Source organism: Chelmon rostratus, chromosome 16 (assembly GCF_017976325.1).
Source record: "Chelmon rostratus isolate fCheRos1 chromosome 16, fCheRos1.pri, whole genome shotgun sequence".
Taxonomy (NCBI): Eukaryota; Metazoa; Chordata; class Actinopteri; order Chaetodontiformes; family Chaetodontidae; genus Chelmon; species Chelmon rostratus.
In genome coordinates this window covers 20,675,924-20,939,890 of record NC_055673.1, presented here as the reverse complement: position 1 = coordinate 20,939,890, position 263,967 = coordinate 20,675,924, and the positions used below count along the sequence as shown (strand labels likewise).

The window sequence follows — 263,967 nt, the reverse complement described above, 5'->3', positions numbered from 1 at the left end:
CAAAAGTCCATATGCACCACATAGAATACATTGTTTGATGAAAGTTTTGATGATTTCAGATGATTTTGTGTCTGCGAGCCCAAGTCTGTTTCATTGTCCTATGCTATCATTCAAATGTATCTTTTATCTCCACCTATTTGGTCATTTGTAGCCAGCATGTATGTCATCTCCTACTTCAGCTGGCTCCTCTCTTTACTCTGAAAATTTGGCGCCCTCATCAGGTCTGAACTGGAAAATGCAGTGAGTCTCAGTGGGGTTCTGGCATTGTGAGCCCTGTGCCATGGGATGAGGTATGATGCTCAACAGGGCACCTAAAGGTGCTGCTTTAATGCTGCAATATACAGAGCACGATGGCAACAGAAATGTGAGCGAGTGAGCTTCAGTGCACGTAGAACAGGCAACAGTTGAACCAAACTGCCAACCTATTATATGGACTCGACTTCAAGTGTACTCCTGTGCTTGTTATTGCACTCCATGAAGCCGAACTCACAACTAAGAATGGTCTAAATCTCAGCAGCACTATGGGTCAAGCTTAAAAAACACCAGCTCCTGCGAATTCCATCATGCAACATGACAGCATATTTTGTTCGAACCTTTCCACCCACATCTTTCAAACCTCAGGCCACCAGTTTGAAACGCAGGTTGTGTTAGAAAAGCTATTCTCTGAGTCCAAGCGGACATCTGTGAGGGAGCTGGGAAGCATCCCCCTCACTAAGAGTGAAACATGCACATTGACAAATACAGACTGACACAGCAAGTTTATTTGTTTTATTTGTTGTTAAAGACACTAGTTAACTGCTCTCTCTCTCTCTCTCTCTCTGAGATCCACTTTAGGAGCGTGCTTCATGGAGCGCACACATGAAGATGCGGCCGCAGCATACCAGCAGTTGCCATTTACCTAATTAGGTTAAGCAGGGAGAGAGGAGAGAGGGGAGGAGTTGTAGGGGGATTTTTGTTGAGTTTGGTCGTTGTTTAGTGTTTCTTTAGAGTATTAGGTGGTTTTGTTAACTTTGTCAGGCTGTAGTTATTTGCATTGTGTAGAATAAGTGTCAGTGTGTTGAATTATGCATATATATGTGTGTGTGTGTTTTAGGTTAAGTGTGGGCAGGTCACAGTGTCACTGGGGTGGGAGGAGATTGGCTATAAAAGTCAGGTGAGCAATAGTGCAGTGTGTGAGAAGGTGGGGGGGTGGGTTGAAGCTCTTGCTCTGCTCTGCGCTGCTGCAATCTGCCAAGATTACCTGCACCTTGGTGACTCTTTTGCCCTGCTGTTTTTTGTGAGCTGTGTGTTTTATGTGTGTGACAATAAGTAAAAACCTGGAGCTCTGGAAAAAAAAACTTATTGCTGGTCAGCTGCTCTCATTAGTCCATCCTGCTGTGCCCTTTGATTCTGCCTGGTTCATCCCGTTTGTAGAGGTTGAGCACATCCAAACCCTACAACATCATTATGAAGTCATCCGAGTCAGTCTCGACGCAGCGGAAATACATGTCGTCCTTTGTTGTACCATCCATGACATTTTGTAACATAGGCCTGCGTGTGTCATTCATTGGCCTTTGGCGACAATGTCAATGTAGTTTTATGATTAAAGTTGGCTTCAGCTAGAGAGCTTGCAGAAAACACCAAAAGATTTTAATAATGACCAGTGTTTTAGGCAGTTACTCCACACACGAACCCTGGACCAATCACTGCTCTGGACATAAACACACCCACACTATTAGGTTTTGGGAAGAGTGGAAATATTAAGGTAAAGGAAATATTGTGTGGGCAAAATAAGCAGATGATAAATTATTAAATATGTGCCAGGACCAAAAAATGAAGTAAAATATACAGTTTTATTATTTGTTAATAATAATCTTTGAGAGCATTATCATAAGCAGTGAGTGTGTGTGTTCAATATAGAGTAGAATACGTCTAATAATAAAAAGACTTTTTTCTGAATTGTATTTAATTATACTACAAAGAAGAGCATGAAGTCAAACAAAGTTATGCAAAAACAGACAAACAGCTAATTGCAGAGCCCCCGAAGTCCTGAAAGATGATATTTTGGTAACACTTATAAAACACAAGTTTAAGTAATGCTCAACTTCCGATAATTGAATTAAAACAGGATCCATCATAAATTTCTATTGCTCACCGTTAATAAATGATAAATTCACTGTGAGTTTATGTAATTAAACTAGAGGCATTAAGCTGTCATTTGCTCATGAGTGTCACACATGTGAAGAATGGTCACCTCGTGAGTGAAGTAATGATTAATGATGAACACTTGGGATGGCTGTTTGCAAACCATCGCCCCCAGAGGAGCACCTGCTGGCTGGAGGCCGCAGGCAGGACTACTAAATTCATGTTTTTCCTGTGTCTAATTCCTAATTGAACTGTTTTGTAACCATGGAGACGACGGAGCAATTACGAACAAACGTCTGGACGTCAGCACGTGCAGGTGTAAACAAACCAGGGCCTTTTCCTCCCATGTTTTAAATGTATTCGGAGGACATTCAGTCCTTTTAAGCTTAAAGTTCATCACACTTGTGGACTCATTTTGAGATCGTCCTTTAAACGCATCATCAGATTCACGTTATGAGCGCGAGCGAAGCTGTCACAGCAACAACCGCTGGCTTTAATCATCAGTTAATTGTCATTTAAGGCTCTTTCACTTGACATGTTGTCTCTTTTCATAACACTGAAATGTGTTTATTGTGTTCAGAGTGGTCGCTCAGTGGTTTGTCTCGCACTTGTGCGCGTGACTGCATGTGAGCGTCCTGCGCCCCGGATGTCACCATCTCCTGCACGCGCTGGGTTTGTAACTCATAAACCTGGAGAATAATAAGTGACTGTGGTGTTCACAGAAGGTTATTCTGGAGGAGCCCGGTGGTTGGTGGCGCATGATACAGGCAAGGTACTTAAGGTTCATCGTGCGTAATTACGCATGGAGTTTTGCGCACATCAGACTGGTTGGCTATATCAGTACTTTACAGAGTTTATTGCAAACTACTGGGGTGTTGGAGACTGTGACTTGTTAATGATAGTATTCAATGTTTGTGATTCCTGTTCTAGTAAAGGTAACACATGTGGTATTTATATAAGTAAAACTGTTAACCATTCGTGGAGGAGTGGAAAACAGTTTTCAAGGCTTGGGAACTACCTTCGTAATACCACATGTCATTGGGGTTGGAATCAGTGGTTCCTTGTATGAGAGTCACTGTTCATATTTGAAACTGTGCACACTGATGGTTGTGTGAGTGTGTTGTCGTCTGGTTTTACCTTTAAAAAACCTGGTCCCAGCAGAGGGGCCAGACTAAGAGACCACAGACCTTATATATAGTGTCAAGGAATGTTATTGATACCATAATAAAGTATAATAGAATATCCTACATTATAATTGCCTAATATTATTTGTCCTATTGATTGACTGCCCAATGTCAAGAAGGCGGGTCTTATCTAATATGAGCCTGTTATGGAAGATGACCAAGGGGGAAAAGAGAGACAGAGGAGGAGGGAGAGAAAAACACATAAAAGCCAGTATGCTTAGTGCTGAGGACTTCCCCTAGACGTAAGATATCACCTCTCCCACACTACCTATGTAATGACATATGATAAAGGAGATGTTTATATTTAGGCTTAGTTTTGAAAGGATAGCCCTGAAACAAACTGAACACCAGAGCTGATGCCATTTGCATCATGTGGGGAAAAAAAGTAAAAGACTGACTTGGAAAGGTGACCTACAGTATTCTATAAAGACACAGGAAGTCATGTATGCAAGCTTCCATATGAGATGCCTGTTTATTCATTTCATATCACTTAATATGAATGTTGAACTCACTGATTTGCTATGTACTCTGTACTATGTTTTTACTCAAGTGCAGTATGCTCCAGTGCAACATGAACAAAACTTCAAATCTGTCTTATTCAATAATTCAGAGATGATTTCTCACTTATTCTGTTGTGCTTTGGTGTTTCCCTCCACAGAGGTGCAGGTGGCTGCAGCTGATAGAAATAGTTAACATTAACACACCTCTAAGTCTTATGATCACTTTTTAATTCACTGTTGCATTTGTGTCCTGCCAGCATACAGCCACTCTACCACCAAGACCCTCTGTCACCCCCCTGTGGTTACTTATGGTAACTGCAGGGTAATCTTGGAGGAGCAGTGGACCCTTTATTAAACTGCAAAAGTAGCAACAGTGACAAAGTTGTGATAAGCTCAAAACATCTTGTGTGGTATTTAAAATATTCCATGAGTTGTTTTGGATGTCAGGACAGGACTTGTCTGAGAGTGGATGTCAACCAACCGATCGTCCCAGGAAGCTCCAGCACTATAGGGCCATGGGAGAGGCTGGATCCCACACAACCACCATCCCCAGCAGTCAAGAGCAAATATTAGTGTGGGTGAATGCATACATAAGCCTTGGTAGTTTAACTCATCACAAGTTTCCCCTACAAAAAGACTTAACAAAGCATCAGTGCACTACCTGGAAAATGCAACCTTTGTGGCAGCTTGTTTAGTCTGACTCTTGGCCCTTCAGGAAGCTACTGAGGTATTTAGACAATGGCTCTGAGCACTGCATCATTCTGCAGGTATCCTAAAGAAATTTGGAAAACATGTTTTACAGCTTTATGCAAATCACTTGGATGGAAAAGCCATGAGAAAAGTTCCCAAGCCTGACCCTCAGTATTAGGAAGCTACATCAGGTTATGTTATGTTAACACAGGCAATAGACTTCTGCAGAACGATAAGCTGCTGAGTACAAGATTTCCAACAGGGCATTTAGGAAATGCAATACATCTTTTCCACACTAGATGGCACCAAGTGTACAGCAATACCCACACATGCTTTGGCACTCATCAGTACCACACAATTAGGATGTGACTCCAAGACAATAGGTTTAAATCAGATTTATTTCAAAACACTAAAGCTTCATCCAAGGACACCTGCTGCACCTATTGAAGGAATGACAAGTTAGAAACCAGGCTTAAGGACAGAAGAGAGAAATAAAAATCAGATATTCACCTGCTATCGTCCCAGACGGCCTCATCCTCTTCCATTTGGTCTGCTGATGAACACTCTGGACCTGTGGCATGTTAGACACACTCTGCTGTGAGGGGGCTGTGTAGGTTTGCTGTGGTTTCCTGACACTCACTTTGTCAGCGGGTTCCTTCAGTCGTCTGATGGCATAGCCGCCAAAGCGCTCAGGGATGTTGTGGGTCCTGGTTGGGGCAAAGCGCTGAGCCGAGGTTCCCGTTCTGCTTTTCCTGGAGTCAGGGAGGTTACGAGCTCCCTGGGCCAGATTTGTGGTACTGCTGGGGATCTGCTCATCGGAGGAGTAGCCAGGTTTGTAGCTCAACCTCCGACTTGTAGAGGTTGCTAAACTCTGCTGGAAGCTATGAGCATCTTGTTTGGAGACTGGAACAGACTGACTATAACTTGAACGCGGCTTGTAACTTCCTCGGCCATTTCCGCCAGTCACAGGAAACATTTTGCTTTGGAGTTTTCTGGCCTCGGTCTGGCTGGACCCAGTTCTAGTCCTCTCTTTTTGAGGATTTGAAAAAGGAGAGGGTTTGGAGCGATGCTGTGAAGGCACTCTTTTAGCAGGGGCGCTGGCTGACGTTTGCATCCTGACAGGGTTCCTCTGTGGCACAGCAGCACCTGCACCAAACAGGCTGGAAGACTTCAGAGCGTAGCCTCTTTGCTGATAGCCGGCTGGCCTGTCTGCAGCAGCTGGAGCCTTCTGGGCTGCCGACTGGTAGGAGGCTGGCTTGCTGCCTCTAGAAGCACTCTGAAGAGGTGCAGAACTGCTGGCTGGATACTTCCTAGCCTTTACTGTACCCTGCTGCCCAGGCCGAGTCCTCGTCTTGCTGATATCATTCTGGTTTTTACTGTACTTACTCACAGAACTACCACTCGCAATAGAAGTAGAAAGGCCAAAGAACTTTTTTGGCACTTTCTGCGCATTGACTTGTTTCGACTTTGTTACTCGCCAGTTAGGTTTTGACAGTGAGTTGCTCTGCACCAACCTGACCGAAGCGTAGCCACTTTTCGCTGGCTGTGAAAGAGCTTGTGTGTAGCCGCTATGGGAGAGTCCCCGGCTATAACCACTGCTAACTGCAGTCTCTGTGTTGAAGCTACTGCTCTGGACTGAGGCCTGTCTGAGTTGATTCTGGGGATAATTGTCACTAAGTCGCCCTACTCCGCTGTTCTGTTGCAAGACACTAACATATCTGTTGCCGTTTTGTCCCTTGGAGTTTTGAGCTGCAAGAGAAACAAGAGTATTAGTCCACAGCGAGTAAACCAGTGCTGAATGACAGCAAGACCCGTGTTCTGCTCACCTTCTGCTGCCCATGAACATACATGCTCTGCTTGAACTAAACAAATCAGCAAGACCCTGCAGAGAAAAACCAGACATCAAGGTGAGAAGAAATGGAACACCTAACAGCAACTTCACACACACACACTCAGAATAGCTGCAAACACTTACCCCAAATGAACTCCACAAACCATTTCTGTAGGCCAAAGCTTGCAGTCCCGTCAAAGCACCAGTAGCCCAACTGCCCTGAAGCTACTCGCTCTGCATGTGCGTGCAGCAGAGAGGTAGCATTTATTGCAGTCTGCATCCAATCACTGCTTAATGAAGTGAGTGCCCACAGGTGCCTGCTGTTGCGCTCTCAGGGTGACGCTGAGAGGAGTTTCTTCTTCTCTGCCACCTTTCGCAGTTCTCAAATCATGTGTGTAAATGCAAAGAGCTGTAGAGTAAAAGCTTTATTTTGCTTTTTGAACACATATAGTGACATTTAACATCGTTACGCTGAGATTTCACCTCTCTGCTTAAAACCTGCCCTTGAGGAGGATCATGTTAGTCTTGATGGCCTTGTTAATGTTATTAATGATGCCTCCTGTGCCCCCCGATGCTGAATAGGCCCAGGCGGCACACTGCAGTAATGATGCACTCAGCCCTAACTGTGACAAACAGCACATCGAGATGAGCGAGCTTCTGCCTTCTGTTTGCAGAATATAAATCACATACCGTAATACCAATACCATAATCTCTACATCATAAATCCCAGCTTGAATTGTTTTCCTCAGATGCAACTGTGAGAAACGAGAAGCAAAATGCATGATGATCATACTCGCATGCGTGTGTGTGTCATATCATCAGCCTCCTGCGTCTGTTTGGCTGATCTGGGACCATGTGGGACGCTCCACGTGAAAATTACCTCTTACACAGTCATTGTAGGTCACACACACACACACACACACACACACACACACACACACACACACACACACACACACTCCCTGGTAGTCTGGCAGGTGTGAATCTTCATCCCAGACTGTGCTTGGTCAACAGTGTTCGTTAATGACACCTCCCCGGTGCCAGAAGAAGCAGGATGCAAGCGCAGACGAATGAATGTGTCACTCTGTCCTACTTTCCCAGGCGCTGTGCATGCCTTCATCAGGTACACCTCTTACAGCCAGATTTATTAAAATTCACAATCTTATTTTTCATCTTTTAGACACTTGAGTGTTTGAGCCACAGAGGCAGTAGCAAATTTCCTCCTCTGCGCCGCAGGAAGGAGTGACACCTCGCATGCGATGACCAGATGAGTGTGGTGGCTTAGATCAAAGACACAATTTCCTGTCAAAGGAAATAGCGCAGAGGATTTTTCTTTTTTTTTTTTTTGGAACAGTTTCCTCCTTTCTGAATTCTTTCCATTCCGCTTATCAACAATTGTACGAGCAAGAAGTAAAAGCAAGTGAAAGTCCTCCATTGGAATCAGCAAAAGCGCCCCTGATGACAGAGGCTTTATAGGCGGCAGGCTTTCCAAAAGAAGCTTACACAAACACGGATGGTGACATATATCAAACAGTAAATGAGGTCTATTCAACAGTGGCAGGCGACTCCTCTCTTCTTGTGATGATCTCTCATTTTACCTCAAAGTCTGCCTGCATCATGTCTGCCTTAATGTTGTTGCCCACGGAGCGCAGTGCTGCTCTAACAAAGGCAGTGCACCGTTCGATCTGCTCACTCCTGACCTGTGGATAAGTGGAAGACACGCTCATTTGAGCACAGCCTTCAGTTGAACCCGCCACAGTGTAAAGGTTACACTGTGGCGGGTTCCCCCGCCGCTCACGAGCTTTCTGCACGCTCGGACAGATCTGTATCAGTACGGCGGGTATGATGGAGGAGAAGGCAAACACCATCGTCATCCAATTTATGTGCAGAGCTGTGCAGGACGTGGGCACATCTGTGAGGGGGGTCAGTGACACCGTCAGCTAAGCCACCTGAATCTGAAGACACGTCTTTTTCTCTGCTTCTTAGCTTTCTGTCCACACTAAGCCTCAATAAGCAAAAGGCACCAGCACAGGTGTGACTACGCTTCTCACTGTCGTCTTCAGGGTTTAAAGGATAAGGCTGGCTCGATATGTTCTGCATATATCTCACTGACAGCAAATCTCATCGTAAGACCAAAACCAATGATGTGTTAGTCCACCTCTCAATACTCAGCGACCGTGTTGCACCCCAAACCCATTCATTCCCGCTGGACATGAAATTGGTCACAACTATATTGAAACTTTCCTTAAAAGTTGAGTAATTTCTAAAAACATTAAAATGCTACTCAGGCTATTTTCAGCTGGGGATCAGTAGAACAGTGTATACAGGATCGACTCAATACGACAGCGTCCGTGTGAGTGTTCACAGTAATGAAAGAACAGGTCACCCAGTGGAGCAGAGTGTGACACAGGAGGGGGAATGAGATGTATCAGGCTTCGGTTTGCCAATAGGATCAGTTCTAGTTCGCTTTGTTTGTTTGTTTTTTTTTGTGGGGGGGTGTTGACAAGAGGAAATCTCACTTACCTTGCCCTAGACCCGCTTCTGGGCCGCTTTTGATGATAAGATAAGATATAACTTCACTGATCACTGATGAAGATGTTTCAGACAGCAATGATAGCAAGAATAAAAAGGAGACTTAGAAAAAGAATTAAATAGACAATAAAAAGGGACACAAAATAGAATCATCTATTATATATTATATAAAATTATATTATATAAAAAGTGTATACAAATAATACTGCCAATGGAAAATTTTTGAATTGCACATGGTAGGATATGGATAATAAAATACAGTGTTTTGTACTATTACACAGTAAAAAAAATAAAAATAGCACAGGATGTTTGCATGGATGCAGTGGATATTAGCACATAAATAACACAGCAGTACAAAACAACAGGTTTGTGATATGAAACAACATCAACACAGTGCTTTGTGAAATGACAGTGTGTGAAATGATGTTGAACAGTCTGACAGCTGTTGGAATGGAGGACCTGCGGTGGCGCTCCTTCTTACACAGTGGGTGCAGCAGTCGGCTTAAGGCCCCCACCGTCTCAGGGGGTGAGAGGGGCTGTCCACGATTGATGTCATCCTCCTCTCATCCACCTCCTCGAGGGCAGTCCAGGACAGAGCCAGCTCTCCTGCTCAGACTTTTTCCGTCCCCCTCGTACCTGGTGGAATTGCACAGAACATTGTCCAGAACAGCAGCGACGTGTTGCGGACAGAACGCGCCCAGTGGAATTTAAGGCTGACCGTCTGTCTGCCAGTGCTGAGCAGCTAGTGCACGGTGGGCTTATCAGAGCCTGCAGTGTGTGAAGCGACACTGGTGAGAGTGGTGGGAATGTATCAGTAAAGCTGTGGGCTGGAAAAACAAAACAGCGGGCAGAGAGACGCTGAAAAGCTCATTAGAGCTGAGGGGAACTGCAGTGTCAGGTGATAAAGGTATAAAGGTTCATCACTATGGCTCACACCCTTCTCCTCATGCAGCTTTAACTTACACTGAAGGATTAGAAGGTCGTCGGTGAGTGTAAACAATATATAATGCTTGTGAAATTTAGTTGCTGGAAAACTAAAACCTTCCCCAAAAATGATATTTTCCACGGTTAGCAGCCCTACTCGACCTCACCTGTTCAGAATTAGCAGGCTCATCTCCTCAAAGTCCTTAAAGTAGCAAGATGATGTAAAGTCAGAGAGCCCCAGTCAGCAGATGGTGTGTCATCTCCGGAAGAATCTAGCCTTTGGCCTCCAAACTGCTCCTCTCCCTCTGACCAATCAGGTTCCTCAGGTCCCTGTCGGGTGCGCTGGGCCCCCTCCCGCTCCGGCATCTGGTCCAGCATTTGAAATAATGAGGGTAATAATGATGAGCTTAAGTCTCCTCCCTCCAGGAAGGCGAGAGGTCAAACTACCTATGGAGAGTTCACACCCAACACATTCCACGAGCAGCCCGAGGATTCATCATGAGCGAGGCTGATGAATCCCCCCCCCACCAGTGTGCAACCAGCACTGTTCTGAAGCTAGAAGTAAAGGATCGTTCCAGTCAACTTTGCTCTTATTGTTGCAGTTTTGCTCATCGTCTCTATTGGTCACGATGGCATGATTCTCACCTGAGTGCTTTGTGAGACAAACAAACAAAACCAACATCTTATCTAAACCCCTTAATCTGCAGGTAAAACTTTGTGATGACGACGCTCGATGAGTTCATCACTACGAGCACGTAGTGCAATTACATGCACTGGATTCATTGTTCATATAAAAATATTGATGACTGCAGCTTTAAAATTCTCCTGAAATGTATCACAGTAACTGGACTGAAAAGGGGAAGAATAGCCGTAGCCAGGAATAAATGAAGACGTTGTACATGAACCGCTGTGGGTGTGCCGAAGGGGGGTTTGATCCCAAGTGTCTTCAAATGACTTCACTTTCCAGCCGGACTATTGTGTTTGCCGGCTCTCCGCTCGCTCCCAGCCCAGCTCATCGATGCACGGAGCAGATGATGAAGTGGTGCGGGAGTTTTGAGCATCTCGTCCTCTCTCTGAAACGGGTCAAGGCCATTTATAATCAACCCCCAACACAGACCTTATTCCTCTTCTGTGAGAGGACCAGAGGAGAGACTCTTTAATGAATCCTAGCGAATCACTCATCTTCACGCTGTGTTGTGCTACGTAAAGCAGAGCAGCGCTCTTCTTTACATCTCAGCAGGTGATGCCAGCCTCAGCTTTAGGGGCGTGTGTGGAGTTTAAAAGAATTAGGCAGGATGGGACTGTGGGGGATATGTCTCTCCAACTGAAAACTCTTTAACCTCATCCTCCCATAAACAACCACGGCAACAACAGAACAAAACTTCTGACACAAGCCACAAGGATCGAGAGCCGGATTCGTGGCCAGCTGGAGGACAGCACCGAGGCTTCAGGACAGCCTCTGCTCTGAGGCCCAGAGGAGGGGGAGTCACGGGGGGTTGGCGGCGCTGGCGGGCGCGGGCTATAAACTCCGGCAGAGCCGAGCTGTTTCCCCGCTTACAGTTGTAGTCAATTCTGAGATCAATGGCGGCGCGGCCGTGAAGGCTTCAGAGGGAAGCTGCATTGTTGCGGTGGACTGCCTTACACGAGCCTTTCTCTCATACCAGACAGAACTTTGTTGCGAGCATTTGTTTCTCATTTTCCGCGATTCTGTGGATCCGCTGCGGCCACGCACCAAGAGGTTTTTGTTTAAATTTCAAGAGCGTGAAGAATCCCATCTTGACATGTGAACACACACATGATGTACAAAAACTCAGCTGATAGATTGTAGATGCAAATCAAATCCATTTGTATGGTGAGTTTTAATCATGTGGAATTAAAATTTTAATTCGGCTCAATGTGAAGGGAAATGTGAAGTGTAATGATGGTCGCTGGCTGTTTGAATGCACTTCAGTGCGCAGTGTTGGAAGCGAATCATATGACAGACTGTCTCTAGTGTCCACCCACACATCGTACGGATCAAATTACTGACAAATTCACGATGTTGCAGCCACTATCACTACAAAAATAACAAAATAAATGAAACGCCAATAAAACTTCAGGTTCTTCTTTTTGGTAATCAGTTTTGACCAAATTTTTAGCACAGAGGGCATCGATTTCTTCCCAAAAATGAATTTTAATGTCAGATTTCTGATAGGTAGTGCTATCAGAATCTGAATACAGCTTTAACTAATGCTGTGATTCAGGTACGAGTGTGTGCACGTACTGTGCGCTATATGTGTGTTTAAGTGCTTGTCAGCTGCAGTCTTTATGAAAGTGATAAACGAGGGGCCAGGCGACTTTAATGGGTAGTAGGGCCAGCTGTACCAACTCCTCCTCGCTTGCATCCAAACGAGCGAGCGGGGGGCAAACACAATTAGTCACATTGATCAAGCGAGCAGCAGAACAATAGGTAACACCCCGCTGGAACCACTTCTGCGGTTTAGTTGCCGTCTTCGCCGACCAGACCTGGACATGATGGATAGGCGGCACACAGGAAGCCGGGCGAATGAATTCACAGATGCTACGTCTCCACTAAGTTCATTGTTAAGAGAAGGACGGGGGAGATAAGGGAGGGCTGACTCTGTTTCACCGTCCTGTGCATGGTTTCGGTTTAGAAGTTGGCAACCAAATGTAAAGCAGAATGTATCAGATGACTGTAGAGGCTAGTATTTAGTGATGGCAAATGTAAATGATGACATGTGTCTGTAGTTGAGAGACAGCTGTGTTTGTCATACTATGCCAGTGGAGGGGGGGTTAGATGCCACTTTGTCTCTGTCGTCATGCCGCTGACTGTTGTGGTCTCCTTTTTTTTTAACAAGTTCAATTCCTCACAGATGTGGCGTTCACTTTTAAGGCATATTCCCTATCATGCCCATTAAACCCTTGTAATGGCGCCAAGATGTTCCCGGAGACAGGAGGCGTATAAATAAAAAGCCCGCCGCGCTCCAGAGGAACGCTCGCCGAACTGAACAGAAACACTTTAAACATGCATTTCGCCTTTTGTAGCAGAGGAAACCGCATGGTGCTCGTGCTGCACGGCGACATAAAACTGTTCCTCGAAACGAAACCTCAAGCGGCTCGTGGGAATACAAGACGTGGCGAGCAAAGCTGAAATAAAGATGTGATCTTTTAATCAGATACGTGCAACACGGAGTCTGAAAGAACACGATAATTGGAGCCATTTTTCTGTTTTTTAACAAGCCCCTCTTTTGCGCTGGGAGTAATGGAGAATGTCTGGATGCATTTGTGGGGTTCCTCTCTTTTCATTGCAGTCCTGCTGAGACAATCGTGCACGGCCTATAGTAAACAGACCGTATATTTCTCAAGCAGGCAGACTCATAAAAAGCCCCAAAAGGCATGGCTCCTAATCCACACTTTAATGAGCGAAAACAGAAGTAACGACAATCGCTCTTCTCGGTGCTCGGCCAGCTGACACCACTAACGCGTGGCCGGCCCGGTGCCCCGCTTAGTGGCACGTTGTGTAACAGCAAATGAAACCTCCTCCTGGGATTTTCTCCCGCGGGCGATTATTAAGAACGATGACACTTTAGCAACAGCCGGATCAGACTTTGTCATCATGAGTGTATCCTATTACACGGCAGCATAATGGGCGTCTGTGAAGGCAGGAAGAGAATGAGTGTCACAAGGCGTCTTTCTGCGCCGGAAAACAAAGCTCGTCTCAGGCGCCTCGCTATCCGAGCCACCCTTTGTGCCGCCGTACGAGCCTCAATTGTTTCCCCCTCAGCGAGTAAATGCCCGGCTTAATGTGGTGCCGCCGCCGCTCGGGGGAACGACGGCGAGGGTCTCCGAACATCACGAAGACGTTCATTTCTGCTTTTTCATGACACACAGGATTACATTTGCGCTGAATGAGCATACGGACATGGTGACTTTCTGAAGCTTTATTTCGTCATCACACATGCAGTAAAGTGGCTCTGTGCCATTTCTGGATGGCTATCAGACGAGGCTCGCTGAGACTGAAGATGCTAGGAGGCAGCTTCACTGAACTCCAGGCCTCCTTCCCCCAACTCAGAATACCTTGATGGCTAACAATTTGGGCAATAAACACTCTGAGGAATGGCAGCTTCCACTCATCCATGTTCGTCTCACTTTGTAGCATCAAAAGGCCACAGAGAAATGCTTTTGTCATGCAGGGACGACCATGTGACATCTGAGAAGACGATCATGTTGTCTGGAACACATGCAGGCTATGATTTCAATTTAAACATGCATGTGAGATGTGAGTGGGAAATAGTATTGATGCACATCTCTCTGGATTTCCGTGCTATTTAAGGAACCGCTCTTAGGAAATAACCTCCACTAGAAAAAAAGAGACTTTTCTTAGCACGACCCCACTTGTAAAAGCATCAAAGGTGGAGAAAAAACAAAAGGAAACGAAGGCATTTTTCTTTCTTTTCATTGGGCTTCCCCCGCAACTGGTCAGAGCAAACTGAATGGGACAATGTAGCTGGTGTTTCAGAATCATCTGTATCTTATCATTGGAAAAAAATCCCCCGAACAGAAAAATGTGGAGAGCCAGACTTTTGCTTCAAAGAGCCTCCAGAGCGCCTGTTGTCTTTAAGGAGGGAGGGGGGATTGCTTTCAGCGGCCTCAGCCTGCGACTGGTTCTCATCATTCTGACAATAAAACTCAAGGAGTTGAAACAAAGCAACGTTTCATGAAAAAAGAGGGGGGCTCAGAGATTTCCGCTGGTCTGCGTTGAATTGCCCCCCCCTCCTCTTCGATCTAAGAGCCAAAGAGGAGCAGAGTGGTGATTTTAGGAGAGCTTTGGAAAAGCTTCGGAGGCTTAATTCCTCTCTGTCACCCTGGGGCTGAAGGACGGAGGGACCAAAGGGCTTGAAATGGTTCAAAGATGAATGAGCGACTGTGCTTTCAGTTCCCAGAGGTTTGCTTTTGTTGTGTCAGGATTTTATTGCAGCAGTTTGCTGCTTTTTCACAAAGCTTAAATATGAAGACGAGATCACAACACAGAGCGATGACTGTGCCACGTACAACCCCCGATTCCAAAAAAAGTTGTGACGCTGTGTAAAACTTAAATAAAAACACAATGTGATCATTTTCAGACAAACTGTTTCCTGGCAGCAGTTTTACAAAGTGTTCCTGAGCACATGCAGCAACATCCTTTATCCAATCATGTCTTCACAAAGTGGTGAACCCTGCTCCATCCTCGCTTGTGAGCGACTGAGCCAATCATGATACTATCAACCTGTTTACATGTGGAATGATCCAAACAGGTGTTTTTGGAGCGTTCCACATCTTTCCCAGTCTTTTGTTGCTCCTGTCCAAACTTGTTTGAAACATGATGCTGCATCAATTTCAGAATGAGCAGATATTTATAAAAATCAATGAAGCTGATGAGGTCAAACATTAAACATATTGTCTTTGTACTGTTTTCTATTGAGTATTTGTCTAAAAGGATTAACAAGTTACACAGCGTTCCAGCTTTTTTGGACTCAGGAGTTGTAGGATGTGAGTTCAGTTCAGATCACTCTGAACCGATTAGGAAACAACACCTAGTTGCGTTTAGGCACTTGCTGTTGCTGTTGTGTGGGCATAAGGAGCAGGCAGGAATATAAGAAATATCAATCAGTGAACTTGCTGCACAACATTCACGTCCATTTGATTCCGGAGAACAAACAAATCTGAGATATTCTGTATTAAAAGGGCGTATTCATTGTGTACTGAGGAAAGATGGGCAGTGCATGCTTTAATCAACAAGGCAGGAAGATCAGTAACTCTAGTGAATATATATATTTACAGACAAATCTGTACAATTTTTTACATTTGGCTACTGGTAGATGCACTAAAAAAGAGTCACTGTCGTTAGAAAATACACCAGGGCTGACTGTCCGCTCACATGTCACCGCCTGTGGAGACCTGCGATAACCTGGGGCCAGAGTCGATCTCGAAGCGATAGTGATAGCCCTCCCACACCTCCCTGCAGGCGTCGCGCATGTCGTAGATCCGCTTCTTGATGCCCTTGCGGTTGAGATATAGTACAAAAAGAAAGATGAGGCCTATGAAGCCCAGGACGATACCCAAGAAGACGTAGGAGGTCTGCAAAGCGAGGTCAGCCCCAGTGTTCCTCTGGTGGCACCCCAGAGTCAACGAGCCCACAGCGAGCATTGACGTGTTCCTCATGCTGGCCGGGAAGGCGCACATGAGGTCCTCAGCGTCTCTGACGCGCCCCTGTGATCTGTTGAGCCACAGAGCAAAAGGTTCGATTCCACATTTGCACGTGAACGGGTTTTCCCCCAGCAGAAGAGCGGCGCCGGGCAGGGAGTCCAGCTCTCGCAGGCCCTCCTCGGGCACCATTTTGATGGCATTGAGGGTCAGGTCGAGCTCCTCCAGATGCTCCAAACCCGAGAAGGTGGAGTTGTGGATGGCCACCAGGGAGTTGTTGGAAAGCTGGAGCCGCCGCAGGCTGGTCAGGTGGGAGAAGATGCGTGAGGGTAAATATATGAGGCTGTTGTCAGAGAGGTCCAGCCCCCTCAGGTTCCCCAGGGAGCTCCAGCGGAGAGACGTGGCCAAGTCCGTCACCGACGAGTGGTTGTAGAGGGCCCGGCTCAGGTTGAGCTCCCGCAGAGACTGGTTCTGCACGGTGAAGGCCTCTGGGTGAATGACCGCCAGCTGGTTGTTGCTCATATCCAGAGAGCGAAGGCTGCGGAGTCCGGCAAAGGTGTGCGATTCCACCTCCGAAATTCTGGATTTGAGAAGATCCATGAGAAATCATCCTCACGTTTAAATCACACAGAAGAGCAAGAAAGTGGTAAAAAGAACTGATGTTTCTACACATTAAGACAGGATTGATGTATTTTGGGTCAAAACTAAAATAAATTTGAATGTAGCTTCCATTTGAATTCACATTGATAGACCTTCAGTGGCCCTGTTATAACCTAAATCATGAAATCTGCTCAGCTGCCATATTTCAGGAACAATAAGGAGCAAGTGATGAAGAAAAATGAGACAAACTGTTCCTCAAACTATATTACAGGAATAAAATGTTTGGTTTGAATTAAAACACGAGGAGTCTTACCTGTTGTTGCTCAGAGACAGGTTGGTCACGTTATCCAGCCCTTTAAAAGACTCCGGACCGATTCGACTGATTTGGTTCCCCGTTATGAACAGATTCCTGGTGTATCCGGGGATCTCAGTCGGGATACTCCGCAGGTCTCTGGAGACGCACTTCACGGTGTGAGCCGCCTCCGAGCACTCGCAGCGCGGAGGGCACGACGCGTAAAGGGAGCCGAGCAGCGCGCAGAAAATGACGCGCCGCGCCAGATCCCGCATGTTGCCCAGAAAAGTGTGCGGCGAGCGGGGACGACGAAGAAACGCGCAGAAAACTGGATCGGCGAAACGATCAGCTCCTGCTGCACATCCTTCCCCTCTGTCGTCCCGGCTGGGAATGCGCTTCAACTTTGCATCTCCGCAGAAAGTGTGGCCCGGAGGCAGGGTCTCATTTCCATGAGAACAAAACCGGGGGTCGTGCTGATCAGAGGGGGTGTTTGATCCTCAGCCGTGGCGAAGCGGGGCGTCGCTTCTTCTGCAACAATGAAGTTAAAAGGACCATCGCCTTGTGTCATGATCTGCGGGGAGGGGCTTCTCTCCCGCCTGCACCCGGACCGGATCCTCCAGATCTTCCTCTCAGGCTCGAGGAGAAACCACTGGCAGGGGACGCGGATGAGGAGGGATGGTGGTTCAGCTCTCGGCTCTCTCTATATCTTCATGGTCGTCACGCGCGGGGCTGCTGGCCCATGTTAGTCCCTGCACCTCAGCGCACAACTGGATGTGGAAATCTGAACTTTGATCACTGTATCGCAGATCAAATAATAAGCAAAATCAGTTTTCTGTAATGAAAGTCCCATCGCGGCTGTTTAGTATTTGTGTCTGTGTGAAAATGTCTCATCAGTAATGACTGTCTTATGATTATTATTACTCCATTCTTGGATTATAGAGGAGCTTTTTATGACAAATGCTACTAACCGCATTGATTTTGTCTTAACTTCACTTCTACTAGTTGCTGAATGTGATGTCCCGGGTCATTCCCACCTACCCAGGTGGTATGGTAAACGCGGGGGAGGGGTGGTCGGGGGGCGAGACTGCAAAGCCTTTGATCCCCCTTTTTTTGAATGCCACGATGCTCTGCGGGATAATGGCCATTGAGTGGGACTTCTAGCCACTTGATGGCAGAGTATCACAGCTGTGACGGCTTCTCCCTGAATGTTTATTCTGACAGATTCTGATGATTATTACAGGAATCACTTGTGAGAGTATTTATAGAAACCTGAGGGGGGGGGGGGGGCTTGGCCTTTCATGGCTCAGAGAGCCTTGAAATCCTAACATCATCCCTCCTGCTGACAGCCTTGATGAAACTCAGTCACCATAATTCAATGACGGACTTCCAAGTTAGAAAAACTCCCACAAATTTCTACAATAATAGACATCTTTATTGGTATTATAGCTGTAAGTCATAAACACATTCAGAGTTCACACAGTCACTTGCAGGAGTCTTAAAATTTCCCGTGGGCTACATTATCTGCAGCATAAAGGATATTCTGGGGATTAGAGAAACAAAAGAGGGTTTTGAAACTGCAGACTGGTATACGTATATATTGATAGTGGCACTAATAATAGCATCCCAACTGTCTTTTATCAACGGACTGAATCGCGAGGACCACAGGTCTCCACATTCCTGGACCTGGCTCTTGGATACAGCAAGGCACCGCAGCAGGCAGCATCTAAAACCATTCAAATGATCTCCACTGAATATTGCATTCTTGCACATGCACTCCAATAAAGGCTTGGTGGAGCATTTGTCTTCACAATTTCTGCCTCTCTTCCTAAAACACACATATATATTTGTATGTCAGAAGCAGTAATAATGACAATGTTTTGAGTTTCAACCACTGTTCTCAAAGGGCCATTCATTCATTGCCTTCCACAGCTCACAATGTAATGAATGAGCTGTTTCACTGAAGCAAACAAGTTGGATATTCAGTGACAGTTTCTCTCCCATTTTCCAACATTTAGCGCAATTACAGAGACCCAAAGGGACTTCCACTTTCCTGCTTGTTTCTATAAGTATTTTCCATAGCCACATTAACGCAAGTTTGGAAAGAGGTGCAAAGTTTCACTGCAGTTCAGGCATAATGAGCATGTTTGAAGATTTTTTTTTTTAAAACACAAGCTACTTTTAGTGACATTACAGTGAATGCATGGCTACCAGTCTGCTCGCTTGAAGCCAAAGTTCAAAATCTTAATTTACAACAAAAGGTGGTCACCTTTTCACACTAGTTACTAGTGACATGGCTTTAAAAAAAGCAAAAGTGTCACAGTAAAAAGGTTTAAAATATTGCCCGAACAGCATCCACTGTTCAAACTGAGGGCAGATTTCTATCTGCTTCCTTGTTTTAAAGCCTTGAGAAAAGGACTCTGCAGCTCTAATCTACAAAGTCTGTAGCTACACACGGTACGGCACAGGCTACTGAGTCAAATCAACATTAACTTAAGCAGGCCTGTTACAATCTAATTTATTATTTATTCTTGCTAAGGGTTACTAGCAGTCACATAAAAAGATTAAGAGGAAGATATGCAGTAATAAGTATAGAAATCAATCACTAGGCAGTTGGCTGCAATGAAATGCAGCTGATTATTAATCACGAAGCCACAGTATGAGTCAAACATGAGCTTCCCAAACACTCGTATTCTTGCATGCATGCTATACACATATGCTGGCATGCAATCACATGCTCTCTCTCCAACTGCCGTGTGCATGACTCGCACACACACGATCGCACACTCGTTCAGGCACAAGTCTGCTTGGTTGCCGAGCAGAGATGATATGCAGAAGTGGAGTAAAGAGAACAAAAACTGAACTGTAAATTATTCAGAGGCTAAATCTGTAGAAGGAGCGATCAAGTTTGCAAAGTATATAAGAGCACCTGGTGTAGAGTATAATGTGTTCAAATATTTACAGGCAACATGGGTGAAATACACACAAGAGGCCACAGAATATCTGTTTTCAACAGAAGCCCAATCAGGAGAGCAAAGTCTAGAAAACTGGCACTGCGTTAGCCCTAATGTTAAACCCTCCAAACAGAAAATAAAACTGATTTTAATTCATAGGCTCACACTTAAATGACATCTACTTTGGATTATTGCAGGATGTTGGCCGGCATATATCAAAGCGGTGACATTTCACAATGACCTTCGAATCTGATCTGCAGAGGTGGAAAACAGCAGGAGTGACGCTGGCCAGGCGCTGTGGGGAGAGTGGGGGTGTTCAGCAGGGCTTGGCGAGTGTGAAAAACCTGAGGATCCTGGCTACCTGCTGCTTCTGGCAGCACCGCGGACAAAGAGAGGGCTCAACACTTTTTTTCTGTTTGACTGCAAACAATGAGGGGATTTGAATTTACTCGCGACAGCCATGGCAACGGATTTCGAGTGCCAACCATCATGTGGATTTAACGATTTTCAAAGCACATCAAAAATAACTACACAACTGAAAATATAATATATAAGGGATCTGTGAGAGAGGTCATTTTTAGGCACTGACTCGCATTTCTTCCCATAAAGTCAAGATTTGTAATGAAAAACTAAACATCTCTCAGACCAGGCTTTTGATTCAACGACTTTGGAGTCAACACGGGGCTGTTCCGCTAAAGAACAGCATATTTAAGGACACAGTTTAAGTTGGTCTCCCATTCTCCTACATTTGGCACAAGTATAGAAAACCAAAAGGAGCTTTACTGTTCTGTTGGTATTTTCCACAGCCACATTCATTGAGGTTGCTACAATCGTTGCACTGATGACGTGTAGTTAAAGGTATGAAAACATTTATCGTAAACCTATGAAAGTAGTACCATGAGGTGATACGTGTAATGCATGTAAAACATATCTTTGAGAAAATATCTCTTTTTAGAAGATGCAGACTTTTTGATATCCTACAGAGTTTGAATACAAGTAAGAAAATGCACAAAAATATGCTCTGGCGTATCTAGGTTTAAGTAGCAGTACTGTAGAAGAGCTACATTAGATCAAGCATGAAATGCAATAAATTCCCTAGAAAGGCATCTAATTGATTTAACATGTTTGTTCTCTCCAGTATAAAAATGACTTTCTGGAAGCACGGAAACATGGGATTACACTCCCAATCCATTACAATGTAAGGTCATCAAAATCTGAAAGCAAGGCATGGATGTGCTTTCCTCAGAGAATCCAACAATGTACATACCTCTACTATTAATACAGCTACTCAACTTCTACACTTCGCAGGTGCCAATGGCTTAAACCTGCTGCTAGGCTTTCAATAATCATAATCCATTAAGTGTGTCTGTGTGGTCCTGGTAGTTGTGGTGGTGGGGGAGTGTTCAGTCACTTCTCTCAAAGCAAATGACTGAATATAAATGAATTTACATCTCTGGGCATTCCAGCTTCACCACTGGACTATTGCCAGTAACAGGCCGCCTGCTTTCCACAAACCAGGCATGTGTTGGTGTACATGTGTTGGACCTTCCCGTTCCACAATCTCCGCTTGGAGGAGGAAAGTCTTTATCTCCTCGGTTACTTTTGCTCGACACCGTGCGATGCACCCCTTGTTGTCTAAATGGTCAACCTCTCATCCGACCTGCAGGGGTTCCACTGTGTCCTCAACCTGCCTCCCAGGTCACCGCAGGTTGAGGGTCAGGGCCACCGTGAGTATGATGCCCATCAGCATCAGGAAAGGCAGCCAGGTCTTCAGAAAGCCTGCACAGCTGCATCAGAGAGAGAGGAGAGACAGAAAAATGAAGGTGAGCAGAAGAGCATGGAGGTGGTGATGTGCATTTTTGTAGGACCCCCCCCCCCCGTCACAGTCCTGATAATTTCCTGCTGAAGACAGGCCACAAATCATCAACAGCCTTGCACTTCCTGCAACCATAACAACAATCATTTCATATAAACAGTGAGCACTTTATGCTTGCATTAAATGTGTCACATATCCAGATTATATGTAGATATGATTTAACCTGATTCCACTAACACATGTATGAACATGTGGAGAGATCCACTTGAGATCTTGAGCAGCTTCTTCTTCCTTCTTACACACTTCTCTCATTTGCATGGGTGCAAAAAAACAAACAAAAAAGATGTGAGTCAGGCACAAAGATGTCAATGGTATTGACTTCTGATTACTTTTTGAAGTGGGGGGAAGACCTACATGTGTACCAACAAACTTTTGATTTCATTTGTGTAAGACTATGACCGTTGTTATCCAGGCGAGAGACGCACATGACTATACAGCTGGGAAGAGTGTCATGGTGACAATTTGGTACCTAGCAACAGGTTCAGGACACAGCACCTTATCCCCCATAGTTATTTGAATGTTTGCGATTGCATTTACACTTACATTCAATAAGGTCACAATGCACCAAGACCACCACCAGACGCAGACTGAACCTGAACATCTACTGTCACATATTATATGTGCAACTTATTTAATCACAAAGCTTGTAATTAATTAGATGATTTTTTTTCAGTTGCTTGACAGCCGTATTATTGACTGTCCCTGACAGTCTGTAAAAACTTCCTCTTGACTTCTTGTTGAATCTGTGCAGCTGATTTCATGACAGCTCTTTAGCATTTAACAGAGTTTGGGTGTTTCTTTTCCCAAGTGAATGAAACTGACTGCTGCCTTGATGCTGATATAGTCACCATTGCACACAAAGTGGCTACGGAAGGGAATGACTACAGTGACTTGAACTGTGTTGTAGAATCAACTTCTTACTTTCCAACAATCAGCAGAAATCTACTGGGATGTGCAGTCCACTGCTGTAACACCAGCATGAAAAGGCCTTCTGGAGGAATGTCCTACATACACTCCTAATACATCCCTAGAATCAGGGCTCTCTCTCTCCTGTCCTGAGACACAACAGGTTCAAGGCATACCAGTGAAATCATGTCCGACCCTCTGGGATCCCAGTGAGAGACCTCATTCACAAGCTTCAGCCCTACTTCTCGCAGTGGCTTAGAGGACAGCAACTGTAGATTATAGGGTAGGCACTAGTTTGGCGCTCTAAGGGAAGTAAAATCCTGGTATTTTTGGACAGAAGAAATTGGCAATTTTCTGTGCTGATGCCAAATTATTTCAAACCATTACAAAAAATACATATTGTCCAGGATAACTGTACTGCTAGTATTAATTGTACTTGCCTAAAGGCAGTGAAAGTCTCACCTTCCTACTTATCTAAATACCACTGTAGCTGCAGCAGCTTATGCCTGCAGTAGCCAAATTTTGCTGCTTAACATTTTTGTTCGAATTGCTGTTGTAGTTTTGTTATTGAAATACATCAGATCTAACATACAACCTACAGCATACTGTATATAGCAATGAATCAATTTTGTCTTGAAAATACAGGGTGAATAATGTGGTTATCCTCGTTCCTGACAGTTAGCAGTGGAACCATGTTCATTGTGTTGGCTCTACTGCAGCACAGTGGATCTGAAATCAAATAATGACTACAAGTTTGAAGTGCTGACTCTTGGCATTAATTTGATGGTGTTGATTTGATGAGCAGGCACTTCCCTGGCGATGCTCTGCCAGGGCTGTGTAGCAGATATCTTCTCTTCTGGCTTGTTTCAGGGGCTTGAGTTTGTGAACCACCTGTTCAGTTGGACTAAGATCAGGTGACTGAGATGGCCAGTCGAGAACATTTCCTATTGCACTGTCCAAAAATTGGAAGATTGTTCCTATGCCGTTTATCTACTATGGGCGTGAACACCCTCCAACACCCTTTAGCACTTTAACCTCGTAGTTATCGTTCACCATTTAATTTAAAATCCACTGGGCTAGATTAGAGCCACGACAATAAAAGACATATCAGCAGTGTCCTAATATTTTCTGCCTCAGCTGTAGATTTCCTGTGACTGTGCAGCATTCAGACTGGCTAGTGATCGTGTTTATTTATGAAAAAGCATGATTCCCTTTTATGATTTAGTGGAGGATTTGTGCTGTGAGTCAGTCACGTATTTTCATGTCAAATGCAGCATTAGGACTCAGACACTTCTAAAGATCAACGTGCAGAATTAAAGCTATTATCTATTATGTTTTTAAATTAACGTTAGTGTAATCTTTAACATCTGTGTAGTGGATTTTCCAAAAACAAACCCACACAACAACCGTTGCATTTGTTTCTGTGGCTTTTTACATTCTGCTCCTAACAAATGGTGACTGGCTTGTGGGGTCACGCCTGTTTTGGCTGACAATGCCAACCGACTCTATTAAAAACAGACTTGATGTGATTTGCAGCATATTTATGTTTTCACACACTGAGATCAACAGTACAAGTCGAGTGGAATTCCAACAACTCAACCATCTTTGCTGTAGTTGGAGCATTCATTTTGTTTTGTGGACCATATACCAGTCTAACCCCAGCAAGCAGTACTCCCACAGAGTGGACATGTTACCCCGTCTTACCTGACATGTTTTCCATGGATCAGAGCAAGGAGGCAGAGGTTGACCATGTTCCATGAGGTGCTGTTTTCATACCGCATCAGATTCAGAGCCATGGCAACATGTGAGTGACAGTTGTCACAACAGAGGTTGTGCTTTGGAGAAAACAAAGAGTACAAATCACGACTGGTGTCTTCACATTTGTAAAGCCCATAAAAAGACATGTCCACGAGACCACTTATATACCATCCTGTGCTTGTACTCCTCTGAAGCATCGTGTACCGCTGTGTCCCAGGCGTTGGAGCCACTGGCGTACACTTTGCTAACGTCAAGCATCCAGTACCTTCAAAGAGAAAAACAAACGGGACTGTTGAGTAAGTTTGGCTCTCACTACTTCTCTGTAGCAATATGTTCACCGTAAAATCTGTGCAACTGCATAATCACAACACTCGGAAACAATATTTTTATTTACTCACTTTGTTGGTCTTCCAAAAGCCATGTTGTCTTCCTGTAAAACCAGAGGAATGTTCAGTGCCATTTACCATTTCCAAACAGATTCAGTTATCATTTGTGTCATCCTGTTTCTTTAATTCCCCTGGGCTCTTTGTATGTTTTTTTTTTTACCACACTAATACTAAATGCAATTGTAGCACCATCAGTCGGTCCAAACCTGTGCAGCTAATTATTTGGCAGTAAAAACAGAAAACCAAATCAGCCGTTTGAAAGATTTACTAACTCAAAAACAAACTGTGTCTCATGATGTGATCAACAGTCACATGTGCACTGACACATTTTCGGGCTCTTTGGAAACCAAAATATGTAATTTAGATGGTTTAGATGGTGGAATTTAGGAAATGTGCCTCATATCCTGTTTGTCTGTATTTACCATCAACTTTGTTTGTGTGCAAAGGCCAAATGAGTCCAAGTTAAATGTGTGAAGCTACATGTGGCAGCACCACTATCTGGATGATCTGGTTCTTTCTCCTCCAGAACGAGGCAGCTTTGAAAACAGTTTACTGAATTTGAGCGCCTTATGTCCTGCTACAAATTCTTCTTCAGCAGGGGGGTTAGGGTTATGTGCTGAGAACAAAATAATTATGACAATCCAATATGTTTGAAAGAGCTGACTTGGGAATCTTCACAACACTGTGTGTAAAATCATTTTCTTTGAGTGCAAAATATGAGAAATTGTTAAATATTTTGGCATTGGTGGTTTGCCTGAAAGTGGCTCTATAAAGCACCACTAAATCACATTTGGTTCCAACACGTGGGATCTTGTGTGACGCTGTAGTTGTATGTTACTGCTGTCAAATTAGACACACTTCAAAAGTATGTGCAACAGCTGTATTACACATTGCTGTTGATTGAAAACTTCACAACAGACAACCGCACTGCATGGAAAAAAGCAGGCCCTCATTCATGTGAACAGGATGACTGCTTTGATACAGCAGGGGTGCCAATGCAGGGGGCTCCAGCAAAACAACACAAGATCGCGTGGCAAAGCAGAACCTGGCTCAACTTCTGCCACAACACAGCATGACATCATCCGTCAAGCTGCTGTGCTGGCCAATCAAATCCATGCAGGGACACCTTTCTGGTAAATTACTCTGTAACATGAACACAGTATTTCTACTAAAAAAGATACAAAGATTGCTGCCATTGTAACTGTCAAGAGAGTAAAATCCTTCTTCATAGACCCCGGCGCAGTGTTTTAGTGTCTGTTAAGCTTTAGATCTCATGGATCTATTACTCAAACTGGACTGAATGCACAGTTTGTTCATTATTATGGTTAGATTACACTGGTTACAAGTGACAAACAAACATAACTAAAGATGTAACAAGAAAAACTACTCCTCTTTCCAGCCAGGCCTTGACGAAGACCCAGTGTGGGTTGAAACTGGTCAGCATTTTCCTTTTGTGATAGATTTTTTACTTTGACAAGCCCTAACTAATCAAGGCTTTTTACCTACATCCTTGGCTCGCTGCTTAGCGTGCATGAAGTACGCCTGTGACTCCCCTTTTTCTAAGACTGAGGCTGTGTACTTAGCCATATTCTGCCAAGGAACGTATGCATTCGAAACACAGTGAAAATAAGTCCATTATTCAGCAGGAGTGGTTTCATAAGTTTCATTTGACATTTGTAAACTCTTGTTTTGCTGTCCAACAGAGTTACTATAGGATCCATTGTGAAGGACTTGAACTGCCATCCTCTGTGAGGAGAGCAAGTTTTAACTTTTCAGTCTTTCAAACTGAAGGGGTAGTATATAATAGTAACTATAACTAAAGGTCAACACTTTCTTCTCATAGTCATCGCCTTACTTGACATGCATTGTGCTGGTGTAGAGCCACTGTGCTGTACTTACAGCACTTTCACATACAGGCTGTGATATCCCCTTAAAAAAAAAACCTTACAGGACCACAGCCATTACTCACCGAGACAAAGTAAGGTCCAGCAAAGTCCCGGATGACTCCAGTGGAAGTGCAGATTCCCATGTGGCCAATGAACGGAAGCAGCCATCTGAACAAAACAAAAACATGCAATGTGGACATCACAACATAAAAGTAATAGACAGACTGACACATGACCAAACAGCAGTGGATGTAACTTCTTTTGACCAGGTCCATACAGGACAGGCAGAGGAGGCCAGTGTGACAGATATATATAAATGTAGGGCTCTCATTAAAATAATTGTAAAGGTGTGGTGATATTACATGTGTAACATAAGTGTGATGTAGTTAAGAGGGAATAATAAATTATCATCTGGTTCTGAAACTCAACCTGCCAGTTTCAAGTGCAATGGAAAATAATAAACAGCAGGAGCAATAGTAGCATAGGTTGTGGTTGTATTTGCTCAGCCTTCACCACACACGTTACTTTTCACAACAGCATGATTTCGATACTTAATGAGTTTGACACAAAGTGAATTGAATAATTGACATAGTATTTTGCCGTTATTGTCACGACATAGTAACTTTCGACCTCAACAAAAAAAAGCTGACTTTAAGTATACTGAGCTGTAGACTTTAACTTTTCAATCTAACGTTTATTAACCGTTTTGCATTGTTTTGTTTACCGTTTAGTTGGTGTTAGGTGGCTTTCTAATTTTTGCCTCATTATATGTCCACCAAAGTTACTTTCTATTAAAAATTATACTCAAAAATTCATAATCGTGACTCTTACTAACAGCGAGCCATACTAATACAACAGAGTTATGAAAGGTAACTAATCAGCAACAGGATGGTACTGTACGTCTGCTAGCTAGCTAAGCTAATAACGTAGCGCTGTCACTTCGTCTCATATCCCCAGGTTTTGGCCAACAGCAGACTTGCACTGTGGACGGCGGTAACTCACGATAACACGGGGATAGGTGTCCACACAATGCAGTAAGGGTAACGACTGGTCTCTGGGTTTATTTTCTCAGACGCTATGTGGTAATTCTTCATGGTGTCTTTATCAACAACATCCGCCATCACCAGCTGTGGAAAATGAACTTCATTTGTCCCACTCTCGGCTGCGTCAAGTCAGCCAAATACACGGAAGAATACCGGAAATGTAGTGACTTTAGCTTCAAAATAACATTGAATATGTTCTCGTTTTGGTCATAGATATGGCTAAGTAAAGGGATACGCGTCGTCATAAAAATATGATTGCATTTTCTGTCTTAATTTAATATCTCTTGGAAGTTATGGCAGAAAAATAGTGACTGACGTATTAAATAAGCAGCAATACAATGGTATTTTACGGTAGATTTTATTTTGAAAGGTACAATCGAAAGCTCTTTCTCGTACGGAAGCGAGCTTGATACTGATGTCTGTGTTGGGGCAGCAGTAGCAGCTTCCGGGGTCTGTGCGAGCCAACGGGAATATTAGATCGGTCCGGTAAAACTTTAGTTAAACAAGAGAGTTTTTTTCTTAAAACCCTCGGACCTTAGCGCAAAAACATATTTCACTCTTGAGTCCGGTCAGTTGACATTTAATTTAAATATCTTTACCAAAGCACCAAAGCCATGTAGTAATGTGGTAACATTAGTCAAAAACCATTCAAATGTTAAACAAAGCTGTTTGGTTTAGCCGTTCAGTCCCATGTAAAAAAGAGTTGTTGGCACAATATTAATGTACCTACCAGCATCTGTTATACAAATATGAATTGGTTCCACATTTCCAGTGCAACCTGGGCTATTCAATAATAAAGGAACATTTTATGTTCACCCAATCAAGTTGCAGAGGTTCCCCAGCCTGGTAGACAGGGCCTCAGAGTGTGTAGTGAGATAAATGTGAGGGGTCATAAGATGATTAAAAAAAAATCTGTATCATAAAAGTATGTTTCTGACTCTTTCTCGTGAAATACAACCAAATAATCTGATCTGCTCACAACTCATGTCTACAAGGTTGTGGTGAGTATACACTGATTCATTTTAAAGAGTTATGAGCCAAACATTTGGAAACAATTTAAAATACAACAGTGAACCATTCACTGCCCCCTCCCTCTCTTCAGGAGAGCAGGACACATTCAGACTTGATCTACACATAACAGCACACAAAGACACATCACATATATATTACTGCTACTGATAGGGTTAAGTTATTGGACAGGTATCTGAACGCTTAAGATGGCAAAAACAGTCCTAGGGAATGATGATATGATTATTAGATATGATATGATATATTATTATCATGGCAAAAATCCTAAAATAACACCAATCTGACATACCAACTGGGCAAAATATACTAATTTGATAGTAATCAAAACAATCCCACTATATTTAAACAGGGCAGACGAAAATGTCTCTATTTTAACCACCCGCTCAAACCATTAGATTTAATGCAACATTCCCCGTCAGGAGGCCACATCATTTCATATCATTTTGTGACAGAAACAGAAAGTTATTTGTTTGTATAACTGCATTGCACAGTTCCATTGTTATTATCCAAATGCAATCAGCGCTTTAATGGGACTTCTCTCCAGTTTATTGCAAGATGACTCTATTTGTTTTCATGCCAGCGCGCTGAGAGCCCTCCAGTATGGTGGAGGTGGAGGGGCTGCAGCTATCGAAGGAGCTATCTATGGCAATGGTGGAAATGGAAACAAAGATGAACCCAAGGGATCTGCCGGGGCCCTGTGTACTCCATACTGGGTCCCATTAGATGTGACAGGTGATATATTGCGCGAAGGGCAAGAACAAACTACTCAGCAAAAGCAGGCAGACATTGATAAACGAAGGCACACTGGGCTCATCATCGGGGAGCTGAGGGAATTCTCCGGCAAAATGCCACCTCGATATGTGGCTGAGCCATCCAACCCAATTAGGCCAGAAGATGTGCTGCTTTAGGGACTATAACTTGGTGACATGCTTTCCTTCTCAGTCAAAGGTTTGAAAAGGAAAATGTCAAGTGTCCACTAGCTTCCAGTTCACCCCCTTGAAAAAATTAGGGTGTAATTCTACACTTTTAGGAACACGTTTGAGAATGTTAATTATCAGAAAGGTTGTGAAAGAGAGTAAAGATGAGGAAAAGTTGCAATTTTTCATCGCCCTTTATTTTTAAGTCGGTACCCTCATTTACAACGGTGTCCAGATGCAAACACAACAGCTGACATTAAAAACATCAGTGAACAATAGCCAGAAGTTGAAAAGGATACAGGATAATGAGCATGCTATGAAGTAAATGATAAAACAGAAATGAAGTACAGAGTGGATTAAATAAACAGAAGAGGAATAAAAAGATAAAGTTTAAGTATAGTTTAAAACATATACAACCAATTGAAACATTGAAATAAGGCCTTTGAACAGCCATTGTGATGATGGAAAGTTTCAGGCCTTTTCCAGATTTTAGGGTTCACTGTAAGAGAATGATTTTTTCCTAATTCAGTTCTAATTGATGAAAAGAATGTGCAGCAACCCGTTTTTACACACTGTAATCTACTGGAGAGATGTGTCAAATTCATCCCAGTAGAAATGTCTTTGAACTTATTTATACAGATGGTAGATTGAGATCACTCAAGATGACAATCTCAGAGGTCAGAAAAGGCGACAGCAGTTCAGCCAACATCCAAACATTAATTTTTATTAGTTAAAATGGCTCTGATTAAAAACTGGAAAGCGACTCTCAAAGCAGCATTTTAAAGCCTGCTGCGCTTTCCTACATATAACCATGTTTCTTAAAAAGCTCCCAGGAGGTGAAAAGCTTGTCATTAAAGGCAAATGAAACCTCGTGAAATGTCGTGCAACTCAAAAGCACACACAAATACGACTTCCATAATGAATCGATCTATTGATTCAGTGTAATTTGTGAGAATTGTGAAATTGATTTCCTGTCCAGCAGTACACTGAGCTTCAAATTCTGAGGACTCTGAGGACAAGAGGAAGGTCTTTGTAACTGAACCCAGTGTTGATGTTGTGCAAGGCTGGATTCCGAAGCAGACAAAGAGGCCCTCAATCTTCAGAGGACACAAAGGCCTCAGCAACACTGCGCAGCAATTAGTTTGTGCTCATTGGAATAATTGAAAATATGGTAGGGAATTTGCACCATGACAGCAGAACACACACTGAAATGATAGAGGCCCAAAAAAAGTTCACATAGCGCCTAAATGTTGCATATTGATATTTTTATGTTTAATCACATCACCAAAAACAAATTAATACCGAACCTGGTCGGGTTCTGGTGGTTTTACTGTACATAAAATGCACAGAAAGCAGGAGGACTGTGGGTCCACTGGCGGGCAAACATCCAATTGTTGCCTCAGGGCTCGCTAGTAGCTGAATCTAATAATCTAATGTAATAATTTCTCTCATCTTTTGTACACTTCAATGTAACTGATGTTAGGTATGATTGAGACAAAACTCCTCATAATCTGTAAACGGGAAAAAACTTCATCACAGTATATGAAATGTGATTTGTTCACAAAATAAAATTTCTCATCTCATCTCATTTCTCAGCTTTTCCAGTTCCTATCCACAAAACATAAGATAAGACAAGCTAAGGTGAGAGTGCGGGAGATTCTGGGGAGATTCACTCGTTATAGCAGCTCAAGAGTTGAAAAACAGCGGTGGAAAAGCAATAAAAATGACACAAGATAACAAGACAAAGAAACATAAAAATAAAGACTATATACATTCTGTACACCTTTCATTCATATGGATATGATCAGGATGGGCAATTGCATGGGATTGCAACCATACATGTAAAACCCACATGGTGTGTAGCATTACAATAAAAAGCATACAAACATGTCAATATAATTGCACAGAAATTGGATTGTAGAGATCACATTAGTCTGAATGAAGCACTGTCTGCTATGAACAAGATGGGTACAAAAGGAAACACTGCCCCCCTGTGGATATTCTAGAGAGGTACTGATCATGGTACACAGGAATCCTGCTGCAAAGGCGTCACCATTCTGGAAAACAGGTTAAGCAAATTCAAGAAATACTTCCCGTGAAGAGAAAACACCTGCGTTGACTCAGAGACGTGGCGGGGCTAATGTTCAGGGTCTCCAGGGCCGATCGACCCCTCCCCCTCCCTCCCCCTGTCTATTGTGTGTGCACACACCCCTGCCACCTCCCTTTCGTTCCCATGAAGTTCAGTGCACACAGCAGACTATACATTGCAGTTTCATTACACACCCAGACACAAAACCAGCATAATAACTCGATTGTGATAAACTACCCAACTTTAGGAATGTTTTCGTGTTTTGAGATTTAATTTCTAATTGCAACTTTCTCTACTCTCTACTTACTTATGGCTGTTTTGTCTCAACACACTTTATAATTACTCGTTATGTTGATGTATACATTATTTCTTTTTCATCCCTCATTGTGTGTACAGTAGATGTTCAGAATGTATATAGCATTTTATTTTATTTTTTTTTACTTGCATGTATCTCTTCTGGCAGTTGTCATGTCCTGTCATGTGACATGTGTGGACTATTATTCTGTGTACGACCAAAGTCTTCTCTCAAGTGTTAAAACTAGATTTCATCATAGGAGCCTTGTACATTTAATGGCCACAAGATTAGCTAATGAACGCATGACTGCCTTATCAGATATTGTATTTTAGCGTAGAACAAATTCCTCTTATGATTTAATTGAATTGTAGAAGAAAAACCAATTAAAACACAACAACACACGGGAAGTCCTCAGCTCTGACGCAGTTGCATGCTTTCTGAATTGCTAATCCGTGTCTTCAGTTTAGTGAATAGTAAAGTTGACGTCACTCTTAAAACATGAAATAAAGAACAGAAATAGATCAAAAGATAACAACATAATGAAATGCAACATGGCAGAAAACTACAGATCATACTGAGTATCAGGGCAATAATAAACCAAATAGTACCGGGGCAGGAAATGAAATTATTGAGCAAGTGAGTGTGGTTAGTAACAGGAAGTGTGTAAATATTTGTAAGACAGATAAACCGACAGAAGGAGGGAGTGACAGGGCGAAAACCTTAAGCTCTGTACATCTGTCACAAGCCACAAGTCCAAATTTAAAACTGTCATGTGAATGTAGCACTTTCAGAGATCCTTTCAATCTAGAAGTGCATCCTGTTCAATGGGGAGTTTAGATAAAATTACACAACCACTGAATATAAGATCAGAGTGACACTAAAAGCTCAATTTGCTTAACAACTGAGCCAGTTTCATAGATTACACAGATGAATAAAAATGACTAATTTGTTACGTATCCAACACCAAGGCTTTTCAAATGAGTCTCGTCTATTAGTTAAATGCAGCTCTAATTTGCACTGTGTGCAAATGACTTATGAATTTAACATTATGCTGTTGCTACCATAGGCACATTATGCATTTAAATTGGACCCGTTTTTCCATAAATGATGTAAATTTAACCCTGTGAAGTTCCTCTGATGAAATCCTGCCACTAAAGTAAAACTTGCGGAGCCAGATTTAGTCTTTCTGGACAAAGTGGACCACAGTTTTCTGGTGTCCTGCACACTGTGAACTAGTTTCTTGCAGGACAGGAACGACTGACTCTTGCAAACACTTTTTAAGCAGCTGGAAAGCAGAGCTACGAGTGTTGATAATCCACAATCTCAGCCCCCAGATGAAACTCGCTGTTCCTGATGTTTATTCAGTGAAATGTGCAGGCGGAGTGGGACGATCGTTCACATCTGCAGCTCTGCCTTTCGCCCTCCTCCTCTCGTCATCCTTCAGTATAAACACACTCACAAATATGCAAACAGCGTGGTGCATTCTGTGTCTCAACTATAACTCAGAGGACATTCTTTGAAACCCTCTAACCACAACCTTAGGCATCAGTCTGCATCCTTATGTTATCCTGTATAAGTCTATCTATCTAAGAGAAGTGACTGTGAGTTTGTTTGGAAGACAAATATTAAACTCTGCAGATGGATTACTCGTGTGAGAATAAAGTTCATTCAGAGTACAGAGATGAGACTGTATGTGGTGTTTTCAAAGGCCTCCTTCCTGTATATCAAGTTTAATACAAAGCAATCACAGACACCGTGGACGCCTCAGCCTGCTCTGTGGGAGACTGTGGGAAGGTAAAATAAGGTCTTAGGAAACTAGAAGGTTGACACTTGAAACCCGGGAGCCTGTTCTGACTGCTGCCACAGGCTAAATGGTGATGTAACAGGTAGCTCAGCTGTCTTGACCTGAACACAAACAACAAAGGACATCTTTGATGAAATCTGGATTTGATAACGTACTGGGATACGGAAAGCTTTGGCAGCGTGCTGGAGCCATTTTACCGTGATACGCAGTCTGGATTTGATTCTGAACAATTTCCTGAAATATCACAAAACACTGCAAAGCAGACACCGGGCGCCATTTTTGTTTTACAATATCTCAATCACCCTTTTGCTTATCAGAGATCAGGTGTCATGGCAGCATGCATTGATGGCGTCCTGACAGCTGCAGCCACTGGCTTTAGATGAAGATGTCAGATCAAGGCGTACTCATTATTGATCACTGCATCAGCAGTTACAGTAACTTGCTGAAGCATTTTGCTTTGCTTTGCTTCTTAAGCGGCTGCTTGTGATGAATCTGTCATCTCTTTAGCAAATGTGGGTGTGATCCATTTTCATCTGCGCACACATGACATCCAGTGAAATTAGCTACGCCGTAAGTTTGTTGATTAAAGTCTGGGGTCACGGTCAACAGGTGTCTGCAGGCTGTGAGCTTTAAAACAGGCTTCATCTGTGCAGCTGCTGACTGAAGCAGAGAAGTCATGTAATAAATTATCATGAGAAATCAGCCTTTGGTTTCTCAGTGAGCCAAATTAACTCGCTGTCAGAAGAAATCAGACTTAAAATAATGAAATAATTAACTTGTGATCTTGAGGTAAAAAAAAAAAATATTTGCATGTGCAGCCATTCTGGGCTTCTGTTGAAGATGAAGCTACAGTCAGGAGACAGTCAGCTTAGCTTAGTGGACAGACCTGAAACAGGTCTGCTCATTTCAAGATGGTAGCCCCTCAAAAATGGTTTAAATCACAAAAAAGGTGTTAAAAGTTGTGATTTTACAGAGGTTCATGCATCAGACTATGTCCTGGTACGCCCAGCCAAAGCCAGGCAAGCTGCTTCTCCCTGTTTCCAGTCTTTATTTCTCAAAATGTCAGGGGATTATTTGAATAGAAACGTCCTAAATTCCCAATTTCCTCTTTAATTGCAGTCCGGTGAAGGGAGCATTACCTACATGTTAAAGACCAGATTCACCTGTGTTTAGTTAGTTATTCCATTCACCGTATACCGTGCCATTATTTCATAATCATCATAAGTTTGACAAGACTTTTAAGGTGGGAACAAGGCGAAACGTGCATACAAGCACATACATATTTTCATAACTGCCTTGAACTTCTCCCCGCAGGCCTTTGTGTTTACAGTCAGTCAAATCATATTTAAGCAGTGTGGTCATAGCTGCTGCTGCCTCTATCATATACTGTACACAAGGTCTGAGGAGGGAGAGCTTCAGCAGACAGTCACTGACAAAGAATGTTCCAGGAGTTCACACCCACCCAGTCTGAGCCTCTCTCTGCCCCCCCCCCTCACACTGTGTTTAAGGCTGCTTCTACTCTGCATCCACTGAAATAACCTGAGTCTCTGATGACTCCTGGGATTGGAGGACATTTGTCGGTCTGTCAAGATGAAATATCATTTTCACATCAGAAAACTCTTCTTCACAGCCTGACCATCACTCTTGTCCTTCCATGTCGGACAGGGTAGGGGCGTCTCAAGGCCCCGGCTTCCTTCTTGGTGTTTTAACTTCACATTCTTTTCAGAAAACACTTTTCTTCCTCAAGCACCCGGTGGCCACAAATTACAAACACAGGTTTTCCGGTATCAGTTTTCAAAATAAAATGCGTTGAATAACCAGGCAAGCTTCACAGTAGTAGTTGTTGGCTATATATACACGATAAGCTACATGTGTACAACAGATGCGCTAATATATATGCCTGCCTCCACAAATTGGTAATTTATATGTAGAATTAGGATTTAGAGGTTTGATTTTTTCACTCATACTTTCATTTTCCAAGAGAGAATTTTCTTTACTATATTTAATCAAGTCCAATCTGCACGTTGCATCCACACTAAGTATATTATTAAATATGTGATTGCACATCATCATCATCAATTGCAATAATATAACATGTTCCTTGTAATCCTAGTTAACGTGTTAATTCATTTTTTCTTCTCATTTCTCATTTGTAGCTCTACCGTGCTTTTATTGTTGCGGTAAAACCACCGCACTTCCGGCCGTGTTTGAAGACGTTGGACAGCTTGATGCTGCCTCCTCACTTGAGAGCAACGACTGACTCTGTTTAACAATCCCGTCGGCGGCTGGAGGAGGAGGAAGAGGTCGTCTCAGCCGGACGAGTCCAGGAAAGTGGAGGAAAACAGCAATCGATAGGTGAGACATCGCTCAGGTGTCAGTTTGTGCGGACAGGAACAGCGAACAGGTATCCTGCTAAAGTGATGCGCAGCAGAAAGGCTGGAACAAGTTGTTTCAGGCTTTGGTAGAACTTTTCTGAGCTGCTCCGGGTTTGGTCCCAGACCTGCACACTAACATGCACGTGACTGATGGGTAGACCGACACGAGTGGGTTCAGTGAGCCCAGGTGAAGTCCGTTTGAGGAGCGTATCAAGCCAGGGGCGGAGAGAGAAAAACACACGCAGACTGATTTTTTAAGGCTTTTTCTGAAAGGCTTAAGGAGGCACGAAATTAAGGAGGGGAGCAATATTTTTTTATATAAATTTCACCCACTCCTGTTCATCTTTTACCAGACTTATTACAACTTACATTATTTACTTATACATAAAAAAAAGGTTTGCTATTGTATTTGGTGCACTTTTTATTCCCTCTCAGACCTCAGGGAGGGTGTTGCCACCTTATTTCACAGCCCGGCCTGCAGCCGTGCCCACTAGTCCCAACTGGTGCCAATGGCTGCAGTCAGAGCTCGGCCCTGCTGCCGAAATTGAAGGTTGTTTGTGGTACAATCTCCAAAGTTTAAGGAATCTTTGGACATCTTTTTATCATTTCTGAAACATTTTGAAATATTCCCAAATACATGCAGGAAACATCTGCTTAATGATGATTCATCCCACAGGGTTTTTTAATGATTGATATTTATATTATTTTAATATTTGAAAATGGTTGAAAATATCATATTTATTTTTTAATCTTCTCTGCAGGAGCCACCCAGCGTGCATCACTCATCTACTGACCGTCATGGCGACGATTGTGATGGAGAGAATTGGGCGAGTGTTTATCAGCCTGCAGCAGATCCGGGAGGTTCCCCGGATGCTGACTGAGGCGGCACCCTCCATGCCCGGGACCGTAAGAGACGCCGAGGTTCCCCACTACTTCAGGGAGCGCTACATCTGCACCGGCTACCGGCCGCTCCACCACAGCTGGCGTTACTACTTCCTGTCTTTATTCCAGCGCCACAATGAGACCATCAACGTCTGGACTCACCTGCTGGCGTTTTTAGTTTTTCTCGTTAAATTCCGGCAACTCGCTGAGACTGTGGACTTTGTCAGTGATCCTCATTCGTGGCCCCTGCTGGTCCTCATCCTGTCCTCCTTGGTCTACTCGGCATTCAGCGTAACAGCTCACCTGCTGGGTGGCAAGTCTGAGCTGTGTCACTATGCCTTCTTCTTCCTGGACTACATCGGGGTAGCTCAGTATCAGTACGGCAGTGCCGTAGTTCACTTCTACTATGCTGTGGATGAGAGCATGTACAGACAAGTGCGTGGGATCTTCATGCCCACCGCCACCGTTCTCAGCTGTCTGTCCTGCCTGGGATGCTGCTATGGCAAGTACTGCAACCACAGCCTACCGACCTGGGTCCGCAAGATAGGCCAAGTGTTGCCCTCTGCACTCGCCTATCTCTGGGACAGCAGTCCTGTGGCTAAAAGACTCATGTTATGGTCCACAGCCAGCAATGACCCAGCCATTGTCTATCACTTCGGCCAGGTGGTTTTCTTCCTCAGCTGTGCCTTCTTCTTCACCTACCCCCTGCTGGAGCGCTGCTTCCCCGGCCGGTGCAATTTCGTGGGACAGAGCCATCAGATATTTCACGTTTTCCTGTCTCTCTGCACCCTGAGTCAGATCCACGCCTCCCACCTGGACTTCGTGAGCCGCAGGGAGCTGTACTCGCGCCTGCATGGGAGCGGCGACGCTGCCCTCTTTGTGGGACTGTATGTGGTCACTTTGGTTGCGTGCACGCTCATTGTCGCTGTCGTGCTGAGGAAAGTTAAACAAGTGCTTGACTTCAAATCCAAATCCAAATAATAGATTAGATTTAGGATTCTATGCAAATGCATTCATGTGCCTTTCCTTCCAGACTTGCTGCTTTGATAGAAAGGGAACTAACAATATTTGCTGCAGGCTTGTGTTTAAATGGCAGTTGAAATTTGAACATTTGAACAGTAAGTTACAGTTTAGAGAAGGGATACCTAATGATATTAAGATTTAATATTTTGGTACTGATCTGAGTATAGTACAAGCATTTTACAGTGTATGTGCATTTACTGGATCACTGCCGGTACTGATAAAAAAGATGACATGCAATTGGATTTGTTGACTTATCAGATTGTTGGGAATTTTGAGAATTGTTGGGATTTACTTCTTTAATCCTACAATACTGGGATAATATATGCAATAGCATCTAAAATGTGCAAATATTTATTTTAGATATTTTGAAAGTGAGGTTTTGTTATTCATACTGTGGGGATATTTCACCCAAACTAATGGATTTTTACATTTGTATCTTCTAAGAAGTGGTTTAAAAACATGGTTTAAAGGTGATACACTGCTCAAAGCTTGCGGCGGCATTTTTCCTCGGCAAAAATCGACTCATCATTGAAGGTCAGACACCTTAATGATAAAAGAATCTACCATGTTGGCACGCATGCAGGGCCTTCTTCATTGAGAGCCTGTTGTTTCCACATTCCACATGTTGCCATCAGATAACGGCACAGTGTGCAGATGTGTCAGAAACTAAAGCCTCAGGATTTAAGGTGGCATCTTCGTAGGTTTATATGTGTAAGATTTAAATCTTTGAAGACGCATTATGAGATGTTTTTCATTGCAAGTCTGAGATTTAAACCTCTTTGTTGGTGTTGTTTTGCTAGCTTAACTTGGAGTTCATCACACGTTTAGATATAATTTAACACACTGCCTTTAAACTGTATTTAAGACAGCTGGATATTTTTACGAGGGCTCTTATACATAATCAAGTCTTAATGATATGGATATGTCTTATTTTAGACATGCAGTGTGTATGTGTTTCGTATTATGTAGTGTATATTAGGATGTCAGCAGTCACTGCATTGTGTCTTATTGGAAATGGGAAAAGTGAGTGTGGGTGTAAAGGGAAATAATGTGATAATGCATGGCTGTGGGAATTAATGATGCCTACTACTGACTAAGATGTAAAAGACAGCGGGACTGAGTTAAATAAACATCTCATGTGACTGAGCGGGACTGGAGGCAGAAATGATCTTACCGTTGTCGTTAAAGCACGGTTTCTCTCACAACCTTCTTCCTCATATGTGCAACAGTGACTAATTGTGTGACATCTCATCTCCTGACATGTTGCTGGCCCGTGGCTCAGACGATCCTGTCGCTGCTCTCGCCAGGAGCAACCACAAAATGTCACTGTAACACATCAGGAGAAGATATCAAACACGTCTGAAAATGGGAGTGCGGTGAATGAGGAGAATTGGGTATATGTGTCAGGAGCGAGTTGACCTTTGCATACAGTGCAAGGAACAGCAATCTTCCGATATGTTATCTTCAATGTTATCTTTAAAAGACATGTAGCCTGCCTCTAAGCCAACAGCAAAGCACTAAAAGTTGAACGTCACTTTTATTGTGTGATCGAGCGTTATTCTCTACCTCTGATGTAATGTTTGATAAACTGAAAGTCCAGCCTGGAATTGAGTTCTACCTTATTGTCCCTGTTCATCTACTGTTCCACTGATTTACTTTTCTTAATGCACTTTTATTTTCTTGCTAATGACAAATGAAATGAATGTCAACCAATGGTCCTGCCTGCGATGTCCACCTGATTTTTAGATATACACATTTTATGTTCTTCATTTTTTTTTACTGCCAGCAGCGCAACAGCAGCTCCTGCTTCCCAGACTGGGTGTTTGTGGGTGGGTTCAAGACCGAGAGGTACAGAACGAGAGGACGTGATATATCTTGGAATGGTTAACGGCATAAAAATGTACATATGGTATTTTTGCAGCCACTGTAATTTCACCATTAAAAAAAGAAAAACCTTTCATGTCATGGAATTTAGGCTGTTTTTTGAAGGATTTATGTGTTAAAGCAGGTTCTGTCATCATTTTTACTAAAAACAAAACACTATCCTGACAATTTTTCCGCTAGAGCCAATGGCTGTTTCATGATGGATGTCTCTCAAAGGCTAATTGGTCTCCACAGTAACCGGCTAAACAGTGTTCCTTCTAGCAGGACCTCAGCTGCTATTTGCATGCTGAAGAGATACACTGGACACTGTGGGTGCTGTGTGTGTGTGTGTGTGTGTGTGTGTGTGTGTGTGCGTGTGCGTGCGTCTGGTGTGTGTGTGTGATTTGTAAACTCAGACCAGCAACTATCATAGAGTGAATCAGTGCCTTATTGTACTGAGTCAACATGAAAAATGGGCCTTTAGGCTATGAAACTGTGTCCTCTGTAATGGAAGAAAAAAATAAATATATATGAGTATAAAATAGAATTTTTTCTTTCATTCTGCATGCTATCATGTTTTTTTTCTTCAGTTTGTGACTTAAAGCCCTCTATTGCATCTAGTTCTAGTTTGTGTTTGTACATGCAGAGCTGAACTGCAGGCTGTTTGAGTACCAACAGAGGCCCTGAACGGCCACAGCGGGACTTTATCCGTACGTTGCTTCACATTGAGTTTTGCCTTCCTGCCTCATTTGTAAAATGAACATTAAACTGGACATCTTGTAAATCTGAGAACCGTTTTTGACACATTCTGAGGAAATTATCAGGAGTAGTGTCCAGCTAGCCAAACACTATAGTCACAGCCCAGTGGTCCACACAGGTGCTATCTGTTTGGGAGTCAATACAAAATACTGTCTCTCGAACAGCTTCATTGCAACCTTTCTTTAATTCATATTGTTCTCTCTGTGTGTTTGCGTGTGTGTGTCCAGGCTTGGACTATTTTCCGCGTGTTTGTCTGAATCTAGTGTCAGTGTGTGTTTTCCGGTGTCTCGGGTTCGTCCACATTCTGTGGTCTCAGTCTGCCTCATTGACTGTTTGCCAAACTGCCTTCCAGCCAGCGACTCAGCTCTCCTTTGGCTTCCACCATCATTCTGATTCTTCTCTCCAGATCTCGACATCTTATCAGCAAATCTGCATTTAAACTATCTCAAGCTGTGTGTCCGAGTTCTGCCTTTGGGTCTAAAATTAGTTCAACATCACAGAGGGGATGTAAGTATATGCTGGAAAGATGTGGGTATGGCTACAGCAGCTTTACTGTGACTACTGCTCCTATTAGCAATTGCAAAGATATGACAGACCTGTATATCACAGGAGTTCAGGAATACAGCAGTGATGTATCACAGCCATGGTAGCAGCCAAAGCACAGCCACAATCACAGCTACAGTCTGTCTCAATCAGCCTCTGCAGCAGAGAGCAGAGAGTTACATTAACTAACTTCCTTAGTTACATGCCTTGCTGCAACGCCACAGCTCAGGGCCACCCACTTGCACTGTGAACCATACAGCTCAGCCTTTTTCTGTGGACCAGAAAAGACACAAAAGTAATGTGAGTTAAAGTGAAACTTATTGTGGGGTGAGGGACAGACAGAAAGCTGTTTGTTCACAATGTGTTTACGCCTACAGGTTTATCATGCACCAACAGGTTGAGCTACTGGTTCTTCATCTCTGGTTAAATATTCCAGCCATGCTGCTTGTAGTGTTTGACAAACTCTATCGTGCACTTAAGATGTCTTAGTACATACAGACCTGATCAAAATCTGAAGACCAGTTGAAAAACAGCTAGAATTTACCTTTTGCACATTTGCATCTTAATGAGGTTTTAAGTAGAGCTACAATATGCAAAAGCAAGAAGGGGGAGTGTGACAAAAAGCACATTGGAAAAGTAATTTATTGAAAACGACAAGTAAACTGAAATAGGCTGTTTATCAGCTGATTAAAAGTTTAAGACCACAGGCTATAAAAGCCAAAATCTGCTCATTTTCTGTCAGGCATTCACACGGTCATGCCCTCCTGATGGCTAAAGCTAAGAAGCTTTCTCTTCTTGAACGTGGTCGGATCGTCGAGCTGCATAAGCAAGGCCTCTCGCAGCGTGCCATTGCTGCTGAGGTTGGACGCAGTAAGACAGTCATTCTAAATGTTTTGAAAGAGCATTATGGAGCAAAAAAGTCAAGTGGTAGACCCAAAAAAACTACACCTGTGCTGAGCCGGAGGATCCGATTGGCTGTCCGTCAAGACACAGGGCGGTCCTCGACCCAAATTAAGGCCCTTACTGGTGCCGACTGCAGCGCAATAACCATCAGACAGCATCTGTGGGAAAAAGGTTTCAGAACAAAAAACAAATTCAAAGACCTCGTCTCCTTCAACGCCACAAAACTGCCCGTTTAGACTTTGCCAGGGAGCATCAAACATTGGGACTTTGAAAGGTGGAAAAAAGTTTTATTCTCTGATGAGAAAAAAATTAACCTTGGCAGTCCAGATGGCTTCCAACGCTACCGGCATGACAAGGAGATCCCACCTGAGATGTTTTCTACCCGGCACAGTGGAGGGGGGGTCCATTGTAATATAGGGTGCTTTTTCATTCAGTGGAACATTGGCGCTTCAGGTGGTGCAGGGTCGTCAAACAGCGGCGGGTTACGTGCAGATGTTGCATCATGACTGAGGGCCCTCGTCTGTGTGGTAACAGCTGGGTTTTCAACAGCACAACGCTGCAGCTCACAATGCTCGCTTGACGAAGGACTTCTTCAGGGAGAATAACATCACTCTTTTGGACCATCCTGCATGTTCCCCTGATTTAAATCCCATAGAGAACATTTGGGGATGGATGGCAAGGGAAGTTTATAAAAATGGCCGTCAGTTCCAGACAGTTTTTTGTAATTTTTTGAGCGATGGTCTTAAACTTTTAATCAGCTGATAAACAGCCTATTTCATTTTCCTTGTTGTTTTCAATAAATTATTTTTTCAAAGTGCTTTTTGTCACCTTCCCCCTTCTTGCTTTTGCACAGTGTAGCTCTACTTAAAACCTCATTAAAATCCAAATGTGCAAAAGGTAAATTCTAGCTGTTTTTCAACTGGTCTTCAGATTTTGATCAGGTCTGTATGACTGACCTCTGAAGTGAGTAAGACATTTTGCACAGTGTTTTTCTGTTCTATGGACCTCTGGTAAGAACCTTTGTGTTAGCACTTTGCAAAATAGTCATGTTTGTTTAAATTATTCTGCACTGTGTACATTATTGTTGGGACCTGCAGTTTCCCCTCCCTTGTCCTGTCATGTCTTTGTGTTTCCCTTCCCCTCTGTCTCCTGTCTGTCTGTCAGAATCAATTTTGAAGCTGTTTACAACTCAAATGTCTTCTGATACAGATCTTTGGATCTCCTCAGAAGCCCCCACGCCATGTCAGATTTCTTCAACAAGCAGAGGACATATTTGGTGAAACCCACCAAGCATGATAATATTCTTTATTACTGAACAATCCATAGAAGAGAAATGCTTATTAACGGGAGCCGCTGACACACTGACCGCTTTGTGTCTCTTTTTTCTACCTTTTTCCTCCACGCCATCTATTCATGTTCTGATGAATGCTGCACCCAAGTGAAAAATAATATATACTTAAGTGTACTTAAAGTATATTTTAATATTGCAAAGTATGTTTCCAGTACATTTCTATAAATGTGTGCTTACTTTAAATAGATTGAAGGCATACTTTAATAAATATACTACAGTACATATATATATTTTAGTAAAACTGAAGTTCAGTGTACTTTTCAGATAGTTGCTGTCAAATACTTTTCCTGTATGTTTTCACTAAGTGTGTAAAAGCACTATTAGCATGTAAAATAAATGTATACAGATTAATAGTATATTAATTTCATGCTGTTATCACATATTCAAAGTATATTTTTACTCACTAATCTGTAGATTATAGATTATATAGATTTGTCATTCAGTACAGCACACACAGATAACACACATATATAACACACATATATGGCAATATATAAATATACTCATGTAAATGTACTTGTAACCCTTAGTAGCAAATTTTATGTACATTATAAGTGCAAGTACAATATATTTAAGCAAAATGGTAGTACATTTTTAATCCTCACTTACAATACATAAGGCAAATAAGCTCCAAGCTGTGATGCTGTATTTCGCCTGTTTGTTCATGGGGTAGTTTTAGGAGTTTTGTGTCCTAATGGGGAACAAGCCAAAGGTCATCGGATATGAATAATAAAAAAAACCCAAAACAAAATAACAAAACAAAATATCAAAACAAAATATAGCGACATGTGGCGATTCCTGGTTCAAGCCCTTTTGGCTCACCAGAAAGAAGAAGCTCAATGGGCCAAAATTAAAGCTGCAAGTAGCATCAAGCAGGTTTTAGGCTTCACAAAGGTGAGTTTCATCAGGATTTCTCAAAGGCATCTTTTTAAGTGACAGACCACGACCACTTGCACCAATCAATATGAATCTTCAGATTTGGATTAACACTTGCGTCTAGAGCATGTGCACCACAACTTGGAACTTGAAATTCTGTCTGCTGGGTAATGAGGGCCACAGATTTGTGTGGGGGGACTTTCTTCCGGTGCATGAATAAGTTGCACCTGTGTCCACCATGAATAGATGCTCTATCTGATCGATGGCAGCTGGTATGGTGGGCTCATCTTGTTGTTATGTTGAGATGATGAATGACATCACTTCCCCCTCTGGCGCCTCTGGGCATCCGTATGGCTGCCATTCTGCAGCTGGCCCTGGAACTGGAACTTTTTTCACTGTCTCTCACCCAAAACTGTCCTCCTCTAACAGGGTTTTTGTCTCCTGGTGGTGGGTCTGGCTTTTCTTTCAGCTTTTCTTTGCTTCCTGATATCCTGCTCCGCTGCTCAACATGTCCCTCATTGTGTTGACTGATTGTCTGTACTGCTCTCATCATAGCACCTCCCTTTCCCTTTGTCTTTTGCCTGTCCTTTAGTCACGGATGTCTTTGGCTTTGTTTGATGTTTGTTTTTACCTTGTCACAACAGGCAATATCAAAGGTGCCCTTTACTGGCCACCATTGACCCCCCCGCAGTTCTTTTGTGCTATTTGTTCATGCACTTATAAATCTGCTTCTTGTAGTCTGGGTGATGTCCTGTGATGAGTTGTACTGGAGTGGTTATTCCTCTACCTGTTTCACCCTTTGCCATCTTTCCCATCTTTGCAGCCATGTATCCTTGCTTTGCACTGACTGCTGATGACCTGGGAATCTCTGGTTCCCCGTCAGTCTCTCTTGTCCTAATCAGCACTATTATTTTCTCTGCTGTGATTCCTGTCTTATATTTTCTGCTGGAACTGAAATCTATTCTCAAGTGATCTGCACTGATGCTCCCTCTTCATTTAATTATGTCTCCCACCTGGCTCTCCTTGGAGATCAAGGATTGAGCAGTTGTCTTTCTTTTTCCTGTCTAGTGTCCCCTCTGGCACTTCTAAGATAGATTAAGAGTCGCCAGAGTTTCAGGTTGTTCAGGTTGTGCAACCTGCCAACACCCAACGCATCCTGAGTCGTTGTATGTGTGTTCAAGCCAAAAATGTGTCCTGATTCCTTGTCCTGTATCATTACCCACCATCTAACACTCCCTGCCCATCTAATTGCTGCAACCCACAAAATGACAGATGCAACAGCAAATAATCTGGCTGCGTTAGCATTCAGTCAAATCGTAAAAGACATGTTTCAACCGACAGTGCATGCATGAGCCCTATGCAAGGTTTCCAGCATGTAACATACACAAAGGGGTCTGTAGGAAACTGACTGAATGGATCCTCAAGGAGCCCGGACACATCGAAATCGAAGTTGCCTGGCTGCTGTCCACTGGCTGCTGCTGTTAGCTCTCTTGGTCCGTGTGTCTTCCACACAACAAACTGTCCCACATAAACTCTCGCCACCTTCATTTGCTGCATTCAGTCTACATTTGTGCCATGCAAACAGAGCCTGATACAGAGGACCCTATTGCACACGTCTTTTCCCACAACAGTTCTAAAACATCTTTTTAACCCTTCTCTGCTACAGCCAACTGGATTATTTTGTTTAACACATATGATGCACTGGATATCTGTTTCTTCAGCCTTTCAGCTACTTCATCACCCTTCTGCAGGGGACTCCTACACCCTTTTCCTTGCTTTTTTCCCCTCTTACTTAGACATTCATTCCCTCTGAAGTTTATTGGTGTCTACACATTTCATAAGCTCATATCTTCATGGTGGTTCAGCAGACACCAGACAGCATTGTATTGGAAGGCACACTCACAGTTACAGACTTCTCTCATTCTGTTACCATTATATTCACCACTAAAGGTCACAAAAATAAAATGCATAAGAACAGAATTATACAGAAAATATGTAATTATGATGACAGTAAATATACAATAAGTGATTCATCAATATTCCTTGAATACCCATGAGAATGGAAATGGCGAGAAATTGTCCAAATGTTCATGTTGTTGGTCTTGAAAAGAAGATTGAAACGTTGCATCAAGTGGCAGCATCTATACATTTTCCGGATATTAACAGACTTCTATACACTGGATGACTTCAGCTGTGGAGCAACCCTTCACAGATTTGGCTGACACACTGCCCTGAACATGTATTTAGGTATCAACGGCTGAGGCTCCCAAACTAATGATGCTTCTTACTGGCACCGGCGCCAGACCGAGAGCATTCGACTCCAGACAGGTCTTGGTCTGATGTCATCCGCAAAGGCAAATCCAGCAAGAAATAAGAGGGCACCAACGCTCACTCCACCACTTGAACTCTCACTGCAAAACATGTCCCACTGACTCTGAACACATGGCTCACACCGGACCGCCTCAATCATGGGATAAGGTTAAATGACAATTTTAACATCTTTTGGAACTGGAGAGAACACTTTAGGCCTGATGGGGTACATCCAAACATCACTAGTTGCAGACTGCACTGTAATAACCTGCGTCATGCTCTTGGCAAAAACAAGAAAACACCAAGGTCAGCCTACATAGACTGGAAGCGTCACCAGACCCTCTGCTTCACATAACCCAAGGCATTCAGAGGATGTCTCTGTCCCAACCCCCCTTGTCCCCCTCTTCATCACATTCTCCAGGGACCCAACCCTACACAGCAATCACCAATCAAGGAGTTAGTTAATGCTGCAACACTGAAGCTCAGTCAAAATGGTGAACGTTTAACCAAAAGTATGGTCATTGTCACTCAGCTGTCTGTCAGAAATGAGACAGACGCCACGCCGCTTCCTTAAACAAACCTGTGATCTTAAACAGCCAGTGGCATGGTCAAACACATCGTAGCAATCACAGACCACCTGGTACCGGTCTCACTAATCTTAACTTTGTCACTGTTCAGCCACAGTCAGTCACGTCTCCTGTCACAGATGTCAGATCATTGGCTAACAAATCCTTTTTTGTTAATGATCTGATAAATGAAAAGAAACAGCATTTTATGTTTTTAGTTGAGACCTGGTCAAACAGCACGATTGGTGTAACTACTGGTAGAGGCTTGTCCTCCAAACTGTACTTTTTATCAGTCAGTAAGACAAAACAGGAAAGAAGGAATGACTTTAACTTTGACCTGGTGAATTTATGTCATCTGAATATCTTGCTCTTGAGCTCAGAGCAGAATTATCAGTGTTCATCATGACATTGTATCGACCACCATGATTATTATTTTTAAATTATATTTATGTCATGATGGTCGTGTCTAATTTGCATGAAAGATTGTGCTGAGTACTGTATTATATGGTGGTGAGAGACTCCAGTTAATCCGTTCATGTTGTTTTACACCAGGGCAGGCGTGTTGCCTGCTTTCAGGATGTGGTTTCGATGGATCTCGGGATGCAAGGTGGCAAATACAGCCAGCGTTTGTTCAGTATATTGTAAAGCTTTATATTGGAGGGCTACAATATACAACCATTCCCCCACATTCAAGTTTGAAGGTTCAGGTTGTGAAGCATTAACCAATGTGATTCCTGATGTCTCCGTGGCATTCTGTGGACAGCATCAGCAGACACCCTACAGTCAGTGTATATGTGCAATTTTGGCCACTAGCTCTAAAAGTGGCGCTGATGAGCTGAATACATACAGGGCACGAGGCAGCAGCAAAGAAGAAGGAGCTTTGCCTGTGAATCCACGCAAGGAACAGCAGAATATTTGTCGTAACATAACAACATTACACAGGCAGATCGTCCTTCCATCCACACATGTGATTTGCCACTTTGCAAGCTAAGCTTTCAGTTTGTAAATGTAAATATAGGAAGTACATTTGAAAAAGGTATTTACATGTGTGAACATACTTTCTGCATTAATTCAAATGATGATTTGCGTGCGACTATTGAAAATATTAGTGGATTATACTTTTCATGTTTGTTTCTTTTTGATAGAAATCCATCTCCATATATACACTTCCACATATATTGTACATATACTGCACTGCACTGTGTTAGAATACAATAAAAGAGTGGCTAATAGTTTTGTCCTCAAGGTTCATCAACTCAAATGCCCCCTCCTCACTGTTACCTTGATAGTCCAGCTAAAGCACCTTTATTCCCGCTGGTGTAATAAGAGTATATTAAGAATAATGCTGGCGGCAGTGCTCCATTGTTGCTGCCGGTGAACGTGGGAGTGGATTATTATTTTGTGGGGCTGTCAGCTTGGAGTCCTCCCATCACAGGGCAGCGATTAGAGGAGGGGTGAGAGCGTGGCTGGGGAAATGCAGGGGTGGCTCAGAGAGGTAATGACAGGGATGACATGAGCTGACAGGAGGTCTGGGAATCCAGTGAATCCAGAAGTCCGTCCGGTTTCTGTGAGCAAACTAAAGATCAGTTCTCTGCAGGATTTCTTTAGGCTCCACTTATTTTCACTGTCAAACAATTAACATGTTGTTTCATGATTGACAGTCTACAGCAAAATGTTGGGCTGCCATGATGACGGCATGATGGTGGATGCTTCACATACATCTTCAACCCGGCAGCACAGAGGATCTGTGCAATCAGCACAGTTTCAAGGTGGACGCCCAAGATCAGTGTCACCAATTCAGTATCTGACCAAATGTGAAAAATGGTCACGATCTGTCCTTCTGTTCCGGAGTTATGATGTTGAATAATGACCAGAAAAGTGTTTCTGCAGAACATCATGATGTCACAGTGAAGTTGGCTCTTGACCTCTTGTCTTTGACAGTGTCATCACTTCATCATCATCAGCCTATGAGACATTTGTGTGAAATTTTGTCATAATTAACATATTCTTTATTTCACTGACCATTAGTTATGGCCAAAAATGTTTGTGTATGGTCCACACTTCTAGCATTATCTACTACTTTGACCTTTGACCTTTAACCACAAAAATCCAATCAATTCATCTTTAAATCCAAGTGAACATTTTGAACCAGATTTGGAGAAATCCCTTTAAGGGGTTCCTGAGGTATCATGTAATAATAATAAGTGTATTCATTATAAGAATATATATTTTCAAGTCCTCTGTGATACATGCATCCATACTTAAAGCATGTTTTAATTTCACTTTATTTTAAGTACATTTAAGGATATTTTCAACACTTTGGATATCATACAATTGTACTGCAAGTATGTTTTGAATGCTCATGAATCTTCTTTAGCGCACTTAACATTCATTGTTCCAATTTAGCAACTATTTACACTTTAAGTATACTCAACTATTGCACAAGGACTACTTGAGTACACTTAAGTATAAGCGAATATGAGCAAAATATAGTACAAAGTGTACTTAGTATATTGTTCAAAAAATACAATTTTCATTTCCTCATTATGTTGATAGAAAATATGATTCACTTGTTGTTATGTTTCCCTCAAAGCGTGTTTGCTGTTGCTGATTAGAGACCGGGCTGGTTCTAAACAGTGGATAAGCTAGTCAAAAGAAAAAAAGAGAAAAGAATCTAAATTAGACCAAACAAACCAGATAACTGAACTACTGCTGATCTCTAGCCCAAACTAAAATAGCAAGACCCAACATGCAAAACCATCTTGGGGGAAGAACACTTGAGGGAGAAGAGTCGGGGAAGCAATCCTGCCTGCTGCTGCTCCCTCCTGCTGCTCCCATCCCTCTTCTCCCCCCCTCTGATGGTTCATTGAAATCAGGCGCTCCCTCGAGAAGAAAAAGGAGAATAAAAGGCAGGTTGATAAGAGAGAAAGCACCTGAAAGAGAGAGAAAAACAGAACACACCTACAAGCGGTGTGTTCACGGCACACGTGACCACATCCCTCAAAGAAACCATGACAAGTATCACATTGTAACTCTCACGTTGTTTGATCAATGTGACAAAGTGAAGGCTAAAAAAAGCAGCAGCAAGAAAGTTAAAGGATAAATTCTATGCATCAGACAATTTCAAGATATGAATAAACAAGAGCAGGCTTTTATTTTGAAAGACGATCCACTGCCTTCTTTTCTGCTCCAGTCATATTGCTTTGATTTAGTTGTGTCCGATGCTGCCCAAGTGAAAAATAATATGATTTTAAGTGTACTTAGAGTGTATTCAAATATTGCAAAGTATGTTTCCAGTAAAATGTGTGCTTATTTTATATACAGACTGAAGGCATACTTTTAATAAATGGGCTTTAGGGCATTCAATTGTTCATTTAATAAATGAACTACAACAAATACATTTTTAGTAAAACTACTACAAACACTATTAGCATAACTGTGCACTTAAAATGAACTTATACAGATTAAAATTAAACTAATTTCATGCTGTCATCACATACTCAAAGTATGTTTTGACTCCCTAATCTGTATATATCCATTTGTCATTCACTGTAACACGCACAGATACACAAAAGCATGTCCATACAAGGCCGACCTCATATCTAAGCTTATTTCACACCTCTGTTACAACAACAGACAATGCTAGTGAGGGTCACATTTTCAAAGCTCGTTTTATTATCATCTTAAGATCAGACATCCAGAATACTGCATCACGCTGCAAGAGGTGCCAAATATTTCAAGAACAGGCAGCCATTAACGTGCACTGAATGCGTAATATATCTGAGTCCAGTACATCCTGGTCATCTTTAGTTTTAAAGTACACTTAAAGTGTATTAAATGCTCAAGAAGTATGTAAAATAAACTCGCAGCCTAATTTTTGTATTATAAAATTACACTTGAAGTGTACTGGAAATGTTGAGGCAAAATCTAAATATACTAATGTAGATGTGCTTGTAATCAATTAGTAGCACATTTCATGTCCATTAAGTGCAATATAACTAAGCATGTAACTGTAAGCATTTGCTGTTGCAACCAGGGCATCATAGAAGTTCCATTGTTTCTTACTATGGTTGCACCATCCCATTGTCATCACCTTACATATCACCTCACCCTGACTCCAAAGACTTTTCTCTTCCGTAAACAAATTCCATCATCCATTAAAAAAACGATCTTTGAGTATCTCTTTTATCAGAGTTAGGATCTTGCTTGCTCTCCGGTGGCTGTAGACAAAAAGGAAAAATATCTTTCTGCTGCCCCCAAGTGTTGATGATGGTAGCCGCCATTTATTCCAAAGGCATTAGCAGAAAGACCTGGTTTATTTTCTCATGCCAGGAGCAGAATTGATTTTCTACTTGCTCTGGTGCAAATCTTAGAGATGATATTGTGCACCCCTCTCGCAGATGTCAGATATATTGACCCTGCAGTCTGGCTCCGGTCTTGCTGTGTATTGGTGTGTACTGGTCCATACTGCACGGCTCAGTTACTCACTTAAAACCCTGAATCAGCTGAATTATGGTACTGCTGGACTCTCTCCCACATTCCTCCTGTCTGACTCACAATGGAAGGGGCCAGCCTGCTTCCCTTGTGATACGTTCCAAATTAAATTTCATCTCCGCTCATTAGACTTAATGGGGCTCAAAATACTCACAGCATTATACCAACAGCACACAGCTGATTTGTCAGTGTTTGAGTGGGATGTCCTCTAAAACATAAATGTCCTAGATGTCGAGTGGTTAGACAGAGTGTGTTGGAACTGGACTATCCCAGACTGAATCCAAAACATCTATTGGATGGATGATCACACTCATGATTCCCAGATCATGTATCCTACAGTCTTTGGTGATCTCCTGACTTTTTCTGTAGCGCCACCAAGGGTCCAACTATTGGATGGATTAGCACAGAATTTGGCACAGACATTCATGCTCCCCTCAGGATTGATTCTAATAACTGTGGTGATCTCTTGGCTTTTCATCCAGCGCCACCATCAAGCCTAACCCTAACCCAAGACAACACTTTGGTTTATGACCTTAAGCTGTACTTTGTGTTTTGTGCTAATTAGCAAAGGTTTGCATGCTAACATGCTAAGCTAAGATGATGAACATGGAAAACATTATACCATCTAAGAATCCACATATTGGTTGTCATTGTGAGCATGTTAGCATACTGACATTAGCATTTACTTCAAAGCACTGCTGCGCCCTGTTGGTAGCGTTACCGTGGGAACCTTGTTTTCACACACCGTGAAATGAGAAGGAATCAACAGGAGGCTGTAAAGAAATAATTAGGAGAACATGTCAAGAGACAGAGTTGGAGCATCAAAACTATTCTTGGGAATATTCTGTTTCATGTCTTGACTTTCGGGTGTGCACTTTTGTAGACTGCTCCTCCATTGTTATACTTCAGGCCACACACACTCCTAGGCTCACGGTGTGTGGTGATGCTTAGTGATGTGGCTGCCGGCCTGGAACACTAAATCTTGTACAAGGAGTGAAGGTGCCCTGTGCCCCAGTGGATCCATTCTCCAGAGAGGTTTGTCTGCAGACAGCATGCTCAGGGCAGAATCCTGATGCTAGAAATATCCTGTTGGTTGTTGTCATCACCCTAACCCTCACCTGGAGGAGTCTTTACTACATCCATCCCTTTGTTGTATGTCATCCCCTCTCTCTCCACTGCCTGTCTCTCTCCAGCGACTAATATCTAAATAAAGCAGAAATGCCTGCCTGACTGCCTGATCTGCACATACTGGAAGAAAAAGTTCAGTATGCAAGAAAGACAACAGTCAGTCAAACAGTACATGGCAAAACTAAGCCAATAATGAAGGACTGTAGACAATGCAGGAGCAGGAGGTCACAGTTCGGCTGCTGTTACACATGTGTTACCTGTTTCCAAAATGAAATGCACCTGTACCACTTCAAACTGTTATACCAACTACCTTTTTACACCTGATTACATCCATACTGATGACATGACATCTTTAAAATAAGGCAGAGCACTAAAGTGCAAGTACAAACTCTGGAGCTCTGCGTATCCTGAGATACAGGTTTGTCCCATCAATGATCGACAGCAAGCTGCATTTGCAGTTATACCCACAGCAATCTATAACTGACTCATGATCAGGACTATAAACACATTGAGACAGCGGGCAGCTTCTGTAGATGTAAAAACATGGAGAAGTTAATTCCAGTCCGCATCTGTGAGCACAACTTCCGGTGGTGTGTTCACTGCGACAGTAGACAGGATTTGCAATTCCATGCAAAGAATTTAATTCTAGAAAATAGCTGTAAAGCAAGTCAATAATCGGTTTTTAACTTAAATGGAGATGTGTATCTTCATAAAATAACGGGAATAAACCATGACTCAACCATTTCAATCATTTAGATATGTTTCATCACCATACAAACAACAAACCTGATAACATGCATGTTTTCTTACAGATTCTGCAGTAATTTGTTTTAATTTGTATTTTTTACACTGGCTGTTGTTTTCATCAGAAAGCTTTATCATGTGTTGTAATGAGAAAGCTTTATGTTGAGATGTTTCATGCGCTGCCCACAATGCATGTGTACATCAAAGACCTGTAGGCCTATAACACACACACATATGCACACACATGCACGCACATGCACACACACACACTATATTGTGAGGACTTACCCTCCTTAACTTGGGTCCCCATAACATGAATCACAAAATTTTAGGGTAAAGACTTGGGCTAAGTTTAGGGGTCTGAAAGATGGATGAAGCAAAACAGAGAAAATAAAGTAGAGAGGGAAGAAAAAGGGGGCTATGGTCTAAGGAGGAGACAATGAAGAAAGAAGAGAAGCAAAAGTACAAGCAGAGTGATGAAGGATAAGAGACAAAAAGTGCAAGAGATAGGCCAAGAAAGTAGCAGCATTAATTACTGTAAATTAAAAACATTACCGTTTGAGATTTAGTGACAAACCAGAGAATGATTCAAGTTGTGAACTGTCTCTTTAAACCGGGAGAAGGGTCCTGAGCACTGAGAGAGAGAGTAGAGTCAAGCTTACCAACACAGAACAAATCATTTCCTGTTGTTTTCAACATTAAACATGTATTATTTGTTACATGCATTACATCCAAATATATTCTTTTCAGTAAAAAGCTTATATGTAGAATATAACTGATTCTATTGCTTTTCTTCTTTTGGCCATGCCTTTCTTTTGGCATGTTCAGCCAAGCTGTTGGGGCAAATTTAAGTGCAACACCAGCAAGGGTAGGATGACTGACAAGGAGCTGTCTGTACTGTTAAACGGACTACATTCATTGAGTAGTATGTGCTTTTCAATCATAATTGGTTCTCTTGTTTGAATTTGCTCTGCCTCTTGTGCACATTGCTGCTGCCATACCTGCGACTAGCTGACCACATCAAGGCAGGTGGCCATGACATTGGACAACAGCACCTTTCAGGGCTGGAAATTCAACAATACTTTCCTTATGAAAGCTGTGTAAAACTTGTTTACCAGTGGTGAAAATGCTGTCAACATCAAAATGCTCCATATCAAACAACCCTGATTCCAAAAAAGAAAGAAAATTTTAAAAATTCAACAAACATAACAAAACATGTTTGTGAGATACATGACCAACTCGAGCTTTAAATGTATTGTCTTTGCCCTGTTTTCAGGTGAGTGTATTTCAGAAGGGATTAGCAAATGATTCTGTTTAATTGATGTTTTACACAGCATCCCTGCTTTTTTGGAATCAGTTGTCAATTAGAGTAACTGTTGCCCAGTTTGAAATATTTGTTGGAAAAGTAATCAAATCTAATAAGTTTCTTTGCTTTGATGAGGCAACTAATACAGTTGCATTACTTATTCCATTTGTGACAGGATAGGTAGTAATCCCTTAGATTTCAAAAGTTCCCAACACCAGTGACAGGGGTCTTCAGGTGGGTCCTGCTTTACTATGTGGTTCTGAGGGCCTGTAATGACAGGAACCCTCCTCATGACAGGGTCTTGAGGCCCCTGCATGAAGAGGGTCCCTATGTCTAGCATGAAGTCTTTCATAAATTGAGCTAATTTTGTGCTCACACTTGATGTCCACAAAATTGTCTGGGAACATGTAATATTTCAGGATAAGAATACTGATGGACACAGAGGGGGAGGAATCAGGGGTATCAGGCTCCCATTTTTTTTCTGCTTCTTAGCTGAACCTTTGAGTTTGACTTGTCTAAAAAGTGAGCTCTGCGAAGCATGTGAGACCACATAAGCAACTCCTATTTTACTCACAACTGATTTCACACTATTTCTCATTTGTTGTGGAACCGTTAGCTTCTGTGTCTTTTATTTGGAAAGTAACGGCGCCCAACTTCCTCACGTTTCGAACGCTAACTATCGAACTTGACGGACGCGATAGGAAGCTAGTCGCCAGCGGACGCACAAAGGGAGTGGACGGAGCTGCAGCGATGGGGATCAAACTGTACTACACCACCGTTACTGCCTCGCGGACGGTGAGTCGAGTGGCCGTAATTTCGTGAAGTGAAGCCGACGGTGTCCTCGTGTTCGCGGCTCCGGCGGCGGCGGCTAGCAGGGCTCAGTGCAACAGACACACCCAGCACCCTATCAGTAATAGCTTCCTCCTGACTAACGGGGCACAGGGCCTATGCTGCTCAGCCGCCGTTTCTATCAGCACTGGAGCGTCAGCATTACCAGGTCGTGGGCGTAATGAACGTGAAAGTTATCACACGGAAATGGAATAAAGCATAAACGACTTGCAAAGACGAGGCATGATGCATAAAACCACCTCATTCCCTTTATGTTGGCGGGAGGGGGGGTTTCTTTCCCTTTATTATTTTTTAATCGAGCATGTTTGTATAGCTGTTTTTGCAGAAATTCTTCCTCAAAAGATGAACCGAATTGCTTTTGCTGAACAGTGACACTATCATAGTGGTGCATAAGGTCGGAATAGCCAAGTGTAGCGAGCATATATATCCGCTTCCTGCATTGACAGCTGTACGCCATACTTCATGTAAAAAAGTTGCAATTTAAGGCTGTCTCGCTTATGGCAAATACAGCTTATGATATTAAGACACTTTACAAACAATATGTATTTATCAGTTCTGCATAAGTCAAGTGCACTAAACAACACTTGTTTTAAATGAATTCCAGACTTTGAAAGCGGCGCACCTGCCTCTCAGTCTTCTTGTCCCAATTGTTGTAAGTTGGTGGCATGTGAGCGTGGGAAGCGGAAATAAAACCTGAACGTTTATTTAAGTAAGAGCTGCCTGGCTGTTTGTATGTTAACCGAATTGGCCAGTAGACCCTGTGATTCAGGACAAGTCAAACGTTTATATTATTTGATGTGTGTGCGTTACTTGAGAAGCAAGATCATTTTAAATAGTTGAACTTTGTAATGAAGTTTCGTTTCATTTTTGTATTGACTATATTCGGATCAATCGAATGGAAATGATTGACATCCGGACAGTCTGCAGACATCAGTAATCTAATGTTGTAAAGCAGCACATCCTTGATGGGATTTTTGCAGCACTTTTTTGAAAACAGTGGCTGGCAGACTGAGCAGTGGGCCAAACATCTGGTGCCCATTAGCTGTGAGGAATTCATGCAGTGAAAAAGTTCAGTGACGTGCATTCACTTTGAACCCTCTCATGTGCACACGAGAGGGTTAAACTGCTGCTCATGCTGCTCAGTTACAGTCTGCTGTGGAAGCCTTTGGAATAAGAATAAAATTACTTATACTTATTAATTATTATTCTGTTGTTTTGTGATTTTCAAAGCAGCTCCCCGCCATTTTTGATAGAATTAGAAAAACTGAAAACATGCTTTTTTTGCAGAATAACATTTTTGCAAAGAGTTTTCACTCAGAGTTAAGGAAAAACAATGTATTATTAATTATTTTCATGTATGTATTGGTGTATAGCTTACATATTTTACTTTATTTAGACATTGCAAGAACATCCTTTCTGTTCTTCCCATTAAAGTATAAATCTCTTTGTGTTATCTGACTTTTATAATTGTGAAATAACTTCTGTTTTCACGTGATTCAGAGAAGCTTTTTTGCTTAGTCTGCTTTTTTTTTTTTTCCATCCTTGTGAAACAGCTCACTTCCCCTTTTCATGTTCAAGGACTTGACGCTGGCCGGACAACAACTCTGTGCCAGCGTGTGTGTGTTTCCAGTTAGTGCTGCATTTAGGTGTGGTCACTTTCACAAATACCCCCTCCCAACTTCCTCAGTCGCCCACAGAGATAACAGAGCCTTCACCAGGTCTATTAATCATCATCCAGGAGCCAGATAAAACCTTGAAAAATACTGTTTTTTTTTCTGATGCAGCAATTTGCCTTGAAATATGTCTGCAGTCGATTCCTGCCGTGAGGAGAAATATCATTGTAGGTTTATTTGAACAGTCTGTCAGCTGTTTGACGGCCTTTGTGTACTTATTATACTGACTAAACCTCCAACAGCATGGTGGCCGGCGCTCCACTCGCTGCTCCACTAATGTAGTGAGTACAAGCAGGGCTTGATTTGTCGTGGCAGACAATAAGCTTGGGCTGTGATGGATTGACTGGTTCTTAGTGGTTACGCTGGGGCTGAGTACAATTCTGACGGCCGCTGTTGTTTTCCAGGTGAAGTCTCAGCAGGCGGAGATGATAAGAATCCTCGACAGTAAAAGCATCCAGTACGAGCTCGTGGACATCTCTGTGGGCGGCGAGCTCCGCGATGAAATGAGGAGCAAAGCGGGGAACCCCACGGCGGCCCCTCCCCAGCTTTTCAACGAAGATCAGTACTGCGGGGTGAGGAAGGCGCACACACGCACACACACACACTCCAGCGCAGCCATAAAATACTTTAAAATGTTCCGCCTTTAAAAGATCAACAATTCCAAGAGCTAGCCAGGCTAGCCAGTTAGCTTCACACTTAGCAAGGCTAAACCTCCCAACAGCCTAATTACTGAAACAAGTCTTTACCAACAACAGGCTTAACATGGACGAGACCATGAACTTTATAGCAATAGTATGAGAATTAACATCGTCAGTGGCATCATCAGCGGTTGGGGATTGGTCAGGCGTGGACAAAAGCTGATGTGTGCACATGTGCTGCTAATATTTTTGATTCTTTCCCTCAATAAACGCATTGAAAGTGTCAATAAGCATACATACGATTTTAGAGAGGAAAATATTGTTTTAGTTATGACAGAATGATACTGATCTGCAGCCATATTGACTAAAGTATTCAAGCAACATGATACTGCGTACAACATATAGTTGGTGCAACAGGCTGAAGGAGTCTGTATGGAAAGCCTGTCTGTTAAAAGGCAGTGAGAGACTAGCTGATGAACACAGATGAAGAGCCAGATATTTCCCTCAGGAGTTTTCAGAGACCAAAAACAGAAACACGGCCCCGAATGAAAGACGCCGCCGCTCTGTAACTGCTGGCTGTGTAAATATGCCGCAACCATTTGCGAATGAGTTTGTCGTATCAGCTTAAACAGCGACGTGTCTGCGTGTTGTTGCAGCTTGTTTCCACTGCCCACAAGTGGCTAAAAAAAATCCAGTTTAAATATCCCATCAGGCCTGATTCAGAATCAGTCTCGGCACTAATAGCTTTAAGATAGCGCTCATCATATGCTCAGAAATGTTTGAGCTCTGCGTTCACCATAAACTACAAGCAGCCTGAATGTACAGACAGAGCACATGAGCCTTTCTGAGACGACGTATTCGATGTTTTCTGCTTTGCTGATTGACAGTCTTTCTCTCTGCAGAACTATGAAATGTTTTCCGAGGCGGTGGAAGCAGATACTGTGGAACAATTTCTGAAAATGGCGTGAGGAGGGTGGAGTGGAATGCTCCATCTTAACCCCATTCCCCCCAACTACCCACCTACCCACCTACCCTGCACCCCAAGGGAGGCCCTTTATCCCGTCTCTCTCTGCACCACTGGCAGTGTCCACTCACTTTCAATGCCATAATGAAGAATGCCAAATATCTTGTATCCAACTAATCAGAAGACACACATTCCCCCTCCTGCACCGTTACACTCTAAATCAGTCTTAATCATCTTATTTTCATGTGTATTGTTCTGTTCTTTCCTTTGATTTCTTTCAGACCTTCTCCCTGTCTGACAGACTAGTGTTACTAAGTGCTCCTAGTCCACTAGGAATCAATGGAGCATCTAAATGTGCTGTAATTAGGTCGACTAATCTTGGCCGCGGCCACATGATCGCTGGAGATTAAACTAATCCACTGGATGACAACATTCAGCCCAGAATCTTCCTGATCCTCTGCAGACCAAACACACCGTCATCACCCAGTCTTAACTACTCCGTCGTCTTTTTCTGCAGCCTTCAAGTTCCCATGTCGCGCATGAGCGCACGCTCTTTGTACTTCACATGGATGCAAATGCACACAGAAGTAGCAAGGACGGTGACGTCCTTAAACCCAGTCAATGAAGAATTCTAGCAGCTAAAGGACGTCTTTCTGGCGTGGAATGCGTTTTGTAATTTTGGTCCATTGGTCACATTATTCGATAAATGACGAGAGGTTTGGTTCTGGAGCGGGAGCCCACTGCACTGATCTGACCAGCTTCAAGGGGCGATAATGCGTTTCTTAAAAAAATGCGCTATCCTTGAGGTCGACCAAACGCTTTGAGGGCCCTACCTTACTTAATATTTGAAATTGTGCGCTGTTTACGTCCAGCTTTGCAAGCTTGCAGTATTCTTCCTCTCTGGTTTTGAACACACTGCTTGTGTTTGTTGCCTGGTGCTGCCCCCAACTGATGGCAGGAGTACGTATTGCCTGTGGAAGCACTCGTAAAAACATTGCTCCATAGCGCCACGAGCGGTCAAAAACTCCACAGGATACCTTTAAGCCCAGTTACGGAAACGTCTAACAAAGATAAAGCCAGTTGATATATTAATGAAATCTATAGAAAATAAAAAAGGTCATATCACACACTTGGTAATAATACTTTGGCAATATTTCCTTGTGGATAGCATCTATCTGTGAACCTCCACATCAGAAACAGTGTCTTTTTAGAATCTACCACCAGGGGGCGCCTCAGATGTCAGTCAGAAATGTTCAGATCGTACACATTGTAGCTGTGAGTAATGATGTCCAGGGCTGCAGCTATCATGCTGAATTGAAACTTACACATGGTGGGCATATTATTGCCCAATTCCTGCATTCTGTGTATTTCAATTTTACTACATAGACCAACAAAGTTATTCAGTATTTCCCTCCCAAATTTATGTTCAACGTGGAAACATAATTGAACAGGTGAAATAATAGTTAAATAAATAAAATATGAAAAATCCAAATAATTGGACACTTTTACAGACTTTTGAAACGTGTTTCATTCGGGAGCCAAACACTCTTGTCAGTTATGTTATAATGTTCACCAATGGACCAAACAAATATCAGTGATCGAACATTTCAGTCGTTAGCTGCTTGATTTTAGCATCCAGTGGAGCAGTATGAACACATTTCTTAATGTCACATTTTGTGCCAACTTTTATCTGTATTGCGCTTGTGCAGGTGGATATTCTCTGTAGTGTTGGCACTTTCCTGCAATCTTCTACATTTTCCATAATCTGTATTACTTGAAAGCTTCATTCCTGTATTGTTGGCAGGGCAAAAAAGACACCAAACATTTCGAAGGGAGCATTTCTTATGGGCGGTAAATGATTCCACTGAAAAGATGTGACTCTTCTAGCTTTCGATCACGTAGCTGTTCCTTCCTCTGTTTATTTTATGTTACAGTTGTCACTGATAGTCCCGGGCATGAAGATGCAGTAATGTGACTATGCACTGAAACCCTGCCTCATTCTGAACACAGACATAAAGCTGGCGTGTTTAGATTGACCTGACTCAGTCTTACTAGCCTTTGGAACGCTCACCACATGGGAAAAATGAAGGCTTCACTTATTTGTGCTTTTACGTGTGTGCATTCATTCAGTTAAATGATCTCAGTTGAAATATCATGTTGATGTACCGGGTCGCATGTCTTTTTTTCAGATGAAAACAACATGCTTTCCCGCTCTCGCTGGTAACATCTGTCAACCCCCCCCCCCGGCTTTCTGAGCTGTGTTGTTACGGTTTGGGATCCCTAGTAATGACAGCCTTCACACACAATGTTTGTGCACTGTTTTGTAAGTCGATGGTTGTAGATGTTTGCCTGATATTAATGTATATTCACTATCAACCATATTTTAGACATTCCATGTCTCTCTCTGAGCTCCTGCTTTGCTTTTGGACCAATTCCCCTTGGCCAAAAAAAAAGAAGAAAATAGGGAATAAACTGCTGTTGTCTTCCAAGAAGATTGTGAAAAGTGATTTATGGGTGAAAAAAAATAAAATGGATTGAATCTTCCTGTCTGGGTCTTTTTTAAATTTCATCTGTGGGGAACATCTTGATACTCTGATCCAGTGTACAACGACCAAACTAAAAACTTAATTAAAATGTGTCATTTTCTATTCATAGCCTGCGTTTTAATGAGGAATTTTACAGGTGAGTGTTGAGCTGTTTGCTAACCAGCAAAAACCTCATTTCAAATTTGCAAGTCAGTGGAATATTGTGTTTGCCAGCACAGTCACATGGATGACATCTTCCACACTCTGCATCTGCAGGGTCAGTACATTCATAGCAATGTTTCCTGTGGATGGTATATTTTCACTGAACCTTTGTATACAGGGTTAATTATTAACATGTTGGATATAATTTCATATGATGAAATTCATATGTTGAAAGTGAATTAATGGTCATAAGTTATTTAAAAAATCATGATACCTTTTTTTAATGTGAATCATTACGCTATGAATATGAAGTGGGCTGAATGATGGTGGTTGTGCGCAGTTGCAGTACCTCATTTGTTTTTAGGCGGAGCTGATGTAGCATGTTAGTCATGCACCTATGCAGAAGACGAAGAAGAAGTGGAGGAGGAGGAAGTAGACGAACGAAGAAAATTAAGCTAACGAGAGGAAGCGGGTTCGGATTTCAAAATAAAAGCAAGCCATCATATGGCATGTTAAGTACTAACTGTTAAAAGTAACAAGTGCCATCATCATTACACGAGCTCGATAAGGTTGTCAAAATCTGTTATATTTGACCTAATACTCGATATTTAGAATTGGTTAGAAAAACATTGGTTTTCATACAACACGGCCTTTTGGATCCAAAACAAGGTTTGATGTGGTCAGTGGGTCAAGTATTTGTAATAAATGTATGACGGTGGCGCAGGCAGAGGCATTCATTGTTCACTTCACCGAATTGCAGGAGTTAAATTAGCCTATACCTCCGATATCTCCGAGTTGCGTTATCTCACAGCAGGGCAGACTCGTTACGAGTTTTATAGTCTCGTGAGAGTTTTAATTTGAAAACGACCACCGGAAGTTTTGCTGTTGTTTGAGTTTTGCAAAACACTGGTCAAAAGAAGGAAGCTGTAAAACTTGACAGGTTATTGCTAAGGTAACATTAATTAACATTTTACGCTACATTAACGGTGTTGGTGTGAAAGACGAGAAAACCTTACTGAGCTGATATGTGCAGTAATGACCTGGTTATTTCTGTCAGCGTTGTTACACTTGACTGTCACGAGAAGTCAATTCATCGGTTAGCTAGCTAGATGAAGCTAGCTAGCTAGCACCAGTGTTTTGAGCTGGCAGTGTTGATTAACGTAGGCTGTTTCTCTTAATATAAAATGAGCGAAATATGAGCTAATGATACGAGGGCTCCTCTTTTGTGCATTCCTCGTGTTCGTCACATTTGACCGCTGTAATAATCTTGTCAGCTGTCTCTGCTTGGTGTTTATGCTAGCAAAGACAGCATCAGGTGTTGCCTTTCGGTAAAGATAACGTTGCATTTAATGAGAAACAGCGTTTATTGACTTAGTGACTATTGAAATCGCCTGTGCGTATCAGAGACTCCAAGTGGCGCTTTTTCATTCAGACGTCAGGAGCTGTGTTTGAGCACACGTCACACTGATCACAGCTAATGTTTATTCGTGTTAATCAGCAGACAGTATTCATGGGGCAGCTACTAAATAACCTAGTCAAAAAACATCGGGCAATATGTAAAAACAAATTACAATGGTGGCAAAAGCTGTGCAAAGCAGTTTTCTCACTTACTTTGATTGTATTTCTGTGCAGATAGTTTTTTTTATTCTGTGTGCTTTTTTTGCGATATTTACCCATATAACGTGTTCCCTCACACCAATACAATGGAGGTGAATTAAATTTCAGGTGCTCACAGCATTGGTAAATTGCATTTAAGAAAATCAGCAGAAGCAGCTCTTTCCAGAAACTATGTCCTGCTCTCCCTGGATAATTTTGTGTTGTGAACAATTTTCATTGGAACTACTTTTTGTTTATAATGAAGTTGTAAGAAAGATGTACAAAAGTTTTTGCGTGTAGATTGATGAAACTAAAAGTGGGGATGTGATCAGCTCTTGTACATGTTCTTCTTTTTCTGTCTCATGAAGCCACATGTGAAGATGAGCGTCCCAGATTACATGCAATGCGCCGAGGACCACCAGACAGTACTAGTGGTGGTCCAGCCGGTCGGCATCGTACCCGAGGACCAGTTCTTCAAGATCTACAAACGCATCGCCAGCGTGAGCCAGGTGAGCATCAGGGACTCGCAGCGTCTCCTCTACATCCGCTACCGGCACCACTACCTGCCTGAAAACAACGAATGGGGAGACTTCCAGACGCACCGCAAGGTGGTGGGCCTCATTTCCATCACCACCTGCGGCCCAGCCAAGGAATGGCCCCAGACAGCTGATCGCTTCCACAGCCAGAAGGAGGTGTACAGTTCCACGCTGTATGATTCGCGGTTGCTGGTGTTTGGGCTTCAGGGAGAGATAGCGGAGCAGCAGCGGACCGATGTGGCCTTCTACCCCAGCTTTGAAGACTGCTCTGATGTGGAGAAGAGAGTGGAGGACTTTGTGGAGTCAATATTTATTGTTCTGGAATCCAAGCGTCTTGACCGGGCCACAGACAAGTCAGGTGACAAGATACCTCTGCTCTGTGTGCCCTTTGAGAAGAAGGACTTTGTGGGTTTGGACACAGACAGCAGGTGAGTTGCTTTGTTTGTTGCACCGTAATCCCTTTTTTCAAAAGCACTTAAGCATTTAGTGGCTTGAAAAATGTTCATCGCAGTCAGTAAATGTGTTACGCTGCATTATTTCCAAGTTGTTATTGTGTGTTTGTTTCTGTGTCAGGTTGCTTGTTACATGTCTGCCTTGCCTGCTCAAAAATTCTCCTCTCAAAAATCTTTCTTTTGATTTTTGCTGCGTTCATTTTCGTTTGTATACCTTGGTTTATTTGTCTTTCTTCTTTTCTTCTTTCATACTGTCCTGTGAGTTTATTGTTGGGTGTGAAAAGGTGAGATGTTAGACTTGTAAATTTAGTTAACCCATGCCAATCCCATCGGCTTTAGCGCTGTCCTGAAAGATAGACCCAGACCTCTGTGCTGTTGTGCATTCGCTCATGACTCCAAGCCAAACTCATCGCTCCTCCACAGGTTTCAGTTTATACAACTTTTTAGAGAGTAGAGTTGTTTGGAAACTTATTTGACAAAGCTTGATCAAAGTTACAAAAATGTTTTTATCCGGAAACATTCCCGTAGCTGTTCAAATAACAGTAATATGAATAGTCTAATCCACAGCAGTAACACCAGCTGCTGAAATTAAGAGAAGGCCTACATCGCATATGAATGAATCTCGGCTCATCACAAGTCACCACATCATTTGCGACATTATAGATCATTGCACAAGGTGAATTCAAATATATATATATCAGCAATCTTGTGTTTGACACGATTGCAGTAAACAAAACTGCTAAGGTACATGAAGTTGACCACACTGTGTTCACAGAGGCTCAGTGACCACTTTGTACACTTTTGTCTCCTAATTTATATTATTACTTGATTTGTGCTGTTGATTTAGCGGGTAGTTAAAGGACCATACCTGTGTTTTTCTGTGCCTTTGCTCGTTTACAACAAATCATCTATATTCTTAATTACTGACAGTCTTGCACCCAGCCACAGGTTTCAATGTCTGTCTGTCTGTCTGTCTGTCTGTCTGTCTGTCTGTCCTGGCTGTCTGTTTGTCCATCCATTCATCTTGTTGTAAGTCAGTCTACCACTGTAGTTCAGCTGCTGCACAGCACAGACGCAGCAGTTTTGTATTCATGGACTTTAAGTGCTGTTGGGAAGCCTCAACATTTGAAATTCAGCCGAACACCAAACAACAAACTTTTTAAAGCAAGAAATCTCCAGGTTTACCTTACTTACCTTACTTTTACTATCTTCACAGTGTTTCCATAGTTCTTCTTCCTTGTCCGATTAAAAAAAAAAATTTTAAATGTGATGTTTTTCAGCAACCAACTTGTTCAACTTGTTGTTGGGACTTCAGACCAGCACTTGAAAGCCCTCTACAGACGATCTTCAACTCAATCTGTGCTTCCATCTGCATTACTGTTCAAAACTAGTATAGTCTTGAAAATAAAATAGAATTTACTATTGGATGTTATGTCCAGTTCTGGAACTGAGTGACATAGTCCCTCCAGCGTGTCCTGGGTCTTCCCCGGGGCCTCTTCCTGGTGGGGCATGCCTGGAACACCCTCCCAGGAAGGCGTCTAGGAGGCATCAGATAATGATGCCGGAGCCACCTCAGCTGGCTCCTCTCTACGTGTAGGAGCAGCGGTTCTACTCTGAGCTCCTCCTGAGTGACAGAGCTCCTCACCCTATCTCTAAGGGAGCGCCCCGCCACCCTGCTGAGAAAACTCATTTCAGCTGCTTGTATCTGAGATCTTGTTCTTTCCGTCATGACCCAAAGTTCATGAACATAGGTGAGGGTAGGAACGTAGATTGACTGACTGGTAAATCCAGAGCTTTGCCTTTCAGCTCAGCTCCTTCTTCACCACGACGGACTGGTACAACGGCCGCATTACTGCTGCCGCCACACCGACATCTCACGCTCCATCCTTCCCTCACTCGTGAACAAGACCCAAAGATACTTGAACTCCTCCACTTGAGGCAGGAGCTCTCCTCCAACCCAGAGGGGGCAAGCCACCCTTTTCCGGTCGAGAACCATGGCCTTGGACTTGGAGGTGCTGATTCTCATCCCAGCCGCTTCGCACTCGGCTGCAAACCGCCCCAACACATGATGGAGGTCCTGGTTCGAAGAAGCCAACAGGACAACATCATCTGCAAAAAGCAGAGATGAGATCCTGTGGTCCCCAAACCAGACTCCCTCCGGCCCTTGGCTGCGCCTAGAAATTCTGTCCATAAAAATAATGAACAGAACCAGTGACAAAGGGCGGCCCTGCCGGAGTCCTTCACTGGGAACAAGTCTGACTTACTGCTGGCAATGCAAACCAAGCTCCTGCTCCGGTCATACAGAGACCGGACAGCAGTAAAGGGCCCCGGACTCCATACTCCTGAAGCACCTCCCACATCTACCACCCTGCGGAGGGTGTAGAGCTGGTCCAGTGTTCCACAACCAGGACGAAAACCGCATTGTTCCTCCTGAATCTGAGGTCCGACTATCGGCCAAATTCTCCTCTCCAGTATCCTGGTATAGACTTTGCCAGGGAGGCTGAGGAGTGTGATCCCCCTGTAGTTGGAGCACACCTCCGGTCCCCCTTCCAGAATAGAGGGACCACCACCCCGATCTACCAGTCCAGGGGCACTGTCCCCAACTGCCACACAATGTTGCAGAGGCAGCCAAGACAGCCCTACATCATCCAAAGACTTGAGGTACTCAGGGTGGATCTCATCCACCCCCGGTGCCTTGCCACCGAGGAGCTTCCGAACTACCTCGGTGACCTCAGCCTGAGTGATGGATGAGCCAACCTCTGGGTCCCCAGCCCCTGCTTTCTCTACGGAAAGCGTGGCAATGGGATTGAGGAGATCCTTAAAGTATTCTTTCCAGTCGAAGTCAACAGCTCCCCACCTCCACTGTAAATAGTATTGGCAGGGTACCGCTCCTCCCTTTTGAGGCGCCGGACGGTTTGCCAGAATATCCCTGTGGCGGACCGATAATCCTCCTCCATGGCCTCCCCGAACTTTTCCCATACCCGAGTTTTTGCTTCCACAACCACCCGGGCTGCAGCACGCTTGGCCTGCCGGTACCCGTCAGCTGCCTCAGGAGTCCACAAACCAACCATCCTCGATAGGACTCCTTCTTCAGCTTGACGGCATCCCTTACTTCCGGTGTCCACCACCGGGTTCGGCGATTGCCGCCACGACAGGCACCAGGCACCTTACGGCCATAGCTCCGAACAGCTGCCTCAACAATGGAGGTGGAGAACATGGTCCATTTGGACTCAATGTCTCCAACCTCTCTCAGGATCTGGTCAGTGCTCTCCCGGAGGTGCGAGTTGAAAACCCCTCTGACAGAGGGTTCCGCCAGACGTTCCCAACAGACCCTCACTACCCGTTTGGGCCTGCCAAGTCTGTCCAGCTTTCTCCTGTGCCAGCGGATCCAACACAAGTGTAACAATTGAATGCTGTTTCCTTTTTCTCTATAACAAAGATCAATTTACGTAGTTCTTTCTAGGAAACTTCTTAGAAATTCGTAGTAAATTACTGGGAAATTACGTTTATATATACAATCTTACCTTAACATCTGAATTACACGTGCAATTTCTTTCGGTAAAAACTTCACAGCTTGGACAATGATGTTCAAATGATCATTAAGTGATGAATTTCTTATCTCAAGCATGTTTCCTTTCTCTGCAATTCAATTTTTATATGTTGCAAAATTTCACTGAAAACAGTGGCTTCCTTTACCCTTCAAAGTGAAAACTCACTGGTATGGTCCTTTAAATGAGGGGCTGATAGTTTGGACCCACTGAACACAGTGTGGCACAGTACATGCTAATGAGGTTTGTTTGGAGAACATTTGGACTGGGAAGGTGCAGTTTGGCTGGACAAGCTGGAGCGACGCACGGGCCCCATAGATTTCATATCTTTGTTCATGAGAGCATACATTACCTTCCAGCTTTGCATAGCACGGCAGCTACTCATAAAAAAACACTGAATTTGATGATGACATCCATGTCCAAACATCCACGTTAAGTGCTGTGGGTAATCTTTCACGACTCCCTCGAGAGCTTCCTTTTCATTTTCGTTTTACTCAGCCAGAACATTTTCATTTTTGTTTTTAAGTAGTCGACTGAGCATTAGCATGAATTTTTAATCTTCCAAATGATGACATGCATTTTCCCAGAATATCTGTTTATGTTTATTTATAAACTTCCAATTCACCTTGAGTCCTTGATCACCTGCTGATCCTCGTTAGTGCCTTTACATGACCTTCACAGTCTTCAAGAGTCCTCAAACATCCTCCACAATGGGGTTCATAAGTTTCCTCTAAACAGTTACATTTCCCCTGTATCCTGGTGAAGCTGATCCTTCCTGAGTCCCTGTGTTATTGTAGCACAGAGTGGTACTGTAGGTCAGCTCATACTCTGTCCTTGATTTGTTGCTCTCCTTTGCTTGTGCTTTCCAACCCCCTACATTCCCCCTGTAGCTGACTGATAAGATGCCTCTGCTGGCACACTGGTGACATAAGAAATGACAATAGCAGAAAGTTAGAGTGTATTTCTATTTATTTTTTTCTTAAGAGAAAGTCTCCCATATGGATCCCAAACCAAAATCAGATTAAAAGCCAAAAACATGTATATTTTTTTCAGGAATTCAAACCACTTCATTCATCTTCCTGTTTTTGAAAAAAATGTGCTCCCCTTTCCTGCTGCTTTCTCTCAGGCATTATAAGAAGCGTTGCCAGGGACGAATGAGGAAGCATGTTGGGGACTTGTGTCTCCAGGCAGGCATGCTGCAGGACGCCCTGGTCCACTACCACATGGCTGTGGAGCTGCTCAGGGGGGTAAATGACTTCCTCTGGCTGGGTGGTAAGTCTGGAGAATGATGTCTTATTACTATAAGCTGGAATTTATATGGCCATAATTTGTTTATTTCCCAGTGTCAGTGTTAGCTTATTAAATGTATCAGCATTTGAGCCACACTGCAGTTTTGCGGCCATTATGAGTATTTATAATTGAGAGTTAAACACGTAATAAAAGGATTCTTATTAGTTGATTTTTAATAGTAATAATATAAAAATAAACCTTATTTGTGTAGCACTTTTCTTAACAATGTTACAAAGTACTTTACAAACAAAAATTAAACCAGATAAGACAGATGAATGATAACGAATGATCAAAAGGTCAAAGACATGAGCGTGAATATGATCAAATAAATAGGAATAAAACTGAACAAATAAAACATATTAAACATTTCCAAAAGCTTTCATAAAAGAAAACATTTTTAAGAAGAGATTTGGAAGAAGCCAGAGACGTAGTGTGTCTGAGTTCAGTAGGCAGAGAGTTCCATAGTCTGGCGGCTCTAAGAGCAAAATCCTAATCACCCTTAGTCAGTGTGACCTGAGAGGAAGCAGCAGGGCTCCATCCATGGATGTTAATGGTCCAGAGGACACATACCAGGTCAATAAATCAGAAATGTAATTAGGAGCAAGACCATTTAAGGCCCTAAGAGAGAATTAGGCCTTATTAGAGAATGGTGACGAAGATGTGTACTGAGTGGGAGATTGCAACCATGCTTTTAGCCAGATGATGTTTTTTTTTTTTAATTCAAAATGGTTGAAACATAATTGATGATATGTACAGTTGTAGACAGGAGTAACACGTTTTGCCTGTCTCGCATGAAATTTAAAGGTTATTTTCATACGATCATACTAATTTGAGAAGGTTTTACACAACTGCAGACAGGAAACTTGAACACCAACATACTGTATATCAAAGCAGCCACAGCAAAAATACAAAGTTCAAAGCTAAATAAAGAAACCACATGCACCAAGTGCTTCACATTAAAAAAGACATAGAATGAACATAAAAATGGATATAAAATTTATGTGCACTATGATGGAGAAAAAAACCCACTTGGTAAAAGTAGTAAATAAGATAAATATGTGGATGAAAATAAAAGCATAAGAGGTCTCCAGAACTCAGCGAGTATTTCACCTTGTGTTTACATTCTCCCAGTCGGCACCTCTGAAGCAAACAAGCATACAGTAACAGAGCCTCCCAATTCCCTTACGGACACAGATCCACCACCAGTCTTGAATAACTGAAGTAAGCCTGTTTCAGCCTACCTCAGAACGTCATCCCACTGGTTTAACCTCTCTGTGGGTACTCTCGCGCTTAAGCTGCCCTGGTGCTGTGGCGCAATGTGTATGTCAGCCATGGAAACAGAACAAAACAAAAAGTTAATGCAGTGTAAACATCAGGGTCGTAGGGTCCTCCTGCAAGAGGGAAATGTGGTATAGAAAAATGAAAACTAGGTAGAGATGGAACATTTGTCCATTTTTGTTCCGTAGCTGCGCTGGAGGGTTTGTGTTCAGCCTCTGTCATCTTCCACTACCCTGGAGGCACGGCAGGGAAGACCGGAGGACGCAAGCCAAGCATATCCCAGCCGGCAGATGCAGGGAAACGCCACAGACCAGGTGAGCAGACTGATAGAAACCGTGGTCTGGATGGGATAATAGCTGAAGGCTGTTGTCTGCGAGTGAGCTTTGAATGAGTGAGAACGTCGCGGCTGACTGACAGCTCGAACATCGCTACGCTTTGCTCAGCTAAGCTGCTTCCTTTGTGCGAAGAGTACAAGATGCTAGCTTCCTGAAATGCAGCTATTGCTGAATGAAGCTACAAATGAAGCTATTCTTATTTTCCCCGATGACTACTAATTTAATTAAAACTTCACATCATTTAGTCTGTCTGCTCTGTTATTAACATGCCATTAACACGGTGTGATGTTTACGCTGCTCTGTGTGTAACTGCACTTTTTGTGAAAATCTTGACTGGCCGATCAGCAGAGGGTCATCCTATTCCAGTTTGAATAGCAAGTGCTAAAGTGCTGCTTTTATGATGCCTGAGAGATATCTGAACACTGACTAATCTAGGCTTGCAACCAATGGTTATATAAGTGATTAATTCATAGGTTAGTAATGTTTGTTTATCTGATACATTTATAATGTGATTTTTATTGTTTTTAAATTAGATAAGCTCAAGACTAAACTTTAATGTCATTGCACACAGTAAATATCAGGGCAACGAAACACAGTTTACCATCTGACCAGCAAACAGCAGCAACCAATGGGGTGCTGACAGTAAGAGGAGTTGTAACAGTGATCTGCACAAAATAAACAGAAACTAGTATACACAATGTTCAGTACAAGTGAATGCAACTATGATATGGCAGTAGTGTAACTACGATATGTACAGTGGACAGACCCGATAAATTCTGTATACAGTAGAAATAGTGACAAGCCTGGAATTAAGTCATTTTTAGGACAAGGCCACTTTGGCAAAATTTATGAATAAAGATTTATTGAGGTATTGTGGACAAAAAAAGCCCTGTTTTTTTTGACAGACTGTAGTGTTAAACCTTATCATACTTTAGCAGTTGTGTTTCTGCAGTGGCGACAAAATGTTAACACATATACATACAGTGTTATCAATTCCTTACGTGTCCGCTAAAACATTTTACTCTGCTCTCGCGCTTAAAAAGTCTGCTACTGCTATGTCTTGTGGGACGACGGAGACACAGGGAAACGTGAGTTTGTTTATTTGCTGCGTCACATTTAGTTAATACAGATAACTGGAAGTGCAAATACAGGGAGCAAATACAGGGACCAAGTGGCAGCAGAGGTGGTATTGCAATAATATTATAATAATGGAAAGCAAGCATATTTGGTAGTTTTACTTGATAAATGACTAAAGTTATTTTTTTTCTGTCAAAATGATCAACAATACATTTTCTGTCATGCGAAAATTACTTATAAATGAAATTAATTCTACATACATATATACAACATTCAGGTTTTTTATTTATCAGAGTTTCTTATCATGATATAAATGTTAAAGGGTCCCTGTGGAGTTTCCTTGCAAACAAACAAACTTGATGTTTACAGTACATTTGGTATTATGTACCATAACACATTTTGTGTATCCTTGATCATGTTTACTTGTGAGCGCTTGTCTTCTTTGCCTTTGTTGGCCCATTGCTGCGGATCTTGGAGCGTTACTGCCACCCGCTCATCCGTGGAATAGTGTGAAGCCATCGGCTCCACTGTCTATCGCATCTCCTGTGCGTGCATGCATGTGTGTCCTTCTGCATGAGGTAAATAAAAGGAGGACCCACTCATAAAGAAACTGCTTCAAAGCGCTAGTAGAGGTCAGAAAGTTCTCAGGATACCTTTAACTTGGTTCTGGTGGAGTAAATTGCATGCCAAAATTCATCAGGGCTCTTGATGAGCATAGTTCGCAGGAGAGCAGCAACGGCAGCCGTTGAGCAGACTGTTGGGACTAACACTGCTAACATTGCGCCTTGCGTCATGGAGTGAATCTGCATTCTTTCTCTCTGTCTGTAGGGGCTCAGGAGGTTCTCATTGATCCAGGTATGGTATATCTAACCAACATAATTCTTATAGTCACCAGTCTGCCTGTTTGCTTGTGGTCACATTCGCCTTGTGTTTGATGCCATTTTTCGTCTTACATTATCAGCACCCTGATTCCTATTGTTTATTTCATCATTTGAGAAATTGATTGATGTTCTTTCCCCCCTATGGCAGGTAGTGTTCTCCTGTGTTGATTTGCGATCACCTTTTTTTTTCTTTTTTTTTTCCTAATATACCTGCTCTTTCTCGCAGCCAGATTATGGCGATCAGTGTCACATGACTACACGATTGAAGACCAACACTTAAAATGTTCTCTGTTAGTTGCTTCTACTCCTTATTGAGGCCCCATTATTCTAACAACTCACATGCTGCTCTTGTTAATCACACAAAAATCACTTGATGTTTTCCTAGTATGTTAATATGTTTCTGGAATAGTTAGTCATTTGAAAACAATGTTGCATATCTGTTTGGAAGCACCAGCAGGTGGCAGTCCATTGCCATTGGTGCATACTTTGATTTTCCGTATGTCGAATGCTCACGGTGGTTTAACCTCTCACTTTCGTAACCCAAGAAAAAAAAAGTCACATAGTGTATCTATATTCTGTAACTTAATCATTTCAAAAATTCGTCTTTATTTAGTTCGGTGTGATTATTGCCTCCAGTGTTTTCTCTTTGTCATGTTGCGTGTGCAAATTGACCTAAGATGTAGTGCAATGCAGCATGTCATTATTCACACGTTTGTCAGAGTGACAGCACCACAGTGTTGCTATGGACACAGCCCCGTTGCTAGGCGATGCGCTCGCAATTGGTATTTGTATTCTAATCAGATTTGGTCGAGAGATGCACCTTGCAATTGCTTTTGAAACATTCCAGGTGCAAGTTTAAGTCTGCCTGGGCCGTTAGCTGTCAACATCACTCTGATCACATCTTAGAGACTTCAAGGCCTCCAGATATTCATGATAGCACTTCGTGCTGGTGTAAGGGACGGCCGGACTTTTAGGATTTACATTTAGTGATGATGAGGAGGCATCAGAGCTAGGAATAAACACACATTTCACATAGTTTCATTCAGCATTACCTGTTCTTATCTGTTCAGATGTGTTACAACCCTGCTCCTTGAACAGCATTTTGAACACTGTATATCTGTGTTTTATTTGTTTCTGTGTATACTGTATGAATATGTATGTTGTAGTTGTAGCCAGGACGGTGTCTTTAAAGAATAAGTGGTAGATTTAAGTTTTCCTCCTTCCTGTTTTCACTCCTGTCATTTCCTTTCCTTTTGTGGTGGAGCAGATGGATGGACGTTCATGCTGGAGGCTTTCCTCAACTAATCATATACCTTCCTCTTTTGAGTGTAGGTGCCCTCACAGCCAACGGCATTAGCGCAGACACCAGCACTGAGATTGGACGAGCAAAGAACTGCCTGAGTCCCGAGGACATTATCGAGAAATACAAAGAGGCCATCTCCTACTATGGGAAGGTACTGACCACAGAGCTGCAGAACTCTTTAATCAAGAATTCAACCAATGTCATGGTGGGATTGCAGGTACTAATATCTCAATTCAGTGTCAGCAAACTGGGCAAAATAATTGATTTTCAAAACAGTTTACAGTGTGTGAGACAATAAAACTCAGCTGAAAATAGACACTATAAAAATAATGTACTATGCATAATAGCGGGCAAAATTGAGAGAGCAGGAGGCTGTTCAGTCATGTTTTGTGTCCTGCTGGGTTTCAGTCATCATCAGACCTGCGGCAACACCGTCACTGCTGCAGCTACAGCAGCACGTGAAGCTCATCAACCTTATAGTGTCGCTTTTAGCAAAAACTCTAATGAACTTAAATGAATGAATCATTTTTAATTGGTTAATCCATCCATTTTATTCCACGTTTTGTTCCAGATTCAGTTAATTAAATCAATAATATCAGGATTTATTATTTATTTATATATTTATTTATATGCTACTGGAGAGATGCTATGGAGAGAAAAATGTGATTTAATATAATTCTAGGCCATAGCCCACAGTGCCTTCTGATTTTCTGTCATACATTCATACTTTGCCTGGTATGACTGTGAAATAGGTATTAAATTGCATTCTGTGTGGTGTTAAAAAGGTCTGATAGTAGAAAATTACTCAGTCTTTTTAAAAGATTGAAGTTCATTTTCATGACCTGTTTTTAAAGATTTATATCGTCAGTAGGAAGAAGGGTTGAGCGCCACAGACGGGGTAGAAGTCAGTAGCTCTGTATTGTAGATGCCTCGTACCATTTTTCTCTTTTGGTGAGATAAATGGATGGGATAAAGACACCATAGTGTCTGACCATCTGGAGCTTTGAAAAAAAGCACAACAATGTTGACTCGAATTCTGAACTTGATGGGGAGCCAGTGGAAGGAAATCAAGATCGATGTCACATAAGACCACTTGTAGGAGATCCAGGTAGCAATGAATAGACCCCCCATCTTTAGATTAATGGTCATACTGTCCATGACAGTGTTTACTGTCAGGTTGCTTCGATACAGCACTTACAGGCAGAAATGTAGCTACCTGTCTGTGTAGTAATACCTATCCATCTCACCAGGGGGCAGTATTTGATTTGGCTTGATGAAGTTTGGAGGCAGTGACGACATTGTGTTTGAGTAGTATCAGACCAGTAAATGCTGACAGCAGCTGTTTCTTTCCAAATGCAACATGGGGACAAGACAATCTCTGGAAAAAGAACCATATTATGTTTAACGCAGTGTTAACCTTTGAAAAAGCAGCATTGGACAGACAAAAGAATATACATTATGCATTTGTTCAGGGCATAATGTATTTCTACTTGTCTTTATCCACTGTACTTGTACAAAGTCAAAAAGAATAGTATTAAAGTATCCCTAATGCTTAGGGAAAGTTGAATAGTCTCATTATGCCACCAAACTATTCAGAGGCAACCCTGTGCTTTATCTTCATTATTATAATTACCTTTTTGCGCTGACCTCCCTCAGCCCTTTTACCTGTAACTAGTTCATTCAGAATTAAATTACATCTCAACACATAGCCATTCAGATATTAATTGAATTTTAATAAGGAGACAATGAGGGTGGAAGTGGAGGGAAGTTGAGGGACGGCAAGATAAAAAATGCTCACACTCGCGCGCAGCGTGCAGCCTCAGCAGCAGAAACTCAGGTTTGAAGTGGAAGGAATGTGTGGGGATTCCTGAGAAACGAGCAACGGGGAGCCCAGTTATCACTCTTGTCTGTCAACCCATGAGTACAGTGACTGATGAGGGTGGTCGTATGTTAATGAAAAAACATTCTATGATTATGAGGTGGGTAGCAGAAGTCAAGGCGATCCTGGTCGGCTATTCATTTTTCATTAACGCGGAGCCTCCCCCGCTCCTCCTCTTATCTCTCCTAGTATAAGAACGCAGGAGTGATCGAGCTGGAGGCCTGTGTGAAAGCGGTCAGGGTGTTGGCCATTCAGAAGAGGGCCAGGGAGGCCTCCGAGTTCCTGCAGAATGCTGTTTACATCAACCTGGGACAGGTACGCTAACTGACAGGGAAACGAATGCTCTTCCAGCTACACAGAATGATTAATGTGACCACTTGCAGTATGGTGTAGTTGAATCAGGATGTCTCACTATCAGTGAAAAAGCACACTAAAACCATATTCTTCCCACAGAGTCAAATTGTTTAGCTCTATCATTTAAACAATAAATCCATTTTTTTCCTTACTTTGCATCATTATGTGACCTGTGCAGCCAATGAAATTGTCACCAGGCCTGCCCTTTGAGTTCAGCCATTTAAGCTCCTTTTCTCCTGGCTTGACATACTTGATATGATACCATAATTAGTGCATGAAGGCCTGATGCCAACAGTGATGTTGGTGCTAACACGTATACTTCTGTTTATTTGTGTCTGTATGTATATTTTGCATGGATTCCCATTTTCATTAATTTTTTTTCATAGTTGTATTTAATATTCCATGACTCTCAAGGCCATTAAAGTTTTACTCTACATACATACACCCGATATGCGAACAAATAGTTTGGTTGGTTAAAGATCCCCTCCAGGCATGTTGGAAGATATATGAAAAATCTCTGCTTTGAAGAATATCAAAAAGTTAAATTACCTTTTTAAAATTCATAAAATCACATCTACTCCTTCTCCCTCATTGAAAAACCCAGTCTAGTCTATGGATTTGCAAATATTGTTCACATTAGAAGCTCAACTTTTAGACATAAGATGTCTCTGGAACGTCCTTTCTTAATATATGTGCAGTGGAGATTTCAAGCTCCCACATTACACACCTGTCAAACAGATTTCAATTAAGGACAGAGAGTCGCTCAGCCTTCAAAATAAATGTGAAATGTGAAAACAAACTCTGCGCATACATTATTTTGCACAGTGAAGCTCAATCATCCAAGTGTAACAAGTAACAATAAGCAAAACACAGTTTTGCATGGAGGGCTGCTTTAATGTTTCCTCCATAACTGCAGCTCTCAGAGGAGGAGAAGATCCAACGCTACAGTATCCTGTCCGAGCTCTACGAACTGATCGGCTTCCATCGCAAGTCTGCATTCTTCAAGCGCGTTGCAGCCATGCAGTGTGTGGCTCCCACCATCCCAGAGCCTGGCTGGAGGGCCTGCTACAAGCTGCTGCTGGAGACGTTGCCTGGATACAGCCTGTCACTTGATCCCAAGGACTTCAGCAAAGGTAAACTAGGACATTCGGAGTAGACGTCTTGGATTATCTGGAAGTGTCAAGATAAGTTAAATCAACATGCTTCAGGGCTGCAACTAACAATTACTTTCATTATTGATTTTTTTTTCTAATTAATTGATGTATTGTTTAATTATAAAACATCCAAAAATTGTGGGAAAGAAAGCCAAAGGTAAGCGATTTATAGTTTAAAACCCAAAAATATCCCTTTAGCAATAATACAACAAATAGAAAAAAAGCTAATCATATTCACAATGCTGGCTGGAACCTGACATTATTTGAATCATCATCAAGAATCATCATCATCAGGAACCTAAGGTTTAACATCTAAAGGCTGTGTGTCCAGATGACGATCGATCTCGGAGGTTAAGTGTATTTTCTGCGAGCGTTTCTACGAACACTCTTAAATTTTACACGTTTCCCAAACCAGCACTTACAGCTTCTTAACGCCGGTGTGTGTCCTCAGTTACAACGCTTTTGGGAGCCACCTCTAAAGCTTAAGATCATTGGTGAGATAGATTTTACGACCGTCTTTACCTTAAGATGCTTTTGGGAAACGAGGCCCTGAACTGTTGAAAGAAGAGAAAGTGCAGCACGTCAACCACATTGCAGCCTTTACGGTACAGCAGCACGACACTTTTTCAGGGTCAGAGCTGGACATGAGCGTAAAACATGCAACAAAATGTGTGTTTTGCGCCAACAGATGCATCGTTCTCGTTGTGTTGTTCATACAGTGGAGGGGCACATTTTCAATGTGATGTGTTAAGTTTAGATTTGGGACACATGCAAACACAACAGCATAAAATCAAAAGGCGATGGTATAGAAAGTATGTGTACCGGATATTAATTGTTTAAGCAAATATGATCCTGTATATTGATTTTTTCATTAAGGCCAAAAAGCTTCTGTTGTGCTTTACTGTGAAGCCAATATGCTTTCACTACATCCGGCTTGTTGGCACATTTTTGATCAGTGGCCCAAACTTCTTATTAAAGAATTGGATCATTGTCTTATATATAATACAAATCAGCACCTTTATCAGCTATTTGCTCTGAACATGAAGAGAGGTTCTTTGTTCGGTCCTTTTGAACATGGTGGCAACAGCGGCAATGAAGAAGTCGAACAGAATCAGTCAAACGGTGGGACTGGTCTGCTGTCACAGTTAGATCTATTTATTTTTTTAAGGGTCACAAGTTAGGTAGTGTTGGCTTTACATCAGTGAAAAAGGAGTAAATCCCACTGAGTTAACCTTTTTCAAACACTGAAAGCAGCACGCTCTCGCATGAGCCAGACTATGTGAGTGTCGGCATTGTAAACACATATTTAATAGATAAAGGAAATGAATAGCACCGCTTCATTCCACCTCCAGCTCTGCTGTCTTTTCAAGAGTGCTCCTTCAGGGTGTTCTACATTCAAGCCACCACTTTGCTCAAAAAGAGCCACAATTGAGACCTGACCCGGGCTTTTGTACACTCTGTGGTAAGGTCCTCATGATAAACCTCTTAGTTCTACAGACTATTGACCCTTGCTCATTGCAGCCACTCAATGGCAAGCGTTGGCAACACAAAAGACAGAGTCCACAGTAAACAGAGGCTCAGGGAAGGCCATATTTGCTCTTATGATCATTATTCAAGGAACACTATGAGGGGATTTTTATCAGATGTGCTGTTTATCTCTGGCTTGCTTTCCTTTAAAAACAGTTCATATGAGCAGGCTGCAGATTGAGGTAAAATGTTTGTCTGTTGACTGTGATGGGTTCTTTTAGATGGTGTTTAACATACTTTAACTGTTACCGCTCTGCATTTCCATCTCAGATTCTACAACAGTACATTACTGCTAATGTACAAGTGCAATTTTGTAACATTTGTAAATGGAAAACTGCCAAATCTTAAGATGAATCTCCAAGTTCTGACTAATGGCCAATGCTAAAAAGAAGCCCTCTTTCAGTTATTGAGCGCTGGATTTCTCAGTTGCAGGATTATGGCAGACTAAAAGGTTTGATTGACCTCTGCATTTTGTTCATTCAAGGGACATTTTCAAGACACTTTTTAAAGTTATTTCTGGAGCAGCTTTTGAGTGTGTGTGTCATCCTTCAATCCAAATTTCTACAATACGCTTGTGCAGCTTTACACAAAATCCTCATCTGCATATTGGCATGAACAAGACAGCCGTAATTAAATGCCTTGCTTGTCAATTTGTGACAGCTGTCAGTAAAAATATAATGGCATACAGCATAGCTAATTAGTGACTCATAATTTAAAATTAAAACATTGGGGAAAAAATCGACTGTAGGTCCATTAATAGAATATAACACATGTAACCAAAAAGACTTTATATGTTGGCAAGTTCACCATGGGCCAAATGAATATCACACACAGTTAGAACTGGAAATGAAACATTTCCTTCGAGTTAAATAAAATCTATGAATATATTTAAACAAACCCAATTCCAAGTTGGGACACTGTGTAAAACATAAATCAAACACAATGGGATAATTGCTAATCTTTTTTGACTCAATTGAAAACAGTACAAAGACAATATGTTTAATGAGTGACCTCATCAGCTTCATTGATTTTTGTAAATATCTGCTTATTCTGAATTTGATGCAGCAACATGTATCAAACCAGTTGGGACAGGAGCAACAACAGACTGGGAAAGTTGTGGAATAATCCAAAAACACCTGTTTGGATCATTCCACAGGTGAACAGGTGGATTGGTAACAGGTGATTGGGTATGAAAGGAGCATCCTGGAAAGACTCAGTCCGCTCTGAATCCCCACCGCACTGATGGGAAAGCAGGGAATGACAGTTGTACGTGTTTTGGCAGAAGGGATCAGGTGGGAGTTTATGAAGCAATAAGCTGGAGAGGCAAGTTCAAGTGAGAAAGAAAATGGGGATCAATGGTGCATTCCAATAAGGCTGCTGTGCCCTGAGATACAGTGGAACAAATGGCTTTTTAAGTGGGTCACAGGCCCTTTTGCACGACTTCCCCCGTCACCAGAAATGGACACTCTGTTGTTTTCTGTCGTCTTTCTTCCTCTTACATCCAACCCTGATTCTAAAAAGTTTGTTTGCAAATGATTGCATTCTGTTTTTATTTTAGTTTTACACAGCGTCCAAACTGTTTTCTGAATCGCGATCATAGAGGCTGTTCTCCACGTTTGTCCAGCTGTTGCAGAAATTCATTTTTTTGTCATTTACATGTTTGATATTGAGGAGAATAATGGTGGTATGTGGCGTCTCATGGCCCTGCACAGTAGAAAATTTCTCTAGTTTCAGTCAGGCAGCCTGAAGGTACGTCACCTTTTGAGTCAGGTTTTGCATGACAGTGCGACTGCTTGGCCGTGGCACCACACTCATTATCTTGGTGGTGTGTGAAATGGATTGCCAGACACCTCCAGTTCAAGTCTGGAAATACCACAAATGAAGTAATTTTTCATGTTTGAGCGAGAGCGACATTCTCAGAAAATCCCAAGTGTCCTTTGGATTACTGTTCCCCAGATAAGCGCTGGTTTTGGCAGACAGGTGGAAGTCAGCTATTTTTAGACTGCTTAGTGGGTGCAGTTTCACGACAGAAAAAATTGCTTATGAAGGAATTGCATTTACAGTTTGTTCAGATGGCAGAAGAAGTCAGGATGAATAATAACCACAGCAGAAAAATGCTGATAACTGAAAAGCATCACAGGCATGATTTGATGTCATTGGAAGTGGTGTTTAAGCTGAGGAAAGGAAGGAGTGTTTACCAAATATCCACTCTCCCTCCGGCCTCCACGGCCTCCCCAGCATATCTTTCCTCTAGTTTTCTTTCCCACTTAATGAGTCAACAGTCGACAGCTGGGAGTGGAGCAGGGATCTCGTAGGGGGCTGAGGGTCTTATGTAACAGTTGGTGTCAGGCTGGAATGCTATTAAGATGTCTTGAGGAGCTCTGCAGAGAAAACAACTCTGGCTAAGTTAGCACCATGCTGGAGCACATGTGATGGTCTGCAATGGGGATACTTTTCTACTACTGAAAAGACTTGAGTTGGATGTATTTATGTGTGGCCTTTTGTGCGTGAGCATGCTAAACACAGACTTATGCAGATTTGTCACACACTTGTTGAACAGCTTAAACTGTTAATGTTTGTCACTGAATACATTAACAGTAATTATTAGTACTTATTGTGTATGTGTGCCTGGAGATATGGCTAAAATGATTATCACTTGACTGAATATGAACTGATCTGTGTTCTGTTGTTATTCTGACATCAGATAGCATTTCTCATGTGTAAAACATAACTTGGAGTCATTTATTGAATCAGAATTGAAATGATAAAGAAATATGATCTTATTGCCACAATGATTTTGCTAAAAGTTGATAAATGATAATAACCCAGCTCTAGTTAATGTTGACAGTTTATTCTGTAAAATTTAGATTGGTAAAGCAAAGCTTCTTTGATAAGAGAGCGGGTTCCAACTACAGATTCCTGCAGCTATTAATTATTTTTTTTGTATTTATTATTTATTTGCATGTGTTTCTTGCGTTATTTGTTTGAATCAAAACAATGTCAGAAAATAGTGAAAAATGGGCTTCAAAAATATGGAGTGTAAATTAACAGTCCACAACCTAAAAATAAGTTGTGTAATGTCACAGGACACCAAGAAAAAAAACAGATCCATCTGACAAACCGGAGCGAAGCAATGTTTTTTTTATTTTTGCTTGGAATCATAATAGTTTCAGATGTTTTTTTTGTCTGACGAATTAATGAATTGACAAATTGCTTCTGCTCTGCTCTGTGCTAACAATCCTTTATTAATAAAAACAGGCCATATCATCATTTGACATCATTAAATACAAATGATGTTCATCAATGAATTGATGCATCTGTACTAATCTGATATGACAGCCGTGTAACATTAGATGTCAGCAACGAGCCTCGTGAATGTGAATGTGAATGTGGATGTGAATTGTGTCGTCTCTCTCCCAGGTACCCACCGAGGCTGGGCTGCCGTTCAAATGCGCCTCCTCCATGAACTGGTCTACGCCTCCCGTCGCATGGGCAACCCCGGCCTGTCTGTTCGCCACCTGTCCTTCCTCCTCCAAACCATGCTGGACTTCCTGTCTGATCAAGGTCAGCTCACAATAAACTCTCAGAAAGAGGCTTGAAAAGCGGTGAGATTACACTTCCATCTTCATTGTAGCATTTAAACCTTGCGAGGTGCTTCCAGCTTCATGCCCAGCCTTCAAAAAATGAAGAATAAATAAAATGTAGAAGCGGCCACCCTGGCCTTTGCTGATTGCGGCATTATACCTTGTGCTTAATAGTATGCGATGCACAACAAAGCCAGCTTTTTCTTGGCGGGAGTGCAACATTGTGCTCTGACCAGAAATCCTGTGCAGCCAGGAGATAGGGTTTTTACTGAAGCAGTGTGAGTCAGACGCTCCACTGGCCACACAATAGAGGCCAGCGTAATCCTTGGTTGGCCACGGAGCATGAGAATGGAGGGCGGGAGAGAGGGAGAAGAAGGAGACGAGGTATGAACAAGATCAAGCAAGCTTACAGCGTAAAATATTAAACATCAGCAAAGGGAATTCTGCAGCGGCTTATACAAAGTGTTCTTAGAAACAGTCCTGCTGGAATAATATTACTCTCTACAGCCTTACATACATCAAGGGCTAGAAAAACACTACCAAATGATGTAATTACTACATTTCTTACTGAAAACACTGCCCTTGTAAGCTGAGTTCTTTTGTGTGTGTTTCTACAATAAAACTACGTTTCATATTTACTTAGTGTAACTTTTTGGGGCCAGAGTGCTGTCTCCTGCAGTTTGAGTACCCCCCTTAGATTGCCTCTGCTCCTGTCTGCAGTGTGATATTAAAAATGTCAGAAAGCTTATTGTAGGTTGCTCTAGGGGAATAAGTCCCCATTGACGTGTCTTGGGATTTGTGCGTGCATATGTCACACGTAGAATAGAGTTGGGCGAGGAACGGCTCTGTTAACAGTTGCCAACAGGCTCTGTTCTACGTGCAATTACTGTGCACACGCTGAAGGCGTAGAGATTACAAATAAGTGGACTAAACTGTTTAATTCAGGTACTCTGCATACAGCTGTTGAGTAATTAATATAATATATGCAGGCATTGTCAGCAGTCATCACGCTCACTATGTGTTTTCAAGAAATAAAACTTTAAAATGAAATTAAATGATGAGAAAAGTACCTCTAGTGCTGTTTATCCATCTGCATTGTTTGGTGTGAGTTTCCGAGCACTGGAGGTTAGAGATGCTAGAGATGTCTGCCTTCTCTCCAATATAATGGAAGCAGATGTCACTTGGCTTGTGTTGCTTCCGGCAAAAAAAAAAATTGGAAAAAGTCAACAGCAATGTCTTTTCCCAGAAATCTTGGACCTGTTAACTCAAGACAATCCGCAGATCTTGTTGTAAGCAGTTTGATGTAGGAACTATTTTCTGTTGACCTAACTACACCTGCCAGCCATATCTCTGCACAGAAGGAGCATCTACTCATGGATAAGTGGCTTGTGCTTGTGACTGTGCAGGATGTAAACTCAATGGCGTCCTCCCTGGCTTTGCTGTAATGTTAACTAGCAGTGTTGGTTAACCCCTCGAGGGTACAATGTTAGACTAGGGCCAGGGGAGTAGCTGCATGCTTCCTTCTGTGCAGTGATATTGTATTTTTCCCTGAATGTGTGGCATACAAGGAAAACACATTGGAAGTATCTAAAAATGTAAAAGCTAAGATAAAGAGACAACTAGCAACTACAAAGTATATTAAAGCTGATAAATGAGGGATTTAGAAATATTTGAGAACTTAGAAAACAACACTTAATTAAAAAGTCTCCACTTATGCCTCCTGGAAATAAGTTTGAGGTTAAAAAAATTCATAATACTTCTCTGCAATCTCTGAAACAAGGAGAATCAATGCTGTTGCCATATAAATACATTGGTTTTTGTTTTCCATGTCATGAAATGTTCATTTTGAGGTAATTGAAAGACTCTTTGTATGCTGGAAGTTTATATTCCACACTTGTACTTGCATGATTCTGTTATGAGCAGCAGGTTGAGGTTGGCCTGCCCTAACAACTCTGTGCCTCATATTGCTGGTGCTTTTGGGCTACGTGGTTGTTGACCTCCTTTACACTATAATCATGTAAGCGATCACTTGCTGTGAAGTGATGAGAAAAGAGCGGTGAAGGTGATTTGTAACTGTAGACACAGTGTTGGATTTCAGAGCTTTGAAAGTGAATCCTCTTGGTTCCATCCAGAAAGAAAAAAATGTGATCATTTTAAACAGCACAACAGTGACTGATGTCATTAAATGTTACTTTGTGGAGCCAGTAACATTTTCGCTGATAATGAATTTGTGTCTTTGATGACACTGCTAATACAAACGGTGGTATTCAAAGCATATGCATGTGATTGTGTGCGGGAGTTTTACAATTTGTTGGAGCTACTATTAAAAAAGAGTTTAATTGAAAGGGAAGTGAAAATAGAAAGAGATGATTGAAAGAGCTCGAGATATTGTCTTTCTGGTCACGTTTTTGAGTTGGTTGCTTAAGTCTTGTTCATTTTTGCAAATATTGATTACGCTGCCTACATTGCTTTTAGGATGGATGTCTGATATCTGTTTTTTTTTTCTGTTTTAATGTCATCACATAACCCACAGGAGCCACATCTCTCTCTCTCTCTCTCTCTCTCTCTCTCTTTTTTGTAATGGCTGCTGTGATGCTAGTTACACCTTTTCAAGTCTTGGCTGCTATCATTCGAAACACAGCTCAGATGTTTTATGAAAGCCTTTACCTTTTAGCAGTGCTACAATTGAAGGTAATGCTTCCTCTGGGTTGTGGCAAGGTGACCAGGCAGGGCTAATTACGGCTGATTCCAGGACAGCTTGCGAGGAATAGCATCAGTGAGGGACGCATGATAAGGCAGAGTGAGATTAAAAAAACAACAATAAGGTGAAAAAGGAAGGAGCAGCAGAGTGGATGAGGAGAGGTCATGAGTTATCGCTTGTTTAAACAGCTGCTCGCTGTAGAATACATGAAACGCGCTTAAAAAAATCTCAGTCTCAAAATCTGTTCTAAACTGGATGACGACAAGGGATGCTACACAATCACATTTACATCAATACAACCTTGAATCCTGCATAGAAAATGAGAAAAAGTGTTTGAAATATGAAGTGGATGATAGAGAAAGACCTTCATTGGTAATTCATCAGTACTTTTTAATTCTCAACCCATATGTTCGCAGTGATTGGCTTCTTTAATGTATAAGGCATAACTCAATGTTATCCTTGATGCCTTTTAAATTAGTGCTGGTGTCTCTCAAGAGGTGTATTTTATGATATAATTTTCCCCACCGCAGTACAGCCTCGGTGCAATTTACAATTAAGCCCCGCTGGCTCTGAATTGTGGCTTCACATGCCTCCATCATGTGAGTGCTGCATTTAAAGCCACACGATTCTGTAAGATGATTGAAAAGCTGAATGGAGCCTGCATACCATCCCCGTGTCAACACTCATACTGTATCCCTGTCTGTGGTCACAAGTTTATGTTTGGACCTGCTTTATCTGAGCTGTTGTTGCCTTTTGGCTAGTATGATAACTGCACTGAGACTGTTGAATGGCTGTGGTGATTGGTGTTGTTGCTGTATGTAGAGCTTTTTAACCCTGTAGCTCCCAACATCTGGGAAAACCAAAGGCGTTGATATCGTATGGTCCACAGGAAAAGTTGAGCGCAGGTGTTATCAGCCCAACGTCATTATTTTCATAGGCCATAGGCCAGAATTTCTCCAGCAGGCACAGGAGACACAAATCATTTACAATGATTTGATGGTGGTTAAACTATCCCTACCCACCAATTAGCGATCCTCCAGAGCTAGAATCTAACCGAAACCAAATATCACTTAGATTCTCAGCAAAACAAAACGTGACATGCCGTTGCAATGAAAGTGTTGCATCATTTGGCAAATATGGCTCGCTTCAATTAAATTGATATGGTTGTGAAGAGGTTGTGACATGCAGCACTAATGCAAAGCACAGATGATGTCCATTTTTAATAACCAGTAATAATAATTAATAACCAGTGAGTACAGTTTTTTTTGTCGCCAATACAGATTGCCAATTGAAGAGGGCATGTGGCTTCAGTTTCCTGTTGAATAGGGCTGTCTGACAGTGAGGTAAAGCAGTGGAAGTATTGTAGATATAGCAAACACTTCAAATGATTTTGATAATTTTAGGTGGCTATAATGTGTGTTGCTGCTGCCCCAGCCACTGCAGCCACTTGCTTCCCACACCTGTCTGCTTGTCCAAACTAGGCCCATGATGACCGCCATCTACTGTAGGTAATACACTGACAATGATAAGTACCTCATACAACCCCACTTCAAAAAACCCCAACTATGCCTTCTATGTCTTTATTGGCATTGTTGCCATCATAACGTCCACTGTATATTACATACTGGAGATTTGCAGCCCTTAGTTTATTGCTGCTCATTGGTGATTTTGCACTACCTGCCCTCCCATCCTTGCAAACACACTCGACGGGTGTGTTCTGGGTCAGGAAAAAGTCAACGTGTCGCAGCAGTGCATGCAACAGTTTTGGAAAGTCACAGAAATAGAGATGGATATGTTTGATATACTTTGCTCGCTTTAAATAGTGAATTTCATATCAGAAAGATTGATGCCTCTCCTTCAGTTGCTAAGTTTCCAGTCTACAATGATTATTTGTTTTAACCGTAGTGTTTATTGTTTTGATGATTTATGTTTCACCTACAGTATTTTTTTAGTTAATAATTAATTTTTTTTTTGCTGCTGGCTTTTTTGCTTGAAATACCAGCCAGAGAACTCTAAATTATTCATAAAACAGTTGACGTGTCTGTTTGTGCTATGTCAGTAATTTTCATTTCGCAGTATAATTTGATAAATCTCCCTTTGAAAATGTTCTCATAGTCTGCGTTGTCATTAAGGTGTTTGAGGCTCCAGTCTCACCTCTTCCCAGAAGTGTCTATTAAGTCTTAAAGCACAGCAAATATAGAAATGTGAGAGCGCTTTAACTGTACTGTTGAGCTTTTTTATTTCATCAAATAGTGAAAATCTTTGAAAAGAATCCAGAGAATGATAGCAGTGTCATTTCAAAGCTTCCCAAGTCGAAGGCCATAAACCTGTTGAGAATTTCAGTTATTTTTGCCTGATTTGCCATTTGGTTACCAGTCCATTATTCAGTCTGACATCAGCTTCTTGTTTGCCATTTCCATTCAAACAGAAAATGGCCCATTATTATGCCTGCTTTGGAGAGTTTAAGTACTCTCACAGCTAAGCTACCGTCCTGAGCACTCACTGCTCGTTACACAGAGACCTGGGATCTGGATTTTCTTATGCTGTTTTTCAATGTGGTGTATTTGTGCTGAGCTGGGTTGCGGGCAGCTGTGACCATGCTAGCGATGTGCGAGTGTTTTTCCACCGCTCACCATGACCAACCAGTTTACCTGGATGACGTGTGCTGTTTGCACAAATCACAGTAACGGCTGTTGTGTGCAGCTCTTCATCTAATGCCTCACTCAGGCAGTTTCTGCTTGCACTGTTCCTCCATGCAACATTTAAAACTGCTCATCTGACTAAATAGGGCAGGAGACGTCCATATCTTGTGTTGTCGACCTGTTTTAAGTGAAGAATGCAGAAGAATGAAGCTTTTAATGTTCTTTCTTCTGCCTTTGCAACTCCCCCTAGTGGGTTATTAAGCCTGTTGGGGGAATAGATTACATCAGTAGTGTCTATCTTTTGGGTTCTTCTGGTGAAACTCCTCCTCCTGATGGGTTAAAACTAGTTGTTAGTTGGTAGGTACCACAAGCTACTAAGACCCAGCCAATGGAGTTGGCAGCAACATGAACATCTGTATAGTAAATAAGGCATGACCGAATTGAAGAAGAGGCAGTCACACGTACACAGAGATGTATATCTTTGAGCCCAGCTGAAACAAGAGAGAGAAATGTTCTGTAGAACAGTAAAACTTCAGCTCTGATGTCTCATTTTTGGGAAAACAACAGAGAGGAGACATGTCAAGAAAGAAGTAAGGCAGAGGGAGAGAAAAACAACATTTTGTGCATCACAGCTTACTTGAAAGACTGTGGTTTTGGTTCCTCATCCGAAATGAATCAGTGCATTGTTTGCCCTTCACAGATTGTCCCTCACACCAACCCACCTCATATTATATTACTTTTCATGGAGCTTAAGCTTGCAAACGAACTCAATTGACACCTGCTGCTTTGCAAATTACGTTAGATCTATCCTGACAAATTGGGAGGAATTAATAATAGCTAAGTACAAAAGATGCTGTCAGAGTACCTGAGCCCTCTCATTACTGTCACACTAATTTGTATGGTACAGGCGTTATTTCACTGTTTATTCAGAAACAACTGTTTGGTCATGTCAAGCTGTTTGAAAATGCAGCATTGATAAATTGGGTGCCAGGAAAGAAGAACTGCAAACAAACTTGATGGATGAAGGCAGATTTAAAAGGTGCAAATTTCCAAAATGTGTTGCTCCTACTCTTCTGTCTTTCAGCAAGGTGATGTAAGCTCAGTTTACAGAGAAGAGGATTCAGTGCAAACTTTTACCCATGCTGCCTTTCATCCTGCCTTCGATTGTTATTCTTCCTCTTGACGGTTGACACTTGGAGATGAGATCCTTTTGTTTGGGGAACCGTATGAAGTGTTAAGAGTTCACCTTTTCTCCCTTCTGTTCATTAAGTGTAAAAATGTTTCTCTCCTTATCTGGACAGTATGTTCCAGCTGTCACGCTAACAATGTGCTTTGTTGTGTTTGTTTGGGAAGGGAGCTTGTTGAAACGCAGGGTAGAAACAAGTCAAATAAATGTTTCTGCTAGTTTAATCCCTCGGGTTGGATTATCTAAGGGCCCTGACACATCAAGCTGACCTCAAGGAACAAGTCCTGACAAAGGACAACAGAACAAATACATAACAAATATTTTGCTTTTGGTGAAAACTGCAACTGAACACACTACAAACACTGAAGCCATTGCATAGATGACCAGTGACATGCATATAAGCTCTGTGCTAACAAGCGGTTCCAGGAATTTTTAACTGGTGTGGAAAAAGGATGTCTAAAATGCACAAAATTTTAGATGTACATTCATCTTCTACTAATTGTAGGCAAAAACATGAATTAATAGGCTATGCATACATATATATATATATATATATATATATATATATATACATCCTATTTTGCAGAACCTTGATAGTCAAGCAGGCTAATATTAACAATTACAAATAAATAGGAGCTTTTTCTGAGTTCATTTACAAAATGTAAGGCTATTAGGTAATCAGATGCTAGCAAACCACCACACAGAAATGCACTATGCAAATCCTTGGCTCTGTCTTCCTCTAAATGAACTCAAAAACACTCATTGGATTATATAGTATACCATACAGTAAAGCATATACTGATAAAATACAGTTAGCACTTATGAATAAGAGCAGCGAAAATAATTCAGATTATTATGACAAGCCACTGTTTGTTATGATTTGGGGATGATACAGTATCAAGGCCAATGACTGATGCAGGAAGAAAACGATGCAGAAGCAAGAGTGCAGTGTCAACAACAGCAGCACAAGCAGTGGACTATGTGGAAGTTTCGTGCATTTGATTAACAAGTGCCATGTTCATATCACCAGCACCTGTAATAAATGAGAATGCAGAATTTATAGACCGAGACAGAGAGAGACACAAAATAGACTGGGCAATCACAGCAGCCCTACTCTTTCGTGGCTTTAGGGTAGAATTGAACTTTTAGTTTACAATAATGCTAGCTGATGCATTGTGTGGCTGGAGAGACTGAATCGCTATTAATGTGGCAGTCTCATTGATGTCACAACTTCAGGGAGGGAGCAACTCATGTTATCTGTGGAATACTTTGTTTGGAGGAGAGCATGACAGTTTAGAGGCTACAAATTGCACTCACCATTTGTAAACTGCACAGTAACATTTAACACCTGTGACACTTTCAGTCGTAACCATTCATTGGCGTGTACATTTTGTATACACTTTTTAAAGCCTTGATTATACATTGCCTTAAAATTAGTACTTTTTTATTTTTCTTAGCTATCAATCAACAATAAATCCAAACAAACATTACAGCTTCTTCTAAAGCTGATAAAATGCTATTTGCTATTTCATTTCTTTGATCTTAGTTTAAAAAAAGACAAACTTGTACTTTCACTTTCTAATCCATGCTGATTTTATTAATCATATTGAAAGAACTATGTATTTTTCATTTAGTTTTTTTTCAGTATGCTGTTCTCTTCTTGGCTTTGGCTAAAATGCTTTGGGTGCAGGATGAACATGAAAAAAAACAAAAGTTTTTTCTTTGAACACACAAACTCTGTTCAGTTTTCTGTGCTGGAGTACCCCAAACACACGGCCGCTGTAAACACTCACACATGGCAAACAAGAAGAAAAATGGACAAACATGTCATCAATCATTAAAGCTTTCAGCCAGGAGGACAGCTGAGCTACCATCCATTCATCTCTTGCTATTTTATTCCTTCTGATTCCTTCCTTCCTCCATCCGTCTTGATCTCACTTTATATCCCCTTTCCAGTTTTACAAAGTGTTCCCGAGCCCATGTAGAAACATTCTTTATCCAATCATGTGTTCACAAAGTGGTGAACCTCGCTCCATCCTCGCTTGTGAGCGACTGAGCCTTTCCAGGATGCTCCTTTCATACCCAATCATGATACTATCACCTGTTACCAATCAACCTGTTTACCTGTGGAATGATCCAAACAGGAGAAACGCACCACTTCAACACTTTACATTACTACAAAACACTTGCAATAATAACTAGACAATTCCGGCGCCGCCGAAATTTTGACAGTGGCACAAGGGGGCTGCTGGTCTTATTAACCTTATCAATAAACATGAATGAATTTAATGGAAATGAACCATCTCTATTATCATCCAAAGTTTCCTTTTACTAACAGAGCTAACGATGCTAATGCTAACAGCGCTAACAGTGCTAACGGAGCTAATGCTAACAGAGCTAACACTTACGGAGCTAACGGTGCTAATAGCTAACATTTCTAATAGAGCTAGCAGAGCTAACGGCGCTAATGCTAACGGCGTTGTGCCTGTCTATGTATATGAGGCTGTCTCGTGCCGAGTTGCCTCGTGCCACTAATAAGACTTCATAGGGTAGTCCTTTGAAGGGTTATAGAGTTGTAAGGAATCTTTCCCTGTAAAAGTCCTTCTCTCCTTGATGGACACTCATGAAACTTACAGAGCCAAAGAAAACTGTATGGCTGAGTGAGCAGTAATGTTCCCTCAAAAGGTATTGATGGTACAATAAAACTTACAATTTCAGCGGAAGGCTGGGGCTGTTACTGCTGAGAGAGACACACACCTCGCAGGTCATTACTGGCTGGTTCATTCGTATCAGGTGCAAAGATTAAATCTGTACAGTGGAGACAGTGCTAGTGATCATCTAGGTGTGGGGAGTGATGAAGGGAATAGTGCTGTTATAATTGTTGCTGCCTGATTTTTGGATAATTGTTTCTACTGATTTCTTTATGCCCTGTGCTCATCGCTCTTCCTACTGTTATGCATATACATATGTAGAGAAGAAAGAGGTGACCCAGAGTCTGGAGAACTACACCTCCAAGTGTCCAGGTGGAATGGAGGTCATCACCCTTCCTGATGGCCTGAAGCTCCCTCCAGTACCCTTCACAAAGCTCCCCATTGTCCGGTAAGACACGAGTGTGAGTGGTTGTTACTTTCATGCATCCTGTCACATGCTTGCTTCATTTTTTAGCCAACAAAATATCATCCAAATTAGATTATTACTACTGGAATAATTATACCATGGACACTTAAAAGTTTGGCAGTTAGTTAGCCATTACTGCAAAAAGACTGAAAAATGAAAAAGCTCTGAATATTTGATTGGTGCTTTTAGCGTCAATTGCTTTGAAATTAGGCTCTCCATTAATCTTTCATGCCAATGTTAATTAAAACCCCTTTCTTAAATTGGCTAAATTGCAATTTGTTCTCTTTTAAAATTGTTGACAATCAAAAAATTGGAATTATTTCAAATGGAATTTCATATTATCAACAAATCCCATTAAAAGACCAAAACCAACAGTGTAAGTCTCTATCTCGATGCCATCCCGTGGCATCCATACAGTAAACCTTACAAAATGGTTTGTAATTATATACTTTTATCAAAAAAAAAAAAATCCCAAACTTAATAAATTCCTAAAACAGCTTGGCACTATAGATGTAAGAAAACTTTGTTCAGACAGGAGTAAGCAGTATATTTGCTGGGGACTCTTTTTAGCCACAGTTTGGGTGCTTTATTGAGTATTTTCTGCAGCAGGATGGTGAATGTGCAATCGGCTCTAAATAAACTACACTGTTAATGAAGCAACATGTCACCCAGCGGGGCTCATTGATGTGTTTTTAATAAGGATGTCCCGATTAGGTTTTTTTTGCCCCGATCCTGATACCAGTCCTGTGTAATAGAATGTCAGAATCCGAGTCCAATGTGAGTCTGGTGATATCACTGCAAGGTCTGGTTACAGGTGCAACAGATGACATTTCTGACCACACCCAACCACACCCAGCAGTGGTGCTGGGTATATACACTGCTCACAAAAATTAAAGGAACACCTTTTTCATTGGCCCTGGCATGAATTGAATTAAACCTGTCTGATATTTTTCTGGTTGGTTAAGCAGCTGAGGGCCTCGTTAATCAATTTCAGCTGTATTGGTGTTCATGGAATAAACAACAGGTGCACTTCAGTGGCAACAATTAGAAAACCCTCAAAACAGGACTGGTTTTACATGTGGAGGTCATTTCAAGTTTCTCCCTCTTCATCTTTTTCGGCTGGTTTTCCACTCGTGCTGATTTTGGCTTGCGTAAATATCCCTACTGGCAGTATGAGGCGATTCCTTAACCCTACAGAAGTTGCACAGGTTGTCCAACTTCTCCAGGATGGCACATCCACCCGTGCTGCAGCAAGAAGGTTTAATGTGTCTCCCAGCACAATCTCCAGAACATGGAGGAGATTTCAGGAGACTGGTGGTTATTCTCGGAGAGCTGGACAGGGCCGTAGAAGGTCCTCAACCCCTCAGCAGGACCGATACCTGCTCCTTTGTGCAAGGCGGAACAGGCTGAGCACTGCTCGTGCCCTACAGAATGACCTCCAGAGGGCCACTGGTGTGAATGTCTCTACCCAAACAATCAGGAGCAGACTTCATGAAGGTGGCCTGAGGGCCCGACGTCCTGTAGTGGGCCCTGTGCTCACTGCCCAGCACCGTGGAGCTTGACTGGCATTTGCTCAAGAACACCAGAATTGGCAAGTCCGCCACTGGCGCCCTGTACTTTTCACAGACGAGAGCAGGTTCACCCTGAGCACCTGTGATAGACGTGAAAGAGTCTGGAGAAGACAAGGAGAACGCTATGCTGACTGCAACGTCGTTCAACATGACAGGTTTGGTGGTGGGTCAGTGATGGTCTGGGGAGGCATATCTATGGAGGGACGCACAGACCTCTACTGCCTAGGAAATGGTGCTCTGACTGCCATAAGGTATCGAGATGAAATCCTTGAACCCATTGTCAGACCCTACGCTGGTGCAGTAGGTCCTGGTTTCCTCCTAATGCACGACAATGCCCGGCCTCACGTGGCAAGAGTATGCAGGCAGTACCTGGAGGATGAAGGAATTGAAACAATTGAATGGCCTTCACGATCCCCTGACTTAAACCCAATAGAACATCTCTGGGACATTATGTTTCGGTCCATTAGGCGCCGCCAGGTTGCTCCTCAGACTGTACAACAGCTCAGGGATGCCCTCACACAGATCTGGGAGGAAATGCCACAAGACGCCATCCGTCGTCTCATTAGGAGCATGCCGCGACGTTGTCAAGCATGCATACAAGCTCGTGGGGGCCACACAAGATACTGAAAAGCATTTTGAGTGGCAAAAATTAAGTTTTGGAAAAAATGGACTAGCCCTTAACATCTTCATTTCACTCTGATTTTACGGTGTCTACACAATTGCGCCCTCTGTAAGCTGAAAACTTTTATTTCCATTAAAAGACTTGGCATCCTTTTGTTCCTAAAACAGTGCCCTGTCATTATTGGTATAGATATCCAACTTCATATTTTGATCTGATGTATCTTATGTGTTTCTTTAAGGTGCTCCTTTAATTTTTGTGAGCAGTGTATATCTATATTTATATATTGGGTTTCCACAAAAATTGAAGACACAACACATGATGACCCAAAGTATATTCAGTCAAATTTTGCAACTGCTGTATGACCCACCTGTAATGAAGGTTTGGGGTCATGAACACAATGTCATTATTTATGAGCCAGTGCTCTGATTGGTTGGTAGTATTGCTTTAATATAATCAATGATTGTTGACAAAGGAGAAAAACTTAGTGGATTCAGAGTTATAGTTGATACTGAGTATTATTATTTGACGTCACTCGTATGGGTAATTGTGAGTGGCTTGTTCGAATGGTGCCGTTTAATAAAACACAATATGAAGTTCTTTGAGTCCAACACAGTTGTGCCTTAGGACAAGGACCCAAGGGAAGCTAGCTATCTGTTTATTTTACACTGATTGACAGGCTTCTGCAGTGAAAACTGGTGTTCCAAATGCATTTTGGTCGCTTCTGAAAAAAACATTCAGACTGTACAACGAGCTTGTCAAGGCAGGAGGATTGCTCCATCAGATTTCTTTCGACGTCTCAGAGCTTTTGACTGTGAAAATAATTAGGTAAGTGTAGCTTCTTTTGCACACCCTGCTGTGGAAGCAGAGCTGAAAGCAAACCGAGAGAAAAGCAGGCATTTCAAATGACGCAGTAAAATAAAGCAAATAAACAAAAAGAACATCAAATGCAAACACACACACACATAATATAGTACAAGTTTTATGACATTGTGAAATATTTGACATTAATGAGTGACAGTAACTTCTTATAGAACAGCAGCAGTTTTTATCTACTAGATTACATAAATTATCTGTGCATGATTTAATAGACCCCTGGTCCCTGAAAGTGAGGAGTACACACTTTCTTCAAGTGTCTGTGCTCATGTTTTTATTCGTTTCCTGACCTTGGAACCTTTAACAAATAGTGTTGTCATAAATCTCTTCCAATGTAGTGTAACAATCAGGAATATTCATCAGGATACACTTGGATTATTCTGCATAAACTGTTGTAACTCTAAAACTCCATCAGCTAAAGTGAAGTGCGAACTGCAGAGCAAAACCTCACCAGCTTGTCTCATCTCTCTCTCATGCCATTGTTGTGCCTTTTCCTGTGATGCCCAAAACTAGATCAGTGAAGCTCCTCAATCTGCCTGTCAGTCTGCGTCCTCACAAAGTGAAAGGCCTGCTGGGACAGAATATGTCCACTGCCAGCCCCTTCATCTACTCACCAATCATCATGCACAACAGAGGAGAGGAGCGGTGTAAGAAGATAGGTAAGCCCAAAGGCATTTGTGTTGTGTTATGCTCATCATGACCTACTGTACATCTTCACACACATATACACACACCACCATTTGTTCACTAAGAGTGTGTCCTGACAACCATATTCCAGCGCATGAATGTGAAATGAATGAGGTGTCAGTGCTAACTTTCAGCTTGAACGTCTCCTTCAGGTGAAAAATGTAGTCATAGTTGCCCTTTTTGTCTGAATTCCTCTGACTGTAGTTGATCAAAGGCTAACTTTTTGTATATTATATTTGTACTTAACTTTATTCATATTACAAAGGAAATCAGAACAGACCAAATCTTAACTTTTCAATAGTTTCCTTAAACGCCCGTCCCCCACTTCCCTCCACCTGTTCATGTCCTTCATCATTATTGATCCTTGTTGAAGTGAATTCAATATAAAGAGTATCCAATAGACGATGTGTTAGTGGTAAATCTCGGGGTTTCCAGTGCTGAAATGTAATCTTCTTGGCAGAAGTCAAACATGCGAGCCAGCTTTAGAACCTGTAGAGTCATTACTGACTCCACTCAGGTGCGATATTATTAAACATGGATGTTGAACATGGCTGTTTTACATGTAAGAGTAATTGTTATCTCAGCCAGAATATAAAGAAAAAGGCAATTCTGGTCTTATAAACAATATTTGACATTTGTTTATTTGAGAGAAGGGCTCTCTGCCTTTCTGCTGGCTAACAGAAATACTGTTTTCATTCACTAATGATTTCCAGTTCTTTCCACGTCTATCCAAATGACCTGAAAATCTGCAAATCTTGGATGTTTCTATGTCAGTCCTGTATAAGTGCATTACATGGATACACAGTTTAGTATTGATCAATCACATTAAATACATTATCAATCAAAATGTACAAAATGGTCTATATCAGAGATGGAGGCAGTGCCTGTCATCAGTCTATAGGGATCTACTTGAGGACTTCATTATGCTCAGATATGTGCCACAGCTGTAAACTTTTACAGCTACAGAGTAAACCATCACTTCCCATTCATTCATTTTAGTGACAGGGAACCAAAATCTTTAGTATGCTGTGCTAGGCTCTAGCAGTTAAGGTGTGTGGACACTGAGAATATATGTGTGCGCGTTTTCTTGCACTTTGAGTCACATGCTATGAATCAGGTTCATGTTCAGCCATAAAATAAGAGGTCCTCTAATGGGAGATTGTTTTCCCTATAATTGCTCTGAGACTCAGTTTTACGAACTGTGTAGTATACGGCTATCCATTCACTTTGATGTGGGTGATGGGCTGTCTATTACATTGGTAAAAGGCAATACAAGGGACCTGGATTTTACTTCATGTAGTTCTCATAGGGGAAGCAGGGACATAGTGCAGTCTGAAAGTGTTTAGACATTGACACATTTTATGTTGTTTTGGTTTTGTACTCCGCACTTTGGATTTGGAGTAAAACAATAACTACGAGTGCTGATTCCAGCTTTGAGTACATCCATAGTAGTTGAAAGAGCGTTGCCCTTTTTATACATGGCCCACAAATTTTAGAATAATATGGCAGGACAGTGATGCTAAACATACAGTTTGTAGGGGCAAACAGTTGCATGATCTTGATTGGCCAAGTAACCTAATTTTCACTCATGATCTGTTTCAGCCCAGTCTTTGGCCTGACTGGGCACATGCATGTTTCCAGTCATACATTCATCATAGTTTCTCCTTCAGGAAGACACCGTGGGCCAGCAGATGCATGAAGTCAGCCTACAGGTGGCAACAAAAAATAACAATGATGATGATGATAATACATTTTATTTATTGAGTGCTTTTCAGGGTACCCAAGGACACTTGACACAAGTTTCAATGATCATATAAAACAACACATTAAAATATATATTACATGTAGCATTAATTACACAATGGTATGGGGTTAAGAGCAGTTCTGAAAAGCTGAGTGTGGATTAGTGTTTTTAATATGGACAGATCGGTGCAGTCTCATATGTGTTTGGGGAGACAGTTACATAGGTTGGGGGCAGCTATGGCGAAGGCTTTGTTGCCCCAGGTGTGGTGCTTGGTCCTGAGTGGTGGAGACAGGAGTTTAGCATCAGAGGAGTGGAGGCTGCAGGAAGGAGTGTGGTGGTGGAGCAGGTCGGTGAGGTAGGAGGAGGCCTGGTTATGAAGAGCTTTGTGAGTGAGGAGAAGGACTTTGAATTGGATCCGTTGTGGGACAGGGAGCCAGTGGAGGACGGGGGTGATGTAGTCGTGGGAGTGGGCGAGTAGGCAAGCAGCAGAGTTCTGGATGTACTGGAGTTTATTTAGGACTTGGGATGATGTGCCACAAAGAATACTGTTGCAGTAGTCAGTTCTGTGATGAAGGCATGGATCAAGTTCGGGCAGCAGAGAAGGAGGGTGAAGGGCGAAGACAAGTTATGTTTTTTAGGTGGGAAAAGGCCGTTCTGCTGATTTGATTGACACAGTGTTTGAAGGAGAGGTTGCTGATGAAAATAACTCCAAGGTTGCAGATGTATGGGGAGGGAGACAGAGTGGAGTTATTGATGGTGAGGCAGAAGTTGTGAGTGGTTCTGGTGAGGGATTTTGGGACTGATGATGATCATGTCTGATTCATCACAGTTTAGTTTGAGGAAGCTGGCTTGCATCCGTGATTTGATTTCAGTGAGGCAGTTGGTCAGAGTGGAGTGAGGTGCAGCGGTGATGGATTTAGTGCAATGATTCTCCCGTGACCCGAATGTGGCCTGCGATGGGGTGCCTGGTGGCCTGCTGATGATTTTCTAATTTAAAATGACAATAAAGAGGGTTTTTTTTCCTTTGTTTTTTTTTTTTTTTTCAGGGCTATACAGATTAAATTAGGCTGTTAGCAATGTGGTGGCCTTTTAGGCTGTGCAAACTGCAGTAGCTAGAAACAGTGAGCTATGCAGGGAAAGACAAGTGTTACACAAATGAGTATTATTCTAATCACAAAATGTGTTTTGCACTAAAAGAGTTCAAATATGCTATTCATACTGTCTGTGGTAAGAGCAGTTTATGTTTATGGTTTATGACTCATTCCAACATTTGAGTGATTACTTGATGGAAGAGGATGGAGATGTGCTTAATGTTGTATATCTAACTCTTACAAATGTAACTAAAGCACTTACAACTACAATGCAGCTGCAGCTATTAAAGGTGGTAAAATATATGATTTATCTGTCATATAGGCCGACCAATTTTATCCTAATTTAGCAGAAATATGTATTTATTCATGTTTGTGTTGCAGTTGGCCCCTGGCCTCCTGTCAGTTTGCAAAAGTGACCCCCGGGGAAAGCAAGTGTAGTATCCCTGATTTAGTTTAAATGTAGAGCTGCACGTCATTGACGTCCCCTGTGGTAGATTAGACTTGATACATGAGCGGTGTTTAACTCCTGATTGTTGAGGCTGATAAATGATGATCACTATGATAACTCTCCAGTGTTGTAAAATTCTCTCTCACAATATTACAAACTGTGCATCTAATATTATATTTAATTTTCAAAGCCAGTTCCCCAGTGAGATTTGGTCCATGTACAATGTAAAATACATGGTCAGCATCTTAAATCTCCAGGTCCCTGGTGGACCTGATGCCTGCTTCGTCATAGCAACTCATGCCTGTTAAATGGTAAAGCATTTTTAGTTTTAGCTCTATTTTTTGTATGGAGTGTTTAAATTCTTCCATTTACAGTATTAACTAAATGTCCTCCAAAGTGTGTCTCCATCTGAGGTGCTAATGACTCGTACTATCAAACGAGCTCAAAAGTTTCAGTTATGTTTGAATGCACTCCCTCCTGCTCTGGGGGTCGCATCATTACACGTGGATGACTTTTGCTCCATTGCCCAGGCGTAGTGTGCATGTTGTTATTCACTATGAAAGATTCATGTTGCTGACAGAACGTTTTCTGCAGGATGCAGTGACACAAGTAAAAGTTCTTCAGTTGTGTCGCAGGTCCATAAAAGATGATTTTCGCAGCACACGAGCAACAGTTTGACAAGATAACTTGCCCTTTAAGAAACCAACACAGCCAATGTTTAACTAAGCATGCAGCTATGCACTGACTCAAAACATTTCACATTGCTTTGTACGATGAGGTTTCAAAGAGCTGAAGCCTTTGGAGAACTGTGCAGAATCTCAATGGCCACTTGAGGAGTTAGGACTGAGGCAACACAAGTAAAATGGCAGCAATCCACTTTGTTTTTCTACTTTCTATTTTCTGAGGTGTATTTCACGCTTAATTGGCTGGCTATGAGAGCGTGCCTGTGAGCCAGACCTAAGGTTGTGTGGGACTTTACAGGCATTCATATCATCGATATATTTCTTTTGACTGACTTAATTTCCCAGGGTGCATGGCTGGAGTTTGCCTTCTATAAATCCCTTTTCCTGCTAAGGTCTGAGCAAGGATTTCCAGGCCCTCTTTTGCAAGTTTATTTAGAGCAATGGACTCTCCAAATGGACTAGAATATGTTATATTGCAAATGGAGATGGGTATGGCTACAGTGGGACTGGAGCTTCTCAATCTAACAAACCCTTTCACCATCTCATTCAGGATTGATGGATATTGCAGTGCAGAGCTGTAATCTCCTCTTTTCTCTTTTTTTTTCTAAAAGTAAGACTAAGCTCTTTCGGAAATCCAAGTAATTCTCTCAGGAAATCAGTGACTGCAGGTTTCCTCTGAATATTTCCTAAATATTTGGACCTTAGAAAATCTGAGCACAGCATCCATGATGCAGTGCTAACCTGTATTTTACAGTTCACAGTTCTCTGGAGTCCATTTAATTAGGTCCTAACATAATTTGATCCCATTATCCCTGCTGTTAGCTCGTGACGACTGCTCAATGAATTTCATTCTGTGAGCTAACAATGGCCCATGGAAAAGGTCCTATCACGCTTTTAACAACAGTATCAATTCCAATTAATGTGATTTTATTTTTCAGTATATTTCCACAATATTAAATCTATATGCACTGCATGGCCCAAAGTATACGTACACCCGCATATTATACCCACGTGTGGTTACCAAACGTCTTATTCCAAAACCATTTGCATTGATAAACTAATGTGATGGCCTCCATTCTTCTGAGAAGGCTTTCCACAAGATTTTGAAACCTGGCTGCAGGGATGGCTCTCACTCTGCTGCAGCAGCATTACCTCTGCATTAAAAATACACATCCTGATTCATTTGAATGAGGCTCATGAATCTACATTCCAACTGGATTTGTGGATCATATTTCATTGTCTTCCTTGTCCCAGAATCAACACGTCACCGCCAACGCAGCCCTAGCATTTTAGCCTTTTTTTTTTTATTACTTGTATATTTATTCAGCTTCTGCTCTCCTGTATGAGTTTATGTGTACCACAAAAGAAAACTAACAAGAGAAACCATTCTGTATTGAGCTAATTTCTTCAGTTGGTTTATTATTATTATTATTATATAATATCTATCATAATCAATAATCAATCTTTTTCTTATACTCACCAAATAGAGCATATACATGTAGACAATGTGGACATGCTGACAAGTACAAAGGCAAGAACAGATGATATTGATTTTTGAACCATTTATGAACAAAAGTAACAGAGGACAACATGCGAAGGAAAAAATAAATAAACAACAAACAAACATTTCAAGTGGGTTTTGCAGGATGGGTAAGTTTAGTGTTATTAATTCTTTCTCATAAATACACCCAAACACACTCCCACATTCACATACATATGGATTACATTTCTTTTTTCTTCTTTTTCCCCTTCCCCAGTTACATCCTTACATTTACATTTCTATGGGTTGCGAATGTAGGTGGACTTTTTTTCTTAAACTTTGGTCAGAGGCAGGTTAGCTGTTCCAGCCTGCTTCCAGTTATTATGCTAAGATAAGCTAACCGGCTCCTGGCTGCAGCTTTGCACCGAACGCAGATTCTCAGCAAGAAGGCAAATGAGTGTATTCCTCAAAATGTCAAACTAGTCGTTAAAGTAGCCGAATGCGGTTTTGCTGAAGCGTAACACAAACTGGATGTGATACAGGCATTCTGTGATTATCTGGTTTGGCTCTGAATGAATTAAAAATGAATCAGAAAAACCTTTTATTTTCTTAGACTTTGTTTATATTTACATCATCTATCACTGACTGTTGCTGTTGAGCTTTAATAGCAGTCTAGCCTGTAACGGTCTATTTCCCTCAGCTCATTAATTACAAATGGCTTTTAATACCACTGATATCTTTTTCTAATTCATGTCTGTTTTTCTTTTCCCAGACTTCCAGTGGGTTCAAGGGGATGTTTGTGAAGTGCAGCTCATGGTCTACAACCCCATGCCTTACGAACTTCGAGTGGAGAATATGGTCAGTTAAATATATTACAACTAATTGTCTAATGTGCTGTAATAACATGCCTTGATGGAGAATCAGTGGTCTGAATATTTAATAAAAACAAGTTTTATATCTAATCACAGCTTTGTTAAAACAGGAGGTTGCTGTCATGTTTTCCTTGTAGTACTAATACAAACAGTCCCTCTGCACCCACCTATGAATTGCAACAGGGCAAGTGAAAATGCTTTGTAATCATCCTTGATAGCCTAATTAAGGAAAGGTATTAGCCTTAAAAGCATTTTTGACAGGTTAATACTGTAATGATTGTATGAGATGGTGAGAACAAACTCTCTCCTGACAGTAAGAAAACATCAGGAGGGAGAGGCACACCCCCTGTCGTGCCATTAATTTTATGGTTTCACACACCACCCTGTCAGACCAGATAGGCTCTATATTGAGGTTAGTGTAAGAACATTCACGCTCCTTTTCTGTGCAAAATAAAGTCTGAAAAAAGCCATCAGACATCAGGGAGTCCAATTTAACTGTATTGTTTGATGGTTGCTTGGTAAATGCGTCTTTTTAAGTTCAGGACTTTTCCTTATTAAAGGACGTCCAATGGAAGTGCAGATCTAAACTTTTGCAACATCCATTTCTAATTTCTCTACTTTGTCACTCCCTTGCTGCTCCTTTTCAAACACACACACACCAGTTGAGCCACTTTATCAGGTTCACAGGCGCAAGCGATATATACCAAATACCTTGCCGATCTTACTGCTCACTGCTGTGTCTGTTTATGAATGCAGTGATGTGGGACAACCTTGAAATGCAAAGCAATCATCAGGCTCAATAAAAGGCCAGCAGGGAGAGGCCTACTTTCAGCAGCGAGATAGCGGTGGCATACACAGCATTGCACGCAATGTACTACCTGTCAAAAGTGATGTTGCCTTTAATTATTTGGAAAGTCAGGAACAAATTGCCGTGAAAGTTTCATGGCGGAGTGTGAATGGAGACAGTGGCCTCTTAATTGTAGCAGCTGTCTTGGAGCTGATGCCAAATAGACTTGGACAGGTCTTGCTGGTTGATTTAGCCGCCCTGCATCGTCTGATAACAGCACATGCTGTTACAGCCACAGGAAATTCAGGCGACCTCCAGCTTGGAACATCTGGAAAGTGTTTAAACTGAAGGAGTAATCACCAGCCAGTTGTCTCTGAGTGTGAACTTGCATGTTTCAAAGCTCCAGTCGGGCAAATTTGTGCTATAAATATCATCTCACAAAGTGATATAGAAGCGTTTCATCTCTTTAGATATACAGACTGTCGCCACTGAAAATACTGTAATGATTCAGAACTTAAACAGAAATATACAAACCTGTTCCAAAAAAAAGTAATAGATGCTCAGTTAATCATTTAAGTTTTTTATCAAGCAAAGATTTGTTGATTAATATACTTTTGAATATTTTTCATGCCTAACTGGAACATGAAGAACGTTCTCGGCGTATGACCTGATGAGCGATTGGACGTGTCACCTGAAGTTCAGAGAGTTACAGTACTTCTCACAACACTGTACGTCAGCTGCCTGTTTGCAAAGTTGCTGTGAGGTGAAACAGTGAAACAGGCAAGGTCAGATAGCGATGTGGATGTCATTAGCTTGTCCCCACCTACAGGTGAATTGATCAGGTCACAGATGGAAGCTGAAGCCCTTCACAGCTCCACAGCAGCTGCGAACCTCAGGTGGTGTTGTAGAGTCACGCAGGTGGAGACAGACAGGGTGACGCAAGCTGCTGAGAGCTGCTCCGCACTCCAGACAAAGTGACTGCCGTTAGACCCCAGCAACCGTCTATCCACTATACATAAACCAGCTCTCTGAAACACACTGGCAAACAAACACGGACACAAGGTCACTTCTCCATCCTCCGCCGCCAAGGTGACCTTGTAGTTTGGCAGACAGGCGCTCCTTCTCAGTCACCACACGACTTCAGCACTAATACCCAGCTTTGCTTTGTGCTTTATTGATTTTCTATTAAAGTAGTGCTTTTTACCACAACCCCCACCCCCACCCTTTCATTTTCAGAGGGGTCACCGTCAGATGGTTCTGTCATTCTCCCCACCAACAAGTTTGGGATAGTTATTTACTTTTTCTCAGAAGGACACAAAGCACTTTTAGTTTTGTCTCTTAGGTCAGGTTAGCTGGGTAATTTGCAGTGAAGATGGATTCACCATTTACTTCAATAATGAAACAAGAAAATCATATCTGTCATCATATCGTGTGATTGAGAAAAGGGCTAAAATCAGTAGTTTTACTGAAAGTTTTGAGCCAAATTAACACAGTTTTCAGTCTCTTCGTCTTATCTGGCTTTCTCTGTGTGCCTTTTTTTTGTTGCTATCAGATGTGCAGCTACGTGCCAGATCACAGAAATGATCGCAATCCTAAATGATAATCACGGCATTATCATAGCATTAGTCAAAGAAAAACAAAAGCTTCACAGCATACCGCCAGCGTTGTTCAGCGCGGTCGATGCACAGCAGCTCAAACACTGCAGTTCACTTAGCACATGCTCTAATCATGACTGTTATTCAAGACTGAATGCAGATGAACTGTTTTCAGCCGGTTAGCACCCATACTTCTGCAATCCAGTAAAGGTGTATAATGTCCTGAAGTGAAAGCAAGGAGAGTTTAAATCACAGGCGTGGTACCTCAGAGCTCAGCGCTTCAGCAGCCTTCCTCCAGTGAGGTAGTGTCTGCTGTTAGGGATTGATGCAGTCCTTACGTCACCTCAGTCTGCCTCGTGCACAGGCAGTGTGTACGGAGTATGTAAATACAGTCATTCTGAGCGGGCACGAGTACACATTGGAAGGAAACTTTAAAGCCACATACAGACATTTTCTGACTACAAATGAGGCTCAGGTGATTTGGCATGTTTTGCATCACTGCAGTTTGACAACTAGACACTGTGTGTTTCAATTGTATTCACTGATAAAACATTTTTATCATAGGAATTCTGCAGTTGGCATCACAGCCAGCTGCCAGACTGACAGACAGAAACCACACTATTCTCTGACTGTAGAGATAGTTTCACATGAGATAATCCTGTCAAAAGATCTGAGACACACTTGCAAAAATGCACAAACAGAAGAAGTACCAAGAGTAACATTTCACACTCCTTTCAACAAATATCTCAAAAATGTGTAGATCTCAGCAATTAAAATTGACATGTAAGGGGGAGAAAACTAAAGAGAGCCCATTGTTGTTGTGGTTAAGCTTGGAGCCCAAAGTTGGAGTGATTGTTATAAATGATGACTTTCAGCAAAGATGGCAGCTTGGCTCCAGCGATGGCAACGTTGGCTGGTCTGACGGTTGGTCGATTGATGGGTCGGCCCACCCGGACTGAAATGTGTCAACACCTGGATGGATTGCAGTGATTTTTGCAATAAATTCTAATGAACTTTCATCTCGCACCATTATCACATCAAAATTAGAATTAATCCTGTGCTTTAGCATTCCTATCAGCCTCAACTTTTTTTTTTTTTATGATTAGTGATAAGTACAGAAGCGTACCACTCAGGAACTTCACTCAGCTAAAGTTGTGATAGTAACTTCATGATGAACATAATATCTTTACTGAGACAGCAAAGGCGTCACATGCATGTCTTACACTGCTGTATCTCTCTGTGTAGCGCTTTAGAGTTCAGGTGAGACAAGTGGTTGAAGGGTGAAGCCAGACCCATTTAATTACTGTTTCTTGAGAAAACCATGAATTTGCAAATGCTGTTCATTGACCCAGAGTATTGCTTCTGCCCTTTAAGATGGCGCTCAGCAATAGATAAGAGATGGCAGCATCACTACAGGATGTTAAATATGACTGTCTCGATTGCTCTTTCAGGACTTCTTAGTTGTTTTGAAGTCAGATCTGAGGTCCTTCTTATCAGCAAATCCAGTTTATTACAACTTGGACTTTATTTTCAGTTGACTTTCCTTCCTGTTGGTAATAATAGTGCTGAATTTACCAATTTAATTGCTGATATCTGGGAATGCAGTAATATCGCTAAAAACAAATCTGTAATTACTTTGGTGAGTACAATGTTATCATAATGGATATTAATGATGGGCAAAACTTTGATAACAAGACCCAAGTTGTAAGAAAGCTGAATTGTCCTTTCAACAGTTATTTTATGTAACTGGTATTTCTGAGTTTCACTACAAAACCTTCATTAAAGGCCTCGAAAGCCTTTGGAAAGCCAGCCCAAATTTCCCAATGCATAAAACACCTCGGCATGGAATATTCTGGTCTCGGCACCACCTTGTGAGAATTTGGAGTGATGAATTTGAAACATGTCTGATCCCTCCTCCCTCTGTGTTGTGAGCTGTAGGACTTATTTTCAATCACTTCTCAGGCACACATGGCTCAAGTGGCCATTTCCCATGGAGAGCAATTTTCTCCAATGGAAATGGCCATCTCACGCTGACAGAGATTTAATCTTCAGGACATCATGAGTAGATTAAGATGATGAATCACATGAAACAGTTTGAGAGATACTTCACACTGAACTGTTGTGGGAGACTCAGACAGCACATCACTCTGGGGGCCTTGTTAGCATAAGGTGAACAAAGAGTCGAATGAGGGCTGAGACATTTGATTATTTGTGGAGGTTTTGTCGGTTTGGTTGGTTTTGAAACAAGCGTGCTACCACTTTTACACTTTCATTCTCGCTAAACCAGACTTACAGTTGGAAAAGTAACTTCTCATAATGTTTTTAAAGAACCATTTTACAGCTAACACCATACCTGTGCTCACAAGAAAGGACACGATTTGTGTTCTCATCTTTCCATCCGAGCTGATTCAAGCTATAATTTGCTAAGAACATTCAATTGATTTAATTTAGATTTTACTTGTGTATTCTTTCTGCTGCAATGAAAGTTCTACATATATATCATATAAGATCACACCAGCTCCCATCTTATTTTGTTTCCAGGGTTTGCTGACCTCTGGAGTGGAGTTTGAGTCGCTGCCCGCTGCGCTGTCCTTGCCTGCAGAGTCTGGCCTGTACCCCGTCACTCTGGTTGGTGTCCCACGTACAGCTGGCAACATCACTGTCAATGGTGAGTCCATCTGAAAACCTATTCCTTTACTCTCATGTTGCTCATATTATGAGCTGGTCAAATGAGATGTGATTTCTGTTGCACAAATTTTAACCTTGATGTTAACTTCAGGCACACATCGACCACTGCAGCCACACATTTCCTATATTCTGCATGTGTACGCAGGTTACCACACGTCAGTGTTTGGTGTGACCAGTGATTGCCTGTTGGAGGGCCTGCCTGGTGTGAAGACTAGTGGCTGCTTAGTCGAGGTCATTCCCTCCCTTCCTCGCCTCCAGCTCAGCACATCTCTACCACGGTCAGAAACTCTCACCAGTCATTTTCATGGTTTTAGTTATTCTCTAAAACTGTGGGTATGACTTTTATTAACACCAACAACAGATAACAAACAGGCAGGGCTACAGATGTGTGTTCATGCAGAGTTAAGTAATGCAAGTAATGTGAGTTATGAGTTATGTTTGCAGAACGTATTTGGCAAAGGTGTTTCCATCTCCTGGTTAGCACATTAACACTTCTTTGAAGAAGGCAAAAAACAGTGAGTGTAAAAACTTTTTAGCAAAATTGAAGAAGTGTTTTCAAATTTTGCTGTTTGCATCATCAGTGACGTGACACTGCTTTAGTTCGAGGTATTTACATCACATGTGATGAAGTAATTTAATGGGACAAAAAATTGAATTACATGAATGAAGGTAGACGTAAGATTTTTGTTGCAAAGCCTTTGCAGTCACTTGCTTGCGTTAGGGCCTTTTGGTTTCATTCTAATTTCGAGTAAGTGAACACATGCTCAGTTGAGGTCATGTCACTGCCTCCAGACAAGACAAGAACCTTGCACTGTTTGGCCATAAAAATATAAAAGGGCAACGAGTCCTACACTGTCCCCACTTTAACCCCATAGTCATGATTTCATTTCCCATCCGCTGTGACTGGACTACAGATCCAAAAGGATGAAAAATGTGTCACAGTGCTGCTCACAGACTGCAGACTGTATATGCAAATGTTCAGCAGAGTGTCACTGGCCTGTCGTGTGAATGATGCTTAAATATCGGGTTTCTTCTTAGTTTTTGGTCACCTTGTGAGATAGTCATTCATTGTATCTTCCTGATTAAAAAGAGAAGGCTTTGGATTTGGCTAAAAAGCACAACTGATACACGCTGTAGTTATTCTATAGTCACCCTGTTGTTATCTTGTAGTCGGTATATGTATGGAAACTCTAGTTCAGTACACCTTTTCATACCAACTGGCAGTGTCGGTCTTGCTAAAAACTCAGGTGAGGTCCAGGTTTTATTGACCCAACACTTTAATTCAGAAACTCTTTTGACAGTAATCCCAACACTAAGGTTAACTGTGGCCATAAAAACAGACTTCTAAAGATTATGAGTACTTTTTGAAAGTCGGATCAAGTTGAGATTAAATCCACAGGTGTTTTATAAATCGATGCATTGCCAGTGGCACAAAGTAGTAGTATTTTCAGCATGAATGTGATGGTCTTGTAGACAGAAGCACTTAAAATACACAACAAACCAAAAATACACAGTAAAAGGCTTGGCTGGCTTTTGACATTTGTAGCAGAGTGTTTTTTTCTCATGTCAGAATTAGCTGCAGTCTGTGAGAGTGGCAGGTGCATTTGTTTTGATGTATATCCTGTTAGGTGTAATGACATTTTGGATGCAGTAAAAGTAGAAAACATAAGAGGAGAAATCATGGGTTAAATTACTACTGGAGAATAACAGGTAAAGCACCCTGTTGCAGTGTTGTAAATCACTTTGACAGCGGAGCTGCTGCAAAATCCACTATTTAGGTCATGCCTGTAAGTACAGCACTTCAGCAGCTTTTGATGTGGAAAATCTTTTTATTCTCTAGTGTTGGAAGAGTACTGTAGCAGATACATGAAGCAAATAGAATACAAATCTAATATGTGGTCTCTTCGGTGCTTCCCTTGAGTCCACAGGTAGATGTTCAGCTTTGACTTCAGTCACCAAGGTGCCTCATTGACTTCTCAGATATCTTCTTGCCTCCAGCAAAAAGCTGCAGCTCTTATAGTTTTTTCCCTTTTCACATGACTAACATCACTGTTAAACATCAGCTTTGGTTGCAAGAAAAAAGGCTCAGAGCATAAATCTGCCCTTTGCCTTCAGCCATGTTTTATAAAACAGCTTCACTGTCAGAGCCAAAAGGACGGAAGTATCTACCCGAACAGTGCAAACAGTGCTTGTTGGTGGCATAGGTGAAAAAACATTTACGTTTTTCAGTTCTTGATTTCAAAAGGTATACATCATTGCTCCGTTATAACTTTGAAAATGCATCTGAAATGTCAGGAAGAGTTATTTTTGTGTTGACCTGCTGTCAAGCACAGAAAAAAGTATAGGCAGTTGGTGCTGACTGGCATTGTAATTCTGGCCTCAGGCAGAGTGTTTGCTGCGTATTGAAGTCATGACACTGAGCATGTGCATGTATAATGAGACATGATGAAGTTGTAGCAAACACCCACATTGATCTTTCACAGTCTTTTGCTCCTCTATTTACATCACTTGCAAACAGATGCCAGCCAGTCTTTATAACTTGAAGCAGCAGCTGCAGGTGTTTTGCTTTTGACAGCTGATGACAATGCTTTGCTGTGATGTCACTGACTGAGATGTGGCCAGAAATACAAGAAGGCACACGGTTTGAACTCACAAAGAAAAACGGACGAGCAGATTTACTCTTTTGTGCTGGGGGGGTCTGTATGCTCTATACTGTATAATTCTGTACTGTCTTGATAACCAAATGCCATTATGAGTACCCAGCGTAGAGTGAGTCTTTGGTCAATACTGTGCGATCCGCTCACCATTCTTAAGAACATATGACATTAAATTTTAAAAAAGGCTTGTGGCCACTGTCAAGCAGCGCTTAAGTCTCAGCAGGATTCCCCACTGTGGAAAAAAAGCCATCAACAAATGATGTTCCTGCTAATGAGATTCTAAAAGGCCTTTATCATCTTTATCAAAACGTGAAGGAGATCATTCTTATACTTGATCTGTTTTCACACATTTCTGGTTGAACACCTGAAGAATTGTTCTTCGAATTATGATCGAAGTAAAACCACATAAGACATGCCGTCAACATCATACGCCTGCCATCTTTTGACTTATTTTCTTATAAATCGCTTGACCCCTTAAGGGAATGAAAGCAAGAAAATACACACATATTACATGTTGTACATACAGCACATATTACTCTCTCTCATCACTGAAGCTCTCCTTCTCCACCAATCTAAACAGGTCAGCCCACACGCCTCAGCCCATGTCCAAAGAGGAACTGTCCAGCACAGTGTCCGTCCAGCTGTTCAATGGAGAGACTCAGGCGCTGACCATCACCTTGGAGAACATTGGGTCTGAGGAGATCGAGACTCTGGAGCTCACCTCTAAGATTGTCAGCACCAAAGGTTAGTACCCCTACCACATTTTACCTTAGATGTCAGCGACTAAATAAACAGGAAGATGCAGCAAGAAGAAGAGAATGACAAGAAGTGGATTAATAGCATAAAGGTGTGAAATAAATGAATAGTTCAACGTGCTAAAACAGCCGATGACGCATTGAGATTATTGATGTGTGTACATGTAGAGTTTGTTATCATGCTGTTTTAGCCAGGACATCGTTTGATGTACTTCGTCACCCACTGAGTTTCTGCTGCAGCCTCTTGCGGTCCCTGTGTCCGCAGTGCCACAGAGGTCACTACCCGTTGTCTTTGGTTCTACATCTTTCATGCCCCCGTGGCTTTTCACTCTGTGTTCCATCTCTTTGTTCGCCACCTGCTCAGGTCCTCAGATCTCTGCAGTCCCCCCCTCACTCTGACTGGCTGTCTCTGCGTCTCCCTTTCGCTTTTTTGTCTTTGTCTCGCCGCTGTGTGAAAAAAGCAGCTACATTATTAAAACAGGCAGCAACATTTCCAAACATGCCACTCTGTTATGCTTTAACTCTTGGCATGCCTCCCCAGTGCTACCAGAGGTCAGCAGTCCAGCCAGGTGATAAACACTAATTCAAGTACAAAATAAGATTTAAGATTCCACTCTATTCAGTACGTATGAAACCTCTCTGTTACAGAATTCCAGTAGATACCATGACATGTGGCGTTATTTAGTGTTTAGGTTGTATACTACCTCATGATTTATTTTATCAGTTGTGACTTTTGGTCCACAAACAATTCTAAATACTCACATGCAGTTATTTTCAAACGTATTAAATTTTTTATCAGTATTGACTGATTGTCAGTGCTCTCTGGTGGACAAACTATGTAATGGTGACACTAAATTACCCCTAACATAGCTTTGGTATTTTTGTTCTGCACTTCCTTTTCACTTGTTGCAGTGATTCCCAGCCAGGGGTAGCTGTATCTGCGCTCATATCAGGGGATACATAGAATGACTGCTCAGCTAGTTTGAAAAATAGAAATTATTGTTTGATGGAAAAAAATCTATCCACTTTTATATAACTAGTGTTAGATAACACTACAAACTTTTCAAATCAATTAAAACAAATACATTTGAAACATGATGGGTGGTGCCAGTCATGGGGCTCATCTGATAATGCTGTGGGTATACGACAGACAAACCTGTTCTGAACCACAGTCAGCTGATAATATTACTCATGCTGATGTATTGGTTGGGCCTCTGCTTTATCCCTTTGCTTCCTTGACTTGTGTAAACCTGTAGATGAATGAGAAGTTTTTTTCACTGTACCCACTTTATCACAAACCCTTGTCACAAAGCTTTTTTGACCTGCTATTCTCAAAACATACCTGATTGAACCATACTGAGAAAATGACACTATATCCTCTGGTTCAACCTTGGGGATGCAGTAGATTTAGGATAAAGCCAGAAAAATCCTTTTCCTGTGCTCTCAGCAGCTGTGATCACACAGTGATGAGCAACAGAGGAGGTGCTGGGCCAGTATATATGGAATTGATCTGACATTTCCAGAATGGCACAATGGTTCTGTGTTTAATTGAAGACGGGCTACGCTAACATAGCTTTCATCCAAGGGTCAATGCTGTTAGATCTTGTCTTACGAAGAAGCTGTTTTGCATGACTCAGTTCTACATATTTCTCACTGTTTATGCATTTCCTTCACAAGCATTGTGAAGGAATGAGAATTGGGGAAGGAGAAGCCCAATCGACAATCACTCTAAGGTGTATAAGAATTAGCCTGTTAATGTTAACAAGTCCAGGACTGTAATAAGTAGTCTTTGATGTGCAGACACTCGTCCAGTGACTGCCTACCTCTCAGAGCCTTCCCCCTTCTCACATACCCTACTCCCTGCTGGCTGGACACCAAAGCACGATGTAGTCTCTCAAGTTAACAGGAGTTCTCTTTGAAATGGAACTGTTGTTGTGGTTGTTGGAAATGATTTAGGCTGCAAATATAGTTTTGCCTCCAAGGGACTGTTATTTTCAGAGTTGGATGAACAAGCAAAAAGAACTGACTTCTCTAGTCCTGAATTAGAAAAACACCATCTGTAGTTTCACTAAAAGACTTTTGACAAGCACCTTAAATTTAACTAATGAGCTCTCTGTAATGATAAATTCTGCCTTTTTTTAAGTAGAAAAGCCTAACGAGGAACGCAGGTTGCAAATTAGCCTCGGCTAGAAATCCTGTATACAATACATCTGTATCATGTTGTTGTATCCTGTTACAATTACAATTTTTTCAAACAGATAAAGTATAATAATACTTATACTATGTACCTTATCCAATTAACACAAGCAAGCATGAAGCCAGTTCAAATGACTCATTGAAGGTAAAAATAAATGTGGATAAAATGTTAATGCAGTCCACAAGACTAATAATTCTGTTAAGATCCAACAATGAATCACTTAAAAATTCAGGTAGAATTGAGCTGACATGTAAAACACTTCAATAAAAGTGATTACACTGTTAAAACCCAGTAATAAATAAACAAAACCACATTTCTGTCCCTTTGCTCTTCGCTTTTTTCGCCCACGGTTATTTGCAAGGTCAAAAGGTCAAACTCTTAAAATGTGTGGAAAAATGTTTTTTTCATTTTCAACTGTAGCAGATAAAACTGCCCAAAAGAGAAACCGCCCACAAAGCCCTTCCTCTGTCACTTTCTTGTTCAAACGTCTTCTGAAATGAATCATCATCGTCTTCATCCTTGTTTTCAAGCTTCTTCTCTTTGTTTTCTGCTTTATCTTTTTTCAGTAATTCCAAGCTGCCTTCTTCTTCTCTTCAAATCCTGATCTTCTCTAGTTTTAGGGAATAAACTAGTCCCTTATAGTCCTCTGCTTCCCCATTTTTCTTTCTTTCTTGTTGCGTCATCTTTGTTGAGAGCAGGGTTTACTATCCATGGCACCTGAGTGACCAATAGCACTTGTTCTTTGAAGACTCAACAGTAAAATCCAGTTCTTTATATACTTTATTCTCGCCCCTTCAGCTCATAGTCTGACCATATGAAGTTCTTACAGTCAGGCACCCAGAAGGAGTTAGAAGAAAGTCAGCTGCTCAGTTAAATTTCACCTGTCCTGGTCTTTTCAATGCCTGCTCCTAATCTAAATGTTGGGTACAGTAGTGGTTTCTGTTCACTACTGTTATACTAATATTAGGATGTGGACAAATTGCAATGAACAGCTGGTAGCTCTAGTTCAGTCTTGTGCCATTAAACCACTGCAGAAGAAGATGGTGCAGCATAATTAAGCAGTTCCAGTCAAACTGCAGTCAGTGGAAAACATGATGGAAGTATGACATTTCTGTTTCTTTCATGCATTGATGTGAGGAAGGTTATACTCTCCTCATCGCTCCACACAGATCTGATGTTCTAGTTAAAAAAAGTGTTCAAATAATGTTTGATTATCACCATAGCAGTTATTGCTTAGATGTATATTTATGTATTAGTACTTTAACATCAAATTATCTTTTCCCCATGTCTCCCTGTTGTTCTTGCCCTTGAGGGAACTTAGCAGCAGTGTCTGGAAGTTATGATAATGTTGTTATCAGTATTCTAGCTATCTCTACCTTTACAGTCAGTATTGTTTTCACACAAACTCTCCAAAACTATCTCTGATACACATGCAAAGGGTCTTAAAGACAGTTAAATTTATGTTATATAATGTTGTAGGTTATGAATGTTCATTTAACTTCATGCTGGACTAAACATTATCAGTTTCCCAGGTTGTCTCTGCTTATCTCCACTCTCACGCTGAATTCTTTTGTAACGCTGGATGTACGAGCATTTATATATGCATATGTACTCTACCCCACACAGTCTGCCTTGTTCCATCTAATTGTGGCACAGTGACCACAGTCAAAAGTCCCTCCTTTTCAACACAGCCATCTCCACGGATGTGCTCTTGCAGCAGGCTTCATTACAGTACAAAGAAAGAACGCCTGTAAGTAATTAAGTACACCACATCTGAGCTGGGAGACCTTTGAAGGCCATTTTAATGTCAGATCAGCTTCCGTCTGGAGTGTCTCACAGGACTCATTCTTTAAATTTAATCTGGGTTTCAGTTTGTTCCTGCGATAGTGTTTGATGTTGAAACTGTTTTAGTGGTTGTGTTGAGGGCTAACATGTAGGATGTAATCTTAACACAAAGAATATCGAAGAAATTTCACCTCGGACCTAAGCAGCTATTTTAATTGAGCATTGTTTTTGACAATCTCAACATTTGCATAATTTTTAAAAGGAAAGAAAACCCTTCCACCTATGTGCCATGTCTCATTAAGATGTATGAGTTTACCCTCCAAGAGATTCCAACTAGTTGAGATGTCTCACGTCTGTTATCTTGACTTTTTCCAGACTTTTGCTCCAGTTTTTGTAGCAGTCGCTGCAGATGGAGGCACAGCACTGGAACCTTCACATTCTTCATTTGTCCCAGACTTGTTTCCACACAGCCAGTCAAATCACTTCACATTGAACAAATCTCACATATAGCAGTAACATATCATGGGCAGAGAGACGGCCACACTGACTAACAGGCAGACAGCAGCCAGCTACATGACACAAGAACCACAGACTCTGAACAACCCACATTAGCTTTCGTGTTAAAGCCTCCTTCTTAGTTGACATACAAACATGAACACACGTCTTGTCTGCACTTTAGTGTGTTCAACGAGCCACCAAACAAACATTCAGCGGGGAAAAGTGCACTGCTCACGTCAGTCTGCAGGCTAGATAGCTAATTAGCTGCTCAGCTACAGTACATTAAACAGCATGTAAACTGAACTACAAATGTCACTGCGGCCCGATTAGACGCTGCTGTCGTGATTTCTCTACAGCACCACGAACAACACACTGTCAGTCCATTACTTGTAGGCTACAGTGTAAGTTTGTTTATGGGAGCTCTGCCTGCCAGCTGCTGTCAATCAAACACAGACAGGGGCACGCCCCTCCAGCCACTGAGAGCGAAAGGAACATTTCTGATAATTCCCTCAAAGACACAATAACAAACTGATACTGATCAATTTAACAAACACATTGACAGAATTTCTGGCTGCAAATAGAGGATGACTGAATGTAATTTCAGTTGGATTTTAAGTATGCCATATTTTGGAAATGTCTATAATTTAGTATCTTACATTCAAGGCTGGTAAACATTCCACTGTGTACCTCCTCCAGGGCAAGACCACAGTGTTGAGGGCGTGTTTGTTTGGACAGATTTTGCACCGGAGAAGAGGGAGAGGAGTAGGAAAAGCTCTTTATCTTGCAACCGTTCACATTGTCCCATGTAAAGTGGTTTTTAAGCTTTTATGCATTTGCCATCTTGGCGTGTCAAGGCTGTCTGAGCCATTTTATCTGGTCTTGTTTTGGGGAATCAGGTGGAATACAAAGCTATTCTGTTAAGGCTTTTCATGTTTAGAAAGAGTTTTGTTATTTTACATTGTAATCATCATTGAAGCAGTTTTTATAGCAGAGTTAGTAGAGCACAGAGGAGTGTCTTCTGTTTATTCTAACCAGAGTGTCCCCTGGAAGGCTACAGCAGATGAGCTGCCTTTAAAATAACCCATATTTGCAGGGTATTGTTCCCAGTTTGTTCCAGAGGCTGATAATTAGTGCATATTGGAATGCACTTGTTTGTGTACTGCAGTCACACTGCAGCTTGTGTGTTTGTTGTCGCTGTTGCAGGATGCTGTTTTCTTAGTTTTGATCATATTGAATAACGAGGTCTTTAAGTGCCCTCCTTTAACTTGATGGCAGTTTTGTAAAAAGGTTTCTGGTGTCAGAAAATTGACAGTTCAGCCAAAGCTCACATATTGCCTCAGAGGAAGAACAGCCTGGTGAACTGCAAGATCCAACCCGACCTGCTAATTGCATTGCAGTGCAATTGATCATCCAGTTTTTTTTCTCTATGTAACTTCATCTTTTTAGTTGCCGTAACTTCTGAAACCACTGCAGTTTCAAGTAAAGTGCTTTAAATAAGCCAGTCCTAGAAGAAATTACCTCATTTTAATGATTATGTATTTTTAATCTGGTCAATCTAATTTTTACTGGTGTTTTACCACCTCATTCTATTAATGATGAGGAATAGCCCACTTAAAATGATATTATTTAAAGGTGCTTTCTAGATGGATACAGCTCTCTGAATGAAGGCAGCTACAACTGAAGTGAGAAACAAGTAAAAGTAAAGTAAAACCATCCTTTTTACTTTTCTTTGCATGGCATTCTTGACATTAAGAGTTGTCAAAATAACCACTGGAGAGCCAGTGACTGTGGGCCAGATACATTAAACTTGGAGTGGGTTCACCAATAATACTGACAGGATTGCGCACGATCCCATATATATATATATATAGCTATAAACAGACACAGACATACCCTTCATCACTCGTTTGCATATCAATACTTAAGCCTGCTCTACACCTGTCAGCAAAATGAATCCCAAAGAAGTACCTCAATTTCACCAGTTTCTGCCTGTGCAGCTGTCATTACATGCTAGCATAACATACAGCTGCAGCTTTTTTTAGTGCCCATATCATTAATTCATTACATGTACCATTAAACCATCTTCATCTGGGGTTTATCATTTTTAAACCTCAGAGATAAGATGAATGATTTATAGCGCTCATATCAAAACAGACTTTACAAATCACAGAGGTAATAAGCACAGGGAAGTAAAATGTTGCCTGAGATGTAGAAAAAAAAAAAAAAAAAAAAGGAAATCGATCACGCAAAAGTAATTCATGTGATGGGGATTTTACAAATGTATACAGCAAAGAGACCACATGATCTGTGAAATCGGCTAACAAGCTCAACAGTTATCATTAAATTTTGTCCCTTAGCTTTTTTTTCCTTGTCCACCGTATCGCCCTCAGATCATTCAAGAAAAGTATGTGTATGTCAGGTCTCAAGTATTAGTTAAATTTTTAGTTAAATTTGGGGGAGGACATCAAAAGACACAGCTGAAGTGTCAAGTATGACACGAAAATGTCCAAGACTTGCTTCCATCGTGGTCTTTGATCTAAAGATTGCAGAGATGCAGGATTCCAGGTGACTGGGTGGCATCATTTAATCAATAAAACGAGGCAGCAGTTCTATGAAGAGTGCATGTAGTAATCTCCTTTATAGCATCATGTGTTCACAAAGTGGTGAACCTCGCTCCATCCTTGCTTTTTAACTACTGAGCCTTTCCAGGATGCTCCTTTCATTGCCAGTCATGATACTCTCACCTGTTACCAATCAACCTGTTTACCTGTGGATTGATCCAAACAGGTGTTTTTGGAGCATTCCACAACTTTCCCAGTCTTTTGTTGCTTCCGTCCCAACTTCTTTGAAACATGCAAACCTAATTTTGTAAACACGGTAAACATTACACTTGCTTTTCCTTGTTAGCCTTTAGCTCAAAGCACCACTGTTAAGCACAGCCTCACAAAGCTGCTAGCGTGGCTGGAGACTCTGTAGAGTCTTTTTATAATTTGTGCAGAAAGCTGATGCTCTTTTTCTTTCAAAGATTATTTCCATCTAATAACATTCTTCCTCTGGGTACCTAAGTCATGTACGTAATGTGAGTCGTGATGCTCTGCTTTGTCTGAATTTCTGATCACTCAGCAGGAGATATTTGATGCAGTCGTGACAGAAGTGTAGTGTTGCACTGCAGCACCATGGTGATAGCACTTACCATCCCTGGTTAGCAGATTTTCTTGTTCCCGCCTGTCTTTGCCTCCTTAGTTATAACCTGGTAGTAGCTTTAGACAGACCACAGTTGAGAGGCCCCTGTTGGAAGCCCTCTGAGTTTTCTGGTGGAGCTGAATGAATTAAAGATAGTCACAACAGGAAGACATCTGTGACTAAAACAAACAAAATGTTATTCTTTCTGCCACAGCCATCTTTACATATGAGATGGCTCAGTTTCTTAATAATAAATGTTTATTCATGAAAACTTTATAGATAACAAAAACAAACTAGTACAATAATCTGTTGTATCGGATTTAAGTAAGAGTAAACTGAGTTGTCACTGAATAGCAAAAAATAAGCTGCCATCCGACCCTTTGTTCATCACTGCTACCTTATTGCTTTTCTGTATATATTAACATAAACTCTGCTCAGTTGTCCTCTAAAACACTTATGCACCTTCCTACCACATTTCTTGTAAGGACAAAACACTGTGCAGCCCAGAAATAGGAAAAGAAGGGATTACTATTGCTTCAGCGATTTTGTTACCGTGAGCAGAGCTGGCTGTCAGAGGCCCATGCAGTCCTTCTTTCTCATTTTACGCCATCAGTCTCCTTGTGATGGCTGTTCACTTGTGATTCCACAGTACTAGTTTTGCTTGACACGTAGAATAGGGGAGGGCGATATGACCTAACAATTCTATCATGGTATCGTCTTGTTTCAGTCTTTGAGTCTCAAACATCAAGAATTCCACTGTTTGCTGATGTACGTATGGAGAAGTCTATGAAGACTTGGCTGTTGAAACCTGAAAATGTTTCGCCTCTTATTCAAGTAACCATCCCTCAACAGAGAAGGAGCCTTGTTACTACATTAGCTGCTACTAGCTTAACAAACCCAAATCTCAGACTGAACTGCAGGCTGTCAAGTTGCATTCTGGGTACTGTAGGCACCAGGTTTTACAGGAAAGAAGAGTGTGGGAATAAAAAAAAAGATGTCTCTGGTTCTGCAAACATAGAATAACTTTAAACCGAATTCAACTTGATCGAGACTATTCAGCCCATTTTCCTTTGGAATTCCACCCATACTGGAGGATTCCACACTTCATTATTTGAACCCAGCGGCAGCGTTTGGTAACAACACAGAAAATACTCTACCCTTTATGTAGTGCTGAGGTGAATGAGGAGCCTGGAGTCCAGAGTTCATGTCTGATCGCAGACCTTCAATTAACATTCACCTGTAGGATGAAGGTCATGAATCTTTCATTTTCGAGGTGACTGACAAACTTCTCCCTCGACCTTGTCCTTTTCGGGATCCCCCTCTGAGCCATACAACAGGCCCGGCCACGCTTTTAGACACAAAAGCACTAAACATGTGACAAACTTATTAAGTCTTTCAGAAGAAAACAGAGAAGTTAAAGGTTTCAGACAGGAAATGTACAGAAGGGGAGCCCCCTTTTGGCAGAAGACTACAAAAAAAGAAGGAACCCACGGATCGCTCTCTTGTCTCGCGGCTCTTGACTCCCTTGTGTTTTGGCTCCTAACCCTCTGGCGCCTGACCCTTTGTTTCGGCCCGACTGAGAGCCCAGTTCAGTATGGCGCTGCATCCTGAACCATACAGAACGTGCTCAAGACGACTTTGGCGGTCAGAACTTCATAAAAGAAACCTCCTCAACTTCTGGGTTGTAATACAACAAATAAGAAGTGAAGAAACTGTGAATCCGGCACATCCAGCTAACTGGGGCATCTGTAGATGTTACCTGCTTGTTCTGAGACATAGCAAAAGGGAGAGAGTGACATGGAGGCTAGTCCATTCCATGTATTCATTCATTCGTTGTTAGTAGTGTAGTAATAAATATCTGCATGTAGAGTTAGTGCCATTCGGTCCCTTCACGTATGCCAATTCCTTTTTCTTTGTTACCTGAACAAACGTAGAACAAAGCACTTTGTTTTGGTTTGTCCCCAAAGTTAATTTGTGTATTCGACACTCTAGCCTGATCACCTGGATGACTATAAAATTATATCGATGGACAAATAATTAAAAGTGGCTACGCCTAATGAGTCTGATTAATGCCATATAAAGGATTAATAAAGGATTGTCTTATCTTTTTTTCAACAAACTGAGCTAAATTTCCCCTGGACCCCTTTTTGTTAACGATCAGGATCATTCCCTGACCTAAACCATTTCCATGGGCAGATAATGTAGATAGCAAGATTTTCTTTCTAAATTTTTCAGAGAAACATTTTTCATTGTTGCAGAATTGTCCAGTATCATCAGTGTCGTACTTCATAAGAGTAATAACAACTTTCTGCTGTAAATGTGTGGGAAACCCTGTCAACTATAGGAGGACACAGATAAGCAGCGAATACAGTCATTGACTTTTGCTGTGATAAAGAAGCAATGGATCAATCTTGACATTTAGCACATCAGTCCGTTGATATGGTTGTGGTTGATTTATTTTCCATGGCCTGCTTTGGCTTGTTTGTGTGAATGTTGTTTATGCATCTGAGGGTATGACAGTGTAGAGGTCACATGTTTCTCTTTGGTGTTGAGTCTTCCTTAATGCTAATCCCTGCCGACTGTTTACACTGTTTTCATTGCTTCGATTGGATCCACCCAGAGCCCTTTGTTCCCTTATTACCTTTTTACTTGATGAGAAATTGGATGTTTGGTGGCTCCTAAATTTTAGTAGGGTAGTATTTATTTATAGAATGTGGTGGTTGGTCCTGGTGTGTCCTGACCGGTGTCTCTTATACATGCCTTACAGTTCTGCTGCACTGACAGCTCGCCTACATTGATTTTCCAACAGCTGGATTATTGAGGAGGAAAGAGAAGCAGGGGATTCACAGCCAAATAGCATAACTATCTGAAAACCTACCCTAAGTGTTCCGGACAGTGTTTGAAATAGAGGTAGTTTCATATCTGCTTTGTAGTATCAATGATAATTATAAACCGTATTTGTGTAACACCTTTCATACAGGAAATGCAGCTCAAAGCGCTTTACAAAAAGAAATCACATGCACTAAGTGAGAGCTTTACATAGAATAACAGAATGGACATAAAAACAGGTATATAGGTAAAAATAGAGAAGAATGATGATGAAAATAAAAATAAGGATAAAGCATAAAATAAAAAATATAGTTAAAAAAAAGATTACATAGAATGCATAAAATCAAGTGAAATACAACATTTTAAAAGAAGTGCAGCAGTGCATAAGCGCGAGGCAAAACATAAAAGTTTCAGGCCTGTATCAGGAAGTCATAACTAGTGAGTTAAAGGATAAAGTGAAGAGATAAGTTTTTAGCTTTCTTTTGAAAATATTCAGCGAGCTGGGATAACACCAAGAGATACCACGACTCAAACCAAGACTATAGTAACACTGACGTGAGCTCCATATTGTATTTAGTATTAGGAATGTCTCTATTGAACACTTTAAATAAGGCAGGAAAGATTTCTCTACATCCATTGTGGCTACCATTTCTTGTGACTCATACTTTATTAATGTGATGATAGTGACGTCATCCACAATCCAGGCTGTCTACCTATTCAATTACAATGCCTGGTGTTACATATTCAGCTTGTTTTTTCCTCCCAATCCCATTTCTTTTAAATCATTTCTGCCTTTGCCTCGCTCCCTGCCCCCCTTCTCTTTTCTCTCTCTTTTAATTCACTGCAAGGAGCTCTGAGTTTCTGAATATTTAAAGTGAAGCGTTATTCACAAAATCTTTATTTAATACTGCCTACATTCACATCCTCTTTGAGGATTTCAAAGGCTTTGGTTATGAATCAAGCAGGGACGTGTAAACTGTTGTTTTTACAGTGATCTTGCATTTCACCTTCTGCTGTGCTTCTGTTCAGCCGTTTTGCTGTTCCTGCAATCCCTAAGAGCAGGAATGGCTCACCTGCATAGACAGAACACATGCTTTATTCAGGTGATGTATCATTCATTTGATGCTCGTGGCTGAAGTGGATGCAGCTGAGTCATTCGTCTCAGGTAGAAGGGGTTGGGGGCATAAATTAGAGAGTTGCGTTTAGTGACGAGCAGTCGAAGGACTCGCAGGTAGGAGGCCAATCAGCAGCTTTGTTGATGTGGAAAGCTTATTGCAAAAGAAACATCATCGTAGCACAAGTTTCTCCTGATGTGCAACCTGCAGCAGGTACAATGAGATCAGCCTCTTTCTCTTCCTGTCTCGTTCTGCACAAACTACACATGACCAGAAACTCAAAGTGAGTTTTCCTGATGAATGTTTATGCGTGCAAAGCCTTTAGGTGCAAGCATAGCGTATAATATCTTGTTATTTTTTTCCAGTTCTTTTTTTTTATTTCATTTGTTTCTTTTGAATTCACCTTTATCTCCCTTTTTGTGTGTGCAGAGAAAGTGTTTGGAGAGTTTCTGAGCTGGGAGCTGAAGGAGGCTTTGTCTCACCTGCCTCTAAAGCCTGGCCAGGCTGTGACACTGACGGTCAGCATCAAAGTCAAGCTGGACTTCTCTGGTCAGGAGAACCTGCTGCAGGACCTCAATGATGGTGAGTGGACACACAGGCATCAAAAAGCAAAGCACTGCTGTGCTGAAGTAAAGTTGCTAGCGTAGCCATAGACTCTGTGTCTACTTAACTGATCATAATAATACAAGTTTCATAATTAGTCAATATTAATATAAAATTATTCATTAAAAAGTTTCACCTTTTATCAAGTCATAAATGTTTTTAATGAGCTGCATTATGCTGAAATTAATTGCTCATTAACTTAACTACTCAGTTCATTACTTTACGTTGAATCAGATTTTAACCCATGTTAAGAAGTTAGCACATCTTGCTCAACTAACAAATTATGTAGTAATTGGATGCTACATGGACAAATAGAAATATTAAAAATTTGCAAGTTGCAGTCTGCTAAGACAACTTGAAAATATGGTGGCTTGGTTTCAAATGTTTATTTGTTCATATATTCATTAATATAGGGACATAAATTCCCAGATTACTTAGTTAACCCACCCTCATACCCTCATAGATATCAGTGTTGTGGACGAAACATTAGAAACACCTCTCAGTGTCATGCAATAGAACCGAAAAACACTACAAACTCTAGCCTTCAGAATAATCAAAAAGTTGAATCAACACCTTTAAAACAAAAACTGAACATTATAACCTTCATGAAGGTTTATGGCAGTGCTGTTGTATTAGACTATGTTGATTTAGTTAGGGGCTTGTTAGAATTAGAATTATCATACCATCTTTGAATTGTCCAGCTGAAGTTATGCATGTGGATGTTATGCTGGATGCAGAAATGTTAGTTCACCACTTAAATACATGAAGCGTTAATGTGCTGCTGTGCATGGTGCACTCTTACAGGCATTCAGGCTGCCTTATTTAAGATTCAGCATTAATAGGAGAGAGGTCTCAAGGTCTTCACACTTCCACTTCTCCCCTCGCTTCCGGCTTCCTCAATTCAACTGTCGGATTTCCTCTCTTCTAATTCTTATTCCTGGTTTTTAAAAAAGAAAAATAGCCCGACCTTCTCCCTTACCTCGAAGCTCATTCATTGTGTTCCTTCTCATAGTTCATGCTCAGCCTCCTTTCTTTCCTGTCTCACTCCCGACCTCTCTGCCTCCTTCTTCAGACTGTTGAGCCTCCTTCAGCACAGACTCTATGGGCTGATAAATATTAATGAACAATCAATATGGCCCTGCACCTGCACCACAGACGCTTGTGCATGCATGTGGATGGCTGCGAAAGTAAATACATACGACTCTGTACGTTTATCTCAGCCCCAGTGCTACTCTCTTCATGAGGTCATTTAAGCGATTCTGTTTCAGTGTTTTAATTAGCTGAGCAATAATTGGGGCCCTGAATTAAGGAGATAAGACATGTTTTGTCTGAATAGCAGCTCTAAATTGAGTTATTATGGTTACATCATGCAATGCAGTTTTTGCTAAACACATTTGATGCTATCTACCACTCAAATACATTAATGAAATCACATGAATAATGTTTGATATACAGATGTTTTGAGTCTGCTCCTCTGTGCTGAGTATTCTACCATCTTTGCTAATTAAACTGAAGTCTTGATTATTTTAGCCACAAGTGATGCTTTCTACAACTGTTTTTGAACTTTCAACAGTTGTGCTCCTTAGCCACCACATTTGGTTGTGCATTGTACCATTAGTGAATCATTACCTTCTTCGAGGCTGCAGCATAATAGGCTTTACCTAAGTATGTTCTTAAAGGAATAATTCAGCATTTGGGGAAATTTGCTTAAATGCCCTCTTGCCAAAGGTTAGATTGGAGGATCTGTAGCTCTCTCATGTGTATGTATCTCATCTATATGCTAAATATGAAGGTCGAGCTAACAGCGGATTATCTTAGTTTAACACATGAATTGTAATTTTTACAAGTTTAGGCCATCGTTTCAGATGTATTTAATTGAAATCTGTTTGCATGATACATATCCCTCGGTTGCACCGGGTAGGTCAACATTATCAGTACTGAATGAAAATACTCTCAATAAAAACTGTAACAATATCAGCTGCTTTCACCGCAACATAGAAAATCTGAACATGACTGTGAACATGTGGAGGAATATGAATGTGGATGCATATAAATGAAGTTCTCCACTATGCCCACCTGAAAAGATCCACATGCGCACTCTTTTTCTGTCTCTGTTTTTCTCTCTCACCTCTTCTCCCAGCCTGAGGATAAGTGATAGCTCACAGCTTTGGTAGTGTGTGCTGGAGTCTCTCTGATGTGGATGCTGCTGGTATTGTGTTAACATCAGCACTTCTCTCTCCTAAATATAACTGTAAGCTCAGATGTCTGGCAGCCGTCATGTGACCAAGGTGTAGCTTTCACTGTTTGTCATGCCGTACTGAAGGTGGGAATGAGCTTGTTTCTGATTAGCACCTGCCAGACGGTTGAGAGCCATTTATCATCAGTGGAATTTTTCACTAATTATGTGTGTTTTATTGATCGCCTGTATTTACAAGCACATTGTGGAGAAAGCCATTCCATCAGCTTTAACAGTGCTGCTGCCTGGCAGCGCTGCACTCGATGTCTTTTGTGTTTCAGCTCAGACAGAAGGGGCAAAGCAGACAAGGCCACCAAAGACAGCACAGGGGGAACATTCAAAACAGGCCGAGCCTCATTGATTTATCCTCATACGAGTTTATCCCTCACTTAGAGTCCTGCTCGAGACCATGACACCATAACTCAGGATCAGATGGGAGTGATGTCATCGCTCAGGACTAATGGGCCTTGACTTACAGCAAGCTTTATTGTGTTAAATGGTGTGAGTGTTGTACCTAATGGCAATGCTACTGCCTGCATTAATGCTGTGGTCTTTGAAAACTGCGCCTTGTACCACAGTAAATGTCTGCATCAACAACAAAGTAAGGAGACAGAAGAAATACATGATATCAAGTTACAACATGAATTTAAGGACACAAATGCAGAGCAAGATGTATTCACAAACTCTGTTGAAATTAGTAGGGGACTGAGAGGTGCTGTCTTAGGGTTTTCTCTTTGTCGTCAGTCGACATCAGTGAGAGAATGTACCGCTGTCCTACTTGCACAGTTACTTTTAAATTACTTAGCTTTCAACTTGCAACAACAGGCTTAGCCCCCAAGAACACTTTCTAAAGTAACAACCCTTGACATGTTCATGTTCGTTTTCTGTTTTACTTATTATGTTGTCAAGTGATACAGCACAGCTGTAATTCTTTAACCATTTCATGAAAGGTTTTATATTTGCTGTTCTTAATATCTGGGAGTTCTCGATGTATTTTCTCCAAGGAAGAAAATCCTTGTATCAAGTATGGCTGTATCAGACCTCAGAACATGTTCGGTACAGACCAAAATGAGTCTGTAGTTATGAGTGTTAAAGAAAGTCAAGTATTGAAAGCTGGCATTGATTGCATAGTCAGATTTGTAATCTTGTTTACAAATACTTTGATGAGAAACTTCTCCATCTAAATCCCCATTTGCACTCAGTCCCTTCAATGTGTCTTTACAGTAAATAGTTGGGGTAGTTTGGGTGCAAATGAACTCCTTGCTTAAAGAAAATAACATGCTGGAGGAATTTCAGTCAGGCTTTAGAACACAACACTTTGAAACTGCTCTGATTAAAAAAATCAGTGACCTCAGACTAAATTCTGATGAAAATAAGATCTCAGTTCTTGTCCTCGTAGATCTAAGTGCAGCATTTGATATATTTGATATATTTGGCCGCGTGTTAAACTGGGTTAAAACATACATTAAAGGGAGAAAGTTTTTCTTCGGTCTTGGAGCTCATGTGACATCTGTTTTGGGGTTGCAGGGAGCTGCTTTGGTCCATTACTGTTCTCACTATACTTGCTGCCACTTGGTGACATCATCAGAGAGCACAATGTCTGTCTCCATAGTTATGCAGATGACACGCAACTGTACATCTGTGCTGAACCAAATGATGCTGCAGCTATAGACTCCATTAGTAACTGTCTTTTGGCAATAAATAACTGGATGAGCAATCATTTCTTAAAGTTAAACAAGGACAAAATTGAAATCCTACAACTCGGCACTAAAACAAAAAGAGAGATGTTGTTTAATAATCTGGGGAAATCAAGTCCCTGGATTAAATCTGAGGTTAGAGGTCTTCGTGTTATCCTAGATTCAGATCTCAGCTTCGGTCCCACATCAACAAGGTGACGAAAGTTTATTTATCCACCTTAGAAACAAAGCTAAAGTATGACCATTTATAAACCAAAAATATGCTGAAAAACTGATTCATGCCTCTATTTCAAACCCACTGGATTACTGTAACGCATTATTAACTAGCTTCCAGAAAAAAACACTGAAAAACTTCATCTTATGCAAACTCTGCTCTCTCAAAGGTGGTCACCTTCCAAGTACTAATTACAACTGGGAAACCATTTCCGAAAGCTCCAATATGTCCGATTGGCACTTACTAGTAGGGAAGTGACTGAAAACAAAACAAATCTGGATGCATCACATCAGCTCTGGTGTCCAACAACACATCATTCGGACCAGTTCTTTTGTAGCATAACCCAACCCTTACTCCTCCCAAGTGTAACGATGCCAGTAAGCATTGCCTGTGTCCTGTGACAATGGCATCTGAAATTACACTGAAATGCCATTGTTCTCACTATCTTATTAAAGTGACAGGAAAGCGCAGCTCCAGCGATTTCAGCACAAATGCTCATTCAGAAGGCAGAGCGGTTGTAGCATATATCTGATCCCTGATCAGTTCAACTACTGAATAATCTGCATGGGTGAGGATGTGGCTTGAATGAAAGCCAGTGAAGACGATAAAACGTTTGTCTTGCATCCGTTGGAGTCATCCATAGGTTTGTGTTAAGTAGTAAGTTAAGTGAAATAACGGTATCACAAAATGTATAGTCTACACCATGGAATCCAGGATTTATATTTGCAAAAGTCATTTCAAATTAAACCCTGTTGTAGCAGCAAAGGAAGTGATGTTCTTCCATTTCCAGTTTTCCAGATTGTTGGAAATAAATGGGAGAATTGAGCAGTGATAACCACCATGGCTGAACAGACAAAGATAAGAGTGGAACCTATGCAAACCTCAGTAAATCTAATTAACAGGAAATCAAAGGGAATAGACCAGAGTACGGGACACGCTGTTTGACAGGTGATCTCCCAACAGGACAGTTCACAAACAGCATCACACGCTTATCTTGAGTGATTTTAGTGCTTGGAATGGTCTCAGACCATGTGTGGAAGCACTGAGGCCTGTATGTTATTGAAGTCAATACATTGGTAACCGTGGAATGAAGAGGCCTGTGGTAGAAAAGGAATAGCTTGTTGTATCGTTGACTGAAGTGAACAACACCTGAACCGCTGCATGCCAGACATTTGTCACCGCTGTTAAAATAAAGCAGTTGTTTACATGTAATTTGCCTCTGACTTTAATGGAGCATCCAGATAAAGTGGAAGGGCTTTCTGTAATGACAGTAATCATTTGTTCAGATCGTTGTATCGTACAGATTTGTGTTAGCTGCTCACCATGTAGCCCCATTCCTCTCCCTTACTCTGTAAGACTGATACAAGCCTAATTACGTCCTGCAGTTTCAGTGTTGCGTGTCAGCTCAGAGTAAGTGTGGTTTTGAATAAGTCACTGTAAGTTTGTACTGTAATTTCTTTTTTTAAATCATTGTTTGAATCGGAATTATGACGTATTTGATGTCCAGAAGTAACATAAATCCACAGTATCTGCCAAAGTGGTTTCACAGTACTTACAGTTGTGAAAAATTAGATTGCCCATCTTAAGTTGATATAATACATGGTAAATGAGGCACAGGTCATTTTCCTTTCACATCATTATCTCCTTTGAACAGGATATTGAAGATGGTTTTTAATGTTTGCATTGTGACAAGTCATTTTTTCCATATAAATTAGATACACCTATCGTCCAGGAAAAAGGCTTGTAAATGTGAGGGCGATCGGCACCGCAGAGATCCACAGTATTTCATGAACCGTCAGATCTGTGCTACTAATGTTACAATTATTTAAGAAGTGACACTTCCAATTTTTGCTGTTCTACCTAAACCCAGGCAGCAAGGTGGCCACTGACAAAATGCTGATTTCACCCTGAATCTCCCTGAGGCCATTAGACAGAAAACTCGACAGATACTGATTGGAAGGAGGGTGTAAAGGAGGGGATGATTGTGAGCTATGCCATCGTCAATCATGCCAGCCATTACTCACACGGTCTCTGTGCCACAGGACACGACGAGTCATGTGTACCACCCGAAACAGGCAGCGTAACATAATGAAGGATGCAGCTCATAAAGTCTGAAAGTGTTATCTGTATTTTTGGTTCTTTTCCTCTTCTGCCTCTCCGAGTCTATGTCCAGATGCATATCTAATCTGTTTAACAGCAGGGTATAAACAATGAGGCAGTAGCAAGAGGAGATTGCTCTCCAGAGCAGCGACAGCAATCGCTAAGGAGAAGTTGAGTTAAGTTAAGTTGCAGTGTGCAATTTTGGGCTGTCCCAGACAAAGATCATACTGTGATACATGTCTAGCTGTGCCCGTATAGAGCTGAGCTGACCAAAGCCTGCACCATAATTTTGACAGTGTCCGACATTTAGAACAAAAGTCTCGCTGTTAAACTTTTGCTTCCACCAAACCAACCAGCCAACACCATACGGCTTGAGATGACACACGATACACCAGCTGGCACGACGCTGTAAGAGCCAGTTTTGTAAAAGCTTGACCAAAACGGTGATGACAGTTGGCGACTTGTCTGTTTGCGATTCTCTCTTTTGTATTTGAATCCCAAGTCATTCATTCAATTGACTTGACGGACTGTACGTACAGTGTTCAGTATCACAAGTAGTAATGACATGAGGCATGAGAAGTAATTACTATTCTAGAGTTCTGTGGCACTTTCATGTCACTATCACAATCACAGTATAACTTGTTGCTTTGGTTATTGCTCAAACAGATTGAAGTTGCAGTGGGGCGACTGTCGGTGGTAGAGGTAGTTGGCCAATAATCGTGAGTCGATCGATCTCCAGCTTCTCCTGTCCACAGGAGACCGGGAGCAAAACTCTGAACCCCAAATTGCTCTCACTGAGTTTGTGTGTAGAGGGATGTAAAACAGTATAATATGATTTAGAATCTCCTCATACGTAGTCATTTCTTGTGAGATATATTAGAAAGGCAAGAACACAGGACGAGATTAGTTTCCAATCCTTCAAATTGGGCCCTGAGTTACTTCTATTCTATTTTTTAAACAGCACAACACATGCAGAGATAGGCAAAGCTGAAGCATACGTGTTAGCGAACTGTTATTTATTTAATATAAGAGAAATACACCCTTGTTCCTGGCTGGTAGCACCCTTAAGAAATTGATAGGATTTAATATAAAAGAAAGAGCAGAGCCTGTGCTTGTCTTTATTTTGTCACACCTTTATTTGTAATGTCCCGTTTTATGATGTAATATTTAAGTAAAGATCCTCCCTGTTTTAAGACCTGCCTCAGTTTGCTGAATTTAATTTGTTGTTCCTGCTGTTTGCTGTTAATACAAACTCGACACTTCAGCCTCTCTGTTTACCTGTTGTCATGGTAAATTTAGCATAATCCACATTTTCACAGCATTAAGTACCATCAGTACAACAGCATTTTTATTCCATACACAGCAGTCTGTTGCTCTGAGCGTTTCTTTTCAGTAGAAATACTCTTCCAGCTGGTCCAATTTTACCAATCTTGCATGTGGTTATTATAGAGTTTGAATATGTCCATCTGTCTATTGTGAACCCAATTGCCTGAACTGCTGCAAAGGTCAGGAATTTCCCCTCTCTTAAGGGAAATTGCAGGGCTTTGCAGTCCACTGACGTCAGAGAGCGATATGATTCCTTTGACGTCAGAGCGTGGGATCTGGGCGTCATTTCTGAGTTTTGTGTGAGTGGGTTGAAAGCAGCAGCCCCTGTGGTGGTGCCTAGTGCAGCTACTGATAGTGCAGCTGCTCCTGTGTCCAAACTGCTTCTCTGAAGGTCATGAACATAGAGTCATTCATTTATTCTTCACATGCTTATATTAGCACCATGAACGCAAATTTTCTATCATTATAAAATGTTGAAAACTAAATTGGTTTCAGGGCAATCACTGCACCATAAGTGGGAAACAAGTCTGATATTTGGTATCTAACAAGACAGTCAGCGCAGTAAATTGAGATACTGTACATTGGTATAATTAATGTATTGTGTTAATTATCAGGTATGCCTACATTGCTATAAATACACATATACTCACAGACTGTATATATGTATATTCGTATCAGTGAGAGTGAAATATTAGAAACACCTCTCACTACAACGCAATACTATTCAACAATAGCACAAATTAAAGCTTCCAAAATGACCATGAAGGTGAATCGACAAATCTGAACATTATTTATTGTGTGGCTGGAATATCTTACTTTTAACAAAGTGTATCTAATAAACTAACAATTGACTGTTTGATAAGCCCCACCCCCCTTAGTTACTGTTGCTATTAGTACAACATGTTAAGGTGAGTGAACAAGTGCGACTATTGTTTTGCTCAGTCTTGGATCAAGAGGCAGGCAGTTGTTTTCTTTTGTTTGTGTTTCTGTCTGGTAGCATAGTCTTGGGAAAGTGCATTTTCAGTCTCACTGCACCTTTTCTGCAGATAATGAATATATCAGGTTGGAATATTTCTCCCCCCTGTTCATGCCAAGCATGCTGTGTACAGTGTGTGCATGTCTGGGAAAACTATAACATTATTTGGCACCTGTATAGCTTTCCATCTTTCCATGGCACAGTTAACAACGATAATGCATAAATGGCAAATTTATCATGCAAAATTTACAGTAGTTGAAATGATTAAATGATTTTAAACAGAGTTAAACAATAGCAAGTTTGTCATTTCTAGCCAAAGACCCTTGATTTTGTTTGCTGAAATGATGCCCGTCTCATCTAGCTAGCACCAGAACCTCCTGAGTTGGTTGGAAACTGTCTCCAGCTGACTTTAAAATAAGAAACCAATAGAAGGATCATAGAAAGGGTTTTGCAATGACATTCAACAATTCAACAATTACAATGACAGTTCAGCAAGACAAGTTGGAAAAGATCTGAAGTAAGCAACCAGTCACATCAGATATCTTTGGAGATAAAGGATTACGCATTACAAAATTGGCTTTCTAGCTAAAACAATATATGATAAGATAAACATTGTTAATCCCCAGCTGAGGAAATTCAGTGTTACAGACAGCATCAGTAGAAAAAGTAAGGGCAATGGAAAATAAAAAATGCAAAATAACAAGCTGACTATATATATATATATATATATTTTGTACATTTTATACAAAAAACTATAGAAAAATATATTGCCACTGGAAAACATTGATAAATCTTGAACAATTGCACAAGGATTGAAAAAGAATTGCACATGTTTGTTATGGAAATAATATGAATATAACTTTAATCAAAAGAGAGAGAAGAGGCCGGTTCCGTTTCCTTGTCATCATGCAGTAATTGTGAGGAACATGTTCATGCATGTCATGCATGACCCTGCTGAGAAATGCAGGTGATCACCAACTGTACAAGAGGAAAAGTGAGTGCATTTGAAAAGTAAAAAGGTTACACAAAACAAAATAGCTTTGTAATAGACCCAATGCTGTTGACATCTAATAATGTTAGACTGTTTGCTCTGAGGTTCTGCTGGCAGCTGGTTAATGATAGTCTTGTCTCTATACACTGTTTTTGTTTTTGCTGACTGTGTGACGCCGTGGTGTCTTTTCAGATGGGATCAGTGTGACAGGCCTGCCAATCTCCAGCCCGCTGCGCCAAGTCCTCAAGCCCAGGCCCGAGACCAAGCCTGTCAACAGTGAGTCGGGCAAGGCAGAGTACAGCCATGTTAAGGTGAGTGAACAAGTGCGACTCCTGTTTTGCTCAGTCCTGGATCAAGAGGCAGGCAGTTGTTTTCTTTTGTTTGTGTTTCCTGTCTGGTAGCATAGTCTTGGGAATGTGCATTTTCAGTCTCACTGCACCTTTTCTGCAGATAAAGAATATATCAGGTCGGAATATTTAACCCTCTCACTGTTACTCATTCTATCTCTCTCTGTGTTCATGCCAAGCATACTGTGTACAGTGTGTGTCTGCAAAAACTGAGGGAAAACTCTAACATAATTTACCACCAAACTACAGCTCTTGGTATGCGCCTATCGAAAGAAGACTGGGTTTATTTGGCTGATGTCTCACTTTGGTTGCAGATGCACTCTGCTCTTTGAATCAGGACTCCGGGAGCTCCAGCATAGGCATACGACTGAGATGAAACTGTTAACAGGGTTTTTGAGTGAAACTGCAGAGTGCAAAGGGGAAAATAAATAGTGTGACAGGGAAGGAAAAGAGGCGAGGTGGAGACAGGCAGGATGAGAATGCACTCGACTCAGCTGATCAGCAGGGGAGAAGGTTGAGGACTTGTGGGTGTCGGAGGGGTAGAAATGGGCTGGCTGACCGAGTCCACCAGCTGAGGGTCATCTGTAGCACAACAGCCACGCCACCTGCGAGTGTGGTGGCTGCATTGTCTTCCCTCTAAAAACCAGAAGAACCCCTTTCTCTCCTCTATGAATCATCAGGAGAAAAACAACATTGATGTCTAATGTTCAGATGTTCTGCCAAACAGAGTAAACTTTTCTGACTTTTTTTTTTTTTTAAGTTTGGCAGGATGATGACTAATGGGAGAGAAAATACAGGAGGATGTTTCTTCATCGACAAAGGTTTAGTCAGTGACAACTTCTTACATGGAACAGTTTTACACAAAGTGCAAACCATTGTTAGAGTAATCATAACATACAGAAACAATGACACTCTGTTCCAGAAAATCATGTTTCCAGTCCACATTGGTTAGAGTGTGCATACAGAGTTCAAGATAGAAGCTATTGTTAGTCTGTGTGTGCACTGTACAGACAAAACGGCTGCATTACTGTTGATACTGATGGTAAACAGGTCTGAAGTTATGAGGAGGGCCTTTGTTGTATCATTTTAATTAAGATCTTTATGAGCGTTTATTCTTGATGGATATGAGAGATTCTAAAATTCCACTCATTATGTCAGCGCGTGTGATGTATGTATGTGATTAAGTGTGAGTCTGCATCCCTACTGAACTGACTACAGATCCCCCTAATACTGCACAGACGCACTGAAGGTGAAAAATACAAGTAATTCACCTTTGGACTCACTGCATCACTTGTAAGATATCCAATACTTTTGCAGCGAAGATAAAAAGGAAGCAGCCATTGTGGAAGGCAAGCTGGGCATTTTAATCAGTGGTTAGGCTTATTAGAGGCAGGCTTTGACTGACAGCTCAGAGTTTCATAGCAGAATATGGTGTTGGAACAACTGTTAGAGGAAAGCCAATTACATAAGGACTCTTGTCCTGCAAGACACTCCTTCTCCTTTCATTTTGTAGATGTGTTCTTGCACATACAGGAGACACCAGGGTGATTCATTTCACTGTGTGCTCAACAAAAGCCTGCGCACTGATCTGCCAGTATACTGTAGTAAATTTATTCTGGGTTTCCAGCAGCATGACTCATCGTAGTTATGGGCTGTATTGTTTTTAGCAGTTTGACTCAAACCCACAGCACCCAGCAGCTTGACGCATGCTGATGTAGAAGAGATAGACCAAACCACATCATTGGACATACAGTACCAGTCAAAAGTTGTGACACACCTTCTCATCCATTGGTTTTTCTTTGTTTTTATTATTTTCTATATTGTAGATTTACACTGAAGGCATCAATACTATGAAAGAACATATGTGATTATGTGTAAATATGTTTATATTTTAGATTCTTCAAAATAGCCACTGAATGGCAGCTCTGCTAACTACTGGCATTCTGTCAACCAGCTTCATGAGGTCACCTGGAGTGGTTTTCAATTAACAATTGTGCCTTATCAAAACTTAATTAGTGGAATTTGCCATCTTCATACATTTGAGACCATAAGTTGTGCTACGCCGCTTGTAGTGTTGACATACAGTAAATAGCTCTGTTCAACTACTGTAGTAGTCTATCATGGGAAGAACGACTCAGTTAAGTAAAGAGAAGCGACAGCTCATCACTACTATAAGACAGGAAGATCAGTCAGTCCACAAAATTTTAAGAACTTTGAAAGTATCTCCAAGTACAGCTGCAAACGCTGTGATGAAACTGGCTCTCATCAGGATCACCCCAGGAGACGAAGACCAAGAGTTACCTCCTCTGCAGAGGTTGAATTCATTGACGTTACCAGCCACAGAAATGGACACTTAACGGCGCCTCAGATTAGACATAAAAGTACAAGCAGACCGATCTCAATATCAACTGTAGGGAGGTGAATGCTTGAATCAGGCTTGCATGGTCGAATTGTTGCAATGAATCCAATACTGAGGGAGACCAACAACAAGAAGAGAATTGTTTAGGCCAAGAACAATTGATAATGGACATTAGACCAGTGGAAATCTGTACTTTGTGCTGATGAGTCCAAATTTGAGATTTTTGGTTCCGACCAGCATGCATGTCAGACCGAACTTTTTGTCCATTCAGAGACTTGCTCTAATATTGGCCTTAATGACCATAACCATTGGCTAACCGTGACCATACCGGTTGTCTTGCACAGATATTACGGAAAGCAAGAATTCTAAAAACTTTGGCTTTGGACGCAAAAAATGTTGTTACTGAGCGCGATATCAACGTTCTTCTTTTGTGATTTGAATGTTCCTAGAAGACCGCTTAGGTCATCTCACTTGTCTGTGTCTTGTCTTTCTGTGTTTGTAGACACATCAGCGATCCACATAGGCCAAAGGCAATGGAGAAAAAGTCTTTCACAATTTGCACGCTTCGTCTTCACACAGTTTTCTCACAAGCTGATCCTCCCGATTCAGCATGTAGCAGGACGAGCTGATGTGTTATGTGAAGACATCGCTGTGAACCGTTCTTGCCCTCTTATTGCTACCTGTCTGAGCTACGTCTCTGCATACGTTAGAGTGCTTTTTGAAAAAGCACTCTGCTAATGTTATGGAGAACTTGATTTGTCTGTGCGTGTGCATGATAGAGTGAGAGGGAATTTAAATGAGCTCTAATAACTGTTTTTGTCTGGGAGGATGGGTGGACAGATGCACAGGAAATTGAAAACTTTCTAGCCAAACTGGCTGCCAGTGAAGCAGGGTGTTCCCTGCATATTTACATTTTTTGAGGGCCAATTAAGTGTGAATTTGCCCATTTCTGACCGCCTAACCCGAATGTGGCCATTATTCTTGCTCAGAGTTTTTTCTATGTACTTACTCCACTGTTTTGTTTTGTTTTCTATGCTTTATAAATGCGTCTGTGAGTCCTTGGCATGTATACTTGTGCATGCAGACTATGAGTAAGTGCAATCAATCATGACTGAGCTGTAATCAGCACAGGAGGGTTCAACATGTTTATCTCACGGACTTTTCATCGCTCTTAGAACCCGTTTTTCAATCCTCCCACCAGACTGCAAATGCCCGTAGGCTTGAAAAATGCGTATGCTGTCAGGGTAGGATGGATCCACCACAGGTGAGGGGAGGTCTGGCTGTTCAGACGTGTTGGTTTTGCCGATTATTTACATATTTTCAGTGACTCATCCCCAAGGAGAGCGAGGGCACTTCCACAGCTTGGATTCTTTGACACTGTCAATTACTCCTCTCACCTCATTGCCACGGCATTATGTCTCATTCCACCTGCCTGTCCTCGATGCGAGCAAATCACCGCTTCAAGCTATGTTATGGTTTGCTTGTGTCCACAGTGTGCTGTGCCTTTGTTGCAGGTTCTGATATGATTGTCCACATTGGAGTATCTGTGCATGTGACTGAAACAGCAGCAGATACAGGGTTTTATGGGGATTTGGACCCCCAACTCTATCTGCTGGGGATTTATGTGAGGAGTGACTTGAATGACAGACTGGGAGTAAGAGAAAAGAAGGGGATACAGTAATCTCACCCTTGTGATTGCCCGCGAGTCACCGTAATGCTGGCCAGTGTGCGGTCCCGCTCATTCACTTAGCCTTCCTGTGAACCTATCTTCACTGGACAGATGTCATCAAGGGCATTTCAAGTGAAGCTATGATGCTGAAATAGGCAGGCCCCTCAGACACGCCCAGAGATTATCTTCAAAATGCCAAAAGTCTAGGGTGCTGCTCTGAAGCTGCATCCAGTGAAATTTGACTTTCCTGAGCATAATGCCATATTATCGCAATAAAGAGATTTCTGTATATATGTATGCTTTCCTCTGAGGCTGGAGAGCAAACAGCCTGGGAGAGAGGAGGCTGTCACTGGACTTCCTCCTGCCAGCACCATGGGTGTTAGTGTGCGCAATTTTCTATATGACGTTCACCTCTTGACCCAACCAAATATGAAATGAAATAGTCTCATTTCAGGTGGTCATTTGTATTGGACACTGCAGTAATAGCTCTGACAGTGGCTCTCAAAGTGGGTTTCAGAGACGCTCAGTGGTATTTCAGTTGGATGTAGTGGAGAAATAAAATTAGCTTTGGCTAGAAATTGGGGATGTGTCATAATTCTGTGTTTTAACAGTCTGATGATGTGTGACACGTGGGAAGAGTTTTGACAGTTTGATGAGTTATTGTTTATTTTTATGCACATCCATGAACATCAGTGTAAATGTGCCAGTGTTCCTGTTGTTTGTCATACATTTGGAGCTTAATAAACTTAAAGCTGAATAATCAATTTATTGATCGAAACTGAAAACGAATGTGCAACAAAACTCTTTGCTTGTCAGTCATCAAGCAAAGCTACCTGACTGATTCTCTGCCTATAACTGTTTGATATAATTGTGTACTGAATATCACAAAAACTGTAATTTGAAGACCTCACCCTGAGCTCTGGCAAATTGGGATGGGAATCATTCACTATTTTATGTCCTCCAATAGACAAAAGGAGTGAACACCTGCAGAAAGTAAGCCAGAATCTGATGCCCTGTGTTACAGAAGTACAGAAAAAACTGCTGCAAATTTTATTGACAAAGGTGCATTCATTTTTTTCGGACACTTGGGCCAGTGGAACTAACTGAACGTGGAATATACGACGCATCTGCACACACCTTGGACATAATAACGAGAACTCGCCTTTTAACACATGCAACAGACTTTCAGTTCTGATTTGGTCTCCATATCCTGGGGGACATATCCGGCTTTTTAGCTGATAAATGCTATACTTTCTTTCCGTGCTAATCTCTCACTTTATGTGTGAGCCTTTCGATGTTGGACAATTAGCGTACAGTGGATTTACAGTAAGAGCATTTTAGTGGAAACAGCTGCAGGAGACAGGATCGTTGAGAGTGGAGTTTGTGGGCCAGAAAACAATTAGCAAGCAACAATGAGCTAACGGAGTTCGTCATTAGAGTGACAGCCTAGTCATGTAGCTATGATTAGTCATGCGATTCATTGTTAATTTAAAGATATTGATTGCAGCTTTAAATAATCAATCATAAAGTATTAACATCCCTGTTATATGATGGCAAGTTGCTTGCAGCTTTATTTCAGCTGTCATAGGGATGATTTTAGCAGCTCCCCTTTGAAAATCTCTTTTGGAAGGATCCTGCTTTACTGTTTTATTTCAGTCCAAGCCAAACTTGATTCTGTTTTGTTACCTTTTGTGTTGAAAACAGAGTTGCTGCTGCATAATGTGAACCAGGTTTTATTTGTTTTTAGATTGCTGTTAAACATAAGTCCCTGTAGATATGATAAGATATTAACCTAAAACATGTTGATGAGAAGGAAAATAGCATCACGCATCAGAAAAGCCGATGTAAGCATTTTCTTAGCAATGACAAGTGTGCTTGTGTGAGAAACAACCCAGCCTCCAGACAAGACATGCTGCCACACACACACACACACACACACGCAGAGTCGAGGAGTGTGGTGGGGTTGGGGTGGGCAGAGCTTCTTCAGGGCTAATCAAATCCAGTGGAGACAGAGGCAGAGTCAGCTGCCTGCCAGCCTGCCTGCCTGCCTGTGTGCTATTTTTAGAAGCCCAGCCCTGCCGATGGCAGTTCAGCTCTCTTCATGGATACAGATCCCAGCTCGTGATACAGATATTTATAACTGCCACAACTGTCCGCCCAACTGTGAAACTCCAGCTGAACAACCAAATGATTTTTCTTGGCTCAGGATTCAGGCTGCTCCTTCTTTTCTACCTCTTTTGGCTCGTTCACCACCAACTTTATGCTCAGTTTCATGTCATTTTCAATAAATATTGGTATTTGAAAGCTGATCTTTGTCGATGAACTGCTGATTCACTGCCTTTTTACTTAGTCTTTAGTTAAGACACAGAGCACACAGTAAAGTCTTCATTTATTTTCCTACTTAAATCGAAAGTAATTACAGAGTATGTGTAAATGCAAATTAGTGCAGTCATCATAATAGAGATATGATGTTTTTGTAAGGAATGTAGAGTAACTTGATTATCCATATCTCTCTCTACACAATTATAACTTCTGATTGCAGGTTTCTGCATCGTTTCTGCAGGCGTGTCTCTTCAATCAATTCTCTATGGACTGAATTATATCAGTGCTTGATAGTGTAACCACTTTGTTGAATGTGGCTTCTTCATTTTATCTCTGTCAGTGTCTCCATCAGCGATGGACAGCGACAGGTGATAAAAGTGATATCAGGTGTCAGGCTTTCAGCAGGAAGATCATAGCTGCATTGGTTACACTACACAGTGTCGTTCCAGGATCGTGTGTCTTGTTCTTCAACCTGTGCTTGCCTCGGAGCTCCTGCTTATTGAGGTGATTAGGACTGAAATAAATGGAGGGAAACTGAAGAGGAGCTTTCTGTGTGTTTAAGAGTAATAGATGGATAGATGGAAGATTCATCCTCACTGAGATGAACAGATATCTTTAGGACTTTGGAATTCATGAATTTAAATATGTTATGGATCAGGGAATATAATCGCCAAATCTCATAAACTTGCACATTAATAATGTTAATTTTTCTTGTCAGTCGAGTGTAGCTGCACAGATATAACAGGGAGCACCTTTATCAAACGGAGAATCAATCTTGAATGGAGTGCTGATCTTCAATTGAATCACCTCAGCAATCAAATCTGAAATGAAGGTTGAATCTTCCCAAAGGCCTCCCCCAACATTCAGGTCTGATGTATCTTTTGACGTCTCCGCTCTGAAGACAAAGCTGCTTTCCGTATGTTTATAAATGAAGCAACCATTTCGTCCACCCAGAGGAATGAACTCCAGCTGCAGTGTTTGAGTTTAGAATTACACGCCAGCAAATATGTCTTATCTTTCCTGCAAAGATCTGACATTGGGTGAAAAATATGTTAAACCCTGCTGCATTGTGGGCGTTGCTTGTTAGGTTGTTCTTTGGCTGCAAGCAAACCAACAGTGTTGTTTTATTCAGCTTTGACTCCAGAGAGGCAGAGAGAGGCAGGATGGGATAAAAGCAATAATTCAGTCAACCTATGATTCGGCTCTGGGATGGTGAACCTGGTGTAGCGTGCCGCTATCTGTCTATCTGTATGTTTATTTTTAGACTTTCGCGTCAGCTCTTGGAAAGTTTTCTTGCTCTGAGTGTCTTCGCTTTGCCTGGAGGTGGCTGCGGAGAGGAGAGATAGGGAACGTGAGATAATTAAGACTAATCAAAAGGCACGATCATCATCCGGAACACACAAACAGAGCAGCAACACACGTCGCTCTGCCACAGTCGCCGGCTGTTTGCCAACATTTTTATTCCCACAAGCCGTTTAATCTCCGAGTGCTTAATTTACCTGTCCGCAACACGCAGCCCTCACTGATTGGAGTTTGCAGCTACAGCTACAGCTGCAAACTACAGCTGTACCCCCCCCCCGCCTTCCCTTTTCTCACTTTATCTGTCTGAGGCTGCCTGTTGTCTTCAGGCTACAACAACATGAAGCACATCCCTCGTGCCTCTGTGATGGATGACAGGAAGAAACATGAGTGAGGAGAAATAAGAAGATGGATGGGGTTTGGGTTGGGGGATGTGTCACTGAGGAGCTGATTCTGGTATGGAAACCCACAGGGATTTACGGATGGATTTTTTTTTTCTTTTTTGATTCTGCTGCTCGTGTGTGAGTCACATATAGATACATGTTGCCTCTGCGGACGCTGCGTCTCCCTCCACTCCTCGTCCTATCGCTGTGCGACAGAGAGGCAGTAAGGCCTGCTCGTGGCTCTTTCATGCCATAGGTAGCAGTTTAATGAGCCTGAATGTAATTATGTGCTTCATTCTTTCTCAAGCAGGGTTGTCATTACACTCATGATAATAAATTGTTTAATTCACTCTACTTCTTTCTGCAGTACAAATTATAAGTGATGCAATTTACATTTGAGGTTTTTATTTGGCCTTTGGTTATTTGCCTCACCTTTAGCATATCCTATAGGAGCTGGCAGCTGGATATCAGTAACTCGCTGAGTGAAACCTTTTTAGATTTGCTCATGTGAGGATTGTTAATATTAGAGCAAACTGTGAACGTGCGTGCTTGATGTCTTGTGAGTCAGCAGACCTGAAGGCCCGCCTCCCAAGTTAGCTTTAGCGTTGACCTTAGCGTTGGCAGCGAGTCAGCATGCCACTTTATCGCAAATTTTTAGACTGTTGTTCCAGCAGGCAGGGGGCACGTCATCCTGCCAGCCACACCACGAGTCTCCTTATTCAGTGTTTAGCTCCAGCGTTCTGGATGTACTCTTCTACAAGAGACAGAGAAGATGGAGCCAGCACCGTACATCTTGTCCCCGATGACCTGTCGCTGCTCCATCAGTGCTAACTCTGTGATGTGGCACCGCAGGCCTCCTGTCTCTGACTGATGCTCAAATGATCTGGCCCATTTAGACCATAACCCCAGGGATAGCCGGGTTTTGAATTCTTCTTCCTAATTACTGTTCATGTAAAATACACAACTCTGTCTGGTCTCCCAGGCGGCTTTTTATGGGCTGCAGCTAGACAGGCCAAGACTGGTTTGCCTTGTGGCTCTTTAGAATTCAGTCAGATCTCTTTAGAGGGCTGTCCTTGTTCAAAGAAAGCACTGAAATATAAACTTTGGCTGTTGAATTATTGTGTATGTGTTATGTAATGCATCTCTTGTCTGTTAAAAGTATTACATTTATAGTAGACAGGCAGGCTTAAGGCCAAAAGTTTACTCTACCTGAAAACAAAATTTTCCAAGGTAGCATGGTGTGTGTAATATGTGTGTATTTTAATGATATTAAAGGTAAGGCAGTTTGCTGAGTTTATGAAACACAGGAGCCATACAGTAACATAACCACCATAACAAATCTGATACACCTGTTAGCTGTTACCCACAGGAGAAACCAGAGGAAGCACAATTAGGGATTCGGTTCATGGCTGATCTTCCAGTGTATTTGAATAAATTGTGTTCATTCGTATCTGTTTAACTGTTCTGTAAAGGTTGGGTCACAAGTCAAAATTAGATTGTTTTGCAGTTAGTTTGCATTCTCTCTGCTCAAAGACTGAGTGTTTTCTATACAAGTCCAAAAATATGAAGGAACAACAGGAACAGCAGTGATCGAGTAGATGAGCCCGAGTGTAAAAATTCAGTCCCAACCCCAGAAGGTCATGATAACGTTCGATTTGTTGGCGTGTGAACGTGCGTATGTGTGCGTGTGCGTGTGTGTGTGTGTGTGTGGAATCGCTGGCGTATGCAAGCCCAGCGGGCAAAATTAGAAAAGAATCAAGCATTTCATCATGCTTACTGGACTTGAATCCATGTGTGAAATCCAGTGAGCCAGGCCAAGTGTGGCTCCATATGCTGCGGCGCTTGATGACTGAACCGACGCCGATCAGATCACCTTCAGCTGCACCACAGTCACCCTGAACAGGATGTTTATATATCAGCATGCTTCACCATCCAGCACACCAGCTTTTTCATTTGACAGGTCATTGTTGGTGATTTGTATGTGTGTGTGCGTGTTGGCATAAATGCCCGCTCATGCATCACCATGTAATCTAGCCCTTTTTCGGGCTTTGGAGCTTCTAGTTTTTTAGCTCTGCTTGTCCCATCTTTGAAGCCGACTTCACATCTCCATGGTCGACTGGCTGTTGGCATACTATAAGAATAGCAGCGGGGGTAAAGGGCGATGTGAGGCTTCTCCCTGTAGCCGCTCCAGCTGGTAAATGGTGTGACACCTGCACAGGACCACAGGGTTACATAAAAAAGCAGCCGTTTTGTGTCTGAGGCACCCATGGGTCCCCTGTTTACCTCTGATCACACAGGAACAGAGAAAACTGAGTGTGTGTGTGTGTGTGTGTCTGTGCCTGCGTGTGCGTGTGTACACAGTAGCCAGTCTTTATCTCAGACAGATGCCACTCACCCTTGACAGAATGTAGTGCTGCTGTTCATCCACCGTCCTTCCCCTTCATGATTCACAACCCATAATCAGATTGAACCATATGTAAGTGAATTAGTCAACACTCAGAAGAAATCAAATTACTCTGAAAGAAATGGTTCTTTTATTGTGAGAATTCACAGGAAGTACTTAAACGCGTGAAGCGGACACACCTGGGTTTCCATTCTATGTGTCACCACCTGTGTTTTCCTACACATTACAGCTACATTACAACTGGTAAAGCAGGGCGTATGTGTGGGACAGCTCAGTTGCTACTCATTAAATTAACAGGGAGAGCGTCCAGTGATCCCTGCAACGTACAAGACGGACGATAGGGAGCTGAAGCAGTCTGCAAAAAGAATAATAAAAATAAAAAATTAGATTTGTTGTGTTTTAACTATAATTATGTTGAATTGGTCCTTAGATGTGTTTTAATCAAATATTTGTTAAGTTTTATTCTCTTCTCTCTGAACAACCCTCTCTCCTAGAAATTACATTTCTATACAACTAATTTTCATTCATAAGTACGTTGTGGGCTCAATCTAATTGCTGCCTGGATTATGTTCAGAGACAACTGTTCTTTGGGTAAATGAAACTCTATACTCTATACAAGGGAGGTGGTTTATGTCCTGCTGTGGTTTAGGCAACAAAGACCTTTGGCTAAGGTTAGAGAAAGATGGTTATTCAAGTTATATTGTAATGAAACAAATCTTATGTTTCAAATCACTGCTGACTTTTTCTGTATTTAAACAGACCCTAAACTTTTCCCAAACTTAAGTGCTTCCAGTGCCTACATATAACCACAAACGAGTGGAATAATGCGGTAATCACTGGCTATTTTCACTGAAAACAAATGAAATGCAGTGTCAGAAAACTTACATTCAGTATCAACACATTTGTGACTTGCCAGGTATGTTAATTAACATTTCCTCATTATGTCTCATTTCCTTCAGATATTTGTTATTGCTTATTAGTTGTATTTAAGTGTTATTTCTAGGAGACAGGACTGCTCATAATCATTTCTTTAAAATTTGAATAACTTTTGTATTGATTATATTCAAATGATAACTTGAAAACTCAACAGAGCTAAAACACTAAACACAGTTTAATAAGCTTCTTTAAGGACAGTTGAGTTATGTAATTCTCAACTGATTGACGGCATTGGCTGTCTCCGTCTGTCACAAGCCCCCCACTACAAAGTGTGGACGTCCCTCTGTGGAGTTTTGTGTAACACCATTAGAAAGAGGAGTGTGGATCTTTTTTTTTTGTGGCAGGAAAGTTTGGACAGGGTTTTGACAGCGTACTGTCAGCATACTCTGAAATGTGTTTTTTAACGCTGCTCAGCTTCACTCGCAGTAATGCACACGTATAAAGGGGCACTTCACCCATTTTCAGCAGTTGCTTAATGGCTTCTGTGGCTGTGGAGAAGCTGTCTAAAGTCTCAAAAAATAGACATTTTAGCAGAAGCCTGTGTTCCAGAGCGGCAAAACAGTGTGGAGTTTGAAAGATGTGTGGACTTAACAGACTGGGTTGCATAATGGGAAATTTAGGATCCAGTGTTTTTTGGGCTGTCACTCAGTCAGGATATCTCAGCTTTGATTTTGACCGTTCCTTCTTGTAATTCCCCCAACTTAATGAAATACATTAGTACATTGCTGGAGAACCCCTTTGAGAACAGGTCACAGTGTTTTAGCAGAACACGAGTGTGATGGATTGTTTTTGGCAGCTGTTATACTCTGATCACAGTCAATTAAAATGAACAAAGTAATGGAATGGATCAGGCTTTATGTAACGTATCATCTACATTATCTCTGTCTAACAAATATTATCTCTTGAACAATGCCATGATGGACCTCATGCAGATTCCTAAGATCAGCTCATGAAGTTCCTTTATTCAAAAAGTGATTGAAATGCCATTGTGTAAATGGTGTAATGGAATGAAAATATTAACTTGACAGCGTCTTTGTGTTCTTGAGAATGAGGCTTTATAGCATTTGCACCAAAAACGTCTTGTGATCATTATTTGAAGCTCAATCTTTCATAGCTGAGCTGCTGAAAATACAAGATTCAGAGATTCATACAGCCGTTCTGATCTCCTGACAACAGACTCTGTCAAGTCTTACTGCTTTTATTTCAGAACAAAGAAGAGAATGAGTATGAGAATGAGAGGAGTGTATGTCTGCCTCATGAATTGCAACTTCTTCTCAGTTTTGCAAATGTTAAGTAATGTCAGAGTCAGAAAACTTTACGTGTTGTTGCTTTAGGTGTTCTTCACCATTCATGTTTCAGGTTGATCATCACCATCTGTAGTTTGGAGTGTGAGGCTGTACACTGTCAGTATTCAAAAGTGATGGGAGTAGATGGTGAGGCCATGCCAAGGCCATGATATTGGAAGGTTTGGATGACCCAAACCACGGAGCCGTGGTTTCAGATATTTGCACAAGCTGCACGCAGCTGTTTCCCTGGTAACCTGGCGTTGTTGGATGAGGATGCAGACAGGATTTATGGGAACGGGCAGTCCTCAAGGGTTTTCAGTGAGGTAAAGAGGAGAGAGGAGCTTTAATTGCTGTATTACTTGTCATGGAACTGTGCGAACTGCGTGTCCCGTACGTCCTGAGGATGCCACCGTCTCCAACACCCCTGTTGATTTGCTCTGAAGTGAAGAAGCTGTGTGGAGTAATGAATCGTGCACGTGGTTAGTTTCCACCAGCCCGGTGCTGGTTGGGCAGTGTATCCGTCGCATGAAACCACGGACTGACAGTGCGTAACATTCAAATTAGAGTTTTTAGATGGAACACAAACCTGCCACCCTTAGGTGCCTGTAAAGGGGAGCTGAAATAAAAAGCCTTCATGCAGTGTGCAAGTTGTTGTGAATGGTGAGAATTAATAAAAGGCATTAATATTTACACTGCCTCACAGACATTTCTTTTCCTATTTAGATATGTCTGCTGGTTAGGGAATGTATAATGAAATTGAAACAGACCACCACAACATGAATACAAGTGTGATTTATGTAGGCGTCCTCTACTAATTAAAGAACAGAAAACCTCAGACTAGAGGTGCACAGTGCGTGGTGCTCTATTGACCTGGTCCAAAAAGATTCCTTGCAGGCAGAATTATAGAATTACAGATTACAGTGCGACAGTGAGGGAAGTACGTTTTTTTTTTTTTTTTTTTTTGGCTTTTGAAATACAATGGGGCAACTGTGGCTCAGGAGGTAGAGCGGCCGTCCACAAGGTTGATGGTTCTGATCCCTGGCCTCGGCAGCCTACACACCACAAGCATCCTGGGGCAAGATACTCTACCCCAAATTGCTCCTGATGCTGTACATCGATGTGTGAGTGTGTTAATGTTTGTAATGAGAAGGTGGCCTAGCTACCATCGTGTGAATGGGTGAAATCACACCGAGTCACACTGTTGTAAAAGCGCTTTGAGTGGACATCAGACTAGAAGAGGGCTATATAAATACAGTCCATTTACCATTTGCATTGATAGTATAATGGCCAAGCCACTGAGGCTTCTGTCAGGATAGTTATTTTCCACTGAATATGCGACAGATCACCATCTTCGTCACATGTGAAACATAAACAACAGATGTTTCACGTCTGAAAATATGAATATCTTCTATCGCTGTTTCAATGACAGCAGCCAGCGTTAACTGTTAATTTGATATTAGAAAATGTCACAATTTGTACATTGTCATTGTTGGCATGCTTCTGGAATAAAACCCCTGTGTGGATATTAATAACAAATATTTTCCGCTTGCATGTGTGGAATTGAAACGACATGTTCTGCTTTAGAAGTTGCCTTGGACGAACAGCTGAACAGCAGACTCTTGTCTTGGGAAACGCGGTTGGCAGCATCACTGCAGCCTCGCACTGCTGTCGTCTCTGCTGGACATTCCACGGTGGCAGTCAGATTACCTGTCTGATGCAGCCAAGTGCAGCTGCTGGAGGGAATCGTTTTCGTACGGTGCTTTTCGCATTTTGTGGCAATATTTCTACTACCGTCCACCTGCTGTAATAATTTGAGCTCGACATCCCAAAACCCCCTCCGTCACAGATTCTTCATAGTTGGGCAGGATGCTCACCCACTCTTTAAAATGTCTCCCATTCTAATTGCCACATCAGAGGCAAACCCTAACTGTGAGGGGGTGCAGAGCGTGACATTATAAACGCTGTGGGCAGAAATGTCAGGACCATCATTAAGTGGACCGGCTCGGGGCTGTTGCGGTTAGGCTTTTGGTTTGGGGGTGGTTTTTGGAACAGGCGAAGTTATTATACCATGCTAAGCAAACTTCTGTGCTTCACTGGATCCTCTCTCTTAAAAAAAAATCCTTTTCCCTGTCAGCTATTTTGGTCTGCGTGCAGGCTGGTTGTTACTGAGCAGTTTTAGATGCTCTAACCCCCATCAGCTGTCAAATCAACACAGACTTGTTCACAGCGCTCTCCCTCCTCATCATCCAGCGATTATTGCTAAGTCATTACACCGTGGGACCGATAGAGAACATATTCGCTCTTATCAGCCCTCCTGCCCTCTTCTCTCATGAATCATCTGTTGCCAACAAACACAGCAGAAACGCGATAATGTCAAACTGTCTCAAGGCCGCGAATGCGGTGGAAGTGCCTCTTACAAGCTAAAACACAGACAGACAGACAGATCCAAGAGAAGCTTGATCTCATACATTGATATGCTTTGTGTAGAAGTTAGCGCAGTGATCTCATTCGCTTATATCGTGCCAGAATATTGCATCGAGTTTAAACTTTTTCAAGGCCATCACAACAAGACTCCCGTAATGAACAGGAGTACTGGAAAAATACTACAGCGCTGTTTCTCTCACTTATCTGTGCAGACAGCAGACAACTTAGTCCCGCTCAGGGCATATCATATTTCACTTCCTCGGCTAGATATAAAGCTATCTTCAGGATGCTGTTTAACTTCTCCACATCCCTCCTCAACTTGGAACCCTGGGACACCCAACTGATTGGCTCTGTGATTGACAGCCAGGTGTACATATGAGAGGCAGTCCCAGCAGCGCTCCAAATGGACATACTGCATCCAAATGCCCTCAAGTCATTTGTCAGTTTCCCGCAGAAGCTGGGGCCACCAGGCGACTAAATAGCTCCGCTGACTGACGGCTCACTTCACTGCCACCAGGCAGATGCAACCAAAGCAGGGGTCAAGCCTCATTTTAAGGACAATTAGCCACACAGCCTCCCATTTCATCACTTCATCAAAGTACACTGCGACCCGTCATCTACCTGCCATTCAACCACCTGTCCCAGTTATGAGGGAAAACATCCTGAAAATAAAGACACCTGGGATCCATGGATGGATAATAAAAAAGGACGAATGTGTGCAGCTAGTGGAACTTGTTATTCACCACGTTTTTTCCAAATTAAGGTAGGAAAATAAACGGTTTTGAAACAGAGAAATTGATGTTGTGAAGTGTGTCGCCCCATAAACTAGAGCTTTACGCCATTTCCAATTTGGCAGTCTGCAGAAAGATAATGATGTTTCACACCGGTGCCTTTTACTGTGTTTTTTTGCTGAGACTGTAGAAATATTGTGGTGAAATTCTATTTTTTGTGTTCATTGCCATTAGCTGTGTGTTAGTTTCCTAGCTCCATAATTGTCAGAAAGGAAAGAGAGTGGAAGAGAAAGACTGTGCAGGTGCCAAAAGGAATTTTATTTCGAAGTATCAGTTGTTTTTTTCTGACCACAAACCTGTGGGGCTTTATTTAAAGCTACATGAACCGCAACATATGTGAATGGAAATATACATGTGTCCTGTGGTTTCATCACAAAAAGGAGAAACAGGGACTTTGACCACATAGTAATAGACTTAGTATTGTTTGCTGTTAGCTTGCCCCATCACACTGCACGGAGATCGACACACATGTCATCCAATCAGGTGGTAGCATGCCTCCGATGCAAATAGGTGGCACAAGTTTGCAGCAGGTGAAATTCAGACCAATACTGACAGCGACGGGTCCTCGGCCAGTTCCAGGTGCACCAGGGGCCCTGATTTAGGTGAAAGACCTGCCAGCTTGCCCTGAGCCAGCAGCCCATGATGTGTAGGATTTCTGCCACGGTGCAGGTGATCTGTCTACTTCCAGAGCAGAGTGGCCTACGCTAATAAATATGTTGCCAGTCAAGGAATCCGGTGGGAAAAATTATCTCTGATGTTCTCTTTTCTGTCTTTGGCACTTATTGGATGGTAAAGCATATTTATATCATATTGACTTATCTGTTTTATTATGTTTTTTTTTTTTTATTGTCCTGTTTATTGTTTCTTCCATTGCATTTTTTGTTATTGTCTGATTGTATTCACCATAGTTCAAGTTTGAATCTTGGTTCAAACATTTAAAGCACTTTGTAGGTTTGTTTTGAGAAGTTAAACAGTCTAGGTTTCACAACACAAAAGACTTTGCTAATGTAACGTGGGATAGCGAATGCATTCAATAGGTTCATTTGAGGATAGGCATTGTCCATATACAAAGTACAAAAAGCAAGATGCAGAAAGTCTTGCTTGCTATTAAATGATGCAGACAACTGAAAACCAAGGCACTCCGTCTTCAGGTGAAATAGTATTATTCATTTATTCTTTCTTCGAACCTGCACCACCAAAGAACGTGTGCTGGATGAGCCATCAGTCATGCAGCCCTCCCTTCCTCCTTTGTGAACAGTATGTAAAATGTTTTTACGAAACTATAACAGAAGTTAGTTCGATAACATCAGATAATAGTCTCTAAAAATGTATGGAGCACATAAAGCTTGTAGTTCTTTCGCAATACTTTTATCACTCCAGTGGGCATTGCTTAGATACTTCCAGGCTTTATGCTAAGCTAAGGTAAGCTGTCAAGGAGCTGCCTCTGTATTGAATGTACACTGATTAAATTGATATTGATCTTCTCATTCTCAAGACAGCCTGTTAGTGAATCACCCAAAATGTTGGAGTGTGCCTCGAAGAAGCACTTCAGCAAGTCATCGCCACAGTGCAAACAAAGAGTGGTTACTAGCACACTCAAGATTGTGCACTTTTGACAGGCTCCTGTCCATGCCTACCTGTCATCAGGACGCTTTATCTTAGTATTCCTGTCAGGAGACATGTGGCCATGCCATAATCTCCTCAGCGAGATGTGTCAGGATCTTTATCTCAGTGCCAAAGCGTTAAAAAAAGCCCTCAGCTTTCCTCGTCTTTCCTTTTTTGTTCGCCTTTTAGTCGCAAGAGAGAGAATACTGTGTGTGACATTCATAATTCACCTCTATTGTCAAACAAATGCTGCGTTTGTATGGATGGATGTGATGGATAGTCTTCTGAGGCTTTGTTGTGACACGGCAAAAAAAAAAAAATGGAGCGATGGCATTCAAGGTAAAAGCCAGTCTAACACCGAGTCTGATGTCTGTGTCATGTCTGCTTAGCAGCTGAGCTTTAAAAGATAAAACAAAGGCCCGTGAAGACACCAACCAAAGACTATTTTGCGAGCTATACAATACAGTCTCATAAATCCAGGATCTGCATTGGGGTTATAAGATTGGTAAAAATAAAATAAACAACATAACAAGCGCAAACCCATTCAGAGACTTTACAAATGATTGAATGTTCACACAGGATTATTGCATCGTCGCTTGCAGAAGGTGTGCATGTTTAGGCCTGTCTCATAATGTCTTATGTCTGAGCAAGTGAATGTTTAGTTTGGCGTGAGTATGAACAGGGGATTCACCTTTTGGACCCCTTTTACATTAAGCCCTTGAGCCGTAATGGGTGGAGGTCGAGCGATGTTAAAGGATTGTCCTGTCTCAAGTGACCTGCGTAGATGATACACCACCAAGTGATGGTGCAGAATGAGCGAGTGTAACCGGCTTACAGCAAAGTGTACAGCAATGTGGTGCACTGCCAACCTGTATTATGACCCACTTATGTGTAAACTATGGCCTGTTACCATGGTTTAGTGCCAATGATCAGCAAAACATATCTTTATGTAAAGGTATTTTAGAATCTCACAATGTAGTTATGATGAGAATCTTTGCTTTTGATGTAAAGTTGTTAATCGTTTCATAACTCAAGTTGCTCTGGCCGTTGTTTTTTGTCACATTGTGGCACAGTTAGCTCAAGGCTGAAGGCCAGAAAGAGGCAGGAGATTGGCCATCATCTCTCTGATAGTAATATGAGAGTCCTTATTCTCTGAGTGTGTCAGGGTGAGCTCGTCTTTGACAACACTGTCCTCCCAGAGTCTTAGGATAGAGGTTGTTCTGTTGTGCAGATTATCAATTACCATTATCATGCATTGAGATCTTAAGACAGAATGTCAACCCCTTCCTGCTTTCACACCTCCGCGCACCAGGCCAATTACTGCGAGTCTCTGTTTTGGAAAGTGACAGACATTGTTGGGCGCAGCTCCCCTCTAAAAGTAAGGAGGCTTCAGATGTTGTTACAGCACTTTGTTTGAAGCTGAGGCCTTAAGTGTAACCAGAACAGCGCTGTGTTACTTATCAAATTTTCATATTTAGATAAGCATGTGATTTATACAGCTTAATCTGTTCACTCAGCTGTTGTCTTGTGAGTGATGTCTTTGTTTAGTTGGAGAATTGAAGTTCAAGCGTGACTGTGTAACATTTAAAGGAATGAAAGAACACACTCTCTTTCTCACAAATGGAAATTTGAATGCTTGAGCAGTAAAACAAACCGGTGCTCAGTTCAGTACATTTAGGGGGTTTGCTACTGCAGCCTTATCTGCAGCGTTATTTGCTGAGGAACGACCAGTTGCTTTTGATGCTTAATGGTAGCTAATTGCACCAAAATGAAACATATGTTGCAGCATAGCAGAGTCAGCTTTCCAACTTTGTGACTGTCACTCGGAGACAAATTTACATAGTCTATCTATTGTCTTTCTATTTCCTGTTCACTTGTTGGCAACGTGCTACAAGACATTAACCTGAAACACAAAACAGCTCATGCAGTCTGGTCACTGGTGAATTGCTACCTTAATCGGAGCATTCCCACTAATCACGTTGTTTGTATGCATGTGGCGGTCAGGCTGTTTGCTTGGGCTGTGTGTTGCTTCTGGCCCGCTCCTAACACGGTGTCAGCTCATTACAGCAGGGCCTATTTTTAGCCCAGTGTGATTGAAATGGGGTCCTGAGGGGGGCCAAGAGCAGCAGAGGCAGAGAGAGGATTGAATGGAGGAGGAGCTCGGGGTCGGCCCCGGTCTGAAAGGGGAAACAGGGTGCGGAGCCACTGTTTGCTAGCGTCGCTGAGACAATCGCCGTCTCTCAAGAGGATCGCGGCGAGGCCATTAGTACCACGCAGGCAGCCACAGGATCACGCAGCATGTGACACAGCACTCGTCTGCTCAAAAGAAAAAAGAGATGGCGTATTTATGGCGTCAGTATTAGAAATCCTCGTCATTAATAGAAATATGTCAGAATATATCAGTATATTAGACTGCTTGTGTTTAGTGTTATTAAGCAATATGTCACCCACTGACGTTCTGTGACAACATCAGGCATCGCCAACACAGACAATGTTGCCAGAGGGCTAAACTTGATATTGTTTTTTTTTGTTTTTTCATGGGATTTGTTGATGATAATTAAATGATAAAACAACATCAGCCTTATCCATAAACAAACACGTGGAAATGAAGAAAACAACAATCTTGAGAAAACACAGACATTAATGGGAACGGCCTCCAACCAGTGTCTTTGCTCAAGGAATCCAAGCAATACCAGCCAATCAATTCAAATGAGATTCATATGAACGCGCTGTTTCTTTTCTTCTGTTGCCAGCACAGCAGGAGTCTGTCTCTCGCTCTCATTGTTGGACTGCTGCTTTTCCGCCACATCCAAAGCAGACTGGCTCCTCTGTTTACCTTCCAGGGAAGACAAATAGTCGGGAAAATGGTTTTCAGGGAGGATATCAGGATTTGAATTTAAGCTCTTCACAATACTCCATCATGAAAATAAACATGCTAATGATATTAAGGTCAGGTCTTCACAATATCAGATGTCTTACTGTGAGCTTTGTCTGTTGTAGAATACATTTCATCAGTAACCCATAGTATCCCTACTACATAATAAGACAAAATACAATAAGCTAGGATTAATGTTAATGAAGGAAATGTATTGTGAACAATAACAAGTCCACGGCCATGCTGATGGCTCTGTGAGGTTGTAGTCAGGCACACTGCTGCTTTTAGCTAAATAGTTAAGCATGCTAACGAGCTGATGTTAAGCAGGTATGTGTTTACCATCCTGATTTAGCATGTTAGTCTGCTACTAAACCCAACACAGAGCTTTAGGCTGATGGAAATGTCACCTTTTTGCAGATATTTGCGCATAAACAAGTATTGAAAGTGATACAATGATACCATGATGGGTGCAAAGTGAGGGGGTCAACAAATGTAAAACAGTTCACTCTAGGGGTACATTAATGTCTGCACCAAATTTCATGTCAATCCATCTACTAGCTGTCAAGAGATTTCAATCAAAACGATAATTTTAAACACCATGTTGGCACTAAGGGACTAAGTGGGGCAGAACCAAAGTCATTAGGATTCATCCTCTGAGCACCATGAATCTTCCAATGAATCCTTCTGATATTGTTGAGATACTGTATTTCAGTCTGGACCAAAGTGGAGGACCAAACTACGTTGTCATCCATCGAACCACGCAGTTAGCGTAGCTAAAAATAATAGCATTAAAACATGCAAAGGCAAGAAAAACTAATAAGATTCTGTCTATGAAGTAAAACTATACCAAGAACGTGAAATGATTCCTGCGGATTTTGAGATAAGTGAGAGTTTGGAATTGAGGTGCTTGGTCTACAATAATAATAATCATCTCTGATGTTTTCATTTCTCTTTGCTCAGTATGCTGTGCTTCTGTCATTAGGTTATAATAGGCCAGACGTCTAGCCAGCAGGCTCCGAATCATTCTACTTGGTGCTCTGCACCCCCACAAGAGGGTATAAAGAGAGAAAATAATCAAGGAATCAGTGAAATTTGTTCTGGAAAGGCACAGCCATTGCCTCCATCAGCAATATGTGGAGAGATGATATAGGCTGCATAGGAAGAAAAGCGGGACCTTGGATGCTCTTTTTACCCGCTTTAGCCCATTGCCTGAGTCAGCTACTGCTCCCTCACCATAAACTGCCACTTTTAATTTCCCCATCCTTCGCCCACTTGGCTGCTTGTCCAGTGCCTCCCCCTCCACAGAATACCTCTGAGTAATTCTGTGGGTCCACTTTCCTCCCGTCACCGTGGAGCACGGCCAGCAAATCCCACCCACCGCCCTCACCTCTCGTACTGTTTTCAGGATGAGACACGTCGATTCTGAATCGTCTGTTTGGAGCCACCAATCACACCCTCCCCTCCCCCCAGGCTTTCTCACCATTATACCTCCATTTTATTAAAGAGTACAATAGCTGTGCAGCGGTGCATTTATTGTATCACCATAATGACTTTTGATGCATAGATCTCTAAAACAGCCCAGTTTTGCTGATGGGATGGCAGGACACAACATGCTGGCTGCGACCTCTGACCCCAATCACACTCAGTCTTCCTTACAGATGTTCCTTTAAAAACACTGGTAGTGGGTCACAGTTTTTTTTTTCTTTTTTTGGCTGAATCAGCCCTTCAGTGTAGTACACTGTCAAAGCAGCTTGATCTAAACATATATCCTTCCTTTGTCCTTTTGCAGACTTTGGAAGCAGTGCTGAACTTCAAGTACTCAGGAGGAGCAGGCAAAGTGGAAGGCTACTACAGGGAGCTGTCTCTGGGAGTCCACGTTGATGTGGAGCCGTCTGTTTTCTTCACCAGAGTCAGCACCCTCCCTGCGACCAGGTAACACAGGAATTAACCTGCGTTTTCAGTGGGTAATGTCAGCTTTGAGCTCCTTTATTATAATCTAGCTGCTCCACTCTAAGGTGTTTCTGCACTGCCAGTGTGGGCAGGTGGATTGATCGCAGCAACCAATAGCTCTTTCAACATAAATGTGAGGGTTGCATTAGAGTTGAAAAAAAACAAAACAACCTAACCTATTTGGTTATCAACCCTCCGCCATGAAAAGCCAATGTATGTAAAGACAGCTGTTGTTTTTAGCCTCTCAGTAACTATCAGCAATACATTTGTACCACCTGTAGGCTTTCTCAGAAATTTGTTGAATTCACTTCAGTTTAACCTGATTCCATTGATTATTTTGGCTGACTGGGCACAGTGCAACAAGCTGTAAACACAACACTGGCTTAGCATCACCCTATAAAGTTGCTATGGCGAACTTGTTAGCAAACAGTTGCCTATTTACACATCCAGCAGGCACAGATCAACATTAGCATTAAATGTGTGCTCCTGGCCATCTGTTGAATGCAAGTCCAATATTCAGCTCTGTTTTGTCTTGGCCAACTCCGAAAGGAATTATGTGACTCTTTAGCTGTTGGATGCTTCGCGACTGTCACTTTCTAGCTGCCAGGTTTGTTGTATTTCATTTCACATACAGTACAGTGGGTCTTTCAAAACGTTTCTGCCAGAACAGCTGCCTGCTGCTGCTGCACATGATGTTTATGAGAATGGAGCTGCCTTCTGGAAAATCAACACAATGATCAAGGAGGGGCTTAAAACGAGAGCTGAGCTGAATTATCATGACTTTAGGCTCTCGTACCTTAGTTACATTATTTGACTGCACTTGTCACAAAAACTACTCCCACCATCCTCCGCCGTACACAGACTGAACCTTGTGTAAGAACAGTCATTACTCTCATGTCACAAGGTTTGTTCTTCAAGAGCCAAATTCCGTCAGTCTAATTCACATTTAATGATCCTTGCTCACCAGTCACAGGTAAACTGTTGTCTTGGTTAAGTGACATTACCTCAGAATGGCTTGGCAAAGCAGTATTTGTCCAATGGTTGCAGCACAGTAATTATATCCATTCTGTTCAGTAGTTCTCCCTCAGTGTGTATAATCTGATGATCTTATAACCCTGCATACCATTTTTCTGCGCTTTTATTTGTTAATTAAAGCCAGCCATTGCTAGATAAGATAGCTATGCAACTCAGCCTTCAGTGTAGTACTAGAAAGGCCACAGGAAATCTACCTCATAGTCGCCCTTGTCCCAATGATTGGTTATAAATCTCAATTCTAAAGCTTCCTTTTTTCTCACGTGTGATACAAAGGCAGCTATTTTTTCTCTCTCTCTCGAGTAGGTGAATAGATATCGACCTCCTCTTTAACCACTGCAGCAACACTCTATTACATTATTGCTATCAAAACCAGGAGACTTAGGAACGTTATTTACACTGCCAGGTCAGATAGTGGCAGATGTGAATGGATATTAAATGGATATTCAGTCTTTTCTCATGCCCTCACACACTCTCTCTCTGTCTCTCTCTCATACACATACACATTACTGTGGACACTCTCGCACAACCTCACACACACACACAAACACACACACTCACCGTGTCTCACTTCACTCCACTTCTGAGCTCCCCAACCCCAAGCGAGGGAGACAGATCGTAGCCGGGTAATGGCCACCTGAGGTGAATCATTAGCTGTAATAATATCTGCAGTTTAAGCCATCCATCTTTGTTCAGCACTGATACATATGCATACAGAGAGATGCTGCAGCGGCTGCCTTACCATCACCCTGTCATTGCCTCTTCCGTACCTCTGCTGCACCCTCAGTACTTTCTGCCTCATCACACTGACATACAGTATTTCGTGGCTCTCAAGCAAATCTCAACATTTGAAATGTGCTGAAATTGAGACCTTGGAAATGTTTGCGGAGACTTTGCAGGTTATCTTAAGTCAAATAAAGTTTATTTATATAGGTCTATATCACATTTAGTGACCTTTTTTATAGGCCCATGTCTAGGATAACAGTCAGGGATTTCAGACAGTTTAAAAAACAATTTCATGATAATTTTTTGTATTGAAACTCAGATATTGCATCAACTGCGACCGAAGAATTTTCAACAATACCCGACTGTAATCCTGCCAACAGTGATATCTGTGAGAGCTTTGGCCTGCATTGAAATGGAGTTCAAGGGCAAAAAGTGCTTCAAGCCATGATTTTTGTGTATGCGTGTGCGCTTGCTTGTATGTATCAGACCTTAGTATTGACATTATCTCTACGAGGCGTAGATACGAGTTGTTGAGATGACCTTGGCACTCACACAGACATTAGGAACTTTGTAGAATTTAATCACAGTCATTCATGCATCCAGTTTTCAGAATGCTTTGTACACACAAATTCATACATTATTTACTCAAATTTCCTTTGAATTTCCGCCCTGGAGAGACGTTAAAGTCCTGTAACACACTTTGCTTGTCGAGATAAGTACTATTGAGTTTCTTCTTGGCTGCGAGTTAAAAGAGAATTTGGAAGTAGTTGTGTGAAATTGCTCAGTAATACAGGAATGTATCCTTTCCAATGTGTTTGTGTTTCTGTCTATTGCTCCCTCCCTCTCTACCCACTGTATCCATCCATTCATATATAGGTGGATCTGTCCATCTATGTCTCTGCCTCTCTCTGTACAAAAACAACATCTGTTTACCTTTTGAAAGTCCTTTTCCTTGCTGAGTTAGCTGTGCTGTCCTCAGATCCTAAAACGTGCAATATACATTATCTCCGTAATGCTGACATTTGCTCTCTCCGTCTGTCTCTCTCATTTTCCTCCTTATCCATTCTTTTTCTTTTCTCCTCTCATTATCTTTCTCCACCCAGCTTTCTCTGTGTCTTCCTCTCCCCTTTATTTGCTCTTTTTCAGTTTCATCCCGACTCGCTTTACAACCCTGATTCCAAAAAATGGGAATGTATAAAACAAAGATCAAACACAGTGTGATAATTTGTTTATCCTTTTTGACATATACTCAAAAACATTATGAAGACAATATATTTAATGTTGGAGCTCATCAGCTTCATTAATTTTAGTGAATATCTGCTTATTCTGAATTTGATGCAGCAACACATTTCAGACAAGTTGGGACAGGAGCAACAACTGACTGGGAAAGTTGAGGAACGCTCCAAAAACACCTGTTTGGATCATTAAACAGGTAAACAGGTTGATTGGTAACAGGTGATCATATCATGATTGGGTATGAAAGGAGCATCTTGGAAAGACTCAGTGGTTCAGGATGGAGTGAGGTTCAACACTTTGTGAACACATGATTGGATAAAGGAGATTAATACATGGGCTCATGAACACTTCTTAAAACTGCTGTCTGTTAACACAGTTCATTTGCAAATGACTGCATTCTGTTTTTATTTATGTACGTTTTGGATTTTGGGTTGTACTTCCAGTGCTCTTCTTTTTGTTCGTTCAACTCTCTTTCTCTCGACCCTCCTTTTTTTCTTAAGTGTCTCTCTGCAGCACCTTTCTCCCAGTCTGTCTTCCTTTCTCTCTTTTAAACTGTCCCTCCCTTGCACTCTTATTTTCTTGCTTTATCTTTCTATTCCTATTTTAAATTCATGTAGAGAATACTCTGATTAGGGTATTTCTATGTACGAAACATGATTCAGTTTCCTAACCCAAATATGTCAGAATTAATTATATTTGATTTAAATAGATCATTATTAAACTATATTAGAGTAAATGAGCACCTTGAAGCACAGTCTTTGCTAAAGTGGCTCAGATAACCCCAGAAGGGTTAATCACTGTAACAACATGTCAACAGAAGTGTTTGACAAACATTTTTGTAAAGTAATAAAACTGACTCTGTTCTTCAGTCTATGTTCTGTGCTCTGTGCATTTAATGGAAATATAAATGTAATTTATGTCATGACATTTTAATCAGTTTTATCCAAAAATCAGAATCTGGAGAAGAATCGTTTTAGTGGGCACGCCTGTTCTTTTTTCATTTTTTTCTCCACTGCATCATCACCCCGGCTCCTCTCACCCACTTTAAAAGCACCGCTCTCCCAACCGTGACATCCTGCGTCTCCCAGGAGGAATCTTATATTCTTATATGGAGGTGCAGAGGGCAAAGTGCAGACACATGGTGCAGATGGTCTCCTTTCAGTTCAGCCTTTACATGTTGCATGAACTGATAAGTGTCCTTCATGACCCTGTTTATGATCTGCAAATCGTGGATTTTATTACGGTCACATCGTTATGAAATGCAACCGATGCAGTTGTACAAACAGCAGTCACTTTGCCGTTCCACATTTTGTGGTTCGTATGAGAAATTCTCCTGCAACTATGAATGAGAATATTTATAAATGTGGGAGCAGGTGGTTCTAGAAGATATCTGGATCCAAAGAGCAGGAAGTTTTAAATGTTATCTTTATTCATAACTGAGTGTCTCATTTCTTTAGGAACGTATGTCGTTGTACCCCCAACACTGATGATGTTTTTTTTCTGCATAAAATGTGACATATAAGCAGAGTGCTTTGTGCAATCATTTAGCAGCATCCTGGTGCTGGATGTGTGAGATTTAATCCTGGTAACCAGTGGATTCGATGTGTATAATCAGACTTTGACAATGTGCAGCACTCCAGGTAGTAACTGCAGAAAGGCCGCATAGCTGCCACCTTCAGATGCTTGTGTAAGGGAGGCCAGCTGTTGAGGATAACAGATGCTGGTAGAATTTGACATTCATTTGCCATAATCAGAGGAAAATGTATCTTTTGTGAGCTCAATTAGATGCATCTACTGGTTGAAGAATGCATGGTGACAGTGAAACAGCCAAGCAAAGCATAGATAACAGTGGGGGGCCTTGGTGCACTGACCTGCTCTGAGCTGGCAGCTATTATAGAATGGAGTTAATCTTTGCACCAAAATTACAGTGTACTGCCAGATCGCCAGTGACACTTGCCTGACTGAGCTTTCCTGTGGCTCATGGCAAGTCACTAAAACATCCAACAGGTGCAGGCAAAGAAAAAAAAAAAGCCACTGCACCTCAAGAAAATACAGCTTCACAAAGATGGAGCCGTCTGTCTCATTCTGTGCCCCCGCGATCCCTCTATCTGTCTCTGTCCTGCTCTCGCTACATGTTAGTCTTTCCACCCATCTGTCACTGTGCAGTTAGTGCCCAGTGAGACCAGAAAATGGCACAGCGAGAGTCACTGGCGTGTCCTTGCAAAATAGTTGGAGCTGGAGGCTTGGCGAGCTTTTCTAACATGCTAGCACAAACCAGCCACGGCAACCCACCAACTTAGCTGGCTAACAGCCACCTTGCGATCTCGCCGCCTCCAGGTGTGCCCCAGCTCTGGCTATCTCATAGTGAATCAAGGGAAATAAAGAAAGACTCCATGCACTGAATGAGGGCTGTGTCTGTTGACGAAATATCGTGGTTATGGTATGTGAGGCCACCTGAGTCGAGAGAACAGTGTGCTGATTCTGCTTTGTTCAGTCTGTCTGGCCTGGGTATCCACCGAACAGCATGCATTAGTGAGCTGACTTTTCTGCTTGGTCTGCATGACTCAACTGTCTTACACATAAGGTCCTAAAAAAAAAATAAATAAAGGATTTTAACTCATGTTTTAGTCTTCCTACATTTTGCAGGGAGAAAAAATTGAAATCGTGAATCATCCAGAAGCTTTAAAAAAATCTGGATTTTATTGTTTTGGTTATATCACCCAGCCCTAGATGCGCCTTCCTGCATAATACAACAGTATAGTCCACTACAACATCACAAAGAAAAGCCCTAAAATGCTTATAGTAATCAGCACCTCTCTAAAAAGCATTGAAGAATAAACATTTCTTTCTGTCTTACAGGGCTGCTGTGGTTGCATTACGTTGTCAGCTCTGTATCTTATTTACCTCTCTCTCCCTTTGTTTTGCGCCCCCTCTCTCTGACTTTCTACACAGACTTACTTTCTACTGTTTCTTCAAATGCTCTCTCCCTCCTCCCTTGTCGATGTTTCTCAGCTCCTCTGTCTGTTCTTTTTCATCTTAAATCTGTTCCTTCAGTTCTTCTTCCTTTGAGCCTCCCTTCTATTGTGTCTCTCATGACTTCTTTCATTATTTCACCCCACATCTGTCTTTGCCTTTCCCCTACCCTCCTCCATTGTTCTCTTTGCCTCAGTCTACATTTTTTACCTCATATATAGCTCAGACCTTCTTGTCTTTCTTCCTGCTCCCTCACATTTGGCCATATGTAAGGTGACAGATCTCTTAAAGAAAGTGACTGAAAGCCAGGATGTGTGAAATACTCAATGATCCATACTTTACAGGGACCTGTTAAAATCCCATTTACTCAACACTGTGTTACTCAGGAAAATGCATCGCTCTACTGGGGGACATGAACTGATCCTGTGCATCATCTATAGCACTGAGCAATTCTAACACTTAGCAGCTCCTATATGAAGGAAACCCTCTGCTGTTCTGCTGCCTTCAGCTGACAGATGCCACTGTAAACAATTTACAGAACTTCATTCCACTGAAGAAATAGGCCCAGTGAAATCATTTCACATCACATCCTGTTACTATCTAGACCAAGACAACTAGTTTTGAATGTTTTATGCTTTTCTTATGTTTCACACAGTATGAATATAATTCCTCTCACCTCTCACCCATTCTTTCAGGACTGGAAGCACACATCTCAGAGACAAATATCTTTAAACTAGGCCAGATAAAACCAAAATCTGTGTGCATGGCTAAATACTGATAAAGAGAAATTATGCTTCTGGGTGAACAGCCCCTTTAGTGGGTGACTATTTATGATTTGACTTTAATTCATTATTTGACATGGTGGACATGCTGACAAGCCAGCAATTAAGTTTTTAGCAAATGTTCACTCGCTATTAAATCTTTAAATGTGGACATAAAAGTAGAGTCAACTGTCCCTTATTGGCTCTCGTGGCTAAAAATAGCCCACCATTGGCAGTACTCTAAATCCAGCCAGGCTAATTAAGGCCATTACATTTTGTGTGCGGGGAATATGTCACGTTTTCGTGCAAGAGTAGGGCTGCAAAATCAGCCCTTATTGATCGCAGATTTGCAGGATTGACTGAGGATGTGGGCCCAGCACCATTGATCTTTGCGCTTTTGCCTCCTCCCACAGTGTGTTCCATTCTTCCCACCCACTACCTCACAATTACAATGTGCCCAGTCCCAGCTAATGCCCGGTCAGTGTCAGTGGCTCGATTTGCTCTGCATTGCTGATGTAGGAATAAAGATGATCAGACTGTGGCCCCAGGAGGTGTCTGTTTTGTACTGATGCCTTTTGTGGTCTTGCCATAGCAATGTGTGGCACCAGGCTTCGAGAATGACTCCACTGCAACAGGATCCTCTTCAAATCAATAATAACAAAACGCTGACCTCATGCTTCGTTTGTTAGTGTGGTAGAGTTCTCAGAAATAGACAGATGCATTCATGAACTGGCTTTTTCCCCATCTTTGGTGCGCCACCAGCTGTTCCTGAAATGATCTGTCGTAAAGCCTCACCTTTAAAATTCATGTAGAACTTTCCCTCAGCTACGTGTGGTGGTGATTGCACAAAAACGATCTCTGCTCACACACTTCCGGGGATATGTATGTTCAAAAACATGCAGCACATTCAGCCAGTGTTATTTCGTGCTTCATTAAATGCATGATATTGATATTTTATTGATGGATGGTTTGCTTGGCGTGAGCGAAGACGCAGGTTGGATATGTGTTCACTTTGAAACACGGGGGATAACTTTGCTCCCTCTCTGCCTCGCCCTGCTCTTAAATAGGAATTTAAAAATTCACAGACTGAAATGGAGACAAGTAGGTTGAAACCCTATTGGCGTTTTTGAATTATTTATTTAGCTTAGATCTCGGTGCCCTGGGTAGTAGCTCAGCAGAATACTTATCAAAATGATTCAGTGTTGTGATTCAGTTCTCTCTAGTTCAAAAACATAATCTTCAGCTTTTGTCCACAGACATTCTGTAACAGTCTCAGGAGCAACAGTTCTTGAATGAAGTTGCCCACAACAGCGTCATTTTAGGCTCATGCTGTGCTAACGCTTATCATAAGGTGCATGTCTGTGCCTATGTCCCTGCCTCTTTTCTCTCACTTTATCTCAGGTACTTGGTGCATGAGCAATGAGCCTGTGTTTCCTAACTGGGAGGTCTGATTGATCACCTCAGCTAAACGGCCTGCCTTATAAATCAGTGCCTCACCCCACTCAGCGCGTTAATCACATCCAACAACAAAGACAACGAGACAATTAAAGAAACATGGGTAGGCCTTAAAAAATATGCTCCTTTAATTGCCACAGCAGTTTATTAGGGACTTGGGCAAGCTCAACTTAAACCTCCATTAACCCTGAGATTTAAGAGGCAAGAAGCTGGCTGGGAGGGGGGCTTGGTGTGACCTGGAGGGAAGATGGGGTGATGGGCACCATTTCACTTGTACGAAGGAAATGTTTTCTTTGCTTTTGTGGTTTGATTCCACTTTTCGTGGAGCATTCAGCATATCCCTCCTTTTGAAATCTGAGCTGTTTGAAAGCCTGCATAGTAGAGCACTGAAGATTGTCTATAAAATGTGGTATTATACATTATGGATGAATTAGTCAGAATAATGTTTGTAACCTTAATAACAGCTATTCTAAGTGTTGATATGGAATATGGCTCTGCCCACTGAGGCTCTATTACTCTGCTTATGTATTACTTTTACTATTCTTCACTCCCTTTCTCTTTCTGCTTTTCATTTCATATATGTCCATATTCATTTCAGTATATGTCTTTTTTCAGATATTTTCACCTCAACATTTCATTTTATGTGCTGATATATTCATCATATGGCATGTGCATAAGGACTGTTACTAATTGGATACATTATCTATCTTTTACTCTCATCTGATATTTTTTCCTTTAATATATATGTATTAGTCATGGAAAGCAGGGATTGTATTTTAATCAATTATCAATTAATAATCAAATATCAATTATGAATAAAAGAAAGTGAAGTGTGTCTCCTACAGAGAGTGTGGCATGTTTGTAGCCTTAGTGTTGCTAGAACGTTTTCAAGTCCATTTTTCGTGAGTCTGTTTGAGTCAGTCAGCATCAAAAGAGTTTAGGAAGCTCTGTTTAACCTGCAGAAGTTAAGGATGGCTTGTTTAACGTGTTTTACTGCCATCATCTTCGTCATCGTCAAAACAGGCTTGCCAAGAACTATCACAGATGATGTTGAGCTAGAAAAGACTGGTACACAAATGTTCAGTTGATCAAATGATTTGTAGTATGGCCAAACCTTACGAAGGCAACTCTTCAAAACAGAGTTTGGATGTTATGCGTAAAATGTAAACCAGGGGTGGGGAACCTTTTTCCTATCACGGCCCATTTAAATTTTTATAACGTCCTTCAAGTGCCTTACTCAGTGGTGCACAGGGGCGGCGGGGTGTTGGGCAGGATCTGAGAAGGTTATTATGCCTGGCCATGCTAAATTATTGAACACATATATCACACTAACCTCTGCGATGGCAGAAACTGCTTGTCTTTCATGTTTGATGTCAGATGGTAGTGATGATGATGATGATGATGATGATGATGATGATGATGCTGATGCTGATGCTGATGCTGATGCTGATGATGATGATGATGATAATACTCGCAGCTGGTTTTCCAGGTTTGGGTCAGTCAGTCTTGAACAGAACTGTATCTTTGCGAGAGTCAGTTTTGAAACATGCTGCTCTCAGCAGCAGATTGTTGCTTTGCAGCTCAGTGATTTCATGTTGTAGGTTCTCGGGAGCATCAGCTGGTTCCATATTAAACAGTAAATATGTTCAGTTCCTTTTGTTTACTGTTCATGTCCTGAAACCTCTCATCAAATGCCTAAAATAGTTTTTCCATGTCACAACAGCTTTTGTTCTTGCAGAGTAGAAAAATGCAGTGTTTCCTCTTTCCAGCTGCAGCAGCTTTAATTTCACTTCAGATGATTCATCATTTGAAAGCAAAGAGCTGAGAAGCTGCTGGAGCTGGAGGTTCAGCTCTGAGAGGTTCTTGATAATGTCCACCATGAAGGTCAAATACAAATGCTGTTGCTGCACAACAAGGCACTTTGTAAATTCTCCTTCTGAATGAAGTTCTAACTTCGTAGCCATTAGCTCACTCACGACTAAACCTGCCTGCATAATACTGTCTCTGTCAGAATGGGGTCTTGTGAAAGCTTCTTGATGGGCATCCAAACTCTGCCAAAGAACTTCATGCAAGTGCATTTGTCCTTGCAGCTCATCCAGTTTAGCATGTTTTAGAGCTGTAATGATTCTTGAGTTTGGTCTTTTTTCATTACTGCAAGCTCCACAACTTCTTACATTTTGTTGACAGTCGCCATGATGCACGGACATGATAACAATGCTCTGTGTGTGTGTTGCAATCAGGGACCTATTTTGTGTAATTTTCTTTATCACTGAAAAAAGTGATTTGTATTATGAATATAGTATATATGAAATGCCTCACAGGGCTCGTAGGCCATGCACATCCCAGAGGCCAGAGGTCTCAGTTTTGGTCAGTTTAAACATTCCTCCTTTACGCCCACAGAAACTATTAATGTAACAGGACACTGGCTGCAGTGGACAGTCTGTTCTCTGTTTCTGAGATATCCATTCCTTTCATCTGTCATTACTGGAGGAAAAAAAAAACACCTACTTGGGGGTTAAAATGAACTCTTTGAAAATCCCAGCATCATGTCTCCTGTCTTGATCTAAATCACAAATTGGTCCTCTTATGATCTGCATGAGAAAAGCAGGTGCGGGATGATGTGGAGATGGTCTGCTCCATGAAAGCACTGCCACCTTTGATGTTATGACAAGGACTGATGAGTACTTCACACCCTGTCTTCTCTTGATCTCATGCATTTGCTGTGTGCGTGTATGTGGCTGTGTATTTTTAGAAAGTAATTGTATCCTCATGCATTAAGTATAAACTCACATGCACATTAAGAAGTCATTATGCATATGTTACAGGGGCAGCTGAGTCTCGCTATAGAACACAAGTGATTGTAAGCTTTTTGTGTGTGTGTGTGTGTGTGTGTGTGTGTGTGTGTGTGTGTGTGTGTGTTTGTGTATAATGTAGAAGTAATCTTTGTCTAAAATGATGCACAGGGCCGTGCCTCAGACTTAGCTTATGCAAACACAAATGCCTCTCTCTGCTGTATACTCTGAGTACTCCTAAATGTTTGATTAAACAGAGATATTTTGGTTCTCCACTCATTCTTTGTGTCTGTCCACAGCACCCGCCAGTGTCATCTACTGCTCGACATCTTCAACCCAACGGAGCATGAGCTTACCGTCAACGCCAAGAACAACCAGGACCTGGTTCTCCATGCTAGCGAGTGCCAGAGGTGAGGAGACGGTTTCTTTATCTACATACAGGTAGATACGGTCTTACCATGTCCCATACGGTGATGACTCAATTTCTTCCCGGTCTCAAGTTTGTTTGTTCTGTTTGTTAAGCAAAAATGATAAAGCATTGCTTGTTCTTTCTTCACACATGAAGTTATTCCTCAAAGCTAACCTACCTTCCTACCACCCAACATGTGGATCTGATCTGCTTGTTTGTGGGCATCATGTATGGGTGTATTACGATAGGATCGAGATAGGGGTGGTTAAAGAAACTGGATGGATCAGGATTGACCCAATCCATTTGAGAGTCTTTGTTTTTTTAACTCATTACAATTTGGGTACAGCAGCTTACAGAAATGCCCTATTGTGTGCCATTAAAACCCTGCAACCTCTTCTATTTTAGGTGTAGTCAGCGAGTGAACCGGTCAATCCATTGACGATCAGCTGTTTCTATGAGCATGGCTGTGTTGTTGCATGTATTTCAGTGACACGTTTTAGGTGCACCATACTTCTCTTGATTAAAACTGCATTTAAGGTTCTGTATTTTCTTCATAAAGGGAAAGAAGGCAGGCTGTCCATATTGTGTCTTAACAATGCTGACACAACAAGTCCACTATAAGACCAAGCTCTTTGAAGATATTATACACAATATTAAATACTAACACTAAAATATTACAGAAAAGCATAAAAGCAAAGCCATGATTCTACTATGAACACAGCATGCCTTAATTTCTACATAATTTAAAGTTAAACCTTCTTTAGACCAAAACACTGTCATAAAGCTGTATCATGTATATCCAGATATCACATTGGTACTCAGGTACTAAATATTAAATGACTCAGAACAGGAATTAGGGCAAAACCATCCAAGCCTTTCTAGTAATATTTCCTGCAAGAATAAACTTCATCCCAGCATTGAAATTACAGATTTGCAAGCATCATATTCATTATAAGTTAAAGGCAAACTTTGTTTACACCCGACCATGCCAGCGCTCTAAAGGAGACTGATATGTTGGTTTTGCTATATCTTGCAAATGGAAAACTGGACAGTCATTGCCCCTCACATCTGTCAAGATAGAGTTTTCTTTCTTTTGTTTGCTTCAGGGCTTCTTCACTATCCTTTAGGACGCTGCTAGTTCAGCTCAAAGAAGTCTATTAGTCTGGGTTTCAATTTTAGTGTCCTAAAATTTTTTAAAGTTTTCTTCTTTGCCAAGAATAAAAAATCTGGGGGAAATCCTAAATTTGTATTGGACACAAAAAAGGTCTGGTTTTCATATTCTCAAATTCGTCATTCCCTAAAGTGTCTCTCCTGTTTTTCTCTTTCCACTGACATGCAGATATACCTGCACACACATCGTCACACTCCCTTGCCGTTTCTGTAGACTACCTCAGCCTCTCTCTCGCTCTTTCTCCGCTTGTCGTTTCACTGGAAAATGGCAAATTATGATCCCTGTCTGCGCTGTCTCTCCAGTGCATCCTTCGCCACAAGCAGAGGTACACTGTCGGTGACTCATAGGCCTTTCTCCACAGGGGTGGGATGTTATTATTTGAGGGGAATTAGGGGGTGGAAAGGGATCTTTTCAGACACAGCCAAACAGCTCATCACTCAACTCACACCAAATAATCTTTGCTGTGCAGAAATGAACTGCTAAGATAAGCTTACCAGCATTTTTTACACTCTATTTTCCTTAAAAAGGATAACTTCAGAGGTCTCTAAACAAGTAGCTTTGAGAGATACTGTTTTATTTCGCCCTGTATTATAATGAATTAGCCCTGTGCAAGAGTTTTATCATTGCTAAACTGAGAGAACAACAAAACAAACAGCAATTAAGCAATATGATTGTTTATATTTTAGTGCAGTGTAAACGTGAGTTTGTAGTGTCAGGGAGTAGTGATGCAGTGAAGAAGAAATACATTTTCCTCCTTACAAATACAGAAGAATTCATAAGCACTATAGACTGCAAAACACCACACAAGAATTTAGTGGAATCAGCTAATCTTTTCTCATCAACGTAAATATAAATGTTCTATTAATTCAATTAGTTCAACCTAAAATGTCTGATTTTTATCTTCAAACCACCTCAGAACTTCTAACAAGGAGTTTTTCTGTCTTTTAGTGTTTTGACTTGAATAAATGAATTGAGTTGAATAAATGTGCTTCACTCAGCTTCTGTAATTAAGCTTCAAAACAAGAACAGCATATCAGCAGCCTTCTGCCTGTGTTAGTTAAAACGCTCAGAGACCCCCTCTGCTCGGAGTTTAAAGAAAATGGACACGAAGTTAAGTTGCTGTGTATCGTTAAATATTGTCCATGTTAAGAGAAGTCACGGCTGATTTCATGATAATGAGAACAATGCTAACAACGCTGAAGGTTAGTATCGACTTCAGTCCCTGCTGGTCTGTTTTTTCTTTCCCTATATTTGCGCAACAAAAGCAGTGCAAAACCATACACTGCACAACTGACACACAGCAATCAATAAACAACAATATGCAATTAAAAAAAACATTACATTAACTAACATGAATAAAACACAAAGCACAAGAAAATATGAAAGCATGACAATGACAGTAATCTACATCAGGACTTGATAAGAGGAGTCCAGGACATGACTCGAGGAAGTTAGGTTAGATTGGTTTCCTTCCTTGATTGGTTTTCTTGCTTGTTAGCACTATGATGCAATGGCAGCTCTGCTTTATTAATGCTGCATTTAATTGATTCATTATATCCTCAGTATAATGAACTCATTAATTCTCATTAATTCATTGGTGTTACATTTTCAAAACTATAAAATGACTGAATTGTTCAAGCTAAGTTCAGTTAACTCACATTTGTAAGGCAGCAGGGTAACCTCACTATACTATACTGTACTGAATATACTCTGGCTTTTTGTTGCCTTATTTGGTCTGGTATGTCCGGTAGCTTATGTTGGCTCATCTTAGCACATTTTAGGTTAAAATTTTAGTGTGACATACATTACACAGTCAGTTAAATGTATTTATGGCACTCCTCTACTTGTGCTACTATTGCACAGTGTTTTAACATGTACCGTGATCCCAGTATTGTCACTGCAGCCAAGTTCCAGGTAGAAGATGAGTATTTAAACTCTTTAATTCAGTGCCATTTATTTATCTGTGTAATTTCTGAAACCACACGGGAGTCTCTGTTATTAAGATTAATAACTTGATGAATGAATTGGTTTATTTTGTTGTTTGGCAGTAGATGTGACTTGAGGTGAAATAGCTTCAGAGTATCATGCTCCTTTGTTTGAATAGCATATAGTGCAGGTTGACTTCCAATAAAGGCGCGCCGTTGGTGTAGATAAATGACTTCCAATGAAGAGTAGCTTGTAGCTGCACAGGCTCCAGTTTCAAATGAGCTCCCCCAACAACACTGGTGTCAGTGTAATATCTCCCATCTTGGTTATGCATTGTTGTCTTTTAAAATTAGAGTGGATGTTTTCCCAGCTGTAAACACCATACAGCCCGGTCAGGCTTTGAGTTAGTGTAAGTGGTACCAGACCCACAGTGGAATCACTGCTTAATGATTGCTGGTTAGGTGTAGCACACTTCTCTCTCCGCGCTGCTCTTTTTTCCTGTGCTTCTTCAGTATATCAGTGCAGAGGGGTGTTTTTTTTTTCTTTTTCCACAAGTATTTCATTAAAAAAACAAATAAAACCAGAGAATAAATGAATGTTTGCCAAAGAAAAGCACAAATGTGCTTTCGTTTTGTCATTTTCAGGAGTCTTTTGAAAGAGATTTTGATCTCAAGGTCCCATGCTGGTTATCCATTTACCACCCACTGCTCTGCCTGAGGAACAGTAGCACTATGTAGAGCTTTGACAGACTGTAAGTACTATCAAAGGTTGCATGAATATCAGCATGTAATATATGCAGTGATACATTAGGCTTTATTATTTTCAAAAAGAACCACAAAATTCACCTTTAGTCGCAAATATAATCCAGGGACAGTTGTTTACATTTACTCAAGCACTGTTCTTAAGTACGATTTTGATGTACTTCAGTTGAGTATTTTCATTTTATGTTACTTTATACTTCTACTACACAACATTTCATAGGCAAATATTATACTTTTTACTCCACTACATTAATCTGATGGATTGCAGTACTTCCCAGACTTTTATTTTACATGAAAAAAACAACAAAAGATAATGTTATGAAACTCACTGTTCAAGATTAAACCAGTGGTTTCCAACATTTTTTACCTTCTGACTTTCTCCCCCAAAAAGGGGCTCATTGTCATAATTCCGATGTCTTTGAGTGTTACAATTAAAGGGTGTAATTTCAATATCTGTTTGAGGTCCAATATCGCAATAAAGCAAAAATAGCTACAGCTACTTTCTTTCCCCTCCCGTTAATCATCTCACAAGCCCAGCTTTTACCTTTGGAGCCCTTTTGGAGGGGCCCTGCTGGACAAACTACTTAACTGTCCATAAAGAAGTTTAACAACCTCTACCAACTACAACAATAAAATGCTAATAAACATAAATTTGTACCGTATATTAATGTATCAGTCACAGGGGACAGCTTTCTGTGAAACAGGTACTTTTACTTTTAAGTGCATTTTGCTGCTAAAACTGTTTCACTTGCACAGATTTTTGATTGCAGGACTTTTACTTGCAGTATTTCTACATTGTACATTGGTACGTTCACTTAAGTAACAGATCTGAGTACTGCTTCCCCCACTGCCAGAGCCAATGCACAGCAGAGTTTACACCTGGGTGAAGGGTTCAGTAAAATCAAATAAAACAGAAATACAAGTGTTCTAAGACTAAAGGTTGTGTCTGCTAGTTTGTGTCAGTGTTCTTCAGCTCTTTCAAGTCAGGACATCTGTCAGTGTTATATAATTCCCCAATTTGCCAAGATTGACTTTGCCCATCCCTCACTGACAAAAGGCAATGTTATGTATAGAAACTTAAGTAGAGGTCAGAGAAGATAATGTGCCAGTTGTATAATTGATTTTAAAAACTCTGCTTCAGTAGAAACTGACACTGTATGACACAATGTGCCTCTGAGGCAAAAAATGTCAAGTCTGGTAACAACTGCAGATGTATATATAGACTTACATGTCTTTTCTCCCTTTGACTGACATTCCCTGTAGACACAGCTGTTGCCTTTGACTCCACCAGCCAGCGCTTCCACCCTATAGAGATTTCTCTGGAAGCCTGTCAGACATAAATTCATTATCAGAAGATTAGCTCAGATCCAGCGTATTGATTCTTTTACAATATTCTGTAGATGCTCCAGAGAGGCAGAGAACGGGATGCGGCATCACTCAGCAAACCCCAGCTCGGTTTTGGCGACATGCTGATCATTTCCTTTGACACACACCCAACGCGAGCGCAGATTATTCAGAGCGGGATAGGACTTTGCATACAGAGAGAGTCGGGGCCACAGACTTGTAGAACCCTGCCTGCTCAACCATATTGCGCTTGTCTCTTCAGCTCATCCTCTCTCGACATCAGATGGCCCTGTCATTTCATATTTCTTTCCTGTTCTATGATGAATGAGGTGTCAGGCGTAAGATGTTTTCTGGAGTCTTCACCCAGGACTGGTGAAGCTAAGGCTCCAATCCGACAGTCGCAAAAATGACTCTGTCAATCATCCACACTTTCCGCCTACAACAAATGATTTTTAATTGTTCCCATTGAGCTTTTTCATGGTTACACAAATAGAAAAGGGAGAGAAAGCCTTCATGCATGGAGAGACATATAACAGTTTGAGAGAGTAGATTTAATAGTTTCTAGCCTTGTGTCCATATGAGAACCACAGCAGGCAGCTGATTCCATCCCCTGTTGCAGCCATATTTAAGTAGTTTTAGATAGTGACAGCTGAAAACTTACATGTATTGAATTCTGCAGCTGAAAAGCCAAGACCTTTTTGGTTGTGTTTCAGCTGTAAGTTCAGTTGGAGTGCGTGTAGTCTCCCTTTAAAGCCGACACATGGAGAGTGGGGGACAGGTGAGTAGCACAGCGCTGCTTTCATCTTCTCATATCATTCACAGACATGTCCTTTACAAAGTCTTTATCTTCTTGATGGTGTTCTTTAATGGCCGATGAAAGGAAAAGCGAAGCGCCTCAGACTGCGAATGATCACTTTGATGTTTGGGAGCCCAACAAGGCTCCCGAAGACCGCCGTGACACCACACAGTGATGCCCAAATTTGAGCTTTTTCCATGTTTGCTTTGAACAGGACAGAACAGAGAGAAGAGGACATGTAGAGGATGTGAAACCCATCTTTTCTTTTGTGGTTAGATCTTCCAGATATTCCTGGCATGGCATTATTGTTAGACTAACAATATTCACAGTGTGGGATTTTATAAGCTCACATTAAGAGATATCTGTTTTTGTGAAATACAGGGCTGCAGTTTTGAAGCAATTTCCTTAATTATTGCATATGTTAACAATCAGTGTTCGAAAGTGCACATTTTCCATCAGAACTGTGTTTTAAACTATTGCAGTGGCCCCTAATGACCACAAAATCCCAGTAAGTTGGGTATTCGGGCGAGAAACAAAACATAGATCAGTTTTGATACCAAAGTGATATTTATACTTATAATTGCAGTGCTCTGACTCCATTTTTAAATATTAAACATAGCAAATAATGCTGAACAACTTCTAGGCTTCACTGAAGGACATAAATTAGATGAAGCATGCTGGCCAGATCTCGCAGTTAAATTTAACCAGTTTCTTCTTGTACAAGCAAAAAAAGGGCTGTAGCTTAAAATTCTAAAAGCTGTTACCTAGTAAACAACAAAAGCGTCCACTCTTCCTGTTTTTATGAACGGTAATAGACGTGCCTTTGCCACACGATCGGGGTGAGTTGAGTGCTGTGTGTTGAGTATTTGTAGCTGTGCTGCCAAAAACACCTACTCAGGTGGAACAAATGTCCCCGGGGATGCACAAATACTGACGTGCCAACTTCACAGACTCAGAGAATGTTCTGGGAATCACACGTGCTGTGTCCTCCTTTGAGTGAGAGGGAGAAATTTATATTTGACTTTTTTTTTGTTTGTTTTTCTCGATGGCACCCTCTATTTTTGTAGTTTATCGTTTATAGTTTCCATACAGCCCGTCAGATCTTGGCATAAAGCAATCACTCTGCAGATGGTCACACTGACTAACAGCCAGACGGCAGCCTGCTGCACAAGAGCCGCAGACTTTGAACAACCCACGTTAGCTTTCCTGCTAAAGTCTCCTTCCCTTTCTGACTTTCGTCCATAGGTGAGAAGTGCACGGCTAACATCAGTTTGCAAGCAAGATATCTGATTATCTGATCAGCTGCAGCACATTAACCTTAATATACACTCACCGGCCTTATTTCTGATAGATTCAGAAAAGTGCTGGAAAGCAGATTTGTTGTTGATGATGGGAATCTACTAATCCACCACATCCTGAAGGTGCTCTGTTGGATTGAGGTCTGATGACTATGGGGCCCTTTTTGAGTACAGTGAACTTAATGTCATGTTCAAGAAGGCATTTTGAGATGATTTGAGCTGTGTGACATGTTGCGTTAGAATGAAGAAGCCATTAGAAGAAGGGTCCACTGTGGTCATAAAGGGATGGAAATGCTCAGCAACAATATTCAGGCATGCTGTGGTGACTAAATGATGCTCAGTTGGTATTAAGGGGTCCACGGTGTGCTAAGAAATCCCCCACAGCATTACACCACCAGCAGCAGTCTAACCGCTGACACAAGGCAGGAAGGATCCATGTGTGCATGTTGTTCATGCCAAATTCTGCCCCTTACATCTGAATGTCACAGCAGCGATCAATACGCACCAGACCAGGCACGTTTCCAGTCTTCTATTGTCCAAATTTGGTCTGTCTGTGCCAGTTTTAGCTTCAGCTTCCTGTTCTTAGCTGACAGGAGTGCCACCTGGTCTAGTCTTCTGTTGCTTTAGCCCATCTGCTTCAAGGTTCAGCATGGTCTGAGGTGCTCCTCCGCATTCCTCAGTTGCAACAAACGGTCTACTCGAATTCCTGTTGTTCTTTCAGCTGGAAGTCTGGCTAGTCTACTCTGACCTCTGCCATAATTTTCACCGAGAGAACCGCCGCCGCCGGGATATTTTCTGTTTTTCAAACCCAATGGTTGTGCGTGAAAATTCCAGCAGCTCAGCAGTTCGGGACATATTCAAACCAGCCCATCCATCTTTTATTCTTCCTTTTGATAATAAAGAAAATATTAACAGCGCATTTAAAAGGCACATTAACAATATATTTGAATGCAAAAAGGGATGCCTACAATGCCTAAAGATGCCTAAAGGGATGTGATTTAATTTGGACTTTCACTTCAGCCAGTCAGTTGGATTTACAAGAAGCGGGAGTGTGTTGCTTAGAAAGCTTGTGACTTTTGCTTTGATGTTGCAAAGAACTGCTTGTCCCAGCGTCAGCGCCGTAAATGGAGCGGTGCTGCCTGATGCGCTGCTCGCCCGCCTGCACCGACTTAGCAGCTGTCAGCTGGTTCTGGTGAAGCTGCTAGTCTGGCGTTGGTGTGAACCTTTAATAGCTCACTAAACTGGGATTTTCACATTATTACCTCATGTTTATTACCTTGAGAGGCAGCTGGATTCGCAAGATCATGAGATCACGCAGCCAAGAATCCATCTTGTCTGGCTGCAAGTTATGCGCCTGTGGCTAAACGGCATTGATTGGCCCAATCAGCATCCTATGAGGAACTATTGGCAGTTATGGGCAAGTGCTCCTGAAAGGGTTAGCTTAGATGCTGCTGTACCATCAGTTATATCAGAACTGGAAAGTATTTCTTCATTGAGAGAAGAGCAAAATAAAGCACTGAATGTTTTTTTTGTTGGTTTTTTTTTTCATGGAAAAGAGTTTTGCTCTTTTTGGTTAACTGGCTTTGGCAATAGTCCCTCAGCTACTAAGTCATATGGTTTGTTGATCTTACTGGTTGAAGTTGGGCTGTGATGGACGGTGATAGACAGATGGTTCATCCAATTACCTCCGAAGTGTTTTTGAAATTGTCTACCCTTTTCCAAACAGTTTCCATGGACAACTTCCCACATGGTTCTGTGTAAGAAACCAACTGACAGGTCAAGTCATTATATTTAAGTCACCACCAGACTGCTAACAACTGGTTACTCAGTCAGCGGAGTTACTAGCTAGCTCTCTCAACTTTCACAATGAGCACAGCAAGGAGGGATTATCTTTATACATGGAGGGAATCAGAAAACAGGCACTGGATTATTCAGTGGGTGCTCAGTAAACAGACAGAGGCTCCACCTATTGACAAAACCAGGTACGACTCCAAAAACACACTTTACACCTCACATTCCTCCTCTTCTGTGTTGTTAGTAAGTATATTTTTGAATGATGATGATGAATTATTAACAGTGATTAATGGATAGTAGAATAATGGATCTTGTGAAAAACGCCACAGTGATGTGTGTCACAGGGAAAAAAAGGGAAAGTCCTTTGTTGGATACCTCAAACGTTTTGATAGTGATGAAAATGCAACATTCATTCATCAGTATGCTGTTCCATGCACATTAAGTCTGGTTTTGGCGAAATGACTAATTCACTCTACAGTTATTCCTCGGCGGCTGTTTTTAACCACCTTGAGTTGAGAAAAATGATCAGGCTGTACTGGTCACTGCTCTGCATAAACAGCATGTAAATTAGCACCGCTCTCCTCACATACTTTATGTTCTTTCATTTGAGGAAAAAGAAGTGATCCGGTGTACCCTCAGACAGCCCTGACCTTTCTGCAACTGAATCTTTGTTCTAATGAGCAAATTATGATGAGACGGAGCACATTAAAGTGTCTGTTATTAATATGAATCGAAAATAAGAAATGTTGTCCAAGATGTCAGGCTGGAAAAGTCATTTCCATAAAGCAAGTTCTCAAGCATTGTAATTACGTGGGTTTGACTGCAAGTCAGTCAAGTCCTTTAGTGGGTGATTCTTTTGTATAGGACGGGTTTGATGCAAGTGTTTGAACGGTATCTAATTATCGGAATTGAAGAGCAGGGCCCCGAGGCACTTGTCTCTAGCTGTCATCCATATAAATATAGCCGGTGGGAGAACATCCTTGGTCACCTCCCGGTGATATGATCTCTCTCAGCCCTTCACCGCCGTGTTGCGGGGGATTTCTGTGCAACATTCATTGTACAGTCTGGTCTATGAGATTCATGGGGATGCCCCATTGTTTTCTAGTCCTTTCAGCTCTTTGTTCCCAAGTTGCTCCGCTTTGCTTCTCACAATTTCAGAAATCATTGCTATGAGAGAAATCTCTAAATAAAGGTCCAGTTACGAGCCGGTTTTTGGTCCGCAGAACATCTGACGTTCTTCTTCAGCCGATGGAGTTTGCTCAGGCCACATTTGTGTTTTGTTTTTTGTTTAAATTTGTGTAAATTCTAGTTTCAGAGGTCAAGAATGAACTTCATTCTTATCTGTCTGATTTTTGTTTCCCATCAGCAGCACACAAGTGCAGTGTAGTACAAGCCTTAAATAACACTGACAAACTTGAATTAGAGGACAAAATTCCAAACAAAATCAAAAAATGTTTTAAATGGAAAACTTTAAATGAATCATCTCAGCCCTACAAGTAAATAGAATTAAGCAAATCTGCATGGCCTGATAGATAGATACCTGAATACATGTTTTCTTGTAATTTGAGCGAACCGTTGCTTTAATCCCATACTAACACACTGTAGGTTAAAATTGCTGTGAGCAGATATATTACTTGATGTAGCAGTGAGTGGCTATTTTTAAAGTCCCCCTCCACTCAAAAATGTGTTTTACTTCATGTTCCGACAGCTGAATGCTTGAGCTTCGCTGTGCAGAATGATGTCCGTGCCGAATTTGACACCAGGAAGCTGTTTTCACATAAATCTGCTGATAGTGGAATGTTTGCGCTCGATCAAAGTCCAATTTCAAGGGGCGGGCCTCCGAGCGTAATTTGTGACATCACAAATTGCTTGGAAAGCAGTCCTGGTGCAATTTTAAACGTACACAAATGTGTTGTGGAAACTTGAAGCCTCCAGTGCACAAACACTTGAGAACAGACTCTCTCTTTTGCATTCTTGTGTCCAACTATTAAGCTTAAATATAATTATATAATCATAGATGGCCTGGACTTTTAAATGAGGGAGAAGAATCAGACGCAAATTATTATTCAGAGTATTTTATATACATCTTAAAACATGTCTGGAGGTGATCTTTAAAACAACATAATCTTTGAAAGCTTGTTATTTTTCATTGTAGCAAGCGTTCAGTGGTGCGGGTGCTGTCGGTCTTGAAAGTCATCCAGTGTCTGTTTCCTTGCCAGCAGCAGGTTTCTCTCAGACCTGCTTGATCCCAATCTTCACTCTGCATCAGCACCACAGCTGTGACTCCAAGGAGATTTAAACAGACCTTTGGGGGTTTACACCCACATCACAACATCGACCCCAAGGCGCTAACTGGTTCCCACTGCCGGCCACCATTATCATTGCAGAGCTCGGCGTTTCCTCGTGTGGCAGATGGGGGAGTCAGCGCCCACTGCAGCAGTTTGCCTCCTCTCCAGCCGCCATGCCTTTTGGCTCTGCCGGATCGGTGCGCACAAGGGCAGACACGCCTCATTGCATGAGCTTTTCAAACAATGCTTGTTTCCATGGTGACCACCTTTCCCCTTCTCGTGCTACTTTTTATGGCAGCAGAGCACATAATGCATCTGCAGTCACTTATCCCATCTTCAGCAGTCCCGGCATCCTCTGAATACTATATTTTATTTTTTCCACAACGTGCAAATCAAAGTGGCTTTTCCTCATTCTGTCCAAATAGTGTACGCACTCATTACATGAACATCATGTCTAATAAAAAAACATTGTGTCTGCTGAGGATAGGGCACAGGAGCAGTGTTTTCTGACAAAGATGAGAGCTGACTGCTGAGATGTACATCTGCTGCTGCTCGACCTCTCCCTGGGATTCAGCTTCACACCACTGTCATTTTTTTTTTTTTCAGTGTCTGCAGGAGATTTTTCTTTTTTCCCCTTCTCACATTTTCTTGAAATAATGTGTTCCCTAGGGGGCGTTTTAGCCCTGTTGGCTGTCTCAAGGTGGGTTAGTTAAGGTGCTGGAACATCAAGATCTTTTTCAACTCACATGTCCCTCTGTACACTACAGTATTGCTAGAATCAGTCCATCCAGCTGCCTTAGATCTCTTGGGAGTCGTGTTATTATAGTTTTGGTATTCTGGAAATGTGCCTTGTTTCCACCAGATCCATGTATTCATACAGTATAGATGGGTATAGCAGATTTATCTTATTTACAGTCATTTCCTTCTCCAGTCACCTGCATCTTTATCAACCTTAAAGTTATGTAAAGAAAGCCCTGTGCTGTCATCGGCTCATCCAATTCACCAACAATAACACCCCTAGCAAAGTGTTATTAACGTTCCTGCTTCCAGTCCAGCTGGGGACTTTAGTTGCATGTCATTCCGCCCTGCCGCTCTATACTGTGCTGTCTAATAATGGCATAATGCCCCAAAAAGAGCTCCTGGGTTTCAGCAGCAGAGACAAAAATAGCTCACTCTGTCAGCCCTGGTAATAGTCTACAAAGCCTCAATTTAAATGACAGCCAGTGCATTAAAAGATTGTCTGCACAGAAGCATTCTTCGATACCTATCCGTGTACAGTAATTGGCAGTAAGGATCTGCTTTTACCGCACCTCATCATATTGAGCGCGACGTGGAAGGCTGGAGAAGCGCTGCCTCCGCAGCCGCTGCATACAAAGGGTTACACGGAGTCAGCCGCAGTCTAAAAATAGACTGTTGCTCTCGCCTGCCTCTGCACAGGCCTCTATGGATCTCCGCCCTTAAGCTCCTGCACGTGAGGTAAAAATAACCCTCTTCGTGAAAACATACACACACACACACTGTAGGTTTTTCGCTCTCAGCTTCTCCCCTGTGACATAACACAATCACTGGCTGTTATAGAAGAGATGCAAAAAGGCTCTGATAAAATGTTGGTTGGAAATGATTTGCTCTGCTGTGCTGCTGTGTAGGGCATGATGCAAACTGTAAACATTGCTCACGGCGTGCTCACAGTCTCACACTAGAGGAAAGCTGCACACATTGTACTGAAACCACAAGACAACTAAAGACCTCTCACACAAATATGTTAAATACCTTTACATTTAATTGCAGTATAGTTGTAGCTGCAATGCTGCAGCAACAGTCGTCGACTGGAGCGGCCGGAGCAAGCATCTGCACAGCACTGAGGTGCTGGAGCTCATTGTTATTTTGTGTCCATGGTTGAGTTTATAGACCTCAAATTTGAAGCGATTCGTGGCTTTGCAGTGGTCAGATAAAAGCGACCCCGTGTGCTTTAATGTGATTATCATGTACTTTTGGTCTGAGGCTACACCGCTTTTAATTAGGAAGGGGTCATTTCACTGTGACCGACTCATCCTAAGCTGGTGTTATTACTGCCATTAAAAAAGGCCTCACTGCCACAGCTTATTGCAGGATGGTGGTAATTAGCAGTATAGTGTCAGAAGTCACACCCGGTGGACGAGATGATACGGGTCTGGTTTGCTTTTAGTTGTTTTTTGGCAGAAAAATAAAATGAAAGAGCTGTAGACCTCAGTCATCTCCATTATACGGCCAAATACATAACTGTAGCTCTCTGCACAGAAAATTACCTGTCCATTGGTTTTGTTGTTGTTCTTCTCAGTTGATGCTCAGTTTTGCAATGTCCTCCAAGTGTTGCAGAACTGTGTTTCACTGTGCAGTGTTCAAATAAGAGAAGTGCAATCATTTTCTGCAGTTGGTTCAGTTGTAAGCAGCGTCATCTTGCAACATTAAGGCCACTGGTTCAAATCCATCATTTGAAAGTTTGCATGTTGTCCCCAGGTGCGCTGCTTTTCTCCTGCAGTGCCAGGACATGTCAGGTGAACTGGATTGAGTTGCCCGTAGCTTTGAGTGTTGAATGTGTTTCTGTGATGACTGAAGCGGTATGTGTGTTGATCAGTAAGTTGCATCAAATGCAATGAAACGCTGCGTAATTAACAGTGATAAAATGGCCAAGCAGGTCGCACAGCCACCGTACATGCACTAAGTTCGGCTAATGTGCACCTGTTATGGCTCCCTCAGTAGAAAGTTAATTTGTAATTGGAAGAAACCAGGCTCAGTTGCTTAAATAAAGAGGTTATCTGGACATCCTCAGTTTGAATTGCTTTGTATTTCTGCAAATTGCTTCATAGATGTGATTGTGATAACATGGACATGGTTTGTCTGTGTGGGAAGCAGCTCAGTGAGATGAGTGGTAGAGTCAAACAGGTGTTCATGGTCAAACGCTAGGAAGTCCATGAGCCACTTGCAGACATCTACACTGAAAGAAGTCACGACCCCCACTTGGCATAATTGTGAATTCTGACCATTATCATTTTCATTTTCATTTTTTCATCCTATACATTCTGTTTTTAGAAATGTCATACTGATTTGGACTTTAACCATAACCAAGAGTTTAAATTTCCACTGACAACGCCCTGTGCATCCATTCATCGCTACTGCTGCAAGGGATGGAAATACTTTCTTACTTTCTGCGTTGAATGCAATCCAGGCAGCAATGTTTTGTCATAAACATATTTGACAAAGCAAATTACCTAGATGAACATGTGTTTTGTGGGAAACGCGTTTGATTGTGACAGTAAATAATAGTCACACCAACCACAGCAGCATGTATACATATTGTTTTTTATTTTCATAGTATTTTCATGTTTGTTTGTTTTTTATCTTGTGCCATTTCTGTCAGTTTTATATCAAAGCTATTCAAGCAGAATATTATTCACTGAACAGTAACATTTAGGTAGGATCTGTTCAAACAAACAGGGCAGAGCCAAGTCAATAGCAGAGAACATGACTCTGCCTGATGCTGAGCGCTTTCAGCTTGCTCTGAGCAAGCACAAATCTCCGTTCCACACCTCTGCTTTACCGCTGCTGTCAACTTAGAGTCAAGCTCATTGTGAGTCATCAAAATATCAAATAGATGCAGGCCAGAAACAAAAAAAAAAACATTGTCTGCACCTGACGAAAATGCCACTTGGGCAATGTGAAGCCCTCTCCACTGACACAAGCTGACAAGAAAAGACCTCTCTGTCGATCTGCAACGGCACAAATAACATCGCTCATTTCTGCTGATCTGGCTTTCATCTGTGCATGTCTTGATTATTTGAACTCTTTCACTGCTCACCCTTTTGAACAGATAGAAATTTGGGTGCAGTGGGTCCATCCACCCACCCACCCATCCATCCGTCTATCCATCCATGCATCCATGCATCCAATTCCCATCTACCCTTGTTGCCTTTCTTGGCCAGGGAAATTAAGGCCAAACAGGCTATTATCAGCAGGAGGCTGGAGGGGGCAGGGAGGTGCAATGGACTGGGAATTAGGCCTAGAGATGGTCCATTGTGGCCCCAGCTCTGCACTGAGGTTGTTATTAAATGCCTTGTAGCGGGCTAGATTAGTCTGAAGATATGGCCTAATCCTTGAAAGACTCCACAATCAAATCAATGGAAAAATAAACGGTGGAGGGAGAGCTTGACCTGTTAATGCTCTCTCCTGAGCTCTCATAGGGGTTCTGGGGGGTGGGATGGTGTATTTGCTGTACTTACAATTTGTGTTCTATGGACTTTCTTGTGCTTTCTATTGCATTTTCTTTATTTACATTTCTTTACTGGTACACCTATAGGTCATATGAACTTTGGTGTTTTGCTGCTGTTGAGTTAGGTTTCCATTAAGTTTAATTGTAATTGAAAGTGGTGAACTTTTTTCCAGTCATGTTGCTGTCGTGTTGCTCTTATCTTGAGACCCAGTGCCCGCACTACTCTTGCATGTGATGCAGTCAAGGCCTTGTCACACCATTTAAAATAGTAGCATTAATCGTCCTAATCAAGTCAATCCAATAGAATCACCACACTCAGTGAATCTGTTTGCATTGAGTAAATCCATACAAATGATCTGCACTGAGGTTGTCTGTGGTGAAATCTCACAATCAAAATTTTTGGGCAGCTTGTCCATAAAATGCAAACTAATACAACGAGAAGACAATATGTTAACATACCTACCTATGTGATCTCTCAGGCCGTTTGCGCACCATCAGTGTACGTCCACTACAAGTGTTTGTTTTTGCCACTGACAGGCTCAGATTGTTAGAATAAGTGTCTGACAATATTAAGAAAAGGAATCCCTACAGAAGTACCTTTCATTAAAGAGTAAGATCCATTTTATTTGAAACACTTTATTTAAACCAAACAAAGTAAAACTCACCAAAAACTCGTTGCTGTGACTAATTCTGATTTGGTCAAAATAAACCCTTAATTCACTGAACTGAGAGAGATGGTGGACATCAGAACTAAGGTCGGGGGCAACAGTGTGTAGAGCCGGAATGTTGTCACATTACTGTCATCAGTCATTTTGACTGGAGAGATTTAAATATGTTGGACTGTTGGACAGATTTTCCCAGTAATAAAGAAAACAACTAACAGTAATTGCTGTTTTACTTGGTTTTGAACTAATTGGACAAAACATTTTGTCCGTCTTTGGCTGAGAAATTGTGATGGGTAATCATCCCATTTTTTACACATTCTCTCAGACTACATGATGAAAAAAAAATGTCATTTATCTTATTGACAGTGAAAATACTTGAACTTTATGAAGACTTGAAAATCACCAGCCAAGTCTAAATATCAGCTCAATTTAGCAGCTATACAGCGGCTTTGACTTCATACATGTTAAGCTCTTACATATTCAAGTAATATGAACCCTAAACCTTCAAATGACAGTTGCGTAACTGTCATTCCCAGGTCATAAGGCTGTGAAGCTGTGGTAATAATTATTCATAGCACTGTTACCGACTCTAGTCTCTTCATGTTGTATTCTGGCGTGTGCCACATGTGAGCACATTTTAAATCCACAGAGAACTTCATTTTCAAATACAAAACAACACAATTAGCCTTTTATGAGCAGATACTGCTGTAACCTAGCCTTTGTTAGCCTCTTTATAAGAAAATGCATTATTTTCCCTTTAAAGTGGTTTTTATGTATAGCTTTAAAGTCTCAAATTGGATTATGAGTTTGCAGACTGAGAGACTCAGAGAATGCAAACAGATCACTTAAATTGACGAATCGAATCCCACCAAATGAAGGATGTTATGAACGAGGAAATTCTACATGCAGTCAATTTTACATGAAGTTATTGTTAAAATAAATCTGATTTACAGGAATTATCAAATCTTTTCTCTGCTATAATGCTAAATGTTTGTTTTCATTCTTCGAAAGACATTTGTTCCCGTGCTGTTCCCCATTTGAAGTGTCAGGTTGAATGTGGCCGTCTGTCTCTTAGTAATTACATGTCAAAAGCAGACCAGTCAGGCCCTGCCAGATGGCGTCTACCCATTTAGGGCCCATTTGCATTGTTGCAAGGTGGTATTTTTAGACTTAGCATGTAATGTGTGCTTTTGAAGATGACTGAATGAAAAGCAGCACCCATCTGAAGATGGAACTTCAGTCAGTGACATACGCCTAGTGCCACTAATCTTCAAAGGTGGATGTATCCGAGTGCGGTGCAGCGAGAGCAGGAGCTTTCCGTTCGTCTTTGTTTGAAGCCTTAATTGTTATTTAATTTGTGTTCTGCTTTCTTGTAAAGGCTGTGAAATGATAATTGCATTGTCTTTTCTCCTCCGCCTCACTTTGATGCATGTGTCCCATCCAGAGATTCTTTTTCTTGCTGTGTAATTTCATTAATTATTCACAATACAGTATGTCAGAGAGATGAGGCAGCAGATCACCTGCACTGATGTGTTTGCTCATTCAGATTAAGACAGCGGCCAAAACAAATATCTATGATACAGAAAAGTGTCTCAATTAGACTTTCTTCCACAAATCCGGCCTATTATTTTAGCACGATTTGTGATACGCTTGTGTGATCCAGTTTTTATATAATCTCTCTTCAAGGTTTCGTACACCGTTTGATTACTCACTAATGATGGATATTGAGAGGAAACAAAACAAAGCACTGGCCAGTTCAGTCAGTCTGCCCATCTTCCTCTCAGTGAATCAGAAAATGACTCCCGAAGGAGTGTCCTCTGAACTGGAATCCAGACACCTACCGATCAATGCATGGATCCACTGTGTTTTTCCTATCAAACAGAATGAAACTTGCGGTACACGTGTAGCTGCAGCTCTTAAATATGATTACCGAGAAATCATTTGCATTGGCCAGTATGGTGCCTGTCAAAACAGTGATTCACGGAGGCTTAAAAACAGAGTGAGACACTGAGGGAGACTCTGCCTTTATAAAAACCTCTTTTTGCACGTTGGCCTCCTGTGGAGATGGATGTCCAGGTAGTTTGCAGTTAGCTGCCCACCTCAAAATCACACTGTGTCATGCCTGTAAGTAGGAATTGATAGGAGTGCTGAGGGCACGAAAAAACGGACTGTGGATTCGACTTTTTTTTTGTTCTGTTCCCTCTGTGTGAAGAAGACTCTGATGGTGTCTGACTCCCAATTAAACACTTGAAACAAAGCCCATCACTCTTCATGACTCCTTCATGAGTAAGAGGCCTGAGACAGGTTTTCTCTCCTGCGGTGTGCTGCTGCAGTGTGCCAATGCCTCGCTGTGCAATAGAAGTTCAGTCGTAGTGATTTTTGAGTTTTCAGATGAAGTGATTGCATGCTACCTTCAAAGAAAATTCTCCCAGCACTATGTTCATAAAGCCTTATCAAAAGCCATTGGATTATATCAAAAATGGATTGTTGGCAAGCTAAAAGTTGCCATGATAATTTGGAATGATAATAATAAAAAACTCCCCAACAAGCAGAAATTCACACGACGAACATGTACAGCTGGTACGGCTAACATTACCGCAAACATTTGCATATTACCACATCCAGCAGACATGGAGCAGCCTTTCCCAAACTTAGGATCGCGACCCAAAATGGGTCATGCACCATTTTTTTTGTGCAGGAATCATAGTGTAAAAATGAATTTGGAAAACGAAGCATTCTCAGCATTTGTCCTGCGCAGAGGAGAGACTTTCAGACAATGTTGTGACAGAGGAAGAGTGAGTCAGTCGTGTGTTTGTGCATGATAGCATTTGATTAATGTGGATTAGGCAGCGAAGTGCCTGTTTGGACAGTGGAAGAGGTAGCACTGTGTGTGTTATGTTGGTATTGATTGTGTACAAATGTCAGAAATGATGGGTGGGTGGGTGTTTGTCAGACTAATGTGATGTCTGGGGTGATTTTTAATGACAACATCCTCTCTGTCACCACCCCTCATTTGGTCATGTGTCCTCACAGATGAAAGTCCAATTTTAGTGTTTAGTTTTAGTCGGTTCTTTAGTAAGATATATATCTGGCTTTTTTTTTTTTACCATTTGTCTGTCTGAATTTGTAAACCAGGGGTGAAAAGATGGTAAATGATGGTGAAAGCACTGTAGAGCTGAGGGGATCTGCACAGTTGGCTGACAATTCTCTGTGGGTTTGTTACTACAAGTGACTCCTCTCATAAAGCTTTTGATTAGCAAAGCTGCAAAACAATACTTTTTCCTGAGTTTCTAAAAGAATGACCTTTGGGGGATCTGTGCTCTTAACAGTACTGCGGCAAAGTTCAGTGACTAAGCCAGGAAACCAGAGTGAGTCACAACTTCTAGATAATGATAAGACCCTTCTCTGTTCTGTTTTAATGTCTGTCAGAAAGTCGTTTAGGTTTTCTTCACTCTTCTGGTTCAGTCTCGCTGCTTTCATCAACCTTGTTCTGATCTGGTTTCGCCAAAGAAGCTGTGGCGAGCCCACTGTGCGCATGGACAGACTCAGTTAACGCCTACCTGATGTGGAGAGTCTAACATCTAGCAGCTAAAGAGACCTCAGAAGCTGGTAGAGATGGAAACAGAGCAGAGAGGACAGTGGAAATTGGACTTTGGTGTATCAGGTGGCTAAAAACAGGAGTAGAATGAATGCTAACGTAGCCCCATATCTGCTGGATGGGCAAATAAGCAACTGTTTGCTGTCAGTGTTGTGTTTACCCCCTATTCTGCTGCTCCCCTGGTAATGCTGCTCTAATGCCTGCTGGTATTTTATGGTACTTTGCTGAGGCAGAGCAGTTGTGAGGTTGTGGGTTGCATCGCACACATTGGGGGCCGTCCACCTCATCCCATATTCCTCTTCTCTTGTCTCTCCTTTCCCCTCAGGATACCCGCTGCCACTGTGTTTGTACCGAACTCTACTGATTTGTGCAGTCAGAAAAAGAATACACCGTTTTCATTTTTTAATGGAGGGCCTGAAATGTTCTATTAGTAATTAGAGGTGGGCTTTGGGGTCATTTTATGAGGACAGGTGAGGCATCAGGTTAGATTGATGCACCAAGACTTTGAATCCTGGATGTGACAATTGAAGTAACCTCAGGCAACAAATACCCAGCTGCTTATTAATAAATAACATAGCTGCAGTTGAGAGGGGGAAGCTTGAACCTGAAGGTGTTTGTTCAGACTAGATAAATCATTTTTCACTCGCCAAACCACACAAGGAAGCCCACACTGGTTGCCATCAGACGAGGATGAGCAAAGACCCCTGGGGCCTGGTCACACCAGCATTAAATATGGCAACATTTGGCAGCCTCATTACAATTTCACAAAGAAAATCTGTGAGTTCTCGCTGTTGGCCAATAAGAAGCTGTCTTGACAGGGCTGACCCTCAATCGGAACAGAGAGCCAGAGTCCAAACTGGAGGAAGCTATTGTAGCTTGCTTGCTCTGTTTCACCACCAGCTTTCATCGACCCTTTCCTCTGTCAGAGTTATGACCTGCTCCTCAAAAGAGGAATGGTTTTCAGACTCAGTGGTAGAAATGTGTTTTTGTGACTAGCGCTAGCCTGTTCCTTGCTTGCTAGTGTGTTAGCCCTTAGCTTGCCAGTTACAGTTGTGCCACTCTCTGGTGTGACTGGGCTTACGTGTTGCTGATGTGGTTAATTGAAAACTAATTGTGTTTTTTTTGTTGTTATATTAATTGAATGTATCTGTGTTTTGGACTATATCAAAATGTCAGCTATCAGCAACACGAATTCCATCAATCAAGTCAAGTCCTTTGCACCTTTATTAACTTTATTAGGTTTCAAATGACAGTTGCGTAACTCTCATTCTGAGAATATTTGATGATACTGTGGAATTTCCTTTCGGCCAGTCAGAAATTGTATAAGCAGAATCCTGTAACTGTTTCCCATCTCCTGTTGCAGGATGGCCATCCAAGTCGACAAGTTTGACTTTGAGAGTCTGCCACAGCCGGACCAGGAGACAGCTCGCTTCACCAACCCCAAACAGCTGGAGGAGGAGCGACAGCATGCCCAGGGCTGCCAGATCAACAGCAAGCTGGGCATCTGTTGGAGCATCATATCCTTCCAGTGGCTACATGTGCGGTACAGTTTTATCAGAGTAGCCAGCCTGAGCTGGGCGTCGCTGGGAAGACAGTAGATAAGTATGGTAAGAGTTATATTTAGAATTGAGTGTCCTTAGTATCTAATGAACCCACCAGGTAATAATCTCCAAAAGTTTTAAATGGTTGAGCAGAGTTATTCAGCACAGCGTGGTTGTTCAATGTTGTTGTTTGTTGACATCAGTCAGATCAGTGATACAGGACATCTGGATCCTACATCTGGAGGCCCTCTGGCCAGCAGGGAACTTGTTCGCCTGCACTGACAGATGGGAAAGCGTATGGTGAAGTACTTGCTGCTCTGCCACTCCGAAGTGATGTCTTAGTGTGTGTATGTGTGGGTGTATAGTAGCGCCACATACTCGCATCAATATGATATAGGATTTTCCCATAGGCCCTAGTTTGTGGTCCATCCAAGGTCTAATCTTTGACACCATCACTGTCAGCATACTGCCTTCAGGGAGACAAGTCCCTTGTATGCTGTTTCCTTCTGGCCTGCCATGTGCAGTACATGTACACCACCAACACGCTAGCTGTCACAAATCAGAAATGTAAAGGTTATAACACAGCAGGCTGGGTTAGTGTTTGTGTTCTGTGGAACTGCAAACAGAGACACTATATTGTCTTAACTAATGAAGTTTAAAACCTGGGCCTGTGTCCCCCAAAGTCTTTTGTCCTGATGTCATTCGGTTTTTTCAGTTGACTGCAATGGGAGCGCCTCGTATTTGCACTACGCTCCAAACGGCGGCAACAGTAGAAGAGAGGCGGGACAACTAGAGCAAGACTTCAAACTGGGTCCTGCTCTTACAAAAGTACTCCTTGAACTGGGCTCTGTCCAGCTTCAGCTCTTGAACCGAACAACTTTACTTAACTGAGGATTTCAATCAGAAATTAATCAGCCAATTAAACTATTGGCTTATTAAAATGCAGCAGCTTTGTTTGCGCCTGAGAAACCTGAGTGTTTTTTATGCAACAAGAAGGCAAACTGTTGTGAGACTGAAAAGAAGATTAAAAATAACAGGAGTTGTTTTTAGATTCTTCGGGAAGTCAGCTATGTAACCTTAAGAGTAGCCACTTTGGAACATATACATTTTTTACACACACACACACACACACACACACACACACACATATATATATATATTACTCCTACTTAACGCAGTGATGCAAGAGAGAGAGTGAGTAGGCAAACAAATCCAGGCATACTGCTTTGTGAAAAGTACAAAAGTTAAAAAAATGTTTTATTGTAGTGGTTTCATGGTAAAGCACAAGGCCGACGTGCATTAACAGAGTCTGAATGAATATTGTACACTCCATGTATCAGGCTTGAGGACTCGTTCTGATGACTTTCAGTAGTGCAGACTAGGCCCCCGGCCATCTAAATTATTCCTGTAGTGAGGAGGCTAAAACGTAAGCCAGGTACCTGCAGTCAAATCTCTGCTAAATCTCATGGGTTTCATAAGAAACGTCCGATGCTTATACTGCCGTGTGTCAGCACATAACTCATCAGTCAGCAGTTAGCAGAGCACATATTTAGAGATTTAAGAACAGCCTGTCAGATAGTTGGTGAACATAGTGCACAGTTAATGATGAATCCAATCTCTGAGCTACTGAAGTTGCTATTATATTTTTCCATTTTATGAAGGCGTAAACACTCCCATCGTTATGTGTATTGTTTTATCCGCAAGTAGTTTGGCAGCGTGTAGGCAGGAACGAAGAAAGAAAATGTATTCCTAGCAGCAGTTCTGCTAGCACCCCTTTTACTGCAGCAAAAATCAGCATGGAACTGCCTGTTTTGTGGTTTTGTTCTGTTTAGAATGTATATCAGGATAGCAATTTGTAATTTTAAAGTTTAAGCTTTACAGCTGAACAGTGTATAGACAGACAGAGAATACGTCATCAACAGACAAATCCTGTAGCTGCTCAGCACGCAGTAAAACATTTCAGAGCTATAGGACCCCAAAAACAGAGAGAAACAGGTAGGAAGTGTGCAGCCTAAATACAGCTGATATGATAAAAGAAGAGGAACCACACTCTCTCAAGGCCATAGTAAAAATTAAAAATTAAAAAACAAAAGTGTGACGTTTCAGTCTTCAACCTTCATCGAATGGATAGTTTGTCATTTACAACTGGAAGCCTCATGTTCAGTTCCAAGGTGTTTGGATGGAATAGCTCAAACACAACTTCTGTTAAGTCACTTACTCATTCAGTGTCAGTGGACCAACACCAAAACTATCACATAATGTTATCAAGTTAAGCCTTGATGTTATCGTTTCCCGCGGCATTTCTTTGTGTGTGGAGAGCGACTCAGCTGTCTGAAATCGTTGGAATAGCACCGTGTAAGTTCTGCTCCAGGGTGGATTTTCCTTTTCCAACATGAAAAACTACAGAAATAAAAGATTTGATTACAGTGCATGTCACACTCACTTGGCCCTTAGCCAAATAAAAGTCACTTTAATTTGTAATTTATGAGGCCTTACAATATTATTCATGTTATGTTGATGGTTTTCAGCCACAGTGAGTCACTCATAGGGAGAGGCTGACATATACAGCACAGGCACTGAGAGAAGAGCAAGAAATTGGGGAGGAAGTGTGCTATGCGTGTCTTCTCCTTGAGGAGGTCATTGCCAAGTTCATGAATCATCTGTGTGTTAAATATAATTTGTGTCTCATGGCTCTCTTAACCAGCACTAATATCCACTACAGTTATTATTGTATCTCCCTGTGAAGCAGTCTAAGCCAACTAGTACTTTACAGTCTGTCTAAGATATTTTGGCCGGCCCAGAAGTGACAGCGTGTTGCTTCAAGTATAGATTGACTTAAATGGACACCAGCGCAGTCTAGGGCTTGTTTTAAAATTGTACCGAACACCTTCAGGGCGTCGCGCTCAGCTGTACCCTTTAGGCAGCACTATTTGTGCCGTCTCTCAATAAAAACTTCAGCATTTTGGTCTTCCTGACTGTTGAGACTCCCAGGGTCTTCAGTCACCCACCCACTCTTCGTGTGTTTTTCTATAAGCCATTTGACAGAAAAGCTGCTAATATAGCTAAGCATTAATCACAAATAAATAGCAAAGACTTTGAAGCCATTCTGTCAGCCCAGAGCAGCCCTTTGGAGGCTCTTGTGTTTAAAGTAGGCAATGACTCCCTGGTTTTCTTTGCCGCTGTGGTGCAAGAGATGAAAATTTTCTGGGCAACTAACAGAAAAGTGCCAAACTCTGAGTGATTGTTGACAATAAGTTTAGCAGGGGGACAAGCGTGTTGATCATCCACACACTGCCAGAGTATCTGCGATTGCTCAGCTCTTTATCAATTTAAGGGAATGGCCACAAATGAAAAGTAGATGTCACCCGTTTTCAGAGTCCTGAATCTTAGAATATAACCCACAACCACAGATGAATCAATCCAGTGGTTCTTCCCATGTTTATTCTGCAGTCAGTCCCATCAGATGAACAGTATGCTGTTCACATGATCCATGACCTGACCCGTGTTCAGATGTATCAGTTTAAACCCCAGTAAGGGCCATGAGACACGGCTGTGGGAAAAGACAACAGGGCTACCCTACTTAGCCTGCTGTCTCTGTGACCTATACCTGGATAAGTGCCAGAAAATATATGGACGGGTCGATGGAAGAAGCCTTTTAATCATGCGCCACTCTGACCTGACTTGGTTCATCTTAATATTGGCCAAAGTAAAAATTTGGCCTGATTCTGGTGGTGGATGAGAAGTCAGGGATCATCAAAGTCTTTAGCGTTCTTCCTCTTGAGACCTTGCATATCCGTAATACATTTTCTATTTTGTCTTAGCATATCTGTCTTATAAGAAACACTTGCACAATGTATCAGTAACTGTTAAGTGGCTAACATTTTAGCACTGTAACAGATGTTAGAATGCAAATGTGTTTATAAAGAAAAACCTTAATAAAACCTAATATCTATGAAACATATTATGGCATTCAATAGTTATGACAGTGTTTGTGGGTTGTGTTAATTTCATTAACTAAAACTTTTGCTTTTTTTCATATCATGAATACGAGATGAAGACGAAACCAACAAAATTAAACACTAACTGTGTCTAAAGGTGAGACTAAAATGTACTTTAAAAAATAAAAACTTAACCTAAATCTCTTTATTTTTGTTTACAAAAAGAGGAAAGTGTTAGATTTTTTTAGTGCAGCAGTTCTATTTCATTGTCTGCGTGCAGATCAGGACTACATCGAAGCACATCTATCGTTTGTCCAGCCCAGTTTAGGTGAAACCACGGCCACTTGCGTATGACCCGTGCCTCAACGGCTGCAACGTATCTGCTTTTCATCAGATAATAACATATAATCTTACTAAAACGCCCAGACTTGAAGTCAACCACAACATGGCTAAGAAAGAACTGGATGAGGTTGCAGAGGTCACAGGTCTACGACTACATAAAGATTACAGCTGATAATATTAACACTACTTGCAGGTGAGATGTACTCAGCGTGTCCTTTAGTGGTGGGATCATACAGTATATGCAGGACTACTCTGCAATCAAACAGTCTCTACTCTTTGTGCAGAGCGGTCAGTAGATATAATGAACAGCCCATATTATGTAACATATCTGCTTTAAAGTGGGCTTGTGTGAGGGTCCACTGAGGATTGCAGCAGAAAGTCAGATGCTCAGGCCACTGATCATCATGCTGCCGTGACACCCAGGCTGTACTGATGAATGCATACTGTAACTGCTAGGTGCTCCTGTTACCCAAAAGTCGAAGTTCTGAATTGAAATTCTACACGTTCGAGCTTCCAGTGATAAAAGCCACAACACTGCACTGTCGCCATTGTTCATCAAAAAAGCTGCAGGTGCGTGTTGTGACATATAATTCATTATGAGTCACTCTTTGAGTTTGGAAACAATCCAGCAGGAACAGTAGAAGCACTTTTCAGCACAGCGCTGTGTGTTTCGTCTGTTTGCCTTCTCGCTCTCTCCCTCTCCCTCTGCAGGTATACTGTACTCTCCCTCAAAGGTTAATAGACACAGGTTTGGTACTCTAGACGCTGCTCGTCTCACCCATTATTCCAAATGTCAGCTGTGTAAATGATCAGCGGTGTGCTTATCATCGCGTATTATCTGGGTAATTGCTCTCTGACAGCCATATTTGTTTTGATACAGCATTCATACATCGATAACCTTCCCTGCCATCAGTTTAATGTTACCATTTTAGTCAGGTTACAGAAACATGCTCTCCGTGTACCTTTGACATCTAAATGAATGCATTACATAAATAACATGAAGCATTTAATTTGTCGGGAGTTTTATTTCCCCCTTTTGCAGAATGCACTGCTGTGAATTGGGAAAATCCATGCCACCTTTTGTACCACTTTGAATTTGTGTCTGACCGTAATGCTATCTCTCATCTAGTACAAGTATCTAACGCCTCTATGACTGATTTGGTGGTATTTCTTTTTTAACTTTGCTGTTTTTTATGTGTAATATGAGGAGCATGAATTTACACATTTGGTATACTGTATACTACATAAGCAGCTTTTACATGTTTAACAATTTCTCTCTCACACACAAAGTTTTGTTTTTCAGAATAGCCATTTAAAAAAAGCAAACACATGACCCCACAAATAAAAAATATTTCAGGGTAATTTCTAAGCTTTGGTTTTTAGTTCAGGCTCGGTGCTTGGTCCAATACATTTATACCATACAAAGTATACGCATGTTCCACTTCTTTGCAGACGACAAACAGCTTTATCTAAGATGTAACACGACAAACCATTTTCAGAAAACTGGATCTCAGTGGTCCAGGTCCAGGCCCAGGCCGTGCAAATACACTGTCTCATGCTGTTATGCTACTTTGTAGGAATTTTGGCATCATCTTTGAATACAACCTCAGCTGAGATTAAGGCATGAAATTTATAGTTTTCTCCATTTTAGAAACATTTCAAGATCAGAGTCTTTATTTTTACCAATAACTTGGATAATATCATTCACAAGTCTATCATATGTCAACTGGATTATTTGCTGTCTGGAATCTGTAAACAAGACTCAAACAAGAGTACAGCCATGCTCGCGGCACTGTGAGGCTGTACTTTGAGCTAAATGCTAACAGTTGCAATCCTAAAATTCAGATGTTAAGCAGGTATGATGTTTATGCCATGTTCAGTATCTTTGTTTACTATTTTGGTATTCTAGCATTGCTAATTAGCACCAAACAAAAGGTACAGCAGAGTCTGATGGGAATGTCTTTAGTTTTGCTGGTGCTAAATAACGGTCAGGACATCTTGAATTCGCGTAGCAAATTTCATGTCAGTCTATATGGCAGTTGTTGCAACAGTCCAGTCAAAAAGACAAATGTGAACCTCATGGTGGGGCTGAAAATCCGAGAATCACCAAAGTAATCAGGATTTATCACCTGGGCTCACCAAGGTCATTAAGATGCATCCTCTGGGCACTATGAAAGTCTGTACAAAATTTCCATCAATTAGCTGTTGAGATATTTCACTCTGGACTAAAGCAGTGGAACCAACCGACATTGCCGTCCGTCAAGCCATACCTACATATATGTATAAAATGTAATATTATTATTCTTATTATTATGATTACATTATCTCTTTTGCTACCTCTAATGTTGTTCTGCTCAATTCCTGACTGTGGACAGCAGTCTGTTAGGTTTGCTGCAGTTTTAGCCTTTTATACACAGTATGCAAAATGGTGTATTTTTATCTAACTCCTAGTGTATCTGATGTATATGTGTGTACAGAGTCTCTCATGTTGATTAACACTTGAAATGCACCAGTCCTCTCCATGCTTTTGTCCTTAACCGAAGCACCCTTCCCTGCGGCGCCGTGGAGAGGCCAGTGTGGAGGGGGTCCTCAACCAGCTGGTCCTGGAGCACCTGCAGCTTGCTCCTTTGCAGTGGGGTGAGTCTCTAATGTGTGTGTGTGCGTGTGTCTGCATATGTGTGAGATTATGAGTCGTGATCACACACTTACACCACAGTCATGACTGAGAACTTGTGAACTCCATGTACAGTTTCTCAAATCTGTTATTTTGAATTCATGTTTAAATCATGGTGTGACTGTATTGTTTTTAACATTTCATTTCATTTTTCTTGTTATGTTTTCTATGAGAATGTTTGCCCGCCAATCACAGTTATCTTTGTGGTTCCATAACCATCTCTTTACCTGTCAGTTAGTGCATAAACCTTCAGAACTGGTCTCAGGCCATGTTTTTTATTTGCATTCATAATGGGCTACAGGCTATTTTGGAAAAGTGTAGACAGCAGCTTGGGAAATGTGTGAATCACCGGGGACACACAGAATTTGTAGGAACACTCTTCGGTCGCACCATCTGTGATCATCCTCTGAAATCACTTTTGATTTACTGCGGATGTTTGTTTTCTGAGATTCCCGGCCTCTCTTTGGGCACTGCCAGCATTTTGATTAGTCAGCTGGGGCTGTCCTGCTTTTGCAAAGAGAAAGCAATCTGCAAAATGAAGCGACAGCAGATCAAGCATGGAAATGTAAGAATGTATTGAGACAGAAATAGGGGGGGATCAAGGCAGATACCTCACTGGATTCACTGTTCTTCAGATATTTTGCCATTTGACATGCACTTCCTTCTGTGAGGAGTAAAGCTGTTGTGAAGATGTTTGAGATGTGTCTATCTTTTGGCTGATATTCTACATTTTGTGTGTAATCTCGATGTAGACACTTGCAGTGGGTGTTATTTCCTCATGTCTCCAGTGAAGGTAGCCTTGCAGTTCCAGCCCAGTTCATTGCAAGCCTTGCTGATTATGAGCCAGATAATTTGCCTCAGCCCATTACGACGCCTTTATCAGGGTTGCAAAGACTATCACAGGCTCAATTACGGGTATAGTTAAAGCATGTCCCCTGTGTCTAAAATCGGTAGTCCTATTGAATGGTTGTAATACCGTTGTGTCTCTGTAAGCCTCACATATAAAGAGATACTGTAGATGAATGTTGTTAAAAATGTTGGATTGTAGCTGCATTTAATCGCTGCAATGTGTTTTGCCAAAGCTTGGTGTTGTGTCAGAATTTGTTATAGTTGTCATGATAGGGAGACTTTACATGACAGAAAACACTTTTGCTTTTTAAATCTCAGTGCTGCTCAAACTGTAACCCTGTTGTCTTTGTTTACACTGTTGATTATTTAATCAGTTCCCATCAGTGTTGGGTGTAACGCATTACAAAAGTTACGCATTTCAGTAGTATTTTAGTTTCTCCTTGTAACACAGTTATAATACAGTTATAAAATGTTATTACAGTTAACGCATTGTGTAATGCGCCATTAAGTGTTCAGCCGCTGCAAACGTCCAACACAACACAAGGAACAAGATCTCAAAAACACTGTCATTAGATACAGCTGTGGTGAAGAAGCCACTTCACTAATGGTCAAAACTATAAACCAGCACAAAAATGACAGTCACCAACATAAACTGCCATGTTCTGAACAGACAATACAAACACTATTCTACAGGCGTTGATGTCACAAAGTATTATTTGCATTTTGAAATGGAAAACAGCAAACTTAAACCACTCAGGACAGCACGGCATGATGGGAAACGTGGACCGTCGCTCCATATGTCAGCCAACTCGCAAAAGAGATGTGTGTGTGTGTGCGCGACTGTCTCTGTCAATAGCGAAGCACGGTCTGTTCTGCCTAGGCTGCAAAATGTAGCTAGCATCAACCTCGTTTACGTGTGCATTGTCTGCAAAATAGAAAATTAGACGAAATCTGTTGCATGAGACACACGAGTAGGAAAAAAAACGTCTGATAAAGGCTGTCAGCAAAATTGCAGTCATAAGCAATCATTAGGTACACCAACAGTGCCATAGAGACCAAGGTATGCTGAGGCTGTCGTCATGATAGTGTTATTATTCCAAAGTGTAACATAACCGTAATGTATAATGCTAGTCATACAATGTCTGATGTTGACAATCCTCATCTTGATACACTTGATCATTTCTCTTTTTGTTCTCCTGGTTTATAGAAACTTTAGTCTCCTCCAGGAGGTGCTAGATTCTATTTCAAACATTCCTCAGTTAAACTCTCAACTCTGAAGGAAAAATCAGTCCCTCTTCAAACGTATGAGTGAACAGGTGCCGCCACGTCTGTGCTGGTTCAGCCTCATCAATAAAGAATCACTGCAAAATTTCAATCTGTCTGTAATTTTAAAAAACATGAGCTGCTGTCATGCCTGCTTTCTTTGCATCCTACAGAGTATTGTAAGCCTCTTTTTGTCTTTGTCAATCATTAGACTTTAAAGTGGTTGCAGAAAGTGATCTCTTTAACAAATGCCATTTGTCCATAAATTATGACAAACAAATGTGGAACTCTTTATAGAATATTGCATTCCTGATGTGAAGAGGCAGCGTGAGATTTGTTCTATTTGGAAATCCAAGTGCTTTGTACTTTACAATAATCCTGATGAGTTCATTAAAAAAATATGAAACATTTAGCAGATGTAAAATGAGTCATCTGTGCACATGCACAGTGTACATGTGCTTCTCCGGAGCAGAAGTCAGTCATTGGAGTTATTACCCCTCAGTGGCATCCATGGCTGCACCATAGCATTCCCCCAGGATGAGGACAATAATGTATTTCTGTCACAATATTGTGAGCAGCTGAGCAGTGTCTGGATGTTAACCTCTGCTACGCGACTATAAACTAGGCAGTGTGGCCTGAACATGCACGCAGGACTCCACAGAGATGAATTATTGATGGGGATCTGCGGGCCTAGCTGTGCTTGTGTGTGTGTGTGTTTGTGTAAAATCACACATGGTTTGAAAATCTCATCCATGAGCAGTGGTATGAGTGTGTTCCATACCGCTGCTTTGAGGGGTTTTGTATACGGCGCAGGTCCGCTTGTGTGATTGGCTGTGTTGATGGCTCCTGAGATAATCCTAGAAATGCTTCAGTGCCCCTCCACAGTTGGCATCCAGCTGCCAAGTGTACAGTGAATTTCTTAAAGACCATCATTCTGTGGCTTTCTCTCAGCCTCTCTGCTTTTCTACACGCACTCATTTAAAGGAAATTCTAATCACTTCCACTCCTGCTCTCAGTCAGAGTACTCGAGCACGGGGCATCCTCCTCGACTCGCGGTCTAAGAAGCATAACATATACCTGAGACGACCCGAGGGTAGTTCAGGTCAGGACGGGAACAGCTGTTGGTGTTGGGCGAGCATGTTTTGGAATACAGTAACAGCGATATATACAAAGCCTGAACAGCGTCCTGGGCTCGGCCAGGAGCTTGATTCCTCTTCGTGATTTGCTGCCACAGAAATCTATGAATATTTGATCACGTAGGTTCCTGTGAATGGAGAACACGGAAAGTGCCAGAATCTCTTTTATGGCTTCGTGTTTGTTTACAAGCTCATTATTATTATTGAATGGGGAGCAAACAGAGGCAATTAGTAAATGATTCTCCCTCTGGGCAGAATCGGCGCCGCAGTCATATCAGCCCAACTGCTTTAATGTAAGATCATATATGATGAAATTTACCACATAATTACAACTGAATAATGCAAGTATTTTTTTAATTACTGACACATCCCTTTGTTTCTGCTGAATTTCATTGTCGGGGTTCAGAGGATGGCTATAATTCACTGAGTGGGCTAGAATTTAAAGAGGATTACTTTTATGTTGATGTGGTAAGCTTGTGTAAAAAAAAAAAAAACACAACAACAACAAAAAAAACAATTGGACACACATTTTACCATAAACACAAACATAGATGAGAGGACTCCTTGTTTACGCCGTCTGGAGAGCATATCTCTTCTAGTCCTTTTTTCCATAAATATGTGGACAGCTTGAATATTATTTTCTGCCTGTGTTTGTTTGATTTCACAGAAGCTAAAATTCTTCAAAAAGCCTGCTTTTTTTTTTTTTTTTCAAAGAAATTAACATTAATATCATCAACTGTGCCTGTGATACTTTATACTAGGCACATTTTCAGCATAATCAATTTATGGAGAGGTTTTCTACACCAGGAAAAACCTTGTAAATAAGAGCGATTATGCCTAAGACTCCTGTAATTGGCATTAATATAAGTTTGGATTGATATGTCTGAGTGTGAATACAAATTCTGAAAGGTTTCCACTGAGTTTCGCTGCTTTTCATACTCATTTAATTTTCTGCTCCAGCAGTAAAAGTCTGTCTGGAAGCCACTCTGTCATTCTGTCACAGATGGTGAAAAAGAAGGCCACTAAACTGTATACATTGACCGTGGATTTCTTAGCGCCGTTGAAAAGGGTATACAGCTTTACAAACAGTCTAAATGTCAGCCGAGCAGCCTTGGAGATTCTCAGCTATTGTTTTTCAGAAGGTTACCGGCTGACTGGGTTAATTATTTGTGACAAAGTTGTATTACGCTCCCCAAAACTACAAGGGCTACTTGTCATGCTTAAAATTGAAGAACTCGGAGGGAAGAAGTTTGATGAGGTGCTCCGGCATGAAACACACCGAATTAGGATTTAGATAACAGCTCTTTTTTTTCCAGCCCATGCTTTTCCTCATCTAATGCTTCTCTAATGCAGTGGGCAGTGGGCAGTACAGTGTCTCAACAGGACAGCAGGGTTACTGGATTTAAAGTAACCTAAGTGAACAAGCAGGTCTAAGAGAATGCCGTCAGATTAAATGCTCAATTTGTGCCCAACAAACTGAAATAGTCAGGTCCAGCATTATTTTGTTCCGTCATCCATCCAAGGCACATTTTTAATCAGTCAAATATAGATTGGCAGATTAAAAAGTTTTACAAGTACACTAATTAAGGTGCCCTGTGGATTGGTCTTGTAAACAAATAAAGTTCTGATTAGGTTTTGTTTTTCTCATCATAACACATTGTCGACATGATAAATGCATTTCCCTGTACCTCAGAAACATGCTGGTGCGTTGCTAAGTTTCTTGCCAAATTACTGCCACCAGCTCTCATTGATGAAATAGCGTGAAGCAGTCAGCAGGAATGTGTTTGCAGTGCGTATAACAGAATCTCAGTAACTCCCTAGAGGTCAAAAAGCCCACAGAGCATTTTTTTGTACAATAATGAGAATTATTTTTACACTAAGAGCTTATGTTGGTATTTAATGAAATCCAAAATTCTCTGTATTTCATGTGTTCATGAGCCACTTTGAACAGTTAATCATTTCTCTAGCCCAGATTCTACAGCTGTTTGACGATCCACAACACTCCAGCCCCTCATGTTTGTGAATAAGATATATTAGTTGGATTCCTTGACATACAACCCAGACTCCAAAAAAGTTGGACGCTGTGTAAAATGTGAATACAACCAGAATGCAACAAACTGTATTACTGGCAACAGTTTTACAAAGTGTTCCTAATCACATCCAAACCACACAATTTATGAACAAGCTATACATATAACAACAAGATGTCAGCTGAGAGTCACGGAGAAAGAGCGATTTCAGAATGGTTGCATCTACTTGAAATCTGTTTTGAATGAAGTGTGAAGGTAGTGTTTGTCTTCCAAATTATTATAAATCTAAAAAAAATGTCCCCGTCAGTGTAACCCTGTTGCTGGAAGGTTCCCACTTCCCTCCACACTGGTTGTAATGCCAGAACAGGTGGTATCATTTGTGTTTTTGCAGCCTGGCATTATGTAAATAGCCCAATTGATTACAGCCCCTCAGCTGTCAATTTGATTAAAGCCAAAGTGGTGCACCTCGTGATCGGAGTCGCTGTGTCAACTTAATGGAGTGTTGCTAAATAAACAGTCACCTGGCCAATCAGATGGAGCTCGCTGAGGGGTTGACACCATCATAGCAGGTTATGATACTGCGCTAAAGGAGAGCACGAGGTCTCTATCAGACAGGAAGTGCCCTGACACTGTTAAGATAAGATTAAGCAGGGTGAAATTTTTAATGATCCCCTCAGGGGAAATTGGCTTCCTGTAACAGCAAACAGAAGTAGTTTTTACTGTAGGTAAACTTGACTGTAAGGAAAAGTAATTGCTCCATACTAATATATTGAAACACATGAAGTATTAAGTAACATGCCAGCAGTAGAATATGTTAAGACAAATTGAAAAACACTTTTTTTATGGAATATTTGCATAAAAAACGTGCTAAGAGTCAGAAATATATGCAATATTTAATTAAATGTTCAGCTTCACTGGCAAATGTTATGCAAATGATGAATATTTAAAGTCATATTAGGTGATCAATAAAAAGCACTAACAAGCACTCGTGATGAACTGCATTCATTAGAAGCAATATTGAAGCACTGTGGACGGGCTTTGATTTCCAGTATTATCTGCCTGTTGAGTGCTGTAACTAAGCAGTGAGATGGAAAACAGCGAGCCTGAACGCGGACTTTGCACCCATTCCCCACCCTCCCCCTCTCCCACCATCAGTCTGCCACCAGGAACCCATCTCAATGGAATACAAATTCACCCATGAATGGAAAGACAAATGTTTAGCCGAGGAGAGAGATGGAAAGAGAGGGGTTGGGGGCCTTGCTGTAAAAGGCGCAGGGATAATTTAATAAGACAGCGCTTCTGAACCGGCTCACAGCGTTGCATTTTTTTCCTCCCTCCTAACCTGCACACACACAGATAGACGTTTGGAGCAGTCTCAGGCGGTGGCTTTTCAACACACGCCGGGGACACCTCATGGAGTAATATGCCTTTAAGCTTTTGTCAGGTTTGCCATGAGTGCTGCAGGTTTGACAAATGGCTCTGCCAAACATCCCAGACCCACTGAACGCTGAGGTCCTGTTGTGATGATGATGGTGAGAACTACTGACCTGAGAGAGGATGGCAGTGAATGCATGCATGGCTGAAATGAAAGAGTGTTTTGACTGTACCTGTAGCTGGTGATGTGTCACATCTGTGAGCATACATCAACTCAACAGTCCTCTGCAGTGATCTGCACAGCTGTGATAGGGCCTGTGGGAGATGCTGGTAAGCCTTCCTGAAGCCCAGCTTACTGTGGGATGACAGCAGTCCAGTCTGCTCAGAGCTCAGAGGAACGTGAAGTCCACCGTCTTTTGTGCACACTCGTGTTTCATTTTAGATCTGCTTAGATGATACTGTATTTTGAGCCCTGTGAGCGTTTTAAAAACGCTGATGTGGGACGTAGTCCAGTGTTTCACAGGATCATCCAGTATCACTGTTGCTGTCTGGTGATGTGCTTGTATTTTTCCATTTCCCCCAGTACACAAACACAGACATTACCACCCCGCACCCTACCTCACCACCCACCTATTGGAGTGCAGGTTTGCTTAAATTTGTGGCGAGTGTTGCCCATTTAGCTGACTGATGGGCGCTAGGAGGTGCACCGGGTGGGCAGAGGCTGATTTATCTGCTTGTTTTTCAGCCCTGTCGCCCAGACTCTGTCAGTCAGCCACCTTAAAGGTCTCCCATTGAAGGCAGTAGAAAGCCAGAGCAAGATGGAGGGGGGGGGGACTCACACCTTTCTGGGAGGCTCAGTCTGTCCCCAGAGCCAGTGCGTGTGATTTACAGAGGCAGTGCTGACTGAGATGGGCTAAGATGGGTGTGTGGACGGAGACAGAGATACTCCAATGCGTGATAAGTGCTTAATGATGAGGTAGCAGAGTCTTAAAGCGATTTTTCTTCTCAGGTAGTCTGAGGAGATGAACTGCAAGGAGCTGTCTATTGTTTTTCAACCAGCTAATTAACTCATTATGAATGTGAGTAATGATTTCTACACATTGTGCCATGCAGGATTATCACAACACAGGACTGTTTAACAAAACATTGGTAATACATTTTTTTTTTTACCACATTAGGGGAGCAAGCATGAAAGGATCATTTGTTCTACTTTGGCTGGAATCACCAGTCTTATCCCATCACCCTGGTAGCTTTAATGTGGAAATGAGAGCAAAGAGTGCTGCGGCCCACTCTATGATTGCCTACCTAGCCTTTTTTTTTTTCCCTCTCTGGCCCCGTGTGGATCCAGAGTTAGCACATTTAACAGGCTTGGAGCGTCTGTTTATGGGGCATTTATCATGGCTACAGAACAATCCGGGCTGTCAGCGTGTCAGTTCGGTTGAGCTGTGGAAATAAATCAGAACTCCTCCGGCCTGCCACAGATAGCTCACCACACTCGCCCGCTCATTCAGACCGCTGGGTTGGGTAAAAAGACGAAACGAACGGAAACCCAAGTAACGAGAAGTAGATGCAGTTACAGGAAATGCACAGATTAAAGCCGTGGAGATTAGATTGTGGAGAGATCTTCACTCTGTTTTTGTACCAGTGATAAATGTGCAGAGAAAGTATTTGGCCTAGTTGTGTATTTCAGAAAAGAGTATGCACTGTATTATACTTGTGTGTGCTGCCTCGTAGTACACTTCATGTAATTTTTTCACGTTTCATCTCCTTAATTTGTTTGCTTTTATTTTTTCATTGCAGTGTTTTACTGTGTGGCTTCAGCATCCGTTTGGATACCTTGTTCATTCTAAGCACCAATGTTGTTGTTTTTTTTTCCCTCCAATTACTAAATGTATTTTCAGCTTTAACCTCTTTCTCCCTCTGCTTTGTATCAAATAAAACCACCTCCTTCATTGATTTCTTTAGAGGAAACAAGAGTATCCCCAACGGCTGCCTTTTCATCCTTGAAAGACAGATTACCTGACATTTCTAAATGCAGGCAAGTCCACCCTCTGGTTTCATTGCGGGAATGTCTCGAGCCCCTTGCCACACGGTTTCAAGTGTTGCTCAAAGATGGAATATTGTGACACAGCTGTTTCACCCGCTGGAGTACAGAGAAATGAGCATTGCCGTGTTATTACCTGTGGCTCTGCACCATCACTCCTCAGCTGTGGGAAGCACAAACGGGTCAGCGGCGAATGTGTGTTTGACATTTTTTTAGCTAGGACTGTGTCTCTGTCTGCCACAACAGTGCAAGTAGAATTGCTCATAAATCCCAGTCACATTGAGTATGTTAATGAAGTTGAAAGCTAGATGTGTGAGGGGCTTGTTTGAGCCATTCAACCTTAAATACTACGGTTGACAGTGGTAGCCGTAAACATGGTTGACAGTGCAGGAAGTCATGCAAGTTTGGTATCAGTAAATCTAAATCACATGTCAGTACAACGTAGTGAAATCTGAGCGGTGGGTAGTCACTGTGTGGCTCCTGGGGACCAGCTCCACCTCTTGGTCGAGGGCCCTGACAGGCGAATTGACCTAATTCTTACGGTGAAAGCCCACGTAGGGGGAGAACATGCAAACCACCGGGCTGCCACATCTGTGGGTACCAAACCACTCCACCTGCATGGCTACATCTCAGTAGTGTTTGTTGTGCTCCTGTTGCTATAGTGACCCCGTGACCTCATTGTGCCATTACATCCCTACTAGTGAGGCTCAGAAATTATAAGAACACTGCACATAGCGACTGGCCTTCGCAGCCTGGACTGGTCCTTAGCACTTGTACTCAGCCAGTCTCATGAGGTGCTTAGCAAGGCTTTTTTGGTCCAGTATGTCAAGGACTAGCAACTGGGCCTTATTGGCAGACTGCACCAATTTACCACCTTCAAACTAGAGGTAAAAGATTTAGATCTTGCAGTTCTTCATTTATTCTGCAACAACCACCCAGGAAGATTTTGTGTTGTGCCCTTGCTATAATAGGTACTCCTAAGGACTGCCATAATGACAACCAACACAATTTATCTCAAACTTTAATGGACCAAGCCTACTCGTGATTATTTGGTCCTAGAAAAGACTAGCTTGATGTACTCCTGAATCAGTTCTTGTTATACATTGATAAGCCTTTTAGCAGCAATCACGGCAGGAACACACGTAACCTTTGGTCTGGTCCTCGGTGACATGGTTATCATGTTGAATCCAGGATTTGCCGCTTTGGGTCAGGGCCAGTCCACATGCCTTTGCTTGCCTGGACATCTGCAGAACCTGCCAGTCTTTTTGACGATGGTGGGACACGACATAACTCCTCAGAGGGAGTCAGGGGAAGGGAAGTCACTCCACTGCACTCATCTGTCGCTATTGATCCTCCTCAATGACGCTCTGGTGCCACAGGCTCATAATCAGATCTTTTCCCACATGAGTGGAGCAGCGCTTGTGCCGTTCGTAGACTGTTTCGTATGCCTTCAAATCTGTTTATGTCTCCCACAGTGAAATCGAGGAAGGGAAGACTAGATATATATAAATATTCTTGTGGAATACAGAGATGTTAGATGTATGAGAACAACAGTCTAAAGATTGCATTGTTCTTCCCAAGGAGGGCGCTGCAGTTACAGGTCAAAGCAATTTTCAATTTTAATGACTGGCCCAGAGGTAACTCGACATTCATATTGTATATTGTGCTTGTTTATGATCAGATATTCTCACATGGAATTGTTGCATTATTAGTTAGATGTGCTTTGCCTGTCATTGCTGAGTCCCATCGCTGCCCGTCTGTACCCCTTTCTGACACGCCATCCGTCTTTTTCCGTGCGGCTGCTAAGAAGACGTAGCAGGTGATCCATCACGTTTGACTGTGGTGCATCAGATGTTGGCCAGCTAGAGATTCACAGGAACAGCAGCCCGCTGACAGGTCTGTGTCAACCCTGTGGGTAACTGACACTTTTTAGTATTCAGTGGACTGATCCCTCTCACGCTACTGACAGGTTTCTGGCCCTGACACGTACCGGCCATCAGGACCCCGACTGAGAACCACTGAGCAGACACTGTTACCCCGTCATTCCCCTCTGCCCTGGAGTGCGAGCAAGGGGAGTGTGTGCACAAGGCTCGCTGTAAGAATAATATGTGACTGGGTGACAGCATGTTATGGAGAGACCTTGAGGGCCATGGGGCATCTTTGCAGCATCCTAGTCTGCCTGAAAAGCACGGGAGATGTATTTTGGGAAACGCTTGAAGTGAATACACTGTCACATTGTCACGTTATCTTTTTCTCCCCTTTCCCTTTTTCTTTATTTTATAGAGACAGAGACAGAGTAATTTGACAGCTTAAAAAGTGTCATCATTGCCTCTTATGGTTGTCATGACTGGGGTCAGATAGAATATGCTCGCTGGGACCGGTATTGTCAAAAGATAAAAGCTTTGCAGCACAGGAGATCAATTGAAATGGTGCCAGTAGACAATGTAATCTGAAAGATTATTATGAATGTTGCCTTTCCTTATAACACTGACTGCTATCATTAGCTATTGGCCTTACTGCCACTCATTTGCTGTCAGTAAGGGCACTACACCGGATTCGCAATAGAATATTAATAAAGTTGAAACATCCTGGTAGGAAACGACTAAATTGATACAAACAGCTCAACAACTTAATGTTTGATTCAAATTGAACTGACCCCATTAAAAACAACTAGCCTAGGTAGAACATCCTGATTGTGTTTTCTTATACATACCTGTTAATCGCAGTGGCCCTAATCATTTCACATCCAAGCCCTTCATACTTTGAGATACTCACCAAAAGATAAGTGGTTATTGATCTCATTGACAAAGCATGAGAAGAAACAGCTTGTTGACTTGACCATCTCTTCTGATTTTCTTACATTTTACCTGAATCTAAATCATCGCCGACCAGTCAAACCCAACCCATACTTTGGCTTCCACTCCACCAAAAAAAAAAGAAAAAAACATCTCCCCTGAAAGGTATTTGACACGTGACTCAAAATAGTGGCCACTGATCCATTTCATGGCCTTACCCTGAATATGAGGGAGTGCTGACTGGAAGGGGTAATTAAAATGAAGTCTCTGGACAGTCGCAGAGCTGGGAGAAATAATTGGCTTGTAGGCCTGGACGTATCGATCCGCAGGACTCATATATATCACTTGCAATGGGCAAACATGGACGCAGCTATCCCCCTTCTGCCCCATTATTGCTGGAATCGCGGTGGAGCACAATGGTGCTGCGCATGGACGGCTTTGTGCAGATTTTCATCTAGTGCCAACACCAGTGCTGGGTCGCAGAGACAAAGATGGGAAAATGATGAGTGAAATGAGGCCGCACACACAGTCGCTTTGAAAAATGCATTGGAACTCACACTGACAAACACCGCCGCCATGCCAACCCCCTCAACCCCCACCCCTGCTGTACCCCACATCTGCTGACACTCCCAGCCCCGTCACAGCACTGTTGTTCCAGTGTTCCTCCCTCTCTCCCCATGTCTAAAACAACATGTTGTAGCTCCTTTAAGATGTTTTAATGTCTGTATAGAACATCTGTCAGTCACTCAGAATTCATTGAGCCGTAGTTTCGTTTCAACTTTCATTTTAACATCTATATTAAACCGTAACAGCTTGTGTTTCACTCGTATATATTGTTGTCATGAGCACTATAGACTGGGATCAATGGTTAAAGTATAGGTGTAATTTACCATATCACATATATTTAGGTATATGTTATCATATGGATCACAATATGATGTAATCATCAGTCTTATAGTATAAACAGAATGAATTTGCCGCATCAAGCAGGGCGAAAGTAATGCCCCACAAACACATGCAGTGATTATTGGTGTTGCAGTCTGAGGCTGGAGCACAACACAGACTCATTACACTGTCAGTGACCTTTTTGGATAGTCTGACCGCACAAATACACACACATCACACACCCGTAACATGTCCTAAGTGGTAGATTTACTTTATGTCCTCCTTTTATCACACAGGGACGGCCTTCTGTTCTCCTCTTTTGTCTGGACGTGTCATCGTCCTGCGCACCTGGTATTTAAAGACAATCATGGCGCGGCTAGTAATTAGCTCCAGGGATCCCACTTGCTGGTCTATTTTCAATGCTGGCTTTGTCTGCAAACATAATACCACAGTCTTTTTCTCAGATGCAGCGATCGCAAGGGGAAGCAACAACAACTTGTAGCAGGTGGCTGGTCTTTAAATGTTCTAAGGATTTGACAGCAAGCGAGGGCTTCTCTTTGTTCTGAATCACACAGTACAATTTTAACTGCTTTACATTTTTAGGCAAAGTTATCCAGCAACACTGCTGGCGTTACTGCCAAATCCTTCAGGGCTTTTTGGTTTCTTTCCCAGTTCAAAAAAATATATAACACCGTAACTCACACCTCAAAGAGTTCTGAGCTCCAGCACTTGCACCTCAGTGCTTGCCAGCTGAAATGCCTGCATTAGCGGCATTGTATTCATCTGAGCCGCCACCTCTGGCATGGAGAAAAGTGAATCATGGCTGGTGTTTGAGTTACCCTTGAGTCTTACTAACACTCTTCAATTGGTTTCTATTCTTTACCGCAAAAAAATGCTGTCTTCTGCAACAGCACTTGGCAATAACAATGTCGAATTCCTACATTTTTAGAGCAGAAAGCGAATTAGAAGCCCACATTATGTATGGAACACACACTGTTCGCTTTGGACATCAGCAGTGATGCAAGAACAGAAATGTTCAGAAGAATTCATTTGATCTTTGTTGCATTATCTCCTGTGTTTTACAGAACGTAATCATTACATGCAAAGAAAATTGTCAGTTTTTAAATATTGGATGATGAAACATTGATATTTTCCATTGTAACTGCTCCCGCACGTATAGTAGAAGTCATTGTGACAGATGTTTTATTATGCATGTCTAGATGTCATTATTGGCAAAAAAAAAATCCAGTACAAAGGGCAGATATTTTAATTCTTAGCACTGAATAAGTTTTTTGGATATTATGAAATTCAGCTCCCTGTAACTAAGCAACACTAAATTTAACAATAGCAGTGATCAGACTCCTTACTATCTGTGTCACTTCCTATTGTAGATATTCTGAACAAGTAACAGTACAGTACAAGTTAACAAGACTATGAGTATATAGCCAAGGCAGCTGCTCTGTGATACTGTGTTTAGACACGGCAGTACGGCATCAACATGCTAACATGCTCACAATGACTACACTAACATGCTGATGTTTAGCAGGTATAATGGTTACCATTATCAGCATCTTAGGATAGTATGTTAACATGCTTGCATTTGCTAATTGCTACTAAAAGACTAAATTTCATCATGGTCCACCCAATAGTTGTTAAAAGAATTCACTTAAAAGCACAGCTGTCAAGGTCATGGTGTCAAAAGTCCCGGGATCATCAGAATCAGTAGGACTCATCCTCTGCAGACCATGAATGTCTTCACATTGCTTGTTTGAGACTTTGCCATCCTAACATGCAGCTAACATGACTAAACATCCAAATATTTTCTAACAAATGCGTGATGAACACATCTTCATACAACTGGTCAAATCTGTTATTATAGCATCGTATTATGATTTACTGTGGGCATGTCTTGATCATCATTATGATGATGATGTTTTGGATTAATAGCCTTGCTTAGGTAGGTCCAGTCCCAACTCACTCTCAACTGTTGAATGAACCAGTCTCTCTCCACTTTGTCTAAAATGAGCGGCTGAGTATGTGCAGCGTGTTGTATGTACAGTGTGTGTAGTGTAGTGTAGCGTGGTGGTGATGGTGGTGGAGGTGGGGGTTAGCCTGCTGCAGCCCCATCCATTTATCCATTTCTCTCTCCCCACGGGGCCAGTGTTGTACTAAATAACGGTGTGTGCTCACAAAGGTTAAGCGGTGAGTCAGAACCAGTGATGACAGGTTGACCAATGGGTCCCAGCCAGGCTGCCACGAAGCTCTGTGCAGCAGATGAGACGACTTTACACACACACACACACACACACACAGTGTCATTCTCGCAGCTCACTGGACATTATTGGATTTTTGTGCACTGTCTCTGTAAAGTATAAATCTTCCCTCTGTTCTCCCTCTCTGGCATACAGACGTTGACTTTGAGACATTCATGATGGGTTTACTCCTCTTGTTTTGCTGACTGTGTGTTCATTTTCAAACGTCTCTGTTGTTGTGTTACAGCCTTATAGTCCGATGAACTGTCAGAGCGCCTGCAGAGGTGTTTTCACTGAACATTCGGACTTCACATTAGCACCTTAAGCTTCCGTAGACTTCTACATGAAACTGATTTGGCCTCTGCGTTCGTTTTGTAAGAATGTTTCCGTTCTAAATTTTACTTGACGGTGACTTTCTGTTGCAGAAATAGAGATGCTTACAGTACTGCAGGGAGCTTTGATGACCTTTTTTGGGGATGAAACTGGATCTATTGTAGTAATGTTTGAGTCCCAGAACTGAGTTTCAGACTTAAACGCTCACAATGGGGAAACTTTGTAAGTGGACTGATTGGAAAGAAAAGCCTCCTCAGACTGAACCCGAGCAGTGCTTTGTTACTGGACCTTTGTGCTAATTATGGATTAGCCAAGCCAATTTTACAATCTCCGAAAGGTTTCTTTCAGGTTTCAGGAGGCAGAGCTGCAAGAGAGGACTTTGAAGACCTCTGAACTTGCAGCACAATTCAAGTACTTGTACTTGAAATTTAAAACATTTATTGCAGAATTGCAATTTCACAAAATATTTTCAAGGTCAAGAATGAATTTCTAGAATTCTCATCAGTTCAATTCTCTAATATTTGTTAATAATGCTGATCGAAGTCTGAAGTATTTCCTTTCAGAGACTGTAGCTGTTTACATCTTACAGAAGTCTGCTTTGTATAATCTGTTGCCCAGACATTGCATAGTGCCGTAAAGCCTTTTATGTTTTCACTGTATTAAGCCCAGTACATTCATAGCAGTATGCTCTTGTATATAAAGAGATTAAATATTCGTTATAGAGGCATCAGTGCGGGTTGAACAGAGAGAAAAAAGATGCGATGCAGCAAACGTGGAGCAGATTTATTGACTTTCTCATTGATGGATGCATACAACCCCCAGAAGCCTTTTGTGAAGAAATATCTCTCTCTGCTTTCACATTGTATCTTTTTTGCTGATAAATTTTCTAACATGATACTGCTTTATTCCCTTAAGAGCTCTTACAAAAGAACACCTGAAACCTTGAATAAGCGTGCGCCCCCTTTTTCCTGTTTCGAAAAGCAATTCCCCAGAAACAGGAGATATAAAATTGTAATTCTGCGGGAGACAAATGGTATGTGGGGCTGCTCTGAATTATAAATGAAAGCAGAAGGGCCTTAGTTCTGCCTTCTTGCCCGAGCGTGATTCAGACAGTCTGGCGTGAGCAGGACGCGGTCGCAGAACAGGTGGAGACACAAACATAAACTCAATCTGTGAGTCCCACAGATTCCAGCACATTAGATCCTTAGTTAGTTCGACTGATATATTTTGTTTAACCAAAATATCGGGTCAGTACCAGCATTGAAACCCAAATGATAACTGCTCATGTGTCCTCGTCCGGTGCATTAACACACATTTTGACTTGGTTGATTTCGACTAGCCTGTGTTTCAAAAAGCAGAGTTAGCGTTCTCTCATATGAATGCAGTTTTGCAGTCTGAATTTACTCATTTACTCATCGTTTGTTAAGGGAAAATTGTGGTAATCAGAAATCCACCACGCCAGCTTCCACACTCTTCTTTCCACATTGCTTCATCAATGGCACACTGCCTCCTTTTATTCAAAAGACATATTTGTATAATCGCCTCCTTTCTCATAATTGCAGACCGTATCTTTTTAGTGGAGCAGTTAATACTCCAGTGGAGGGGGTTAGACCACAGTGAATGGTTCAGTACAGCTAACAGCCACATTAGCGTCCTGAGTTTGGACTCGCTAGTTCTCCATTTCCTTAAAGGTCAGCGCTGTAAAGACAGCTTGCTATTGGTCAGTGCTGCAAATTCACAGGTTAAAGGTCCCCAAAGTGATACTTGATGCAAAAAAATCACACAGATTTTCTTTGAATCTAGTGGAATTAATTGAAATCACAGTGAAATTTTGCCATTTTAAATGATGTTGTGACCAGGTCTTTTGCCCATCACTTGCTCTAAATTTGTCTTTAGATACTGACACTGGGTTGTGTTAGAGCCTACACAGATCTAACTTAGAAAGACCATGATCTGTCAGGCAATGTCTTTATTCAGATATTAGAAAGGACAAATATAAGTGAGGCGATGACCCCTTTTTGTCATTGTCAGCCGTGGGAGAGAACATTTTTGGATCTACAGCAGGTCTAACCTTGGGCAGTCAACAGTGGTTCTGGTGTTTTTTCCAGTCTCACTCTTTTAAAAACTATATCGGCAGAGCTCTCCCTCCCTGAATGTTGGGTGCTGTGCGGGGGGAGCGGTTCCTCTCTGGCAAACCATGTCCCTGCGTCACGGCCAGTTCGTTGATCCGTGTTCGGCAGACTGCAGGATGTCCTGGTCTGCTGTGTTTCACTGTTCTGAGGTCAGTGTGAATGTGCCATTGACTGCATGCTGGTCATCTTCAGTGCTGCCAACTGAGCCCACCAGACTGCTGACAGGGTCATACTCTGCTTACAGCTCAAAGAAGATATTTCTTTTGATCAAATTAGTGATTAAACAACAGGAAATGACGAAAAATGTTCATTATCCATATTTCAGAAGTATTCAAAATGAATAACGCCTGAGAAGCATGTTTTAGAAAATACCATGACTACACTGTAAATGTGCCCCTGCTGCCTGTGCATGTGGAACAGCTCCCCTCTTTAATGAGCTGGCCAGTGAGAGACATTTTGATGTCACCCTGACCTGTGTGGCTGTTTACTGGATGCCCTCTATCCATCTGCCAGTCTGAGTTAGTCTCCATTCTCACTGCACATGGAGATGAGAGGCACTTGTCCTTATGGTACTTGGAGGGAGAAGCTGTCGAAACATACCACACCATGGTACATGTATGTAAGGAGAGTGACAAATTGAAATAAAGTTTATGCATAATTCCATACTCCAAGTTAATGCAAGCCACAGCTCGGCCAAATGCCATAACACTTAGACAAAGCCATACAACACCCCACAGTAGCATCAGGCTTAGATTGATGCACACATACTTACTCATGCATTCCTTTCTTTCTCCGCATCCTCAGCCATCACGCTCACAGGTTGGTTAAATCATCCTGAGGTTGTGACTCAGTGGGGTCATTATTGCGTTATACTCCTACTTAATGCAACACTAAAATTTTAATGGCGGGTTATATTTAGTTGGAACCATATTTTACCAATTTGCATATTTAACAGCAACAGCTGTGGAATCTCCTGCCCTCCTTGGGGCTTGCCTACAGCATATGTCTCATCTGAAGGTAAAAATGGAGTCATAAAACGATACCACATCCTCAGTTACTCACACAAGATTCCCTGGCTTGCATAAAAATGGAGCAGTGGGGAGAGATGTGTTATTACTTATATTATCTTTGGTTGTGTCATAAATATAGACCCCAGCGAAGACTGCGAGGGAATACTGCATCACTGTGAATTTGTGGAGGAAGATGCTTGAACGTGTTGTATCAGAGGTGGTGTTATATCTGACGTATGAAAGAGGTTTAAATCTGAGATCAAAGAAGGATTTAATTCTACACCTTGTGTAGTGATCCAGCTGTTCCTGCCAGTGAAAAATTTGGGTTATTCATTAGACCTACTGGCAGGATGGGATCCAGATCCAGTCTACAGCGACACATTTCTGTGCTCCAGGAGGCTGGCTGTTTTTCTGCATCATAGCCATCGACTAAGGTGTACAGTTAGCATTTCCTTAACTGAATAAATCCTTCATTTTCATGCCAAATTATTTTGTTAGTGTTGTGTTATTGAGACAAAAATATGGTAGATTATTCTTTGCAGATCACTCAAGGAGAGAAACACTGCACTAAAATGTGTAGCCTGATCAGGCTGAATCACTGCTGTGTTACCTTATCTAGCCTGACGTTGTGTTAAAGTTAGCCTATTTCTGCTTGAGACGGAAGTTATTTTGTTCTGTGTTCCCTAACTAATCAGTAGCAGGGGACAATATCACCTTCTTAATCCTGCCAAGAAAGCTGTGATTGGTTGAAGCTCAAATAGCCGGCAGCGAGCACAACACCAGACCCGTATGAATTTATGAACAATAAAAACGATGGGCAGCAATTCAGCAGTCTGGAACCAGGAGCATCAAGACCCTAAATTCAACTAAATCCAACATTGCCTTGTCAAGTTCTTTTGGCTCACCTGGTAACAGCTCATTGGCTAACAGATGCCTACTTTACATATCTTGCAAATACAGAACAGCATGAACATCCCATTTGAACCATGTTTCTGGCCACCTTGATCTGGCACTCTTTTACTTGTGTGATATTTCATAAATCCCTTATCTTCCTACGCAAAATAACTACCAGCTCGATGTGCTGTAGTTGTAACTGAAATATTCATCAGCGTTATTTCGCCAGCCACTGCAGTTACATAAACACACTGTGACACTGGGCAGACAGGCAAGTGCACACCCTTGCACCCAAACACTGATGTTTCTGTGCATGTACACAAGAACAAGTTCTCCACGACTGTAAAGTTTGGCAGGTTCAGCTGAGGAATTATGCAGATCTCTTTAGCTGTTCGGATGGATACAATGAATGGCTCTGCAGGGAGCGTTATGAACACATACAGTGTGTTTGCGTGTGTGTGGATTAGCATGCCACGCATAAATAGAATGCTAATGTTTGCATGCTAATGAATCCCACTCATCTCGGCCCAGAGATGAGTCACATCTGGTCTGAAACTGATGGTCTTTAAGTGATTTGAATATAATCCAATATGTCTAATGCTGCATTTTATGAAGGAAGCACATTTAATTATTTATATAAGAGACATGCTCATGTGACTATGCTGCTTGAGTTACTTGTGGGTCACCCCTCATTCATGAGTTTTCCTTGGAGCCCAGCAACAGTATTGTTAGTTTAAAGGTATGCTTAGATGAAACCTGATTTTCTCGCTGTGCATTTTAAACATCAGATGGAATTATTCACCCATTTTTTGAGAGTGCTTGGGAAAAACACATGAATAATGCAACAGCACTCAGTGGCTGTGGTGGGCCTTAATGAGATTTTTGGGAAGATTGTGCTTACTGAGTCATCTTGGGCGAGAGGAGAGTCAGGGAGGGAAGGAGTGAAGGTGAGACAGAGAGGGGGGGTTTCAGGTATGTGCTCTAAGTCTTAGTTCTAATTCCACTTGAGGCAGGGGCTAAAACGTAATTACGGTGCCACAGAAGCAGGGAACTGGGGATGAAGCACGGGCCTCCTGATATTATCTTCACTTATCCAGAGTGTCTTCTCAAAAACTGAAGGCTGTGCCAGAGCCATACTAATGCTACTGTAGAGATGCACAAAAAAACTGTCAGGCTGATTTACATGCCCGTGAAGGCGAATCTGAATAAGGGATGACAAACACATAACTAAAATGGGAGGAGCTGCTGGTTCCAGAGGTAATCCTGCTTCAGAGTTTTCTCTTACTGATGTGCTTATTGTTCCTCAGCGCAGAACTACACCAGTCTGCCAGATGACACAGCAATACTAAATGTTCTTTGTTAAGTCCCCCTGCCTTTGTTTCAGAGAACTCAAGTTTGTCAGTTTGATATGGTGAAAGTATGGCTTTCAGTACTACAATATCCATGAGCCACGACTGATACTGCCGTGGAGAAGAAGCAGAACTGTGGGGCATTCAAAAGGCTTTGTTCTTTTAGTTCTTGCATCAAAACACGCCTAATTGCCTAATTTATAATCCAAAGGGCTGTCCCAACTCCATGCTTCTAAAATCTAAGAAGGTTTTGTGTATGTGGTGTGCTCACAGTGGGAAAGTGCTGAGAGAGTCAGTACACACAGTAAAAAAAACTCTTGATTTATGAGTGTTGATATTATCACCATTGCTGTTCAGAATATAAAGGTCTCAGGAAATGAAAAGCAAGTCAAATAGTGGGAAAAGATTTTGATGTCTGTTTGTGAAGGTTAATTGGAAGTTATATTCTAAGTGTAATCTTTTGTTCCCTCTTGTTGGATGTGCACCTGATCAAATTTTAGACAGTGATTGGGTATTTGGAATAAAATGCACCCTGGGAGTTCACTTCTCGCTGTCCGTACACAAGCATGTACTTTGAATGTTTTTTATAAGCACCAAATGTTTTCTAGCGCAGTTGCTCATCTTTTCAGGAGAGTTTCATGCCCACCGAGCCTTGGAAGAAAGTGAACGGGACATTAACTTCTGGGACCCTGGATAGCCAAAATAATTAGAATGACTAATGATGATGATTCCATGATATGGGATGTATTGCAGGATGACCACATACATTATGCTGTAGATGTCCACGTATTGGTTTATTTACTGTGTTTCGTCCACCGCAGCCTGAAGTAGGCTTTTTATTGTAAATACTAATGTATTTGACTCATAACTGGAATCTGAGATAGCAGTGCAGCCCCTGCATGTTATCAGACTACGACCACATCCCTACCTGCTGCTGGACTGTTGAATAGCATCAACCCATCACCTCTAGCTATTCCATAGGTTTACCTTTTCACCTGCAAACACTGCAGTGATGTAACGCGCAGTAACAAGTGCAGGAGGAATGTTCTGCGCTGACAAAGTGTCTCACAGCTGCCTGCCAGAAATACAGTCCTCTCTTCACATCACATCATGAGGCACCTTGCCAACGCTAGGTGGAGGCCCATATTGTTGCTAATTAAGCCCTGTTGCATTTATGCAATAGCTGCAGCAAGAAAGTAAACTGGCTGAAGCAGGGGAAGGAGTAGTTATATTGCAAAGCAAATGGTTGGGAGGGCTTCAGTTGGCCCGTGCTGGGACTGCACACCAAACTACACTGTTACAAGGCTGCAGAGAATTATTTTGTTAGCCGAGTTGTTTGTGGGCAGATCTACATCCAAAAAGATCAACAGAATCTTATTTAAAGCCTAGAATATGAAGCACTGTTGCAGATTAAACTACCCAACAGTGGAAAAAGTAGTAAAACTTTTTCCACTGTTCCAAGCTACAGCAGTAAACTGCAGATTTCACATTAACATGTCAGTATATGACATTCTATCACTAACATAGGGCATTTTTCTGTATGATTAGCACTTTTACTTTTGATACTTGTTGATGAGACTTCTCTTTGAGTTCAGTTTTGAATGCAGGACTTCTACTTGTAATGGAGTATTGACGTACGTAAAATCAGAGATTGAGTTTTGTGAGTTGTTCCAAGATTTTCTGTGTAACCATTTCTATAATCTTGAGACAAATCAGATGTTGCAGTACACACACACTGCAGCTCCTAAAAGTCTCAGATTCTTGAAGTGGAGAATTAAAGTGCGGGTGCTAATTACAGAAGTCAAGATGCAGGGTGCTAAGTGCAGTTAAGTGCACAGCGTGCACAGGTAGGCAGTACAGTTGTGATATTTGTGTGGCTGGAGTAATGCTGCACACCTTGGGCTCACATGGAAACGTGGGTTAAGATGGAATTCATTATCATATATTATTGGTGGATGTGTTAGGAGCCGGTGACAATCATGGCCGATCACGTTTGTTCCTCGTGTGCTCTCCCCGCTCCAATGTGCTGCTGGTTCAGAAAGGGACTGGAGAGTCCAGAGGAGCTTCTCCAGGCGAAACTGATATTCCCATTGCTGTCCACGCCACTGGGAAATTTAACCAACGCAGTCATGTGACCAGCCGTGATTCCCCTCCATCACATCACGCTCTTCATTGTAGCCGCAGGTTTGCGTGGTTACTTTACAACAGCATGGAGCTGGTTATGCAGGATTCAATCAAGGTAACTTGATTAATCTGGTGTATGCATTCCCACGTTGACAATGCGCAGCACTCAAATGAGAGACTGCAGATGGAACCTGCACCTGCCGGGTGTAAGGAAAGTTAATGACATGAGCAAAGGTCTTCATACATGCAAGCTGAGTTTCTTTAAAGGATCAAACATTATCTATACTCCTCCCCACAATATTGCCAGAGTCTGAATTACATTTTCTTTGTCAATTTGATGGGTTTTTCTTGTTTGTTTGTTTGCTTTTGATTGAAAAATGTAAGTAGCTTCCAGCAATATAGCACATAGCTCCAACGCGCCACGACAGTGTGTTTTTGACATGCTCAGAGCCAGCAGGCAGCAGGAGGTGCAAAACATTGTGCATTTGACACCAAAATGGCAACGTGCTAATGGGTCGCCAAAGATACTCACGATGCATCTCTCCTTTGCCTAAGGGCTACATCCAGCACTGTCCATGTGTCACACATCAGTTCCATTTTCCAAATGAAGAATCAATTATCTATAATATCTTTGAACTCTTGGTGAGAAAAAGCCAAAATTGCTGCCCTTTTATTTGTATCCATGCCTTGGGTTGCTTGAGAGGGCAGAATGTAAGTGCCCAACAAAACCTGTGTCTGATTGGCCGGCAGGGCAGCTCATCTGGTCCCTCATCATGCCTGATTTTAAGCATTCACATCCTGTCTCCTGACAGCCTGATGGCGGCTTACACAGACTTCTACTGTGGGCAACTCACTGTGGGTTTTTTTTCCTACTAAATGGACTTTGGGCAAAGACACCAAGTCATTAAAAGGACTGTGTGGAGCTATCTATATATCTATATACGTTACTTTTCCCATATTGGCTAGAATGAAAAAGCTAAATATTGTACCTTGTCTGGCGTTCATAAGCTTAGTTGTTGGTGATTGCTGGTGATTGCTGTTTAAAAAAATCACAGCTGATGGTTAGGTTGAAATGTCTGCATCAGCTTTCACACATTAGATTAGATGAAATGATCATTTTTAGAAGTTAAGATATCATTACAATGTTGGAAATGTTCTAAAATAAAGCAGCATTACTCTGGTGTGTTTTCCCTCTATAGAGGAGGCATCAGGATCCAATCCAGGGTCATTTACATGCAGGTAGGCAGCACTGCGCTCCTGTGACACCTGAGTCTTTGCTTTTCTTCATGTTTATGTGTAATTAAAAAAAACTCTACTTCAACTATTACTCTCGGCTAATAACACTGGGATCGTGGGGCGTTTCAAGCATCAACCCACAAATGTTGGGTGGCATACCATCAATGCTCCAGACTTTCATTGACTTAACTATTTGAAAACAGGCCCTGGCTGGTTCTCTCATTACAGCAGTATTACACAGATGCTCTTCCCTCGAATCCTCCTCGACGTCTTGTTAGGTTTTCTTTTTCTTCACGTGTTCATTCATTAGTTCGTTCATTCATTTTAACTGGCATGGCAGAATATGTTGTGTAAGGAGTTTCTGTTTTCTGCCTGCCATTCATTGATTTTTTTCTTTTAAGTAAAAATCTAATCTTGGCTCTGCCTGTCTTGTTCCTGGAATCATTCCTGGATCTAAAGCCCTCAAAAGAGAAGGGTGATGCTGGAGAGAGCATTTCAGTGCTACAGCCACATGATGATGAAATGAAATGCCCTTGGTGTCATTCTTTGTTGATCTAAATAAATCTTATTTAACCCCCAAAAAATCACTTATTTAATATTTTTACACAAGCCTTTACTTCTTCTGCAGTATAAAGTCCAGCCGAGTAGTAGGGATTTACATTTTTTCCTTCCGTTGATCAGTCGGTGCCGGCTGAAAGCGAGAAGGTGCAACATTTTTTACTTTGTTAGATCACTCACTGTAAGCCTGCGAGTTCATGGGAATGTGTGCCAGCATGGGATTCATTAATAACACCTCTTTGCACTGTTTTATTGGACATGAATAGTCAACATCGGCAGCCTTGTCTTCAGCTCATCGTGGTTTGTTATGCAGCCTTTATCCTCTTTTTGACAGTGTTTCCTTTCTATCTTCAGCGTTTATAACCCTGAAACAAGCGCCAGGCTTCATTTTGTTATGAGACCGATGCCATGGGAAATATGTAGTATGTACTGCCAATATTTTTGTGCATCTCTGCATATTTATGTGCTTGCTTGCTTGTTTTGAGGCCATGATTGTATCAGAGGTAAGTGGTGAAAGTGATGCAGCCGAACATAACCAGCGCTGTTGCACTGTGACGGCACTCAAGGATCTTCGGGGAGGCCAGGAGCGAGAACATGGCAGCTGGATTAATTTTAAACATGTAGAGAGCCCCTTAATAACCACGCCAAGGCTTTGACTCTAACTCACTCCAGGGCTTTCCTGCCTCAAAATGAGGCAAAGGTGTTACCTCAACCGTGACCTACTAAACCTTAATTTATGACTTAAATCAGAAAATACATGTGCTAGGTCCTAAACAGATGGGCATGACCCTAGTGGCTGTGTGAAAGCCAGCGATGATTTAGATCATTTTATACCTCTTGGAGGTGTTGACATGTACAAATTTAAAATCCAAGCGACTCAGGTTACAAGATAATTTAACAGTAAATCGCAAAAAGAATAAATTGTCCGACCACCACAGACAGCACAATTCAGTTAATTCAATTCATCACAGAAGCTCTGCAGTCTTGTGTCGGTGCAGCAGGTCATATTCAGTTTTTGTTGCTGATTTGTCATTGAGGTGTTGTCTCACCCCTCTGTTGTGTCGTCGGCCTCTGTGAGGCTGTACTGCACAGTGATCGTGATGTTGTATTGGGCTTCATTTCAGTAAAATGTCTTTTGACATTTACTGCAAAGCTAGCGACATTCCCATCAGCCTCAGCTGTACTTTGTGTTTCGTGCCAATTAGCATTGTTAGCGCGCTAACATTACACCTGCTATTCATCAACCATTGCGAGCATGTTAGCACGCTGATGTTAGCATTTCACTCACAGCACTTATTTACGTTTTGTTGGTGAATTTGTTTCACTTTTGTCTAAGAAGCCAAATATGAACCAGAAAGATCATAACGCCTGGGACACACTGCCCGTGCGAGCAGTACGTGTTCGTCGTGGAACCTCTTGCGTTTCATTTCAATGCCCGTGTGACCAGGTTAGAGCAGCCACGCCAGCGTGTGGCCGCGGCGGCGGGTGTTCTCGAGGGATTCCGAGTCTGATCCATTTCTTACACATGACACGCGCAATTCTCAGCAACAATAGACTGTGAAAATGATCTGTTCATATTTCTATTGACGTACCAGCCTTTCACCGACATGAAAGAATATCTGGGGAAGGAAGTATATTTTCTCTCTCTCTCTCTCTGATTGAGGGTAAACAAAAGACACATCATCATCATTATTGATGGCCGTTATCGAGGCGAACTCTATGCAGAGAGATGGGGCTGGTAGTAACAGCGTAACAGCAGCATTGTCTGTGTGGACACCACACGCATGCAAGCCCCGGCAGCCTACATGCACAGGTAGAAATAGGCCGTGGGTCCCGGGCCTTGGGCAAAATCATCAGTGAACAGGCAAACCAGTCAAGTCCATTTTATTTAAATGGCCCAATATCACAAATCAGCCCCCTGAAGCTTGATGCATGATTCAGATACGGAAAAATCCAAAGTAGCATTTCTTGTAACACCAGTAATCTGACTCTCCACTCCATCGCTCTGTCCTGTTTCCGAGGAATATGCCAGCTCTAAGTGATATGTCATTGTTGGCTTTTGCCGCTTGTGTTTCGCTGCTAGATACCACTGTCCTTGATACAACGATGCTTTGTCACTGTTGTTTTAGTTTCATATACCAGTTGTTAGAGGTATGCCACCTTAGCTAGTTGAAGGTCGCTGTTGTCCTACTGGGACATACATAGCTACCGGTTTTGCAGTTTGTGCCAGTGAAACACAAGTGGCATGCTGTTTATGTGGCACATGTGAGTAGAACAGCAGTGATGTGTCAACATAACATACTCCTAAGAATTAGCATATGTCACCAAACCAACAGGGGGGTGCCATCAGCCACTTTTTAATCGCTGCCTGACTGTCAGACCCAACGAATTTACCACGTCTTGTTGCAATGTGACCTGTGTTTTTGATCACCAGCGCTAATTAGCCCATGAATCATCTTGTTATGTGCTGCTTTTACCCTCCACCACCCTGGAGTGATTCCACTGTTGCAATTATTGGCAGTGTTGCCTGTAACGGCACACTCTTAAAATAATCATTGCCAAGATGGTCATGTTTGTATATAAGCAGCATAGTATTTGTGGCGAGGAAGCAGTCTTGAAATTCTCTGTGCAGGAAAAACCCTGTTGTAGACTTGCAGGACCCACTTTGTGAATCAGAGGGGAGTGTGAGGGTACAGGGGGACACGGTCCACAGATCAGTTTTAGCGCTGAAGTAGTCTGAGGGTGTTAAAACAAGACATGAAAATGTTAACTGACACAGTGTGTACAACTTGAAGAAAGTGGCTTTCTGACATAAGCAGCCTTGCCTTTAAGGACCTCGCTGAGCAGTAAACATATTAGTCTTGTGAGACAACTTAAAGTAGCTTTTATACCAGCCACTGTAGTGATAAAGTCCATGACATTTAGGAGGCTCAGTGAAGGTGGATTATTACTCATGATAGGGAAAATAAATTCCTTCACTTCATATTACTTACAGCACTGTGCAACAGTTAAATAATACAAACGTGGCAAAGAAAAAGAAAGAAATGGTCTAGCAAATATGCATTTGAAATTTTAGGCGTTGTATTTTGAAGGCTGAAATAGAAAATCTGACCCACATTCCCAAGTGCTACTCTGGCCTCGCCAGCTGCTTTTGCTATGAGCAATGTAAGCATGACAAGCAGTGGCCTGGGAGCAGATGAATGACTGCGTCACCATCAGCTCTCTGTTGGTGACAAAGGAGGAGAAACGTCATTGCCTCCCGTATCTATTGTGCTGTTGTGTTGAGATATAATTTGCTGGAATTATATCCACAATTTAGTTTGATATTCATGTGTAATATGAACAGCTGGGCTTTATTTTTATCACTAACTTGAATCTGTGAGGAAGTATTCTAAATTAAAGGTTTACTTACTATCCTTTTTTTAGCTTTCGTCTGTATCCCACGTCCTTCTTCAGAGTGAACTGGCTCGGCTGTCAGCAGGTGGCTCTCCTTTATGACAGCGAGGCTTCACAGTGAAGCTGCAAATGAAAATAAAAATTTGACTTACAGTGTGAATAATGATTTGGTCGAACCAGTGATTCTGACACCTCGGTTGGAAAAAACATAGACCACGACTTTGCTCTGGTCTTCCCAGACGGCTGATGTCTTCTGTTTCCTGTGTTCATTCAGTCTTTTGCTGATTTTACTGACGTACTGTTCACCACAGCCGCTGCGTTGGGCCGTACAAGCAGTGATCTTAAGGTCAAACGTGGTCAAAATTGGCAAAAAGAACACTTTGAGGTAAGAATAATTTACCACAGGTAATGTGTTCCAAAGGTCAAGGATGAGCCTGCATGCTCAGCTTACTTGAATCTGTTTTGTCACAAAATGATAAGAGAAAGTGTGGCCAAAGGAAGGATGAGAAAAGCGCTTGGAGAAACCAACTACTAGTGCTGATCTGATAATAGCGCATCAAGCATCATTAGGGTGACCCTGCATACAGTCTGCATTTTCAGGGATTTTTCAGGGAAAAAGTTATATATGTTGTATACCTAAGTATCCACTTCTGTAGTTTCAAGCTACCCCACCATAGAACTAGGAGCAGATACTCTGTGATGTTAAAACAGGTATATGTAAAGGGCAAAAGGGACTGTAGCCCACTCATTCATTTGCAGTTTTTAATAGCGCAACGCTACTGTGTCTTCATCAGAGTCAAAATGGACAAAGGCATTAGGCAAACACGTTTATAGTCAACCTAGAACAGGTGTACAATTGTCGTTGGAAAGTTGGCTGGACAGGACTTCAAATCTATTGTGTAATGGATCCAAGCCAGTGTCCAAGCGTCATAGCCAATGCACTATAATCACAAGAGAAACAAAAGACCAGAGATATACCGTCCACCAAATGTAACCGAGTAGGTTGTTTGACAGCCAGGAGACACTGTTGGAATGACTCAGCACCCGATTCATCTGAATACTGCTGGAATATTGGGATTTAGTTAGTGATGGTAAAATATTACTGCTTAACGTTAATGCTTTTCTACGCACCGTGACGTCATTGTACTGCTTTAGGAGCCCAGCTGGGTTAGTTATGTCCACTTCAACCATTTGATGTGTTTAGCTGCTGTGTTGCCTGAACACTGCTTTGCCTCAGTTTAGCAAACTGCGAGTGAGGTCATTTGATAGCTCAGTTAAACACTACAGCCAACTTAGTGTAGTGATAACCTTTGCTACACTAACCCAACCGTTTTCCTGTCTGTAGCTCCATACAGTATTCAAAGTACAGACACAAGAGTGGTATTGATCTTCTCCCCTAACTTGCTGCAGGAAAGCTAATAAGTGCATTTCCAAAAAAAACATTATTCCCTTTAGACTCATAGTTACAAACTGCGGCTGAAAACAGTCTAATTGTGCCATCTTGTCACAGAGCACAGCGACAAGTTGTTATTATAATTCTATTTTTCAAGCGAACTGTACCTGCACCAGCATGTCAGTGCTCCAGGGTATGCAAAACATTACACAGAAGCACTCTGGCTACCTCTGAGTTTTGGTATACTCAGTTGATTTTCTGCGTCGACGCTCCATCTGAATACTGTCCAATCACCCATGATGCATGTAAATGCAAGGTACAATAGAGGGTATGTTTTTTTGGGCGTCTGGCATGTAGCTCCAAGTACTGAAATACCACCAGAGGGATCTCAGAGTCTTGTGAATAAAACAGGACAAGTTAGCAACATACCATCATCTACCACAGTCACATTGCAACATGTGCTATGTTGAGAATCACACCACAAGGGTGCTAATGATGATGGCTATTGCAGCCCGTAACCAGAGGCAAGTGCAGCTATTCTTAGAAGCAGCGCTTTTTATTTAGAAGGAGAGGAAGATGTCGACGTCGGCAGCGTCAAGCCGCCTGTTCTTTTTTTTTCTCACTTCATTAATTTGTTCATTTATTCAGCGGACTACTCCTAATCTCATTCCTGTCTCACTCATTCATCATACTGGGTGCGTTTCCTCCCTCTCTTTGTGTCTCTGTGTCTCTCCCTGGTTCAAGAGCAGTCCCCGATATCAGTCGTCACCACTGATTAAAAGAATAGCTCAGACATCTGCAGCTAGGTCCGCGAGCCTGTCTGTGTATCTCGTCTCAGCCTGAAGCCGTCTCTCCACCGAATGGCCCACATGCCTGCAGTAACAGCAGAGTCTGGAAAATGCTTTGAGATAGTTTATTTTGCAGACACACAACAATAGGAAGCAAAGAATCTACTGCTTCGTTTTCCCGTTGTGTTCATTCAGGACTCAGTTACGTTCAGCAAGGGGAGCAGCATCCAAGCAAGTATTTATTTTGGTCTCTCATCTCTGTAGAACTTGACCAAGAGGTCAGCAGCTTAACCCCGTGGATCTGAAGAAAAATCTTGGCAGAGGAAGTGAGTCACTAACAACCGTGTTAAAATGCCAGAATAGTTTTACATACTGAGCGAGGACCATGTGTGGTAGCAGTTTCAAGCGAAGTTTAATTATACACTAAACCTCATTTAAAACTTTTGAGCAGATAGCAGTTTTCATACAAGGTCAAACTGTTTTTGTATCGTAGTTTTTCCAGCATCAGTCAAGATTGGACACTATCAGTTTTTCAATTTATCATTTTTTTTTGCTGTTGTGTTTGTGTTTTTTGCAGAATTTGAGGACATACATGATCCAAGAACGGTTTTGTTCGTGCCCTCCCATTGGTCATAGGAGACTTTGAATGGGTTTTCTGGGGGCCTTCAAACAAGTTAAGTTAATATAGCAATTTGTCTGCAAAAACTTGCTTATTTATACAGATAAATCCAGCAAATTTGGAGGAAAGTAAGGGTTGATTTTGGAGTTGTGATCCAGGCCACCTTGATGAATGTAAGTCCAGTATTCAATCTCCTTTTTAGCTCTGTTTTGGTCTCCTCTAACTCGCCAGAGAAATATATGGCTCCATTGCTGCTAAATGCTAACTCTGTTTGTTACAAGAGCAACTTTGCACCAGGCTTGCTTCTGATTTTACGGGATATTTGACCTTTTCCAAGTTTTTAGACTTGAGGTCTGTGCACACAAAGGAAAATCACAGGAGTCAACACTCTTCGCTCTTCCTGCTGCACGGCTTCAATCTTCAGGGTCACCGTCCTGATGAAAACTTAATCTTTTAGCTGCAGTTGTTTCAAGCAGTGATAGCTGCAAGAGGCTCACACATATTGTACAGAGGTTCTGTAGGGCAACTTTTTTTGCACTGCAGAGCTGTTTTTATTGTACTGTTTTTTTAGTTCTTTTATTTTTCTTATTTTTGGGTGGAGGCATACAAGAAATCCACCAACCAAGCATCTTATATCTGTATAAGATGATTCATTTGTAACACTGATGGACTCTGTCATCCAGGCACATTAACTTATCTAGGGACAGTATCAGAACGTGACTACAGGGGCCCATTGTCTCAGGCCTGGCATCACGACCGCTTTCGAAGGAACGCAAACTTCCAGACAATTTGCAGAGCCAAGCCAGGCGGCACAAAGAGACGCAAAACTTCTTAAGCGCTCCTTAAGGCCACATTGACAAATGTGACTCTGCTGTCAGCCCTCAGTAGACTCAGCTGACATGCTGTCAGAGAGTGTTGTGTCTTCCTCCTGTGCTTGTCTGTCATTCATGTCTGCATGCCTTGGTGTAATGCTGCATGGGCAGGAGCACCCGTGCAGACCTTAATATGCATTGCCAGGCAGACGTTCCTCACTACACTGAAATCCGAGCGGTGGATCGGATGATAAGAAAATATAAAGCAAGTCCAAGTCACACAAGAGATGTAGGAAGTGGGTCACTGCCCCCTGTGTTTACTCCCACTCCCAGGTTATTTGATTGACATGCAGGAAGGGAGAGCAGCTGAACTGGATGGTACATGATTAAATTGGACGATGCTAGATCTAATTCACTAATTTTACTACCAACTGTCCTCTTGTTCTTTCCACCCACAGTAACGTAGTGGGGTATTTACCTTTGTCAGTGTGACGGTTTTCAGATATGAAGCGCAGATTGTATCTCACAAATTCACAAACTCGTTCCCATTTAGCAGGCTTTAGATTTTGCACAAGCAGAAGCTGTTGCTGCTATCAAGAAGCTTTTCTTTGCATTCATTATCAGCAAGGACAAAACTATGATCCAGTAGCACAAATAGCAACTACGAGGTACTAGAAATACCTAACTCATCAGTATTTTCATGTCTGTGGCATGTCTATGCAAGAGCAGCTGCTGCCACAGTGGTTATAGTTCTAAAAGTCAGAGAATCACCAAAGTTGTGTCAATTCATGAACGTCTGCACCAGTTTTAATGGCAATCTATCCAGTTGTTGTCAAGACATCCCACTCAAAACCACAAATGTGAACCTGATGATTAGCAGTGGACCAATAAATCAGGCCAATATCTGGCATTTTGAGATAATCGTCATCGGCGATACCTACGCTCACAAGGCAAATTAAAGAAAAAGTGAGCACATTCACAGCTGGATGTCTTCTATTGCCAGGCAATAGATGCCTCTCAGCAAACCACGTAATGTCTTTGTTAGCCCCATAAAACCTGACTCCTGACTCTAAACTCTTTCTCTTCTGACAGTGGAGCACTATTTAAGTCATTTTGAACCAATGGCATAGCACTAAATTAGCCTCAGACTTTTGTCTCATTTGCAGTGATAGACCATCAGCCTCTACCTCCCAGTGCAGACAAAGATATTTATATCTGCCTGAGAGGAGGAAAGCACAACGGGAACCTTCCCTGAGTGTTTGAAGGAATCTTGCCTTTTCCCCCAGCAGCACAGAAGCTTTGGTTTTCTTTACTCATATGCTCTGACAGAGCCAGTGCTTAAGATGAAGCCCACATGTCTATTCCTCATTGGTCTGTGCCTAAATTGTAAGCCAGCATTAAGATACAACTGGGGCTGAGGGGGGACAGACAGAAAGGCTGAATCATGGAAAAGTAGCTGGAAAGCTATGTGATGCAAGAAAGTGTGTTGTTTTGTGGCCTCCTGTATATCAGTATTCACTTTCCACAGTATGTTTGTCCCTGTGGAGTTCAAAGGTTGCTCAGTGTTACGACTACTATTTAGTTATGTTTCCTCCTCTGAGTGTCTTCTGAAGAAGCTTCGTCTGGACCACTTTAACAGCCCTGTTTCTGTGTCTCCGTCCAGACTCTCAAAATACATCAGCCTCCGTTTATTATTACAGAAATCCATAAATCATTCAGTGGATTTTGGTAACTTGGTGCCCTCATTGGCTGTTTTTAGAAGTCTGAGCTATTTCAGAGCCAGCACTTTACGCAGCTTGTATTGAAATTAAATAATTCAAGGGAAGGAGGGATGGGCGAAAAGGAAAATGGATTGGAGAAATAACTTCTTTTTATGCACCACTTCTTTTCCATGATATTGATGGGTCTCGCTTTATCTCTGTCTGAATTAGACCTTTTGTAGGTTTTCATTTCTTTACTTTGCATTTTGGTATTTTTACATCCTGCTTGACTATAATGTGTTTACTTGTGAATGATGGTAGCATTTCAGTTGCATTTTTAACCAAATAAAAACACTGCAAACCAGCAACAGCAATCTATTAGGGACAACAGTGTAATGCTGTCAGGTTTAGGCCTCATTCCTCATTAGCCAGGCCAGCACGCTATAATACCTAGAGAAATTACTGTCTGCATCAAATTAAAGAAATAAAATACTGAAGTGTTTTGGATGATGGTACTTCATCAACAGGTTGTGCCTGATGCTCTGATCTTGGTCCTCATCAGTGACACAGCCTTTCCTCTACCTCTTAATTAGATCAAACACAGGCAAACCTGCTCTATGTAATTAGACCTTGGCTGAGAGGCACAGAGGTCTCTCTCAAGCCTTCTGTATAATTGCATCTGATATTCACTCCTTAACAAGATTTTGCTAACCTTCTATTGACATTTAGACTATAAAGTCTCCTCCCATCTGAAAGTTCTGATCGGAGGACAGGAGCAGCAGAGCTCAGCTGCCCTGTTAAACCTTCTCGTCAGTCAACCTTTTGCATTTATGCCGCAGCCATGTTATCCACGTCAGGAATCATCGAAAAAAGTAGGCCTTTGATGATTTTGGTGACACCGTATGGTGGTAGCACCACCCACGTTTTTTTAAGAAAAATTTTTGATAAGTGTTCATTCTAAGAGTATCTGCAAAACAACCTCTGTCAACATATTCCATTTATTGTCCAACTCTCTTTGCTCATGGCAACACAGGCAACTCACAGCACTTGGTTCAGGTTAGGATAAGATGCAGATTTTGTTGTAATATAAAGTCAACAATGACTTATATTTAGTTTAGCAGGATTAGTTGAAACCATCTCTTCTCACTTGAAGGCAGGTTTATTAACTGTTCCCGAGCTTCTGATCACACTACATGATCTTCGTTAGCAGATTATGGTGCAATTGTTTTCTCAACCGTTGTTTCAAAGGCCGAAAATTTACTTTGAAACTCATCTTTTTCTGAAAGATGGATGAAAAACCCTTAGTGCTTTAAAAAAAAAGAAAAGAAAAAGAAATTTGCGTATCAGTGACAAATGGGCAAACTCCATCTGACAAGGAAGATCATGTGACATTATGAACTCAAATCCTCAGGATATGTTTACTTTTTTAACATTTATGTTATATTGTGTCTTTTGCTCCACTACATTTATTTGACAGCTACAGATACTAGTAACATTGCAAAAAAAAAAGACTGCCACACCAACTTCAAATTATGGAGGCACAACCTAACCTTCCAGAAAAGTGCAATCCAACAGCATCACCAGAAACTGCTGTACAGCTTCAGAAATCGGGCTGAAATCTTTCTGTAAGTCTTAATGAGAATTGAGCATAATCAGCTTTACAAATGTCACATTTATTGCAGGGCTATTGAATTGGATTGCATTACATTGTACAGGTGTTCAGCAGTAGCTATTACAGTCGCCCATTTGCTGGAGCACCAGTTTGGTCCATGCACAGATGGCAAATAAATAGCCAGATGTTGAGTGGTACTTGGAAGAATAAGATTTATTCAGCTTCTGTTTTTATGTAAGCAGAGGACCTTGTGAGTCGCGAGGCCTTGTAGTAGCATTGTTTTGCATTTGGTTTATCCATGACTGCGATCTGGAAAGAGGTTTGCTGGAACTTTTAACATCAAGGACACGAGGGTCGACGGCGCTACTGTATAATAAATGTTGAGATTAACCTTGGGATTTATTCATTTGTCATCATTCTTTCATCACCCAGCAGAGGACTGCACATTGAATTTTGACCAGATTCAGCTCCAGTTTGGCAAGTGTTCACTGTTCAATTAACTGGGTAACTTCACACAGCTGGAAACTGATCTTACCTTTACAGTCATGTTTTGGCTTTCTCCCAAGATACAGATGTTTGGTCTAAGCACCCAGTGAAGAGGTTGGTTACAACAAAGTCTTAATGTTTTAAATTTCAGTCCTGGTTGATTAGGCAACATTTGTGATTATTGGTGGTAACAGAAAGTGTGATTTAATACTTTAACACTAGGAAATACTCTGTTTGCATTAGCATTAACTTAATACAGGCACTTTGAATTAGAGGGTGACACAGCAGTGGATTTTCACTCCTGTCCCACTCCACAAAAATACTCCTGACGAATCCCAATCCCGTGACAGAGAAAAAAATCCCGTCCTTCCAAATCTCTTTAGGCAATGCAGTGATTCTGATTTGATGTTGTTGCCATCCTATTCAGATTACAATGAGTAGAAGTAAGTCATACTCAAACAAATGCGTTTATGGACATGCACTTACCTGGATAAAAGTAAAAAGTGAGTCAGGTAAAATGATTGTGTGTCGGGGTACCCGGTGATATATTATTAAACTGAAGAACACCTTTAAGCTACAATTGCTACTGCAGCCAACAACATTAGTGGAACATCACATCACGTCCTCAAGTGCTGATGTTCAAACCGACAATACATTCCGTTTCTGTGGACAGATTTTGCCGCCTGTGCATACCTGATTATCAATTATAAATACACAGCAGCTTTCTTCTGTAAAGCCTCACTACAATTTACTGGGAAAGAGGACAAAACTCAGACAATTAAACACAAATGACTAACAATAAATGAAACAAGCTATGGACACTGCCAGCAGGTGCAACAAGCAATATTAGGCCCCAGAACTGAAATGACTGCCACTTTAATAGGAGAAGACATCACTGAGGACAGACAATACAGAGGTGTATAAACAATGAACTGCTTTTACACACCACAAAGCATGCAAACCACAATGTGAAGTTGCTAGGTAACAGTAGTTGTTGACTTCCCTCTCTGTAGTTGTTCTACTCACCTGTCTGAATGTCATTGTGTGAGCGTCCTCAACAATCTGCTCTTAGTTCAACGTCTTTGCTTGTTTATATTACAACCAGTCCACTCTGTCCCACTATAACCAGTCCACTCTGTCCCACTTTAACCAGTCCACTCTGTCCCACTATAACCAGTCCACTTTGTCCCACTTTAACCAGTCCACTCTGTCCCACTATAATCAGTCCACTCTATCCCACTTTAACCAGTCCACTCTGTCCCACTATAACCAGTCCACTCAGCCTCTCTGTCCCTCTTTAACCAGTCCGCATTAGCATTTAACCAAACTCAGCAAGCACCTGTTGGTCATGCAACATCTTTAGAGTGTTTGTGATCCTTTGTGTGCTTGCCAGTGGTGCGTTGATTGATTGATTGATTGATTGATTTAGATATATACAACCTTTTTTAATTATGGCAATTTACAATAATGAGAACGACTAGCATTATGCTCAAAATTAAGCATTTTAATTAATAGTGTTTATTCCTATTAGACTACATATTTAGATATAAAAACTTACCTAGCCTAGCCACCCATTTATGTTTTCGACAATGAAAACTTTATAGACAAGTAATTACAAAATGTAAATATATAGGATGGACATGAATATTATCAAAGTGGGGCTTTGATTTCTTGAAAGTCTTAAGAACAATAAGTTTATCTTCCCAGTCTCAGAGATACGATTAAGAATTTGGCATTACTAACTAATGAAAGCCGGATGGGAAGGTCTCTGCTCGATACAAGCTTAACTTTGTAGTGGCTGCGGGGGTCAGTTTAGGGTGCGGTGGGATATTACACTTGCCCTGTTTTATTTCTAAAAACTTAGGTCTTAAATTTCCAAAAGGACCTTTCATGAGGAGGAAAACTTGCTGCAAGTTAGAGATTTGTGTTATATCTATGATCTAGAAGTGTCCTGTAATGCATGAGCCCACTGTGTGGCTTAGTCTGAAAGTCTTATTAACCCAGAGACATTTATTACACCCCTGGCTGTCTCTTGATGACCTGCTTGATGACCTGTAGAGCTATTTTACCTCACTTATCTACTATAGAAATAATTGATAGCCCCCAGCATTCATTATGTTTTCCACATTAGATTCTCATTAAATTCTCCAACTATATTAACCATTTAATGTAAATACCTTACAATATTATTATATAATGGTTTGTTTTATTACCTTTTATTACCAATTATCATGAAACAATAGCAATTCAACCTTTTTGCTTTTTGAGTCTTGGTCAAATCTGGAGCGGTGTGGAAGACTTGTGTTTTAATATTTCAGCAGCTACAGCGGGTTGTTTGGTATAACTGGGAGTGGGCATGATTTCAGGCAAGTGCAGTGCAAATACTCACTGCAGTAAGCACTTGGCCCCAAAGTTGTTGATTTTTCAGCTTACCGCTCCGTACAAATCACATCAGATTCGCTCAGATGAGTGGTCATCCAAAGCAAGTCATCCGCTCATCCCGACATCAGTGCTTTTTGTACTCTTTACCTTTTGAGAAAAACAGAAAATATCACCAAAAGATGTCATCAACTGCACCAAGTCTGTGCCGCATTCGACTAATGAACAGTAAAAGGAAAGATTGCAGTGATTTAGCCGGCAGTGCTAATGAAGGAACACTGAGATGGAGGAGGACAGAGAGGGGGTTAAAGGTTCAGGGATAAAAATGAGTGAGGAAGAGTGGGTAGGAGGAATTAACACTGGCTTGTGAAGATAGCTACGACAAGCAAGTCCCACAATGCTTAATGAGAGGGGATGATAGAGTTGAGAGGTGACGGAGGGAGAAATAGAGATGGAGTGTGGATGGTGGACAGGTATGGAGGATGCAAAGAGATTCACTGGCTGCCTGGGTGAAGAGAAGAAGGGTAGATGGAGCCCAGACTGATGGAGCAGTGTTTGGGTACCTGCTTTAGTTGGGTGATTGATGGTGGACAGGTTAGAGATGTAATGCAGTTCACGGTGATTTAATTTAGCAGCTAGGAGCTTGGATTGCTTAGTATAGGCTAATTCTGTTTGACCTTCTGCAGGCTGTTAGAGAGATTTCACATTATTTCTCAATTAATCTTGTTGAGTAAATTTACCTCAGCTGGATTGAGTTGACTCCGTGGATTTGAACGCCGTCATTCAGCGCTGTGGTAAAGGTGATGCCGATAATGATCGCAGCTAGTTGTTCTATTAGCTTTACAATAGCCAAAAAAACAGAAATGCCACAATGACACTTTTCCACTTTGCTTAGTGCATCTGGATGCATGTATGAAGGGTTACATACACCAGAATTATCATGTATATACACATTTTCTAAAAGGGGAATAAGTCTGTGAAAAATAGCCCTGCACATTGTAGCTAGATAGCAGTTAGCAGATAGCTGACCGACGGCTAATGTTAGACAGTCAACAATAGTCACAATCCCTCAGTTATATTTTAAGTGCATCACATTCACATTTTCAACAACTTTCACCTGGACATTCAGACTTCCCCTGTTTGACTGTAAAACTAAATGTTAGCTAATGCTAGCTAACGTTAGCAGCCAATGTGGAGACTGAGAGCTGTCAACAAGATCAATTTAGACATCTTCAGCTTTAATTACCAGACCTTATTACTACAAGTGGATCACTACATAGCAGTCATAATTTGAATTTAATGATTAGATTAGTGAAAAATAATTCCAGGTATCCCTGCAATGCATTATTAAAAACTATAAACTATATGTGAACTACCATCATTGGTCTGGTTTTCGAGATTCAGATAAGCTTTGAAGTTGAAAAATAGTATTTTTCATCCATATGATTCTATAAGTTCTTTAAAAATCTTATTTTTGTAGCATAATGGAAAGTGAAGTTAGTTGGCTACTAGGTTCCATGTCAATTTTCATCTTGTTTTGCACTCACCGGGGGTACAGTTTGTTTGTTTGTTGATGTTGTTCATGTCCCCCTTGAACGGAGCAGTGATTCCCTAGAAAAGTACTAATGGACCCATTTGACCCCCTTCCAGACAGTCCTGGCTTAAACGCTGCACATGCACAGCCTGAAATCACACAGAGATAAGAGCACAACAGGGTTTTGTGTAATAAGATCTGCATTCTCCCCAGCTTTAGTCACACATGATGCCGATCAGCATTGTTTGTATGCTGGCTGGCAGTCTCACATCTGAAATTACGTGCATTCATCTCCAGCGTGGTGAGAAGGGTGGTAATTAAAATGTATTAAAATACAGCATTGCAGTCATTACAAGAACGGCAGTGGAGCATTACTGAAAGATCACGACAGAGACAAGAGCTCCGGCTGAACCTGGTCGGCTGGTTTACCTTTGGGTTTTACTGGGGATGACATGCACACAGGCACACAAATAATGACCCATTGCCTTGTTGCAGACCTCGGACATGCAGCCTTGTCAAACGTACGAAAGCTCATTATTTATTCTAACGCAGCACTAACCCCTTAAGTAGTGTTTATTTTCCTGGTGATGAGTGTTTTGTTTACCAAATAAGAACCTCTGTGGATCTGAGGTTATGTGCGTAAGGAGGATGGTCGAGCAGGTCTTTAATGAGAAGACTTTTACTACATCAATCCTAGCTGAATCCTTGATGCCCCCGCAGGTGACTGAAGTAAATTTCTAAGACATTGATTGCCATTCATTCTGTGGAGGAAATAATAACCTTGCAAGTAGCTTTGCTGTCTATAGTGATTTGCCCCCCAGTGTAGTACTGACAGCTCATTATCTTAGTGTTCCTGCTTCACACTGATAATTCACCCACAAAGTCGTGGATGTCATGCCATGTTTTTTCTTTTCCCCCCCTGAAAACGGTGCCTCACTTATGTGGTTGAATGCGATTGTTCCCGAAGAATCGATGTTGTTTGAAATGTTTGTGGGAGTAATACTGATAAGGACCTATCTCCTCAGACACAAAGATGTTGATCGATTTGGACTAATCAGACAGTTAAAGGCCAGGTCACACCACAGTTTATGACAGTGGGATTTTACAACGAAAGTCAATGGATTTGCACACTGAGGTGATGTCAGGTCATTTTTTTCTTGATTGTAGCTCTCAACTGTAAAATATCCTGCATGGTAGATATTGTGGTCTCATGCACAAAAAATGAAAGAAAACTAATTTAATGGATCCTTATGAAATGTTTATATTGTTTTGGTTTGAATATCAGCTGATTTGCTGATGTCCTGACATAGGATTTTAACAGACACCTGCCAGCCAATCAGAAACTAGTATTTAGCTACTAGTGGTCTACTGTAACATGTCTTGCTGTCTCTCTCCAACTCCCTTCTTTTACCCTTAAAACACAATTTATTTGCTGCATAAACTTTTTATGCTGTCCTTCCTAGACAATTAGCCAAATTATATAGAAACAGACAGCTGCAGACTTCAGAAGTGCCTTAGGGTTAATTTGTCTTTGGCCATAATTTCCACATGAAAGTATTATACCCCACAGCGTGTCTGTGTGTCGTCTAAGCTACTCAAGAAGCAAAACAGCAGCCACAGGAACAGCGTGCAGCAGCAGATGTGTGCAGGGTGCAGGCAGGCCTTTGTTGTGCACCTCTTCTTTACATATGAAAACGATGTTCCCTTTAGCGGCATCCCTTTGGTTCATTCCTGGGAAATCCTCTTCTAGTCAATGCTGCATGTGCGTCATCGCGAGCTATTTTTGCAGCTTTCAACTTCCCACATGGTGGCAAGCTTTAAACAAAAGCAGAAGGCGGAATGGGAGACAGAGGTGATTCCCCTGCTTTCTTCAAGACGGTTTGCAGTCAGACAAACCTTGTCTGTCATAGGTTTAATGTCTTTTTACTGTAAAATTGACATTTTTGTGGCTTGAATTTGTTGTGCGCCACTTTTTTAAGCACCTTACAAATTCACCGAAGCCACAGTTTTTTTTTTTTGTTACCAGTTTTTGTTTTTTTTCTCACTTGTTTTACCCTCTGCCGTCGTCTCATATTTTGCCATATCAGTATATGGAGTGAAAATCGTACACAGTTGCAAGGAATGTCTTCTTTCAAAGATCAAATCTCATGAAAGCCAATCATTTCAGTGGAGGTTTTGCCTCATTAAACAAAGATCAATGTGGATGTCAGCAAAACAACAGCAGCAGCATCTTTTCTCACTTGTCTTCAATTGGCTTTGAGATTAGGACTTGGACAGGAATTCCACCACCGTGCCTGAAGGTATCTACACATATTAGAGTTTTAATGTTGAAGGTAAAGTGGATTCATTTGCATAATTAGAGGAAGAAGAGGCAGGGAGGCAGAGCATAGTAATGAGCCAGGGAAATGGGAGTAAGTGTGCAGCGCGGCATATGACAGCAGCCATGTTTAGACCTCACTACAGTGAATCTCTCACAGGAGGCTTACTAATGACTTATGACTAATGATTTTTCTGGAGATTAGGCGAAGCAGTCGCCGCCGCCTCCTCCCACTCCCCCACTCTGAATCTGTCCTCCTCAAACAAGCACCTCCACTGCCTGTTGATGTTGTTGTTCCCGTGTCGAGTGAGGAATTGACACAGCAGGCTATTGTACAGTGGCTTTGTTTGGTTTTCCATTCTTAGAGATTATGTCAGAGGAGGGAAAGGTGGGTACTTTGCAGTGCAGCACGTCCCCTGCACTATCCAGAGCCATACCATCCCAGTGAGCAAATATTTGATGGCGATAGAGGCTTTGTACTCCATTGAATCCATTCAGGGAGTGCACTTCTCATGTGCCGCATTTTGGTTTGTTGTTATGCATCTCTCTGTTTGTTTGCAGATGGCGGTCCGCACCGCATTGTAGATGCTCTTCTTACATGGGCAAAGCACTCCAAAGCCCACCACTCTGCGGTCCCACGTGCAGCATGTCTGGGCTGCCTTTTAGTGAGCCCAGTTTCTCCGATTGTTTCGCACATTAACAGAAATGATCAATTGCAAAATAATCAAATCAGTGTTTTGTTTTTTTATGCTGTGAAATGTTTTCTTTATTATAATTAGCTTCAGTATAATTACGTGCTCCCTGTGGGCTGCTTGTCTGGCCAGTTACAGCGTTGTAATATTTATCAAACCAAATGAGCCTCCATACGCACCAGGAATATGTGCCGTCTATTCCTACACCAATGAGCGAGATAGCACCCAATTAATTATAATGATACCTTCAAGAAATTGCCATTGAAGAAAAAAAAAAAGTAATCCAAATTTAATTAGATGTGATGTGCACAGAGTTGTAATCACAGATATGACTCGGAGCAGCATGGCTGTATGTCAGAGAGTTTGATGTTCAGAAGTGCTTTACAAAATGAGAGGAAAGAAAAGAATCAAAGTGCTCGAAGCCCCCTGTGGAGGGATGTATCTCCCAGTGGAGTTAAAGATAACCAAATTAAAATAACCAAGGATAGACTATCCCAGGGTTTGTCCTCATTAGCCTAATGTGTCTGAGAGGAGTATGTATAGCTTTCATAACGTGATATATGTTAAAGCAACAGTTTTTGAAATACTGTTCATACTGATTTAGGCTCATAAAGATAACCCTATTTTATAAGAGAGGGAAAATATCACACAATTATAGGCCTAATTAGGCCTAAATTAAAAAAAAAAAAAGTTTTTCATTTGGAAGTCTGGGCCCCACAGTGGCTCAGAGGAAAATTCTGGCCCCTGGTCAAATGTAGTCCCCTGTTCTATGATGACAGGTGTGGTTAACCATCCAAACCGCCCAGGGTGATAAACAACAAAAAAATATTTACAATTCAACCAAGTGCACAGAAAAAGCAACATAGAGAAAAACAGTAATATAAACACCTTAGCTGGCTTAGCTTAGCATGAGGACTTTAAACAGGGGACAACAGCAAGCCTGGCTCCGTCCAAGGTAACACTCAAAACAAACAACAGTTTGTGGTTTTACAGTGGACTGTTGCTAGGTCGGGTGTCCCAGTGCCCCTTGGCCTTCACCCCATAAAACCACAAATTGCACTTAAGCTTCTGTCCAAATTAAACAGCTGAGGTGTAGCATGTTAATCAGTGAGTTTCAGCATCAGCGTAGGCAGCTCCTGTTACCTTTGGACAGGCCAGGCTACTTATTTCCCCCTGTTATCAGTCTTTATGCTGTGCTAACCAGCTGCTGGCTGCAGCCTCATATTTAACGAGTTATTGGATTTCCTAAATTATTGAACTCTTCCTGTAAAGGTTCTCTGTAAGTAAATGAGAGTATGGATGTTTTATTCAGCTCCTGTTAATGAACAGTGACCACTATCCCCCCAAACTCTAAACCAAAAATCAATTATCTAAGTCATTGCTTTATAAGCCGACACCTTCTGGAGTCGCTCTATTGACAATGCGTGGATGAATGAGTTTATGGACTGTGACAGTGGCCAGAGTCAATAAAAGCACAACTTTGCAATTAAATTCTTGTTTGTGGCCCCACACCCAGTCAGCTTGATCTCATAGCAGAGTCTCTCTCAGAGTAAACAGGTAGATAAACAGAGAAAAGTTTTTTTTTTGGATAAGGAGACTTTATTTTTTAGAAATCGCCTCAGATGTTGTTTGATTTTTCTTTACATGAAAGCACAAATTAGGTAATCAGAGGCGGGGGATTTTTTTGAACAGGATAATGATTTATGAGTAAAAAGTTGCTCCTTTAAGCAGTGATAATATATTCTGTGTTGCTACGCGGTCACTGACCCTGAGAGTAGCTGTTCTGGTTGTGTTCGAATCAGCACGCTGGATTATCCGATCAGATTTATTTTTTTCCCTGCTTCAACACCGGGGCTATCGACATCTGCCGGGGGAAGATAGCCCTAATAATTTTCCATCCGTGTGTGATTAGCAGAGATTTGCCTTAAAATGCTCAGTAGGCAGGCCTGTTGAACACTCATCTGCTGTTCAATCGGCACAGACACGGACCAGTAGCTTCAGACTCGCTGCGTGAGCTCGTGGCTCTGCTTCAAGCTTCCATGGGAATTTAGTAGGAGTATGAAATTGCATTAGGTCTAACAGTTTTACAGTCGCTGTAATTTCTCCCCAGCAACTTTGCGTTTATTATATGCTTTTTTAAGATTCAGCAGAAATTTGGGCTGGTATTGTAGGGAAGGTCAAAGCAGCCGGCAGTCACAGTTGTCGAAGGCTACCTCTGAGGCAGGGAGAGCTACGACTGCTATTCTACTTCTGTAATTGTTGCCCCTGAAGAAGGTGAGCGCAGTATGAGCCATTGTGTTGATTATCCTTAATTGATTTTGAGTTTTCTGACCTCAATCCCAAACAGTAGGCAGCAATCAAGAGTTTTTTTGTTGTTTTTTTGCATAATTGAGGCCAAGTGGCAGTAAATTACATTTGGAAAATAGAAAAATGAGATCATTACAGTTTTAATGCTGTTTGGTTCCAGGTGAATGTGTGGGAAGGGTAGCAGATAAGAAGGAATGCCAAAACCCATAGCTCATATTCTGCTGATGTATAATGATGTTTACTGAGGAGATACGCAGAGAGGGAATAAGAATTCAAGAAGCAATAGCACTCCTGGAACAATAAATCCACAAAATTAAAGCTGCACAAGGCTGGATTTTCATGTAAAAATATGCACAGCCTGCGTGCAGTGTAGCTGCGTAGACGAAGGCCTGTCCTTTCTACCATATGACATGCCATGTTCTACCTTTTTTGGCCAAGCTTTCACTTTCATTTAAGGGCAAGTCATAAAGATCTCAGCAACTCTGTGGCTCTTTTAGTCCCATCATGAGACACTTTTGGTTTTTAGTCAGTTGTCTGGACAAAATTTGATACACATGCAGGGATTAAAACCGTCCAGAAAAAGTACAACTAAACCTGCTGTGAAAACAACTTAATTCACCACCAGCAAACTTCTAATAGTTAATTCCTGCTGCTTAAGTATGTTTCCAACTTCTTTTTCAGTGACTAAAATTCCTGCAAGGGTAGATGAACTTCGATTTGTCTATTTCTATAATACTAAGTGTGAAATGAATTATAAATTTCTTTATATTAAATCATTGTTTACCGCTCAGTTTCTCCAGTGCACTTGTACATTTAATACTGTTATCAGAATAACCAGGTACTTCCTCTTCAAATGGAATTCAATGGATTCCTCCTTGGTTTTTTTTTTTTGATCTAATGACTATTTTTAGCCCATGACATAATGCTCTTGTGCTGACAGCAGGCTCCATGTATTTTAAGTAGTCCAAAGGCCCTGAAGTTGTCCATTTTCACACATAAGTAGATAGCTCTGAGTTCAGAGGAAATGATCTACAGTGCAATTGAACCATAAACCTCCGAGACAACCACAGGAAGTGATCTTCTTGAGTAAACACGATAATCCCAAGCATAATTTTGTTATCGATCTCTTTGTGATGTCATCTAGATGAGTACTATGTTTTAAATCTAATTTATTTCCTTTTTGATATAATAGATATTGATTTTGTCTTGTTTGAACTCAGGAAGCAGCAGAGTATTAAAGGGCTGTGGCTTCCTTTGCATCCAATACTCTTAGTAGTGGTGGTTGTAGTAGTAGTGTCGGATCTGTTCATCACCTGTTAGGCCTGTTATAGATGAATGAATGAACATTTAGTTCATCCGCATGATGGCCACAAGGTGAACGTGTCCAGTAGAGTGATGCTCATCATAGATTGTTGGGTTGGCTTTTTTTTTTTTTTTAAACTGCAGTACACTTCTGCAGCCAGTTTAAGCCATACACAACAAGGAAGTGGAAGTATTATACAAGCATCTGCACTGAAAACATAACATTTTAACAGAAGAAGCCACTGCAGAGTTAACAGGTTAGATTACAGGTCGCAGGGTGGTTAAGTTTGTACAACCGGGATCCCAAAAAACGTACTTACTCTGTTTAAAACCTAAATAAAAACAAAATGCAATCATTTACAAATGAAATGTGTTAACTGAGCCCATGTATTAATATCCTTTATCCTTATCCAATCATCTGTTCACGAAGTGGTGAACCTCGCGCCATCATTTCACTGAGCCTTTCAAGTTCTCACGTTCTGTTTGATTTATCTTTACACAGCGTCCCAACTTTTGTGGAATCGGGCTTGTACAAAAGGACAACACAACATCATTTACCAGCACAATTAAAAGCAATTTCCCCAACTTGATTGGTCAGAAAAGTGGACAAAAACTTCACTGACCAAAGCCGCACTTCTACTGTCTCAAACAAATCTTGTATTATTTTCAAATGTAAAGGTAATCATACTTTATTCTATCGTGAAACTTCACCAATTTTGCGCATCAAAGTCTGTTTCCAGCTGTTGGGGAGCACTACTGCATGTGTGAAAATGTTCTGTAAAGCCTTTTGCACCTCCAGAGAGTTTCACTTGACGGTTGAAGCTAAAGACTACAGGATTGAAAATGAAAGCAATCTGGGGAGGTGGAGTCAGAAATAAGCGAGCTTGTAGACTCCTGTTTTGACGGGGTTTTGTGTTAAAATGCCATAAAGTTTAATAAAAAAAAAAAGGTTTCGTCACATTCTCACTTTTTCTCAAAAACTCAGCTTATGGGATGACAACCTTTATTCTATCACCATAATTGTAAAATAACACATTATTTAAGGTCTGACTGGTAATTCAATAGGTTTTTTCTGCAGCAATATACAAACAATATAGTTGCATTGTTGTAAATTGCACGTTGCATTTGTGACACATCATGACTGTTGTTTGGCTTTTAGACACACTGTGCTCGGGGCTCTGGTTTCATGCTGTTGGCTCTTTGTAACCCAGGTGCTTGCGTTACAGTTTTGGTAGCTCTCTGTCGTTGCCTCCGTGCTGCGGTGGAGTCTTTTGAGAGGATTCCAGCAGCTGTTGGGGTCAAGTATCTGATTTTGCTTTGTGTTTGGGATGTGCTCTGGAGGTCACACAGCAGAGCTCTGGGTTGTTTCTACATTCTGCTTTAGCCACAGTTAGATCTGGCAGCAGGTCAAGAAGTTTAGGAGAGTTTTACAAAAAGTGAGAGGCGACTAGCAGTCACAGCACAATGTAACAGAACAAAGGATAACACAGTGCCTGAGCTGAGGGAGCTCAACTTGTGAAAAGAAGGAGAAATAGAGTGAGAACTTGAATTACTGTGAGACAAAATATTCTAAGTTCAATACATTCAAGTTCAAATCCAAGTCATCTCATCTACCGTAGCCACGATTGAGTCAATTTAATCAGTTCATGCAAATTATGTTCAAGCGAAAATTTGAGTGTGAGTCCAGGAATAAATGCAACAACTCCATCCACACACGTCTTTTGCACCGGTACAATGTGAAGGTTATAATGCAGATACAACAGCTCTGCTTTGAGCAGAATATTCAAAATGCAGGTACAGTTTGGAAAAAAAGAGTGGGATTGAAGAATTACTGTATTTGACTGCACAGCAGGAGGCCCCAAGCCAAGACTGCCATCTCAGTATGGGGCCATTAAAGTGTAATGGCACCCAGCCACCACACTAGTGCTCCCCCACACTATTGATTTGTTCTATTTTGGGAAGCTGCTGTATAGCAAAGACACTAGACCTACAGTGTTATTTTTTCCCTGATCTACCACACTCACATTTCAGTGAAAAATGAAATGCTCGCGGTAACGTCCAGGTGGCTGCGTTTGTCCAGGTGTGACCGCAGCACGCTACTGCATATCATCCTCCTCTTCTCTCCGAACGTTGCCCGCCTTCCTGGTTAGTCTATATGTGGATAGTCAATTCCCCAAGACATTAAATGCCTCCAGTTCAGAAGCATAATGTCAAATGGAAATATAGACTTACTAGCCACTTAATTACACACAACTGCTCATTAAACAGCATGATACACTGAGTTATGCTGCTGCATGTACACGCTTTACAGACATGGTTAAGAGGTTCATTTACTGTTTGAATAAACATTTGAATGTGCAAGATGCATGATGTAAATGCATATATATGATGCAAAAACACGCAGGGGCAGCTAAAAAGACCATCGGGCCAGGTTGTGGTAGATTTGAAGCATCGCCACCATCACGACTTGTGTCACTGTCTGTATATTTTCTCTGCACCATGTGTTTCATGTTTTATACCAAACCTGGGGGAAGTCTTCCCCTTGGGACCAATAAACTAAGCAAACAAGGCATCTACAAGTACACTCATAGAGAAGAAATCTGTTGCTGCTGGCAGCTTACAACTCATCTCGGAAAACTCCTCTTAATATTTATAGACCTCTTTGACGGCGATCGTTAGAATCAGTTTTAACGTTAAAAATCAGAGAGATTTGGGCGGTGAGAGCCACCCTCATCCACCGGTCATTGTGTCAGCCTGTATTTGTATTCATTCATTATTTTCCTATTCTCACTTATGTAAGAGTCTCTTCAGATCTGTTGTGCTTCCCTTTCAGCGCCACAGAGAGCACTCCTATTCCCACTTGTCATACTCCGACATGTAACAATAAGTAGCATTGTTGAATGTCTCAATAAGTGTGTGTAAGCATCTTAATCCTCGCATCCTCGCCGCATTCTGCCTGCTTTGAAAGGCCTCGTTGAGTGTGGCTGTAAGTGAGGGACGAGGATGCTGAATAATGATAACCTTGGGCTCCGCCATTGAGCCAGCAGAGTGCACTCCTGCTCTCGAGGAGGAAAATGGAGAGATCGACCGAAAGGTGAAATAAAAAAAAAAAGGAGTGCTATTATTTGAGTAAACATAAGTCAGGTAGCCACCGGTGGGGAGTGAAAGCGATGTTGAATGTTGTGGATGAGTAATGATGTTGCTCCAGTGGTCATGATGCTCACAGAGCAGCGATGAGTGCGTACAGGCTGGTAAGAGCTCAGCTCAGTTAGGTGTTCAGTGTGGAGGCAAGCCAGTATTACTCTTCTGAGCTTACAAACTGTTGCTGCCATGTAGCCCCCAATCTTCCTGCCACAGGCTGCTGCTCGCGGCTGATTGAAATTAAAATACCCGAGCAAGTCTGCTTGTTTGGGGTGACACTTCTTAAATGTGTCCTGCTAACAGTGAAATAATTAAACACAGTCAGCGTTGGATTTCAAAGGGACGCACAGATGGACCGCAATTACTCAGACCTTTTAGAAACATGCTGCAGTGGGAGAAGTTTAATCTGCAAATTTATGCTTGGTTTACATCGCCTTCGCCGATTTACTATCTGTCAGACTGCATATGTTGCCACAGAGCTGTCCAAAATTAGTAGGAGACTACAGTTTGAGATGTAAGGAGCTGCTGGCCCAAACAGATGAATGTGAAAATGTTTCATGTCCACCTTAAGTGAGTGGCAGAATATCCAAACATGTTCCTGGCTTCTTTTCGTCACAGCAGATGGAATCTTTAAACGCTCGCTGAAGGAAAAGACAACAGAAATCAAGTGAGTGGTTGTTATGGGGATAATTATAAAAGGGGCAGATGGCTTAGGGGGATATCGAAGGCTGGTGGGTTATTTTTAGACTTACTGCAGCACACCTTAACCTTTTAAAGCACATCCTCCAGCTCCATCTGAGCATTCATCAATGACCCTGCCTGGCTGTTGGCCGCTGACCGGGATGAGCTGTTAAACCCTGACGACCTGGTCATCTGGGCCAGAGCACAACTCTTTGTTAATGTTCATCCTGGAGGAAACAACGCTGCCACTCGAACACAGTTACGCTGGAGTTCTGCTTGAATCATGTCTTTTACTGTGTCAGTGGAAACAGTTTTATTTTTATTGAAGTCCTGAGTCTGCTTTGAAGCTAGGAGAAGCCACTTTTGAGCCTGTTTTTGATTTGTTGTATATGAATTCATCAACTGTTGGACTGTATTCATCATAGCACATTGACAGGAGTTCACGTAACTTCCTGTAGTCGGGTACTCAGGTGAGTACCAGGAGATGGTGTTTGGTACTCGCCCCATAGATACTGTCGTCTTAATAAACCCAACCTTCCTCGCTGCCCTCCTCAGAGTCTCCCTCGCTGTCCTCAGCTGCAGCTTCCTCCATGATAGGTGATGAAGATGTATGTCCCAGTCCCAGGTTGAGCCTCAGATTAGCCGCCTCCATCCAGAGGTCAACAGCTGGCTTTGGGTCACATGTCTCTGTCATCATCTTTGACAGCCGAATGTGCACCAGGGCTGCGAGCCGAGTCTGTGACAGACGAGATCTGTACCTGCTGCACTGCTCGAAGGCAGCGTGAGAGACAATTTAACCACCTTGTTCATGTTGCAGTAACAGTCTGGTTTGCTTGTATTTACTTGTAAGTCATACTCAGAGGACGCTGCCAAGCATTTTCCCGCTTGCTTTAAGTGCCTTTATTCTCTTACTGTGGAGTCTCTCTCAAGCTGCAAGGTGGACTCTGAAGAATGCTGCACATCATTGTGCTGCCTAAACAGTGGCGGTCTTGCATTTCCTGAGACTAGATGATCACATGACATGAGAAAGTCAAATCTTATTTCAAACTCTTCAATTAACCCCTGGAGTATATTTTTCTTGTCCCTGTCAGCATCAGCATTAGAAACAGTGTGTCCTGTGTTCGGCAGTGTTTCCTGCCTCATTGCAGACCATCTGATATTGAGAAACTTCAAGGCAGATATTCCATTCTGTTTACTCAGCTTCCTCAGCCTCGCATTATTTCTGCTCCACCTTCTTGTAAATAAAACTGCCGTAGCTTGACAACAGAGCAATTAAATGTCTCTCAGTAAGGAGCCTTGTGATCAGCTGACTTTGCATAGTTGTAGAGGGTGTGGGCAGTGGATTTGGTAAAATGCCGTTGTACATACCGACATTTACAGCAGCCCCGTCTGTGCACATGGCCGACTTTGTCCATCGGTCATTCTTCACAAGTCCATCCGTTGTGGCCGCCGCAGTCCACTCAGAACCCAATTCAATCAATCCAAGGAAGTCGGAGGTGTGGACACAGACACAATGTAAACAATCCCACCCATGCATGGTACTCGAAGGCACTTTTTGAAGCAACTGATGTCACGCCTTTCTGATGCGTACCTGCATGCGTTAAGTGCACCTCTGATCAGTGATATATTTTATTAATAAAATAAGTCTCAGCAAAATAGCCATCATATGTCTTCAGATTTTATTTTAGTTCCTGTAATTATTATCCCAGATCATATGACATACATCTGCTGACAGTCCATAATGTGCACAGACAGAGCAGACAGACAGCCTCCATGTTTACTGCTCCAACCAGTTCAAAAAGGATTGAAACTGATGATGAAGGTGATATCTCTGGACTCCTGGTAAATAACTAAAGAATTAAATTCTCAAATTTGTCAGTACTTTGCCTTCTTCTTTCTTTTTTTTCCTTTCTTGTTTGTCTGTTATCTGGTTTTGTACTGTTCTGCAATTTTTAATGCCTGACCAGAAACAAAAAAGATCTATACTGCAGATTGATCATCAGACTTTGAACTTAGCAACTGCAAGACTGCACTGATCTTATTGGTCTAATATTGAAGCCCCACTGTTGGTGCGCAGTTATTAAGTTAAATTAACTGGTGAAATGTGTGTTTTGTTTTTATACAGTAGCATTGATTCATTAGTTTCTCTTCCATTTTTTCTTTTTTGCATTATCAGAATTTATTTTTAATATGTAGGTGTTTCTCAGTCTCAGAGTTTTTTTCCTTCTTTTATGCTCCGTTTCTTATTTTTCTCCTCTCTACATTCAAGGGGATTATCCTTCTTTTTTATTTCAGCTGATTTTTATTTATTCATTTACTTTCCAATTTCTTTATTTCATTTCTTGGACATATCTGATTTAGGATCTTTGGAGAAAAGTTCTGTCTGTGTGGGCCTAATATCTTCATTTCTTTATGTATCAAGCAAATGTGATTAACCATTGGACACACACACACACACACACACATTTTTATAAAAACTTTTTTTTCTAAGAACTTGCTAAAAACCTTGATTTCTCTTCTCTTCTGTAAACTACTGCTGTTTCTTCTCTACACACACAAACAAACCCACACAAACTGTATGACTACTGCACTACATGATACCATATTGCTGATGTAATCACTTTTGCAGCAGCAGAGTAACATCCCCTTTATTTAACGAGCATGCTCCTACGTACACCCCTCAAATGCCGTTTTACACGAGGCGTGATGAACATGACGTCTGTATTTGTTTGGCTGGGATCTGTCCGCTTTCCCCTCGTGCGGCACAATATTGTGAGTGAATCCTAATGAGCTGAATCGACACCCGGTGTGAAGCGCGGCATAATGCTGTGAACACTGGCAAACCTCGGAGTGTCGGCTGTCATCTTTATCTTCGTGGGTTAAGGCAATATGACAAGAGGCGGGGAGGCTTGTTTAAACTCTGAGTCGTAGTTTGATCTGTGGCACTCATACAGGAGGGGAGGTGTCCTCTCTCTCTCTCTCTCTCTCCTGGTTGCTGTGGCGACGCCTGCCGCAGCGCTTTGCCTCTGCAGACCCCGGCAGCAGCACATGGGCAGAGCTGCGTGTCTGCTAACGTGAAAGCCAAACGCAGGTACACATGTTACGTAACACGTCGTAAACGCTGTATGTGCACATTAGCACAGGCAGGAAACTGATAAACAGATCAATCCCTCTCATTCCTTGCGATGTATTAATGAAGCTGTCACCTCGCTAGTAATCAATGCATTAAAAATGAGCTGACTGGAGTCCCGAGCCAGTTCTTAACAAGCAGCGCTGCGCTCCCCCTGTGATGTACCTGTTGCTGGAGCAGCACTTGTTGGAGCAGTGTTTTGTCGCAGTGATATTTCTCCCCTCATATCCTCATCCTCCCTCCTGAGGACAGTTACCGATTCTGTGTTTTGTGGCCTGTTTTATTAGTACAATTCTTCTAAGAGGCCAAACTGCCTCTCTCGGCTCACTTACCGCTGCATTTTCTGTTCTCCTCTCCAGCTCTCCCTCCTTTTCCTCCTCTGTCAGCTAATATCATCATCAGGCGGGGAAGAGAGGCCTGACTCTCTGCTTGTCTTTGTGTGCAGTCAGGATGTTAATTATGTCCAGTACTGGAAAAAAGAAACTTCCTTCAAATGCACTGATTTTGATTTGCATAAATAACAGTGTCTTAACAAGCTGAAACCAAATGGCAGTTTGAACAACAACCGACAGCAGCAGAGTCGCTGCTGACCAGCTTACATCAGATGGCTAGCAGGTAGCTTGGCAGTTGTTGAGCGTGCAACATACTGCATCGTTGTTTTCAGCCTTTTGAGTCTGGAACTAGTGTCTGTCTGTGACGCTAACTTTAGCTTGAGCAGCTACAGTGCACAGCTGTCAGCTGCATCATTAAAGGTTGTCATTCTGTCAAAACCTCGTCAGCCTGTCGTGCTGCATTAAACACCACTATTGAATGCCATGATCAGATCTGAATGTTATTGAGTTTTAATCTCATATTTTAATAAAAGTGAGCTAAACTATAATTGTTTTAAAAGGCAGTTTAGTCATAGGGACGGCCGTCAGAGCCTGAGGGATGTGACCTGGACTCATTCGGCCTCTGGGGACACGACATTCCTCGACAGACCTACTTAACAGAAGCACCGTGGAGGTAAACTAGAGAGCGGCAGGCCGAGAGCACTCGGCTCGGCACAGCAGTAAACACATGGCAGATGCTTTAAAAAGCAGCGTTTTGTCATGACCTTTCGAGTCCTGTCTGAGAGGATTCAAAGATGTTTGCTGAGAGTTCTGAAAGAACCACAACCGGTCAGCAGCCTCCATCTCTCCATTCTTAGCTGCTGTACTTGTTTTGAAGCTTACATAATGGATGAGTTGTCTAAAGCCCGTGCCATCTCTCCTCATCAGTGCTCATTTACATCATTGTAATGAAACTTTTTTTCACAGAATAACAAGTATTGTTATATACAATTACAGGTCTTTTTGAATACATTGGCAGTTTTACCTCATTGGAGTGGGCCACCGTTAGTTCTCCTGCAAACATCTCGCTTATCCAAATCAGTTGATCGCCTCGGTGCTGATGCACAATCCAGGATTGCAGAGTGGAGAAACTCTGTAGCAAATGTTCAGGCTGTGGGTGTGTGTGACTGAGGCCTGTGTGTGTGGGAGTTCATCAGCTCATTGCAGACTAACCGTTCTCTTTTGTTCGCTTTTTATGTGAAAGAATTTATTTACAGTTTTCGAGCCAATATAGGCTACCTATAATTTGCGCATCTCCTAGCAACAAGACTTTGAACAAACTAAATATAACTTGCTAAGGTGTCACTATATGCTCAGAGCTAAGGACTATGTATTTCTAAATGGGTTTCTCTATGGGTTTCTAAATGCACCATCACCAGAGGTCTTCCAGTAAAACAAAAATCTGTTCTCTGGATGAGGAGGGACAGTTGTTGTTGCAGGTGTAAACGCGTGCAGAATGCATTGCAACAGGAATGCAATCACACCAGCCAAACCACGTATGGACGAGGTCTGGCTTACATGATAATTGGACCTCTCTCGGCTTTTGCAGACAGTGCGACTTGCAAATATGCCCCCCCAGTCAGGAGCAGTGTTTGTGCTTGTAATGTTTTTGCCATGGCAGGCCGCCACAGCAATAAAAAACAACAACAAAAGGAATAAAACATTCTGCGATCAATCATCCGATCCACGTCCTCAACACATGCACAGTTGTTACTGAACCTGATCCACCCCAAGGAGAGGAAGAGGGAGTGAGAGAGATGCCCCATGGTTTATAAAAATGCAGCGTAGCCATTTCATACGCAACACGTACATAACATGAACCTGCTGATGCGCATTCAACCCACGCTGGAGAGTTTTTGTATCACTTCTGTCCATACTGTCACACTCCCTCTGCCTCGTCCACATGATGTCTGTCTCTCCGAGGAGTACAGAGTGGGTCAGATGGGCGGAGCCATTCTTCGCTGAGTCAACGCACACACACCAATCGAACCGATGTTTTCCTTATACAGTGTATTGGGCAAATGGAGTGAGCCACGACTTTTTGTTCAACCAGTTTTTCTCCTGTTTTTGTTAGAAAGGGAGGTTAGAATTTGTGTTTCATTTCGATCTTTTTATTTTGCTAGGAAAGTGGTAAACTCCCTAAAAGTATAGCATGGTTTTGTTTGTTTTTTTTGTCTTTGGCGTAGGACTCACTCCTAAATTAATTTACACATTATTTGTTTTATTCACCTCTGTGTCCCAAAAAAAAGTAACTATTGTTAAAATTGTTAATTGTATTGTGAAAGCGCGCTTGGTGTGACTGTGTGAGACCGGTGAACGATGGCAAATTCATGTTGCGTTCAGGTGCCCCTAGGCCAAGGGTAACAGCACACTAAACTACTAATTTAATAATTGTGGCATTATTCTAAACGCGTTATATCTTAGAGCAGGCTCTAGGTGCCACATGTATTTTGCAATCCAGAGCTATAACCAAATTACACATCCTGTTGTACAAGTTGCCCACAAGTGTCACTGCACACAGCGGTAATAGCAGCTGTTGTACTTGAATTCAGTGGGACACTTAACACCTGAATGTTTTTGTGCGTGAGAGTCAGCATCACAAGGACTCTAGTAATTGGCTGATACATACGATAATAAATATATAAAAAACAAAACAAATCCTCTTTTCCCACCACAAATCCTTGTGTACCACACGTTCAGCCTGTATCCCAGTCAGAAAGAGGAAAACACCATAGTTTTAAGGCTAAGTGCAAACTTTTTATCAGTTGATGTTTTTAGAATATCTGGTTTTAGGAGGAAGATGACTTCCACTTTGCCACTTTTTCCTTCCAAATGAAAGAGCACATTGTTATTTCTGGAAATTGTCTCTTTATTGCGAAAGCATTCATCAGAAACAGGGCTAAGGAGGAAAAATGTGAATGTATAGTGCTGTGTGTCGATTGAAGTGGCGCTCATAAAGTGTGTGCTGGTGCTTCTTAGATTTCCAGCAGGTCGCGCCTTTGCTACCAGTGGAAAAAGTTATTCTGGAGCTCCCGCAGGAGCCCATACAGCAGCGTAGCTAATAATAATAATAATAACTTTATGCGTATAGCACTTTTCATACAAAAAGAAATGTAGCACAAAGTGCTTTACAATCAAAGATAAAGAAAATAAAAAAGAACCCCCCCACCCCACCCCGCCCACGCACACCCACAAACTCACACAATCAACACTCCTGTTGCATCACGATGAACTAAGAACTGAGGAAACACCATCTTGAATTAAAAAGAAATGAAATGAGGAAACAGCAGCAGGAAACCAACATATTCTAGGAGCTTGTTCTTCACCTCCTGAAAGGAGCTGATATTCACTCTCATCTTTGTGTTTGCTATGAAATGAAAAAAATGACTGCAGAGGTCGATCTTCTTTAATGAAAAACATTTTTCATTGTGTGCCATTCCTTTATTTTTCTCTGTTTTTCAGTCAAATATGACTTAAACATTGACGTACGGCAGCACACCGCAGCATCACAGCATCGTTATCTTCTGGCTCGTGCGCTGTATAAGGCCTGGTGTCACTTAAAATTCTTTTATGCTTGTCTTTATTTAAGACCTTAATTAAGTAAGACCTGATCTTATTTTCAAAGCAATGATAATCAATGCTATTGACATTTTTCAATCACTCAAAAGATCATATCAGATGCTCTGGTGATTCTTACTCCTGATCCAAATATAAAACTGATAATACCAGAATCAGTGTTTTCCCCATAACTCAGCAGTGTAATAAATAATGAACAGGATGTAACATTTACAACAGTCTAATAAAAGGTCTTTTATCTATTTTTGGTTTTCCGTAACAACAATCACAGCCCCTCCTCTGAGGCCCTCAGTGAGTGCTGCAGGTTGTCTGTGTTGAGTGAAGTGACGTGGAGCTGAATGTCACCCTCCTGTAGCTGCAGCCTCCCCAGGCCTCTCCCCCTGACTGTAACAGCACGGCCTCAGCCACCCACCCTCGCTCCCTCCCTCCCTCCCGCCGGATCGTCCGTCTTCCCGCCCCCGCCCCCGCCCCTCGCCGCAACAGATCGGCACACCAGCGCCACCGAGCAGAGCTCGCCTCTTTCATCAGGCTGTCACACGGCCGCCCTGACTCACACTGTTTATCACAGCCTCGGGCGTGACACTGGAGAGCATATGACAACCGGCCTGTGCGTGTGCGCGCCGCCGTTACTCTCGTAGGACTCATTACTCGGGTGATCTCTTGGAGCGCCCCTGAATCCCCCATGTTTGGAGTCGGTCTTCTCCTCAGCCCGCCGGGAGTGTGCGGGAGCTCAGTTCACTGAGCTCGTTGTTCAAAACAAATCATTGTATCTCCCTCTGCACCTTAGCCAAATAGGGGCCACTTCAGGAGTGACTGGCCCCACATTAGCGGAATTGAATTGAACTCACTCAGTGTCTCTCGGTTGGTTGTGACAAGAGAGAGGGAGGTATAGCTGCGTAAGGAGAGAGAAATGTACTTAAGGTTGTGTGTGTGCGTGTGTGTGCGTGTGTGTGCGTGTGTGTGCGTGGGCCACTTTGGGAATTGTTCCAACAATCTCATTCGTCCATTCATGACAGAAATAAGTCATGCATGAGATTAACAGGAGGGAATTCAGTTTAATAGCCACAGCTCCGGCGCTCTCCACTGATGTCAATAAAACGTACTTTAGGACAAACAAAGCCTATTGATCCTCCACCAGAAACAATATGATAGGCCATTAATGGCTGGGTCGGGTTTTGATGAATACAAATGAAGCGCAGATCGGATGGGAGTCCTGTGAACGGCCGAGCACGAGATTTAAACATTGGTTTGAAAGGTCTTAATTCTCGAACAATCCCCTCACAGTTCCCTTTTTGTACAGAATATTAGACAAAAGAACCCCCCCCCCCCCCTCCAGTCCTGCTAATCCCTTCCTTTCTGTTTCCTTTAAATCTGTTTGCAGATGTGTTGGTGAATGGGAAGCCGTGTGACTGCGACGTCATCGCCGACTGTAAAGTGGGTGACGCCGTGAGCCTGGAGGTCCGACTGACCAACCTGAGCAAGAACCCAGTGGGCCCCCTGGCTCTGACTGTGGTGCCCTATCAGGACTACCAGAACGGGGTCCAGAACTACGACTTGGAGGACGCGGTCACCTTCATCGGCTCCAACACCTTCTACATTGACACGGTCAGTACGGGCCGCAGTACTATATCGATGCCGTTTCCCATCAAACAGTTGCATGGCTGTGTGACACTATGTGATCGCTACGCTTCAGGTTGGTGCAGGATTCAGTCAGCTAAAGGTTTCAAACACAGGTTGTCCAACATGTAGCGTGTGCAATGGTTCTCAACATCTAGGCTGTGATAAAAGACTTGTTTTAAATGTCTAAATTCATTCCCTCTGTCCACGCAGCCACTGGTTTACATTCAATATGCTGAAATGTAGAATTAGCTTCAGCTACATCATCATTACATTAACATCATGTTTCATTGCTGCAGATTATACTATAACATGCACGTTAATGCATGTGGAGGAACAGAAGAGGCAGACGTGACTTTTGTTGGATTACATAAATCCAAGCATCTTTCAAGTCACTGTGACTTGAAATGAAGAGAAACCAGTGGTTTACTAGCAGGCAAGGAAAACCGACCCAGAGCATGCTGAACAAAATAGGCTGCGATCACAAAACCACAGGTGTGGTCCTTCAAAGGTCATGGCTGAAACCTCTGAATTGAAAAGAGCGTTATCAGAAGGGAGGCTTTGTCTGGAACACGTCCTCACTGCTGAGTGTTGAACAAGCTGAAGGCGGTGAAAAACGACTCACTTCATGCCAGCAAAAGTTGATAGTCGAAAAATCAGAAGGGAGCATGAAAGAATTCCCCGTATTCCTGAATGTGCAAAACAACTTAAGTCTGGGAATTGTTCTCAGCTGAAGGAGGAAACGCTGCTCTTGTTTGTGTCTTTTCATCAAAGCCGCAGTCGGCTTCAAACTTCCTCTCCTGCTGGCTTCGCTGTGGCTGACAGTGTGCCAGGTTCATTATGGAGGCTGCTAATGATTCTTACCGCTGTCTGTCTTTCCCTTCACCAGGTTAAACCCAAAGAAAGCTGCGTCTGCGTGGGCGCCCTGCTCTTCCTCTACACTGGAGATTTCTACCTTAATATCAAGTTCCAGGACGACAGCGCCGGGCGGGAGCTTCCTTTAGCCTGGTTCACCCTGCCCAGCGTCCACGTCCGAGCCCAGGACGCTCCGCTGCAGGCCGGGGCCTAAGGCCTCGTTTGACCTCCCCATGAAGTGTGGAGAGTTTTGCTGTTGATGTTCTCTGTAAATACACACATGTAAATATCATTTTGTTAAAGGTTACAGCATGTGTGTGTGTGTGAGGGGATTTGAAATCTTCTTTTCAGAACACTTCAGTGCTTTGTTCCAGGCCACCAGTGTGCAGGTGTGTGGACAGAGCGCCAAGCAAATTTTCAATTGAGTAAAAAAAGAAAGAAAAAATAGAGCTTGTCCCCGGGCGTTATGAATCGACTCCATAAATGTACAGAAACGGAGGAAAAAAGAGGCACTCAGAGTCTGAGCAGTTTGTAAACTCACACAGAGACTCTCCTGCACATGTGCAGCGTGCACGTCGCTGTGCAGCTAATGACACAGCTAACGTCCGTGCATTCGGCTGTTTGAGGTGATTAAAAACACACTATCTGCTGTGTGAGTGCGAGGCCCATCTTCAAGGCTCACACTTAATCAATTCATTTCACTGCAAACAGCGGACTCACCTGCGGAGGCAAAGTAAATTTACCTTGAGCTTTCCTTTTGAGTTTAACTTGGACACATGAATTCACACACCGCTGACCAGCAGCAGACCACAGCAACAGTGCTGATCTTTGAGGGAACGGAGCCAGACTGCACAAAATGGAGCGAGTTATCTTATTAGCGGTGCTGCACCGTCCAGTTTTGCATGAATCAGCTCTGCCGGAGTGTGAGGCGGGTTTGCATGATCAGTTGTGATCAGTTGTGAAGCAAGAATGGATGCTACAGTCCGTTTGTCTGGTGTGCGAGTCACCATGCTGACTGTCAGTTTAGCTGCTAGCAGGCAAGCTAACAAGCTGCCTGTTGCCAGCTAGCCACACTAGTTGCAGTGAATGGCAGCTGCGCGTGAAATTCAACTAGCCGCTATGCTACCAAGCCTCCAGCACCAACTGTTTCACAAAGCTGTGCTAAAGTCTTCTTTCTGATGCGGCATTCTTCCTTTCAGCACTTTCATTTTTGAGTCACGGTGCCATTTATTTAGTGGATTCTTTTGTTACCTTTTGTTTCAAATAACAGCATTTCTACTGAAGGAAAACTGGAACAATTAGTGTCACTGGGCAGAAGAGGAGCTGCACACCAACACTGGAAATGTGATTAGCCTGAATCTAAAGCCAGCTTTGTGCACATAAAACATATTTATTTCTACTGCTGTATGGACAGTTTCTCTGTTTCTACACTGGGAATCACTGATTCATTTGATGGTATTAGATTAGTCTATTATTATGTGAGTCCTATAATTGTTGTAAATAAATTTTAAAAGAAGGCAACCTTTGTTTATTCTGACATTCTTCCAGCTCTTTGCATTTGTCTATTGCAGCCATCGCAGCTATGTGAGCACCTCAGCGTTTTGGGAAACTAAAATCTGACATTCACCAACACCAAAATCCATAAACGGTGATTACCAGGGAAAAACATGATTGATAATAATCCCTTTTTAACATTTATTTGTACGGGGAAGAGTGAGTCAGCAGCATGCTGCTGTCTAGCGACACCTCGCACGCCACCACAAACTGTAGGAAAAAGGAGGCACACACACTTTTCCCCCCTCGTTTTAGACATCAGTGCATAAAAACATTCTGATGCACCGGAGCTGAAGTTTACGTGGGCACCTTAATCAGACATCTTCAGTCTCCCTTTTTGATTCACACTGCCTGACCATTAACCTTCCACCAGGAATGAGTTCATGTTCATGTGAATGCAGCACGAGACAATATGGTGAAGCTGCTGTTTTTGTAGATTACATCTTTCTGTATTCTTGAAAATTTTGCAATTCCTGGAATGTGACGCATCTTTGATCCGAGTGAAAGCTCGAGAAATGACAAGCATCTTTTTTTTTTCCTGGCTCCAGTGAAGGTCACATCTGAAGTTCAGTGACAAACAGCTTTTCCGCTCATACTAAACGGGTTAGTTTACATGCGTGAATAATACATCAGTGGATGCACAGGTTTCATCAGTTATGCATACAACGCAAACAATCCCAAAGTCATGCCTTCCACACTCATTAATTTGTTTATCTGTTTATTTATTTGATTGAGAATAGATGGTGTGTGTCTGTGTGTGTGTGTGTGTGTTTGTGTGTGTGTGTGTGCACACTGGCTTTGCAGAGTTATTAAAAATTAAAAACAGCTCTGTGAACTCCTGCATGCGTCTCCAAAGCTGGATTGTCTGGAGAAGATGTGAGTGTGGACGCTGGGCTGCTGTCAGTACAGTCTGTGTGAACTCACTTCACAAATGCAAATCCCGTCTTCTGCATATTGTTTACTGGCCCTTACGACGGCCTTTTTCAGTCAAGGTGACCGCATCTTATAAGCTTAAATTACTGCGGCTGCAATTAAGAGCATCCTATCCTCGCTTACTGAAACAGATTCACACTAAAGTCGGTTCAGACAGCGGACTCTGAGGGTTGGCGTGGACGCGTCTCTGCAGAGGAAAGAAAGAACTGAAACTTCAGAGCAAAACAACAAAACCATCTCCAACAGCAAGCACGCTTTCTGTTCAGGGATCCGCCGACATTTGATGTTTTTCCTTCCTTATTATTTCATGAAAGCGACAGAGTGACCCAGCTGATGACCATGCAAACATTAAGATATGCTGTAAAGCAGTTTACAGTTTGCTCCCTCTGCTACTTGTATCCACTGAATGACTGGCTGCAGGGGAAAGTACTGAATGTATATTTACTCAGTTATTGTACAAACTTGTACTTTAAGAGTATTTTGGAAAACCTTCCTCCAGCTCAAGTAGATTATATGATGGATTTAATTATTAGTTACTTTGCAGACTATGATTTCATGTTCAATATGAGATAAAATCAATGTGAGGGGCCAAGTAGGTGAGCCAGGTTTAGGAAAAGGTGGGTTTACCCAGTGGACAGTTGCGGTACTGCAAAAAAACTCATGACATGACAAGACTTATACAAACTGCAGATGAACTTTTTGTAATATTTAAAAAAAAAAAAAAACATGAAGGATGAACATTTGTAAAGCTTTCTCAGAGTGCGACATCACTCCAAATCACCCCATATCCATTTCCTGTGTCTGTGGGTTGGACAGCAGGGCCACGGACACTGGAAGACCAGAATGCAGTTCCTATGATTCAGAGCTGAATGCCCTTATCTTTTGACTTCCACACCCACAGTTTGTAACGCCGCCCTTCTGTCATGTTTATTCATCTCCAAGCCCAAAGCAGTTCATTGCTGAAGCCTAACATCCACTGTCTTCACAGGCTGAGGACGAGTCAGCTGGTCTTCATGTGTGAGATGTTCATGAGTAGAAATACAACATGACATCGAGAGCCTCAGTGTGCGTCAGGTTTTCTGGCTCTTCACTGCACTTCACACACATCAGCATCCCAAGCAGTGAGCTGACCTCCCCGGAGCGCAGCCACAAGAGCCCGAGCATCTTCTCGAGTTTAAATGAGGTTTCTAATCAGAACATCTACACGGCATTATTAGCCACCGACTCCCATTACCTTGCAGCAAACCTGTAATTCTGATTGTAATCAGCCCAATAATCATCCATCAATCTGATATTAGGCGGTTACAACGGTGGGGAAAATGAGCTGTTTGAGAGCAAACAAGAGGCTTTCATGGCGGCAAAGAAATCCCCCGGAGCCCTGCTGGAGACGGCGTGGAGCAGGAAAACTTTCATGCAAATGAATCCCCAAGAAGCCACAGTTCAATTAAAGGCCTTTCTCCTCTCTGTCAGCGTCGAGCGGTAAGTCGTGTCCGTTCACACATATCTGCAACCTTGATGTGTAAATGGCGTGGGGAGCGGGGCGGCGAAGGGGTTGTGGGGGATTAGGGCGCGTGCCGCAGAAAGAGGAGCGATTTGACACCTGCTCTGCTCTTTCACTCTCACACCTGCAGCGCTGCAGGGAGGCTGCAGGAATCCTCATCCGCTGCATGTTTACTGATCCACTGTGACTCTCTGGATTAATTAATTCTCTATCTGCCACAGCACACGGGCTGGTAAATATGAAATAAACCCAACCTGAACTCTAGAACGTGACTGCAGCTTATGGAAGAGTTGTCTCCCAGTTAAAGTCCCCATGAACTGAGAAGTGACTGTTTCACCTTGATGGCTCACTGTCAGGATATGCACCTCATCACAGTGAATCCTAACAAAGGTTAAAATGTGAAGTGATGCTTACCCCAAACAGAGTCAACAGTCATTAAGTGGTTTAACAGCTGTAGAAAAAGTGGATCTTTGTTCAGGGTTATTTTGTCAAACTGCTGCCAAGGTCAAGAGTAGGATCTGTCAAAGCTGGCCCCCCTGTGATTGCTCCTCTTGGGTGCATCTTCACGATCTGGAACCTGGTCACAGGTTTTGATAGAGTCCCGCCCTCACACTCTGCACGCTGTTATTGGCTGAGGGCTGTACTCCCCCTGCCCAAAGGCTGATGCTCAGAAGCACCCTGAACACAGCAAAAATGACATCTTATGACATCAGGCTCTTTTAAACCCTCTTTACATTATCAGAACCATCCCTCTGGTACAAAATCCATTTATTCATTTAACTATTCCTTATTTTATTCTAATTTATTCTTTTTAAAGAGAACAGTCAAATGTGAAGAAATTGATTTCAAGAATTTTTAATTGACTTTATTTCTCGGACAGTGCATATTAATAAACATGACTGTAAATGCCGCAGAATTCTAGTTTTCAGCTTCATTTTGACCAAGTTTGCAGCCTAAAATCAACATCCAATCAAATGAATGAATCATTTCTGTGTTTTTGTAGAGTTTGACCTCCTCTCAAGCCGTTAAAACACCCACATACCCCGAAATAGGTGGTAGCCTCAGCCCGGACCACTGCTGTGTCCTGCTCACGCCATTTACACGCACCTCAATCAGTGCGTTCTGCCTGTGCATCTATGCTGAAGTGTGTGACCAACGTGATCTTTAATTTTAAACCAATGCTCCTTTCAGGGTGGTTTGATGTTCTTGTGTATAACACAGAGGAATCAGAAATGTGTAAAATGACAGAGCATGGGAAAACATGTAAAGGCAGTCATGTTCAGTTAAATCCAGTGAAGACGCTGACCGCTAGTCCAACGAAGGATCCACATGAAGTGAAGAATCTCATTAAAAATAAGTACAGTACAGTTAACATCTCTGGATTCTGCATGTATCGATTTGGATGATTCATATTGTTTGCTGTAAGGCAGTGTGTCATACACACCTTGTTAGTGTTGCAGGTATTGATGTGTGGACGATGCATGACACTTTGCTGCACAACCAACTGTGGCGTACGCAGAAAACAGACGTTTGGGCGGGTCTGAGTCTCTCCTCTTTCACAATCTGCTGTTCCAGATCTACTGAAGCGATACCAGCATGCGACAAAATCGACTTAAGAATATTTCCTTTAGCAGGTCATGAGCACAGGCCTGACGTAACAGGCTCTAACGAGCATTTAGCAGGAATAAGGAGTGATGAGCTCTCAGAGTAAAAAAATGGCAGCTGAGCCCCAACAACAAAGCCGACCACACCAAAGCAAAGTACGAACCCCGCACAATCAAGCAGCTCACACGTCCTCATCAGAAGATGTCAGCGAACGCAAAGCCAACACAATGCAACAAGCAACACAACAACCTCTGTTGCTGCCATATTCATTATTAACCACCGCGGCATTTGTTGTCACTCAGCGGGGATGAAAGGCCGACATCACAGCAGCCGGGCGGCGAGGCTTTGACTTGAACATGGAGACGACGACTGGAGGCAGTCCCCTCGCACGGCGAGGTGTCACTGGAGGTTTTGGAAATGAATTTGAAACCGTCAGTGTCAGACACGCCTGATGGAGGAACAGGTGACATCACTGGTTTCATGTTCCAGTGAAAACAGGGAATTTGGCGCCTGACGCTGACGCTTGTCTGAGCTGTGGTGGATGTGCTGGTGGCTGTGTGGTTGAAATATCTTTGCTTTCACATGCTAATGATAGAACTTAGCAGCTAGAGTCGGAATATTTCTGAACCCAGACTCCTGGAGACACTTTCACATTTTCACAAGCAGCTGTCAAAGGTCAACCCCGCCCACACCGATACTCCAGAGTTTTGATTGGCCACAGTCTACTAGCAGAAACAAATCATATATCATCTCGGCTGTCACTCAGTTAACCCAGCAGCGCTGCAGCTCCACCTTCTCTCGCTCATCACTCCTAATTGTTCGTGTCTGAAGTCGCTGTTGTCAGTTTAGATCACGTGTGGAGAAATTGTGCCATCATGCAGCCTTCAGAGAAGATTTTCTGTGTCTGCGCAGGCCTGCGTGATGAGCAGAGCTGTAAGTTGGGTGTCATTACCATGGAGACAGTTGCCATTATTAAACTTTTCTCTCTGAGCTTCTCCAGAAATGCATTAGGAGTTCTGTAGGTGGGCTGAGCGGGGACTTGAGATGTGAGAAAGGCGAGCTAAATATAGAGCGGCTACATATCCAGACGCTGTTGATTAGTGGAGCTGTTTAGACTCCTAAATGGCTGCATTTATGAAACGCTGTGGCTGATGCCTTGGCTGCTGCGTGCACTCAGCTTCTTACTGAGATGAGCTCGCCCCTGTATGTGCGCCAGTGTTTTCACGGAGAAGACGGACAATTTGCCGTGTTTCATTTCAAACCTAAAATTAGCCAGACAGGAAAAAAAGGATCCCTGACGTCCTCTGTGGCAAACCTTTAAAAGCTCACAGAAGCAGTGCGTAAAACCACGATCAGAGAAAACACAACATTAGCCATTTGGAAGTTGATTTTACATTTGCTTTTCTAATCACTCTGGAGGAAGATTGTGTTTGACTGCAGTCACATTCTGCATGGAAAAGGACAGTTAAGATAAAATGCGACAATGAAAAAACTAATTATCACCAACAAGATAACCCAAATAAAATAACACCTTTAAGTTTTTTTATTCACCAGTTCTGTCCCAATCCCTTAATATCAGCCTGGACGACTGCTGTCTGTGTCCCAGGAAGCGATTTAAAAAGTCTAAAATGCGTGCTCTGTGTTTGGAAGTGCATTGAACATGATGGCCAATACATTTTAGAGCAGGAGCTTCACAGATGAGGTTTTGGCCCGGGCTCTGTAGCTACCAGTCTGAGTGCAGAGAGGAGGCCAGTGCAGGATGTGATTCCACACATTTATTCTCTAATTATCTCCTAGAAAGAAAAGAGGATCGGAGCAGAGCATTTGCATCAGGCCAAGAGGGAAAGGGGGCCGTAGAGACGAGTCAGCGGCATGACAGATGCACGGTATGGATTATAGGTGGATGTTATTGGCATGGCGACTTTTCAGGGCGCCTGCTTTCCTGTGCAGCCCCCCCCCTAATGATCTGTAACGAGGTGCAACAAAGGAGAATTTCTTCACATTCTTCTTTGTCCTCATTAATTTATTAACATCTGTGATAGAGTTCTTAATGAGACCAAAGAATGAATTTCCAGCTGTGATTCGTGTCGTTTAGAGTTTTACAGCTTTTCTTTTGATTTAAACAAATGTGCTTTACAACGGAGAGGCGAGTTGTGGCCGTTCTCACTCTCAGTCAAGAAAATCTGTTCAACATAATGTCAACATCGGGATAAAAAAAGGCAAATCATAACAGATTACCTGTAACCTCAGGTGTGAGAAGGTTGCTGCATTAATGGCTAAAAGGCCTGTCGAGCTCAGTATCAGTGGAAAATTAAGATTTGCATTAAAGAGATCATTTTTAATTCAAGAATTTGATTAATCTTAAAGCACAAAGTGTGAGTAAGTAAGTAAGTTTGAACAAATTTTAAACCATCAGTACTTTTCTTACTCTTCTTTTATGTAATGCTACTCATATATATTTGTGTGTCTGTGTGTGTGTGTGTGTGTGTGTGTGTGTGTGTTCATGTGCAGATATAATAAGTCTGTGTTGGCTTTGTTTCTTTCCTTTTTTGATAATGTTTTGTATGTTTTACACTGATTCTTTAACAGAATCAATACAATAAAAACAAAAAGAAAGCCAGTAATTGAGGCTAAACCAGCAGCTTTCAGTCACAGCACTTGATCTTCATCTGCACGCTTCACACCTTCAGGCACTGAGACATGCGTGCGAGTGAGCGAGAGCACAGTGCAAAGTCAATCTCGATAGAACATAATCAGATTATTATTTTTCATAATATCATAAGATGCAACGGTTGTTTAAACTGCACCTCACTAAGTCTGCAACCTTCAGGTTCAGCAGGAGGGAGCATGCCTTTTCAAATCTTTATTGAAAAGTCATATCTCCATCCCCTGTTGATGCCGGGAGGTGCATTCAGCTGTCAGGATCATGTGTCGGTTACATAACGGCCGTCCTGCAGCTGCAACGGATTAAGTGCCTTGCTCAGGAGCACCTTGAGGTTTGAAACTGGTTGCGAAAGCAGCTCTTCATATTTGGCAGACTGTCTGGCCGTCCATAATAAATGAGGAGCCTGTTTTTTTTCCCTTTTCTTTCTGCAGGGCTGGACTCAGTTTCGAGGAGGCCCCGAGGCAAAAATGAACTGTGAGCCACTACTGACCCCCGGGCCCCTATTTCTCCTACGCCGTGTGCACTGTGTGCAGTAAATTAATAATGACTTGATTAGGAACTACTTTATTGAGGAAGAAGCACCAGTTAAGAACAATATACACTGAAAACTGACTCAGCTTGTAAAAATGGAGGCAATTTAGGCAAATTTTCTTTCATCTAACTGAAACTACATGTTTTAAGTCGAGTGAAACTATTTAAGCATAGTTGGATGAACTATTTATTCAGACTGTAACAGATCGTTCCTTCTTCCTTTACAGATGTGGTCAAACAGTATAGAAGAGTTCAGTGTTGTATTATCATGATTTAAAAGCTCATTTCCAAGTGACCACCAGTCTAACCACGTTTGATCTTATTGTACAACAGTGACAGAAGTGTGGAAACATTGTAGAGCTCTCAGTAAATCACACATATGATGAGACTTGTCTGTCAGCATGTTGGCCCCTGTGCATGCTGGGAGGTTTCCTTCACGCCTGCCCTGGTGCTCTACAATATAAACTTATACTCATGCAAAAAATACATTCACACACATACATTACATAACAAACAAATCATTTTATTCTGTTGGAACTAATATATTGCCCGAGCAGCAGCTTCGTTAAACTGGAAACATAGAGGCCTTAGAGGTTTTGTGGCCCCTCCAAGAAGGGGCCTCACGATCAGGTCATAATCACCAGTCACATTGAGGAGCTTATCACTTATTAACAAATCACTTGGCAGTTAATAAAATTGTGTTTTATGTGTTTGCTACACTGTCAGCCTGGGAGCCTTTTCGTCCCATGGGGGTCCGGCCTGCTCTGTCCAGGCCCAGCCTTGCTTTGTCCGAGCTGATTGTCTCCCAGATGCATAAGATGCTTCTCTGTGATTCCTCCAAGTGTGTGTGTGTGTGTGTGTGTGTGCGCGCGCGTTTGTGTTGGTGCGTACAGTAAGTTGGGTTTGCACGGTGCCGCATCAGTCTGTCAGCCTTCAGCACCTCGGACAGCGCAGCTGAACCCGGCTTGGAGCGCTGCTGCGGGAGCGTAAAAAGCACTGATGCGACCATCTGAGTGGAAGTAAACCCTCCCTGTGCATATAATGAGTAGGAGTGGTCACCGTGGGAGGGGTCGCGCGCTGTGGAGGCGCGGGGGATGCAGCCAGTTGAACCCCAGCAGATTTTTTTTTTTCTCCCTCAGAGAGAAAGTGAGCAGATAGAGCAGGTCGGAATCTGGATGATTCGTGACACTTGGAAAGAGAGAAGCAGAGAGACAGGAGGAGCGACGCCCACCGATTAGAGTCTGGAGTGAGTGGAGACATAAAATGTGGAGCCTTCAAAATACGGGCAGTTCGTGACATGCATGAAACTCGGA

At 41.9% G+C, this 263,967-nt stretch overlaps 5 protein-coding genes across 8 annotated transcripts; 3 read left to right on the top strand and 2 right to left on the bottom strand.

Annotated features, from left to right (window-relative positions):
* Positions 1 to 15,143: 15,143 nt before the first annotated feature.
* Positions 15,144 to 17,372, bottom strand: tpbga (trophoblast glycoprotein a). Its single transcript, XM_041955846.1, has 2 exons — positions 16,882 to 17,372; positions 15,144 to 16,548 (listed from the first exon to the last, which is right to left on the bottom strand). The coding sequence occupies exons 1-2, from the start codon at positions 17,133 to 17,135 to the stop codon at positions 15,699 to 15,701; spliced, it is 1,104 nt and encodes a 367-aa protein (XP_041811780.1). The 5' UTR covers positions 17,136 to 17,372; the 3' UTR covers positions 15,144 to 15,698.
* Positions 17,373 to 18,959: 1,587 nt separating this feature from the next.
* On the bottom strand, positions 18,960 to 27,770 carry tmem222b (transmembrane protein 222b). The gene is made up of 6 exons (XM_041956067.1): positions 27,626 to 27,770; positions 26,707 to 26,791; positions 24,750 to 24,781; positions 24,520 to 24,616; positions 24,298 to 24,428; positions 18,960 to 21,598 (listed from the first exon to the last, which is right to left on the bottom strand). The coding sequence occupies exons 1-6, from the start codon at positions 27,742 to 27,744 to the stop codon at positions 21,511 to 21,513; spliced, it is 552 nt and encodes a 183-aa protein (XP_041812001.1). The 5' UTR covers positions 27,745 to 27,770; the 3' UTR covers positions 18,960 to 21,510.
* Positions 27,771 to 36,060: 8,290 nt separating this feature from the next.
* paqr7a (progestin and adipoQ receptor family member VII, a) lies at positions 36,061 to 40,344 on the top strand. The gene is made up of 2 exons (XM_041955332.1): positions 36,061 to 36,155; positions 36,937 to 40,344. Exon 2 carries the CDS (start codon positions 36,974 to 36,976, stop codon positions 38,036 to 38,038), a length of 1,065 nt encoding a protein of 354 aa, XP_041811266.1. The 5' UTR covers positions 36,061 to 36,155; positions 36,937 to 36,973; the 3' UTR covers positions 38,039 to 40,344.
* Positions 40,345 to 55,599: 15,255 nt separating this feature from the next.
* Positions 55,600 to 60,585, top strand: sh3bgrl3 (SH3 domain binding glutamate-rich protein like 3). Its single transcript, XM_041955348.1, has 3 exons — positions 55,600 to 55,718; positions 57,850 to 58,017; positions 58,986 to 60,585. The coding sequence occupies exons 1-3, from the start codon at positions 55,674 to 55,676 to the stop codon at positions 59,049 to 59,051; spliced, it is 279 nt and encodes a 92-aa protein (XP_041811282.1). The 5' UTR covers positions 55,600 to 55,673; the 3' UTR covers positions 59,052 to 60,585.
* A 2,042-nt stretch (positions 60,586 to 62,627) lies between these two features.
* On the top strand, positions 62,628 to 255,378 carry trappc9 (trafficking protein particle complex subunit 9). Of its 4 annotated transcripts, none has more exons than XM_041955415.1 (23): positions 62,628 to 62,686; positions 63,699 to 64,294; positions 68,993 to 69,138; positions 70,623 to 70,748; positions 72,675 to 72,701; positions 74,060 to 74,181; positions 76,099 to 76,224; positions 77,180 to 77,396; positions 82,365 to 82,508; positions 92,030 to 92,156; positions 95,754 to 95,899; positions 102,146 to 102,231; positions 107,169 to 107,295; positions 107,461 to 107,593; positions 110,553 to 110,716; positions 122,764 to 122,916; positions 132,670 to 132,788; positions 154,967 to 155,109; positions 166,402 to 166,512; positions 187,762 to 187,915; positions 194,766 to 194,856; positions 252,775 to 252,998; positions 253,900 to 255,378. In XM_041955415.1, the coding sequence occupies exons 2-23, from the start codon at positions 63,711 to 63,713 to the stop codon at positions 254,077 to 254,079; spliced, it is 3,450 nt and encodes a 1,149-aa protein (XP_041811349.1). In that variant the 5' UTR covers positions 62,628 to 62,686; positions 63,699 to 63,710; the 3' UTR covers positions 254,080 to 255,378. The 4 variants fall into 4 exon arrangements, with proteins under 4 accessions (XP_041811349.1, XP_041811346.1, XP_041811350.1 ...); XM_041955412.1 differs by having other exon boundaries at positions 74,060 to 74,247; XM_041955416.1 differs by lacking the exon at positions 72,675 to 72,701.
* The last annotated feature ends 8,589 nt before the right edge of the window (positions 255,379 to 263,967 follow it).

Bases quoted from the DNA above. Each gene is read 5' to 3' on its own strand.
- tpbga (XM_041955846.1), bottom strand. From the start codon at position 17,135: ATGCGGGATCTGGCGCGGCGCGTCATTTTCTGCGCGCTGCTCGGCTCC. The intron at 16,549-16,881 runs GTAAGACTCCTC...TCTCAAATCCAG, and splicing joins CTGTCTCTGAGCAACAACAG to AATTTCGGAGGTGGAATCGC.
- trappc9 (XM_041955412.1), top strand. From the start codon at position 63,711: ATGAGCGTCCCAGATTACATGCAATGCGCCGAGGACCACCAGACAGTA. The intron at 70,749-72,674 runs GTGAGCAGACTG...CTCTGTCTGTAG, and splicing joins AGGGAAACGCCACAGACCAG to GGGCTCAGGAGGTTCTCATT. The intron at 110,717-122,763 runs GTTAGTACCCCT...TTGTGTGTGCAG, and splicing joins TAAGATTGTCAGCACCAAAG to AGAAAGTGTTTGGAGAGTTT.
- sh3bgrl3 (XM_041955348.1), top strand. From the start codon at position 55,674: ATGGGGATCAAACTGTACTACACCACCGTTACTGCCTCGCGGACG. The intron at 55,719-57,849 runs GTGAGTCGAGTG...GTTGTTTTCCAG, and splicing joins CCGTTACTGCCTCGCGGACG to GTGAAGTCTCAGCAGGCGGA. The intron at 58,018-58,985 runs GTGAGGAAGGCG...TTCTCTCTGCAG, and splicing joins ACGAAGATCAGTACTGCGGG to AACTATGAAATGTTTTCCGA.
- paqr7a (XM_041955332.1), top strand. From the start codon at position 36,974: ATGGCGACGATTGTGATGGAGAGAATTGGGCGAGTGTTTATCAGCCTG.
- tmem222b (XM_041956067.1), bottom strand. From the start codon at position 27,744: ATGGCGGATGTTGTTGATAAAGACACCATGAAGAATTACCACATAGCG. The intron at 24,782-26,706 runs GTGAGTAATGGC...CTGGTTTTACAG, and splicing joins CTGGACCTTACTTTGTCTCG to GAAGACAACATGGCTTTTGG. The intron at 24,429-24,519 runs GTATATAAGTGG...TTTTCTCCAAAG, and splicing joins AGGAGTACAAGCACAGGATG to CACAACCTCTGTTGTGACAA.